The sequence below is a fragment of the Equus asinus genome, chromosome 2 (genome assembly GCF_041296235.1).
Source record: "Equus asinus isolate D_3611 breed Donkey chromosome 2, EquAss-T2T_v2, whole genome shotgun sequence".
Lineage (NCBI taxonomy): Eukaryota > Metazoa > Chordata > Mammalia > Perissodactyla > Equidae > Equus > Equus asinus.
The window spans coordinates 120,769,746-120,986,539 of NC_091791.1; the positions used below are offsets into that span (position 1 = coordinate 120,769,746).

Here is a 216,794-nt window from a genome sequence, read left to right on the forward strand (position 1 = left end):
TATGTACAATGGAATATTACTGAGCCAGAAAAAAAAGACAAATTGATCCCATTTGCAATAATATGGAAGGGCCTAGAGGGAATTATGCTAAGCGAAATAAGCCAGACTGAGAAAGACAAACACCAGATGATTTCACTCATATGTGGAATAGAAACAAGTACTGGAACAATGAAGACAGATCAGTGGTTACCAGGGGAAGGGGAGTGTGGGGGACACAGCAGGTGAAGGGGAGCACTTATGTGGTGGCAGTCAAGAAATAACGTACAACTGAAAGCTCACATTCACGTAAACTATTATGAACTCAATTTAAGAAAAAGAGAATTAAGAGACACTTAAGTGATTTAAGAGACCAAATATAAATGCAGAGTCCTGGATGAGTACTTTTGATAATTTGCATGTAAAGGTCATTTGGAGGACAATAGGAGAAATCTGAATAAGCTCTGAGTTTTAAATTATGTAAATATATACTGATATTGAAAAGGTGGATATCATTGATAGGGAAAAAAATCAAGTTGCGAAACAGATTGTATAGGATGAAAACATTTTAGGAAAAGAGTGTATATGTGTTTGTGCATGGATAGAGAAAGATCTGGAAATGTGTATTCTAAGGGGTTAATAGTGATAAACTTTGGACAGTAGGAAAAGATGTTATTATTTTCTTAGCTATGTTTGTATGTATTTTCTAATTTTCTAACATAAAAATATAAAATTGTATTCTTAAAAATATTGAAGACCAAAGAACCAAAAAATGGAATACAAACATTTATTTCAGTTAACTAGAAAAATTTGTTTTCTGGAAATATGATGAATAAATTTTCTGAGAAAAAACCCTTCCACCTAAAAACACCTAGACATATTGGAAATGGCATTACAATCTAAATACAGCCAAATCAAAAACTTCAAGAATATCTCTCAGGTGAAATGCAAACAGAAACTGAAAGCTAAAGTGATGATAGAATGGGAAAACATTTGTCATATAAAACTAGTTGCACATACTTGGAACCTAGACACCTAATCTGAGAGATAAGGCTTGGAGTACTGGGAGTAAGTGCTCCTACTGGGAGCCTAAGTCTGAGACCCACAAGCAGAGGAGATGAGACTCTATCTGGGGGAATTTACTCATATCCAGAACCAAGATGCCTGGGACATACCAAGGAGAGGAAACATGGCCTTGTTTCCCAGGGAGTAGAGGCTTATTCCCAGAACTTAGAGACCTGGGATGCAACAAGCAAAGGAGACAAAGCCTTGATACCCTGGGAGTAGGTGACGCTACTTGGAACCTAGATACATGGGATCCTCATACTCTGAACCCAGAGAACTGGATTCAAATAAGCAGCAGAGACAGCTTTGGTGCCCTGGTAATAGTTATCCACACTCAGAACAGAGACATGAGATCCAACCAGGAGAGGAGACATGGCCTTTGTGCCTGTGGGTAGTAGACCATACTCAGAAACTGGAGATCTAGCATCCAATAAACAGAGGAGACAAGGCCTTGGTTCCCTGGATATAAGGATTTTTGGATCCAACAAGCAGAGGAGACAAAGTGTTGATGTCCTTAAACTAGATTCCCATACTTGGAACCTTGGCTCATGAGATGAAACAAGCAGTGGAGACAAGGCTTTGGAGGCCTGAGAGTAGTGGTCAACACTGAGAATTTATACTAGGAATCTAAAAAGCAGAGAGACCTATGCCTCAGTGCCAGGATAGTTTCCCCTAATCAGAAGCTGAGATTCAACAAGCAGAAAAGAAACCTTAGTGCCCTAGGTGTCCTTGCCAACTCCCAGATTCAAGAGACCTGGGATCCACAAAGCAGAATTTGTGAGACCTTATTGACAGGGGAGGAGTTGCCACTATTGAAAAACATACAGACCTGGAATCCAACAAGCAGAGGACACAAGGCCTTGATTCCCTGGGAGTAGTTGTCCATACTCAGACCAGAGATCCTGGGTGTGACAAGCAAAGGAGACAGCTTAAAATAATGACCTTGAAATAGTTGGCCTACTCATAGAAATGGGATCCATCATGGAGAAGAGGCAAGGCGTAGGTTCTCACATTTACAAAGAAGAAAACAGGGATCAAACATGCAGAGGAGACATGCTATGGTACCCTGGGAGTAAGTTGCTCACAATCTGAACCTGGAGGCCTGGACTCCTTCAAGGAGAGGAGCCACGGTCTTTTTGCTCTGGAATAGTTATTTATGCTCAGATCATACTGATTTAAAGTCTGTTGAGGAGAAGAGACAAAGTCATGGCTGCCCTTGGTGTTGTTGCCCATTCTATAATCCTAGAGACCTGGACTCCAACAAGCAGAGGAGCCTATGCCTCTGTGCCTGGAGATTATTTGCCCATAATCAGAACTTAAAGATATGAGATCCAATAGGAAAAGGAAAATAGACCTGGTACCTTAGTAACATTTAACAATTTCTGGAATCTAGAGACTTGGGATCCAAGAATCAGAATATATGAGACCTTGTTGCCTGGGAAGAAGTCGCCCTAACTCGAAACATAAAGAGCTGTTGGAACAAGCAGAGGAAACAAGACTTTGGAGCCCTGAGAGTAGTTGCCTATACTCAGATGAGAGATTTCGGGTGCAATAAGCAAAGAAGACACAGCTTTGGTGACCTTGGAGTAGTTCCTCTGCCGCTTCCTAGAAAACTGGGAACTCTCAGGCAAGGAGACAAGGTCTTGTGCCTTAGAATGCAAACACACTGGAAACTTAGAGACCTGGAAAACAGAGAGCAAAGGATGCAATTCTTGGTGCAGTAGGAGTTTAGAGACCAGGACTCCAAGAAGCAGAGGAGACATGGTCTTCTTACCCCGAGAATGCCCATACAGAGAATAAAGAGATCCAGAATCCATCAGGCAAAGGAGATGAGGTCTTGATGCCCTGAGTGTAGTTGCCCATACTCAGAACATAGTTACCTGAGATCCAATAAGCTGAGGAAACAAGGTGTGGTGTCCTAAAAGTCCAGAGCCTAGAGACCTGGAATCCAACAAGGAGTAGAAAATAGGCCTTAATGCCCTGGAAGTGGTTTTTCTTACTCAAGCCCTAGAGACTTGGGATCTGATAAGCAGATAAAAAATGTTTTGATGTTTGAGGAGAAGTGGCTCATACTCAGAAACTAAAGGCTCATTTTTAACATGAAGATTTGACCAGGTCTTGGTGCCCTGGGAGTATTTTCCCAAACTTGAATAGAGACCTGGGATCCAATACAGAGGACACAAGCCTTGCTGCTCATAATTTGTTACTAGACACTAGAGATCTGACAGGCAGAATAGAATAGAACTTGTTGAGCTTAAAGTAAAAGCCCATATCAAAAACCTGAAGTCCTGCTATCCAAGAACAGACAGGCAAGGCCTTAGTCTCAGAATAGTTGCCAATACTTGTAACCTAGAGTCCTGAGATCCAATAAGCAGAGGAAACCAGGTTTGTGTACTCTGGGTAGTCCCTCTACTGTGAACTTAGACTTTGGTACCAATAAGGGAGGAGATCAGCCCTGGGCACCCTGAGAGTAGTTGTCTATACTTTGAACTCGGAGACTTTGGATTCAATAAGTACATAGCACAAGGTCTAGGTGCCTAGGAAGTAGGTACTCATACTTAAAACCTAGACATCTTGTTTTATGTTGGTCTCAGCATATCCACAGTGATGCTATTGGCTGTGAATGCCTGTGGCACTCACCTGGGCCCATACTACTTGCAGCAGCCCCCACAGACATTTTCCCAACCAGAGCCAATGTTGTGGCTGGATTGATCGCTGTGGTTCTTATTGTGATTGCAAGATGCACCTTGGCACAGCCATTAGGGAACTTTGAAAGAACAAGCTTTATTACTTATTGGTCCTGGAGGGTATACTGCACCTGGGGCCTCACACTGAGGTCACAGGTAAAGAGAGAGAGAGAGAGAAAGTGCATGCAGACCTTCGGTTCTGCCTTTATTGGGGTCATGGGTGGGAGCCTAGGGTTTCGTGGTGAATTTTTGTGGGAAGGGAAATGCAGGGTCACTCAAGAGGGCAATTATCTAGGTTACCCTGGGCTTTCTAGAAGAGGAACCTTAGGGGCAAGCCCACTGGCATAGAAGTTATATTCGTGCACTCTGCTTCTGTGACCTGGGGTTTGCTAGTTCAGATACCAGATGTGGACCTATGCACCACTTATCAAGCCATGCTGTTGCAGGCATCCCACATATAAAATAGAGGAAGATGGGCACAGATATTAGCTCAGGGCCAATCTTCCTCAGCAAAAAGAGGAGGATTGGCAGTGGATGTTAACTCAGGGCTAATCTTCCTCAAAAAGAAAAAAAAGTAAAAGAGAAACTTCATGGGTGGGAAGCCTGACTTCTTATCTAATTGTGTAGTTAGCAAGATATCTATTCAAGGTAGATGTCCTTGAAGTGGATGCCTCAGCAATCAAAAGCTTAATGTCAGGCACTTACATTATAACCAAAAAAGCCAATTGTCAGGTACTTACACTACACATCTGGGATCTAACAAGCAGTGGAAACAACTCCTGGAAATAGGTATATATACTGAGAACGTAGAGGTGTTTAATCCAACAAGCAGTGGATTTACTGACCTGGGAGTAGTTTCCCAAATTCAGAGCCAAGACCTGGGATCCAACAAGCCGAGGAGACAGTGAGAAGTGGGTCATTCTCAGAACATAGAAAACCATTATTCAACAAGAAGAGGAGACAAAGCCTTGATGCGCTGAAAGTAGTTAGCTTCCCTTAGATCTAACAGTCCTAAGAAATGAGGTCTTAATGCCCTTGGTGGAGGTAGTACCCATACTTGAATCCTACCAATTTGGGACCTAAACAACTGTGGAGACACGGCTTTGGAACACTTGAAACAGATGCACATACTCATAACCTAGAGATGTGTAAGCCAACAAAGAGGGAACAATTGTGGTGGGAGTCGTTGCTCAAACTTGACACCTAGAGATCTGAGGTGTAAAAAGGAGAAAGGGCAAGGCCTTGATGCCCTGGGAATAGTTCTATTTATTCACATTCTGGAGACCTTTGAGCAATGAAGCAGTGAGGCAAACATCAGGGTAACTAAAGGGGTTGCCCATTCTCACAATATATATATTTGTTTTCTACCAAACAGAGGATTTAATGTCTTGATATCCTGGATGTAGTTGCCCATCCTCAGAACCTAGACACTATGGATCTAACACAAAGAGGAGATAAGGCTTTCTTGCCTAAAGAATACTTGTCCAGAATTGGATCCTAGATCTTCTTGCAAGAAGAGTAAAAAAGGTCTTCATGCCTTGGGTGTTTGCTATAGACTGAATATTTGTGTCCCCCCAAAATTCATATATTGAAGTGAATTCTATTTGCTAAGTTTTGAGTAAGGGCAATTACTCCTGGACATTAAGGCCTTGTTTCCTCTGTGTGTTAAATCCCAAGTTATAGGTTCTGAATATGAGCACGTATTCCCATTGCCCAATGTGATGATATTAGGAGATGGGGCATTTAGTAGGTGCTCAGATTATAAGCTCAATCTCACAATTGAGATTAGTACTTTAATAAGAAAGATCCCACAGAGCTTCCTAGACCCTACTATCATGTGAGGGCAAAGAGAAAAGACAGCTGACCCTGAGAATGTGGGCCCTCACCAGACACTGAAACTGCCAGCACCTTGGTCTTGGACTTCCAGCTTCAGGAACTGTGAGAAATAAATTTCTGTTGTTGGAAGTCACCCAGTTTGTACAAGCAGAGGATTTTTGTTATAGCAGCCTGAACAGACTAAGACACTGTTGTTGCCATATTTAGAACCTAGGGAATATGGATCCAAGAAGCAAAGGCAAGAAGGCCATGATGATATCGACCCTGATATCAGTTTCCCCACATTAAACCCAGCATATATGGGGTTAAAACCAAAACACTCATTTCCTGCTTCCTCTCTGGCTTCCTGGCTCCAGAATCCACTATCCTTCATGTAGACAGACACTGCCAAGGACAAGCATCTGGATTATCTTCTCCCTACAAAGAGATACAGGCTGGTGGGAAAGCTGCTGACCAGCAAGGCCATATGCTCCCTCTCCCCTACCTAAAACCCCAAATAAAAATCCTTCCTTTTAGCTTTTCGGGGAGTTTGGGATTTCAGCATTAGCTGCCCTCTCTTCTTGCTCAGCACTGTGCAAAAATAAAATTCCTACTTTATTCCACTACCTTGGGTGTCAGAGACTGGCTTGCTGCGCAACAGGTGAGCGAACTCACTTTAGGTTCAGTATCAATGATGCTGTGGCAGTAATTGCTCTTTCTCAGAACCTAGAAATATTGGATCCAACAAAAGAGGAGACAAGACCCTGTTGTCTAGGGAAGACTTATCAATAGTCAGATTCTAGACATCAGAGAAATAACAAGCAAAGAAGACAAGATTTGGTACCCTGGGAATATTTGCCCATACTCAGAACCCATAACTTGCGATTCAACAAAAAGAGAAAACAAGGCTTTTATGTCTGGGAGTAATTGCCCTTACTTGAAACCTAAAGGATTGAAATAGCACAAGCAGAAGAGAAATGGTTTTCTTGCCCAGGGAGTAGTTACCCATACTCTGAACCTAGAGATTTTAATTCCACTAAGCAGAGGAGTAGAGACCTTCTCCCTCTGTAGTACTTGCTTTTACTTGGAACCTGGAGAGTTGGACCCAAAATGTAAAAGAGACAAACTTGTAGTGCCTTGAGGGTATTTGCTCCTACTGGGAACCTAAAGAACTAGGACCCAACAAGCTTTTGATCTCTTGCAGTAATTGCTCATACTTGCAATCTAGAAACAGCTGTTATTTTCTGTACTAGGCAGAATTTTTCTAGTCTACAAGTTCTCAAATCTCTATAAGGATTGTGGCTTCGTGTGTGTGTATGAAGGAGATTGTCTAAATTCCAGTTCTCCACCTTGTATAGGCCCCAAACATTGTCTTAGATTGTTGCATCCCAGGTTTCTAGAACTGGAATTTAGGCACTCTCCTTCATACACACACACGAAGCCACAATCCTTATAGAGATTTGAGAACTTGCAGACTAGAAAAATTCTGCCTAGTACAGAAAATAACAGCTGTTTTACCACTAAATGAAAAAAAGTTTAAAATCTTCTCTAAGAATTTTCAATTATAGAACCACATAGTTTTGAGGTTTGAAGTTGACTATCTCCATGACCTGGAAAACTGAAAGCCAAGCACTTGTCCCATAGTGACAACACGTTGGAGAGCCTGGCAGAGCCAAATCTAAATCTTCTCTGAAGGAACAAATACAATGAATTCATTACCCTCAGTAATCCCACACATCAAATCAGCTAGATATGAATTATAATATTTGTATAATTATAAATTTTAAAACACCCAAGGAAACAAACTATCATGCATGATTGTCAACAGACAAATAAACTGCTGATTCTGACTACCAAGGACTTCAGCTATTAAATTGATCAGATAAAAATATAAAGGAAATATGTTCAATATATTTAGAGAATAAAAGATGGAATTAAAATCCTGAGAAAACAAGAGAGTTAAAAAAAAAATAAAACAACCTCTAGCAGATATGAAAAGGAATGGAACTTCTCATAATAAAAAATAAAATTATTGGGGCTGGCCCTATGGCCTAGTGGTTAAGTTTGGTGTGCTCCACTTCAGCGGCCAGGGTTCACAGATTCAGATCCTAGGTGTGGACCTACACCACTTGTCATGCTATGGCAGTGACCCACATATAAAATAGAGGAAGACTGGCACAAACGTTAGCTCAGGGTTAATCTTCTTCAAGCAAAAAAAGAGGAAGATTGGCAATAGATGTTAGCTTAGGGCAAATCTTCCTTAGCAAAATAAATAAATAAATAACTTAATTAATTAATTGAAATTTGAAGCTCAAATAATGGTTTAAACGAGGGATCAGCCAACCATGGCCTGTGGCTGGGCTGCCTATTTCTGTAAATAAAGTTTATTGGAACACAACCACACTTATTTGTTTTTGTATTGTCTCTGGCTTCTCCTGTACTACAACTGCAGAGCTGAGCAGTTGCAACTATGCCTTTATGTCTAAAATCCTGTTTGGCCTTTTAAGAAAAATCATGCCAATCTCTGATTTAAATAGATAATACAGACCTGAAATAAACTAAAAGTTTAAACTGAAGTTGTATCTGATGAAAGCACCTAGTATATGGGATGGAGGCAAGGAGATTTAAGATGCAAAAGGTTAGAAGACTTTGAAGAAAGAATGAGATGGTCTAACATAGGGGTCAGCAAACTTTTTCTGAAAACAGGATAGTTAATAAATATTTTAAGGCCATATGTTCTCTGTCACAAGTCCTCTCCTCTGCTGTTGTAGTGCACAAATATCCCTAAAACATACATCAATGAATAAACAATGTTGTGCTCAAACAAAAATTTATTTACAAAAATAGGAGGGAAGCTGAATATGGTCCATGGGTGATAGTTTGCTGACTCCTGATTGAACATACATTCAAATTGTGAGTTTCAAAAAAAAAAAGAAAAATTAAAATAAGTGAGGGATATAATTTGAAGAAATATTTGACAATTTGCTAGAATTGATTAAAATACCATGAATCACCAGATTGAAAAAAATAAAGCAACTCTCAAGAAGTATAAACATAGAGAAATGAACATGTAGTTAATGCAGAATCTAGGACAGAAAGAAGATCTAAAACATAACCAAAAGAAAATATATATTATCTCAAGTGAATGATAATTAGACTGACAGGGAGCTTACCCACAGCAACAATGGAAAGTAGAGGATAATGGAATAATATTTCAGAGCTCAGAAAAAAGAATTGTCAGCATAGAATTTTATACCAATGGAATATTTCACTTCAAAATGAGGGCAGGGTGACATCAGTGAAAATGGGAAGAAAGTACCTCTGATTATTCTCTCCTCCACAAACTGGCAAAATATTGTCAGAACAACTCTTCCAGAACTCTGAAAATTAACCAAAGGTTTGCAGCAACCTAAGGGGGAGCATTTGTTCAAGAAAAAAGTGCTGAATCTTGGTAGGAATATTGAGCTTTGTGGCATTTTAACTGTCCCATCCTACATTCTCCAGTTCAATGGTAGCCTTTAAAAATAACAGCCCACATTAGTGTGAAATTCGGCAGCCTAGAGCTGCTAGAGCTCTTTCAAACCTTCAGTCCCAAAGAACTGTCATTATTTTACCTTTCTGATGGTTCACTCAAAGACCCCACTTGCAAGAATGTCTGTATGTGAACTGATTTGTACCTCTTCCAGTGCAAAAAGGCTTTTCCCAGCAGATGTTTGTAAAAAAAAATTACAGGCAAATGTTTAACTTTGCAGCTGCCTGACATAGTGGATAACATTTGGGGCAAACAATAGACCAAGCAAAAATTTAAAACTTGGAAAATGAGATGTCCGTAGGGGATTTGAAAAGCTCTGATATATCCCTGGGAATCAAGGCCACATACATGTGCAGAGTTGTGTGCATGCTCAGGAAATCTTTGAGAAGGACATAAGATCTCACCTCTGGTTAAACCTGAGGCTCTGTGCAAGCAGGAAGTGAAGGCTAAGGCAGAGCTGTAAACTGCCTGTCTGAATGTTGGAGGCATGCTTTAGCTCGCATACAGAGTCCCTTAGCAAAGACTGGAGGAATTTCTGGCTCCAGGCATTTAAGGAAATTTCTGTTCAATCATTCATTAACTGCATACTAAGTGAAAAGAACAGACTTCAGCAGCCATACCTGACAAAGAATATAAACTTTACAGAATTAGTTCAGAAAGGTCACTAGACAAACAACAACAACAATAACAAGTAGCAACAACCATAGGGAGAGGAAAGAATTTGATTTATACAGTTGCCACTAATATTAATTAAAATGTCCAGTTTTCAGCAACGATTATGAGACATGTAAAGAAACAAGAAAGTATGGTCCATACATGGGTCGGGGGGAGGATGGGAATAAGTCAATAGAAACTGTCCCTGAGGAGGCCCAGATGTTGGATTTACTAGACAAAGAATTAATGACTTTTTTAAAAAAAGATTTTACTTTTTCCTTTTTCTCCCCAAAGCCCCCCAGTACATAGTTGTGTATTCTTTGTTGTGGGTCCTTCTAGTTGTGGCATGTGGGATGCCGCCTCAGCGTGGCTTGATGAGCAGTGCCATGTCTGCACCCAGGATTTGAACCAACGAAACCCTGGGCTGCCTGCAGCAGAGTGCATGAACTTAACCACTTGGCCATGGGGCCAGCCCCTAGACAAAGATTTAAAGTCAACTATTTTAATATATTCAAAGAACTAAGGAAAGCCACACCTGAAGAAAACCTTGAGAATGATGTCTCATCAAAGAGGGAATATCAGTTAAGAGATATAAATTACAAAAATGAGCCAAATAGAAATTCTGTGTTGAAAAGTACAATAACCAAAATGAAAAATTCACTAGAGGTACTTGACAGTAGATTTAAGCAGGAAGAAGAAAATAAATCAGTGACTTGAAGATTGGTCAATTGAAAGCGTCTAGTTTGAGAAACAGAATAAAGAAAAATAAACAGAGTCTCAAAGATGTGTAGAACCCCATCAAGTGTACAAATATACACATAGTGGAAGCTGTGGGAAAGCAGAGAGAGAATAGGGAAGAAAAAATACTTGAAGAAGAAATAAAGGCCAAAAACTTCCCCGAACTGAGGAAAGTATGAAGATATATGTCAAAGAAGCTCAACCAACTCCAAGGAGGAGAAATTTTAAGAGATTCTCACTGAGATTCATTACAGTCAAATTGTTGATACCAAAACTCAAAGAATTTTGAAAGCAGTAAGAGAGAAATAATTTGCCACATACAACACATCTTCAATAAGGTTAACAACTGGTTTCTCATTAGAAATCACAGAAGATGCCACAACTAGAAGGACCCACAAGTAAAAAATATGCAACTATGCACTGGGGGTATTTGGGGAGAAAAAGCAGGGGAACAAAAAGAAATCACAAAGGCAAGAAGGCAGTGGGCTGACGTATTTAAAGTTATAAGAGAAAGACATTGTCAGCCAAGAATTCTATATCAAGCAAAACTATCCCTCAAAAATGAATGATAAATTAAGACATTCCTAGAAAAACAAAAACTGAAAGAATATATAGCTAATAGACCTACCTTATAAGAAATATTAATGAGAGTCCTTTAGGCTGAAATAAAAGCACACTAGACAGTAACTGGAGTCAACATGAGGAAATAAAGAGAACTCATAATGGTTAACTACATAAATAAATATAAAAGAAAGTACAAATGTAGTTTTTGTGTGTAATTTTCCCCCTTATTTGATTTAAAAGATAACTGCATAAAGAAGTAGTTATAATCTATGGTGATGGGCACACAAAGTATAAGGATGTAATTAAATGACAACAATAGTGCACAAGAATGAGGAGGAATGGAGCTATATAGAAGCAAAGTTTTTGTACACTATTGAAATTATCTTGGTATTAATCCAGACTAAATTGTTATACATTAAGATGTTAACTATGACCTCCAGAGTATCCACTAAGAAAATAACTGAAAATTATATAGTAAAAGAAATGACAAAGAAATTATAATAGTAAGCTAGGCCATATTCATTTAACACAAAATGGCAGTAATTAAAGTACAGAATAACAAAGAGGACATAAAACATATTGAAAAAATAGCAAGATCAAAGACATAAGTCCTAACTTATCAGTAACTACATTAAATATAAACTCTCCAATCTAAAGGCAGAGACTGGATGAATGGATTTAAAAAGGAAAAAATAAAACATGACCCAGAAATATGCTATCTGTAAGAGATATACTTTAGATTCAAAGACAAAACCAGGTTGAAAGTAAAAGGATGCAAAAAGGTATGCTACGTGAACAGTCATCAGAAAGAGCTGAAGTGGCTATATTGATCTCAGACAAAATAAACCTTAAATCAAAAACTTTCTAAGAGATAAAAATGACATTATATATTAATAAAAGATTTAATATGGTAAGAAGATATAGCAATTATAAACATTTATCTACCCAATAACAGACCATCAAACTATATCAAGCAAAAATTGACAGAATTGAAGGGAGAATAGACAATTCAAAATAATAGTTAGAGACTTCAATGCCCCACTTTCAGTAATGAATAGAACAACTAGGCAGAAGATCAACAAGGAAATAGAAGACTTGAACAGCATTATAACCAAATAGACTTAGCAGACATTAACAGACATCAAACATTCCACCCAACAACAGCGAACACATATTTTTCCTAAGTGCACATGGCACATTCCCTAGGATAGACCACATGTTAGGTCACAAAACAAGCATTGATAAATTGAAAAATATTGAAATTAAACAAAGTGATTTCAATTCTACTGAAATTATAAATCAACAACAGAAGGAAATTTGGTGAATTCAAAAATATGTGGAAATTAAAAATCACACTCAACAAACAAATGGGTCAAAGAAGAAATCAAAAGAAAAATTATAAAATACTTTTGAAATAAATGAACATACAAAATACCAAGATTTATAGCATTCAGAAAAAGCAATGGTTAGAGGGAAATTTATAGCTGTTAGTGCCTATATTTAAAAAAGATCTCAAATAAATAATCTAAGTTTCCAACTTAGAAAACAGAAAAAAAGCAAACTAAAGAAGACCAAACTAAACCCAAAGCAAGCAGAAGGAATGGATAATAAAGATTAGAGTGGAAATAAGTGAAATAAAGAATAGAAAAAGTCACAAAAGCAAAAGTTTTATCTTTAAAAGGATCAACAAAATTGGCAAGCCTTTTGCTTGACTGACCAACAGAAAAAGAGCGAGCACTCAAGTTACCTAAATCAGGAATGAAAGAGGGGGCATTGCTACCAACCTTATAGAAATAAAAGGGATTGTAAGGGAATACTATGAACAACTATATAGAGTAGCAGCCCCCCTTATCCACAGGGACTATGTTCCAACACCCCCAGTGGATGCCTGAACCTGCAGATGGTACTGAACCCTATCTATACTATGTTTTCTCCTATATGTACATACCTATGATAAAGTTTAATTTATAAATTAGGCACAGTAAGAGATTAACAACAATAACTAATAATAAAATAGAACAATTATAACAATATATTGTAATAAAAGTTATGTGAATGTGGTCTCTCTCTAGAAGTATCTTATTGTACTGTACTCACCCTTCTTCTTCTTGTGATGATGTGAAATGATACAATGTCTATGTGATGAGATGAAGTGAGGGGAATGATGCAGACACTGTGATGTACTGTTAGGCTACTGCTGACCTTCTGATGATGTGTCAGAAGGAGGATCATAGAGGCATGATGATGTCAATGGCTGGATGTCAGGAGCAGATGACGTCTATGATCATGGATCCGACATAGAGATGATTCATGTTCTGCGTGGGATAGACTGGGACATTTCGAGATTTCATCATGCTACTCATTACACCATACGATTTAAAGCTTATGAGTTGTTTATTTCTGGAATTTTCCATTTAATATTTTTGAACCACATTTGCCTGCAGGTAACTGAAACTGTGGAAAGCAAAACCATGAATAAGGGGGGACTAGTGTATCAACAAATTAGATAACCTAGACGGAATGGAGAAATTCCTAGAAAGACATAAAAAACTTAATCTGACTCAAAAAGAAATCGAAAATTTGAATAGACCTATAAAAAGTCAAGAGATTGAACTAGTATTCAAACAACTTCCCACAGAAAAAAGCTCAGGACCAGATGGCTTCACTGGTGAATTCTACCAAGCATTTAAAGAAGAGTTAACACGAAACTGTCACAAATTCTTTGGGAAAATAGAAGAGGAGGGAGCCCTTCCCAACTCATTCTCTGAGTCTACTACCCTGATACCAAAACCAGAGAAAGACAATACAAGGAAAATATAAACCTTTATGAAGATAAATGCAAAAATTCTCAACAAAATACCTGCAAAACAAATCCAGCTGCATATAAAAATGATTATATACCATGACCAAGTGGGATTTTTCTCAGCTATGCAAGGTTGTTTCAACATATGAAAATAAGTGTAAAACATCATATCAATAGGAAAAGAAGGAAACATATGATCATCTCCATAGAGTGAGAAAATGTATTTGACAAAATTTAACCATCATTCATGACTTAAAAAAATTATCTCCACAGCAATCAGAAAAGAAAAAGAAATAAAAGGCATTCAGATTGGAAAGGAAGAAGTAAAACTGTCACTATTTGCAAATGACATGATACTATATATAGAAAACCCTAAAGCCTCCACCGTAAAACTATTAGAGTTAATAAATAAGTTCAGTAAAGTTGCAGGATACAAACTCAATACACAGAAATGTTTCATTTCTTTATACTAACTATGAATTATCATAAAGAAAAATTAAGAAAACAATCACAATGACGATTGCATCAAAAGGAATAAAACACCTATGAATAAATTGAACCAAGGAGGTGAAAGACATGTACACTGAAAATTATAAGACAGCAATGAAAGAAATTGAAGAAGACACAGATATATGGAAAGATAAACCATGATCATGGATTGGAAGAATTAATATTGTTAAAATGTCCATAATACCGAAAGCAACCTACAGATTCAATGCAATTCCTATCAAAATCCCAATAGCATTTTCCACAGAACTAGAACAAATAATCCTAAGATTTGTATTGAATCACAAAAGACCCTGAATAGCCAAAGCAATCTTGAGAAAGAAGAACAAAGCTGGAGGTATCACACTCCTTGATTTCAAACTATACTACAAAACTATAGTAATCAAAACAGTATGGTACTGGCACAAAGGGACACAGAGATCAATGGAACAGAATAGACAGTCCAGAAATAAACCTACACATATATGGACAATTAACTTACAACAAAGGAGCCAAGAATATTCAGTGAGGAAAGACTAGGATCTTCAATAAATGATGTTTGGAAAGCTGGACAATCACAGGCAAAAGAATGAAACTGTACTACTTTCTTACATCATGTACAAAAGTAAACTTGAAATGGATAAAATACTTGAATGTAAGCCATGAAACCATAAAACTCCTGGAAGAAAACATGGGTAGTAAACTCTTTCATATCCATCTTAGCAATATTTTTTTGGATCTATCTCCTTAGGCAAAGGAAACAAAAGAAAAAATAAACCGATGGGACTATATCAAGCTAAAAAGCTTTTGCACAGGGAAGGAAACCATCAACAAAATGAAAAGGCAACCTATTGAATGGGAGAAGATATTTGCAAATGATACACCTGATGAGGGTTTAATATCCAAAATACATAAAGAACTCATACAACTCAATATCAAAAAACAAACAATCCAATTTTTAAAAATGGCTAGAGGAGGGGCTGGCCCCGTGGCCGAGTGGTTAGGTTCGCGTGCTCCGCTGCAGGCGGCCCAGTGTTTCGTTGGTTCGGGTCCTGGGCGCGGACATGGCACTGCTCGTCGAGCCACGCTGGGGCAGCGTCCCACATGCCACAACTGGAGGGACCCACAACGAAGAATATACACCTATGTACCAGGGGGCTTTGGGGAGAAAAAGGAAAAAAATAAAATCTTTTTTAAAAAAAAAAAATGGCTAGAGGACCTGAACAGACATTTTTCTAAAGAATACAGATGGCCAACAGGCACATGAAAAAATGCTCAACATCACTAATCATCAGGGACATGCAAATCAAAACCACAATGAGATATCACTTCACACCTGTTAGAATGGCTATCATCAAAAAGACAAGAAATAGTAAGTGTAGAGAGGATGCGGAGAAAACGGAACCCTTGTGCACTTTAGGTGGAAATGTAAATTGATCCAGCTTACCGTGGAAAACAGTATGGAAGTTCCCCAAAAAACTGAAAATAGAACTATAATAGGATCCAGCAATTCCACTCCTGGATATTTATTTGAAGAAAATGAAAACACATTCAAAAAGAAATATGTGCCCCTATGTTCATTGTAGCATTATTTACAATAATAAGGACATAGAAACAACCTCAGTGTCCATCGATAGATGAGTGGATAAAGATGTGAGAGAGAGATATATACATACACACACACAATAGAATATTACTCAGCCATAAAAAAGAAGGACATATCGTTTGCAACAACATGGATGGACTTAGCAGGTATTATGCTAATTGAAATAAGTCAGAGAAAGACAAATACTGTGTAATCTCACCTACACATGGAATCTAAAAAACAAAACAAATGAGTAAATAAAACAAAACAGAAACAAACTCATAGATACAAAGAACAAACTGGTGGTTGCCAGAAGGGAAGGGGGGTGGGGAGATGGGCAAAATAGGTGAAGGGGATTAACAGGTACAAACTTACAGTTATAAAATAAATAAGTCATAGGGATGTAATGTACAGCATAGGGAATATAGTCAAAAATATTGTAATAAGTTTGTATGATGACAGATAACTACTAGACTTATCAAGGTGATTATTTCATAATATACACAAATATCAAATCACTACATTGTACACCTGAAACTAATATAATCTGTATATAATATAATATAATATGTACCAATATAATATGGTATATCTACTATACTTCCATAAAAAAATCTCTCAACAAACTAGAAATAGAAAGGAACTTCCTCAACCTGACAAAGGGCGTCTACAAAAAATTCACAAGCAACACCACAGCCAATGTTGAAAGACTAAAAGCTTTCCCCCTAAAATCAGGACTAAAATAAGGATGCTCCTATTCAACAAACTCAAACTCAACATGAGGCTCTAGCTAGGGCAATTAGGCATGAAAAAGAAATGAAATGTAATTTGACTGGAAAGGAAGAAGTAAAACTGTGTTTGAAGATAACATGAGCTTTATATAGAAAATCTTAAGAAATCTACTAAAAATTTACTAGAGCTAACAAACACATTCAGCAAGGTTGCAGGATACAAGATCAATATTTAAAATCAATTGTATATACTCGTATCAACAATGCAAAAATGAAGTTAAAAGGCAATTTAATTTATAGTAACATCAGTTGACCGAGGGTTGCACCAAAGTTCTCCCTAGCTAAGTTTCTGCCGTACAGCTGAGGGAAGTTACCAGAGAAATGGGCGGTGGTGAGAGCCCACAGCAGCCAATCCTCCCAGCAGCTAGGGGAACTTGGAAGAGCATTCTCTATACCAGGGGGCAGCAGACTACTAGCTTGGTAAATCATACACAACACCAGAGGGCAGCAAATTTTTTCTGAAAAGAGCCAGATAGGAAATATTTTAGGCTTAGCTGGTGATCCAGGTCTCTGCAACAACCAGTCAGCTCTGCTCTTGTAGCATGAGAGTATCTAGATAGTACACAAAGGAATGAGTGTGATTATATTCCATCAAAACTTTCTTTAAAAACAGGCTGGGAACCAGATTTGGTCCACAGGCAGTAGTTTTTCTGACTCACGCACTACACTCAGGATATAAAACTGTAAAGAAAAGCAGACAGTAGGTCCCTCTAGTGTGAGAGGAGATGGCTGTGAGGCAGAAGGAGCAGGCAGGTGCTTCTGGGCTACTGCCAATGCTCTAGGTCTTGGCCTGGGAAGTGGTTATCTGGGAACAGACTTTATAATGCTTCGTGCCACTGTACATTTGTTTTATGTACTTTTCTGCATGTGTTGTATTTCACAATAAACAAACTATAGAAAAAAAAGAAGAAGAAGAACTAGTGGCTCTTTACAATCAAAAGCATTTAAATTTCACTTGCCAAAAGAATTCTTTCTTCTCCTTACCTAGGTGATTACCTCTGTGGAAATGCTGGAGAGTTTTGGAGGTCGGAGACTTTTCCAAAAAAATTTTTTTAATATGTCTAGCTCAAAACTCTTTTTGAATCTACCCATGTCATCCTAAAATATATTAACCTTTCCTGTTTCTAAAACCTTAAAGCCCACCCCAATGACTCCCATTGCACTAAGGAAATTTAATTCGCTTGCCAGAGCCTCCAAACAGGCTGCTGCTGGCCCCTATGGTGCCTCCAGTTTGTGTAAAATGCATGTATTTATTTAGACTAGATCATCCCAAGGCTCTTCTCAGCTCTAGAAATCTGTTATTCACTAGTTGGTGTGTGGGTCAGCATTTCTGAGTGTAGTTAGCTATTATAGAGTAGCTGCTCAAGACTCACCTAGACCTGGTCCTGGAAGGGCTCTGCCCCTTTCAAGGTCACAGCTACTGGGCCTCCCTCCACTCAGCTCACCCCTGCTAGGAGCTGGCTGACTCAGCCCAGAGTTGCACACCCTCAGTCCTCCTCTTAAACTTGCATTAGTGCTCTTTAAGATGGGGCCAAACACTGACCTCCTAAGGCCACTTTGCTCCACCACAGGCCCTGAGGCCTGATTGGGTCATCGTAGCAGGCTCCCTGACTCAGCCAAGAAGGCTTTCCCTAGGGAGCCTCAACCCAGTTACAATACCTGGAGGCCCAAAGACTCTGACCAGAAGGGTTTCTCCTTCAAGAAAGGACCCCTTGTTCAACCTAGCTCCCCTCATGGGGATCCATCCAACAGAGCTAGGGAGACCTTGTTTTTTTTTTTTTGTTTTGTTTTTTACTTTTTATTAAGATTATGATAGTTTACAACCTTGTGAAATTTCAGCTGTACATTATTGTCAGTCATGTTGTAGGTGCACCACTTCACCCTTTGTGCCTACCCATACCCCACCTTTCCCCTGGTAACCACCAATCAGTTCTCTTTGTCTACATGTTTAACTTCCACCTATAAAGTGGAGTCATACAGAGTTCATCTTTCTCTATCTGGCTTATTTCGCTTAACATAATACCCTCAAGGTCTATCCATGGTGTTGTGAATGGGACAATTTTACCGTTTTTTATGGCTGAGTAGTATTCCATTGTATATATGTACACCATATCTTCTTTATCCAATCATCTTTTGATGGGCACTTAGGTTGCTTCCACATCTTGGCTATTGTAAATGATGCTGCAATGAACATAGGGGTGCATGGGACTTTTGGAATTGCTCATTTCAAGTTCTTAGGATAGATACCCAGTAGTGGTGTGGCTGGGTCATATGGTATTTCTATTTTTAATTTTTTGAGAAATCTCCACACTGTTTTCCATAGTGGCTGCACCAATTTGCATTCCTGCCAACAGTGTATGAGGGTTCCTTTTTCTCCACAACCTCTCCAACATTTGTCACTTTTTGTTTTGGTTATTTTTGCCATTCTAACGGGTGTAAGGTGATAGTGTAGCTTTGATTTGCATTTCCCTGATGGTTAGTGGTGATGAACATCTTTTCATGTGTCTATTGGCCATCCATATATCTTCTTTGGAGAAATGTCTGTTCATGTCCCCTGCCCATTTTTTTATTGGGTTGTTTGATTTTTTTGTTGTTGAGCTGTGTGAGTTGTTTATATATTATGGAGATTAACCCTTTGTCAGATATATAACTTGTAAATATTTTTTCCCAATTAGTGGGTTGTTCTTTTGTTTCAATTCTGTTTTCCCTTGCCTTGAAGAAGATTTTTAGTCTGATGAAGTCCCATTTGTTTATTTTTTATATTGTTTCCCTTGTCTGAGAAGACATGGTGTCCGAAAAGATCCTTTTGATACTGATGTCAAAGAGTGTACTGCCTGTATTTTCTTCTAGAAGCCTTATGGTTTCAGGTCTAATCTTTGGGTCTATGATCCACTTTGAGTTTATTTTTGTGAATGGTGAAAAAGAATGGTTAATTTTCATTCTTTTACATGTGGCTGTTCAGTTTTCCCAGCACCATTTGTTGAAGAGACTTTCTTTTCTCCATTGTATGCCCTCAGCTCCTTTATTGAAGATTAGCTGTCCATAGATGTGTGGTTTTATTTCTGGGCTTTCAATTTTGTTCCATTGATCTGTGCACCTGTTTTTGTACCAGTACCATGCTGTTTTGATTACTGTAGCTTTGTAGTATGTTTTGAAGTCAGGGATTGTGATGCCTCCTGCTTTGCTCTTTTTTCTCAGGATTGCTTTAGCAATTCAGGGTCTTTTGTAGCCCCATCTGAATTTTAGGATTCTTTGTTCTATTTCTGTAAAGAATGTCATTGGGATTCTGATTGGGATAGCACTGAATCTGTAGATTGCTTTAGGTAGTATGGACATTTTAACTATGTTTATTCTTCCAATCCATGTGCATGGAATGTCTTTCCATCTCTTTATGTCGTCATCAATTTCTTTCAGACAAGCCTTGTCGTTTTCGTTGTATAGGTCTTCCACTTTCTTGGTTAAATTTACCCAAGGTATTTTATTCCTTTTGTTGTGATTGTGAATGGGATTGTGTTCTTGAGTTCTTTTTCTGTTAGTTCGTTGTCAGAGTATAGAAATGCTGCTGATTTATGTAAATTGATTTTATACCCTGCAACTTTGCTGTAGTTGTTGATTATTTCTAATAGTTTTCCATTGGATTCTTTGGGGTTTTCTATATATAAGATCATTTCAACTGCAAACAGCAAGAGTTTCACTTCTTCATTGCCTATTTGGATCCCTTTTATTTCTTTTTCCTGCCGAATTGCTCTGGCCAAAACCTCCAGTACTATGTTGAATAAGAGTGGTTAGAGTGGACACCCTTGTCTTGTTCCTATTCTCAGAGGGATTGCTTTCAGTTTTTGCCCATTGAGTATGATGTTGGCTGTGGGTTTGTCATATATGGCCTTTATTATGTTGAGGTACTTTCCTTCTATACCCATTTTATTGAGAGTTTTATCATAAATTGCTGTTGGATCTTGTCAAATGCTTTCTCTGCATCTATTGAGATGATCATGTGGTTTTTGTTTCTCATTTTGTTAATGTAGTATATCATGTTGATTGACTTGCGGATGTTGAACCATCCCTGTGTCCCTGCTATAAATCCCACTTGATCATGGTGTATAATCTTTTTAATGTATTGCTCTATTTGGTTTCCCAAAATTTTGTTGAGGATTCTGGCATCTATTTTCATCAGTGATATTGGCCTGTAGTTTTCCTTCTTTGTGTTGTCCTTGTCTGGTTTGAGGATCAGGGTGATGTTGGCTTCACAGAATGTGTTAGGGAGTGCTCCATCTTACTCAATCTTTTGGAATAGTTTGAGAAATATAGGTATTAAATCTTCTTTGAATGTTTGGTAGAATTCTCCAGAGAAGCCGTCTGATCCTGGACTTTTATTTTTGGGGAGATTTTTGATTACTGCTTCAATTTCTTTACTAGTGATTGGTCTATTCAGATTCCCTATTTCTTCCTGCTTCAGTTTATGGAGGTTGTAAGAGTCTAAGAATTTATCCATTTCTTCTAGGTTGTCCAATTTGTTGGTATATAGTTTTTCATAGTATTCTCTTATGATCTTTTGTATTTCTGTGGTATCCGTTGTGATTTCTCCTCTCTCGTTTCTAATTTTATTTATTTGAGTCTTCTTTCTTTTTTTCTTAGTGAGCCTGGCTAAGGGTTTGTCAATTTTATTTATTTTTTCACAGAACCAACTCTTTGTTTCATTGATCCTTTCTACTCTTTTTTTTGTTTCAATTTCATTTATTTCTGCTCTAATTTTTATTATTTCCTTCCTTCTACTGACTTTGGGCTTTGTTTGTTCTTCTTTTTCTAATTCTGTTAGGTGTCGTTTGAGATTGCTTATCTAAGACTTTTCTTGTTTATTGAGGTGAGCCTGTATTGCAGTGAATTTCTCTCTTAGGACAGCTTTTGCTGCGTCCCAAATGAGTTGGTATGGCATGTTTTCATTTTCATTTGTCTCCAGGTAATATTTGATTTCTTCTTTAATTTTTTCAATGATCCATTGTTTATTCAGTAGCATACTGTTTAGTCTCCAAATTTTTGCCCCTTTCCCAGTTTTATTCTTGTAGTTGATTTCTAGTTTCATAGCGTTATGGTTGGAAAAGATGCTTGCTATTATTTCAACCCTCTTGAATTTGATGAGGCTTGCTTTGTTTCCCAAGATATGGTCTGTCCTTGAGAATGTTCCATGCGAACTTGAGAAGAATGTGTAACCTGCTGTTTTTGGATGGAGTGTTCTATATGTATCCATTAAGTCCATCTGCTCTAGTTTTTCATTTAATTCTATAATTTCCTTGTTGACTTTCTGTCTGGATGATCTATCCATTGGTGTTAGTGGGGTGTTTAGGTCCCCTACTATTATTGTATTGTTGTTGATGTCTCCTTTTAATTTTGTTAATAGTTGCTTTACATACTTTGGTGCTCCTGTGTTTGGTGTGTATATATTTATAAGTGTTATGTCTTCTTGGTGGAGTGTCCCTTTTATCATTATAAACTGCCCCTTTTTGTCTCTCTTTATCTGTTTTGCTTTGAAGTCTACTTTGTCTGATATAAGTATGGTAACACCAGCTTTCTTATGTTCATTATTAGCTTGGAGTATCATCTTCCATCCCTTCACTCTGAGTCTGTGTTTGTCTTTGGGGCTGAGGTGTGTTTCCTGGAGGCAGCATATTGTTGGGTCTTGTTCTGTAGCCCATCCTGCCACTCTGTGTCTTTTGATTGGAGAGTTCAATCCATTTACATTTAGAGTGATTATTGAAATGTGGGGGCCTAATGTTGCCATCTTATCGCTTGTTTCCAGTTCTCTTGCATTTCGTTTGTTTCTTGTCCCACGATTTTTGGACTACCAATTCAGGTAGGTAGTTTGCTATATTGGCTTTCTTCTTCTTTGTAATTTGTGTCTTTATTCTTGTTATTTGTTTAGTGGTTACCATGTGGTTTGTGTAAAACATTTCGTAGATGAGATAGTCCATTTTCTGATAGCCTCTTATTTCCTTAGATTAAGCCGTTCCATTGCTTTCCTCTTCCCCTTCTAGGTTGTTGTTGTCAGATTTTTTTTTCTTCCTTCTTATGTTGTGAGTTTGTGGTTAAAATGACAAGACTATATTTATTCTTGGTGTTTCCCTTCCTTTTATCTTTAGTGTTATGCTTAGCCTTTGCTAACCTGTGCTGATGGAGACCTGCAACTTTCTGATTTTGTCTTTCTACTTATCTCCTTTGCTGTGGGTTTTGTAACCATTTTCCTTTTTTTTTTTTTTCCTTCCAGGTATGAGGGTCTTCCTGAGCATTTCTTGTAGGGGAGGTCCTGTGACGATGAACTCCCTTAACTTTTGCTTATGTGGGAAAGTTTTTATTTCTCCATCATATTTGAAGGATATTTTCGCTGGATAGAGTATTCTTGGCTGCAAGTTTTTGTCCTTCAGAGTTTTTGAATATATCATTCCACTCTCTTGTAGCCTGTAAGGCATCTGCTGACAACCTTATGGGGGTTCCTTTGTAGTTTATTTTCTTCTGCCTTGCTGCCCTTAGTATTTTCTCTTTGTCATTGACTTTTGCAAGCTTCACTACTATATCCCTTGGGGTTGGTCTTTTTACATTGATAAAGTTTGGAAATCTATTAGCTTCTGTCACATGGAATTCCATCTCTCTCCCCAGGTTTGGGAAGTTCTCAGTCATTATTTCTTTGAACAGGCTTTCTGCCCCCTTCTCCTTCTCTTCTCCCTCTGGGTTACCTATAATCCTTATGTTGCATTTCCTAATTGAGTCAGATATTTCTTGGAGAGTTTCTTCATTTCTTTTTAGTCTTAGTTCTCTCTCCTCCTCTATCTGCAGCATTTCTATATTCCTATGGTCCAAATTGCTAATTCTGTTTTCCATATTATCAACCCTACTGTTCAGAGAGTCCAGATTTTTCTTAATCTTCTCTATTGTGTTCTTCACCTGCAACATATCTGATGGGTTCTTCTTTATAGTATCAATCTCTGTTGTGACATAGATCCTATACTCATTGAGTTGTCTATCTGTATTCTCTTTTAACTCATTGAGTTTTTTAATGATGGCTATTTCGAATTCATTGTCATTTAGGTTATAGATTTCAGTGTCTTTGGGATTGTTTTCTGGGTACTTGTCATTTTCCTTCTGTTCTTGAGATTTAATATATTTTTTCATACTGCTTGATGGTGTGGATTTGTGCCTCTGCATAGAGATAGAGTTTAGTTACTGCTTCCACTTGCTTCTACTGGGGGGCGGGGGGGGGGGTTGGGGTTTGCAGCAGCTGTGTAATCTGTACTGACCAGGATCCCTATCAGCTGTTGCTGACCTGACCTGGGCCCCTCCTCATGATCACAGTGGCCCTGTGGGGTCTCTCATCAGCTGGGGGGACAATCGCAAGGGGGCCTTTGGGTTGCTGGTACCTGCTGTCACAGACTGCCTAGACATGCTCCCTCCTTAGGGTCTGCAGCAGTGTTATGGGCTTTCACAGCAGCCGGTATCAGGTTCACCAAGACTCACAGCTCTGCCACTGTCAGGACCTGCAAGATCTCACTTGTCCACTATGGGCTGCAGCAGAGCTATGGGTATCTACTGCAGTCTGTGGTTAGCTCACCCAGCTGTGCTATTTCTGCCCCAGGGCCTTCCAGCCTTGTGACTGCCAGGCAGAGCCTCTCCACTAACGCTGCACAGAGGCTTTCCCTGTGGCTGTTGTGGGACCATGGATTTTCCCCCTGGACCAAGGAGCAGTCTTGCTGGGGCTCCAACTTGCTACCACCCACTCACATGGTCTCTCTGGGTCTCATTTGCCCCCTCTGGGCCACAGCAGGAGTTTGTGTGTTAGAGGTGGCTGGGGGGTTGCTGCTGTGGGCTGAGCTTCTTTTGCCCAAGGGCCTCCCAGTGTTCTGAATGCTAGGTGAAGCCTCTCTGCTAATGCCGAGTAGAGGCTTTCCCTTTGGCTGCTGTGGGACCATGGATTTTCCCCCTGGACCATGGAGCAGTCTCACTGGAACTGCAACCTGCCACTGCCCACTCACATGGTCCCTCTGGGTAGGGATACCTTGTTTTAATAAATAAATATACCAAAGACCTATGAATTTCGTAATTTCTGATAGAGTTGTCAAGAGGCTGGTCCCTCACACTAGGAGTCAGAGTCTCCCTCTCTCTCTTTCTCAGGAGGAGGCCCAAGGAGAAAAACCAGAGGAGACCAGCATGCCCAGAAGGAACTTTCTTCACCTCTTTTCTTCCTCTGTGGACTTGAGTGTATGAGATGCACAGCCTGCCAGAAGGAGAGATGCCTCACTGGGAAGGTTCTGACAGGCTTCCTTCCCTGACCCGGCTGAATTATGGTTTTTAGTACCAGAATTAGATGAACAAAATCAGTACATTACTGAGTGTTCCTCAGGAACGTACATACTACTTTGGATCTTTCCATTATTTTATCTCTGTTAAAAGTTAAATGCTGTGTTATAGTGAGTATTGGTGAAGATGTGGTGGTGCAGAACTGTCAAACAATGCTGGTGGGAGCATAGAGTGGTATAATCACATTGGAAAATTTTTTTGTGGTTTCTACTAAAGCTAAATATATGCCTACCCTCAGAAATTCCACTACTAGGTATGCAGACAAGAGAAACAAGTGCATATGTCCAAAAACAGACTTGTATAAGAATGTTCATAACCATTTTTATTCATAATAGCCTCCAAGTGGATACAACTTAAATGTACACCAACAAGAGAATAGATAAATTGTATTATATTCACTTAGTGGAATACTACACAGCAAAAAAAAAAAATAATAATGAGGTAGTGGAACATTCAAAAACATGGGTGAATCTCACAGACATTATGTTAAGTGAAAGAAACTAGATACAAGAGAGAACACACTGTATGATATCACTTATATGAAATTCAAGAAGGCAAAACTAAATGATAATGATTGAAGTCAGAATAGTGGTTTTCTTGGGGAAGGGTATAGATCAGGAAGGAACTTTCTGGGGTCCTAGAAACCCTCTATATCTTGATCTGGGTAGGAGGATGAGAGAGAGTGAAAGTGAGAGAGAGACCAAGCTGTACACTAAGAAAGATCACAGTTAGTAAAGGTAGAAAAACTGATTGAATTATAAAATTGCCATTTTACCATATTAAATTAATTTATTTATTCAGGCCGAGATCATCAACGGATGAAACAATTAATTGAAAGGATGATGGAGAAGTTTACAGTGGAGGGGTCAGGTTCTCACCACTTGAACCCACTAACCTTATCAGGCATTGAGTGCCTCCAGAATTGATGCAATAGAAATCACTAAAACCATCTATCTCATATTTTTAATATTAAAAAGTAGAACTGGAATCTAATCAAACATCTAGAAGTAACATCCAGTTTATAGAATATGGAGGATAGAGGAAGTTGTTACATTACACCATGAAGAAACTAACAAATTGCATTAGTTATCTATTGCTGCATAACAAACTACTACAAACTTAGAGGCTTAAAAAATATTTATGATCTCAGTTTCTGTGGGTAACAAGTCAGCATAGCTTAGCTGGGTCCTCTGCTTAGTGTCTTATAAGGCTGTAATCAATATTTTAACTGAGGCTCTTTTTAACCTTTAAAAAACTCAACTACTTGGAATTTACCTGGCTATAAGTTATGATAAATGGGTCCAATTTAATTTTTTCTACATAGTTACCCAGTTGTCCACAGCTTATCTATTAATATTTTTCACCAGACAATAGTTTAGGAAGTTCTAATCCAATTTAAAGTTTGGTAGTTTTGTGTATAAAATAAGAGTAAATAGTCTTTTCTGAGTGAGACTTGAGTTCCTCCTGCTTTTAAAATTAATAGAATCAATCTATTGGCTTGGTGATATCTAGTTTATCTACTCAAATATCTTTTTTGGGCATACTTCCTTGACTTTTGTTGATTTATGAATTCAGGAGGCTATTACTGCAAACATACAACATCAACAACAGCAGACAAAACAGAAGAAGAAAAGAAAGATATACAGACATAGATAAACAGGTAGACAGATAGACAGACAGATGGAGAAACCAGCCTGGAAGATAACATTACCCAAGGAACAAGAGAAAACTCCATGATGATAAGAATTTTACTCTAGGATGCTGTTCAGAAAAGAGTTAGAATAGCAGGCCTGAGACTACTGTCCTCAGAGAGGCCTGCTTGCAAAGTTTGCCCTTGGCTAGCATCTGGGAACTTAGATTTAGAGAGGCCTCTCACTACTCCATTATTATCTATTTCCTTAACTGATAAGAGTGGCTTGCTGTGCCTAAACTGTTCATGCAAACAATGTGGTTTATGCTGAACACTTGCTCTCCTTTAGGAAGTCTTGAATTTTGATGCAGGACTGACCACTGATAAAATCCCAGGATTCTGAGGCTCAGGCAAGCTTCCCTGACAGAAAGAATTCCACACATATTGTTCATTGCTGGAGGAATTAAACACATGCTTTGTGACTTCTTTGGAAGAGGACTCTTGGGAGCTCACTGCTGGTTTCCTCCAGATCTCGTCCCATGGACCTTTGCCCCTTGCTGATTTTGCTTTGCTTCCTTTCATTTCATTGTAAGAAGTCATAATTATGAGTATGACTATATGTTGAGTCCTGTGAGTCTTCCTAGTGAATCATCAAACCTCTAAGTGGTCTTGGGAACTCCTGACAGATGCTTAATAAGAACATAAAATCAATAAAGGAAGAACTCAAAGATTGGACAATAAGATACAGGATTGAATGAAAAAGAAAACTTCAGCACTAAGGAAACAGAACATCATCATTATTCTATTAGTGGTTATAGACATAGAGGATAAATATTGAGATAATTAAGAGGAAGATAAGAGATATAACATAAAAGAATATCCAACATAAGGATAATTATTGTTCTTAAAACAGAGAACTCATCTGATGAAACCTAAGAAAGGGGGGTAGTTTGGTAATATTTGAAAACACAGTAGTAGAAAATTGCCTTGAAAGGTGGTTCAAGATGGCAGCATAGGAAGATCCTCAGCTCACTTCCTCCCACGGACACAGCTACATATAAAACAATTGTTTCTGAAAAAGTCCTGAAAACTAGCAGAATGGCTCTTCCACAACAAGGATAAAAAGGCCATATTGAGATGAATAAGAGAAGCAGAGATGCAGTCTTGCCAAACTCTCACCCTTTGTGCAGTGACCAACAAGTGGGAGGGATATCACAAACATAGAGCTTCTTCCTGAGGAGTTAGGTGTTTGAGCTCCACATCAGGCACCCCAACCCTTAGGACCTGCTCTGGAAAGACAAGCCCCCAAAATGTCTGGCTTTGAAAACTAATGGGGCCTACAACCAGGAGATCCAAAGGGCTTTAGGAAACTGAGACTCTGCTATCAAAGGGTTTACATAGAGACTCACTTGCCGCAGGACTCAGTGCAAAGGCAGCAGTTTTGAAAGTACCTAGATCATATGTGAAGGAGATTCATTAACTAATCAAAGAGTCTGCTGAAGGAGCAGAGGTCTGTTGGAACTCTCTCTGGGGACTGAGGCATTGGAAGGTGCCATTTTTGGCACTCTTCTTCTACCTTGCTACTGCTGCATGCCCCTCACTGGTGTTCCACCACAGCCTTCCACCACCAAACTTGGTGGGTGGACTTACCCTGGCTCAGTGCTCTACCATGCCCCTGCCGCACCAAACCTAGTGGGTGCACATAGTCCACATAGGCGACTCCCTTTGAACACTTAGTGCTGGTGGCCAGGGGGGCTTGCATTTCTGGGCCCCACAAGACTGAAACAATTGGAGAGACAGTTTTTGGCAGGCCACCTCTCCCAGGGCACTGCACAGATAACAGACTGAAACACATTCTCAGTCTACCTGTGACCAGTCGTTCAAGACTGGGCGAGATAGCTGTTTCATCTAACACATAGAAACAAACACAGAGAGGCAAGCAAAATGAGGAAACAGAGGAATATGTTCCAAACTAAAAAGCAAGATAAAAATCACAGGAAAAAAACCTGAATGAAACAGAGATAAGTAATTTACCTGAAAAAGAGTTCAAAGTAATGGTCATAAAGATGCTTACCAATCTCAGAAGAAGAATGGATGAACACAGAGAGAATTTCAACAACAGACAGAATGTATAAGCAAGTACCAAAAAGAAGTCACAGAGCTGAAAGAATACAATAACTGAACTGAAAAATACACTAGAGGGGTTCAACAGCAGACTAGAGGAAGCAAAGATCTGTGACCTGGAATACAGGGCAGAGGAACTCAAACAAACAGAGCAGCAAAAAGAAAAAAAAGAAAAGAATTTAAAAATGTGAAAATAGATTAAATGACCTATGAGATAGCATCAAGCAAAACAACATACATGTTATAGGTGTCCCAGAAGGAGAAGAGAAAGAGAAAGGGACAGAAAACTTATTTGAAGAAATAATGGCTGAAAACTTTCCTAATCTTGAGAAGGAAACAGACATCCAGATCCAGGAAGCCCATAGATATCTAAACAAGATGAACTCAAAGAGATCCACACCAAAATACATTATAATTAAAATGTCAAAAGTTAAAGATAAAGAGAGAATCTTAAAAGCAGGAAGAGAAAACTAACTTGTTATGAACAAGGGAACTCCCATAAGTCTATAAGCAGATTTTTCAGAAGAAACTTTGCAGGCCAGAAGGGAGTGGCATGATATATTCAAAATGCTGAAAGCAAAAAACTTCCTGCCAAGAATACTCTACCTGGTGAGATTATCATTCAGAATCGAAGGAGAGATAAAGATTTTTCCAGACAAGCAAAAACTAAAGAAGTTCATCACTACTAAACCAGTCTTACAAAAAATGTTAAAAGGGCTTTTTTTTAAGATGAAAAGAAAGGGCACTAATTATTGACAAGAAAGCATAACAAATTAAAAATCTCACTGGTAAAGATAAATGTATAGTAAAGGTAGTGGATTAATCAATTATAAAGCTAATGTGAAGCCTAAAAGACATAAGTAGTAAAAATAACTATTATAACTACAACAATTGGTTAAGGGATATACAAAATAAAATGTGATATTAAAAACATGTAATGTGTAGGGGTAAAAATGTAGAGTTTTAGAATGTGTTCAAACTTAACTTGCTATCAGTTTAAAATAAACTGATATATATATATAGAATTTATATGCTGAAATATGCGAGCCTCATGATATCCACAAAGTAAAAATCTATAGTAGATACACAAAAGATAATGAGAATGAAATCTAAACATAACTCTAAAGAAAGTCATCAAATCACAAGAGAGAAAAGCAGAAGAAAGGACTAGAGAGGAAATATGAAATAGCCAGAAAACAATTAACAAAATGGCAGTAAGTGCATACCTACCTACAATTACTTTAAATGTAAACGGACAAATTCTCCAATCAAAAGACATAGAATGGCTGAATGGATAAAAAAAACCAAGACCCATCTATATGCTGCCTACAAGAGACTCATTTCAGATGTAAGGACACACAGACTAAAAGTGAAGGGATGGAAAAAGATGTCTTATGCAAATGGAAACCAAAACAAAGCTGGAGTAGCTATACTTATATCAGACAAAATAAGACTTTAAAACAAAGACTGTAATAAGAGACAAAGAAGGGCATTACATAATGATAAAGGGGTCAATCCAACAAGAAGATATAATATTAATAAAGATCTATGCACTCAGCATAGAGGTACCTGGGTATATAAAGCAAATATTAACAGACCTGAAGGGAGAAATAGAGAGAAGTACAATAATAGTAAGGGATTTTAATACCCCACTTACATCAGTGGATAGATCATCTAGACAGAAAATCAATGAGGAAACATAGGCCTTAAACAACAAATCAGACCAGAGGGACTTGATACATACACAGAACATTCCATCCAAAATCAGCAGACTACACATTCTTCTCAGGTGCACATGGAACATTCTACAGGATAGATTACATGTTAGGCCACAAAACAAGTCTCAATAAATTTAAGAAGATGGAAATTATATAAAGTATCTTTTCAGACCACAATGGTATGAAACCAGAAATCAATCACGAAAAGAAAACTGGAAAAACACAAATACGTGAAGACCAAACAACATGCTAGTGAACAACCAATGGGTCAATGAAGAGATCAAAGGGGAAATCAAATAATACCCTGAGAAAAATGAAAATGGAATTCCAAAATTCCAAAATTTATGGATGTAGCAAAAGCAGTTATAAGAGGGAAATTCATAGTGATACAGGCCCACCTCAAGAAACAAGAAAAATCTCAAATAAACAATTTAACTCTACACCAAAAGGAACTAGAAAAAGAAGAACAAACAAAGGTCGAAGTTAGTGGAAGGAAAGAAGTAATAAAGATCAGAGTGGAAATAAATGAAATGGAGACTTAAAAAAAAAGAAAAAAGGAAAGATCAATGAAAGGAAGAGCTGGTTCTTTGAAAAGAGAAACAAAATTGACAAACTTTTAGCCAGACTCACCAAGATAAAAAGTGAGAGGACTCAAAATCAGAAATGAAAGAGGAGATGTTACAATTGATACTACAAAAACACAAAAGATCATGAGACTACTATGAACAATTATATCCCAACAAATTGGACATCCTAGAAGAAATGAATAAATTCCTAGAAACATATAATCTTCTAAGACTGAACCAGAAAGAAATAGAAAATCTGAACAGACTGATCACTAGAGACTGAACCAGTAATAACAAACTTCCCAACAAACAAAAGTCCAGGACCAGATGGTTTCACTTCTACCAAACATTCAAAGAAGATTTAAAACCTATCCTTCTAAAACTCTTCCAAAAGGAGGGAATGCTTCCAGACTCATTTTATAAGGCCATCATTACTCTTGTATCAAAATCAAAGACACCACAAGAAAAGAAAATTACAGGCCAATATTCCTGGTGAACATAGATGCAAAATCCTGAACAAAATACTACCAAGCTAAATTCGACAACACATTAAAAGGGTCATACACCATGATCAAGTGGGATTTTTCTAGGGATGCAAGAATGGTTCAACATCTGCAAATCAATCAATGTGATACACCACATTAACAAAACGAAGGATAGAAATCATATGATCATGTCAACAGATGCAGAAAAAGCATTTGACAAAATTCAATTCCATTCATGATAAAAACTCTCAATGAAGTGGGTGTAGAGGGAATGGACCTCAACATAAGAGACCATATATGACAAACCTAGAGCTAACATCATACACAAAATTTAACTCAAAATGGATTAAATACTTGAATGTAAGACCTGAAACTATAAAATTCCTAGAAGAAAACATAAGCAGTAAGCTCTTTGACATAGGTCCTAGTAATTTTTTTTGGATCTGACTCAAAAGGCAAGGGAAACAAAAGCAAAACTAAACAAGTGGGCCTACATCAAACTAAAAAGTTTCTGCATAGTGAAGGAAACCATCTACAAAACAAAAAGACAACCTACTAAATAGGAGAAAATATTTGCAAATGATATATTTGATAAGGAGTTAATACCCAAAATTAATACAACTCAACAACAACGAAAACCAAACAATCCAATGAAAAAATGACCAGAGGATCTAAACAGACATTTTTTCAACAGGCACATGAAAAGATGCTCAACATCACTAATCATCACGGAAATGCAAATCAAAACCACAGTGAGGTATCACCTCACATGGATCAGAATGGCTATTATCAAAAAGACAAGAAATGACAAGTGTTGGAGAGGATGTGGAGAAAAGGGAACCCTCATGTACTGCTGGTGGGAATGTAAATTTATGCAGTCACTATGAAAAATAGTATGGAGATTCCTCAAAAAATTAAAAATAGAACCACCATATGATCCAGCTGTTCCACTTCTGGATATTTATCCAAAGAACGTGAAAATACTAATTCAAAAATATATTTGCACCCTATGTTCATTGCAGCATTATTCACAATAGCCAAGATATGGAAGCAACCTAAGTGTCCATCAATGGATGAATGGATAAAGAAAATGTATATATATAAAATAGAAAACTACTCAGCCATAAAAAAGAATGAAGTCTTGCCATTTGCAACAATGAGTGTATTATGCTAAGTGAAATGTCAGACACAAATATCATACTGATATCAAATATCATGAATTCACTTATATGTGGATTGTAAAAAAAAAAACGAACAAACAAAACAAAACAAAAACAAATTTATAGATATAGAGAACAGATTGGTGGTTACCAGAGAATGGATTGGGGAGTGGGTGAAATGGGTGAAGGGGGTCAACTGTATGGTGATGGATGGTAACTAGACTTTTGACAGCGATCACTGTGTAGTGTATACAAATATCAAATTATAATGCTGTACACCTGAAACTTATATCATGCTATATACCAATTTGACTTCAATTAAAAAAAAGTAGGGGCTGGCCCCGTGGCCGAGTGGTTAAGTTCGCGTGCTCCGCTGCAGGCGGCCCAGTGTTTCATTGGTTCAAATCCTGGGTGCTGACATGGCACTGCTCATCAAACCACGCTGAGGCAGCGTCCCACATGCCACAACCAGAAGGACCCACAACGAAGAATATACAACTATGTACTGGGGGGCTTTGGGAAGAACAAGGAAAAAAATAAAAAATCTTAAAAAAAAAAGTAAATCATCTGCAAACCCCCCCAAAAAAAGAAAAGAAAATTGCCCGAAAGAAGGAAAACAATCTACAAAGGAAAGGATATACCGTGTACCAGGAAAAATGACACTTCATGGATCAATACTGTGATATAACCTGACTGAGATATTGAGCTTCAAGGATAACCAATTCTGTGGGCACCAGGAAGAGGAAAGAGATGTGGAATAAAAGACAGCCTCCACTATTACCTATTTCCTTAAAAAATTGGAAGCAAATATAGCAAAATATTAGGATTAGATAGATTTGGAGGGATGAGTATATGGGTTTTTAAAAATGTTATTCTCTGCACTTTGATATACATTTTAAATATTTTATAATCAGGAAAAAAACCCAGATTCTTCAATCTTTCTTGATTTCTCATTTGCGTTTAAACTCTTCTTAAGCCTAGAAATAAAGAAATTAAAAAAAAATCAGGTTGGCTTCAGCGTTAAAAAAACAAACTACAAATACTTCAATTATGAATGTTTTCAAACACATAGATAAAAAATAGAGAATAGTATACTGTTTGCATATACTTTATACTCATCACTCAACTTAATCACATAGCAACTTTCTGCTGTTCTTTTTATTTTTTAATCTTGATGGGAAAGACAGTCACATGCATGCAGACTTTTGACCCTTGCTCAGTTGCATGAGAACGGGCCGTGGGCCTAGAACACTTTTTTACCAAGAAATAAAGAGCCTATACAGCCTGTGCTGGGCTATCGCCTTGTGTGGGAATATCATTCCCTGTTTCAGACTCAATGTGTGCTCCTTTGTTCTGTTTAAGCATGTGATCATATGGCACTGGGCCAACCCCATTACTATATCCATTCCTGGCAGGGAGGGAAAGGGGTCCTTTGCTTGCAGTACAAGAAGGGTGCATGCAGATCATTGCTCTGCATTAGCTGCAGGCTGGGACTTGCTTACCATGGGGGACCAATGCCCACTACTGAAGCTGATCTTGCTGTTTCTTCCCTATGTGAGTAAAGTGTTGTTCCATCCAGTGCCTACGTGAGTTGTGTCTCTCTTGGCAACCCTGGCATGTACAAACCAAGGAGTAGACATTCTGGGATTGCTGCTCTTGGTGGCAGGCATTCTTCAGCTATTTGCTATCCTCCATGCAGTAGGACTCCTCCCCTGGAGTTGGTAACAGGTGTCATTTGCTTGACAAATCCATTTCCATGCTCACTCACTTTTTCCTTGTGAAATTTTAAAAAACAAATCCCCAAAATAATCACTTCACTTTTAAATACTTCAGTAGTTGTCTGTAAAGATATTAATATAACCACAATTTCATTAGCACACCCAACAAAATTAACAATTGTTCCTTAACATTATTTATACCCTGTTTGTATTCAATTATTCCCGATTGTGGCCTCAGACTTTTAAATAACACTTAATGCCAGAAGACATCAGGACAATGCCTGCAATCTTTCAGGGAAAGAAAACATGGTCTGAAAAATTTAAACTTGTTCATTTTGTAGTTTGGGCAAACATCCCATAAGATAAAAGAACTCAAAGATTACAGCACTCATAGATATTTTTAAAATACACTTATGGATAAATTTCTAGTGAAGTGAAAGATGAATGGGAAAACTCGGCAAAAGGGTGATGTGAACAATGAACTCATATACATATTTAAGATCATACAAATATAGAATTACGAATACAGAGTAGTCTCTAAATGTTATATGTCTTGACAAAGTTAAAAAAAAATCACAAGGAGCTGGAAAGGGAGCTGACTTCCTCATTTCTTATTGGAGTCATTTGATACTGTCTAAAATTGAAACATGAAGTTAACAGAAACATAACTTCCACGTTTTAATCTTTTTCACTAACTTTAATTTTAAAGGCATCTTTTAGGAGCTAATATCTCTTGTGGTAAAATAGTATTTCTCTCAGCTTCAGTAGTTACATTAGTTTCATTTCAGTTTTTTAAATGTTAAATCCAACTAACATACAGTTTTACCTTTTAAATTAAAATACCATATGGGCTTCCCATTTGATCACCTTTGATCCCTTCACCCATATACTCACCAGGAAAAATGTCTGTAGTGGAGTTCTTAATGGCAGTAATAGTTATTTCAGGGTGATGAAATTTGGGGTGATATTTTATATGCCTTGGTTTTTACTGAATTTATTGAGTTTCTAAAAAAAAAAATGAGCACACCTCTTTTTACTACAGGCACAAAAGTTATTATTTTTTATACCAGCATTATTAGAAAAGCAAATAATTATGATCATGTTGGCAGTGCTGTCGCTGCTGCTTTCACCTGCTTGCTTCTGCTGAGATTTACGATAGAAGTTATTGCTTATTTCAAGAAACATTGATGTTCAGAAGAATATTTAAAAAGAATAAGCAACTACTTCACACCTACTAGGGTGGCTATTAAAAAAAATTGGAAAATAACAAGCGTTGGTGAGAATGTGGAGAAACGGGAACCCTCATATATTGCTGGTGGGAATGTAAAATAGTGCAGCAGCTGTGGAAAAGTTTGGCAGTTTCTCAAAAAGCTAAACAGAGAATTACCATATGACTCAGCAATTTCACTCTTAGGTACCTATCCACAAGATTTTAAGTCAGGGACTCAAACTTACGCCAATGGTCACTGCGAAATCATTCACAATAGCCAAAAGATGTAAACAACCCAAGTGTCCATCAGCAGAGGAAAGGATGAACATACACGAATATCCATACATGTCACTCAGCCATAAAAAGGAATGAAGTTCTGACACATAGTACAACTTAGATGAACCTTGAAACCATTACGCTAAGTGAAACAAACCAGTCACAGAAGGACAAATATTGTACAATTCCACCTTTATGAGATATCTAGACTAGGCAAATTCTTAGAGACAGAAAGATTACAGGTTACCAGGGATTAGGGGGAAGGAGAATTGGGGAATGCCCGCTTAACCTACAGAGTTTCTGTCTGGGGTGATGGAAAAGTTTTGGAAATAGGTGGTAGTGAAGGTTTTACAACATTGTCAACATAATTAATGCCACTGAATTGTACATCTTAAAATGGCAAGTTTTATGTTATATGTTACCACAACAAAAAAAGATTATGCAATGAACTAGATTCATTCAGCATAAAAATGTTCATACAGAAATAGTATTTTATATTGCTTCACAAACTAACAATGCTATATATAGCTATAAGTTTATACTCTTTAATCCAATATTTTCAAAATTTATGAAGATGTTCATTATGGCATCATTTATGATAGGAAAAAACTGGTAGCAACCTAACAACCAATAACATCTGAATGGTTTAGACAAATCATGGTAAGTAACTTCATGGGAAATTAGACTGTCATTAAAACAATCATAATTATGTAGCAACATGGAAACTGATATATTAAATAAAAAGGATATTTTGTATATTGTAATTGGAAACACGTAAACGTATGCATACGTTAGGCGGGAAAACACCTAAAATGATAACAATTAGACTAAGGTTGTGGGATGGAGTAATTTTTAAATGTTTCCTGTTTTCCATGCTTTCTGTAATTTTGATATATTTTACTAAAAATGAGTTAGGAAATTAGACGGTACGATCACGAGCTCACAGCTCCAGTGTGGTGGTGACTGACATCACCCCATTCCGGGGTCCCTTTGAGTTTCGACAGCCTACTCGCCCTGGTTTCAGGCCCACGTGCGGCTCCCCGCTGGCCTCAGACTAGAGGCTTTGGCGCGGACTGTGGTCCTAGCGAGAACCGCGTCCCGCCGACGCTCTTCTGGTCCCAAATACTGCATGAGACACACTAAGAAATTATTTGTTGTTTATCTAAGCTGCAAACTTAACTGGGCGTCCTGTATTTTCATTCGCTAAATCTGGGAAGCCTACCTCCTCACCCACATCGCCTCATCGCTTTCCTCCCACCGCTCTCTCCTCTCCACCGTCACTCTCCTCGGGGCCCTGGGGCCACCCTCCGCGTCCCGCCTCCTCTGAGACCAGACTCCATCCCCACTTGCCGAACCCAGGTCCCCCTACCGCATCCTCGCGGAAGAGCCCCTGTTCTCTTCTCCGTCCCCGTCCCAGAACCTAGAATCTTCTCCACACCCTATCCCAGACACGGCCCGGCGGAACCAGGTCCCCGCCCCCCGATCCCGTTTGGCTCCACGGACCTCGGGTCCCCAGCCCCCACCCCGTTGCTGCCCAGCGGATCCCCGTCCCCGCCCCTCGACCCGGCGGGCGCGGCGCGCAGGCGCAGACAGGACGGGAGGGCGCGGGCAGAATGGGGACTGCAGCGGCGGCAGCGGCGGCGGCCGGGGAGGGGGCGCGCAGTCCGAGCCCTGCCGCTGTGTCGCTCGGCCTGGGCGTGGCCGTCGTGTCGAGCCTGGTGAACGGGTCCACGTTCGTGCTGCAGAAGAAGGGCATCGTGCGCGCCAAACGGCGAGGTAGGGCGGGGGGCTGTGCTCGGTGGGGGGAGGAGGGAGCAGCCGCTGGGTGGTGTGGAGGGGAGTGGCCTTGAGTTGCAGGGGGTGATCGGGTCGTCGCTCCGGGCCGGGCCGGGGGACAGAGTCGGGGCTTCTCGGAGGGACGGGCTGCACGTGCGCGAGGCCCTTGGCCCCCTGAAGCGCTGGCACGGACGCGGCCCTGCGCCCCAGAAGCGTCTCTGCCGCGGCCGTGTCTGGTCCTTAGGCAGCTCCAGAGGTGGCCCGGGAATCACCCGGTGCGCCCTGAGCGATTGTAGGTGGGGCCGCCCCTGTTTTTCTCCCTTCCCAGCGGCCAGAGAGGCCTTGTTCGGTTTTACAGGGTTTCTCCAGCCGACTGCTTTCCCCCTCCCAGACCCTCCTTCTTCCTCTGCAGCCGCGCAGCCCACCGCCTAGTTCTCTGCTTGGAGCCTGGCCGTCCCTGTCACCCTCATCCACCCGCTGCTAGGGAAACTTTCCTATTTACAGTATCCCCGACATGGTCAGAGCCCAGTGCCTACCCAGAGGAGCGACGGCCTCCCGCCTTTGCTGTGGCCCCGGTCTGGGTGCACTGGGGAGAACAAGACCTACTGGTTTTGCGCCCCCTGCAGTGGCCACGCCAGGACAGGAGAAAGAACTGTGCGCTGGGCGTTCCGGACGGGACAGGCAGCCGCGGGGGCGCTCTCTCTCAGGATGGAGCGAGACTTTTGGTCTGTGCTGTCCTGTGGCTTCTGTTCCTGGGCTCCTCGGTTGAGCCATCTCTGCTTTAGACTTGAACCATTGAGGTGTAAGTCATCTTCAGTGTGAAAAAAACGCAAGGCAGATTAAAAAAAAAAATGGGCCAACTGAGTGTTTCCCGGGTAGATGTACCACCGAGCACCACTCCTTGGTAATGTGGAAAGTGAGAGATGTAAGAGTGCTTCTCTTTGCCATTCTCCCTCTGTGCTCAGAGAGGCCTGGGTAGTTTACTGAACGCTAGATGTGGCATGGTTTGCAACTGAAAACAAAGGTTGTGTCCCAGAAGACTAAGAAAATTATGTGGTGATTAGTGTCTTCTCACAAGAATAGCGTTAAGAGCTCTCTGGGAAGGATGAGATTGCCAGGTCATGGGTTTGAGAATAAATACACTCATTTAATGGTTCAGATTCCAGAACGTGGGGCAAACTTCTGAGTCCCCTGGATCATGAGCCAGGAATGCCTTCAGGAAAGAAATAAAGAGGCCTACAATCTTGAGTGGAAATATGAGATCATGGATGTTTGTTTAAAGAATTCAACATTGAAGTGAAACCATTGCAGTCTGCACATAAAATCTAAATAAAACCAAGTCTGATTTCCCTAGGTCATAGATGTGTCTTTAAGGTAACAAAAACATCTGGCAGCTGGCACATTCTTCAGGGAGCGCCTGTCAGTTGGACTGGCTTCAGGGGTAGATAAAGTGTTTGCTGTGACTCAAAAATAAACAGTACTTGTGCCCTTGATAGGATGGGTGAGATGAGCATTTCACCTTTGTGGATATCCTCACAAAAACCCACAACCTCAGTCTGACCGTGAGAAAAGCATCCTACAAACCTGAATTGAGGGACAGCATGCAAAATACCTGACCAGTCTTCCTGTCAAGGTCATAAAGCCTGAGAGACTGTCACAGCCAGAAGGAACCTAAGCACACATGATAATAAGATATTAGGTAAAATCTAAGGAAACCTGAATATAGACTTGAGTTAATAAAAAAGAAACAATTATTGAGAAAACTAAATGTGTTGTTTTAGCTCAGTTTGTGTGTTCAATGGAATGAGTAAGAAAATAAAAAACACATCAGCCTAAAGAAAACCATGATTGATGCTGTTGTTTATATGTACACACTATGCCTTTAAATTAATAAAAATGAAAATGTGATATTTGCTGACTTCATACTTCTCCAATTACCACCCACAGCCACTGATTCAAGCTGGCTAGGTTACTCATGGTGGTGAAAGTTAGACGTATTGTTTTGTTTTGATAAATTTAGTTTTGATTTGTTCAACAGATATTCATGAAGCTCTTATGTGGCACACACTGTTGTAGGTATTGAGGATATGCAGTTTTAGAATCTGTTCCCCCTAAAACCTTTTGCCACTTCTGCTAACAAGCAGCAGAGTTGACCATTGTGAAATGACTGAAATGGAGGAGACAGGAGGAAAGAGAAGGTAGCTGAGAACTGGAGGGTCAAGGTCTTGTGTTAAGGGAGACCTGACGCTTACCCTGTGAAAAGCTCTGTCTCATCGAAAGTTTCAACTTTAAATGAATTGCCACACGGCAGCATTTCTCTCAAGTCTCAGCTTCAGGAGAGCCAAGTTCTGGTCACAGCCCTTCTTTTGGGAGGTTGAGGGGCAGTTTCCTCTCTTACCAGCTTTCACTCACTCTTGAAAGGGCCTTCCTGGGTAGGCCAGGAGCACTCTCCACAACTTGGGCTCAGGGTGGACTGCCTGACTCCTGGGGTGCCTTTGAAGGACTCTGTGGATGGGAAAAGGCAGGGGGGTACCTGGGGCCACAGGTCATTTATAGTATGTCCAGTGTTAGAGCCCAGCAGGGCTTAGTTGACAGAAATAAGGTAATTGTTGGGTGTGAATGTGTTTATGGAAAGCCAGTTGCTACATTAGAGTTTGTCTGCTCATGGGTGAGGATGGCCAGGGAGCCTGTTTGTGTGTGGGGGTGGTCTTCTGCCTTGGAACAGGCTTTGTGGAGATAGTCTTAGCAAAGTCATGTGCTTAAATTTGCTGGAGGCTTTGGAGAATTGCATAGGTAAGTAACTCTATGTAGAATTCCCTACACGAGGATAAACCAGCCAATCTTTAAAATCTCTTTCATCAAAACTGGGAGATACACTTCATACCCATTAGGACTGCTATTGTTAAAAAAAAAGAACCAAAACCCCACAGAAAATAACAAGCATTGGTGAGCATGTGGAGAGTTTGAATCCCTTGTGCACTGTCACTGGGAATGTAAAATGGTATAGCTGCTATGAAAATAGTATGGCAGTTCTTCAAAAAATTAAACATAGAATTACCATATGATCCAGCAATTCCACTTCTGGATATATACCCAAAAGAAGGGAAAACAGGGACTTGAACAGATACTTGCACACCTGCATTCACACCAGCGTTATTCACAATAGACAAAAGATGGAAACAACCCAAATATCCATTGACAGATGAGTGGATAAACAAATTGTGATATATACATTCAAAGGAATATTATTTAGCCTTAAAAAGGAAGGGAATTCTGACATGTGCTGCAATATGGGTGAACCTTGAGGACGTTATGCTAAGTGAAATAAGCCAGTCAAAAATTCCACTCATATGAGGTACCTAGAATAGTCAGATTCACAGAGACAGAAAGTAGAATGGTGGGTGCAGGGGCTGCTCGAAAGGAGGGTGTAGGGAGTTAGTGTTTAATGGGGACAGTTTCTTTTGGGGAAGGTGAAATAGTTCTAGAGATGGATGGTGGTGATGGTTGCACAACAGTGTGAATGTACTTAATGCCATAGAACTGTACACTTAAAAGTGGTTAAAATGGTAAATTTTATGTTAGGTATATTTTACTACAATAAAGAGATCCTTTTCAGATTTCATAGTCTCCTCCCTGAGAGGAACGCAGACTAGAGATGTAGTTACACTGTTAAGACACTTGGAAGGAAAGTTTGTTGTCTCATGAGAGTGGAAACTGGGATCCAAGCATCCCACCTACTGGTCCCAAACAATCATACTTTACATTTCTGAAGGGCATGCCTGGCTGTGGGGTGTATGCATGCTTTCTCCTTGCCTCTCCTGCCATTCCCAGGCACATACCCAGAGAAGAGATGGACACACGTTGTCTTCACGTCTGCAGCCCTGTGGGTCTACAGTTAGTTCCTGCTGCTTCTGTGAACTCTCAGATGGCATTAGTTGCCATGTGTTTCCTTGGCGCCTGCCCTCAGTCTCCTCCTGCCCCCGAAACCTGTGGGATCATGGCCTGTACACTTGTCTGCATTTCCCTGGATCTCGTCTCTCCAGGGCGGGGCACATGTCCTGTCCGCAGGGAGGCATATGGTGGACACTCAATAAAGCAATCTAACTGGCCACGAGTAACTGTAGAGTGAAGAGGGTAAAACTGAAACTTAGATTTTCTGAAAAGATTTCAGAGCTTTCTTCAGGTTACTCAGAGCTGCCCTTAGCTGTGGCCTCAGACTGCACAGTTACTTCTAGATCTATAAATCTGTAACCCTATCTGATCTCAATTTAGCCCTGAGGGGAGATCATCGATAAGGAACACGGTGAGAATTAGGAGCATTTGGGTGGCTTGGCAGCCTGTACCTGGTTTACTTGATGCTATTTCGGTAAGAAGAGAAGATAAATGAGGCTGCTACTTACAGAAGACCCATGGTGTCCCAGACTCATGTATCTGTCATGGTTCCATGGGTTAACTGGACTCAGAAGGGCACCTTTCCATTGGGGGGTGTCTCAACCAGTTGCAGTCAGATGGCAGCTGGGCTGGAGTCATCTGAATGTTTGGCTGAACTGGCCATACAAGGTGATTTCTTCACCCACTTGTCTAGGGTAGCTGAAGCAGCTGGGACTTCCCGAGGCCCTTCTCTCTCTTATTCCCTCCCTCCTTGCTTCTCTCCATCTCTCCATACTGTCTGTTCACACGTGGCTACCTTGGGTTTCCCTACAGCATGGTGATCTGGGGGGAATCCTGAGACCCCCGTATATGGTGGGTAGTTTCCCCTAGACCAGACTTTCCAAGGACCCTGGTAGAAGCTGTGTGGATCCTTGTGACCTGGCTTTGGAAGTCTTACAGTGCCACTTCTGCCACATTCTGTTGGCTTCTTCGGAGCCAGTCCAGATTCAGTGTGGGAGGGGACTGTATAAGGGCATGGATCCCAGGAGGTGTGATATAGAAGAGGAAGTTGAGGCATGCACCAAGATTTGAACCCAGCTTGGGCTGATTTTGAAGGTGATCCATCTCACCCTGCTTGCTGTGGGGAAGGTAAGGGGGAAGATAGACACATTCACCTACAGATAAGGCTTTTCTGATGAGGGACTTCACAATTAATTTGGAAAAAGCTGGTACTCTGATTCTGGGTTATTATAAGTGTAGCTAATAACCAAAGACATTAAGGCAAATAAGAATTTCTTCTCATTTTCACTAACATAGTTCAATTCCTACATGAAGTAAATACCCCTTGGTCTTATTGAACTGCTGTTAGAGTATATTTTTCCCTCAAAAATATTTAAAGATATAGTATAAAACATAATATAATTTATATTTTCAGTCCTTTAATGAAGTCCTTAATGAGTAAACAATCCTTTTTTTTAAAAGAATTTTTAACCATGAGGGACTAGAAAAGACCACTTATCAAAAAAAATATGCTTGGGGCCACCGGGCTTGGTGGCGCAGCAGTTAAGTTCACATGTTCTGCTTTGGTGGAGTTTAGAGTTTAAAACTCTAAATAGAGTTTTAACAGTGATAATGTTTTTATAAACTGTATATGTATATATATATATATATATATACGGGCAAATTGATTTCCAGAAATATCATACCTATTTGCATTCCCATCAGCCATGCTTCAGAGAGGCATGCTTATATTTAAGTGTAATGGAAATATAAACATGTATTCCAAATGTTTTTTTCCATTATTTTGGGTTCTCTCTGCTACAGTTCCTTTCTAGCAGTCATGACTGAGAGCTCATTATCATAGATTTTTCTGTTCACAGCAACAGAGCACACTAGCACCGGTATAAATACCTGACATCTACCTGTTGTGGAAGCAGGAATCGCCACCTTGGCTCTTCTACTCTCAGGGTGTGTGGGGGCAACCTTCACCTGTGTGGGGGAGGAAGGAGAGAGAAGACTCTGTGGTTAAGATGAGGATGAAGAGAACACTCTTTAAGGACAGACACCATGCCTTGGCAGTCTTCATAAGTCTTTGGATCCACTAAGGACTGTATACATGAGTGGTTCTAGTAAATATTTGACAGATGGAGAGACTAAGGAAATAGAATACAACTGTTGCACTGAGCTTCTCTGGAGGGAGTAGGGTGAGGAAGGAGAATGTGTTTATATAGCCAGACTCTTATTTTCCCTTTGAAACACAGAATGTCGTTTCCCACAGAAACTGTGAGAAACTTTATCACAGCTTTGTTATTGCATTGTGGTCAGCATTGTATGGGTTAACCTTAGTTAAACTAAGAAGTTTAACTGTTTATAAACTATTTCTTTTTAAAAAGATATTGGGGTATAATTATGTAGGGTAAGCTACACAGATCTTAAGGGTACAGTTTGACGAGGTGTGACAAATAAATATACCTGTGTAACCAATGTCCCTGTAAAGAAATTGATTATTGCCATCACCTTGAAAGTTACTCGTGTCCTATTTCATTCTCTCCTCCCCATACCAGAGTGCCTACTCTTCTGATACCCATCTTCATAGAGTGAATTAACTTTGCCTGTTCTTGAACTGCATCTAAATAGAATCATACAGTAGTATTTTATGTCTTCTCTCTCTCTCTTGTTTTTTTGGCTGAGCATGGTTTGAAGATTCTTCATTCCTTATATTGCTGAGTAGTGTTTCATTGTTTGGATATACAACAATTTGCTTATCTGTTTTCCTGTTGAGGAACGTTTTGGTTGTTTACAAATTTTTGCTCTTTGAATAAAGGTGCAATGACAATTCTTATGTAATTTTTTTTTAAGGAAGATTAGCCCTGAGCTAACATCTGCCACCAATCTTCCTTTTTTTTTTTTTCTTCTTAGGAAGACTGGCCCTGAGCTAACATCTATGCCCATTTTTCTCTACTTTATATGTGGGATGCCTACCGCAGCATGACTTGACAAATGGTGTGTAGGTCCATACCTGGGATCCAAACTGGTGAACCCCAGACTGCTGAAGCAGAATGTGCAAACTTAACCGCTGCACCACCGGGCTGGCCTCTCTTATGTAATTCTTTTTAAGACAATGTTTTCATTTCTTTTGGGTGAATACCTTGGAATAACAGTGCTGGATCATTGGAGTAATTATATATTTAAATTTTAAGAAACTGCTAAACGTTTTGCCACTGTAATTATATCATTTTACACTCCCGTTAGCAATATATGAGAATTTCAGGTGCTCCACATTGTTGTCAACATTTGGTGGTGTCATCTGTTTAATTTTGGCCATTTTGGTGAGTGTAGAGTGGTATGTCACTGTGATTTGTAATCTACATTTCCCTAATACCTGATGATATTGAGCATCCTTTGTTGAGTATATTGGCCATTTGTATATGCTCTTTTGTGAGGTATCTTTCCAAGAGTCTTACCTATATTTTATTGGGTTGTATCTTTTTATTATTGATTGTTAGTTTACACACACACACACACACACACACACACACACACACATGTTCTGGTTACAAGACTTTTGTCAAACATAGGGATTACAGATCTTTTCTCTGTGGCTTGACTTTTCGTTTTCTTAATGGTGCCTTTTGAAGAGCAGAAAGGTTTAATTTTGCTTTAGTCTAACTTATCCTTTTTTTTCTTTGTGGTTGGTGCTTTTTGATTTCTGTCTCTTCACAGGTCACAGTGGTATCCTCCTGTGTTTTCCTCTTGGAGTTTTAAAGCTTTAACTTTTACCTTTAGATCTGTAAACCGTCTTGAGTTAAATTTATGTATGGCTGAGGCATGAGTCAGGGTTCCGTATTTTCCTACTGATACCCAGTTGGTCCAGCACCATGTAGAGGAGACTTCCCCACTGGGCTGCACTGCTGCTTCAGTCCATGAGCTGACTGCACATCTGTGGGTCTGTTTCTGAATGCTGTTCTGTTTCACTGCATATGTTTGTCCTTCTGCCAGTACCACACTGTCTTGATTATGTAGTTTTATAGTAAATCTTAAAATTAGATACTATAAGTCCTACAACTTTGTTCTTCTTTTTCAAGATTGCCAAACTATTTCTTTCGGAAAATAATTTCTACATGTCTAATAACCAACATAGAAAAGAACTTCAAGTACTAATCCATTCGTAAATTGGTGAATTCCAGTGCTCAAATTGATTCTAATTAATTCCCTTGTCTAGCTGTGTTGGTGTCAGGAAGGAAAATTCCTTGATTCTTAGTCATTTTTTAAGAACTCAGTAAGAACTATGTATTACACATTTTTTGAAGTCAAGGCATTAATTAATTAGTAAAGTACATAGTGATTCACTCTTGCTTTGCTGTTAGCAGCAACTTCTATTGTTGCTGTTAGGAGCACACATGAGTGGAAGCAATTTTTCTGTGGTATAATTGGAAGGTAAATAAACTAGATGACTGTATGTACTTGTGTGCTAGAAAGTCCTATTTTAAGGACATTTCTGATGCACATTTTAACTAAAAGTTTAGTTTGAATTAAGGTCTTAAAAGTCGTAAGTCCTTGGTTGGACAACAGCACCGCCAATTGGTGTTATCATCTTGACAAGTCTCTTTTGTATTTGCACAACACTTCTTTATCTTATAGTTCAGCTGTTATAAACAACTATTCAACTGAGAAGTTAGCATCCAAGGTTTCCAGTGTGAGAAAAAACCCCTAGAACTTGGCTATTGCTACCTCTAAAGCCCACATCTAGGAGTGGAGGAGAGGAGGTATGAGTGGAGTCAGACAGACAGAAGATCCTCAGTGTTCTACAATTCTGTGGCTCCCTGTTCTTGCTGAGGCCAAAGAACTTGAACAGTCCCAGGTGTCAGCTAGGAAGAGAAGGAGTGTGGGCATAGGCTTAAACAAGTGCTTCCTGAGAGTATCAGGTGACTTTAGGGACAATGATGCTTGAAGGAGCAACTATGGAGAAACCAAGTCATTTTTAGGACATAAGAGAAAAATACCTATCTATGACAGGGACTGAGGGCTAATATGGAATGCAGGTGCCCAAGAGCTCCTGGCTGCAGAAGGAGGAAGGAACCTGGTGCAGCCAGCTCAGTGAGCAGACTGGGCACAGGTGGATGGGCAAGCAGAGCCATGGACCTCCTTCAGGGTAGAACACGGGGGATGCTGCTGGACTGAGGCCCTCGAGGACTACCTGGAGGAGCTTCACTTTGGTCTATAGCTATCCAGCGGTGTGGGGCAGGTACCCAGGCAGAAAATCTGACTTACTTAATGTCCATGGAAACAGAAAAAATTTGCCTAATATTAGCTTAAAAGGTGAGGGTGACCTAAACATCTTTTGGATTTCAGCAAATACAAGCTCCTTCTGGGGAGTAGGAGTGGGAGGTCCTGAGACAGTGGAACTGACCTTTACCCTGACAAGAGGGAGACCAAAATGCTTGTCATTTCCCCATCCTTGAGTGCCTGATATCGCAGGTTCCTCCCCATCCTAGTAACACAGTCCATTTCAAACAACCAAAAGTATGTGCTGTATGGTGGTCAGTGGTGTTGGGAAAATTTTCCCAATGAAAGTGAAAGAGGAGGGCCCATGGGTCTCATTGTGCTGGCCACTGGCATCCTTGAACCAGCTCTCACTTCTAGAGGGTCACCCACATCCCAGCTGCTACTGTAGCAGTGATCCCATGACTTCATAAGCAGTCATGACCAAACTATATTCATCATAATAAAAGAAGTTGACCTTTCCCTGCCCCCAACATAGATCCCAACAGTAAAAATTGAGTGATTCCTTGACTTTAAAGTTCATAAAATCTTTTTTTATTGAGGTGACAATTTATAACATTATAGAAATTTCAGGTGTGCATCATTATACTTTGGCTTCTGTGCAGACTACATCATGTTCTCCACCAAAAGTCTAGTTGCCATCCATCACCATACACATGGGCCCCTTTTGCCCTCCCCTTCCGCCCTGTTAACCACCAATATGTTCTCTGTATCTATGTGTTTGTTTATCTTCCACATGTGAGTAAAATCGTATGGTATTTTTCTTACTCCATCTGACTTGTTTCACTTAGCATAATACCCTTAAGGTCCATCCATGCTGTTGTAAATGGCAAGATTTCATTTTTTTAATGGTTGAATAGTATTCCATTTTGTATTTATACCACTTCTTCTTTATCCATTGATGGGCACTTAGGTTGTTTCCAGGTCTTGGCTATTGTAAATAATGCTACAGTGAACATAGGGGTGCACATGTCTTTTTGAATTAGTATTTTCTTGTTCTTTGGATAAATACTCGGAAGTGGAACAGCTGGATCCTATGGTTCTATTTTTAATTTTTTGAGGAATCTCCATACTGTTTTCCATAGTGACTGCATCAATTTACCTTCCCACCAGCAGTATCTGAGGATTCCCTTTTCTCCACATCCTCTCCAACTTTTGTTATTTCTGGTCTTTTTGATAATAGTCATTCTGATGGATGTGAGGTTGTTGCCCACAGCTGCAAAGGGCAGGGAATGACAGGTACCGCCAAGGCTACTTGGTTGTTTAAGCAATCAAAGTTTATTGATAAAGGGAAACAGAACAAGGAGTGGGGATAAAGGGGAACAACAAATTGGTACTTACAACATCCACAGCACAATCAGCCGGGGAAGTCCCAATAGTTTGTACAGCGGGTGGGAGTGCCGATTGTCCGGGCCTGAGGCAAAGCGTCCTGTCCTCAGTGAGACTTCCAATTGTTCTATGCCTGTGACTCCCTTTTATCCTATTATTAACTTAAAAGTAATTTTAAAAGTAGCTTAAAAGTTTCTCTGGGTTCCAACTCAGGGTTTCAGACATTTGGATACTTTGAGTTATTTCTTCTTGTTCCCACAGATGGGGTGCTTTTATCTTTTTTGTTCCCACGGATGACATGTTTCTAAAGTCCTGTCAGGTGCCTGTCAGGGTGGCCAGCCCAGACAAGGAACATGACGCAGGACATATTTTTTTGTAACTTGTGCCTTAGAGTCAAGGCTGAAGCGGCCATCTTTGGCCCCGAGCCCAGACACATTCCTTTGTGTGGGGTCCAGGCCCAGTGTCCTTGGAAGGTGGGGTGGGGGGGTCAGTGAACTCTGTACAGAGGTGATATCTCATTGTGGTTTTGGTTTGCATTTCCCTAATAATTAGTGATGTTGAACATCTTTTCATGTGCCTGTTGGCTGTCTGTATATCTTCTTTTGAAAAATGTCTATTAAGATTCTCTTACTATTTTTTAATCAGGTTTTTTATGTTTCTGTTGTTGAGTTCTTTATATATTTTGCATATTAACCCCTCATCGGAAAAGTGATTTGCAAATATCTTCTCCCAATTGGTAGGTTGTCTTTTCATTTCATTGATGATTTTCTTTGCCGTGCAGAGGCTTTTTAGTTTGATGTAGTCTCATTTGTTTATTTTTTCTTTTGTTTCCTTTGCCTGAGCAGACATATCCAAAAAGATACTGCTAAGACAGGTGTCAAAGAGCATACTGGCTGTTTTCTTCTAGAAGTTTTATGGTTACAGATCTTACATTCAAGTCTAATACATTTTGAGTTAACTTTTGAGTATGGGGTAATATAGTGGTCTAGTTTCATTCTTTTGCACGTGGCTGGCCAGTTATTGCAACACCATTTTTTGAAGAGACTTTTCTTTCCCCATTGAATATTCTTGGCTTCTTTGTCATAAGTTAATTGTGTATGTTTGTATAGGTTTATTTCTGAGCTCTCTGTTCTGTTCCATTGATCTGTGTGTCTGTCTTTCTGTCAGTACCATGCTGTTTTGATTACTGTAGCTTTGTAGTATACTTTGAAACAGGGAGTGTGATACCTCCAGCTTTGTTCTTTTATCTCAGGATTGCTTTAGCTATTTGGGGTCTTTTGTTGTTCTGTATGAATTTTAGGATTCTTTGTTCTATTTCTGTGAAAAATGTTGTTGGGATTTTGATAGAGATTGCTTTGAATCTGTAGATTGCTTTAGATGGACATTTAACTACATTAATATGGGTAATATGAACATTTTAACTATGTCATTCTTCCAGTCCATGAGCACAGAATATCCTTCCATTTCTTTATGTCTTCAATTCGTTTCAGCAATGTCTTATAGTTTTCAATGTACAGGTCTTTTATCTTCTTGGTTAAATTTATTCCTAGGTATTTTATTCTTTTTGTTGTGATTGTAAATGGGATTATTTTCTTGATTTCTCTTTCTGCTAGTTTGTTGTCAGTGTACATAAATGCAACTGATTTCTGTATGTTAATTTTGTACTCGGTAACTTTACTGTATTTGTTAATTATTTCTAATAATTTCTTGGTGAATTCTTTAGGGTTTTCTATATATAGAACCTTGTCATCTGCAAATAGTGACAGTTTTTACTTTTTTCTTTCCAATTTGGATCCCTTTTATTTCTTTTTCTTGCCTAATTGCTCTGGCTAGGACTTCCAATACTATGTTGAATAAGAGTGGTGAGAGTGGGCATCTTTGTCTTATTCCAGTTCTCAGAGGGATAGTTTCCAGTTTTTCACCATTGAGTATAATGTTAGCTGTGTGTTTGTCATGTATGGCCCTTATAATGTTAAGGTTCTTTCCTTCTATCTCCATTTATTGAGTTTTTATCACAAATGGGTGCTGTATCTTGTGAAATGCTTTCTCTAATCTATTGAGATTATTGTGTGATTTTTATTCTTTATTTTGTTAATGTGGTATATCACACTGATTGATTTGTGGGTGTTGAACTAGCCCTGCATCGGTGGAATAAATTCCACTTGATTGTGGTGTATGATCCTTTTAATGTATTGAATTTGATTTGCTAATATTTTGTTGAGGATTTTTAAACCTATGTTTATCAATGATATTGGTGAAAATCAGTAAATTTAATTTTTTTGTGTTGTCATTGTCTGGTCTTGGTATCAGGGTAATATTGGCCTTGTACAATGAGTTAGGAAGCATCCCCTTACCTTCAATTTTTTGCAAGAGTTCGAGAAGGATTATTTGAATGTTTGGTAGATTCACTGGAGAAGCTGTATGGTCCTGGACTTTTGTTTCTTGGGAAGTTTTTGAATATTGTTTCAGTCTTTTTACTGGAGATTGATCTACTCAGATTCTCTATTTCTTCTTTATTCAGTTTTGGGAGGTTGTGTGATTCTAAGATTTTACCCATTTTTTCTAGGTTATCCAATTACTTGGTGTATAGCTTTTCATTGTGTTCTCTCTGTGGTATTATAATTTCTCCTACAGAACTTCATTTAATATTAATTGTAAAGCAGTTCTGTTCTCAAGGATTTCTGTACATATTTATTTATCTGGGAATGTCTTTATTTTGTCTTCATATTTGAAAAATAATTTTGCTGGATAAGATTCTTGGTTGACAGTATTTTTCTTTTCAGCACTTTGAATATGTTATCTCATTGCCTTCTAGCTTCCACTATTTTGCTGAGAAGTCCATTATTAATCTTATTGGGATTCTCTTGCATGTTATCTGTCATTTTTCTCTTTTTTCTTTAAAAATTTTCTCTGTCTTTGAGCATTTTTATCAGCATGTGACTTGGGTGTGGATCTCTTTCTGTTTGTCCTGTTTGAGTTTGTTGAGCTTCTTAGGTATGTAGATTTTCATCACATTTGGTAAGTTTCAACCATTTTTTCCTTGAATATTTTCTCTGCTACTTTCTCTCTTTTTTCTTCTTCTGGGAGTAACATTATGACTATGTTGATGTGCTTAATGGTGTCCCACATTTCTTTGAGGCTCTGTTCATTTTTCTTTATGCTTTTTCCTTCAGTCTTCTTCAGAATGTGTAATCTTTATCAGTCTGTTTTCAAGTTCACTGATTCTTTATTTGGCCAGGAAATTCAGATCTGCTGTTGATTTTTTTTTCACTCCAGTTATTGTATTTTTCAACTCTAGAATTTCCATTTGGCTTTTTAAAAAATCATTTCTATCTCTTTTTTGATATTTTCTATTGAATGATAAGTTGTCATCATACCTTCCTTTACTTCTTTAAGCATGGTTTCCTTTAGTTATTTGAATATATATATATATATATATTTTTTTTTTTTTAAAGATTTTATTTTTTCCTTTTTCTCCCCAAAGCCCCCTGGTACATAGTTGTATATTCTTTGTTGTGGGTCCTTCTAGTTGTGGCATGTGGGACGCTGCCTCAGCGTGGTTTGATGAGCAGTGTCATGTCCGCGCCCAGGATTCGAACCAACGAAACACTGGGCCGCCTGCAGCGGAGCGCGCGAACTTAACCGCTCGGCCACAGGGCCAGCCCCTATTTGAATATATTTTTAATGGCTGATTTGACACTTTTGTTAAATCTGACATGTAGGCCCTCTCACAGGCAGTTTTTGTTGCCTGCATTTTCTCTATTTGTGTGGTATATGTATTGTAGATCACACTTTCCTGTTTCTTTGCATGTCTCGTAGTTTTTTTTATTTCTTGTTTTTATTATTACCTGACCATGCTATCCCCATGCTCCTTTTCCCTGAACTTTTACACCTAACACAGTAGAAACCAACACCACTCAAGCCCTTAATTATAGTCCATCTTGTATTGTTTGGTTCTGTTTCATGTGTAATAAAAAGGAAGAAGAACATTTGATCTGTAATCATAACATCAGTAAGCAATAGCTTATTTATAAACATAAGATATTCCTCATTCCCAACATGCAGAATAAGCAGAAGAACTTTCCCTGCTTCTTATTGGTACCACTTAACCCCTAAGAGAGCCAGGAGGGAAAAGAAGAGGACAAACCATCAGAAACACGAAGACACAGAAATCTCTGCAGAATGACCCTGGTACCCATCTTCTTGGTACATTTGAAATTTTGAAAGAGATGGTTTTCATATCAAGAAGCACTGCCTGGAGGGTGGCCTGATTAGAGGTGAGGGCCTCAGCCAGCATCTGCTCCTCCTGAAGTTGAATATAGGAGATTCCAGATGGCAGTCACATCACTGTAGGGTGGGCTGCAGACATTGTGAAGGCTCTAGGCACTCCTGCCCTGGGCCTTCTGGTTTATGACTCAGAATGCTACAGGTTCATGAATCAGTCAGTTCATACCTCAAGATGATAGGGGCTTCACGGGGCTTAACATTTTCAGGCCTCTGTACCTTCAGCTATTTTTTTTTTTATTGTGGTAAAATACACATGACATAAAATTTACCATTTTAACCATTTTTAATTGTATAGTTCAGTAGTGTTAAGTACATTCACATTGTTCTGTAAACATCATCACTGTCCATCTCCAGAACTTTTTCATAATCCCATTCTGAAACACTGTACCCATTTAACAGTAACTCCCCGTTCCCACCCCCGCCTGTGGTAACCACTCTTCTGCATTCTGTCTCTATGAATGTGACTACTCTAGATATTAGTGCATTCATAAAATGTTTGTCCTTTTTGACTGGCTTATTACACTTAGTATATTATCTCCAAGGTTCATCTATTTTGTAGCTTGTATCAGAATTTCCTTCCTTTTTAAGGCTGAATAGTAGTCCATCTTGTACTATTTACTGCCTTTCCTGTGTAAGAAAAAGGAGTAAGTCCATTGTATTTTGTTTATGTATTTGTTTATCCATTCATCCGTTGATAGACATTTCGGTTGTTTCTGCCTTTTGGCTATTGTGAAAAATGCTGCTGTGAACATGGGTGTACAAATATATGTTCAAGACCCTACTTTCAGTTCTTTTGGGTATATACTCAGAAGTGGAATTCCTGGATCATATGGTGATCTTATATTTAACTTTGAGGAACTGCCATTCTGTTTTCCATAGTGGTTGCACCTTTTTCTGTTCTTACCAGCAGTGCACAAGTGTTCCAATTTCTCCACATCCTCACCAACACGTTGTTTTCTGTTGTTGTTTTTTAATAGTAGCCATCCTAATGGTGTGAAGTGATATGTCATCATGGTTTTGATTTGCGCTTCCCCAATGATTAGTGGTGTTGAGCATCTCTTATGTGTTTATTGGCCATTTGTATCTCTTCTTTGGTGAAATGTCTGTTCAAGTCTTTTGCCCATTTTTGAACTCAGCTATTTGTGTTTTTTGTTGTTGTTGTTGTCTCATGATTTTTTGTCGATATCTGGACAGTTTAGGTAATGTGCTCTGGATACTGATCCCCCCTCCCCATGTTGTTGTTTGCCTGTTTATTTGTTTAGTGACTTGGCTGGAGTATTTTGGTAAAGTCTATTTTCCCTGCAGTATGAAGCCTATGATGTCACACCTCAGAGGGTGCAGCCTTGGGTATGTGCACTTTTACCTGGAATGATAGTGGTTTTAGCTGGGCTTACTTTGTCTCTTTTCTGATTTTTCTCTTGCCTGCCTTTTTGGGTATCACACCCAGCTGTTAGGCTCTACAAATTGCTGGCGGGTTGCTCTATTGTTTTTGACAATGCTCTGGTGCATAAATTGCATCACAGTCTTATCTGGTTAAATTCAGGCAGGTGTATTTGTTGAGAGCAGTTACTCGGAGTGGGTGGTAGCCTCTGATCTCCTCTACTTGCCTTGCCAGGTATGGGACTTGCACCCCACCTTCAGGCTTGGCACAGGATGATCAGGGCTTTCTGTGCCTGGGGTAGAGCCTCCACCTTCTGGGTAGGGGCTGGGTGGTGGAAGGGTACCCCCAAACTCTTGGATGCACTAACCAGATATTTAGCCTCTTCTAAGGGGATGAGAGGGGATGAGAAATGCTGGAGGCCTGCTCTTCCTCGTGATTGAGAGCTAAGGGGACAGGGAAACCCATCTTCTTGGTCACACTAGCCTGTAGCACAGCTTCTGTTAAGCTGAACTGCAGTGGGGGAGAGAGTGAGTTGGTCTTAGTTTATGTGCTAAAGACTCTCACTGCTCTTACTGAGATTTAGATTTTCTTGAATAGATGTTTCATTTGCTGTATGCTCTTAGGACACTTTCCAGAGACTTAAAACTTTTTTTTTTAATCCTTTGTTCACCAGTTAGGTTGTTTCTCAGGGGAACTCGTCCATGGGGCTCCTCACACCGGCATTCTGGAGGTGAACTTCATGACCTTTCGTTCTTAAATATCCAGTGTGCATCTTTTGGGTATAGAGACATTCTCTTAAATAGACATGGTGTGAGTAGCACTTCAGGAAATTCAACATGGATTGTGTATTAATAGCTGACAACTGTTCTGCAGTGCTCAGTGGGGGGGCATTCTTAGGCTCAGCTATACTTTCTGACTCTAGGATACCATGGGCCACATTAGCATCAGACACACTCAGAAGGACACAGGACAGGAGTCATAGCCAGTGTCAGGCCCTCTCCTGCTGGAGGCTGGCAGCAAGGGCAGAGCATGGCTTGGGACTGGATGCAGAGCTGCAGCAGGGGGTGCCACATCTGCCCTGACTTATAAGCCTTGTGCCCCCTCAGTATAAAGTCACAGAGGCAGAGCTCCCAGGCCCCACAGGAGATGTGCCTGTTCCCAGAGGCATTGCCCTCAGGGGAGCCCAAATGATGGGATCTCTGCCAAGTGTTCACAGGCCCCCAGTCAGGTGCCATTAGCCCATCAGAGGTCATTTTTACCTAACTGCTGTCACCTGGCCACATGGCTGTCTGTTTCCTAGAGCCAGAAAGTGAACCATAATAAAGTCGTTCTCATGCAGAAAGGGAGGGAATTTTGTTAGTCTTTTATCTACAACAGTCTGTATGCAAATTTTGCCAATTACTCCAATACTGTCCTTTATTATTTATATTACCTTTTCTCCCATCTAGCGTCATGTGTTGTGTTTGGTCACCAGGTCTCCTTAGTTCCCTTTCATCTACCGCAGTTCTATAGCCTTTCTTTGTCTTTCATGACCTTGCCGTTTTTGAAGAGTGCAGGCCTGCTAACTCATAGACTGTTTAATGGTTTCCTCATGATTAGACTGAAGGGATGCACTTTGGCAGGAACACTGCAGATGTGGTGTTGGGTCCTTCTCAGTGCATTTTCTGGGAGGCATATGATGTTGGTTTGTCCCATTGCTGATGATGTTACCTTTGACAACTTGGTTAAGGTGATGTCTGTCAGGGTCTGTAGAGTAATATAAAGGTAACTTTTTCTCTTTAGGATTAATAAAAAACTGGTGGAAGTGATTCATGGGGACCATGTGACAATTCTGTTCCTCAGCAAACTTTCATCCATTTGTTTTAGTATCCCTTGATGATTCTTGCCTAAATTGGTTTTTATTTTGATGTTGCCAAATGGTAATATTCTAATACAAGCATTCCTCCTACTCTGTCATTACTTACTGCCCCCATTTCATTTCTTTTAAGTATTTATTCAATACCTGTAGCTCTGCTCCTCCATGAAGCAGGCTGGCTTCCTGTGTTCATTATACCAAATTACTGAGAATTAAAACTTCCAATTAGAATTAAGTACTTTAATCTGAAGTGAAAAAACCTCTCAGACCAGGAGCATTTTGACGTATCTGAAGAACAAACATGTATCTCCAAGGTTGGGAGACGCTCTCTCTGCAGTTGCCTATCACACAGACAGGAGTAGGGTGCGATGTGATGGGCGGCCTGGGTAGCTGCTGTCCTCTCTGCCTGCCCCTGCACAGGGACAGATGAGCGTAACCAAGGAGAAGACAAGGGAAAGCAGTGTCAAAGCACTGAGTTAGTGTGGGGGTCTGCTTTTCACCATATTTCAGATGGTTGCCGAAAAAGCCGTATCATAAAGGTTCTAAATTATGAAAATTGAGTAACCTGTTTAAGCAGCAAGCTATTGAATCCTGTGCTGGTAAAATTATCATACAAATGGGTTACAATGAATGCATGAGAGAATTGGACTTTGAGGACCAAATCTCCTTTAAAATCAACATGTAACACCTCATTCCAAAGAATATTTGTGTCACTGGGTGACATCTTGAGCCAAAAAACCCCAACTTATAAAGATTTCATTTGTTTGTTTGGGTCAGCTAGTGTTGGTGGCAAAAAAAATCTTTACTTTGCCACTTTTAGTGGTTTCTCATGCTGTTATTTATAGACTGAAGATTCTTTGCAGGGTGAATAAACAGTGTGGCGTTCATTATTTCTTTTCAATTTTAGTTTTTATGTAAAAATTCCTCTTTTAAGTGTGTAGCTTGTAAACCTCTTGCTTTGTACTTTCCTGACGGTTGTATCTCACTCTTTTGTAGGTACCTCCTATTTAACAGACATTGTGTGGTGGGCAGGCACAATTGCAAGTAAGTACTCTGTGTGGTGAAGAGCTGGGTCTTCTTTCTTAAGATCAGTCATTTGTCTGGCAGGGCTGCAGGGGGTGGGATGAGCTTGTCTCTATTCTTTGGAATGAGGCCCTGGAGGGTAGGAGGCAGTGGTGGGAGGACACAGAGGTTCCTTTGCCTGCAATTAGCCCTGAATTTAGTCCAGGTCAGACTGTTCTGGGCCCGAAGAAATTAAACAGCTCCTGCTTACTCATCTATAGTTGGGCCATTGACATTTGGTGAAATTCCATGTTTTTGCTCAACATAATTCGTTTCACAAGGGAGAGTTTCTTCACTCAGCTTTAAGTACTAGATCAGAAGTCATGTACTATAATATAAAAATAAATAATAAAAGTAGAATTCAGAACTTTAAATATATAAATAAAAATCGTATTAGACATTTCAGAAATATTATGAGGTCTATTTGTCACACACTGTCTTTTGGGCAAGAAATTCTCTAGCAGACGTTGATTCCTTTCATCTTTAAGCTCTAGCTCATTGCACCCCAGGCGCAGTCCTGTGCAGGCAGTAGTGTTTCCATTTGGTGTGCCAATAGCATGTCACTGGGGTCCAGCGGCCTACACTGGAGTAGGGCCCACGCAACTTGAAGGGACACGAGAAGCTCTGCAAGATTTATCTTAAAGTAGGAGGTGTTAAGGAGAGAGTGGAAGTATACCCTGTGTTGCACCCACCGTCAGTCACTGCCGGTTAAGTTGGGAATTTCCACAGAGGGAAATATCTGCCCCAGACTAATTGGGCCATTGACTCTATGGGGCCTGCTCTCCTCTGCTGTCAGGACCCTTAAACATGCAAATGATGCTGCACATTTCCATCCCCACAAGTAATGGAAAAGAAGTAGCCCTTTCAGAGCAGAGCCTTGCAAAATTCAACTCTGTGCTCATGCTTGAAGAGAGCTATGTGATTGCAAGTGATATCCTTGTGATTCTCTTGACAGTGGCTCTTGGCCAGATTGGAAACTTCCTGGCTTACACAGCGGTCCCCACGGTCCTGGTGACTCCCCTGGGTGCCCTTGGAGTGCCGTTTGGGTGAGAGCTGGGGTTCTGTGTTTTGTTTTTTAATGTGTAGTTTAGATATAAGAAAACTTTTCATTTTAAATGTTTCTGTTAAAATAATAAAAGTAAAATAGTGGGGGTGGCCCCGTGGCCGAGTGGCAAAGTTCACGCGCTCCGCTGCAGGCGGCCCAGTGTTTCGTTGGTTCGACTCCTGGGCGCGGACATGGCACTGCTCATCAAACCACGCTGAGGGAGCGTCCCACATACCACAACTAGAGGAACCCACAACAAAGAATATACAACTATGTACCGGGGGCTTTGGGGAGAAAAAGGAAAAAAAATAAAAAATCTTTAAAAAAAAAAAAAAAGTAAAATAGTAACTGAAGGTATGTCTTCAGTATTATACTCTATGTGGTTTAATTTTATCCCTTCAAATTTAGTTGTATGAATTATTAACCCTTCTCTTAGACATTGGCTTTACCATATTTCAAATCCTAACTTATTTATGGATATCAATGAATGTGATGGTATCACTCTCCTGGTCTTTGCCCTAGAAGACTTCCCAGCACCTTGGCAAGTGATTCAGAGAGATTATTAAGCAAAATAGTCAGTTAGTGTTTTATTTGGATGCCTAGGATCTGCTGCTGGATGCTAGGCAGTTCCCCCACCCCACCCCAGGAAGTTAGGAAATTATAGAGGTTGGGACGAATGACACATGGGCACCAGTGGGTGCTAAATAGGATTTATGACTCAAAACAGTCAACAGCAAATGGATCACCCAAGGAGAAGGGCACTGGTTTGGTCCAGTGGGGCTTTGGGTTTTTATTGTACTTAAGAGGTGCGCCAGGTAGAGGTTCCCACATTCAGGCTGTGGCTTGTATGTTTTGAAATTTCAGCACCAAGGGACTGAGAATGCCAGGGCCCAAGGGTAGTGAGCAGGCTTTCTTATCATGTTGCCCAGATGTGGGGCAAAGGGGAAAAGGGAGGAGTAAAGGCTGCCAGCCACCATAAATGGAGTCTTTCTTTTTATTACACTTGGCTTACCTACAGAAATGATTTTATGAGACATTGTTAAACGGCTTAACACATATCCTCTTGTGAACGTATTTATATTGTTTTACCTTTGAAAAAAATCTCTAATAAACAGAGAGAGGATAAAAGAGAAATAAAATCCAAGTTTCTAACTTACTGATACACTGGTATTCTGCTGTATTTCAGACAGACCCCTTAATCCTTGCAGAGAAGTGTGTCTATGATGGATGGATTTAATTATGTGCCTTAAAGTCATTTAGGCTTTAAGGTTTTTAGGCCTGAAACGCACACATATGTATTTCACATGTGAACCGTTGAACATGTGTTTGTAGTACATTGTTCTTATCAAAACATAAGCCTAATACCACATGTATCTTGATGTCATTTTGCATTTTGTACTGCCCTGAAAAGCTTGGATTGCATGACTGGTACTCACATCAGGGAATCACTACTGCAGCTTTCCAGAGCCCAGCCTCACTCCCCAGCATGTTCCCGTGAAAAATTTTCAGGCAAACAAACAACCCAGCCCTGTGATCTTTGGACGTTGTACATTTAATGTGCATGTATTAAAATGCCTTGCCTCGTAAATTTCCAAAAAACTATTCTCATGGACTTTGATAATTAAGTTTCCTCACCAGAAATGTTCACTGCTCCAAGTCTTCAGGAGATGTTACTTACCCAAAAAACCACGTGAGATGATATTATGGATAAAAAGACTGCTTTTGACTAAAGATCCCAGTAAAAGATTTTTTAAAAAGAAGAAAAATAGGGGCTGGCCTGGTGCTGTAGTGGTTAAGTTTGCGTGCTCCACTTTGGCAGCCCGAGGTTCACCAGTTCGGATCCCAGGCACGGACCTAGCACTGCTTATCAAGCCATGCTGTGGCAGGCGTCCCAATATAAAATATCGGAAGATAGGCACAGATGTTAGCTCGGGGCCAATCTTCCTCAGCAAAAAGAGGAGGATTCGTGGTGGATGTTAGGCCAGGGCTAATCTTCCTCAAAAAGAAAAATAAAATTAATTTGGAAAAATTAAAGTTATCAAAATGTTCATATATATCTTTGTACATATGTATATATACTTTTAAAGAAGCTCTCTTCTTGATAATGGGGTGAGAAATGGAAATGAAAAGGATGTGGTGCTGGAAAAAAGTGTCTATCAGTGAAATAGAATAGAGAGCCCCAAAATAGGTCCACTTTTCTCTACAATGGTTTAATGTATGATAAAGTAATCATCACAACATAGTACTTTTTTTTTTTTTCAAGTCAGCAACACTTTAATAAAATGAGCAGAACCCATTATAACAACAGCTCTTTATTACATGGATTCAAATACACAGCAGACCAATCATTTTCCCTGAAATTTAACAATCACATTCAATAAAGCCTGTTAGTGCGTTCCTCAACACTCTAAGGGGCTTCCTTCAAATTAATTCCCTTTACAAAGCCTGCGCAGAGAAGAGGTTAAGCACCAGTAAGACAGACTGTTGCCAGCAGTAGGTTACAACATAGTACTTTTAAAAGAGGTTTTAAAAAACTTTTAAGTTGGAATTAATTTCCAAATTACAGAAAAGTTACAAGATTAAGAATAATCAAAACAACATCCATATATCCCTCACTCAGACACACCAATTGTTGACATTTTATCCCATTTGCTCCATCATTTGCTTTCTCTATATGAGGGTTTTTCAACTTTAACACTATTGACATTTGCAGCCGGGTAATTCCTTGTTGTAGGGAACTGACCTGTGCATTATAGGGTGCTTAGCAGCATCCCTGGCCGTGACCTACCAGATGCCAGTAGCACTCCCCCCACAAAATGTCTCCAGACTTCAGCAAATGTCCACTGGGGGCAAATCTCCCCCAGTTGAAAACCACTGTTCTATATCAATATGGTGTTTGTTTTGGTTTTTGTTTTCTGGATTTTTTTTGATCTATTTGAGAATAGTTGTATATATATCATGAGCGTTTATTCTTAAACACGTTGACTTGTATTTCGTAACACTAGAGATAGTCTCTTCATAACAACAGTACAATTATCAATTTTGATAAATTTAATGTTATAATACCTATATGTAATCTGCCTTGCTTATTCCAGTTTTGTTAATTGACCCATTATACCATTATCCTTTATACCATTATTTTTCCTTCTAGTCTAAGATTCACTCTAGTATTGGGAGCTGCTAGTTTAGTTGTCATGTAGTTTAAAAGAGAAGGCCTTTTTTTTTTTTTTAAATAAATAGTGTTGGGTAAGCAATTTGTAGGAACATCAATTTAAATCCTAATCATAGCACAATCAAAATATGATCTAAGCAAATTAAGCATTGTATACAGGATACCTATCAAGTGTGAAAATGCAAACAAATACAACGTTGAATGGTCTGTTGATACTACATTCAGTGCAGGATTTGTGTGATGACGTGATGTGTTCAAGTATTTTGTTTCACTCAGCAATGCAGATTCAATGTGCTGCATAAGGCTGCAGTGAATCCAGTGCATTAACTGGCATCTCCTCCATACCTGCCCAAGCACCTGTGGTATGTTGCTACAAATGATTTATGTCTCTGATTTTCACTGCACAAACCTGCATCACCAGCATAACCCAGAGTAAGTCATGTTAAGTCATGTAGAGATTTAATCTTTAAAAAAAAGGAGAGAAAAATGTTTAGCTATGTTCCCAGAGTTTATGGCGCATGTATAATCTTTTAATGTGTTTTCAGATCTTAGAAGGATAAGAAGATTCTAAAGTGTGAAGCAATAAAAATGAAAAGGTTAATTTTCTACAATAAAAAAACAAAATGGGATAGAAAAAAGATTTCAATCAAATATTACAATAATTAAAGCTATGATATAAAGACTTCTTAAATTGATCAGAATAATATGAAAATCTCAATAGATAAAATGACAAAGGGCAAAGAGTGCCATTTCATAAGTAGAAAAATACATTTATTCCACTAATGTTAAACTTCATTTTCCATAAAATGCACATTAGCAACCAGATATAATAAATACATGTAAGCACAAAAAGGAGGATGAGGAAATAGAACTATATAGGAGTAACATTGTATCTCTTTGCAGTTAAGTTAGTGTCAATTTGAAATGTATTATGATAAGCCTTAGATAAACCACAAAAATGTATAGTGAAAAAAGTTATAAAAGGAATTAAAATGTTACTCTGTAAAGATTCTCTTAATGCAAAAGAAAGCAATAAGCAAGGAATAGGGAACAAAAAAAGATGTGAAACGTAGAAAACAAAAAGTAAAATGGCAGACATAATCTAACCATATCAATAAAAACATTAAATGTCAATAGATTAGACAATCCAATCAAAAGGCAAAGATCTTCAGGCAGGATAGACAAGCAAGATCCAACTATATACTGTCTACATGTGATATACTTTAGCTTCACGGATACAAACAGATTGAATGTAAAAGGAAGGACAAAGGATATACTATGCAAATAGTAACCATAAGAAAGTTGGAGAGGCTATACATCAGACAAAATAGGCTGTGAAACAAAAAATGTTACTAGAGATAAAGAAGGACATTTTATAATGACAAAAGCTTCAATCCATCAGGAAGAAATGACAGTTATAAACAAATATGGGCCTAAACATAGAGCTTCAAAATAGATGAAAGAAAACCTGACAGAAGAGAGAAATAGACAATTTGACAACAATAGTTACAGCCTTCCAATACCCTACTTTCAATAATGGATAGAACACCTAGGCAAAAGATCAAGAAGGAAATAGACGACTTGAATGATGCTATAAACCAACTAGACAGAACAGACATCTGTAGAATGCTCCAGTCAACAACAGAAGAATTCACATTCTTTCCAAGTGTACATGGAACATCCTCCAGGATAGACCATGTGCTAGTCAATAAAAAAAAAAAAAATGAATAAATTTGAAAGGATTGAAATCATGTGAACTACTTCCTGTGACCACAATGGGATGAATATAGAAAGAAAATCAATGAAATTTGTGAAATTCACAAATATGAGGAAATTAAGCAACTTACTACTAAATGAGCAATGGGTCTAGGAAGAAATCACAAGGGAAATTAGAAAATACTTTGAGATGAATAAAAATGAACAAACAGCGTACCAAAACTCATAGGATTCAGCTAAAGAAGTACCCAGAAGGAAATTTATATCTATAAATGTATACATTTAAAAAAAGAAAGGAAAGATCTCAAATCAACAACTTAACCTTCCATCTTAAAACACTGGAAAAAGAAGGCAAACTAAACCCAAAGCAAGTAGAAGGAGTGAAATTATAAAAATTAGAGTGTAAATAAGTGAAATAGAGAGTATAAAAACAATAGAGAGAATCAACAAAACCAAAAGATCATCCTTTGAAAAGATCAACAAAATTGATAAGCCTTTAGCTAGACTGACAAAGCATAAAAAGAGAGAAGACTGAAAATACTAAAGTCAGAAATGAAAGAGAAGATATTACTACCAACTGTACAGAAATGAAAAGAATTAGAAGCAAATAAAATGAACAACTGTATGCCAACAAGTAAGATAATCTAGATGAAATGGACACATCCCTAGAAAGACACAAACTACCAAAATGGTTTCAAGAAGAAATAGAAAATCTGAAAAGACCTATAACAAGTAAAGAGATTGAGTTAGTACTCAAAAAATTTCCTTCAAGGAAAAGCCTGGGTACGGCTGGTTTCACTGATGAAGTCTACCAAACATTTAAAGAATTAATAGCAGTTCTTCATAGAAGTCTTCCAAAAAATAGGAGAGGAGGGAATCCTTCTCAATTCACTCTGTGAGGTCAGTATTACCCTGGTAACAAAACCAAACAGCACAAGAAAAACAAAAACTAATTTTCTTATGAATATAGATGGAGAAATCATCAACAAAATACTAGCTAACTGAATCCAGCAAAACCTGAAAAGGATTATACACCATGGCCAAATGCTGTTTATCTCAGGAATGCAAGGTAGATTTAAAATCAAAACTAAACTAATATAATTACACCACACCAATAGAATAAAGGATAAACACCACATCTCAATAGACACAGAAAAATCATTTTATGACATTCACCACTCCTAGGCCAGCCCCAGTGGCCAAGTGGTTTAGTTCAGCAGACTCTGTTTCGGTGGCCTGGGTTCACTGAACATCTGGGACAAGATGTCCACTTTTGCCACTTCTGTTCCGCATTTTACTGGAGGTTGTAGCCAAGGCAATTAGGCAAGCAAATGAATTAAAAAGCATCCAGATTGGAAAGGAAGAAGTCAAACTATCTCTATTAGCAGAGGAATGATCTTGTATATAGAAAATCCTGAGGAATCCACTAAGAAACTATTAGAATTAATAATGAGTACTGCAAGGTTGCTGGATACAAGATCAATATACAAAAATCAATTGTGTATATATATGAAGTAGCAGTGAGCAAGCCAAAAATGAAATTAGGGAAACAGTTCCATATACAGTTCCATATACAGTAGCATCAAAATGAGTGAAATATTTAGGAATAAATGTAACAAAAGAAGTGCAAAACTCATACTCTGAAAACTGTAAAAAGATTCTTGAAAGAAATTAAAGAAGAACTAAATAAATGGTCTACTTTCATAGATAAGAAGAATTAATGTTATTAAGTTGGCAATACTCCTTTAAATTCAGTTACAGATGTAGTGCAGTCTCTGTCAAAATCCCAGCTGATTTATTTGCAGAAATTCACAAGCTGAACCTAAAATTAATACAGAACTGGAAGGGACCCAGGATAGCCAACACAATCTTGATAAATAAGAACAAAGTTGGAGAATTCACACTTCCTGATTTCAAAACTGTTTTTTCTGAGGAAGATTACTGCTGAGCTAACATCTGCTGCCAATCCTCCTCTTTTTTCTGAGGAAGACTGGCCCTGAGCTAACATCCGTGCCCATCTTCCTCTACTTTATATGTGGGATGCCTGCCACAGCATGGCTTAACGAGTGGTGCATAAGTCCACACCTGGGATCTGAACCAGTGAACCCTGGGCCATCAAAGTGGAACGTGCGAACTTAACCACTGTGCCACCGGGCCAGCCCCCTGATTTCAAAACTTTTTATAAAGCTACAGTGATCAAAATAGTGTGGTAATAAGAGAAGGATAGACATGTACATCAATAGAATAAAATTGAGATTCCAGAAATAAACTGTAACATTTATAGTCAATTGATTTTTTCCAGTGCTTCAAAGACAATTTAATGGAGAAAGAATTGTCATTTCAACAAATAGTGCCAAGCCAACTAGATGTTCACATACAAATAAATGAAGTTATTCCCCCTCACACCGTATACAAAAATTAACTCAAAATGGATCAAAGATGTAAGTTTAAAAGCTAAAACTATAAAACTCTTAGAAGACAACATAGGTGTAAATCTTTGTGACCTTGGATTAGTCAATGGTTTGTTTCTTAGATATGATACCCAAAGCACAAGCAACAAAAGGAAAGTAGATAAATTGGAGATCATCAAAATTAAAAACCTTTGTGCTTCAAAACATGCCATCAAGAAAATGAAAAGTCAGGAGAAAAGGTGACATCACCAAAATGGTGATGTAGGAGAAACCAGCCTCCATCACCCCACAAAAATCAGCAATTAGACAGCTATCCATGAGCAAAACAACTCTGAGAGAGCTCTGGAGTCCACTTAAGAAACTTATTAACGCTATGGAACAAAAATACTGAGAATAACTGCATCATTTTGACTGTGTTTTCTCATCCTCTAAGCTGGCATTACTCAGCGCCATGAAGGAACTTCCAGATGGAAGGAGTTCCGCTCACCAGGAAAGGAAGAGTGGAGTAAGTGAACAGGTTCCCCAGCCTTTCAGGGCACCACACGAAGGTCCCACTTCCCTTTCACCCACCCAGACTGGCAAAACCGAGATGTAATGGTTAGAAACAATGAAGAAAAGCAGGGGATAGCAGTGGCAGCCACACAGCAGGAGCGATTGTGGTTTCCAATGACTTTATCTGCACAAACCCCAGCAGATTTCACCACTGAAAGTAATAGCTAGCACAGCTGTCATCAACCCCCTGGAGATTTCATCACCTTTTGCCTCACAGGTATGCATGTTCACTGATGCAGGCCACAGGCCGCCTGAGTTCTTCCTTCCTCTCTCCAACACCCCTGCCCTCACTGGAGCCCGGGAACCACACTGGTAGCCAGCTCAGGCGTCTGGGGCTATGTGAGTGCAAGACACCAGCCTATATCCCTACAGCTGACCCCCACCAACACACTGCAGGCCAGATACCCATCGTGGACCTCCAGTGCAGTGCACATGCCTTGCAGGGAAAGGGAGGTGTGGAATGTGCAGCCACAGGAGAGCACTCTGATAGCCACTCCACAGCTACTTCTTGGCCCTGTTTTCTGCCACTGGCCTGCACCACTATATTCATCTGCAGCTAGCCACTCAAGCTGTGTACCTGTATGGCCCCAGACCAACCCCCATCACCAGCCTCCACTTCACTGTGCATACCTGGGGGCAGAGTGTGCAGCCACAATAGAGTACACAACAGCCAGGGACCCCAGAGCTGCCAATGAGCCCATAGTTGGCCCCATCTTTTGCTGCTTGCCTTGACTTCCACCACTCTGTGTCTGTCTGCAAGTGGACCATGCAACTATATAGGCATCTTCAGATGGCCCCTGAAGCTGAGTGTTTGCAGACAGCTGGCTCTGGCCACCACGTCTGCCTATCTTGGTCCCTAGCTGCAGGACCTGGAGGTGCTGCTGAGGACCCCACAGCCCCTGCCACTACTATGGACCCTCAACAGTGCTTGCCAAGGAATGCACAATTGTTGATGCTGTGGACCCTAGCAGCCTGAGCCAAAGAGACATTATGCCCCACTGGACCTGGTGCCACCCTATGCCCCCTCTCTTGGTGCTCTGTACCACTAGACCCAGGGTCACAGCACACTCCAGCATGCTCCCACAGTAGGTGAAAGTCTTCCCTTACTGACATCAGTCTATAAAGTCTAGAAGAGGTGACAGCTTCTTCACATGTACAGACGTCTACACAAGGCTACAGGGATCATGAAGAATCAGGGAAACAGGACTCTACCAAAGGAATACAGTAAACCTCCAGTACCTGGCTCCAAAGAAATGTAGATCCAGGAATTTCCCAACAGGAAATTCAAAATAATTATTCTAAAGATGCTCAGAGAGCTACAAAAGAAAACAGATATCAGGAAAATACGAGAACAAAATGAGAAGTTCAATGAAGAGATAGAAAACATTAAAAAAAAAACCACCAAATTTTGGAGCTGAAGAATACAGTGATTGAACTGAAGAATTCAATAGAGAGCTTCAATAACAGACTTGACCAAGCAGAAGAAAGTATCAGTGAGCTCGAAGACAGATTAATTGAAATTATCCAGTGTGAGGATCAAAAAGAAAAAAGAATGAAAAGGAATGAAGAAACCCTATGGAACTTATGTGACACCATTAAGAAAACTAATGTACGCATCATTGGAGTCCCAGAAGGAGAAGAGAGAGGGAAAGGAGTAGAAAGCTTATTTAAAAATATAATGGCTGAGAACTTTCCAAACCTGGGAAGAGATTCGGACATCCAAGTTCATGAAGCTAATAGGTCACGCCAAGATTTCAATCCAAAATTACCAGCTCCAGGACACATTATAATAAGAGTGTCTAAAATCAAAGACAGAATTTTAAAAGTGGCAAGAGAAAAAAACTTTTTCGTACAAGGAAGCCCCCATAAGGTTATTAGTGGATTTCTGAGGAGAGACCTTGCAGGCCAGCAGAGAATGGGTTGATATATTTAAAGTGATGAAAGAAAGAAATTGCCAACCATGAATGCTATACCCAGCAAAGATGTCCTTCAGAAATGAAGGTGAGGAAAACACTTTCCCTAACAAACAAAAGCTGAGGGAGTTCATCACCACTGGACCTACCTACAAGAAATGCCAAAAGGAGTTTCTCAAGCTAAAATGAAAGGATGCTAATTAGTAACATGAAAATATACAACACACTGGTATAGCTAAGTATATAGTCAGTTTCAGAATACTCTAATACTGTAATGTGGTGTGTTAACTACCTAACTGTAGTATAAAGGTTAAAGGATAAAAGTATTAAAAAGAGCCATAGCTACAATAATTTGTTAATGGATACACAATATAAAAAGATGTAAATTGTGGCATCATAAATATAAAAGGGGGGCAGTAAAAGGGTAGAGGTTCTATACGCAATAGAAGTTAAATTGTCGTCAGTGTAATATAAACTGTTGTATCTCTAAGATGTTTTATGTAAGCCTCATGGTAACCAGAAAACGAAACCTGCAGTAGATTCACAAAAGAAAAAGATAAGGGAATCAAAGCATACCACTGGAAAATCATCAGTTCACGAAGGAAAGCAGCCAGAACAGAAGAAAGGAAGAAGGGAACTACAAAACAGCCAGAAGACAATTAACAGGACGTTATTAGAAAGTCCTTTCCTATCAATAGTTACTCTAAATGTTAATGAATTGAATTCTCCAATCAGAAGACATAGCATAGCTGGATGGATTGAAAAAACAAGACCCAACTATGTACTCCCTATAAGAGACTCAATTCAGCTTAAAGGACACACGTAGGCTCAAAGTGAAGGTATGGAAAAAGATATTCCATGCAAACAGAAACCAAGAGAGAGCACGGGTAGCTGTATTTATGTCAGACAAAAATAGACTTTAACCCCAAAAGAGTAACAAAAGACAAAGAAGGTCATTATATAATGATAAAGGGGTCAGTTCATCAAGAAGATATAACAATTGCAAATATAGACAAACCCAACATTGGAGCACCTAAATACTAACACATCTAAAGGGAGAAACAGACAGCAATACAATAATAGTAGGGGCCTTCAGTACCCCACTTTTAACAATGGATAGATCATCCAGACAGAAAATCAATGAACAAACATTGAACTTGAACACACTTTAGACAAAATGGACCAAACAGACATAGCCAGAACATTCCATCCAACAGCAGCAGAGTACACATTTTTCTCAAATGCACAGGGAACATTTTCGAGGAAAAATGATATGATAGGCCACAAAACAAGTCTTAGCAGATTTAAGAAGATTGAATTCATACTGGGTATCTTTTCTGACCACAGTGGTATGAAACTGCAAATCAGTAACAGGAGGAAAGCTGGAAAATTCACAAATATGTGGATGTTAAACAACACACTCCTGAACAAACAGTGTGTCAAAGAAGAAATCAAATGGGATATAAAAAAATATCTTGAAACAAATGACAAGGTAAGCAGAAGATACCAAAACCTGTGGAATGCTGCAAAAGCAGATCTAAGAGGGAAGTTTATAGCAATAAATGCCTCCATTAAGAAAAAAAGAAAGATCTGGAATAAGCAAGCTAATTTTGCACCTCAAGGAACTAGAAAAAGAAGAACAAATGGAGCCCAATCTAGGCACAAGAAAGTAAATTAACAAAGATCAGAACAGAAATAAATTAATAAGGTACATAAAGACAATAGAAAAGATTAACAAATCTAAGAGCAAGTTTTTGAAAAGATAAACAAAGTTGAGAAACTTTTAGCTAGCCTAAGAAAAAAGGAGAGAAGACTCCAATAAAATTAGAAATGAAAGAGGAGACATTACAACTGAACCACAGAAATAGAAAGGATTATAAGAGACTACTATGAATAATTATACACCAATGAATTGGATAACATAGAAGAAATGGATAAATTCCTAGAAACATACAACCTACCAAGACTGAACCATAAAGAAATAAAAAATCTGAACAGACTAACTACTAGTAAGGAGATCAAATCAGTAATTAAAAACCTCACAACAAAGAAACGTCCAGGAACAGATGGCTTCACAGGCGAATTCTATCAAACATTAAAGAAGAATTAATACTAATCCCTCTTAAACTCTTCCAAAGAATTGAAGAGGGGGAACACTTCCAAACTCATTTTATAAGGCCAGCATTACTCTGATACCAAAACCAGACAAGGACACTACAAAAAAGGAAATTACCGACCAATATCCCTGATGAACATAGATGCAAAAATCATCAACAAAATATTAGCAAATCAAATTCAACAATATATTAAGAGGATCATACCCTAGGATCAAGTGGGATTTATACCAGGGATGCAAGGATGTTTCAACATCCACAAATCAGTCACTGTGATACACCACATTAACAAAATGAAAGATGAAAATCATTTCATCATCTGAATAGATGTAGAAAGGTCATTTGACAAAATTCAATATCCATTCATGATAACAATTCTCAACAAAGTGGGGACAGAGGGAACATACCTCAACATAGTAAAGCCAATATGACAAGCTCACAGCTAACTCGATGGTGAAAAGCTGAAGGCTTTTCCTCTAAGATCAAGAACAAGACAAGGATGCCCACTCTTACCACTTTCATTCAACTTAGTACTGGAACTATTTAGAGTGAGGCAAGAACAATAAATAAAAGGCATCCAAATGGGAAAGGAAGGATTAAAATGGTCTTTATTTGTAGATGACATGGTATTATATATGAAAAACCCTAAAGACTCTGCCAAAAAAATGTTAGAACAAATGAATTCAGTAAAGTTGCAAGATACAAATCAACATACAAAAATTAGTTGCATTTCTATACACTAAGAACAAACTATCAGAAAGAGAAATTAAGAAAACAATCCCATTTACAATTACATCAGAAAGAATAAAATACCTAGGAGTAAATTTAACCAGGGAGGTAAAATGATATATACACTAAAACTGTAAGACATTGATGAAAGAAATTGACAAAGACAAATAAATGGAATGATATTCCATGCTCATGGGTTGGAAGACTTAATATTGTTACAATACCATACTACCCAAACCCATCTATAGATTCAATGCAATCCTTACCCAAATTCCAATGGCATTTGCCACAGAGATGAACAAACAATTCTAAAATTTATATGGGACCACAGAAGACCCTGAGTAGCCAAAGCGATCTTGAGAAAGAATAACAACCTGGAGCATCGCACTTCCTGACTTCAAACTATATTATAGTCCTGTGTTCCTTAATGATGGTTTTGAGAAATGTGTTGTTAGATGATTTTGACATTGTGCGAACATCGTAGACTATACTGAGATAAACCTAGATGGTATAACCTACTACACACCTACGCTACATGGTGCTAATCTTATGGGACCACTATCATATATGTGGTCCATCACTGAATGAAGTGTCATTACATGATGCGTGACTGTACAGCCTATAGTAATCAAAACAGTATGGTATTAGCATAAAAACAGACACATAGATCAATGGAACAGAATAGAGAACCCAGAAATAAACCCATGCATATATGGTCAACTAATTTACGACAAAGGAGCCAAGAATACACAATGGGGAAAGTACAGTCTCTTCAATAAATAGTGTTGGGAAAACTGGACAGCCACCTGCAAAGGAAGGAAACTGAACTCCTATCTTACACCACACCCAAAAATCAACTCTAAATGGATTAAAGACTTGAACATAATATCTGAAATCATAAAACCCCTAGAAGAAAACATAGGGGATAAGCTCCTTGATATTGGTCCTGGCAATGATTTCTTGGATTTGACACCAAAAACAAAGGTAACTAAAGCAAAAATAAACAACTGAGACTATGTCAAACTAAAAAGCTTCTGCATAGCAATGGAAACTGTCAACAGAATGAGAAGGTTTACAGAATGGTAGAAAATATTTGCAAATCATAGATCTGATAAGGGATTAATATCCAAATTATATAAAGAACTCATACAACTTAGCAAAAAAATAGTCTGGATAAAAAATGGGTAGAGGATCTTAATAGACATTTTTTCAAAGAAGACATATGAATGGTGAACAAGTACATGAAAAGATGCTCAACATCACTAATTATCAGGGAAATGCATATCAAAACCACAATGAGATATCACCTCATACCTGTTAGAATGACTGTCATAAAAAAGAAAAAAACCCGAGACACGTGTTGGTGAGGGTGTTGAGAAAAGGGAACCATCATGCATTGTTTGTGGGAATGTAAATTGGTCAACAAATTAAAAATAGAACTACCGTATGACCCAGGATCCCACTGCTGTGTATACATCCAAAGGAAATGAAAGCAGGATCTTGAAGAGATATCTATATCCCCATGTTCACTGCAGCATTCTTCACAATAGCCAAGATATGGAAACAACCTAAGTGTCTATCAATGGATGAATGAATAAAGAATATATGGGGTAGATACACAATGGAATATTACTCAGCCATGAGAAAGAAGGAAATCCTGCAGTTTGCAACAACATGGATGAACCTTGAGGGCATTATGCTTAATGAAATAAGTCATGGAGAAAGACAAACACTGTATGCTGTTACTTAATATGTGGAATCTAAAAAAGCTGAACCCATAGAAACAGAGAGTAGGATAGTGGTTACCAGGTGCTGGGGTTTGGGGGAATGAGGAGATGTTGGTAAAGGGTATGAACTTCTAGTCATAAGTTGAATAAGTTCTGGGGATCTACTATACAGCATGGTGATTATAGTTAATAATACTGTACTACATACACGACAGTTGCTAAGGAGTAGATCTTAACTATTCTCACCACAAAGAAGAAATGGTAATTATGTGATGTGATAGAGGTGTTAGCTAACACTATGGTGACAATGATTTTGCAACGTATATGTGTATCAAATCAACACATTGTATACCTTAAATGTACACAATGTTATAGGTCAATTATATCTCAGTAAAGCTGGAAAAAAGGTGCAAAGTCAACTGAAAGAGTAGAAAAAATTTCCAATTATATATCTGATAACAGATTTGTATTTAGACTATATAAAAACTCATACAACCATCAATAAAAGGACAAATAACCTAATTAAAAATGAGCAAAGGATCTCAGTAGACATTTCGCCAAAGAAGATCTACAAGTGGCCAATTAACATAAGAAATAATGCAGATAATTAGCCATCAGGGAAATGCAAATCAAAACCACAATGAGATAGCACCTTGTACCCACTTGGACGGCTATAGTCAAAAAGAATGACATTAACAAGTATTGGCAAGGATTTGGAGTAAATGGAACCCTCATATACTGCTGGTGAGGATGCAAAATGGTGCAGCTGCTTAGGAAAATAGTCTGACATTTCCTCAAACAGTTAAACATAGAGTTCCCATATGATCTGGCAAACCCACTGCTAGGTACATACCCAACAGAACTGAAGACATATGCCCATACAAGGATTTGTGCATGAATGTCTATAGTAGCGTTATTCATGAGACAAAAAGCAGAAACAATCCAAATGTCTATCAACTGATGAAGGACATAGAATAAATGGTATATCCATCCAATGGAATACTATTAGAAAAGAAAACAAGTGAAATAGTCATATACATTACAGTATAGATGAACCTTGAAAACATTATTTTATGTGAGAAAAGTCATTCACAAAGGACTATATATTGTATAATTCAATTATATGAAATGTCCAGAATAGGCAGATATATATAGAAAGTAGACTCATGGTTGCTTTGGGTTGGGGGCTTGAGGGAGATTGGCAAGTGATGGCTAAGGGTGATACATCAGTTTCTTTTGGTATAATAAAAATGTTCTAAAATTGATTGTGGTGATAGATGCACAATTCTGTGAACATACTAAAAGCCAACGAATGTACACTTTAAATGGGTGAATTTTATGGTATGTGAATTGTATCTCCCTAAAGCTGTAAAAAGAAAAGAAAGAAAATAGAATGGGTGTCCATTTCAAATTAGTACAACCTATCAGAAGGCAGAGTGGCAGTGGGTATCCAGAATCATCTAAGTGTTCTTGATCTTAAAGCCAGAGTCCTACTCTGGAAAATTTAATCTTAGAAAATGATTAGGAAAAAAAATATTTATTATAGCTGTGTGCACCAATCTAAATGTCAAACAATGTTGAATAGTCAAAGAAAAGTACAGTTTTATAGCATATTTGGGCAGTTTAATAAATGAAAGAAAACCACATTTATTGAGCTCCACATGCCTGGAACTCTACTAAGTATTCTCTCATATGAAATAACAGTAAACTTCCTGGATGGGCAGGTGGATAAAGGGGAACAAACCCAGCATGACGCAGCCCACTGCGAGTGCAGGGAAGACGAGTCGGTCTGCATGGAGCTGAGGAGAGTGTTAGAATGAATGGAAGTGTTTGGTAGAGTAGGGGGATTTTTGTCGTTTTCTATTTCAAATTACCTTTTATGTTGTAGTGTTGTTTATAATAAAATTTGGGCAAATAAGGCTAAGATGGTGTTTCAGCATTTGATATTCATTCAATATGACACAAGATGCTGTCTGGAAGAGGAAAGATAGAAATCCTTTGAAAGACTTTTCCTTCACTTTTTCTTTAACTTCTAATAATATGTCCACTAAGTATTTATTAATGCTGTGGTTTGTAAAAGGGTTGTAGCTACCGCTGTCTTGGAAATGCGGCATCAATTTCTTCAGATTTGTTTTAGAAAGTACCGTTTGAATCAGTATGTACATAGATTCATTCCTTGCCCCAAGTAAATGTGTAAGTGGAAAGTGAACATACTCTAAAATACCCTTTATATCACTCATGGATAATGTATTTATACACACTTTTTTTTTTTTTTTTTTTGGTGAAGAAGATTCTCACTAAGCTAACATCTGTGCCAGTCTTCCTCTATTTTTTGTATGTGGGATGTCACCACAGTATGGGTTAAAGCGCGGTGCATAGGTCCGTGCCCAGATCTGAATCCACAAACCCCAGGCTGCCAAAGCAGAGTGTGTGAACTCAGCCACTACGTCACCGAGCCAGCTCCTATATGCACTCTTAAGTAAAAAAAAAAAAAAGTCTGACTTTTCTTTTACCAATAAAATTAGCACTCACTTTTCCACTATAAAATATCACAACTTTGGCAAATAAACTGTCATGATAAGTTGCTCTCTTAAAAAGTTGATATGATTTTATGTAACAGTACTTGACATATAATAAAATATCTAGTCAATCTAGTAAATCCCTGAGTTTTCCTAAACCAAATTCCTACCTCCACAGCATTTTTTCTTCTTTTGGTGAATCTTTCCATGGTATGTGATTCCTTCTCATAACCTAAATTTCCTCCAAACGGCCACCCCCACTGGAGTGTGGGCTCTCTCCTGCCCTCTGGCCACAGCACACATTTTTTTCCATTTTTTTCAAATTGTGGTAAAATACACATAACATAAAATTTACTGTCGTAACCGTTTGTAAGTGGTTTCAAATACATTCATAATATCGCGCAACCATCACCACCATCCATCTCCATTGCTCTTTTTATCTTGTAAAAGTGAAACTCCATATCCATTAAACATTAGCTCCTCATTCACCTCTCCCCACCTCCTGCAACCACCACTCTACTTTCTGTCTCTATGAATTTGACTCCTTTAGGGACCTCATGTGAGTGGAATCATACAGTATTTGTCTTTTATGACTTGTGTGTTTCACTTAGCATAATGTCTTCCAGGTTCATCCATGTTTCAGTATGTGTCAGAATTTTCTTCCTTTTTTAAGGCTGATAATATCCTATTATATGTATATATCATGTTTTTCTTATCCATTCATCCATCAATGGGCACTTGAGTTGCTGCCACATTTTAGCTATTGCGAATAATGCTGCTATAAACATGGGTGTAAAATATCTCCTCAAGACCCTGCTATCAATTCTACAGCACACTTTTGTTTGTTTCCTATTACTGTAAGTTTGAGACAGTTTATTGACTCTCTCTCAGCATGAAGTTTCTTTCCCCCTCTTTCTATTGCCTTTTCTTGGTCACACTCCTCTCCACTCCCTCCTCTCACACTACCCCATTCCCCAACCCTCACCACTGGGGACTCTGCTCCTCTGTGTTGTTGTGTCCTGATGCCAACATGGAGCTTGTGCTTCCACCTCAGACCAGCTATCCAGGTAGCTGAGTGATCAGGTCTTGCTAACCATTTAACTCAAGGAGTGGCAGACTTTTTCTGTCAAGGGCCAGATGGTAAATATTTTAGGCTTTGTGGACCATGTGGCCCCTGTTGCAACTGCTCAACTCTACCATTGTAGTGGACAGTAGCCACGGACCAGACCAAACATGGAGACAAGGCTGCAATCCCATAAGATGTTATTTACAAAAACAGATGGAGGGCTGGATTGGGCCTGAGGCCATGGTTTGTTGACTCCTGATTTAAGTCAAAGAGCTTTCAGCTGCCTTTCATTTAATCTAGGCTCAAAAGTCAATAGGCTCTAGTTACTGCAGCCTGGGAAGAGGGAGAGAAGAAAGGCTTTGAGCTGGACAGTTGGTGATTTCCTGCTAGGGGAGGCCCGTTAGACAGATGCTCTGCCCCAATTCCATCCACCTTGGGGTTGTCCATTCCAGGCGACAGAGCAGAGGCAAGGACTAGTTCTCCATGAGGAACAGACTCAAAGATAAGCAGCTGCCCAGATCCCTTCTTACTGTGTCCTTAAATGACACAGTACTGTAAGGATAATGTTTCTAGCTTCTCTAAACTTGGTGCTTTAACATCTGCCCTACATGCATATGCCAGAGACGCCTTGTTCTGGACAATCCAGTAATGTTCCTGAGTCACCTTGCCTTGGTCTCCTGCCTCCTTCATCACTCCCAGCCCCTCCTTAGGAGGAGTTTTTCCCCAGCTAGGGCGTGGGGGGAATGCTTTTCAAATGTAAACCAACCAGTCCAGAGTCCACAACACAAGCACCTCCTTTATTGGACTCACACTCCTGGTCACTATCCACCTGCCCTAATCTCCCCAGGGCCAGGTACCAGACAACTAGGGACAGCCCCTATGCCCCAGAGTCCTGAAGTTATTCAAACTAGCCAATCCTAAACCTGCTTACCCTGCCTCACCCATTCCTTCCCACAGAAAACACCATAAAGACTCTTGCTCATGTTTTCCCCTTGCTCCCTCTGCCTCATGACTGGCCCTGGTGCTTCCCTGTGTGGCCCTGCATGATGTGTTACATGGTGTGCATGGTGTGTATGGTGTGTCGTGACCCCTCATCTTGGAAACTGAGAGTAATAAACTATCAGTTGTTTCTTGGTCTATTGGCCTTACTATACCTCAGATTTTCTATTACGACACTCTACTTTACAGATAGTTTCTATTCATACATTCTGTTTTATAGTACTATTGTATGTTACTGTTGAATTTGTACTCTAGTATTTTACTGTGGAATAAGAGATGAGCTGGCCTCATGGTCCAGGCTTATTTCTGCCTCTCTGCTTCCATGCGTGGCAGCCCCTTCTCTCCTTAGCACAGCCCACCCATCATCCTAGGCTGGTCCCAGGCCCACCTCTTTCTCTGAGAGCCCCTCGGTCCTTTGGTTTCCACCTCTCTGCACAGCTCCATGTAGCTCAATTTAACACCAGGTGTATATTCTTGTATCGTTTCTTGGTTCTTTCAGTGGTGTTGCTTATTTCCCCACCTACACTGCTGGAGTCTCCTTGAGGACCAGGCTGTCTAGGGACAGAGACACAAAATGGTATTAAGGGAAAAGAACGGATCTTTGGTCTTATGGGTATGTCATTGCCATAGTTTCACCTCTTATTAGCTTTGTGGCCTTGAGTCAATGCTAATTCTTTCTGAGGCTCAGTTTCTTTATCTGCAAAATGAAGATTAAACAGGAAATAATCCAGTATATATCTGGGCGTGATGTGCCCTCCTCATGGATGTTCATGTTCCCTGAGTGCCCTTGGCATAGATACCAGCAAAGTGACAGTGACCAGTCCCATGATTTACTAAAAGCTCAGGTTTTCCAATTCAAATTGTATACTGATGTTATACAGGGAAATAAGAGAAGAAACATATCGCCAGCCTTAAGATTATAGATATTTTGTGAGGAACACTTTTCTTTTTTTTTGCATGAAAAAAGTAACGTGACCACATTGTAAAAGTTTTGGCTATTAGAGAAGAGAAAATAATCCATCACCCATACTCCTACCATAATGCAATTACTGTTAGCATTTTGATTTTGTCTTGTTTGTGTATTTTCTCACTTAATTTATATTGTGTTTTTATTATGGGGGCCAGCCCAGCGGTGTAGTGATTAAGTTCACGTGTTCTACTTTGGTGGCCCAGGGTTTGCAGGTTTGGTTCCCGGGCATGGACCTAGCACCACTCGTCAAGCCACAACTCTGGTGGCATCCCACATAAAATAAAGGAAAGACTGGCACAGATGTTAGCTCAGTGACAGTCTCCCTCAAGCAAAAAGAGGAAGATTGGCAACAGGTGTTAGCTCAGGGCCAATCTTCCTCACAAAAAAAACCACTTCCAAGGTGTGTTTTTATTATGAATTACTTGTAATTATTTTAACAGTTTTCATATCCTACTTTCTCACTTAGTTTTTTTTCATTATTTGCCTTTATAAATAAGGATGCAATATTTTTATTTTTAGTCAATCATAAAACTTATTTTTTTATTCTGATATATTTTGTATCTACTGAAATAATATGTAGCAGTGTGAGTTGTCATTAACATGTACTTGCTATGCATGAAATTGGTATGAAAATCATGTGTGTTGAAATAACAACTTCAATAAATTCATATTCTTTTCTGCCCTTAAAACTAAATTAAAAATAAAACATGGCTATAATGAAAATGTGACTTTTCTAAAGTAACTGCAATTAGTAGAAACAGTTCAGATAATATGATTTAAACTTTAATGATTTCTGTTCTTTAATTAAAGGTCCATTTTAGCCTCTTATCTTCTGAAGGAAAAGCTCAACATCTTGGGCAAGCTGGGGTGTCTGCTAAGCTGTGCAGGTTCTGTTGTGCTGATTATCCACTCCCCGAAGTCCGAGAGTGTGACCACTCAGGCCGAGCTGGAGGAGAAGCTAACCAACCCAGGTGACTCCTGGCAGCTCTGCGGAAGAGTTGCGCATCTCCAGGACTGTCCTTCTGGTAGCCCGCAGTCTGTCCTCACAGCCTCTCAATTCTAAGACAAGTGCATGTGTCTGTGGGCTGTGCCTGGCAGCCCGCATTGTTGCGCTCTCCTGCTGCCTCAGGCATGGGAGGAGGTCTAGTGTCACCACGTTCTGGACCCGTACCAGCTCCTGCCCTTCCTCCCCCGGGGGCTGTCTCCTCTGGCCTTCCGTGCACTACCCTCCTGCCTTGGGCATGCAGCTGGGGACCCCTCTGCTTCCTTTCTGGACCTCTGGGGCCTTGTGCATGGGTGCCGTTAGCATCCAAGTCTACTAAAGCACCCCTCTCCACAGTGGTCTCATCCAGGCCTCACTCCTATGGACTTCCTACTTCCCACCGCTCCCAACCCCCACCTCCCATAGCCCCCAGCCCACCTCCTTCCTGCCTTCTTGCTGTCCCTGGTCACTGGTGCCCCTCCTGCTGGGGTCTGCTCTGAGCAGTGCTCCCCTCAAGACCACTGTTTGTCCGGGCTTCTGCACTCCCTCTGATGGGAAGCTCTCTGAGGCAAGAGCTAGTTTGATCTATCTTTAGATGTTCCATAGAGGTCTCTCTATATTTTTCCTATATATTTTTGACTTATAATACTTTATTTGTTTGACAAATGCAATAAAAAACAACAGTTACCATAATTATACAGGCCTATAGATTCTTGTAAATTACTTTCAGGGGACTATTGTATGTTATTTACCAACAATTTTAGACAGGTGCCAGCCCAAAACTGCATCCATACCAGTATCCCAATCGGATATCTTTAGGCTACTCAAAATGGACCACTCTTGTAGCTCTCAATTGGCAGTGTTGACAGCAGCGGAAACATCTGTAAAATTTGAAAAGGGATTCATAGTGAGATCAGCTAAGACTGTATCTCCCTGTAGTTTGTTATCCCCAAACTTAGCATTGTGATACTCATCTCCTCCTGTAAAAGCCAAAATATTTCCAATACTGTGAGAAATGAGAGTACAAAAAACATGAAAAGAGGATCAGAAAACTAGGTTTGTGTGTCCTGAAGTTTTTATTTCATGTAATTTTCAGAACATTCTATCCAAATACTTCTTACTTTTTGATAAATGTCAATGATAATACTATATTTAGGTCCTGATGTGTACAAAAATTGTGTCTAATTTGAATACTACCATAAAACTTTGGCATGAAATTATACTGGTAGCAAAAAGATTTTTTTTAACATGAGAAACCTTTTTTTGTTTAACCTGGAATATAAAATGGTACTATTCTGGCCAGTTAATTTATTAAATTATAGTTATTTCAAATTTTTTTTCTTATTTTTTTTTCTAAAAGTAAAACACCAGAATGAATTTTTCTCAAATAATTGCCTCAGAAGAAATTTAAAATAAGTGCTTATTTATGTTTCTGAAACTGCTGATATGTGAGCTCTAATACTCAAAGAGAGGAAAGAAAGGGAAAGTTACAAGGAAAGTTCTTGGGAGAGAAAAATGTAAAGCCTGCATTCTCAGTGGGGGTGATGTCACTTCAGAGGGCGAAACCAGTCCTTGGGAGTGAAAAAATATCATACTCTTTTAATGTATAAAGCACAGGTATAGATATAGTACATAAAGAGATATATAGTGTATCTGTGAAATTAAAATTTCATAGGGATAGGCGATTAGGGGAAGAAGTATAAAAAGGATCCTTAGGGGCATGATAATGAAGAGAAAGGGTTGAGAAACACTGATGTAAATCAAGTGTCACAAAGCTGGGAGGCATCTAGCGGCTCCTTTCTCTAAAGATAAAAATAAAAAATTAAGGTTGATGACATGAAAATAGAGAGATTTTCCTGGGTGTGGGTTTTTTTTTCCTAGCTGCCCAATTCTCACATGTGGCTGTTGAGGCTCATTGTCCACAGTCCTCTTGTTGTCACTCCTGTCCCCTCTCTGCTCTCATGGCCACTGCCCACTTTTTCTTCCTGTCCCTCTGCACTGCCTGCCTTTGACTGCAGCCCTCATTGCCCCCTCCCCGAGCTATCTTGATGCCTGGGACCCTTCTGAAATGCTTCTTCCAAGCTAGAAAGCCATTTGCAGCACCTCTTCCCATGGGAGAAAGCCCAAACCACTCCACTCTTAGGCCCAGCTGCTTTTCCTGTAACAAAGCCTGCACACTTGCATTCAAACTGCTTCCAATTTTCTTCCACACACACCCACACTTGGCAGTTGTTTGTGTTTGCATATGTTGCTCTTTCTGCCTGCCACTGCCGTTAGTTCAGTTTGTAGGTCAGGCTCCCAGGCAGCTTTCAACTGTCTTTCCAGCATCTCTTCTCTGTAGTATCTTCCTGAATCTTCTCCTAGAGCAGGGCTCCATAATTCCTTATTCTCACCTTTAGGGAAGAGGGGACTCCCATTGCCTGCTTACTGGTGTGCATGTCCACACTTACTAGTGTGCATGTCCAGGCTGTTAGGCTCAGCTCTTAGCAATCCCTTTACCATCTGGGAATGAAATTCATGGAAAATACAACCTCCTCGTACACATAATTTCAAAGCAAAGTTTCAATGTAATGCCTTAACTGTAACATGAAGGAGAAATAGCAGGATGGTACTTTATAATAAAATAGAATGCTCAGGTGCAACTATAGGAGAAGACATATTGAAGCCAGCAGACCCCACACCATGTGTGGAGTTGCTGAGAATCTGGCAGCTGCAAATACAGACTGACTGATGAGAGGGTGTCATGCTGTTGACTCAGACACTCAGGACATCTTGCCATCAGCAATGGGATCTTCTGAAATGGAGAATAACTCTTGATGAAGTTCTAAAAAATTCAGTGTATATTAAATCCATGCAAATATTGCTTTGTTTCATACACAGAGCAGATTCTAGGCTCTGATTATGATAAGCATACTTTTCACTTACAAGTCCAGGAAGACATTCAGAAGTCGTGAGGAGAAGAGGATGACTGTTGATTATGTGGAATTGACTACACATCCCAAGGCCCCTGGCCACTACCTGGTGTATGCATCCCCCGTCACTGCAACAGCCATAGATACTCCCACAACTTTCCCACGTATTTCTTAAGACCCCTGCCCACCCCCAACCCCCAGCAGGAACACTGTCTGCCTAGGGTGTGTTGAATTGAGTAAGAAAATCTGTCTTGTGAATGACTTCTTTTTAACCTCAAAGCATCTACATTGATCTTTGTTGTTATAAGAATATTACTGATAGAGAGAGGACTTATTTATTGACATGTAAACACTTAGGAGCCATGAGTCTTACAATGATAAAAATGATGATGGGAATAATTCTTGTGGAATGAACTCAGTAAATCTGGTAAGCTCTGCCAGGAGCAGTATAGTGTGCCCATCTACCTGGTGGAACGCCACCGTCACCACGATAATGGCAGGGGCAAGTAGGGGTGTAGATGGGGGATGCTGCCTCTGCTCTGCCTTCTGGGTCACCATGTGCCATCTCTTTTCCAGTGTTTGTGGGCTATCTGTGCATCGTGCTCCTCATGCTACTGCTGCTTATCTTCTGGATCGCGCCAGCCCATGGGCCCACCAACATCATGGTCTATATCAGCATCTGCTCCTTGCTAGGGAGTTTCACTGTGCCTTCCACCAAGGGCATCGGGCTGGCAGCCCAAGACATCTTCCACAACAACCCGTCCAGTCAACGGGCCCTCTGCCTGTGCCTGGTGCTCCTGGCCGTGCTCGGCTGCAGCATCATCGTCCAGTTCAGGTACATCAACAAGGCACTTGAGTGCTTCGACTCCTCCGTGTTTGGGGCCATTTACTATGTTGTGTTCACCACACTGGTCCTGCTGGCCTCCGCCATTCTCTTCCGGGAGTGGAGCAACGTGGGCCTGGTGGACTTCTTGGGGATGGCCTGTGGGTTCACCACTGTCTCTGTTGGGATTGTCCTTATACAGGTGTTCAAAGAGTTCAATTTCAATCTTGGGGAGATGAACAAATCTAATATGAAAACAGACTAGAAGGTAACAGGGGGTTGGGTGGCTCAAGGAACAGGAAATGGATGTGGTTTCTGGTCCTAATTTGATGTGAAGTAGTAGAGTCCCTAAATTGCTGGCATTAGAGTTGCCTGTGTATTAATGGGTGGTCTGGTGGACAGTGGGGAGCATTGTCCAGCGCCAGGGTGGGGCCCAGTCCTCTGTATTCTGAGGTTGCTAGATGATTGCCTGGGCGTTTTCTCTGTCTGATGAGAGGAATCTCATGCTCATTGCCATTAACCTGGAAGCTTTCATGAATACTCTTTCCTTTTAAAACATTTTAACATTTGAATAGGAAATAAAGATGAGCTCTTTCTGATTAGTCTTTGCAGGGGAGCAGATAGTCTTACTTAGATAACTTTGGGAATGGGAGAAATTGTTGTCCTGAGATCCAACTCTGTACAGTAAATGTGTCTGTAGTTGTATTATTTTTCATTAAGCATGTATAACATTCAGGTACCTCATCCAAATAAGAGGTGTATACATGTAATTGTTTTTAATCCTCTAATGAGCTAACTCTCCCACACGCCACTCCAAGACATTTTAATTGCAAACAGAGAAGAGTGAATGGATATGATGTAGTGTTCCATTTACAGGATGACTTTCAATAGCTCAAATCAATTTCAGTGCCTTTATCACTTGAACTATTCACTTAATTTAACTATTACTGTGTGTATGTTCTCTTAGATTAGAATAATGCCACCTCCTTGATTATATGTTAATATTTCACTATTCAAAATATAAATGTGTAAAGGAGTTAGAAATAACAGTATATTCATTTGTTGGAAGAGAGTCAAGACTGAAGACATATTAGAGCAAGTTGACCCTTTTAGCATGTAGTTATTGTTCAGTTAAAGACATCTGACTTCAGTAGCATGAGGTATTTTATTTGCATTCAATCTCTGTAACTGGGATCCAATATTGGATATATCCATGTTCTCTTTCAGTAAGCCTTTTGACTACTCAGAGGAAATAAATTATTTAACTTGATAAAAAGGCTGTTAGATGAGGGGGTAGCTGTTCAACAGCACATATATTGAATTCCCTGTAATACAAGAACAAGTTAAAGGGCACAGTTAAGCTTAGGCTAGTTTCTACAAATTGGCACACACATAGTGAGTTTTCAAAAGAATTTCTAGCAAAAATAAAAACAACTTAGCCAACCTCCCTGTTGTTTGAGGTGGCAGAGCACCCTATAATTTCTCACGAAACCTCTCATTGAACTTCTGAAATGCAAAATAGCCATTAATTATGCCAGTATTTGGATCAAAGAGATCATTTGTCTGTCTATAGTAACCTTCCTTGTGTATTAAATGGGAACAAAGCACAAAGTGATGCAAATATTTCATCAAGATATCATGTACTTCATGTGTAATGTTTTATCTAAATAGGAAACTGTGCCAACTTGAAAGATGGGATTGGCTAAAGTAGATTGAGTGACGTAGAACATGAAATTTAATAATATCCAATTAAGGTTAGTCACTAAGGAAAAAATGTGTTTTTCCAGGCAAAAAGAACGTTTGTAAAGATCCAAGAGAGAGTTCCCTAAAGTGTTGAACAAAGGGGCTAAATAAAAATAGGATAGTTTAACATAGAACAAAGGATACCTTTATGAGTTAAGAGTGCATGTGGTAATCATGGGTTGTCAGTGATTTGTGAACTAAGAGCAGCAACAAGATTATTTTAAAGTTTTTCAAAAATCATATGTTAACTGATGGTTAATAAATGCTCAAAAAGTCCATTACTCTTTTTATCAGCTCTTGAAAGTTTGTTTTTTTTATCATCAGTATTTTTAGGAATGCAGGCCTTAATTTATTGAAGTGAACTTTCTGAAAATATAGTATAGCAATGTCAATATACTTTTAGGCATGAAACAGTCTCCTAGGTAAGGAGTTTGAGATATTCAAAGAATACTTGTGGCCATAGGAGTCTAATGAGAAAGTTCATGTATCATACGGAAATTATCATGTTTATTTTGTTAGAATTTACATGTGAAGCTTAGTTTAAGTGCATCTGTTGGTGTTCCCTATTACAGTTAATCTACGGTTATACCGTGGATTCTCAGAGGTGATATTTCCTGGATGATCTTCCTATGATTTTTTAGAGGAAAACAACATCTCTAAGTATAGCTTGTCTCCACTTGAAGGTCCCAGAACAGTTAGCCTGTCCCAGGTTTATATCTGTTCACAGATGACTTTGGCAGGGTGTTCCTTTCCGTGGAACGAAGTTCATATCATTCCTTGTATTTCAAGAGTGTGACTCTAGCCTCAAAGTAATTGACGTGACCAGCAGTCTAATAGCCTGATTTTCAAGTTTGACTTAGAGCATATAATTTCTGATTTAATAGTATTTATTTTACAAATTCATGTTTTCATAATTTGTGTGGAATTGCAAAGAAAAAAATAGTAAAAAGTTAGAAGTGAGAGTTTTAGGGGAGAGCCCCCAGAGTGGGGATGGGTCTTGTATTGGTGTTTCCAAAAGTAAATACATGTGACACATTTCATTATAGTATTCTTTGGGTTCTATTTCTGATAAAACTAGGAAAAATATGCCCAATGTCTACTTGTTTTCAAGCCTCCTCTAAAATCATATGTTTCTGATCACAATTTGCACATCTATTCTGGATACTTAAATAGGCCATTTCTGTCCTCTCCTACTTGGACAATGCCTTGTTTTCTCATCTGAAGCTTTGCATTTAAAAAGACTGCTTCCTTTTCTGCTCTTTGAGCAAGTGTAGGGCCTGTTAAGAATTATAATCCAAACCCAGCACTGAGACCACTCTGGGTGTTTTGCTGTTGTGCAGAACCATTCCATCTCTGTGGAGAAGGTTCTGGAGAGGAAGGGCAGTCTGCTTTCTGCCACACATTGGGCCAGAACTGCCCACAGCTGGGACTTCAGGGAGGAATCATCACTCAGATGTCATTTCGGTCTTTTCACGTTAGAATGTTAGTGAAATATACTTCGCTGCTCTTGGTTCAGCAATAAGAAATATTCTTTCAATTCCTACTTTTGAAACCAATTTGTCATATTCACTTTTATTTCCAGAAGTCCATTCCAGCAGTAGTAGCTTGGTTTTTGTTCTTTTTCTCTGGGTTTTGTGTCTGGTAGAAGAGAGTGCTATTAAAATGTATAGTCACCTCTCATCTTTCTTCTTCCTTGACAGCTCATCTCTTTATAAATACTGTACTCACTTCTAGAGGCCAGTTCCTAGACATCTGTAAAGTGCTTGAAATGCAGTGTCTCCAGGTATGGACAAGCATTTCCGTCCATGGAGACCAAGGTGTTAATGAGCACAGGCCACTGCTGTGCTGCCTAATTCTTTTTGGGAGATGTTACCTCTCTTTTCCAAGCTGCTCAACTAATCTAGAAGAGTGGAGAAAGTGCTCCGATGGTCTACAGAGCTACGCCCATTGCTATTCTCTGATGCCTACTTGATCCTGACTTAGGCTGATTGAGTAGGAGCCTTGAAAGAGAAGAACTCTTCAGTTTAGATGTCTTCACAACTGTCTAATTGGCTCTAAGGGTCAGAAGGAGTTGTCCTTCTTACTGTGTCTAATATCAAGAAAGTAGTTTACCCATCAAGCAGGATTAGATGGAATCTTGGTGTTCTGCCTTCTCAGGGACCAAAAATGTAACATTAACTCCTTAGCAATGACCTTCCTCCCAAGGACATGTCCGTGTTATTTTTTGTATGTTTTACTTATATTCATAGCTAGAGGTCTGTTAATTTGAATTGGAAAGAAAAAAGAATCAGTTTGCACACCAGTCACACCATAAACCAGTTTATCATATAAAATACCTCAATTTTCTGTATTCCTCACTTCCGCCTCACAGTTGTACTGGTGATGAATTTTAAAGGTCTATCCTTATAGGCGATTTTTCACACCTGGCCAGATTCTTATACCTCTATCATATACTTGAAAAGATTAAGAATTATAGGAATGGAAATGAGAATTTGGCCCAATATCACTACTCGTTTATTTTCATACACATTTCTCAAATGCTATTACTGCAACAAAAGAATTATATTTTAAGAAAATGTAACTTTATGTTACATCAAAAAAAATGTTGATGAGTAAAAAAGTTGATACTTAGTAGAACAATGATCATGTAAATAAACATCTATTTCAAATGTACCCAACGTGATAAAAAGCATAGTCTAGGGCCCAGAGCATGAGCCGGGGAGAAGGGTTTATTTGTTCTTTTCTCTATTTTTTCTTGAATTGTGCAACTATAGGTGAGTCACTTAACCTTTCTGTGCCTCAGTTTCTCTACCTCTAAAGGGGTGGGATGGTTCTCCAAATCGACTGTTTTAGAGCGCTCACACTTTTACTGTGTGTTGTAGCCTCAGGTGAGAGCGTCCTGTGCAGGACTGCTCTGGAGTGAGCAGTAGAAACTCAGCTCAACTGGGCGTCCTGTCTGCTCAGGACTCTGCTACAGACACACAGCTTCAAGCACTGAGTAAGCAAAGGAAGCACTGGGTGTAAAGTTTGCATGATTCCATGAAGCTTTAATTTTCCTTTTTTTGTTTTAAAAGGAAGGGTTTTATATATTCTATTATAAAATATAGAAACTAAACAGGGATTTAACAAAGCTGCACTGAAAGAACACATTCTGATGGTGTGATGAGCTTCTCTGACATTCTGGATAGGTTTCTGTTCTGCAAAAGATTCATGACTGGTGAACCAGGTTGATTCTGTTGTGTTGAATTTGTGATGAATGATGCTGAACTTCCTGCTTCCAAGCAACTCAACCTTAACCATGAACTACCAGGTAAATGTCAGGAGCTCCTAAACCACTAGTGCCAAAGGGTCACGTTGAAAAGTTTAGAGTGTATCTTTTGTCAGAATATAATTTGCCCCACACCCCTATGTCAGTGTTTTTGCACCTTGGGAAAATTTAAGGGTACTATTTTTCAGTAGCATCTCTGAGTGTTTTTGCCTTTTTAAACGATACCTGTTACTTTCTTGTAAAATGGAATATAATCATGAAAGAGAGGAGGAAGACTAGATAAAAAATGTAAAATGTTGATTGGTTGCATAAAAGTTTTTTCATGTAAATGTATCAGGGGAGCTTCCAATTAGCATACATACACATATCTGTCAATGGCTAAGATTTGCTTATATTTTGCTTTATAGAAGTAGTCATAGCATGTTGTAATTGCCTTATGTAAATAAAAATGGCTATTTATTAAGTTTTCCAATAATATTTATTCATCTGTATGTGTTTTAAAATAAAATAACTTATTTCTAGCTGAACACTTGTTTTTTTACCCTTTACTTGAAATGTTTGTGTAGTCTCAGGTTCTATATCATCCTAATTCTTCAATCAAATGTTTCCCCTTTTCTTTGTAGAAATGAATAGCCCAGGTCTCGAGACCATCACGATGTAGAAAATGTCCACCTGTGCATATCTTGGGGCACAAATCCATGATATGTGAAGGAATTCACCATCCAGTGATTACTTTCTGATAAAATGAAATGATGGTATTAAAGAAAACCAGCTATATTTTAATATGTTAATAGCTTTTACATGTTTTTGAGGTAAATAACATAACATTTTATTATATTTTAAGCACATAGAAAATTAGAGAATCCTAACACATTTTAATACACCAAGTGTCATCAGAAATGTTGTCATTAATCTTTATTAGTGTCCTATGTCATTTTATTAAATGAAAACAATATTTTATTTGAGCAAAAATATTTTTTCTTAGGCTCAACAGGATTTACTTACTCACATTTTGATTAAAGTATATCTATACAGAAATCAGGAACAAACATTTTAAGAAACCACCAAATGTTCCTATGGATAACTCTTTCCACACAAGTTTTTGGGGTTGTGAAATATTTAAATGCTAAATTCTACAAAAACTTACCCTGATTGGGTACTATTATAAAACTGTTAGTTCTGGCTGCCAGCTGAGCACAGTGGTTGTTGAACCCAGGCTCCACTCCCAGTTCTGAGGAGTCTGTAGAATCAGGCAAGCTTCTCGCCCTCCAGGAGCTCATGACCTAGTTCCTCTCTTGCTGAGTCATGTCCCTGTCTGATGACCTTCAGGCATGACATTGTGGGCATATTTATTGTAATGTTAATCACACTTGTACACTATATTTTGAACCTCATGTGGTAGTTTGAAAACGCTGAGGCAAAGTCAAGAAACAAATAGAAATTAAAAGATACCTGTATTTATATCAGCAGTTCAGAGAAGAGAGGAATTCCAGTTGAGGAAATTTGGGAGTTGGGATTAGAATTGCACCATGGCAAGCAGGATAGGAGAGATGCCAATAAAGTAACAAACACAATAAATCCATATAAAATAACTGTGATAATGGGCTGGAAGATGGAAGAAAAGTCAAACTAGATTGTCAGTCTATAAAATGAAATCTTTTTATTTGGGGTGAAGATGTTTGGGAAACCTCAGTGTCCTCCTTCCCCTTATTTGGTGTACGTATTCACTGTATTGGATTGCTGTTGCTGCTGTAACAAATTATCACAAACTCTGTAGCTTACAACACAAATTTATTATCTTACAGTTCTGGAAGTCAGAAGTCCAACACAAGTTTAACTGGGCTAAAATCAAGGTGTCAGCAGGATTACATTCCTCCTGGAGACTCTAGGGGACAATCTGTTCTCTCTCTTTTTCAGCTTCTAGAGGCCTTGCACATTCTTTGGGTTGTTCTCCTTTCACCATCTTCACAGCCAGGAGTATTGTATCTCTCTGACCCTTCTTCCACTGTCATGTCTCATTCTCTGACTCTGACACTCCTACCTGCCTATTTTGGACCCACTTGGATAATCCAGGATCATTTCCCCATCTCCAGATCCTTAACTTAATCACACCTGCAAAATCCTTTTTGCCTGTAAAGTAATACAGTCACAGGTTCTGAGGATTAGGACTGTGGACATCTTTTCTGGGGTCGGGGGGCACTGTTCTGCCTACCACATCCACTCACCATTTCATCAAGTGAGGCAATTATTAAAACCCAACTCCTGGCTTTTTTTTTTTTTTTAAAGATTTTATTTTTTTCCTTTTTTCTCCCCAAAGACCCCCGTTACATAGTTGTATATTCTTCATTGTGGGTCCTTCTAGTTGTGGCATGTGGGACGCTGACTCAGCGTGGTTTGATGAGCAGTGCCATGTCCGCGCCCAGGATTCCAACCAATGAAACACTGGGCCGCCTGCAGCGGAGCGCGCGAACTTAACCACTCGGCCACGGGGCCAGCCCCCCAACTCCTGGCTTTTAATGAATATCCTTGTGCTTACTGTTCTACCAAAATTCACTTCAAGTTATTACTGTGTTTTTCAGAGAGCTCTCCCTTCTCCCTCCAACAAATGTTTTGGAAAAGGCCCTACTACATTTATAGGTCATCCATGGGCTTCAATAAACTAAATATTAATTGAAAAATTTATATAATACCTTTTAAAATGCTGGAGAATGCCACTATTCACTTTGGAAGGACAGGGCAAATTTAACTAGTTATAGGGGGTTGAGCTCAAGAAAAAAATTACCATTTGTTATTCTGGCTGGCATCTGTGGTAACAAAGCCAAAACTTAGAAGAATAATTGCAGAACAATTTACACATGAGAAAACTTTTATTTACTAATACATAATTTTAAAAAATACTGTTTTAATAAGAAGTCTTGCCCATACTTCTATGACAATGACAAAGAAGTAGGTTTTAACGGCTTTACTGAGGTATAATTGACATACAACAAACTGCACATATATAAAATAATTTGGTAAGTTTTGACAGATATATGATGAAAGCATCATCACGGACAACTTATTGAACATACCCATAAATCCAAGGTTTCCTTTTGCCCCATTGTAATCTCTGTACCCTCCTTGCCCCTTCCACTCTCAGTCAACCGTTCATCTGCTTTCTGTTGCTATTTATTACCTTACATTTCATAGAATTTTATATAAAGATAATCGTTTAGTATACACTCTTTTTTGGTCTGGCCTCTTTCACAAAACTATTTTGAGATTCAGCCATGTTACAGCATGTATCAGTGGTTCATTCACTTTTATTGATCAGTAGTATTCCATTATATGGATATACCACAGTCATTTACCCATTCATTTGTTGATTAACATTTGGGTTGTTTCCCCTTTTTTTGGCTATTTTAAATAAAGCTACTATTGAATGTTCATTTACAAGTCTTTTAATGGATATGTGCTTTTATTTCTCTGGCGTAAATACCTAGGAGAACATCTGAGTTATATGATTGGTATGTGTTTAACTTTTTAAGAAACTGCCAAAGTGTTTTCCAAGCAAGTTGTACCATTTTACAATCCCACCAGCAGTGTATGAAAAAGGAATTCAATTTTTAAAAGTTTAAATATATCTCATGACAAATGCTTGAACACTAGCAGTGTGCAAGACGTGCAACATCATGTGCTGGAGAAATGATTTGGCATTTAAGGAGGCTGCAGCACATCAATAAGGTATATACACTTATAAAAACAATTGACAGTGCAATGTGACAGTAAGTGTCAGGTGGGAGGTCCAGATAATGAATATGAGAGGACTCTGGAGTACAATGATGAGAGAAAGCTGATTAGATGAGTTAGGGCTTATTTGGGATGATTAGAATACTGGCAGAAAAGAGCTGCAGGCAAATTCATTTGTTAGGTTAAATTATCATAATTTCTAAGCATTCTTGTTCAGAGGAACCAACCACTACTTTCATTACAGTCATCTGCCTCCTAGAGGTATCTGTTGGGATTTATTAGTTATTGCTACATACCAGTCCAGGTCAAAATGAGTCGCTTACAATGAGAATTCTTTATTCTTTCTCATATGTCTTTGGGTCCACAGTGCAGTTTTGTGGACCTCAACCAACTTGGCTGAATCTCTGGTCTCAATCAAGGGTCAGCTGGGTGGCTTTGCAAGTTGCTCTGCTCCACGTCATCTCCTACTCCTGCAAACTCAAACTGATCCAGGCTTCTCATCATGATTTAGGCTGGGAACCACCACATTTTCTTGGCCAAAGGCAGTCCCAAGGCCAACGCAGAATCAGGATGGAGTGGAGCTGCAAAGCCACTCTGCAAAATTTATGGGCACATGGATGGGTAGAAAATCAGAGCCATTTTTCTTCAATCTACCACATCATCAGAGACCAACTTGCCAACCATTTTTCAATGTTCAATGTAATTCCTTATTTGATGACGTCATCTAGGTAGAATTTGGCTGAGACCAAAGTAAGCAAAAAACGTCCCCTGACCTAGTTCTAAAATGCATGGTTGTCTGGATGCCAAGCTCACAGAAGACTAAAGCTTTTAAATTGGAAGTTGCTTAGTTAGCTACACCAAAACCAGAGAGGTCGGGGCTATGTAGGCGAGAACATAACCGTCCAATGGGATTACAGTCTGAAACGAGTAAATTATATTTGCCATTTTCTGGTTCGATAAGCACACAATTCATTTTATAAAGATTCTCACCCAAAATGACTTAAATTTCGTATAATTGTGTTTTTATATCTAGTCAAAACTGAACATCCCCAAACGATCTATGCACCTGTAACCAAGATTATTGATTTATTAGCAGGCCTTACGATCTAGCTAGTTCCTCTTCCTTGCTTCTTATAAATGAGCCCTCTTTAGAGGAAACCCTGATGGTGGGTCCCAGGGAATTTCTCCATTCTAAGAGGACTCAAGGCGGGATAGGCTAATGAGTTTCCTATTTTCCCTAGCTCATGAAAAATAAACCTCTGCTCCAAGCGTCCCTGACGGGCTTTCACCAAACGACAAACTCGCCCAAAGAACACATGTATTCCAGGATTCGGGGGTTAAAGTTCAGAAAAAAGGGCCCTACCCTTAGCCAAGCCCCGCCCCTGCACTTGGCCCTGCCCCCGGCCCGCCGGCCTCCGCCCTTTGCCTTCTCTGAGCACCGTTTCCCTAGGGGACCGCTAGGGACACCAGTTAATATGCAGCTTCACACGCTGACCGCGCGTGGGAATTCTGATTTTAAGCAAGCAGCAAACGGCACTTTGATTTCGATCACTTGGTCGGCAGCCTTACAAAACATTGCCTCCAACAGTTCGCCCCCCGCTCCCCGCCCCCCGCCCCCTGCTCCCTGCTCCCCGCTCCCCGCTAGCCAAGACCTGTGAGGAAACCCGCACTCGACCGGAAAGAGCGCCAAGGGTGGAGCCTTCCTCGCGCGGCACCGCACTGCGGGTGCGCGCGCCGCCTCTTGCGTCACTCTGTCGCGCCCAGCTTCTCCTCGGCCGCGGCGCTTGGTACCGGCTGCGGCTGCTGAGGGGCCCGCGGTTGTGCGGGGCAGGTTCGCCTCGGCGGTGCCCCATGGAGGAGGCGACGCGCACGTTTGCAGATCCGAATGGTCGAACCTCCCACTGGACGGCGACGAAGCCGCTGGCCGCGCGAGCGCAGGAGCGGGGAGCCCATGCGGCCTGTGTGGAGGTGTGAGCAGAGGTGACCGGAGCGGAGAGCGGAGGGGAAGCGGCGCCGCCGGTCCGCCGGCTAGGGTGAGGGCGCCGCTCTATTTTCCTTTCGGGCAGGCGCTAAGGGGCTAAGTCTGGGCGGGCCTCCCAGTTTGGGTCGAGGAGGGCCCTTTTGGGGCGCCTTTCTTCTTCCTGGGGACTGAGCCCGGCATGCGCTGAGATGGACGCAGTCTTCCGCGTACCCTGCATCGGGGAATCCCACGGTGCATTGAATTGCCATTAAGTCCCACCGAAACCAGGCTTGGCCCTGTCGGGGGCTCGTGTTCACTAAAATAGTTTCTTTTGTTGTGGTGAGTTTTAGAAGATTGTTTCGGCTGCTGCGGAGATGTTAACTGACAGTTGAACAAATCTTAGAAGTCTTCTGTAACGTTTGAACAGGGCTATTTTAATTTCCTAACTTTTATGAAGTTACTGAATCCCTCTTTGTACAACTGTACAAAACTCAGTATACATCTAATTTTGTGCTTGTGTCTCTGTACTAGATTTTTCAATTCACTTAGTACAGGACTACATCGTAGTTTTGTTTCTAGAAATCCTATGAATACCATATGCCCAGTTAGTCTCTTTTTTTTTGTAAGTAATAAGGAGAAATATGAGAGGATAGAGATCTTTGTTCATTCCAGTAGGCTGTCTCTTGGAGCAGTATATTCTCGGTTGAGTAGATTTCATGTTAGTTGGTAAGTAAAACAAGTATGGAGGCTAGTAACCAAATTTTAAAAAGAACTTAGTAACTATTCAGTTCTTTTGTCTACTTCTGTATTTTCTTCTTTCCAGGCTGGAGTCACTCTGCCAGGGTTTAACACTTTAAATGAGAATAAGGCATATTATTTACCAGGAAATGAGAGTGAATAAATTAACCTCTTCCAGCCTTTGTTTCATAAGAGAAACCATGTTAAACTTACACGTGAGTTAAATTTTTAGTTTATAACTAGTGTTGCTAAATTAGGGTTGGAGATTTAGGTTCTGCAGTGTTTATAAGTACTGCTTTTAAAAATAATTAGTCAAATTAGAGGTCATAAAAAATGAAAGCAGTGGAAACCAGGCAGAAGTAAATACAGAGAACTCTAAAGTTTTAATATGATGTGGGCAGCCCATATAGAAGTAGAGTCCAGTGGACCCTTTCCTTCCGTTTCAGGTTGTCTAATTTTCTGTGTGGTCCTCTGCATGTGATTTAAGCTCTGGGAGGTTTGGTTTCTTTAGCTGTAAGGTGAGGGTAATGATACTTCTCATTATTGTGTGGATTAGAAATAATGTATACAATCACCTGGAACAGTGCCTCTATAGGTGTTCAGTAAGTGGTAGCTATTACTATTAGGGAGAAATAATAAAAATGAATTACACTAGTTTTGAGAATATTTCTATTATATAAAAATACCATGTCGTGGTAACGTACCTACCCTTGCTCATTCAGTGTCAGCCAAAGTGGCCTTTCTTTTCCTAGAAAACTGCATTCCTGCTCATACCGCCATGTCTTTGCAGTTGCTGCTTCTCTGCTTTGTTCCTTTCCTCTCTCTGTTAAGCCTTTGCTCAATGTTACTTTCTCCACTAGGCCTCCTAACCAACCTAGTTAAAATAGAAGTCTCCCAACCCACCTCCCCAGTTGGTAAACCTCCCTAGAAGGTAAACTCCATGAGAACAGTGTTTTGGTCTGTTTTATTCGGTGCTGTATCCCTCTTTCTAGAACGTAGTGTGTATTCATGTAAATATTTGTTAGTTGAGTAAGTGAGATAAGTATATCACCTGTCCACGGGGAGCCACAATGAAGCACATATGTGTCATGTACATAATTACATAATAATGGCTAGAAAAGAGTCCAAAGAGGTGCAGGCTAGGGAATTCAGACTTATTACTTTGGCGTATGAATTCAAGCAGGGCTTCATTGCACAGGTGCTTTTTGAACTGGATCCCTAAAGACAAAAGAGATAATGTAAACAAAGATATGGAGGAGGAAAAGAAGTGGATAAGAATGGTAACAGTGTGTTGATCTCAGGTAGAACATGGGGTATGTGAAATATAGTATTAAGAAATAAGATCTAAAGGATAAAGTTTGGAACAAATGGTGAAAGGTCTTAGTTACAGGGTTGCAAAATTTGGTCCTCTTACTGTAAACAGTAGGTAGCCATTCTAACTTTTTAAGCAGGAGAATGAGATGGCGGAGATGTGTTTTATGGAGCAGTGTGTCAGCAGCATGAGTTTAAACTGGATTAGGGTCAGGAGAGACATGGAGCTGTGAGGCTGTCTTTCAAAGGTAGACTCCATCTGGTGCTTGTATACAGTTTGGGTGATGGGGATGGTGAAGCCGCTGTCAGAGGACAGGGTGGAGAGTATTGAGCAAGAAGACGATGACCTATGCTGAGAGCCTGGTTTGAGCTGCCACTTGCTCCTGTTCCACCTCTGGGACTAAATGGAGACTACAGTGGGAAAGGCAAAAGGCTGAGAATGAGGAGACCTGGGTTCTAGTCCTGGTTCTGCTACCCACCAGCTGTGTGACAAGTTACTTAACATGTCTGTGCCTATTTTCTCATCTTGGGGCCCTTATCACATATCTTTTCAAGCTTTTGTGAAAATGAAATGTCAAAAGTGCTGAGAGTGAAATGACAAAAGTTTAAAGCTGTAAATCTCTTGTAGTTGGTATAATTTTTGAAGTTAGCTAACTTTGGTTATTGTGTTGCCTACTGTTAGCCATTCTGCAAAGCAAATCTTAATTTAGGCTTTCCTCCCAGATGTTAGAATGCTAGTTCATGTTTTCCTGTTCCTTAAATTGTCTGTTTTCCGCATTTTAGAAGACGGTGGACCAAGTTTATAATTTTATTTTCTTTGAGATGTATTCATTTCGTTTTGACCTACTTGCATTAACAAAAGTTAACATTATAAGTATTTGTAAATATTAGTAAAGTCAGTTGTGAAACTTACGTTAAAATTTAGAAAGAACAAGCTAGAAATTCTAAAAGTTTTTTAAATTGTGTTTAAAATTTGAATAGGTTATTTTCAGAATTTTCACTTTGCTCAGCTGTGGAATCTTTGAGGATGGGGACTTTTGATCGTCTTTAAAACTGCAGTATCTGGCACATAATATCTACTCAGCTTATGTTTGTTGAACAGATGGCCACATGTAAATAACAGTAACAGCCAGTGGCTGGGGAAGTGGAACCTTCCACCAGATTTTCTCTGAGAGGTGAGATGGACAGATTGCCACCTGGAGCTTGTCTCTGGTTTGAGAACCTAGTTGAAGTGAAACTTAGCAAGTTTTCTTGTTTAGCTGTCTTTAAACCTGGTCCTGCCTCATAGTTAATGCTTAAGAAATAAAAAATAATCTCTGTTTCAGGGTTTCCCAACTGTGATTGACCTTTACAGAGAGTGGGAGCAGAATTATCAGGTCTGAGAATAGCAAAGCAGCTCATTCCTTTCAGGACATCCACATTGATGTCCTATTTCAAACTGTAAGTCAAATGAGATAATACATTTACTTAGTTTAGTGACTGAAGGCTGCTTTATAATTTGACAGCTTGCAAATTGTATGTTGCTTGCCTTTCTTCCTCCCCTTCTCTGCTGCACACGCTGGTAATTCCATGAGTGAATAAACAAAACAAATAACCTGGATTCTAGAAAGGTCTATAAATCAAATTTGCCACTATAAATGAGTGCCTTTTGTGTCTAAACCACCACAAAGATCCAAAGTCATTGTCTTTAGGGAACTTAGAGTTTATCTTCAAAGATAGAATAATCATTGAGAATTAAATTTAATAAGGCCAACAATAAGTAAAATAAGTGCAAAGGAGAGAAAAATGCCTGTGGACTTGAGCTGTTGGAGAACTCTTTGTAGCACAGCTTGAAGTGTGACCTGGCCTTGAGTGAAGAGCAGGCTGTAAATAGTAGGTAGGAGGACAGGAAGGCCATGGTGTGTCTGGGCAGCGATGCCACTTATTTTAAGGGAGCCACTATCCTGTATTGGGAAATGAAGTAGGCAGGAGGGGTGCAGCTCTCTAGCCACATGTGTAAGATTGATCAAACTAGTCAGAAAAGGCCTTCTCTGTATACTTTTGTGTGTTTGAAATTTTCCACAGTAAATAAAAAAGAGAGAAATAGATTTTAAATAGTATCGTGAAACTTTACATAAAATAAATATGGAGAAAGTTCATATATAGGTATAGTAAAGTTAGGAACAGTGAACTTTCAGTGACCTTAGGATAAATGAATAAGATTCTGTTATAATGCTTTATTCTAGTCACCGTGTTGGTAGGGGTGGAATTTTCCCCCTATGATACCAGACACTGGGTAGATGAGAGCATGGGCAGTTTATTAGGCACATATACTCAGTCTGGGGAGGAGGACACCGCACACCATGCAGGGTCACACGGGGGCTGTAGAGTGAAAAACTGGGAGCTATAGAAACTGATTGTTACAGGACTTTTCTCAACACATAACTTGCTTCACGAGTGGTATTGGGAGGACTGGGGATACTTTTCCAGATCCCTTATGAGACAGATCAGTTCTGAAAAGGTTTCAGACAGACAGCTAATCTTATGCATGTTGTATGTGACTGATACTTAGAAAAATTCAGAGGACATCCCTGACTTCAGTGTCTTATCTTCTTTCCATGTTTCAGTATTATCTTGGCCTAGATTATGATATGACCTTGCTTTGGGAACTTGCTAGTGGTTTCTGTCCTGGTATCCCTACAGCTCTTGAGCACTGCAGAATGTGTTTTAAAAACCTTAATATGGAAATGTCCAAATATACACAAAAGTAGAGAGAATAATACAGTGAACCCCTGTGTGCCTAGCACTCATCTTTTAACAGGGATCCCCATTTTCTGCAGGCATGTTTTGGTTTTAAAAAAATCTGATGGGAATTTTATAGTTACCTGTAGTAAGCCTGTTCAGGTATATAACTTAGCCGTCTCAGCGGCACGTAGCAATAAGCTATAGTCATTTTATGATCATGCTCACAGGTCTATGGGTCAGCGGCGGTGACTCTGGTCTGTCTGTTTTGCTTTTCACAGAGTGATGGCAGAATGCAAAGGGACAAGCAGAACTGTGAGGGTCATCTTAGGTCTAGACTTGGAACTGGCACCCTGTCACTTACACCCACTTCCCGTTGTCGAAAACAAGCACATGGCCATGCCCCAAATTATCGGGGTAGAGAAGACTATTCTCATGGGAGTGTTCTGGGGACCGTAATGTAACTCAACAGGCAAATCAAAACACTGACCCTTTCCTTTTATTTGGAATGTCAGCTCAGTGTGATAATACCGTTTACCGTTATTACAGTACATCATCACCCCTTATTTAATTGTCTCTTGTCTGTCTCCCCACTGAACACTAAAAGCTATCACCATTCTATGCAGAGAGCTTAGCATAGTGCTTAGTGCGCACAGCATATGTCAGTAAATACTGTTGGAGTGGATGGATAAAGTAATTGAGGGGCTAGGTAGATAGGAAATTAAGTTGCTTTTGTTAAAGGCCAGAGTCTCACAACCTGGCGAAAGGAAAAACTTGGCTAGTCAGCGAGGGTTAATGCGTGAGGGAGGATCCTGACTCAATTGCAGATTAATTCTGGGACTCAGTAGTTAAACTGTGAGACTAAAAATCACAAGACATACCAGAAAATTGGACTGGCAGTTAGTTTAACCAATCATAAATCTTGTTGCTGAAGAATGTTTTTTTCTCAGCAGAGTTCATGAGTTGACCACATGGAAAAAAATTTTCAGTCTTTGGTAAGCTTCTGCTTCCTGTCTGGTCTTATGGCTTGAGCCCTCTAGGTGCGTGGCCCTCGTGTTCTCTAAAAATTACATCAGTACCACATCTGTACCCTGCCAAACATCTGTCTGCTAGAATCCTCATCCTTTGCTAACAAAGTAATGTGAAATCTGCCTTCTTCCTATTCACCCCCAAGTAAGAAATAAATTACTATATGCTTACATCTACATAGATTTCTGAGAAGAAAATGTATGGATGAGAACGTTTTGAGTTTCTCTGTATAGATTATTCAGAAAGGACATGTTTGTGAAACTGATAATTGTATTTGTAAACTAGATTTGTAAATTTTTTTTTTTTTTGAGGAAGATTAGCCCAAGCTAACATCTGCTGCCAATCCTCCTCTTTTTGCTGAGGAAGATTGGCCCTGAGCTAACATCCATGTCCACTTCCTCTGTTTTATATGTGGGACGCCTGCCACAGCATGGCTTGATAAGCAGTGCATAGGTCCGCACCTGGGATCTGAACTGGCAAACTCTGGGCCACCAAAGTGGAATGTGCGAACCTAAGTGCTGTGCCACTGAGCCGGCCCCTAGATTTGTAAATTTTTGTGGCTGATTTTCATTCTATCAAATTATTTTTCTTATCAGCAAACTTTTGTTGCTATGGGCCATGATCTAAGACTAGAAAGATTTTTTTAATTGAGGTCATAATAGTTTATAACATTGTGAAATTTCAATTATATATTATTATTTGTCAGTCACCATATAAATGTGCCTCTTTGCCCCTTGTGCCACCCTCCCAAACCCTTACCCCCTGGGTAACCACTAAACTGTTCTCTTTGTGTGTTTGTCTTCCATATATGTGTGAAATCATATGGTTCTTGTCTTTCTCTGTCTGGCTTATTTCACTTAACATAGTACCCTCAAGATCCATCCGTGTTGTTGCAAACGGCATGATTTTGTCTTTTTTTATGGCTGAGTAGTATTCCATGGTGTGTATATATACCACTTCTTTATCCAGTCATCAGTAGATGGGCACTTGAGTTGCTTCCATGTCTTAGTTATTGTGAATAATGCTGCAGTGAATATAGGGGTGCATAAGTCTCTCTGAATTGTCGATTTCAAGTTCTTTGGATAAATACCGAGTAGTGGGATAGCTGGGTCATATGGTATTTCTATTTTTAATTTTTTGAGAAATCTCCATACTGATTTCCATAGTGGCTGCACCAGTTTGTATTCCCACCAGCAGCGTATGAGGCTTCCCTTTTCTCCGCAGCCTCTCCAACATTTGTTATTTTTTGTCTTGGTGATTATAGCCATTCTAATGGGTATAAGGTGGTATCTTAGTATAGTTTTGATTCGCATTTTCCCCATGATTAGTGATGTTGAACATCTTTGTGTATCTATTGGACATCTGTATATCTTCTTTGGAAAAATGTCTGTTCATATCTTCTGCCCATTTTTTGATTGGACTGTTTATTTTTCTATGGTTGAGTTGTGTGAGTTCTTTATATGTTATGGAGATTAACCACTTGTTGGATATGTGATTTGCAAATATTTTCTCTCAGTTGGTTGGTTATCTTTTTGTTTTGATCCTGGTTTCCTTTCCTTTGCAGAAGCTCTTTAGTCTGATGAAATCCCACTTGTTTATTTTTTCTTTTGTTTCCCTTGTTTGAGTAGACATGGTATTCAAAAAGATCATTCTAAGACCTATGTCAATGAGTTTACTGCCTATATTTTCATCTAGGAGTTTTATGGTCTTTGATCCATTTTGAGTTAATTTTTGTGTATGGTGAAAGATAATCTGCTTTCATTCTTTTGCATGTGGCTGTCCAGTTTTCCCAACACCATTTATTGAAGAGAATTTCCTTTCTCCATTGTATGTTTTTAGCTCCTTTGTCAAAGATTAGCTGTCCATAGATGTGTGGTTTTATTTTTGGACTTTCAATTCTGTCTGTTGATCTGTGTGGCTGTTTTTGTACCAGTAGCATGCTGTTTTGATTACTAGCTTTGTAGTATATTTTGAAGTCAGGGAATGTAATGCCTCCAGCTTTGTTCTTTTTCTCAGGATTGCTTTAGCTGTTAGGGGTCTTTTGTTGCCCCATGTGAATTTTAGGATTCTTTGTTCTCTTTCCGTGAAGAATGCCATTGAAATTTGTGGATGTTGAACCATCCTTGCATCCCTGGAATGAAACCCACTTGATCATGATGTATGATCTTTTTAATGTATTGTTGTATTCGATTTGCTAGTATTTTGTTGAGGATTTTTGCATCGATGTTCATCAGTGATATTGGCCTGTAATTTTCTTTTTTTGTGTTGTCCTTGTCTGGTTTTGGTATCAGGATAATGTTTGCTTCATAGAAGGAGTTAGGAAGCCTCCCCTCCTCTTCACTTTTTTGGAAGAGTTTGAGAAGGATAGGTATTAAATCTTCTTCGAATGTTTGGTAGAATTCACCAGGGAAGCCATCTGGTCCTGGACTTTGATTTTTTGGGAGGTTTTTGATTGCTATTTCGATCTCCTTACTGGTGATTTGTCTATTCAAATTCTCTACTTCTTCTTGGTCCAGTTTTGGAAGGTTGTATGTTTCTAAGAATTTATCCATTTCTTCTAGGTTATCCAATTTGTGGGCGTATAGCTTTTCATAGTATTCTCTTATTATCTTTTGTATTTCTGAGGTGTCCGCTGTAATTTCCCCTCTTTCTTTGAGCCTTCCCTCTTTTTTTCTTGGTGAGTTTAGCTAAGAGTTTTTCAATTTTGTTTATCTTTTCAAAGAACCAGGTCTTGGTTTCATTAATTTTTTCTATTTTTTTTTTTAGTCTCTATTTCGTTTATTTCTGCTCTAATTTTTATTACTTTCCTTCCTTCTGCTGATTTTGGATTTTGTTTGTTCTTGTTTTTCCAGTACCTTTAAATGTGCTGTTAGATTGTTTATTTGGGATTTTTCTTCTTTGTTGAGGTAGGCCTGAATTGCTATAAACTTCCCTCTTAGAACCACTTTTGCTGTATCCCATAGATTTTGGCATGTTGTATTTTCATTTTCATTTGTCTCCAGGAATTTTTTGATTTCTTCTTTGATTTCTTCATTAACCCAGTCATTGTTCAGTAGCATTTTGTTTAATCTCCACATTTTTGTGGCTTTTCTGGTTTTCTTCATGTAGTTGATTTCTAGTTTCATACCTCTGTGGTCAGAAAAGATGCCTGGTATTATTTTGATCTTCTTAAATTTATTGAGACTTGTTTTGTGGCCTACTGTGTGGTCAGTCCTGGAGAATGTTCCATGTGCATTTGAAAAGAATGTGTATTCTTTGTTTTGTTTTGTTTTTTTTAAAGATTTTATTTATTTATTTATTTTCCTTTTTCTCCACAAAGCCCCCCAGTACATAGTTGTATATTCTTCGTTGTGGGTCCTTCTAGTTGTGGCATGTGGGATGCTGCCTCAGCGTGGTTTGATGAGCAGTGCCATGTCCGCACCCAGGATTCGAACCAACGAAACACTGGGCCACCTGCAGCAGAGCACGCGAACTTAACCACTCGGCCACGGGGCCAGCCCCTATTCTTTGGTTTTTGAATGGAATGTTCTATATATATCCACTAAGTCCATCTGGTCAAATGTGTTGTTTAAGGCCAGTATTTCCTTATTGATCTTCTGTTTGGATGATTGGTCTAAGTGGATTGTTAAAGTCCCCTACTATTATTGTGTTACTGTCTATTTCTCCTTTTATGTGTGTTAATAATTGCTTTATATATTTAGGTGCTTCTATGTTGGGTGCATAGATATTTACAAGAGTTATATCTTCTTGTTGGATTGTTCCTTTTATGGACATTTTAACTATGTTTATTCTTCCAATCCATTTGCATGGTTGAAACATTTTTTAAATATGAAACCAAAGCTCATAAAATCAATTTAAATACAGTGTTATTCTTTGTTTTCCAGTTTTATTCACTTATCATTGACAGGCAGCATTGTATTATTTAGGATGTGCAATGTAATGATTATATATATGTATATATTGTGAAATGATTTTACCATAGTAAGTTTAGTTAACATCCATCACTCACATAGTTACAAATTTTTTTCTTCTGATCAGAACTTTTAATGTGTACCCACTTATCCACTTTCAAATATACAATATAGTATTGCTACCTGTAGTCAACTGTGCTGTACATTACATCCCCAGAACTTATCTTATAATTGCAAGTTTGTACCTTTTGATCACCTTCACCCATTTGCCTCACCCCCAACCCCCTGCCTCTGGTAAACCACCAATCTGTTCTCTGTTTCTGTGAGTTCAGTTTTTAAGTATGGTTTTATATCATGATCCCACCTTTTAGTATAATTGTAAGAAATATAATTAGAGTTAAATATAAATAGTAAATATATTATCAATAGTAGTAATAAAGGAAGTATTATTCCCGTATGAGAAGAGAATTGGAGTAAAATTTTGAATTGCATATGAGCTATCATGATCATGCTATGAAAATGTCATTTTGTTTTGCATTGTTTAGATTTGAAGACTGCATCATCCTGCCTCCATTACCAGCAGTTTCTCTGTTCTGTGATCAATGTGATTCACAAGAACTTCTTAAGTAACAAACGAAATGAGCCAGGGGCATGGAAAATATGACTTTTATATTGGTCTGGGATTGGCTATGAGCTCCAGCATTTTCATTGGAGGGAGTTTCATTTTGAAAAAAAAAGGCCTTCTGCGACTTGCCAGAAAAGGCTCCATGAGAGCAGGTAGGTATGTCCTGTGTGACTTTGAAATGACATCAGTGTGTGCTCATGTACTCAGGTTCTTTGCTTTATGAGGTCACATCTTCATTCCTAGTGAGTATATTCAAAAGTTGAACTTTGCAAGAGTTCTAAATGTTTATAGGGAATCAAACATCGGTTTTGTAATGAGAAAAAGGAAATGTCAAAATGTTAGTTAATAAATAAATCAGTCCTACAGTTATTATCAAAATGAGAATAGGGACCAATGCCCAATTAACCTCCAGCTGTTTCTTTAAATTTTGATATGTCTGCAGAGAAATAAGGGTCTGTGAATAGAATCAGAATCTTATTGAAGGCTAGGATCTTTTGTCTATGATTGTAGAAGTTTGACCTTTATCTTTGACATTTTTCTTGATGATCTCAAATTAGCAGGAAGGTAAGAGAGGGCTTCCCTGGGTTGAAGAATGCTCAGTTCAGTGAACTTCTCAAGGGTAGTGTAACTTGTTTCCCCAGAAACTGCTGAGAAGTCATGAGACCCTGCGGGGATACTTGATTTGATTGAACCCCGACTGTGTCTGGTGCATTCACCTCCCAGCATTATGTTTCATTTGGGTCATGTTCCATCATTCAGCCTCTGCTTCAGTTCTAGACCTGCTTCTCATAGGAAGACCTGCTTTGGCAGTAAAACAATACCACCTTCTTTCTTTTTCCTGCCATCTCTATGGCCAAACCTAATCAAGCAACCTTGAAACAATAGTCTCTACTGGAGTTTAATGGACAGAGGAGAAAGTATTGGCATATACTGCTTGAATAAGTATATTCCTCATTCTTGGTCCTAAGGCAGGTATTCTTATTGTTCATGGTGGACATGCTTGTCAAAAGGTTCATTCACATTGGCCTTTTTTTTGGACAATAGCTTAAGTACTGGTTACTTCCTGATTTTATTAGTTTGGTTGGGAAGAAAGTCAAGTAAAAAAGCAGGATGAGCATCCCAGGAGCCGTAGACTGTGAGCAGTGTTCAATCTTTTTGTATCTGTTTAGTACAGGACCCTCTTCTCCAAAGTTACTACCTCATAAGTGGGGCTAATTCATACCTAAATGGCTTCTCCACTTTCAGACTAATTCATTTGAAGTTGGGCTACTTCTTATTGGTTCATTTTCTTTACTTTGTTTATTGAAGCTGAGTTCGTGAGACAAAAGAATGAAGTATGATCTGAATATAAGGATTAATTTAATTCCTTCACTCAACCGTATAGTACAAACCTAAACATTTTTAACCTGATCGTCACATCCCTTTTTTAAGTTAATTGTAAAAATTTTATCTAAAAAATTCCCTTATAACAGTCATGACGAAACCTTTATTCAAAGTGGTAATAGTCAACAAATGAGATATTTTAAAATCTGTCATTACTAATAGTTGTCATAAATTTATAGGAGTCTGATAATCTTCCAAACAAGTGAAATATTTTTTCATTCACAGGTCAAGGTGGCCATGCATATCTTAAAGAATGGTTGTGGTGGGCTGGACTGCTATCAAGTATGTATAGAGAACATTTGAAGAAAATATTATAGCTGTATATTGAAATATTTGCATATACTAACAGCCTCATTACTAGCAAATCTTAAAACTTTACATAAATCCTGTTGTTTTTGTGAACAAACTCAAAATATGTAAAATTTAAGCCTGGTAAAAGTCATTTAGCAGTTTAATAGCTCATTTAATTTAAATGAGAAAACTTTGTTTTACCTGTCTGATTAAAATGTCTGATATACCTATGTGTTTTTAAAAATTCTGCACAGCTTAAGAAGGTCATTTTGAAAGTGAAAGATCATAGAAAATAGCCTGGTTTTGATTACTGCCACTCCATTGATTTTCATTCCAAATTGGAAAGGAGGTATTCATTTGATAAGACTGTCCATGTTTATTTTGATGATTACTTTTAAAAAAGTACATAGAAAAAATGATCCTTAAGACACTGAGCCTTCAAAATATTGAGAAGTAAATTATGTAAATATTCTTTCTAAGCTTCAAAGTGGGTGAAATAACAAAGAGACTGATTTGACTATTCATCCAACAAATATTTATTGGTCATTTCTGGTAAGCCAGTATTGTTCTTGGTGCTGGAGATAAGCTAGTCAAATAAACAAACAGAAAAATCCTCATCCACCTGAGACTTATTCCAGATGGAAGACAATAAATAAGATGAATACATTAGACTGTGTATGTGTTAGTGATAAATACTAACATTTGCTAGGAGCAAAGTAGGGAAGGGATGTAATAAAATGAAGGATAGATAGGTTTAAATTTTAGATGCGGGGCCAGGGCAGGCCTCACTGAGAAGATAATATTTGAGTAAAAGATGTAAAGGAAGTGAGGGAGCAGGCCATATGGATATTCAGGGGAAGAATCTTCTAAGCAGGAGGAAACAATAAATGTGAAGGCCGTGAGGTGGGACCATGCCTGGCCTATTGAAGTGTGATAGGCATCCTCCAAGACAGGCCACAAAGATTGTTGCCCTCTGGTATTCACACCTTTGTATAATTCCCTCTCACACTGAATTAGGGCTGGTCCAGTGTGACCAAAGACTACAGCAGAAGTGATGATGTGTGACTTCCGAGGCTAAGTCATCAGAGGCATTGTGGTTTTGTCTTGATTGCTTGGATCACTCACTCTGAGGGAAGCCAGCTGCTGTGCCGTGAGGACACTCAGGCAACCTGAAGAGAGGTCCCCAGGCTCCAACCAGTACCGACTTGCTGGTCATTTGACTGAGCTACCTTGGACATGGCTCCTCCAGCTCCAGTCCAGCCTTCAGATGACTGCATCCCAGATTATATCTTGACTGCAATTTCTTGAAGAACTCTAAGAAGTACCTACTGATCCCTTCCTGAAGCCTTTAGCAACAGAAACTATGAGAAAACACGAAGTCCTGACCAACAGAAAACATGGCTTTTGCTGTTTTAAGCTGTCAAATTTGGGGTGCTTTGTTAGACAGCATTGGATTACTAAAACCTCAGGAACATTAAAGAGGCAAGAATAGTAAGGGAGTGAATGTTGGGGGAAGTAGCAGGGGATAAGTTCAGAGAAGTAATGAGGGCCTCGATCATGTGGGGCTTTGTAGGTCATAGAAAGGATTTGGACTTTTGTGTTTGATGGGAAGTCATTGGAGACTTTTGAGTGAAGGGGTGACATGACCTGACGTAGGTTTTAATAGGATTGCTCAGACTGCTATGTTGAGGCATAAAGACTACATAGGGGCAGAATCAGAAACCAGGTAGGAAGCTATGGCAATAATCAGGGAAGAGGTGGTGGTGACATGGACCAGGATGGTTGCAGTGAATGTGGTGAGAAGTGGTAGAATTCTGGATGTGTTTTGAAGATAGAACTGATAAGATTTGCTAAAAACAAGTTAAAAGGCTGGACAGGATATAAAAAGCATCTTCTTAAAAGCATCAAAAAGCCAACACAATAGTGAAGAATTACCAAGGCAAGATCAGGAAAAGATGTAGAGCTCAGAAGGACAAGCTGGAGACACTTCTGCCCTAGAGGTAATTGCAGACTCCAGAGCAGACAGCTGAGAGAGAAAGTGAACCTTTGAACTAGATTAATGTGAGTGAGAGTCAGGTGCTGCCCAGAATAGGAACCATTCTGGTACTCTAGAAAGGCTGCACCTTGGGATTGAGGTGGAGACTATGCAATCCCTGGTCATTCCTGAGGACTAGGTCATCTCTAGCCTTGGTCCTGAACCACTGGGGCTCTCTGGCATCTAGCAGAAGAAAACAAGTTTTCTCTTGAGGATATAATATCCTCCTGACCTTAAACTGTTTCTCTATGTAATTTTAAAAGGAAAATGTCCAGGAAAAAAAAGGCAGATGAGATTAAGAAAATTTAGCAAAAACAATAGATAGAAACTGACCCACAGGCTCTCCAGATATTGGAAGTATCAAGACCATAAAAAAACCGTGCTTACTATAAAGAACTGTAGTTCTAGCAATAAACTGGGAACTCCAGTGGCATTGCAGATTTGCAGAAGAACTAAAAATAAATTATGGAATTGAAAAGTGCAATAACAAAATGGAGTGAATTGGTTTAACAGTAGATTAAGGCATGGCTGAACAGAGCCTTAGTGAACTGGTGATAGTTTGGAAGAAATCATCTAAAATGAAGCAGAGACAAAAGGATGGAGAATATAGATAAGAGTGTTATGGAATTTAGAGGATTCAGTGAATACTTGGGGTCTTAGGATAAGAAGGGACAAAGAGAATGGAGGAGAAGCAATGTTTGGAAAAAATGGCTGAGGTCTTTCCAGAACTGTCCAAAGTTATCAAACTACAGATTCAAGAAGTCTAACAAGACCTACTCAGAATCTGTAAAGAGAAAACTGGACCTATGCACATTGTAGTAAAACTGATGAAAACCAAAGACAGTATCTTAAAAGGAGTCAGAGGGGAAAAATACCCTCAAAGGGGTGACAGATTGACAGCTGAGTTTTCAACAATATTTCAATACTAAAAAACAGTATAATATATAGTGAAATATACAGTGGAAATACATCTCCAAAGTGCTGAAAAAAGTGGCTGGCACGGGGCCGGCCCTGTGGCGGAGTGGTTGAGTTCGCGCATTCCACTTCCGCAGCCCAGGGTTTCACTGGTTTGGATCCTGGGGGCAGACATGGCACCGCTCATCTGACCATGCTGAGGCGGCGTCCCACATGCCACAACTGGAAGGACCCACAACTAAAAATACACAACTGTGTACCGTGGGGCTTTGGGGAGAAAACGGAAAAATAAAATCTTTAAAAAAAAATGGCTGGCAGAAGAATTCTCTACTCAGTGAAAATATTCTTTAAGAATAAAACTAAACATGTTTTGGACAAACCGATGATAGAAGTGTACTGTGCAAATTTAACAAGGTATTCTGTTAGCACAAAGAAATCTATCCAGATGGAATATTAGAGATGCAGAAAGAGAAAGGGGTGAATATGTATAGAGTGCATCCAAGTGAATCTTGATAAAAAATAAAGTGGTTCAGTGGACTTAAAATGTCCATACATAACATTATAATACACACAAAAAGTGATGACAAATAAATTGGCAGGGAGAAAATGGATTAAAGTATTTTTTGGTTCTGGCATTGTCTAGAAGGAGAATAAAGCCAAAACATTAACATTAGAGTTGCAGGTTAAGGATACATGTTACAAAGATAACTTGAGTTACTTTTACAAGAGTAATTCAGTAAAAGATAGGAGTGTATAACTTCATAATTAATGGAGGAAAGAATAGAATAATAAGAAAAAGTTTCAAAGTAAGAAGGATGAGGAAAGACAGAATATACAGGACAGATGACACATAAGAAAATGGAAGTAACCAGGCAAAATCCAGAAAGTGAGACTGTCTCCCAGTTTGTTTTTTCTTTTTAAGAAGTCAATGTCATGGATAAATAGGACTGGGAGACTATCCTAGATAAAAAGGTATTTGAGAAGTTGCAGACAAATTCTTTGATGAATTCTAGAAGGAACAGACCATCTATAAGACATTTTGAGGATTATAGGGTAACTGTTAATATGAATTGCTCATTAGATGGTATTAGGGATTTGTTGTTAATTTTGTTAGATATGATAATGGTTTTGAGCTTAAGTTGTAAGTATCCTTATTTTTCAAGATAATGTATGTTAAGATAATGTGTGTTAGGAGTGAGATGTCATGATGCTTGTTATTTGTTAAAATATTAGCAGAAAGAAAACACATTTACTTTAAAAAGAAAAGATCAAAACACATTTGGGGGGCTGGCCCTGTGGCCGAGTGGTTAAGTTTGCGTGCTCCACTTTGGCAGCCCAGGGTTTCACTGGTTCGGATCCTGGGCGCAGACAAGGCATCAAGCCATGCTGAGGTGGCGTCCCACATGCCGCAACTAGGAGGACCCACAACTAAAAGTATACAACTATGTACCAGGGGGCTTTGGGGAGAAAAAAAGAAAAATAAAATATTTAAAAAAACAAAAAAACATTTGGGGAAATGGTTACATTTGTTATGTCTGGGTTGTTTATATATAACTGTTATTGACATTTTGTTTTTCTGACTATTTGAAGTATTTCATTACTGACCTTTAAACATTTAAAAAGAAAAATCTTTGAAGATGGATAGTATGTTTAAATCCAGGTATATCAATAATACCTTAAGTGAAATGCCCCAGTTAAAAGGCAAAGTGCATTGGACTGGAATGATAAAAAGAAACAACAAAAACCAACTGCATTCTGTTTACAAGATGCACATATAAACCATAAGGATAGAGAAGGGCTGAAAGAGAAGGACAGAAAAACATTCCTGAAGAAAGTTGAGATTTCTCTTATTGATACTAGGCAAAATATATTCAAAGCAACAAACAGTGCTAGAGATAGCTGATTATTTCTTAAAAATCAAAGGTTCAACTCATCAGGGAGCTTTAACAGTTCTAACTTTAATAATATAGCCTTGAAATATGCAAAGGAGCAGTTGACAGAACAGCAAGGAATAACAGATAAATTGAAAATCATGTGGTGAGGTTCTACTCCAACACTCCTAGCACTTGATAGGGCAAGCAGAGTAAAACTTAAAGCTATAGAAAATTTGAACAGCAAATTTAACAACTTAACTTAGTGGGCACATGTCACTAAACTCAACTTCAGATCTACATTCTTTTCAAGTGCATATGGACAGAGAGATGTGTGGAAATACAGAAATAGTATGTAACCCATGGTTCAAGAAGTCAGAATGGAAATTAGAAAATATTTTTAAAATATGCTTAAATTAAAAAGTATTTTAATACGTTGATGCCAAATACAAAATATCATAGCTTGTGGAATATAATTGAAGTAATTAGAGTAAAATTTATGGTTTCAAATAAATGTAATTGAAAATAAGAAACGCGAGGCATCTAATTCAAAAAAGAAAAGAATGGCAAAATAAACCCCCAAATTTAAAGGGAAGCAAATAAAGAGAAGAGCTAGAATTATTAAATAGAAAACAAAGGGCATTAAAAAGCCAACATTTGTGTCTATGGTCAGAATGATGAAATTGATGAACCTTTCATTGAAACTGATCACGAAAAGGTGAAGGTGGTATAGCTAAGTGATATAACTAGGGTTTTGTAGATATTACCATGATGTTATGAACAGTTTTATTCCAGTAAATACAAGAACAGAGATAAAATCGACAAATTTCTAGAACAATGAAATTTATCAAAATTGACAAGGATGGGGCCAGCCCAGTGGCGCAGCACTTAAGTTTGCCCGTTCCGCTTTGGCGGCCCAGGGTTCTCCGGTTCGGATCCCGGGTGCGGACATGGCACCACTTGGCAAAGCCATGCTGTGGTAGACATCCCACATATAACGTAGAGGAAGATGTGCAGGGATGTTAGCTCAGGGCTAATCTTCCTCAAAAAAAAAAAAAGACAAGGAAATAGAAAACTGGAATACTTCTCTAACAATACAGTTAAATCTATAGTTTTAAAACCTTTGCATATATTAAACCCTGGGCCCAGATGGTTTCATTAGCAAGTTCCAAAGTCATTTAAAGAAGAAATAATTGCAATCTTAAGAAACTTTCTAATTATAGAAAAAAGGGTATGCATTCCTCTGATCTTCTTAAAAAGGCTAGCATAATCTTAATACCAAAAGCTGACTGGCATAGAATAAGAAAGGAAAAATAGTCTAGTCTCATTCATGAACATATGTGTAAAAATCCTAAAAAAATTATACATCATGGGCAAGCTAGATTTATTCCAGGGATGCAAAGTTGGCATAATTTTGGAAAACCAATCACTGTAATTTACCACGTTAACATATTGAAGGAGAAAAATTATATAATTTCAGTAAAATTCAGCAACTATTCATGACTAAAAAGAAACCATTTCAGATTAGTAATTTAAGTGAATTTCCTTAATATGATAAAGGATTTCTAAGACAAAAAAATTCGAACGATCACAGAATAAACACCAAAATGGGGAAATACTGAAGGCTTTCTTTTTGAAACTGGGAATAAGCAAATGACCTCTCATCACTCTTTCAGTAGTTTACTGGAATTTCTAGCCAATAGGGTAATGCACAGGGGGAAAATAGAGGATTAGAAAGGAATATATAAACTGTTGTTATTTGCTGGTTATATAATTGTGAAAATATACAGACAAATTATAAAATTAAAATTTAGCAAGATGGTTGGATACAGACAAAACTCGGCATACAAAACTTAACTTTGTTTCTCTATATCATCAGCAAACAAAATGAAATGTTAAGATGTTACCATCTGCATAGAGTTTTTAAAAACGGGAATTAGTTATAAAGATGGGAAAGATTCCCAGAAAACGAAAATATTTCTGAGAAAAAGAAAAATTGAGGGCTATATCATTTTCATGGATTGAAAGATTCGTTATATGGGGTGGCCCTGTGGCCGAGTGGTTAAGTTCACATGCTCTGCTTCAGCGGTCCGGGTTTCGCCAGTTCAGATCCTGGGCGTGGACCCAGCACCGCTCATCAAGCCATGCTAAGGTGGCGTCCTGCATAGCACCACCTACAACTAGAATATAGAACTATGTACTGGGGGCTTTGGGGAGAAGAAGAAAAAAAGATTGGTAACAGATGTTAGCTCAGGGCCTATCTTTAAAGAAAAAAAAATTCATTATTGTAAAGTTGTCGTTTCTCTTACAGGTTAAATGCTATTCCATTTAAAACCCTAGGTGCTTATGTGGTACATAATAAGTTGATTTTAATATTTGTATGAAAATACAGAAGTCCAAGAAAAGCAAAGATACTCTTTAAGATGAAGTGGTGAAAGGATTTGTGCTACTGGATATCATGACTTATTATGAAGTTAACGCTAATTCAAGTCAGTATGATATTGTGCCAAGATAGGTACACAGACCAATAGAATAGAATGGGGAACCCTGAAACAGACCCATGGACAGTATATTTATGACATAGGTGGCATTGAAGTAAGGAAATGTGCTTTTCAGTAAATATTGCTGTAACAATCCATATGGATAAGAATAAAATTGGATTCTGACCTCATTCCATACATAAAGATCGGCTCCAGATGGTTCATAAGCTTGAATGTGAAAAGCGAACACTAAAGGACTAGGATAAAGAATTTCCAGAAAGACTTCTTATCCAAGTTGTATGAAGCACTAACCATGAAGGAAAATATTTTAAAACTTGACATCAAAATTAAGAACTACTTTTGGGTCAAAAGTTTAAGAGAATGAAAAGGCAAATCACGGAGTATAAAAAAAATAATTACAATGTTTTTAACCTACAAAAGATTCATGTCCAAAATATATAAAGAATTACCTCAAATCAATAAGAGAAAACAGCCTAATAGAAAAATGGGGGAAAAACTTGAACAGCTGCTTCACTGAAAGATTTCACTTAGCCAGTAAACACATGTAAAGGGGAAATGCAAATTGAAAGCATGATAAAATAATCCTGTTTCCTGGTAACACAGTAGCAAACATTTAAATCTAACAGTGCCCAGTGTTGGGAAGAGGGTGGGACAAAGGGAGCTCCCATACACTGCTAAGTGAAACTTGTCAAAACAGGAGGTGAGTGATCCTTTTATGAGATCATGTCCCTCCTCTGCATAAGATTCCCCAGTGACTTTTTCAATTCAGAGGAAATCCTTATCAGGACTCACAAAGGTCCTGTACCACGTGACCCTGGCTGCTTCTGACTCCCCGGCCACTCTCCCCCTTTCTTGCTCTGCTGGAGCCACCCTACCTTCCTTGAGGCTCAGACAAGCCAGGCATTGTCTTTGCTGTTCTCCCTGCTTGGGGTTCTCCCCACACATAGCTGCAGGTACATCCATCACTTCATATCAGACTGGTCAGTTTCCCTCAGAGCGCCCTTGCCTGGCACCGTGATCCTGCCCTCACCAGCAAGCACTCTATTCCTTTCCCTTGCTTTGTTTTTCTAGACAATATGTTTAAACCCTTGACACAGGTATTTTGTCTGTTTTCCCCACTAAAATGTAAGTTTTAGGAAAGCAGTATCTGTTTTGTTCCTTACTGTATATCCTGATCCTAGAACAGCATCTGGCACATAGTAGGTACCCAAGGATATCTTTTGAATATAAGTGTTGGGTTTTTTAAAAAAGCCAGAGAAAAATACTGGAGAAAAGTGCTTTCACATCAGTTTTAGCTGCTTTTAATTGATTTGTGCTTGTTATCATAGGATATAAGTATCTACTAACATTTCTTATTTTAAAAAAAGTAAGCATAAATTGTTTTTAATTGGTTTGGACTCTTCTAATGTTGATAATTTATAGGAGAACCCTTATGAATGGAGAAAATATGGAAATTACTAAATACAGTTGAAATACTATATAAAAATATGTAAATAAAATGTAGGCATTTCCATTTTGAGTAGATACGTTCCTATCTGAGAGTTTTCTTTTGTTGTCCATCTCCCAGTGGGAGCGGGCGAAGTGGCCAACTTTGCTGCATATGCCTTTGCACCAGCCACCCTAGTGACTCCATTAGGAGCTCTCAGCGTCCTAGTAAGGTAAGGGACTGTGCTTCATGTGTCGAAACAGCGGGCAGTGTTGTAGTCCCTAAAGAGTGTTCAGTACCATCTAATTACACATGTTCAGAATCATTTACATTTAAACAACCTTGAGAACTTTTTTTCTAATGCTGTGTAGTAATTTGCTTTTAAAAAGTTATCTTCTGTGCATGGGCAAACTGTCACTTTGTGCAGAAAATGCCCTTGTGTGTTGTCTTGTATTCAGAGCCAGCACTAGTTCTGCTTTGATTTCAATTTTTTTAATTCCAAAGTTATACTTGTCACATTTATCATTTGACACATGTACATTTGGTAGGTGGGGGTTGGTGCTGAATAGATTACTGTACTACAGAAAATCACGCATTGGGGCAGGGTTATGTGCCCCTGAAGACTGGCTTGGGGTCCTTGTTTGGAACGAGCAGTCCAAGACTTAATCCTATTTCCGGTATTTCAATGATTAGCCCAAAAGCTAAGCCCAGACTAAAGTCTGGATTTTGGTTACTATTCCCAAGTTGATTGCTAGGTAGGTATTGTTTTTTCAAGATAGCATGTATAAAAACAATATTATATGTAAATTATGCAATTTTTCAAGATACTATATTATATTATATATACTATATAAAGATATATTTTGGTACTTGTCTTTTACCCTTAATTTTCTCTATATTTTGCCATTATGTTTATAGGTTTATACTTTATTTTTTTTAAGACTTGGATAAAACTAGCTATGAAATATTGAAATGATAATTTAATTAATAGGCAAATTATATAGAATTAAATGAACATGTAAGAAGGATACATCAACCAGTAGGGATAAATTAAAGTTGAGCAAATTTTAAGCATTGGTTTGGATGTAGATTCTTAATTAGGATATAAATTTGTACCACAGTTCCATTTATTCTAAATTTCATATTGATTTCCTACAGTAGAGAGATGGTGACTATACTGGTTTTTGTATGATGAAGCAGATGGTTCTCTTAGAAACTTTCACTTTATGATTGTGCATTTTCTTTAGCTTGGCTAAAGAATCTTTATAAGCTCATTGTTTTAGTTTTCAGTAATTTAAATTCTGAGTTGTTTTAATATTTAAAATGAGAAAAATAGCTGATTATTTTAATGTTCTCCACCTTCCCCCCATTTTAGTGCCATTCTTTCTTCATACTTTCTAAATGAAAGACTTAATCTTCATGGGAAAATTGGATGTTTGCTAAGTATTCTAGGATCTACAGTTATGGTCATTCATGCTCCAAAAGAAGAGGAGATTGAGACTGTAAATGAAATGTCTCACAAACTAGGGGATCCAGGTAAGAAAAAAGAAAAGCTTTATTATTAGTCTTACAATATTTTACTTTTTAGTTTAGTTTTTGTTTTAATCCAAATTTTATGTGCATCTAAAGAGGCAAATTGTTCTACATGGCTTATTATGAAAAATAAGTTGTTCTCCTCTGCCAGCTCCTAACCCCTTGTTTCTTTTGCTCTTTAATGACGTGTCTCTAAATGTGTTTATACTGATACTACTTCTTGGCTTTAGGCATTATCTATTATATCTGTTACCTGTTGAATCTATTTAGTTTTGTTTAAATGACTTGTTTACATTATTATCACTACGTTTATTCTCGGCTTAGACATATAATACATTATGATTACTTTTCCTTTCTTGTTTGACTTATATTTTTCATGAACTACTAATTATCTTGTTTGCTTAGTTTTCTATGGATTTATCAGTCCATCTTGAAGCTCTTCCCCAGTGGTCTAATTCTGCTCTCAGTAATTTCACACAGCTTAGGTGTTCTTACAGTCTCATCTCTTATAGATCTCTCTCCGAGAGCATAGTTTGGCCTCAGTCTAGACTGGTATCTTGAGGCTGCCCACACAGTTGTCATCCTGGATTTTCCTCATCAGTATCCTGGGGGATCTACTTCACTTTCTGTTTCTTCTTGGATCTCTTGTCTCTTGGGTTGACTCCTTCATTTGGTGGAGCCACTCTTGTAGGAGACAAGAAAGGCACAGAAGAGATGAGACTTTTTGAGACCTTGTATATATCAAAATGTCTTTAATCTACTGTGATCACTTGTCTTCTTACTTCCAATATTGCTGCTGAGAAATCACACACAGTCGATTTTTCATCTTTTATACATGACTGATCTTTTGTCTTTGGAAACCTTTAGGGTGTCCTCTTTGCTGTCATTGTCTGACATTTCCCACTGACATGCCTAGATATGGGTCAGTTTTTATCCATTGTGCTAGCTACTTAATGGATCTTTTTAACTTGAAAATTCATGCCTTACTCTAGAATTGTGAATTACTCCTTTGATATTCTTCTCTGTTTTCTCTTTGTGAAATTCTTCTTCTATTGATTGGACCTCCTGAACTAGACCGTGAATTTTCTTACCTACTTTTTCCTCATATTTTTACCATTTTGCCTTTTTGCTCTACCTTCTGGGATATTTCCTCAGTTTTATCTTCAAGCCCTTGAGTTTTTATTTCTGCTATTATATTTTTCATTTCCAAGAGCTTACTTTTGTTTTTTGATATTTTATTTTTTTGTTGTAGCAGAAAACACATAACATGTAGTTCACACTCCCAGCAGTTTGCATATGTACAGTACAGTATTGTCAGCCACATGCATGGTATCGTGCAGCAGGTCCCTGGAGAGTCTTAGTTATTTTAAAGTTTTTGCAAACTTCAATATCAGGATTATTTGTGGGCCTGTTTCTATGATCTGTTTTTTCTTTTGTTTTCAGTCATTTAGTTTTGTATTTTGGCAGTTTTGATTGAATGTTGGACATAGTATATTAAAAAGTATAAAGGCTCTAAGTGATTGTTTTTACTTCAGAGAGCTTAAGTTTCTTCTGGCAGGTAAGAGTACAGCAGCCTTCAACGTGAAGTGTTGTTTAAAGCTTTGTTGGGGCCACTTTGCATTTTTCCTTTATTTTTGGTCCTAGCCTTTCTCGCTCTCAACTGATAGCCTGGAATGTTTACTTGGACCCTCCACCTCAGCGAGCTGTGAAAGCCAGTGTCTGTCTCAGCACCCTGAGACTGTGGGCCTTTTGCTGAGCCCTCTGGCCTCCTTACCAGGCCTTCCACTTGGCTCCTCTGATGTACGTATGTACGGCTTCTGTCCCCACGAATGCCTTAAGGGGAATAGCACACAGAAATTTAGCCTCATGTCTCTTCAGTTCCGTCCTTTCTGGAGTCCTGGTCCATTTTGTCCCAATTGCTTAGGCAGCCCAAAATTCCAGCATTTTTTTTTTTTTTTTTACCGAGTCTAGCGAAACTTCCACAAGCCCCAAGTCACCACTTTTTGCTGGCTTTTATGTCCATCCTTACTCTCTGCTCTGGAATTGGCACTTGCCTCAAGGGAAAATGTAGAGGTGAATGTTGGCCTAACCTCAGAGTGCTTCCTTTTTCTCCAGATTCTCCCAAGTTCTGGCTGCTTTGATTGCTCTGGTATTTTACCATTGTCTCTCTGAGGATATTAATGGTGGTTTTTATTGTTTTTGTGGGATGGTGATTTATCTGTTTTGAAGTTTTCCTCTGTCTACATGGAGCAAACAGAGGCTTTGCTTTTTTCTGTTTGTTTTGGTGCTTTTCTTGGTGATCCCTGGCTGCCTTCTGAAAATCAGGCTGGTCAGATTCCCAGCAACGTCTGCTGCTTGGCTGCCGGCATCCTGGGAGTTGGTGGGAACCAGGGAGTTAATGTCATAGACGTATGCCTTACCCCAGCCCCCTATTTTTGTGTAGCACCAACATACTCAGCTGGCTCAGAGTCCTCCAGTTCGCTGTGGGAGGGGGAAAAGTCACTCAGATGTCTAGAACTGGTCAGGGATCTGGGGTCTCATTGCTTATTGAATGGATTTTCAGCCAGGCTTTGTTTTCAGTCTCCCCTTCACCCTACTTCCAGAGGTACTTTGTATCTTTGGAGCATTGTGTTCTGCAAACTGAGCCACTTTCTAATCTTTAATCAGCGCTGATATGGGATTCAGCTTTCTTAAAGGTGCTCTATCAGTTATTAGTTATCTTCTGCTTTCTGGCTTCCATAACATGTTGCTATCATCTCCTTACCTGTTCTTGTTTTTGTGTGTTTTCTTCTTTAAAAATTCTGTTACTATTTATTTTATTAGAGTTTGAGGAGCAGAGTATATGTATGTGACTTCCATGCCTCAGTTTCCTCATCTTAAAATGCGGATGATAGTATCTGTTATTACAGGGGAGTTGTGAGAATTAAATAAGTTAATCAGTGCAAATTGCTGAGAGAAGTGCCAGGTCCACAGTGCTACCCTGTTGTCAGCCATTATCGTGCTGGGTTCTGTTCTCCACATTCAACCAGAACTCCAACAGTATTCAAGTTTTGTTTACTGATTTGCTCTTAATCCCTAGATGTCTAAAAAGTTTACCTGCTTTTGGGACAAATTTGATTTGTAACTCTTGTTCTTTTTCAGTGGCTATAAGTTGTTGAACATTCAAGGTCATCTCGTGATTTCTCTCAAGTTTCTGATTGTTCTCTTGTATCTGTCCTTGGAGTTAGTGCACTCCAGTGAGTGGGGAGTAGTGAGATGTTATAGGACAGATGGCTGTGAATTAGCCTGATTTCATTTTCTTTGATAGAATTATCATGAGGCCTAAAATGCTACTTTAAAAATGTTAGTGATATAACAATTTGTGAATGTGAAGCATAGTTTAATCTTCCAGTGTGTACATCTAACTAAATTTTTATGAGTGTGCTTTTGCTAGGAAAGCAAAAGAAAGCTGATTTTTATGTTAGGGCCACACCTTTTCTCCTTCCTATTGAGTTAATATTTTGTTTTGGATTCTCAGTTTTCTTTTGGTACTTAAATATTTGACTAAATATAACTTTACTTTGCCTCCTCCAGGTTTTGTGGTCTTTGCAACACTTGTGGTCATTGTATCCTTGATATTAATCTTCGTGGTGGGACCTCGCCATGGACAGACAAACATTCTTGTGTATATAACAATCTGCTCTGTCATTGGAGCGTTTTCTGTCTCCTGTGTTAAGGGCCTGGGTATTGCTATCAAAGAGCTGTTTGCTGGAAAGCCTGTACTACGACATCCCCTGGCCTGGATTCTGCTGTTGAGCCTTATAGTCTGTGTGAGCACACAGATTAATTACCTGAACAGGGCCCTGGACATATTCAACACTTCCATCGTGACTCCAATATATTACGTATTCTTTACAACATCAGTTTTAACTTGTTCAGCTATTCTTTTTAAGGAGTGGCAAGATATGCCTGTTGATGATGTCATTGGTACTTTGAGTGGCTTCTTTACAATCATTGTGGGAATATTCTTATTGCATGCCTTTAAAGACGTCAGCTTTAGTCTAGCAAGTCTGCCTGTGTCTTTACGAAAAGACGAAAAAGCAGTGAATGGCAATCTCTCTAATATGTATGAAGTTCTTAATAATAATGAAGAAAGCTTAACCTGTGGAATTGAACAACACACTAGTGAAAATATCTCCCGAAGAAATGGAAACCTGACAGCTTTTTAAGAAAGATGTAATTAAAAGGTTAATCTATAATTGTGTTATAAAGTGAATTTGAATATCAGAATGTGTCTGAAAAAGCATTGTTCTCAATGTTCTCTAGAGACAATCTTTTTTTTTTTTTGAGGAAGAATAGCCCTGAGCTAACATCCGCCACCAATCCTCCTCTTTGCTGAGGAAGAGTGGCCCTGAGCTAACATCTGTGCCTGTCTTCCTCTATTTTATATGTGGGACGCCTGCTACAACATGGCTTGGTAAGTGGTGCATAGGTCCGCGCCCAGGATCCGAACTGGCAAACCCCAGGCTGCCAAAGCAGAGAGTGCGAACTTAACTGCTGTGCCACCAGGCTGGCCCCTAGAGACAGTCTTTTTTTAAGATTTCGCTAATTCGGACCAAGAAATTACTTTTATTTAAATGATGGTAGCTCACTAAAATTACCTCCGTATATGGCCAGTTCCTATTAACACTGTATTATTGTAGAGGTATTTTAAATTTTTCTTCACCAAAATCTAAAAGCACTAATGACAGTTTTAAGTCTATAAAAATGCTTTATTTTTTCACTGGTGATGAAAGTCTAAAATGTACATTTGTCATCCCCACTCCATCAATCTCTGACCATTTTAAGGCTTTTTGATTTAAAAAAAGAGCAAAATTATCCCAACACATTGTCCTATGACTTACCCTACCTATAAAAATGACTCCTGTTTGATGAATTCTTTTAATTTTCAAATGTTAGCTTAAAAGAATATCAAGTTATTAAATGAAGGAAACTCATTTACAAAACAAAAAAGGGTAAGAAATCGCCCCACCAAAATATTTCCCAGGCTGTGACCTGTCACCACACACATTCAGTGGCCTTCCTAGATGACACTTGGTTAAACCAGTGCTGGTACCTGGAACCTTGATTACCATCTTAGATCAGCTCTTGTACTTTTCAATATATTTTCATAATGAGGTATTATGTCATTTAGATCTTCTAACAAGTCTGGGAAATAAAGTCAGAAGACTAGGGTAATTTCTTAAATTTAGCTCATGTTATAATAAAAAGAAATTGAAACAAAGTTCTTTTCTAAGTTTGAATGCTTAGAACAAACTTAAGATGTTTGTAAAATATGATTTCTTTGTACCAAGTATTTTACTTAGCTTAGGAGTTCATTTGGACCACTATATATATTGGCCTTTTAAAAATGTCCTTGAAGAAAAATGTTTACAGACAATTTCAAATGTATGCAAAAAAGGTAGACTACTATAATGAACTCTATCCAGTTTCAGTACCTATCATCATAGCAATTAATTGGCCTTAAAAAAAGAAAAGTTGACAATTTCCAACTGGGCAGTAAGGAAGAAAACAGGCTTGTTCCTACTCTGCTGCTTCTGCCCAAGGTCACACAGCTTGACCCCGTAGTGTAACCAGCCACCACGGGTGCCTCACTGTCCTTGCTTTGAGCAGGCAAGAGCCTCCCTTGGTAGATGGCACTAACAGTCCACACACAGCTCTCCACTGGCTTTATCAGGGCAGAGTTGACAGTCTCCAAGTTTTATGAAATAAATTCCCCTTTTCCTGGTGTTTATTATTGACCCTCTAAGGAGGCTTTTTCTGCCTCCCCCCATGTAATTTTAATACCACAGATAACACTGTATATTTGTTGATGTGCTGTATCTCTGTGCTTCATAAATAATAATAGAATGAGAACCAGTTTTCACCCTTGGGTGTAATCATGCCCTCACTGAGAATGCAGAGGTTAATAATAATAAATCTTAATTATTTAACATAGCACTTGAAATTGTCTTGTACATAACTCTTTACCACATTTTATTTGGTTTATAATTCTTACAAAACTCAGTAATATTAATTATTTAAAGTGTTTATCTTAAAGTAATTTCTCATCATATTCTATACTTTTAATATAGAGTGAGCACAGATACTGCCTCTTAATCTGTAGCAGAATGCTGGGCCAGGGTGATTGTTCACATACGAAAAAGAACATTTTTAGGTAACTTTAAACAAACAGTACAGTGGTGTAATTTACAGACTTTATTTCCAGTAGCACGTATGATGCTCCTGGTTTGGTGTTCCATTTCCAAAGCCATATAGAAGTTACTCCCCATCATGATCTCCTCCTTTCTCGCAAGGCTGCAGGTGACCTAGACTCAGACCTCCTGGCCTGGTCTGTGCACAGGGGTAAGCAGAGGAAGGACCTTGCCGAGACTAGGGCACAAATCGTCAGAATAAATGAATGAACACAAATAGGTTTCATTAGTTTTATTTCTGTAACATTTAAGTTATAACTCACAAATCAGGTGTTGTCACAACTGCATTTAGAAGCAGAGGAATCAAGTTAACTATGTTCTGTAACACTGACACCAAAAAGGGGGAGAGAACAATGACTTAGAAAAGGTTATTCATAAAAGACCATCAGAAAAAGCCCTAAATAAAAGCTAAATAATTAACTATTAAATTTAATTCTAATCAGTAACAGATTTTATTACAATTAGCTGGTATTAAGTTTCTTGCTTAAGTCCATAAACCTTTCCCTAAACATTACTTATCCTTTGCTAAGGGATAAATGGATGAACTCAGCAGCACTTCATGACTTAGCTAGCTGTTGGAACATTCCACAGAAAAATGGAAAATAATTTTGTAAGAACCTGATGGCAACAATCAGCAACTAATATTCTCAGACTTTCTAATTATCAAAAGCATATACAATTTTACTCTAGAAAAATAAGTCAATTTTATAAAATTAAGCTTTTGGATTGAAAAGCACCCCCTTTAACAGGTACAGAGATACTGAAAAATAGTCCCTAAAAATCTTACTAAATAGGGTATAGAAAGAGAAACATGCCCTTATAGTTATTAAATGCAGTCAGCACTGAGACTCTTCAAAAACAGGTGAGATACATGCCCTCAGCTGCTGGCCAGGGACTGGTGGATAGGTGGCTGAAAGCAACGAACGTGCTCCACAGGTGTGCTCTCTCCATCACCTGACTTCAAGTACTTGTCCAAGATAGTGATTATCTCATCATTTAGAATCTGGAACTTGCGAATTCTTTCTACCATCTTCTTTAAAGGCTACAACAGTTAAAATTAGGATGTTTTACTATTAAAACATATTTTTCATGTTTTAAAATGTCAAGATATTCATATTTTCTCAGAAAAATTATGACAAATTATTGACACACACCGTCTCTTTAATGCAACTACTGGAACAACGAATATACTTTGCATTTCTCTGTTGGTTTCATGCTACTAACTAGATTCCCCCATTTGTACAACTTACAGACTTATTCATTCAACAAATAGGTACTAAGAACCTGTGCTAAAAGCTGTGATTATAAAGAGGAAGATGATATGGTCAGTGGAGAAAGACCAGTAATCTAACACAAGTTTTAGATTTCCAGTTATTGTGGATAGGACACTTTGACAGACTCTTCTGCTATAACAAAACTGCATACAAAACACACACACGAAAACAGAAAAAACTTTAAAAAGCATTGGTGATTCTGCCTATGCAGGAGGTAAAGCAGAAGCCAGGACTTCCTCAGGGACAGATGCCACCAGTAGCAGTGGGGTGAAGTTGGATAAGCCTGGGCTGTAAGCAAGCCAGACTATACCTAGAGACTCCCCATGAAGCCAGGACCCTATAATTAGGCTAAAGTGGTCCCTAGTTGGTAACGGCCCTTGGAGATGAGAAGCAAATGAAAATCTTGGGAGAAAAGCAATCCAAATTAAGTTCAAACAAGAGCTGACAAAAAATCCAACACACAAGGAAACATTTCATAGTTTTAGATGATACCTCTCAAGGCCTCAGATACTAGAACTAAAAGATATAGAATATAAAATACATGAAATGTGTAAAGAAATAAAAAATGGAAAAAATTCAATGAAGATAAAATGATCAATTACCACCAAGATATGAAGAAGAACCAAACTGAACTTTTAAATATAAACTAACGATTTTCGAAAGTAAAAACAGTAAACACAGAGCTGAAGTAAATTAGTTAAGAGAAGAAAGTACTCCAGGTACACTTTAGGGAGCCAAGGAAATGGAGGTGTAGGAGGTAAAGAGTGGCCTCTCAAAGATGTCCATGTCTCAATACTTGGAACCTGTGAACATGTTCTTTGGCAAAAGGGACTCTGCCATGTAGTTAAGGTTACAGAGAGAGAACCCTGGATTATCCAGGTGGACCCAATCTAATCATATGAGCAGAGAACTTCCTCCAGCCGGAGGCAGGAGAGATGTGGCAGAAAGGAAAATTGAAAGATGGGAAGTGTGAGAGGGACTTGACTTACCTTGGCAGGAGGGGGGCCACGCAGAAAGCATGAGAAGGGATGTGGGCTAAACAGCTATCAAGGAAAAGGGCACCTCAGTCCTCCAACTGCAAGGAACTAAATCCAGCCAACCACCAAAATGAGCCTGGAAGCAGATTCATCCTCAGGCTCCAGGAGCCTCCAGCCCTACAGACACACTGATTTGGGCCTTGTTAGACTGTACACAGAGGACCCAATTGAGCCATGCTGTACCCAGACTTCTGACAGAGAGAACTGTGAGATGATAATGGATGTTGTTTTAAACCACTACATCTGTGGTAATTTGTTATGAGGGCAATAGAAAAACTAATATAATAGTATATTAGTATATAAAAAACACACTTTGACTACAACAAAGGAAGCCAGAAGACTGGAATAGTATGCCAATAATCTGAAAAGGCTGATCCTATAAGGCTCTATAATATCAAGTAGATCTAAGTTCCTTGAAAGAGAAGGAAAATGGAACAATTAGTATTCTAACTTCTAAGCTACTTTACTTATCGATTATATTTAGATTCATTTTAGAAATGAAAACAAAACTTATGTACTGGGATAAACAACACTCCCAGAAAAACTTTTAATAAACAAAGTATGCTTTTTTGGTGACACTTCCACATACCACGTTTTTGATAATCTCATCTTTGCCATCATGTTTCTGGACTTTAAGTAGATGGTAGCAGAAATCCAGTACAGCGAAGCGCCGCTGTTGCCCAAGAAGTACAATGATCATACAGCCAGCCCAGTGGAGCCCATCACCAAAACACTGCCTGGAGACAAGAAGCAGTGAGTAGACGGGGTGATCAATAAAAAATTATGAAGTCTTTCATGAGTCTGTCCCAGATGTCAATGACCAAGTCATCTGCTGGGAACAGGCCAAGAAGGGAATGCTGAGCAGCAGGTGGTGGGTCCCTGTTTTTGGTAAACACCTCTTTTGGGTTCTTCTGGCACACTGTCTCCTAAACTTCTTTTAGATCGTGGACCCTCCATGAAGAATGACTTCAGGAAAACTGGATCCCATATCTAGAAAAATGCCCACCTGACTTGCATAAGTTTTCACGGGTTCAGAGACTCCCAAAAGCCTAGCCCTGAGTCACCTGGGCATCAAGTAAGATCTTCCACATAAGTGGCTTTATAGCAGCTCAGCAGATTTCTAGTCTATTTCTAGAGGAATGCGGTCTTCTGTGTTAGCCCATCGCCAGCTTCCATTGTTCCCACCTCCCTGTCCACTGAGCACACACTTACTCAACCGTAAACTCGTGTGTTCCGACGGGAATGCAGTAGACAAACTGCATGGCGCTCCACAGTCTGTGAAACTCAACACACTCATCCACATGCATGACTCCATTGCTGGGCAGAGGTCCACGCCAGATGGGGTCATCCAGAAAGGTCCGGATCCGAGTCAGGATGACTTCAAACATAGACAGGCCACAGCAGAGACGCTCCTTTGTCAGCAAGTCCCCCTCTCTTGCAATTGCAATTTGCTGTAGGAAGGACAGAATATTGAGGCCACGACAGGAGGCAGAGTGCTGAAACCAAACTACTCTCGTTTTGATCTGACTTACTGGAAACTATCTTAGCTCGCAGAAGAGGACTTTTAGAAATAAGCACCAACAAAGTAAATATGTCAGCTCTTACCTATATGTCTTACAAGATTAAACATATGTCACAGTCAAGCTGTTCTCAAACGGGAGTGGTTTTGCCTCCAGAGGACATGTGGCAATATGTGGAGACATTTTTGTTTGTCATAGCTTAGGGTGGGTCTAGTGGCATCTAGTGGGTAGAGGCTGGGGATACTGCTAACCATCCTAGAGTTCATAGGACAATCTCCATAACAAAGAATTATGTAGGCCAAAGTGGCGACAGTGCTAAGACTGAGAAACCTTGATCTAGCTTAAAATGCTACAGAATCATGGAACTCTACCCTGATACCTTGCCTCCTATCTCAGAGACTCCCACTCTCTTCTGTTCTTAAAAACCTATAAAAAGCCTTCTTCATGAAAGGATGGACAACAAAAACCAGTGACATTGTTTACATCTTACATGCCAGGTGATGTTCTAAGCCCTTTTACGTATGTATTAGCTCATTCAAACTTCCCAACCACCTGTGCCGAGGTCTCGTTAGGAAACCCCCCCGAGACACTGAGGCCTGAGTAGGCCCCTCAGCTCATGATGACTTCTGTCTGGGTTTCACCTACAGCCTGTGCTCTCCAGCCCCAACCCCCCGATGACCTGGTGTGGATGCCCAGCTTGCAACAGAGACAGCTGTCACTGCAGACATTACCTGAGGGGTCCCCAGTCTCTCAATCAGAGGGACGAGATGCAGCGGGGCATATTTTGATTCTAGTCTTTTCATTTTGGCATCAAGTCTCTCCCCCTCTGCAGTGGAAAAAATATTTTATACTCTGTTCCTTTGTATGAAAAACAATTGCAAAAGGTTAATTTTGTCAGAAAAAAATAAATGACAGATTTTTAAGTTAGCATCATACAGATTCTCTGGAAATTCTTTCACAGAACTGGCTCATCTGAATTTTAATTCAAACTGACAGAATTGCTTTTCTGTTCAATATTCACTTTTTAAAACTTACTGGAAATTACAAAAGTGATCAAAAGGAGAGACTAGTACAATGAACCCTCTGTGCCATCTGCTGCAATGATTATCAACTCACGCCACTTGTTTCATACTCAACACCCCAGTCCCATGCTATCTGGAAGCACATCCAAGACATATCATTTCAGCCCTAAATATTCCAGTTATTCAATACTCGTTTAACTACGTTACACTACCAATTACCCCCAGTTATGACTGAGTTTGCAAACTCAAACAAAAGTGGCCTTGCGTTCTCTGGCCACACAGACCATGGTCACCACTGCAAAGGACAGTCTAGAGTCCCTAGTCAGAGGGACACAGGCTCACCTTTCACGTGGACTCTTGGGAGAATGTTCTGAAAGGGTGCTGCATGCAACAGGTCACATACTTCTTCTAAAGACTGAGAAAGAAAGAGAAGGTTCCATCAGGAAGTTTCTCTCACAGTAAAGACGGACAGACAAATCTGGTGCTGAAAACAAGGTACATCTTTGCCATTTAATGTAAAATAAACACTGTAAGCAGCACCATGCAACAGAACTCTTTGGGATGATGGAAATGTTCTACATCTGTGCTGTCCATTAAGGTAGCTGCCAGGCACATGTGGGTATTAAGTACTTGGAATGTGGCGAGTGCACCTGAAAAACGGAACTTTTAATTTTATTTACTTTTAATTAAATGTAGACATAAGTAAAATCCAACATTGAATGTGGCCTTTGTTTTCCAGGATTTATCAGTCTGGCAGCCCTACCTGCAAGTTTGAGACCAGCCCCTTAAGAACCAGAGTTTATAACAAGACACCACGGCAGAGACAGGAAGAAGGGCGCTTCCTCTGCAAACAGTGCAGGCGGCGGAAACAAAGGGGCAGCATCGCTTTTGTACGCAGCATCAACTCATTCCCCTCAGAGCCCCAAACAAAGTTCTGGACAGTTGCCCTGAACCTGTAGCTGGATCAAAAACTCCTTTAACGAGGTATAAAACCCTACACTATACAAGGCTCGTTCTCCAGAATAATGCAATGTGGAGAGAAAATTTACTTCAACATCAGGGGTTGCAGAATTCCTAAAAACCCACCATGAGCCCAAAGATGGTCTAGAACAGGGCATCCTTCCAGAGTCTCAGGGCTCTTATACCTCAAGGAAGGTCCCTTGGATTGTGGTACCTTCACCACGGAGAGGCAGGAAAGGAGAATGGGCTCTTGTGTCCCCTACTCTATACCCAGCCTGAAATCTTATAATTCCGTAGTAATAAAGCAAATTATTAAACAAAGAAATGATTATCAGAAACTTAAGACATATACTGACTGATGAGATTTTTCCTTCTGAGGATCTCCCTAAAGATGATGCCAAAGCTAACATCAAGAAGAGGAAGAGTTTCTACACTCATTGAGTGTCTCATTGTCACTTAACATAAACAGAGTGAAGCAGCTAGTCAGCCGCCACCTGCTCCACCAGGACATTCCAGACAGAGACTGACCCCTCCACACCCTGTCTTCTGTTTCTAAGGCCAGAAGCAGTGCTTGAGCCCTTCATGTAGGATATATATAATAGAAGCCACCTCTGGGCGAGTGCAAACAGGAGGACCTCCCCTGGGCAGGTCAAGGAGGTGTGGGGGAAGGAGAAAGGGACAAACTAAAACAAGGGAAAGGATCAGATGGGGACTGCACACTATATAAACACATAAAAGGAGGTGATGTTAGTGGAATACTACGCAGCTATAAAAAGGATGAGGAATGTCACCACTTACTAATGTGGAGGGATCTCCAGGATGTATTTACTATCAAGTGACAAAAGCAAGGTGGAGAAGGGCGATTGGACTGGCTGCACCCACAGACGGTAGAAGGGCAGCTGGAAGGTGACTGACACAAGAAAGTGGCCAGGCCAATGGACTGAGGAAGGGAGACTTCGATAAGGGAAGAGAGCTGCTGGGGCAGAGCCACATAGGGGGAATTCTGCAGGTGGTAAAGAGGCCTGCCACCTGGCAACACTGCCCCAAAGGGGCTGACTGGCCATCTGTGCTGCTTCCAGGTACCACTGTCACTGAGTGCAAATCTTTGCCCCTAAACCAAACCAGGAAAAAAGTGAGAACAGCATTAAAAACAAGCAATCTAGAACTATTCTAAAACAAAAAGTTTATTAACATGCACAAGCTAAAAAAAGCTACATTACCAAAACATTTAGGTTGGTTTTAGGGAGTCTTTCAAAAAGCTAGAAGATTTATCCATCCAATGCACTGATTCAGAATAAGATCAACATTTTTCACTACTGAATCAAATCCTGGTGCCAGCCGGAGCCACCACTGCATGGCCTCACTGGACAGGACCCCTGGGGCCCCACCCACACACTTGGTGCCCTCAGCAACTGGGTGACGGTTACCCTACTTTTCTAATGTTGTGACAAGTTGAAGGACACATTTTCTCTTAATATCTTCATTTACAATAGTGGGAGCCTATGCAGATGCCAAAACATACTTTATTACCACCTTCTTTGGAGAGATCAAAATAACCACCAAGAAGACATCTACCCCTGGGTTGGATGGGAGTTGGGCATAACCATCTGAGATGCAGTCAGAGGAGCCATGCCGTCTTCCAACTTGGAGAGCCCCACCCTGGCAAACCTATTGGAAAACATCACCCCTTATTTCCAAAAGGACAAAAGCAACACCACAAAACTCTAATCTGGTGCTGGGCCTGGAAGCAGACTCGTCCAACACAGAAGGAGTAGCTTCTCACCACCTCTACAAGGTGCGCTGACAGGAGGGGCCAGAGAAGGCAGAGGCAAAGGGGCGACAGGGAGCGGAGGGTGGGAGAAGGAGGGGCCAAAGGCATTCCTGCAAGGCAGGGCTACCGTGTCCACAAAAACCACACATGGTGCTCACAAGAGCCCTCAAGGATGGGCCGAGGAATCTGCAGTGAAAACAAAATTGCACTCAACTGAATTGTAGATTGCTCTTTTTATTCATTTTTACTCATTGTTTAAGATATCCATCCACTCTTCAGCCAAGGTTTGCTGTAAGATCAACTGACAACAATTTATAGCATCTTTCCCAGGTAGCCAGCACTGTGCTTGTCACTAAATGGAGCTAAGTCCAGAGGCAAAGACTTGAGACACAGGTCTTGGTCTCAGAAGGAAGACACCGGGGATCCGTGTCAGCTTGGCGCTAGATACCGGGCACTTAGCAAGCTCCCAAGACCTAGAAGAGCTCTTCACTGAGGCACCAATTCCCACAGGACTGTGGTGAGCCTTGAAGAGTGCTGGACAACTCTCAGAGGGATTTTGTGCGAGAGGCAACAGATATAATTTAAGAATCTGGGAGGGTATGGATCGCATTGGTTCCAGATTTTCTCCTTCCCTAAGTTTCCAATAGAGCATCACACTCCTTCCAGAAGCCAACAAATGTCCGGTCATTGCCCTGACGGTGAGTACAGACTGTTCCTTTGAGCTGGCGAGAGACAAGTACTGTTTCTTCAGCTTCAAACCCCCGTGGTTCTGTAATTATTTTATGTTCATACAAGGCCTCCTTGACATCTTCTATTTTGGTAAAGAAAAGCTTTTGACAGTTTATCTTATTTGCTAAAGGGGAAGCTGGACCAGAAAAGAAACCCGCCGTCTAACAGTTCCCTGGCACTGACTAAATCAATTCTATAAGGCAGTCCCCCTTCAGTAAAACTCCCCGACCCTGACCCAAGCCAGTGACTGAAAGGTCTCTTCAGGCTTAGATGTACGTGGACGAAAGAGACTGCACCTTACGTTGTATATTCAGGAAAAGCCACCTGAAGGAAATTTTCCTATATTAAATAGCTAAAATTCATGATGAGAGATTACTATTTAAAGGAATTCTTCCTAATTTATCTGGCTGTTAAAAATATACATATATTTAGGTAAAAGAGTCAGTCCTCCCAAACACGTTCCTGGAGGAGGCTGCCCTAAACACTGGCTGCTTACTGGTCCGGTCAGCCTGCCTGCTTCTTGGGAACTGCTGGCCTGCCCTGTGACTCTGGTGGGTTCTCCAGGTCCTGCCATCACTCCTGCTGTGGGAGAGGGCAGCACGTGACGGGCTGCTCACTCAGGGTCCATGCCGAGTCTCGAGTGGTAGGGACAACGAGGGCCTGGGAGTCACCCCCTTACCACTACATGGAAAGGGTCTGCCTAGGAACACAGCAACATAGAGGGAAGCCAAAAGACACAGGCCCTGACAGGAGGCCATCAGCTCCTGGATGTGTCCACACCGGCCTGGGATTCCCTGACATATGAGCCAACATGTTTTCTTTTTTGTGTATGCGGGGGTAAGGTAGCCAGTCCAATGGCTCAGCCCCTGGATGCCTGGCAGGCTGACTGCCACGCCTGAACTGTGTGCTGGGCACCCTGACCCACGTCACTGCAAAGCATGACCCTGCCTTTGTCAGGGCCCTGAAGACAAGAGACTGCTTTAAGAAGCAACATAGCAAAGATCTCCCCAAACTGGTCTAGAGATGCAATGCAGTCCCTATTGGAATGCCAATATGCTTCTTCAATACAATTGGCAAGCCGGTTCTCATACTTTCAGAGCAGAGCAGAGATCCATGAAGAGGCAACACACTCTTGAAGAAGAGGAAGGTAAGAAAACATGCCCTGTCAGGTATCAGGTATCAAGACTTAAGTTAGAGCTATAATGAGTAAGACAATGTGTTATTATGCCACGGACAGACAGGTAGATCAACGAGACATGGCAGAAAGCCAAGAAAGAGACCACAGAAAGCAGGTAGGTGAGAGGGAGACACTGCAGATAAGCAGGAAAGGAGGAGTCCTTCAGCCACTGGAGGAAGGACAGCTGGTTACCCAAAGGGAAAGAAAGAAACTTCATCCACTTCTCACATCACATACAAAACCAGTTCCAGGAGGATTATAAAGTTAAATGTACAAAGCAAAACTTAAAACGTTTAGATAAAAAGATAAAAGAATATCTTTATGATCCCTAGGTAGGGAAGAACTTCTCTAAAAAGATACAAGTGCTAACCATAAAAAAAAAGACTACATTCAAATTAAGAGTATCAGTTTATGACGAATCACCACCACTGGAATGCAAAGATAAGCCACAAACAGGGAGAGGTATTTGCAATATGTGTAATACATAAAGGATATATAAAGAACTTCTATAAACAAGCTGTAGAAAAATGGGCAAAAGACACAAATAGAGCATTTAACAAAACAGGAAGAACCAAGCAACAAACGAAGATGCCCACCTCCTTGGTCACGAGGGAAAGGCAGAGAAGGCCAATGAGATTCTCTGTTACACTCACTAGGCTTTCCAATTCACAACTGCCAGGTGACATGACATACAAGGGACAGAGGGACGGCCACAAATGATACCACAAGGAGGCAATCAGTGGAGAAAGTGGCTCTCCCACCATGCGATTGCTTAGTGGTGGTGGGCTGCTACTTTATTATGCTGTCCACCACAGCAGTCATGGGACACGTGTAGCTATTGAAAAGTAAACTAATGAAAATTTAAAAATCAGTTTTTCAGTCACACTGAGCCGCATTTCAAGTGCCCCACAGACTCAGATATGGAACTTTCCATCACTGCAGACAGCTCTCATGGAAGCCGTGCTTTATACCTTACGTGTAGCAAATATGCATAATAAAACATTTTTACAACGCTCACATGGTAAAACATTCTTCAATGAAGAGCTACACTGCATTTTTGTCTTTCAATTGTCAGAAACAAATTCAAATTAATCTAGATAGTCACAAAAAAAGAATGGGGCGTTACAACACTTACTCCCCTTACTCCCATGAATAACCCCAATAAATCAAGCCTCTAAAAGATGTCGTCTTCTGTCACCTGTGGGGAGTGACTCAGCACAGCCTGGGGTGGGGCCGGGTTGCCCACTCACCAGGCTCTGCTCGATGAGCAGGCAGAAGAGGACAGCGTTGCCCACCTCCCGCAGGTTCTGGAAGCACACAGTCTTCAGCTCTGCATACTCAACGATGTCCTTCAACTGGTGGTGGAAGAACTCCAGGATGCCTGCAGTGGCAGAGAGTGAGTGGTGGGGTTGGGACAGGTTGGAGGGGCTGAGCCTCGGCAGGGCACAGGGTCCAGCCTGGGCTTCACAGCCAGGAGACCTCTGCAAGCCACAAAACATTCTCTGACACTGCCACCATGCCCGCTATGGAGATGACCACAAGTCACCTCACCCCAACATCTTCCCTGCAACAGTAGTTTGTCTACCACCTGGGCCCTGGGCCTCGGCTCCAGGGCTTCTTTCTTGGTCAGGCTGTATCTTCCAAGGAGGCACCACATTACAAGAATAAATGAGAAAGACCACATTGTCATCTCCAGCAGAGGCAGAAACAATATTTGATAAAATTCAATATCCCTTCACAGGCATAGAAAGGGATGTAGTCAATCTGAACAGCAATGTCTACAAAAAACCTGCAGCTAACAGCCTATTCAGTGGTGAAACCTGCAAGCTTTCTCCCTGAGCTCCAGAGCAAGACAACGCATCTTCACCATAGTCCTCGAGGCCCTGGACATTGTAATAAGGCGTGAAAAGACACAAGGTATAAAGACTGGAAAGAAAGTCAATATTCCCTAACTTGATCTATACTTTCAATGCTGACCCAGTCAAAAATCCACAAGCTGACCCCAGAATTTATATGGTCATGCAGAAGACCTAGAATAGCCAGAAGAACCCTGAGAAGAATAAAGTGGGAGATCTACCAGATTTCAAACCCTTATCCCAACAGGTCGGGCCTTGAATGCCATTCCACAAGGACCCGCATTGCCCTGACTACCTGAGAGGCTCTCCCTTCCTCACCATGTCCACACCTCTGTTCTCAACATTCCTTGGTGTGAACTCATCCCTCTAGGGGAAAAAACACTCCTTCACGTGTGTCATCCCCCAACAGGCACATATGAGCGGGACCTGTCAGCAACATGGCTTTACCCACGAGGTGGTGCCCATGTACCTGGGCTATACCAGCCTCTGTGCTGACACCGGGTGGCAGTGGGCAAGAGATGTGACGAGCAGCCCTGCGGTCCATAGCTCTGCCCTAGACCAGCTTGGAATTTGGCCTAAATGGCTTCATCTTCAACATTTAAAATTCCCATCTCTAGTCAGGATATGAGCACTAATTTTATTTTCCCGGCATTACTCATCTACTTTCTGACAATGAATTGAAGTTAAGTTCTCCTAAGCAAGGCCACACCAATGGTTATTTCCCTTCACAGTGGCTCAATGGGTCGTGTCACCATGTCCTCAAACACAGGAACAGCCCTGTGCAGGTACTGGGCACCACCTGGGAGCTCAGCCATACCAGCCGACTACTCATCAGAACGTCTCTCATTGGTGACCATGAGTGGACCCAAGTCACTTAATGAGACAGCTGTCCACCTTTCAGGAAAGTGTTATAAGATAGGAGACAAAAGGCAGTTTTCCTAAGAGACAAGGGCTCCCATGGTCCAATTTTATCCTGAACAATACTTCTGGGATCATTAGGCTGTTTATTTGGATAGCCCCAATCAGCTTCTGTCAGGCACATGGGCCTGGCACCCTGAACGGCCCATCTGTCCTAGAGCCCCACAGCTCCAGAAGGGAAGCCTGCCCTACAGAGGGACAGACTGCACTGTGGGAAAGCAGTGCCTTCATGGGGCGCCCTTGAGGCCTGGTCCCGTCAAGCCCAGCAGAGCAGTTGGACTGGGTAGTCAGCTTCCTGCCCCTCCCTGGGTTGGTGATCTTCAAGGTCCTGGTGTTGTGGGGGAGCTGAGGGGCACAGGGTTCAGAGCCCTGTTACCCGTCGACAACTAAGAGGCATTGGCTTCTCCCACAGCTTCCTCCCCCAAAAACGGTGACTCCAACACACCTTCGGCACACCTGCCCCAGCTGACAGGCTGGTCTGTTTGTTCTACTGGAAACAATCAAGCTCTGCATGGGCTCCTACCTCCTCCCACCCGGGGAAAGCGGGTGAGATCCATGTCAGTAACGTTCTTTACTGTGGCCTGAGGGCTGACGTTCGCCCTCCCCACCATACCCAGGGAGGCACCATGCTCACCGGGAGAGCCGTACTCATGCCGGGGCAGGCGGCAGATCTTGGGCATCACCTCCATCAGCGTCTTCACATACTGCAGGATCGTGCCTTGCAGCTGTGGGAGAGACAGGCTGTGTGAGCCTCCGGCTGCCACTGTCCTGGAGGCTGTGGGCAGTGCACGGGGACTTCTGAGAAAGAGTCTGTTAGTAAAACATCTGGTTATGTCCAGGACTGAGAATCACTTTGGCTGAGAAAGGAAATTCCATCCACAAAAAGAAAGCAGCTTCCACCAGGGTGACTTGACACAACTGACTAAATGATGTTCTAAAACACAACTCCCCTTTCAGGAGGCAAGTGGCCTGACACATTTCTCAGAATGATACATTGTTAAGCAACACATGACTGTATTCTAATTGGTTTTTTTTTTTTTTTTTTTTTTTTTTTATTAATGTTATGATGGATTACAGGCTTGTGAAATTTCAGTTGTACATTTTTGTTAGTCATGTTGTGGGTACACCACTACCCCCTCCGTGCCCTCCCCCCACCCCCCCTTTTCCCTGGTAACCACCGATCAGATCTCCTTCTCAATATACTAATTTCCACCTATGAGTGGAGTCATATAGAGTTCGTCTTTCTCTGACTGACTTATTTCGCTTAACATAATGCCCTCGAGGTCCATCCACATTGTTGTGAATGGGCCAATTTCGTCTTTTTTTATGGCTGAGTAGTATTCCATTGTGTATATATACCACATCTTCTTTATCCAATCATCAGTTTCTGGGCATGTAGGCTGGTTCCACGTCTTGGCTATTGTAAATAATGCTGCGATGAACATAGGGGTGCAACGGACTCTTGAGATATCTGATATCAGGTTCTTAGGATAGATACCCAGTAATGGGATGGCTGGGTCATAGGGTATTTCTATTTTTAACTTTTTGAGAAATCTCCATACTGTTTTCCATAGTGGCTGTACCAGTTTGCATTCCCACCAACAGTGTATGAGGGTTCCTCTTTCTCCACAACCTCTCCAACATTTGTCGTTCTTGGTTTTGGATGTTTTTGCCAATCTAACGGGGGTAAGGTGATATCTTAGTGTAGTTTTGATTTGCATTTCCCTGATGATTAGCGATGATGAACATCTTTTCATGTGTCTATTGGCCATATTCATATCTTCTTTTGAGAAATGTCTGTTCATGTCCTCTGCCCATTTTTTGATCGGGTTGTTTGTTTTTTTGTTGTTAAGCAGTGTGAGTTCTTTGTATATTATGGAGATTAACCCTTTGTCGGATAAGTGGCTTGTAAATATTTTTTCCCAATTAGTGAGCTGTTTTTTTGTTTCAATTCTGTTTTCCCTTGCCTTGAAGAAGCTCTTTAGTCTGATGAAGTCCCATTTGTTTATTCTTTCTATTGTTTCCCTCAACTGAGGAGTTACAGTGTCCGAAAAGATTCTTTTGAAACTGATGTCAAAGAGTGTACTACCTATATTCTCTTCCAAAAGACTTATTGTCTCAGGCCTAATCTTTAGGTCTTTGATCCATTTTGAGTTTATTTTGGTGTGTGGTGAAAAAGAATGGTCGATTTTCAATCTTTTGCATGTGGCTGTCCAGTTTTCCCAGCACCATTTGTTGAAGAGACTTTCTTTTCTCCATTGTAGGCCCTCTGCTCCTTTGTCGAAGATTAGCTGTCCATAGATGTGTGGTTTTATCTCTGGGCTTTCAATTCTGTTCCATTGATCTGTGCACCTGTTTTTGTACCAGTACCATGCTGTTTTGATCACTGTAGCTTTGTAGTATGTTTTGAAATCAGGGATTGTGATTCCGCCGGCTTTGTTTTTCTTGCTCAAGATTGCTTTAGCAATTCGTGGTCTTTTGTTCCCCCATATGAATTTTAGGATTGTTTGTTGAATTTCTGTGAAGAATGTTCTTGGGATTCTGATTGGGATAGCATTGAATCTGTATATTGCTTTGGGTAGTATGGACATTTTAACTATGTTTATTCTTCCAATCCATGTGCAAGGAATGTCTTTCCATCTCTTTATGTCATCGTCAATTTCTTTCAAGAAAGTCTTGTAGTTTTCATTGTATAGATCCTTCACTTCCTTGGTTAAGTTTATCCCAAGGTATTTTATTCTTTTCGTTGCGATTGTGAATGGGATAGAGTTCTTGAGTTCTTTTTCTGTTAGTTTATTGTTAGTGTATAGAAATGCTACTGATTTATGCACGTTAATTTTATACCCTGCTACTTTGCTGTAGTTGTTGATTATTTCTAATAGTTTTTCTGTGGATTCTTTGGGGTTTTCTATGTATAAGATCATGTCGTCTGCAAACAACGCGAGTTTTACTTCTTCGTTACCTATTTGGATTCCTTTTATTTTTTTTTCCTGCCGAATTGCTCTGGCCAGCACCTCCAGTACTATGTTGAATAGGAGTGGTGAAAGTGGGCACCCTTGTCTTGTTTCTGTCCTCAGAGGGATGGCTTTCAGCTTTTGTCCATTGAGTATGATGTTGGCTGTGGGTCTATCATATATGGCCTTTATTATGTTGAGGTACTTTCCTTCTATACCCATTTTACTGAGGGTTTTTATCATAAATGGGTGTTGGATCTTGTCGAATGCTTTCTCTGCGTCTATTGAGATGATCATGTGGTTTTTGTTTTTCATTTTGTTGATGTAGTGTATCACGTTGATTGACTTGCGGATGTTGAACCATCCCTGTGTCCCTGGTATAAATCCCACTTGATCATGGTGTATAATCTTTTTGATGTATTGCTGTAATCGGTTTGCCAAAATTTTGTTGAGGATTTTTGCATCTATGTTCATCAGTGATATCGGCCTGTAGTTCTCCTTCTTTGTGTTGTCCTTGTCAGGTTTGGGGATCAGAGTGATGTTGGCTTCATAGAATGTGTTAGGGAGTTCTCCATCTTTCTCAATTTTCTGGAACAGTTTGAGGAGAATAGGTATTAAGTCTTCTTTGAATGTTTGGTAGAATTCTCCAGAGAAGCCGTCTGGTCCTGGACTCTTGTTTTTGGGAAGGTTTTTGATTACCGTTTCTATTTCCTTTCTTGTGATTGGTCTATTCAGATTCTCCATTTCTTCCTGATTCAGTTTGGGGAGATTGTAGGAGTCTAGGAATTTGTCCATTTCTTCCAGGTTGTTCAATTTGTTGGCATATAGTTTTTCATAGTATTCTCTTATGATCTCTTGTATTTCATTGGTATCTGTTGTGATTTCTCCTCTCTCATTCCTGATTTTATTAATTTGCGCTTTCTCTCTTCTTTTCTTGGTGAGTCTGGCTAGGGGTTTGTCAATTATTCTAATTGGTTTTTGATCGTGACCTACACAGTTGCAGATTTTGTCAACTTCTCAGAATTTTGTCAGCTTTTGCTTTGCACTGCTAATGATCGTATCATCTTCCTGATGGATAGCTATTTTACTTATGTGGCCATAAACTCTGCTTCAAGCTTCCTCTTGACTAGTATGTGAATCATGGAAAAGACATGAAAATCTATATTTGGCAATAAAGAACATTAAAGAAATGGGCTTGATACCGGCTCAACACAAAGTTGACATAAGGGAAGCCATACTGTAGAAAAAAAACCATAATATAACTTTGAATGACCTCTGATTAACTAATCCAGACATGCTGTGTAGATTTTATGGCTCCTCCCAGCTGCTATAAGTTGACAACTTAATTCTTTTGAGTTCCTTAGGAATGTGATGACCCTGGGGCAGAGAGTCTCTGCTGATAGCCACCGTCAATGACAACTGAAAGACCAGGGTATAGGGCATTGCTCCAGTCTCTGATGCACACCCACTAAAACAAAAAACTGTCAGGAACTAAGAAAGACCAGATGCTTCTCCAACCCAGAGACCAGCCCCATATATAACGGGCCTGTAGTCCTTGTTCTGTAAGATGGTTCTTTGGGACATTAGTCGGCCACCTTTCTCCTTGCTAGCAAGCTGTAATAAAACCCTTTCTCTCCTACCACCTGCCTCTTGACTACTGGCATGTCTTGCAGCAGGCAGACAACCCCTCTTGGGCGGTAAGAGGCCCAGTCACAGAAAGATGATTAAGGAAAAAAAGATTAAAGATTGAGATTTTATAAAGTTTTCTTTCAGTTAAAAACAGAAATAAATTATGTATAGAAAACTAAATCCATGATAACCTACAAATATTCTCTCTCTCCCTTTTCAAAAGGACAAATAAAAGACTTTCCTGCACTAACTTCTGACCTCAGTCTGAAGTTAGACAGACGAGTACCTGAATCCTTCATTGCGACTTCACCCCAGCCCCCAGCAAAGGGGCACATGCCGTCCACCCTACAAGTGGGAATCGGCTCTCTCAAGGTAACGGGAGCCTTTGAGCAGCAGTGGTATCCTGCCAACACCACCACCTCAAAGCTGAGCCCCCTCTGCCCTTGCTCAGCCCTCCCCCATCAATAGCTCAGACTCCTCGTGGCCAACACGCTCGACTCCACTTGCCCCAGCATAAGTGTTTCTTTGAAATCTTTGTTTTAAGAAAACTCCTATTTCACAAATGAAAATAGGGGTCTTCGCAGAACTGTCTCCTCCCAGATGCTCACCAACTGAAACACAAAGGCTTTCTATAGTGCCCTCCTGGTTTCTGTTTTGTCTTCCATCTCCAGAGCACTGTCTTTTCCTACAAGTTTTGGGCAACAGCGGTGGTCCTTTACAAAAGGAGTTGAGGGGAGACTATGCATATAAAGGATAATATTCTCTTACAAGAAAGGCTCTATTTTGGCACTGACAAATAGAAATGGCAAGCAATAGGATATATTGGAGTATATGAGGAAGCCATTTGCTGTAAACCTAATTTGGCCTGACTTTGTTTTTTCCAAAAGGGCCTGGCGGTGGCCAGGGAGCACGCACTGTATATCTGCTTTAAACATTTACTATGGCAAGAACAAATGGCCTTAAGATAAAGGTGCAACTTCCCCCACATTGGCATTTTCTTAAGGATAAGCATCTTTCCTCAGGCTAGGAACTGATTGCTATGCTCACCTTTGACCACCCAGCTCACCTGTGACCACCCAGCTTGACACAACAGACCTGCCAACCTGCTGTGTCCACAGAGACAGCAGACCTACCTGCTGTGTCCATCAATCGCTGTGCTGACAGAGCAGTCTCACGACTATTGTGAAAGGGACATTTCAACCATATGAGAAAGATCCTCTTTGGGGGTATATAACCACTCTGTATACCTCACTTCTTTGGTGCCCTTTCTACCTTCAGGAAGAAAGGCCCCGGGCCATGGTCCTCAGATTTTAGCTCAGAATAAACTCTCCCAAATTTTCATTTATAGATTGCTGATGGATTATTTTCATCAACAGTACTTAACTTTTTCTATGACTTAGTTAAAATAACATGGATCTTCTCTTGAATTAAGAAAGATGGGAGAGAAATCAAACTGTGTATGTTTGGAGCTAAACTGAACAGTCCAGATACAAAGACTCCCTGGTTTGTTCTATCTCAGTGAATTCAAAGCCTTGTGTGATTTATAATAAGAAACACGTATTTGGTCTTTGTCCCCATTTTCTGGCACAGAGCTCCTAAAACCCTTGGAATTTCCTAAGTTAAGTGAGCCTTAAAGGTATCTTTTGTTATGTTAATGAGGTGACTTTGGAAAGCATCTAAGGCTGGGGCTGGTTGCCAGGAGAACCAACCACCTGATCAGAAGGTTGGAACTTTCAGTCCCATCCCCAGGCCTCCAGAGAGGCGAGAGGGACTGGAAGTTGAATCAGTCACCAACAGCCATTGATTTAACCAAGCATGCCTGTGTAATGAAACTTCCAAAACATCCAAAAGGACAAGGTTCAGAAAGCCTCTAGGTTGGGGAACTGGAATGCTTCCATGTGCCACCGTCCCAGGCCCCAAATTCCATGAAGACAGAAGCTCTTTTGTGTCTATCTCTTCATCTGGCTGTTGATTTATATCCTTTAATGTCCTTTGTAATAAACTGGTCATCTAGTGAGTAAACTAGTTTCCTGAGTCATGTGAGCTGCCCTAGCAAATTAATCAAACCCAAGGAGGGGATTGTAGAAATCTCTGATTTACAGCCAGTCAGTCAGAGGCAAAGGTGACAACCTGGACTTGCAATTGGCACCTAGGGGATGAGCTTTAACCTTTAGGATCTGATGCTATCTCTAGGTAGACAGTGTCAGAATTGAGTTGAACTGTAGGACACACAGCTGGTGTCTGAGAATTGCTTGGTGGAGTGAAAAACCCCCTCTCTACATTGGAATTGGGTGCAGCACCCTTCACTGGGTGAAGGAAGCACATCAGAGGGAAACATACCAGGCTCTTGACAACCTTCAGCAGCTCCTCCATGACCACTGCAATGCCCTGGTATCCAAGCAGCCGGCAGATGACCTGGAAGTGTGGAGGTCCCACAAAGTTCCGGTAGCTGCCATAAATGCTAGAGTAGGCCAAGTTCAAAGCCTGGGGGACAGAGAACATAAGTGTCTGATGAAATCTCCAGAGTCCTCAACATGGTCCCTACACACTCATGAAGATAAAGAATTATTATCAAAGATGCACACAACACACGGCACCCTTAGGTGGAGAGATCCAGAGAATCTGTTAGACTGCCTTTACTAGTATTTATGTCTTCAAACTGAAGACATGAAAAGCAAGCTTGCTAAAACAAAGAAAACAAAACAGTTTGGTTTTTCAACATTTATTAAACTGCCAGTTTTAAAGAAGCCATTTTGAGGTCCCGGAATGAGAAATGAATACATCTTAGAGCCTCACTGCTGTTCCATGGAGCTGCTCCGAATCTACTGGGGGAGACACCCAAGGACAGACCCTGATGAGGCCATGGGAGCTGCCTTCTGAGAGATGCACAGGCAGCTGGGAACGGCAGTCCCTGCAGGGTGGGCAACTGAGAAAGGTAGTCAGGATGGTCTCCTGTAGGAGGGAACCTCCAAGCTCATCTGAGGACACGGACACATACTCAGCAGGGAGATCACTAATATATGCATTCAGTGCTATGCACTTCCCTCTCAGAAACTCTTTAGCTGCATCCCACAAATTTTGATATATTTGCATTTCATTCAATTCAATGCCTTTTTTAAAAAATTTCTCTTGACACTTCCTCTTAATCCATGGAACATTTTAGAAATGTGTTAGGAGATTTTTCTTGTCATCTTTTTGTTACTGATTTCTAATTGGAGCTCATATGGTCAGAGAACACACTGTGTACGATTTCAATTCTTTTTTTTTTTTGGTGACGAAGATTCGCCCTGAGCTAAACATCCATTGCCTATCTGTTGTTTTTTCCTGCTTGAGGAAGATTAGCCTCAAGCTAACATCTGTGCCAATCTTCCTCCACTTCGCATGTGGGATGCCTCCTCAGCATGGCTGCTGAGTGGAGTAGCTCCACACCTGGGATCTGAACTCACAAACCTGGGCTGCTGTACCGGAGTGTGCAGAACTTTAACCACTCAGCCATGGGGCCGGCCCCTGATTTCAATTCTTTTAATTTTGTTGAGGTTTGCTTTATGGCCCAGGATATGGTCTATCTTAGGGAATGCTCCAAGGGCACTTGAAGAGAATGGGTTCTGATGTTGTTGGGTGGAGTGTTCTATACATGTCAGTAATATCCTGTCGGTTGATTGTGTTCAGTTCTTTGTTGCTGATTTTTCTGTCTACCTAGTCTATCAATTACTAAGGGAGAAGAACATGGAATTCCCCAACTATTATTGTGGAGTTGTTCATTTCTCCTTTCACTTAAGTTAGTTTTTGCTTCAAGTATTTTGAAGCTCTGTTGTTTGGAGCATAAACATTTAGGAGTACTATATTTTCTCAGTGGCTTGACCCTTTTATCATTATGTAATGTCCCTTTTTGCCCCTGGTAATAGTCTCTGCTCTGAAATTTACTTTATCTTGTATTAACATAGTCACTCCTGCTGTCTTCTGAGTAATGTTTGCATGGTATATCTTTTTCCATCGGTTTTCCTTCAACCTACACATATCACTAATTTTAAGTGAGTTTCGTGTACAGTCATGTTTCTTAATTCTCTCTGCCAATCTCTCTTTTATTTATACCACTTACATTTAATACACTTACATATAATTCTTAATATTTAAGTGGGCTCTGTTTCATTTTCCTGTCTTCCCTATGGGTCACTTAAACATTTTTTAGAATTCCATTGTGATTTACCTATAGCATTTTTGACAGTATCTCTTTGCACACATCTTTTAAGTGGTTGTTCTAGGTCTTACATTATGCATTACATAAGTTATCACAATCTACTGTTATCAACATATTACCACTTTTTGAGTGAAGTATACCAAGCTTACCTCCATTTAGGTCCCTGTATTTCCCACATCCCTGTTTTATACTTATCTTAGCTATTTCCTCTGCTACACTGAGAACCACAGAAGCTCTGCAAAGTGCCTGTCACATGTCCACTCCTATGACCGTATCAGACTTGAAAGGACCATATTTCAATCATTGAGTCAGACACACACTACCTCCCACTGCCTCCTCCAAGCACCACACTGTGCTTTAAGTGCTGGGATTCTGTGTGAGGTTTTTGCTTGATAATAAGTTCTAACGCTTGAAAAGAAAAACACAAAAATCACTACTGAAATCTAATAGCCTCAGGTTACAAGTGAGAAAATTCACTCGGAAAGTCACCCTGACTTGCTTGGGGCCTATGGCTCAATAATACCTGGTTCCTGGCCCCTTGGCCAGTGTCTGACTTCCCTGCGAACTACACTCATCCCAAAGATGGCAGATGCTAGGGACAACACAAGGTGAATAATGTAACTACTCAGAGGGAGGGGAGGAGGAACTACCTACAGATACTACATGGTAAAATACTCAGAGGAGGGAAGCACTCTGGACATCCACGCTTACAGCTCAGTTCAAGAAACACTGCTGGCCATGTCTGATGCAGAGACGTGGGCCTTGCCTGGAAACCGGAGTATGTGGGCTCCAGACTCATGAGTTGTGTGCCTTGGGTTCCCTAACACACTTGACGCTGTGCAACTTCAACTGTCAATCGGGTACAGTCTTACTTACCTTATAGGAAAGAATATCAGTGATGTGCTGAAGAGAGTTCACTCAGAGTGGTGATATTACCAAGAACCAAAAAGATAATGCCATAAATGGACCACTCATCTAAGTCAATTTTATTTCCATAAGACACTAGCTCTAGTTCATCATTCACAAAAAAAAAGAACTAGTTGGATTTTTGATTGGATTCCTGGGTATTCCATAATCTCACAGGTACAAACACTATAAATTACATTGCAGCAAAATGACATGCAGCTGACAGGTTTGAGCAATTCAAATAAAATGACTGTCCTTCGAATACAACATTCAACTCCGATATCATGATGTTTCAGCGTTCTGCCTTTTTTTGATCCTCAAAAAAGTGTCATATAAGATGAACAGTCAACATCAATGTCACCCATCCAAACTTTTGTTAGAGTCCAAATAATCTAACAAAAATATTGGTTTAGGTTATGAGAATAAAAATGACACAATCATAATTTCTCAAACTAAGGCTGAAATCTGTAAGTTCAAGTTCAGTCACGTCTGGTTGCTTTAGAAAGAACAATCAAATCCAATTCATCTAATCTTTCCTTCCCCCTAAATGGGCACCTGCTTTGCTCCAAAAGTGTCTGTGCCCCTGTGGACACACAACATGTGAATGCAGACCCCGGGCTACTCAGAAACTGTGGGCTCACAGCTTTGCCACATGGGAAGCTGAAACACTGCTGTCTCCCTGCATTCCTGGAGGAAAACCCTGCAGAATGAAAATGTGTCTCCTGTGCCTTTAATACGATGATGGACACAGCAGGATGGACACAACCGTGCTGGAGGGGAACTTCTTTTGAAACCAACCACACAAGCCAGGAATCCACCCCTTCAGAGACCAAGAGGGAGGCTGGCCTGACACCCCCATGGCTAGATGCTGTGCAGATCAAGGGGGCAATCACCAGCGTCCACCTTTCCTCACTGCTTGTTATCCTCTCCAAATGCTGGGGCAGGGGAGGAACTGGAGGACAGAGAAGGGAAGAACCACCTCATTTCTTGGTTCCTCTTTCCCATGGACACTTCTGTTTATTACAATGCAATAAAAACTTTCTTTTGTGGTCATGCCTAAGAGTAGGATTAAAAATTTCAGAGCCAAGCCAACTTCATAGCAAATCCTTTAGTTAGCAGAAACCCAAGAAATTTCTATCTTACCTGCCAAACTTTCTAGTCCTAACTTCTAAAATTACATAAAATTTCTTTTAGTTCTGAGGAGGTAAGGCACTATATTTTAATTTCAGAAAAGGGGCATTAGAGCACTTATTCTAATCCTTTTAAAAATAATCTAACTCACACCCTTTCCGAGGGGCAGAGAGGTGTGCAGTGTGCACCAACACGCCAGCCTGGATTCTAGTGCTTGCCCATTTCCAAGCTGCAAATGCTCCCAGTATGGCCAAGTTCAAGCTACCGTCTGTAGTGAGGCAGGCAGGCAACCCAGAGGACGGACATGAGAGGTTCACACTCTAAGGAACAGAGAATCAGGAAAGAACAGGTTAGAAACACCTTTTCTAATTCTCAGATCCAGCTGGCACCTTAGAAAGTGTCCTGGTGCACGCTGTGTTGGGGTGGCAGCCCACTGGCTCTCAATCTACATCCTGGCCTCTGTCATCCCCAGTTTGAAAGACAGGATGGGTGCACCTGGGTCTATCCCTGTTGCCAGCCTCACTCAACCAGCAGCTCAGAGAGCATGAGAATGGGGTCCGTAGAGTATGGCTGTCACTTAGGGTTGGAGAAGAGGCAGTCTGGTAACTTCCTGGACCTCATGTCCCACCACAAGCTAGTGTCATCTGTCCAACCTGAGGGGCCTCCCAGTGAAGGTGCTTTCATCTCCCACCTCCCTTCTCTAAGGCAGGAGCCACTGGGGACCCCTCTGCAGGTGAGAAATCTTTGGCTAAGAGGGAGGAAGGAGGAGGGCAGAGGCGTCAGGCCCCCACCTGCATTTCACCAACCTGAGCCTCCCTCTCGCCCTCCAGGCCTCGCTGGCCATACGCCCAGACCCATGGGGCCAACAGGGGGGCCCTTCCCTTGTCCAGCCTAGGCTATCTGGCTCCTGGGTGCCTGTGGGGGCCTCGCCAATGCCTTCAGGCCTCTCCAGAGCAAGGCCTACACCCAGCTCCTGCTGCGCCAAGAACTCTGTTCCCTGACTGAGGCCAGCATAGCCTGCGACATAGCACACTCTCAGGAAATGCTTGCTGAGTACACCCTGAGACTGTCACTGCAACTTGATATCAGTACAAAGAATACCACTACTTAATACTAAAAGATGACACTCTGTCCAGAACACAGCAGATGGGACAGTGACACCCAGCCTTCTTCATTCTTGGTCATCATCACAAGGCTTGGAACAGCCAGCTAAACCCTGACACTAACTGAGGGGAGCCGCATGATCCCCTAACCCATCCCACGCCCTTCCGGTGTCCCCACCCCAACCTCAGCCAATGGGAGATGGTGCAAGGCCAGCCTGGCTATGGCTGAATGGACCCTTAGCAGGGCAGTGTCCTCGCTCCTCACAGCAGCGCGGGCAGCCCCAGGAAGGGGAGTGGACACAGGCCCTGAGATGAAGGCCTCTTGCCTTTGTCTTCCTCAAATCTAGCCCTCTCTTATTTCAACAAGTGGCACTTCCATTCCCTAACCACCAGGAACCTAGGAAGTAGCACTGGGTCTTCCTTCTCCCTCACCCTCCATCTCCAGGTCGGAAGTCAGTTCAGTCAAGTCCACCCCTAAAATACACCCTGAATCCATCTACTTATCTCCATCTCTGTCAACATCATGTGGTCCAAGCCACCATCTCCTGCCTGGCCTAAAATAACATCTTTCTACCGGGCATCATTCTCTGCCTACTCCCTGACCCGCCTCAGGCCTTGGCCCCTCGCCGGGGCCTGAATGCCCCACACTGCCTGCCATCCCGACAGCCTTGGCCTCCAGGCCCCTCTGCAGGGCTGGTCCCTTCTCAGCATCCAGATCCTCCCAGAGTGAGACCGCCCCTGAGACCACCCAAGGCTCTGTCACACCAGTCCCTTTCACAGCATTCCCAGGAGCCAGCACAGAGAGCACACATTTCCTCCCGAGTGCGCAACACAAATAGCACCACTTTCACCTTGAATTCCACGTATTCTTGTAAAACACAGGCAGTTTCTATTTTTACCAACACTGCTTTCCCTTTCCTCTCAAATGTATCCTCTGCTAAACACTCTGGCTCGTCCCAGCAACGCATCTGTCATTTCCTTCTTGGCTAACAGGCTGAAGATTTTAAATGGACACATTAGCTTACAGAGTGTTGGGATGCTGTGATAAAGACAGAAGTGGGCAACCAAAGCGCCCTTTTGCGAGACACGCCATGATCGACATTATGAGCTTGGAGACGCTGGAGGGAGAGGAGGCCAGGGTGTCTCTCCAAAGACTAGTCAGAAAGGAAAGACTGATGAGCCAAGACCCCTCTGAGTCACAGCTGGGGGCCTAAAGAGTGGTCCTTTCATGTCATTGTGTTAATAGGTTCATTTCTGCACCTGTGAGAAGAACATTCAGAAAACATAGAGAACACGTTGCCAAATCTTGGCCCATCAGAGCTTCAGATCAGCATCAAGTGGCACCTGCTCAGAGCTACAGGCTCCCAGGTGGAGGGAGGCTGGTGTCTCTAATGGACAGGGACCGTGCGCCACTTCTGCACACAGCCTATGGGTCAAGCCGCGTGAGACTGAGGCTGACACTGACATCAGACAGAAACAGCTTAAAAAACAAGTGAGAACAACGCAAATGCATCATAGAGTTTAAGTCAGACTCAGCCCTCTGAGAGACAGCTGCTGCTTCATATTCCAATACTCTTTTCTCTGGTATCTTTCTGTAATTAGGATCACTGTGTTTGGAGTTTGATTTTTTTTTTTTTCTGATTTGGTTTTTCCACTTGCTCTTTGTTGGAATATTTTTTCTTTTTCTTTCTATCTTTCTTTTCTTGTGTGTGTGAGGAAGATAGGCCCTGAGCTAACATCTGTTGCCAACCTTCCTCTATTTTATGCGGGATGCTGCCACAGCGTGGCTTGACAAGCTGTGCTAGGTCTGCGCCCAGGATCTGAACCAGTGAACCCTGGGCCACTGAAGCGGAGCGCGTGAGCTTAACCACTATGCCACCAGGCCAGCCCTTGATTTTTTTTAATTTAATAAAATACAGGCCCCAGGACCCCATAGTCAATAAGATCTATGTAATTATTTTCAACAGCTGCAATGCATTCTGCCAGACAGTAAACTGTTCTAGTATTCTTGGTGTTAAGTTGGGTACTTCTCATTTTTTATGCCAATGTTGTAGGACTACCCCCATAACAGAGCTCACTTTGGACTCAAGTGATTTATTTCCTCAGGTGTCTGGTTTCCTCTAAGTGAGAATATATAAACATTGATAAATGCTGGCAGATGGCCCCCAGCATCACACAGTCCCAGGTGAGCTCCTGCAGCAGCACTCAAGACAATTCCACTCCCCTACAGAAGGAGTTGGGTACCTTAACCTTTTCTGATTTGGGGCAAAATAATTCTTACTGCTGTCATTTATAATCCCTCAATTACTGATAAGGCCGGATATCTATTTTTATTTTTTTAAGTACATTTTTGGGAAATGTCTGCTCATTGCATCTGTTTCCTTCTTACTACCGAGTGTCTGTCTTTTTCTTATTAAACTCAAAGAAGGCTTTAAATATTAATAACACTAACCATTAAAATACTCATTTGTTGCTAATCCACCCACCTCAGCCTGGACACCTGTCTCATCTTACTAGACGGCAGGTATCCTGTGGTTTTCACCAGCTTGCCTTTGGTTTCCGGATGTCAACTCTCTTTCCACTTGCCCCCTCCCACCTCAACTTCTCCCTTCATGGCACCACACCGGGACTGGCCACCCAGCCCCTCCGTCACACAAGTGCCCCAAGCCTCTTCTACACACTTTCTTGGCTTGATGTTTCTAAACCTTTAAATCTGCTAACAATCTCACTTATTTTAGGTGCCAGGAGTAAGGCTGGGCCCAGCCTGCTGTCCACCACATGGCCAGAGGGCTATCCCAAGACTATGTTACTTTCCAGGAAGGTGATAATGGAAGAAAACGATAGCATTTTATCATTTAACAGTTATTAACATGGCATGATATATTTAAATCATTGCAACAAACTGATTTTAACTAAACTTCAAAATATGCTTCATTGTGAACTTAAAAATCTTAACACAAACACACAAGAACCTACCTTTGATCCATGCAAATACTGGGGTTGTGCATTAGGCTGTTTATCTCTTTGAAATTCTTGAGAAAATGGTAATACTGTCCGAACAAATCTAAACAAAAAGATTTAAAAGAAAAAAAAGGAAACAAAAACAAAAGTTTAACTTTTTAATTAAAAGAAATTTTTTTAAAGTTCAGAACTTTCTCATCACCCATCAATTAAATCTTCCTCCCAGTTAACTGATATAATTATCACATAGGAAAAATTCTAGGAAATCAAAAACCAGAGTATGAATGAGATATAAATATTCCAAAGTATGATAAATGTATCCAAGTTCAGGAACAGAGTGAGAACTAAGGGGTCCGTCTGAAACCACTAGACAGTCTCCAAACTCAGGGAAAATCTGGTCTGTTGTCACCAGAACCATTTCAAGCCTAAATTAGTCCTTGGACAAGTGGTCCTGACCAAGCACTCAGGCCCTGCTGGGCCTCTGGACACCACAGTAACAGTGGGGACAGGAGTGGGAAAGTGGACACAGGCAGCGATGCCCAATCATTCAGATAACTAGTTACAAGCTAAAGGGAAGAATGAGCTAAGTGTTTATAACTACACTCACCTAGCCAAGAGACTGTGGCTTAAAAATGGATTAGGAGCCGCTGAAAATCAAATGCTTGGATTTTAAAGCAGAAATGCCAAACTCTGCTAACACTCAAATCAGAAGGGTTCATTTAAGCACATAAAACTTTTGCAAACAAGCATAATAAAGAAAAATATATGGATTTGCTGATTATTAAATTCTAAGACCTTGATTAAGACATAGTGCACTTTAATAAATAAGAAAGGATGTAACTGTCAAAGTACCACCAGTACATAAAACGAACATGCGCATCTCAGGGGAGACCAGTGGCCTATAGTACTGAGTGTGTTTACACAGAAATGTCATGTTGCTGAGTGTCTGGATTTTATCGTTATCCTTTAAAGAGTGCTGAATTTTTAGGGCAGGCCATTAAATTGCTTGAAAGTCAGCTGGATCCTTTCATGATTTGTTAGGGTGGCAGAGTAATCACTGTCCCCAAGGCTGGTACCAAGGCAGGTCCTTCTGGCAATTCTATCCAATGCCTGGGTCGTCAATGAGGCTTCCCCATTCTTGCTGGTAGGGCCTCAAATGACACTCCTGGCTCTGTGTGAGCTCTGGGAATTATTCAGCTTACAGCTCCCCAGCAGTTGTGCTTTGCCTAGCCTTTTGGATTTCTATCCAATGCACACGTGGTTTAATATTCAAGCAAGGACTAAAGGGGTCTAAGTTGGTTTCAGGAGCTGTTTCTCTGTGTAGCTCTCTCCTCTCCTGCACTCTGCCCTGCAAATTCCAGCAGTCTTAGCTTCCTTGATTTCCACAGTCTGTCTCCCCCACGAAGTAAGACTTCCAAGCTGTACTTGGTTACCCACCTCTGCACCGTGGCCCAGACAGTGCTTCCAGGAAGAAAGCCAGGGAAGTCATAGGGCTCACTTCCTTTGTTTCCTTTCCCTCAGGGAAATGTCTAATGTCTGAAAACAACTGTTTCCTAACTTTTGTCCAGTTTTTCACTTGTTTAAGGCAAAAGAGTAAATCCAAACCCTGTTACTCCATTATCCCCAATAATTTTTGAATACCATATTTTCACTATATATATTCTCAATCTAAAGACAAAAAAATTGGAAACAAACACTGAATTCTAGTTAGCAGGTTTGTGTCTCACAATGGTAAGGATCTGTAATTCTGAAACTACTCTGTGCATTTTTGAGAACCGAGCAAATGAGGAAATATACTAAGGATAATGAAATAAGGATTCTCAGTATAGAAAGAAGTTACAAAAATACAAAAGGAGAAGACCAGAATGAACCCTGTGGTGTTGAACTGCAATTGAAGATATCACTGCAAATTCACGGTTTTAATATATAGATTAGCTTTCGAGAAACGCATGCACACACACACACATGCACATGTCACGGGTTTAACTGTATCCCCTAAAAAGATAATTTGAAGCCTTAATTACCAGCACTTCAGAATGTGATCTTATTCAGAAATAGGGTTGTTACAGATGTAATTAGTTAAGATGAGGTCATACCGGAGTAGAGTGGGCCCTCAATCCACTATGACTCAGGTCCTTATAAGAAGAGAGAGACACACAGGGAAAACGCCATGTGATGACAGAGATAGAGACTGGAGTGATGCAGCTGCAGACTAAGCAAGGCTAAGAATTACCCGCCACCACCAAAAGCTGGGAAGAGTCAAGAAAAGATTCTATCCAGAGTCTCAGAGGGAGCACAACCCTGGGGACACCTGGATTTTGGACTTCTAGCCTCCAGAACCGTGAGAAAAGAAATTTCTTTTTTAAGCCTCTAGTTTGTGGTAATCTGTTATAGCAACCAGAGGAACCTAATATAGTACACAAGTATTTCCTATCTCTGACCACCGAAAGGTTCCAGAAACAATGACGCCCAAACAGCAATGAACATACCTAACACCCAGACTTAGTTTTTAAATACCAGGCTTAGTTTTAAAATACTCTCCACTAAAAGGAATCTTTGTAGAAATGATAGATTGCAAGGACAGAGCAGAAATAAGACAAACCTGGAACTTCTTGTTGGGCAGAAAGTAGGGCAGTGCTTAAGAATGATGGGGACAGCAAACAGGACACAGAAACTTGGCAGAGGGGCTCCCGCTGGCCAACCCTGGACTAATTTGAGCCACAAAAATCAAGTAATGATAGTAACAGATCATAACTCTAAGTTAGAATCCCTGAGGACTTACTGATAATAAACAAATACATAAATGCTAACATGTACAGCAGAATGCCAACTAATATATGTAGATGGAATGAAGAAGTTCAAAAATGACTAGTGTTCAATCATCATACTGATAACTGATTTGGGTAAGAATCGTCAACAGCTGCTAAAACGAGTAGACCAAATTTTAACAAGGAACAGTTTATTTGCAGTCTCAAATTTTCTCCCTATAAATTACTTATAAATTTCAAACATAAAATGGTTAACATGCTAGGGAGAAATCTGGCAGCCACCACCCTAACCAAGGGCAGAAGTTAACATCGCCAGTGATGGGACAAAGTGACTGAGGACACACCCTCCCTCTGTGGTCTGCTGGTCAGAGGCCTGACTCTGTCCCAGCTACTACCTTGTTTCCAGGGTCATAGCACTGTCACACAATTATTAGCTGTCAGGTTATTTTTAAGTCACAGGCCACCCTATGCCACTCCCCAGAGTCACCAGGCAGAAGCATCAGAAATAAGCAGCAAATTAAGCAGATATGTGGAGCAACAAGTGAAGTTCTGGTTTCCCTTAAGCAGCTCTCAGAAACCCTCAGACATAGAGTTAAAATACTGGGTGGCACAGGTTTGTCTGTCTTCTCAGGTTTCCATATATAACTTGGACACACAAAATGCTATTTTAAAATGCCTTTTCCACATCATGGAAGCTATAATGATCCCACTGGAAGACCTGTTAAAAATACAGAAGTAATGGCATTTGTCAACAGGAATGTAAAGGTGGAGGTCCCCCAAGTAAAGCAGAGCTCCTCTGGGGAGGAGAGGCCCCTGTGACAGATAGGGCTCCCTCTGAATGGCATCTCAGGGCCCAAGGAGGATGAGGTCACTTCATGCTGGCCCTTGTTAACAGATGTGCCCTGAGGGTAGCAACCCCGACATGTAAAACTAGCTCCAGATGTGATCAACTAGCTGCTCAAGGAGGGCATACAGCTCTCGAGGAGCCTCGGTGGGTAGATCGGCCTCCTGCTGCCCAAGTAGGGCCCACTCATACTCTCCCAGGTCTTTGTGTCTGCTCCACAAACAGGAATGTTCACAGTGCCTCATGGGCCCGTGGGGGACATATGCCACAACAGACGAAGACACCCAGTGCTGTCTCTTCCGCTTGCTGTCATTTATGTTAGACGTGTTGTGTGCAATCAGGGAACAGAGGGCTGAGGTACCACCTGGTGCCTCTTCTGTTTATCTAACTGGATGCCTCAAAGTTCATCACACAGACAGTTCCACCAAGGCCCTACAGTCAACGCTGGCCTGGAGGTTTTCGACTCTCCGTCAGGTCACTGGGTTACACAGCGCCAACTTCTCAACCTGAGCCCTGACAACTCTGTCTTTGAGAGTGAGACTCCTGCTGCCAGCAGGTCAGATGGACTTGGACACTGGGAGGTTCTCCATCATCAGCCCCAAGCAGGGTGAGGACACCCACACGAGCCAACTTGGCAGGCGGGGCCTCAGAATCTGATCTGTTTCCGTAGCTCCACACTCCTTACCCAACTTTCGTTCAGAAGCCTGGAGTGTCTTTCAGAAAACACAACAACTCAGCAGAAGGGTTCAGGGCACCTGCTGAATGTCATCATCAAGTAACCCTGACCTTCCCCTGCGGGCCGTCACCCCTCTTCATTTCTCAGGGCTCCACCCACTGACCTGTCACCAAGGAGACCAGGACAGGCCAGAGCTGTGTGGACATACTCAGTGCAGCAGGCACACAGGGAACATCTTCAACTGGTCCCAGATCTCTGGGAAATCTTTTAAAGGATGACAAAATGCTAGATAATCAAAAATACCATCTAAAATAATACAAAAAATCACAGCTCCCTGTGTTGCCCGATTCTGACCCCATTGGAACACCTTTTCTCAGCCCACTGACAGTGGGGTTCTGTTACACTTCACCTTTGGAGATGCCAGTTCTAACATGAGGCAAAAATGATTTAAGGAAAGGTAACAGAAATCACTCCCAAAGGTTCCAATGGACCAACCAAAACAAAGAGAACCCTGCGAACACTGGCCATCACTTAAACGGATTCTCAGATGCAGAAGGAGCATATACGCATCCTCACTAACACAGAACGATGCTCCTCCTGATACGTCACCTGGAAAAAGAATGTGTATATAACAGTATGCCTAATAGCACCCATTTGTGCAAAATAAAAATACCTATGCATGTTTAACTGTATGGCAAAAACTCTACAAGATACACACATTTTTTTACAAGGGAAATCTCTGGGGATTTAATTATTTTTCCTCCATATATAATTTTTCCCTATATAGAGAGTGAGATATATATAGACATATATAGAGACACACACACACATGATCTCTAGCTTTTCTGTAAATATCATGCATTATTTGTGTAACAAAAATATATTTTCAGTTAATTCCGACTCTATAACAACTTGAAAAATATCTGTTTCAGTAAACTAGGCACCTTAAAAGGAAGTTAAACAGGGAGTAGTCGTCTCTAACGTTTGCTCCCAGCGGACTGTACCCAGCCAGGCTCCTCCGCCCACGGTTCTGGAGGCCATGGCCATGTCCCCACCACCGCTGCCTGGGGATGGGCATCAGCCACCTGGGGCTGGGCCAATGGCTCTGACGGAACAGCTCCATGCCCCTGGGGACAGGCCTGCCTCCCCACAAGGAAATCCAACCCTGGAGCCCCAACTGACAATGGCAACAGCAGGTACCATCAGAGCTTAGCACCCCCTCTTGAGACCCAAAACTCTGGGTCTGAAAGTGAGTAACAATTCAGCTAATACATGGTGGATGTTCAGATCCAGGAGCAAAGCAAAACAAAATAGAACACGCTTATTTTTAAAAAGTGGTCGTAACACTCACACTCTGTCACAAATGCACACACACCCTCATACCTAAACTTTCTAGCTCTTACACTCACACACTCTCATGCACATTCACACATCCATGTTTATTCTCACACACTCACATGTGCTCTCACTCACACACCCACATTTTCTCTCTCACATACACACACACACATACACTCACACCATGTCCCTGGCACGTGCTGACGCAGAGATGGAACCAAGCTAAGTGCAGAGAGAACAAATCTCCTATAGATGGTGGCCCAGTGCATGGAGGCCAAGGCAGGGCCATCCAGGACTTGGGGCTGTATCATGAGGCTGGACCACATGAAACTGCTGCTCTCAACCGTCCCATCATCCAAGTGGCTATTTTGTGCTGTTCAACATAGCAGTAAAATGGTAGGAGGGTAGGAGGGTGGGAGGGTGGCTAACTGACAGATCCTCACACACCCCGATATCCCAGAATGGAACCATGAAAAGTAGAGTCACCCACCACAGTCCAATGTCAGGTAGACTTAAAACTGTGGAGGGGATGTAGACCCGGCAGCCGCTGTTCACGTGCATGAGATGCCACCCTCAGCCACAAGCAAGTGCCCTAGACAGGAACTCTGGCTTGCCATGCAGTCTCCACTGCAAAGCCACGACCAGACGCCCAACGGCTAGCCCAGGGATGCACATGCAAAATGGACGAGACCAGGAGGGCCTGAGTATCCTGATGGGCACAGAAGAAGGGGCGGTGGTGACCCAGTGGACATACTGGAGGGCCTGAGACCATCTTGTCTAGATATCATTTGGCAGAAGCATCGGGAACCATCTGTGAGGCAGCACGCTCACCGGTTGGTAGAGCCATTGTAGCAGTAGTTGGGCAGGAAGTCATAGTTGAGTTCCCAGAAGACATGGAGGGTGATTCTCCCGTAAGGTGCCGACACGTTGTGGTTGGCCTCCCGGAACATGGCGTCAAAGCTGTCCAGTGTCAGGTACCTGCTCAGCAGCTTGTGGGTCATGCGGTTGATTTCCAAGAGGCCGTCCAGCTCCTAGGGACCACAAAGACAGGGTGCGAGGACAGAACTGGGCCCAGCACAGTGACCTTCATTCTCCACACAGACAGTGCTCTGATGGTGGTGGCGGGGGTGGGGGAGAGGCCAAAAACAGTGCCCATACCAAGGAGGGGCAAGCAAGCTACACCAAGACATGGCAGGGTCTGGTAGGCAACACAAGCTTGCTTCTCACACCTAAATTCATTATGCCCTCCCTACTGCCTTTAAAATGCCCCTCCTTACCATGGTCACCCCTACAGGGCCATTGTCCTTTTCCACTGCAGTCACTTCCCCCCTGCATACCACTGGCCTCCAACCATCTTACAGGTCAGAGACCACTGGGACGTGTCCACCACCACATACGTACTCAGTGTTAGCCTGAGTCACCTTCTCCAATGCACCTGGGGTTATTCATAAGCACAACAGTGTGGCAGAGCTGGCAAGCATGTTCACAGGAGCTTTCACACTGATTGCTCATAAAAACCTGCCTAGGTCTGTGCTATCCCCTGCAGCAGCCACTGGCCACATATAGGAACAAGAATGTGGCTGGTCCAAACTGAGGTGTGCTGTGTATGTGAGATACACACCAGATTTCAAAAAACGAGTATGAAGACAAAGAATGTAAGACACCTGTGTCAATAATATTTTTATAATGATTACATGTTGAATTGTTAATTTTTGGATATATTGGGTTAAACAGAATAGATTATTAAAATTAATTTCACCTATTTCTTTTTCCTTGTCTAATGTGACTGTGATTAAATTTAAAATGATCTATGTGGCTTGCATTATATTTGTAATGGGCAGTGCAGGTCTAGGTCAAAGTCTTGACCGATGATTTCAATCCAAATCATATATGGCCAATGACAATTAAAATGCCATGGTCCAAGACCCTACTTGGGGAAGCTCAATCTTGCAGTGTGTCCTGAGGCGATAGCCCCTCACCCCACCAAGGCTTCTTACATTCTCCTGCCCAAAGCTGCTTCTCTAGTAAAGAAGAATCTTCCTTGACTTCTGGCATGTTCACTACCATTGGTGTGCAGCCATCATTCTTGGAAGATCGATTTGGCTTGGCACAAAATCCTTAATTCCCACTTCCTTTCCTTGGCTTCTGGCACAAAGAGCTGCTGGCAGTGGTTTGAGGACAATCGGATTTTCTTTCCCTGATTGCTCTGCTCAGATACCCAGAGGACTTTTTCTTTTCCTCTAAAGTCCAATACTTTTACTGCAACATTCCTTGGTGTTGCCACTTTGGGTCAGTTTTACCAGGCACATGATGTATGCTTTTAATATATATTTATAGTGTGTTTTTTAATCAATATTTTCTTGAAATACAACTTTAATATTTGTTGCATCCATTGCTCTGGTTTTCTTCTTCAGGGACCCCTATGCCATCTATGTTGGATCTTCACTGTCTATCTTCTATACATTTTTCTCTCAAATCCTTTATCTCTGTCTTCATTTCTTGTTGATTTTTATAACTTTCCTCCTTTCATTCTTTTGCCATAGTTAGGTGTAATTTATTCGAGACTGAGATTGAGTGTTCTTTGAAGTCAATTTAGAACTGTGAATACTAACAGCAGATGCTTAAAAACATACCCAGGATAGCTGAAGCTCCGTTAGTGCATACTTTTTGATTTCTGTGCAAAAAGTGAACCTATGATTGGTTCAATTTATCAGTAAGGACATAGTAAAATCAGCTTAAATCCTTGCAGCCAGTCTCCCCCAAATCTATGGAGCCTGAGAAAGGGGAGAGCACTTACCACGATTGACGTCAGGTCCTCACTCTCAAAGCGTCCAATTGCCAGTTCCAGAGACTTATACATGGCTGCGGAGACACGCTGAGTAATCAGACGATTGAGGTCTATGGACCTGCCCAGGAGCTGGGGTACGGAGAGGGCAGAAAGAGTGAACAACAAAAACAAGCAAGCAAGAAAATATACAGACATACACCCTCCAGAAACCAATTCTAAAAGATAAATAAATACTGTACAAAACTGTAAACATTTTAGATGAAATTATATATACAGGTGTCACAACCAAATGCCCTACCTTCCTGAAGCTGAAATTCTGCAAGTCAAAGCCGTAAAGAACTTGTGCAGTGTCCTTTGCATTGAACTTATGCTTACATCTCGGGCAGAAATCCCAAGCCTCACCAGAGACCCTGGAGAATGAGGTCTGTCAGTGAGCACACCCCTCAGGATGGTGTTCGTGACCATCTCCCAGCACAGAGCTGCCTGTGCACACCTGATCTCCAGAGTGATAACAATGAGGAAGAAAATTACCCCACCTCTTGTTCAGAGTCTACCAACATATGTGTACCTCAATATCATTTCAATAGCATAAAAACAGACAAAACCTTGGTGGAAAATGTCCCAAAATGTGAATGGTTGTTATCTGTAGTCACAATTACATGGAATTTTCCCCACGGTTTTCTCTATCTTCCTAATTTTTTTTGTGACGTATACATACTGTTTTTAAAGAAACAAAAAACAAGCACTGTGTTCTTTGTGCTGGCCAAGGGAAAGCGCCTCTCTGACACTCTGAGCTGACAATTGTTTCTCACCTTCATTCTTATAAGCTCTGGCTTTTGGGCTCCTGGAGAGGAGCCAAGCCCTGTGGGGCTGAGCTTGCAGTGGGGGCCCAGGCAGGCGCGGGTGCAGAGCACTACAGGTCTTCCCTTGTGTTTCAGGTTAGCTAAGAGAAACTGTTTGTCTTTAAAATCTTAACATTTTATAAGGATGTTCCCACAGTCACATAACATATGACGTCTATTAAAACCTAGTGAGTCTAAGAAAAGCCCACTATTTCCAGTGCCAGCTCCACACCTCGCCATGCCCAGAAGCCTGGCTCACCTGCACGTGCCTCTGCTTGAGGAGCGTCTCATAGCGGTTAGATGGCGGGAGATGGATTGTCGCCCCCTGATTCTTGCATTCTGATCGTAACCGTTTATCAAGAAGCAAGCTAGTACGGAAGGAAAAGAAGATGTTTCTCACACGCTGTGAATTTTAATGGAAATGTCATGTCAAGTTACCCAAAATTTCATACTCAAATAACAAGGCATATACTCACCTTCCAGCCATGATCTTATAATATGCAAATATCTGGTCTGCCAGCTTGTAAACAAATTGGTCAAAGCACAGATTCACCTGAAGAAAAAGAGAGCACATATTAGATTGATTCCCTAAATCAATATCAAATAACACCAAAAAACCTCTTTTGATTCAGCCATTCTACTTCTGGGTATACATATGAAGGAAAGGAAATTACCGTCTTGAACAGATATCTATACCCCCATGTTCACTGCAGCATTATTTACAAAAGGCAAGACATGCAAACAACCTAAGAGTCCACCAATGGATAAACGGATGAAGAAGATGTAGTACACACACATACACACACACGACGGAATATTATTCAGTCATAAAAAAGAAAAAACCTTGCCATTTTGTGACAATATGGACGGGCCTTGAGGACATTATGCTAAGTGAAATAAATCAGACAAGGAAAGACAAATACCATAGGAGCTCACTTATATGTGGAATCTAAGAAAGAAAACCAAGTTCATAGATACAAAGAACAGATCGATGGTTGCCAAAGCTGGGGGGGGGGGGCGGGGGGGGCAAAATGGGTGAAGGTGATCAAAAGGTACAAATTTCCCATTACAAATAAGTCCTGGGATGTAAAATTTTTAAAAAAGGCAACTTGGGTCAGCCCAGTAGCGCAGTGGTTAAGTTCACATGTTCTGCTTCAGCAGCCCGGGGTTTGCTGGTTCAGATCCTGGGTGTGGACCTGTGTACCGCTTGTCAAGCCATGCTTTGGCAGGCGTCCCACATATAAAGTGGAGGAAGATGGGCATGGATGTTAGCTCAGGGTCAGTCTTCCTCAGCAAAAAGAGGAGGATTGGCAGTGATGTTAGCTCAGGGCTAATCTTCCTCAAAAAAACAAAAAGGCAATAACAGAGGTTCTTACTAGGAAAGAGAAACAAGAAGCCACCTTATTGTCCAACAACAGCAGATTAAACGTATTATGATGTGGCCAGGAGTAACCACTGCACAGCCAGTGAAAATAACATCAGACCTTTCTTACTGATGGAGAAAAATGTTCCTATTCTCTGCTCTCAAAGGAATATGAAAAAGTCTCTCTTCGTCTTGTGTTCCCAAGGGGTTAATGCGCATTGCATTTGGGGTCCCCACTCTGGGGGCAGCTTCTGCCAGCAGGCTGTTTCTCAGGAGACACAGACACAGGGCTGGCTGCTCTGGACACTGAGGTCAGTTAGGAGACACAGGGTGGAGACAGCCTTGCAACTTCACCCTCGAAACCATATCCTCACTCGCAAAGGGGGCTAGCACCCTGCCCCGCAACTGTGATGAGAACGCCGTGTGCTCAGAGGAGACTGGCCCCAGGACCTGCAGGTCTCTGCCCTGCGCCCACCCTGCATTACCCAGGAGCCCATGAGAGCTCCCTAAAGAAGCGCTTTCTGGTGGTCTTTGTGAGGAGGTGGAGAAGGAGACCCAGCTGCACAATACAATTTGTTGAGGTTAAGTTCTCTTAAATCTTAAGCTAGAAAATAAGATTGATCTCCTTAGTTGTGTATATATAGACTTAATAATTCCACTTGTAGGAATTTGTCCTCGAGAAATAATCCAACACAACTAAAAAATTACGTGCCCAGAAGTTAATCAAAGCATTATTTATAATAGGAAAAATAAAAAGTTAAAATGAAAGAAATAAAACAGGGCTTGGTTCAGGGCATCTTCTTTAAGATGCTTTAGACCGTGTCTATAACCAAAGACAGTGAGGATAGAGAAGTGCTTGTGACATGCTGTCAAGTGAAGAAGTATGTCACCCCACAGCTTATGTGGTAGGACCCCAATCATCACACGTGCAGATGCACAGAGAAAAGTGCAGATAGAAGGGTTCATCCCAAAATGTTTATTTCAAAAGTTCAATCCATTGTTTAAACTTCCTTGTATTATAGAAAGTTTGCTTCCTCTAATATCAGAGGAAAAGGAAAATGAAAGAAAGTTTGTTTACAGTGCCTGGGCCCTCACCTCTGCCTCGATTTCGTCGTAGAGAAACTGCTTGTTGAACCTGGTGAGGGCGTAGTGGGCACTGTCATTGTACAGGTCCAGGGAGTAGAGGACGTACCTGCAGAGGGATGAGCAGTCAGCCAGCCTCCCACACAGGGCTTCTTGGCTCTCACGCTCTACACACCTCCAGACACTTAACTTTTACTATTGCCCTCTCACGTGAGGAAAATGCTCTCTTACTTCAAACACCAAACTCGGTTCTTGCCAAGGGCCCTGATGACGCACTCACGCCAGCCCGGCCTATTCCAAGGGGGGGATGCCTTACTCAGGCCATGTCCAGGCACCTGGTAGATCCATAAGGGTCTCCTATAACTGCAGCTTCTCACTTGTCTTGTGTCAAAGCTTTCACCACAAGCATGCGGTATTTTCTATAACCGCAAAAGTAAGTTATTTTCTTATTTTTAAGAACACACTGACTTAAAAAGAAAAATATATGAAGGTCCTGGGTCCCACAGTTGACCATGAGCATGTCCAGTGTAGCCAAAAGCCCCTCTCTCCCTGACCCACGTCTGGACAAAAGGCGGTGGCCAATGGTCTCCAGGAGTAAGTTCCCTCTGAGGGTGCCAAACCACTCCTGCTTGGCAAGGGGAGGCCACGTGCGCAGCAGGGCCATGCCCAATCCCAGAAGCATGACACAGAGGCACACCAACACCTCTGTGTTGGGTCTCCTCTGTGTTGGGTCTCTGTCCTCCTCATACCATCTCTGACACTGCAGAATAGATGCCATGGCCACTCCAGAGAAAGTGGAAGGCCATCCTCCCGGGCGCCACGTGAGAACTGACATGCATGGGCAAAGGTGAGGTGCTAACCATTCGCCCTGCAAACAGAAGAAGAAGCTGCTGGGTCAGTCCCTGATCTGGTCACCACAAGACACCCATTTTTCTATTACTTTCCCTCCATGGACTTCATATTTTGAAAGTCTTTGAGCCCTGTCCTGGCCCTGAGCCCTGACCTCAGAACAAAGCTGTCCAATCAACACTTCCTCCTTCAAACTCATCTGCGCTGGAGGCTCTGCCATGTGACAGGCCAGGCCACATCTTCTCTCCCTGACCCCAGCTAAGTCCCCAGGGCCTGGCCAGCATCTGAACATGGTGGGACTTAATTAGTCCTACTGCCCGAGCTCTTGATTTCAAAGCCAAGAAATCTGTTACTTGTATTAATCTCTAAAGTCGTATCCCAAGAGGAAGTGCTAAGAACAGTGTGGCCCCTTCCCCCACCTCCCAGCTCCCAAATGCCACCAAGGACCCTGGTCATCATAAACAGAGAGCCAAGACTGGCCCACAGGACGCTCACTCCATCATTGATGCCTCCTTGGTCTCCAGGATGTGGTCCGTCAGGATCCAAGGCATGGACATCTCAATGGGGAACTGGATCCTCCTGCCCATCGTCAGCTCCAGGAAGAACTCTCGGAACCACAACTGTGAAAGGTCACAGCACTGCTGGAGTGTTTCTTGAAGGATTTAAACAACACCGTGTTAATCTCCTGCAAGCAAAAAAGACTCAGCAGGGTGATCTCAGGAGGCCACATGCCAGGAGCTGGCTCCTTCACTCTCAGCCCTGAGCCATGTGGGAGGGGACACAAGTGGGGAGGGGTCGCATGGCACCTCACACTAGGGACAACACGACCACGGTGTGACTGCAGGCAAAGCCCCCCTGGACTTTGCACATCCAGGCTCACAGAAAGAGCAGAGTCGAGTGTCCCGCCCCCACTGGACACCACTACCCACTAATGGGAACTTGTCAACCCTCTGAGCCTCTTGGTGGGATTGGGAGAAAAAAAAAGTCCTTTTTAAAAGGAGAAATAAAAACAGGATTACTCTATTTTACTTAAGATAAAGACATAGCATTACATGCATATTCAGTGCAGGTCTATCTAATGAAAAATAGAGAGAGATTTTTTAAGAAAAATGTTTCCATCCTTTCGCAGAGTGAAAAACAAAAGCCTTGCTATAATTTACTCTAAATCTGCAGCACCCCTAGCTAAGACAGAGGCCTCTCACTCTGAGCAAGTGGCTGTGGCACAAGAGTAAATATGGACAACTCCATGATGACAAAGGGCATCCACCTGGCGCCCTGGTCAAGGGCGTCACCCCAGGACGGGCTGCCTGTGTCAGGTCACCTACCACCTTCCATACATCACTGCCCCTGGGGGCTGTTTCTGACATTTATCACTGTCTTGGTCTCGAGCCAGGTGACAGATTACATTCGCCTGTGTTTCTGACTCCGTGCGGGTTACAAAAACTTGGTATTCAGGTCACAGGGCCAGCCACGGCCCCATGGCCCCACAGCCCTCACCCTCCTAAGGGCCATATCACATGGAGGGAAGTCCCTGGCCAGCTGTGCATTTAAAGCGATAGGCGAGGGAATGGCATGAAGATTAGGACGTGTTGCCATCTGGGTGCGTGAGGGGACCACAGCAGGGGATGGTCAGGCAGGTGGAAGCATTCTAGACAGTGTTAGCAGTGTTAGAACATGCTAGGCTGGACGCTGGTCAGCAGTATCTCTTACCACTGAAATTTATCAAGTGAGTGTAGAAGAATGACTCTCGATGAAATTTTTCTATGTCCAATATGGTGGGCCCCTCAAGGCTACTTCTCAGGGTTTTCTTGGAACCACTTTTGTCTGCAATGAGGGACTCTAGCATGGTTCTCACCATATAAAGCTGCATCATCCAAGGAAACATTTGTAGGGGAGAAAATACACATTAGTTATGCCAAACTCAGGTAAACCACGAGAGAAGGACTGCTCTGCCATGCTCTGACCAGAGCGGGCTGGAGTGGGCAGCCCGCTGCTAGCCGGCTCCTCAAAGGGGGTCTGGGTGCCCATCCAAGTGGCCAAGTTGCTGATGCTTGGGAGAAAGAACTGGTAGCAGAGAAGTTCACCTCTGTGCTGTAAACATCAACAAGAAAACAAAGGAAGTCTTACCACCAAAGGTTAAAAGAGGCGGATAGGTGTAGGACTGCCTCAGAAACGCGTTTACTACATGCAAGAGCCTTTCCATGCCCAGAGACTTGAGCTGCCTCAGCAGCTCGGCAGAGCTCAAGGACTCAGCCATGGTGCGCACCAAGTAGAGCTAGACATGGACAGACAGGGGAGAGGTGGAGAGAACGGTTAGTTCACAACACACACATCATGGGGTGGGAAGAGGCATGTGGGGACGAAGGGCAGGGAGGGTGCATGCGCGCTGGAGAGACCCAGAACCCATCCTTCTCGAGTGGGCCAAATGCCTTCCTCCCACATACCTGAGAGGTTTCCTATAGAGCCAGCAACGTGCTTTGCTGGTAATTCTCTCATACACTGGCAAAAGAGACTATAAAAGCCCTCAACAGAGAGGTGATGAATAAGAAGTGCCAAGTCCCAAAAGGGGAGGAGGGAAGCACAGGGAATATTAAATCAGGTTGGAGAGTCAAGGAAAGCTGCTTGGGTGGCTGAATGTGCCAGGAGAGAGAAGAGCGGTGGTGGCTTAAGGCCAGGGACACATGAAAGTTATGTTGTTATATTTCCAAAAGTTTTGTCTTTAGGAATGATCAGTTTTAGGCCCAGCATAAAAATTATAACCCTACATTTAAACACCCATCAGGAAACACAGCATAAATACAGACACACAGACTTTCAACCACATTTTTGGGACAGGAGTTAATGGAGTCACATTAAGTTCAGCACGCAGATGGGCAAATCTGAGAGTCACGAGGATGCTAATGCTCCGGATTCGCTTCAGCAGGGGCAGAGGAGCAGAAAAGACACAGTCAACACTTGATCTGCTCAGCAGACAGCTGTGGTGTCATTTCGCTCCTGGCCTTGCTTACTGTCCCCCAGCTCAGGGGCAACGCACCCAGGGGAACAGGTGGAGCAGGGCAGCAGGGGGACAAGAACCTGTGTGCTGGAGGGTCCCACAGCTCGCCGGGGCACTTTGATGTCGAAGCCGCTCTTGGGGTCCTTCTCGCCCCGCAGGGCTGGGTCGTTGAAGGGCTCGTGCCCTGTCTCCCAGTCACACACAGTCTTCCTGATAGCCTGCAGGACACTAAACAGCCCCATCAAGTCATTAGCAAGGCACGGAGCACTGGCACCCTCGGGACACTGACAATCACAGCATCTCCTTGCCTAGCAAACAGCTCTTGGGATAGCCAACTCTCACACATGAAGTCCCCTGGGGGTAGTCGGGGGACACGGTAATGGACCAGTTCAATGCAAATTTTTAAAAATAGATAATTTTCTTGGGGACATTACTAGCTCCAAAAGATCTGATGTAGTTGCAGTTTACATCAATTACCAGAAGTGATGTTTTCTTTCCTGAACACTGAGTCATGCTAAGGGCAGCAAGACAGACCACACACATCCACCCAGAGAGCTGAAACTCGACTTCCCTGTGGCTGATCCCCCTTTTCTAACAGGAACATGAAGTCACTAACATAACTGCAGGGACTGGGCCTGTGTCCTCGACTCACGTGGAATGTGTCCCATCCCCCACACACTCCACCATGCAGAGAGGCCCTGGACAGCACACTAGGAGCAGATGAACCCACACGCCCATCCTGATCACCTCGTGGGGAAAGTTCTAGCTAAAACCTAAGTTACCTTTGGACCACACTGCACATTGCCCACATAGTGAGCCTCCCATTATGGCGAGCATGAGCAAAACAGAGGGCATAATGGAAAACATGAAAACCTCCACCCAGCCCTCCACCCAGTTGGAGCGAACACAAACTGCTAAGTCTCACAGTGTAAAACTTTATTAATGCTAAAAATCACACCACACTGGTAACAAATATATTAACTACACAATCACAAAATGAAACCAGTGCACTGTGGGCCTTTGTAAGCTCCATTGTACAGAGATGTCTCTGAGAGACAACTTTATCTGAAAGGCTAAATATTGAGGGAAAACTAGCTCAAGGTTGCTACAGGATGTCTGCCATATCTGTGTAGTTTTCGACCAACTTATAGGCCAAAAGGAACAGACGTAAAAACACTGAAGACAACACACTGAGATGGGAGGTGGGAGGCCGGCTGCGTGTCCCTACAGGCTTGGTGATCAGGCTCTTTGGACAGATTTTGAGACACTCCCGGCCTGAGATAAACACGCCCTTGTCCCTGGATCTCCAGATAGCTCAGACACTCTGTACTTCATCTACTGTAGGTTGTTCAGGTTAATAACTGGAGCCCCTGCAATACATTTAGAGGAAATTCACCACAAGGGCATCGGGAAGTGGAAGAGAAATGTACTGAGCATATTTATGAAAATGCAACTCTATAGCTGTTGAAACCTAAGCTGATCCTATAGTTTTAGACATTGAATGCAGGGAGATGCACGCAGTGAGGCTGACCTCTGGATGACATTCTTCTTCTTCTTGATGGCCTGCCTGAGGGGCTCCCTGAGGGTGACCTGGGAGAAGTCCTGCAGCGCGGCGTAGACAGTGTGCCGGATGGCATGGTTGAACACGCTCTCCATCCTGCCCATCAGCACCTGCAAGCCTTTGATCATGGCGATAACCTGCAGGGGGAACACAAGACTTTCAGTGTGCTGGAGGGTGATAGGAAACGGCTCCGTCTCAGGCAGTGCTGAGCTCCATCAGCTGGCACACTCCCGGGAGGCTGCCTCTCCCTCTGCATGGCCCTTCTCTTGGCTTCTTGCATTCCTGCTCTGCAGCTGCTGTCCTGTAACCATCTTCCCAAGAGCAGCTCTGTGTCATCAGCCATCCCCACACCTGCGTCTGATTCCATCAGACCATGAGCACCTTGAAGACAGGGATGGATCTGCAGGCATGAGCTAAGAGGAGTGTTTGTAACTGACTCACAATCCTCCCACATCCCTAAGGGCACACCTCCATGAAGGACTTCAAAGGAGAAGAAAAAAGTTTTAGGAAAGCAAATATGTTACTATCTGGAAAAGAAAAAAGAAGTTATAAGAGTTTGCAGTCGAAATCCCATCTATTAAACAATAATGGCACACTGAATTAATATGCATAAAAAGGCCTGAAAGAAAATGCATAAACTGCGTAAAGTTCATCTCTGTGATGGCGTCATGGACACTGTACTGTCCTCATTGCACATCCACGTTTTCTGTTTGTTTACTTTAGGGATTTGTTTAATGAATCTGTGTTGCTTTTCTAATGAAGGAAAAAAGGGAAAACTTCTATTTAAAAAAGTAAATTCTCTAATTCAAATTCTAATTGAACTAAATTCAAAATCACGCCAATCTGAATGAAAATCAAAATACTACATATTCAAGCTTACGGGATGTACAAAAAGATGAGCTGAAAGGTAAATTTTGAGCTTTAGATGCACATACTAGAGGACAAAAAAGCCTGAATATAATACTAATCTAATATTCACCATGAATTTATAAAAAGAAAAACAAAATAAATCCCCCCAAAGTAGAGGGAAATGAATATCTAAAAGCAAAAATTAATGAAACAGAAAACAAGCATATAATAGAGGTGATGAACTGAGAAAAAGCTGTTTTAAAAATAAATAAGTTGACAAATACCAAGCAAGACTGATCAAGAGAAAAACAAACAAGTCATGAATTACCAGCATTAAGAATAGAAAGGGGGCATTACCACAAAGTTGACATCTATTGGGAGATTATGAGAGTATACTGGCATAGGGAAGAGAAGTAGGAATCCAGAAACAAACCCTCACATTTACAGTCAACTGATTTTCACCACGGGTGTGAAAACAATCCAATGGGGAAATATGATCTTTTCAACAAATAGTATTGGGACAGCTGGATATCCACACGCCAAAGCATGAAGACAGTGTACTGTGCAGAAAAGGGTTAACCCAGCAGGCCTGGGATGATTAAACCCTGCACATTCCTGAGAAAGGCCTGTCTTCAGGTCTGGCCCTTGGCTAGCTCCTAGGACGAGCTCTGAGCCACAAGAAGATTCTGCCTGAAAAGAGTGTATGCGTGTCTGTGGCTTTGGGCCAGTGGAGCAGCAGTTTGACAGACAGTTGATGCTAACAATGTGGTTTATGGTGAACCCTGTTTTTGCTCTGGGGTTCTGGAGTCTGAGAAGCGGAGGTCAGTCCTGTGGTTGCTGCATGCCTGACCCCAATAAAAACCCTGGCCACCAAGGCTTGGATGAGCTTCCCTGGTTGGAAAAACTGCATCTGTTGTCACTCATCATTGCTGGGAGAATTAAGCACATCCTGGGCACTTCCACCAGTAGGGGACACCTGGTTTCTCCTGGATGTCACCCATGCACCTTTTCCTTTTGCTGATTTTAATCTGTGTCCTTTTGCTGCAATAAATCATAATCTTGAACAGAACTGCTACTTAGTCCTGTGAGTCCTTCTGATAAATCTAGCCTGAGGTGGTCCTGGGGACCCCTGACACAACCTTGACCTCACACCATTAACAGAATCAATCCAAAGGGATCATACATTTATACATAAGAGGCAAAACCATAAACTCTTAGAAGAAAACATAGGAGTAAATCTTTGTAACCTGGGTAAGGCAATAGTTTCTTAAGATATGACACCAAAACTACAAACAACAAAAGGAAAACAGAAAAATTGAACTTTATCAAAATTAAAGACTTTTGTGCTTCAAATGACCCCATTAAGAAAATAAAAAGACAAACCACAGAATGAGGGAAAATACTGCAAATCACATGTCTGACAAGAACTGGTATGTAGAATATATAAAGAACCCAATAATACAAAAACAACCCAATCGAAAAATGGGCAAAGGAGGGCCAGCCCTGCGGTGTAGTGGTTAAGTTTGCACACTCCACTTTGGCGGCATGGGGTTCGCAGGTTTGGATACCGGGCAAGGACACACACACCATTCATCAAGCTGTGCTGTGGGGGCATCCCATATACAAAACAGGGGAAGACTGGCATAGATGTTAGCTCAGGGCCAATCTTCCTCAGGCAAAAAGAGGAAGATTGGAAACAGACGTTAGCTCAGGGCCAATCTTCCTCACCAAAAAAATAGCAGGGGGGCAAAGGATCTGAATCGACATTTCTCTGAGATGCACAAACTGTCAATAAGCACATGAAAATATGCCCAATATCATTAGTTGTTAGGGAAATGCAAATCAAATACCAAAATTAGATACCATTCCACATCTAGCAAGGTGGTGAGAATAAAAAAGACAGACAATAACAAGTGTTGGCCAGGATTTGGAGAAAGTGGAACCCTCATTCACTGCTGGTAGGAATGTAGAATAATGCTGCCACTTCACAAAACCATCTGGTAGTTTCTGAAAATGTTAAACATGGAGTTACCATATGACCAAGCAATTCTACTTGCAAGTGTATCATCAAAAGGAATGAAAACATGCATCCATACAAAAACCTGCAGACAAAAGTTGCAGCAGCATTAGGCATAATAGGGAAAAAGTGGAAACAACCCAAATGTCCATCAGCTAATACACGGATAAATAAAACATGATATATCCGTACAACAGAACATTATTTGGCAATGAAAACAATGAAATACTGATACATGTGTGAATCCTGAAAACACTGTTAAGTGAAAGAAGTCAGTGACAAAAAGCCACATATTACAGAATTCCATTTACACGACATGTTCAGAACAGGCAAATCTACAGAGTCAGAAAGTAGACTGGTGGCTGCCTAGGGTAGAAGGGAAGGGAGAACAGGAGTGACTGCTAGTGAGCATGGGGTTTCTTTTTGAGGTAACAAAAATGTTCCAAATTTGATTGTGATTCCACAACTCTGTGAACATACCAAAAAAGCACTGCATTTTACATTTTAAATGGGTGAACTGTATAGTATGTGGGAAAAAACACTGTGCCAAAAATAAGACGAAAATTTATTATGAAAAACTTAATGCCAAAACATTAGAAAATTTAGAAAGATTCTTAGAAAATCCATGAAAATACAACCTGCCAAAACTGATACAAGAAGAAACAGAAAATCTGAATGCTGCTATATATAGTAAAGAAAGTGAACGTTTCAAAAACCATTCCATGAAGGGAAAGTTTTGCCAGTAAACGTTAGCAAACATTTGAGGAAGAAATGACATCTTACACAAACCACTGCAGACAACAGAAAAGAAGGAGTACGCCATGAGTCGTTTTTTGAAGCTTCATCCAAAAACTAGAATGGAAGCTTATGACAAAGTAATGCGGAGACTGATGTCAGCATCACGGCAAAGTGAGCTCTTCGCTTACTCTACCCACTAAGACACAATGAAAAGGACACTAAAAAACCAACAGAGGACATTCACACAACATAAAAGACATCTGAGAAACCCATGCAGCCAGATGCCTGAAGGTGGAGGTGCTGGAGCACCCAGAGGAAGTAGAAGGAGGTAAGGGGATCTCCTCTCTCTCCCCCAAGGGCAGCGACCCAGCGCATGGGAGTGTGCGCGGCTCTGAGACGTGAGGGGGAAGGGGGAGATCTTTACGAGAACACCTTCAATCTCCAAGGTCCCTCACAGCCCTTGGGAAAGCCCCCCACAGAGATGGCCAAGCTACTCTGGGGTGTCCTCATAAAGCCAGCAACCCAGGGGAGCAGACAGCAAGGGTAGAGCAAGAAAACCCCTGGGATCGTGCCGGAAAAGAAAGCGCCCCTCCCTCTGCCTGGAGCTCCGGCTCAGCCAGTGGGACAGGGCACTCAGGCATACATTAGAAAAAGAGCAGCTATGAGCGAGCAAGCTGGGCATCGGGGGGGCTCAGAATACACAGCTCTTGACCCCCACCCAGTGGCAGCAGGTGGAAGCTGAGACCTGATACTATCACCATGTGGAGACACAAATCCATGCCATCAAACAGTATGAAGAAATATATTAATACTCCAGACAAGAAGGAAGATGACAAGCAGCCAGAAATCAATCCTGAAGGCAAAGAAATTTATAATTTACATGACAGAGAATTCAAAGTAGCTATCATAAAAACACTCAATGAATTACAAGAAAATACAGATAGTTCAGTACAATCAGCAATAAAATTAAAGAACAGAGGGAATTCCTCACAAAAGAGATTGAAACTATAAAGAAAAACCAATCAGAAATGGTGGAGGGGAAAAACACAATGAATGAGATAAAGAAAAATCTGGACTGCCTGAATAACAAAGCTGATATTATGGAGGAGAGAATTAGCAGTCTGGAGGACAGAAATTCAGAAAAGCTTCAGATGGAGGAGGAGAGAGAAGTAAGACTAAAAAGAAATGAAGAAATTTTCCAAGAAATATCCAACTCAATTAGGCAATACGACATAAAGATTACAGGTATTCCAGAGGGAGAAGAGAAGGAGAATGGAGCAGAAAGCATGTTGAAACAAATAATAGCTAAGAACTTCCCAAACCTGGGGAAGGAGCTGAAAATACAAGCGAAAGAAGCTAATAGAACTCCTAATTATATCAATGTAAAAAGGCCTTCTCTTGGGCTGGCACGGTGGTGCAGTGGTTAAGTGTGCACGTTCTGCTTTGGGGGCCCAGGGTTCGCCGGTTCAGATCCCAGGAGCGGACACAGCACCACTTGACAAGCCATGCTGTGGCAGGCATCCCACATATAAAGTAGAGGAAGATGGGCACGGATGTTAGCTCAGGGCCAGGCTTCCCCAGCAAAAAGAGAAGGATTGGCACCATATGTTAGCTCAGGGCTAATCTTCCTGAAAAAAAAAAAAAAGAAGATCTTCTCCAAGGCATACAGTAGTAAAGCTGGCAAAAGTCAATGACAAAGAAAAAATATTAAGGGCAGCAAGGCAGAAGAAAACAACTTACAAAGGAACCTCTATCAGGCTTTCAGCAGATTTCTCAGCAGAAAACTTACAGGCTAGGAGAGAGTGGAAAAATATATTCAAAATTCTGAAAGACAAAAACTTTCAGCCAAGAATACTCTATCCAAAGAAAATAACCTTCAGACTTCATGGAAAAATAAAAACTTTCCCAGATAAACAAAAGCTAAGGGAGTTTATCACCACAAGACTCCCACTGCAAGAAATGATCAAGAAGGCCCTAAGACCAAAAAAAAAAGAAACGGGTTTACAAAGCCCTGAGCAAGGATGGTTCAACATCTGCAAATCAATCAATGTGATACACCACATTAAAAAAATGAAGAATAAAAACCACATGATCATCTCAATAGATGCAGAGAAAGCATTTGACAAGATGCAACATCCATATATGATAAAAACTCTCAATAAAATGGGTATAGAAGTAAAGTACCTCAACATAATAAAGGTCATATATAACAAACGCACAGCCAACATCATACTCAATGGGGAAAAACTGAAAGCCATCCCTCTGAGAACAGGAACAAGACAAGGATGCCCACTCTTGTAGCTCTTATTCAACACAGTATTGGAAGTTTTGGCCAGGGTAATTAGGCAAGAAAAAGAAATAAAGGGGATCCAAATTGGCAATGAAGAAGTGAAATTCTCACTCTTTGCAGACCTGATGACGGGTGGCTTCTGGAACCCTACAGCAAATACAGTATATAGTGAAACATTGAAAGCTTTCCCTTTCAGATGAGAAATGAGACAAGGATGCCTGGTGCCTCCTATTTAACGAGTAGGGGTCTTACCCAGTGTGATTTTAAAAAAAAGAAAGATGCGAGAAATAAAATTGTCATCATTTCCAGATGATATGATTATGTAAGTAAAAAATCCCAAAGAATCTATGGGTACTTTATTACGATTAATAAGTCAGTTTAGATAAATTGATAGACATAAGGAAAACTACAAAAAATAATTTATATTTGTAATACCAGTGACAAATATTTATAAAAACTTAAAAGTATACCACCTGCTATCAAACACCTAGAAATAAAGCTAACAAAGGATGTGCAGGAGTGTTACACAGATTATAAAAGACAAATTAAAGAGAATCTAAACAAATGGAGGGATATATCATATTTATAAAAGTCTCAATATTATGAATTTGTCAATTCTCCCCTAAAATGATCCACATAAATTCCAAAAAGTTTCACTGGGATATGAAAAGATGAGTCTAAAATTTACATGAAAATACAAAAGGCAAGAATAGCTGAGGAACTCCTAAGGACAGAAAGACTTGCTTTACTATACCCAGAACAAGCAATAGTAATTAAGACAGAGGGGTGTTAGCACGGGACAGACACAGTGGCCGATGGATTAGAAGAGTGAGTAGAAACACACCCACACACGTATGGTCACTTGTTCACAATAAAGGTGGCAAGCAGAGCAGGGGGCAGGCGAAGTGTTTCAAAAACTAACTTCAGGTGAATTTCAGACCTAAACGTGAAAGCAGAATAAAACATCCAGAAGGCAGTGGAGGAGAATACCTTGAGGACCTTACAGCATGCAAAGATTTCTTAAACAAGGCAGGCAAAGTTCAACTACAAAAGAAAAGAAACTGGGTGGCAGTGAAATGTAAGAGCTTCTGTTCATCAAAAGGCTCATGAAGACAGTGCATAACTGAGGGAGCCACAGCTGACATGTGTGAGAGCAAAGAGCTGGTGATTCAACAGCTGGAAATGCTGGAGGAGATGAGGGGCGCTTCTCTCTCAGACTGCCAGGGTCATGTCGTGTCCTCTTGCATTCCACACCAAAAGCTGCTCCCCCTCCCAGATGCTCACGAGCAAACCCCTGATCTGCCCAGGGGAGCTGTCAGTGCAGACACCAAGAACCTACTTTATCCTGTTCTGAGAACTGTGATAGATGCAAAGGGTTACCCTACATAAAAGTAATGACATAAAATGGGCAGTTTTAGTCACATTTTTGCCTTTGCTTTTGAAAGGGAAGACAGTTTGAGGCCAGAGTCATAGGAGGAAGAGAAAGCAGACAAACCATACCTCCACGAGGGCGAACTTCTCCTCGCTGGTGTAGTTGTAGCGGGTGGCGCGCTCATACTCCTCAGCGTTGTCAGGGCAGTCCTTGTTGGAGTACTTGTCCGTCGGGTGCACAAGTTTCCATGAATACTGGTGTGGTCAGAAAGGAGGAAGACATTCACACTGAACGAACAATGCTTAACTGCTTGTCTCACTCACATGACCTTCACCAAAGCTACCGAAAGGTCAGCCTTGTAGTATTTGCAGAGTCTGAAAGTCACACTCACTCACACACACACACTACGCATGCGTGCACACACCACGCAGACACACACAGAGTCCATCTCCCTAAGAGTGCAAAACATTCTGGCCATGCGACTTTGGGTTTAAGAAACAGACCAGAGGTTTAAGAAATACATCAGACAAAACGGCCTGGATATTTTAACTCTCTAACACTCTAGGCATTTCATCACCGTTTAAAAAGAGAATTAGCTATTCAAATGATCATGTACTCATCCAATATAATTTTGGTCTGATCAAAATAAACAACAAAAGAGAAAACTCTCTATGACTTATAGGTATCCAAATCTCTACATGGCATCAGAAACCATTTTACTAATACTAAACAAAAAAAGTGATGGCTAGAACCCCACAGAGAAAATATTGTTTAAATAAAAGAGAATTAAAAATCATCATAACAGTACTTAAATTTAATTCTATAAAACGTTTTAAAAGATGAGGCCCTTTATTTGTAACATACATACATGCAATGTATGTTGAGTCATCTTAGAAACATTTAAATTGATATATATTCTTATTTCTAAGGCCAAAGCTAAAAAGCCAATGTTTTCTTGATCCAAAGACCAAAGTTAATGCAGAACAAATATCATTTAGTCAATTTCTTGGAGCTTGGGAACAAAAGCAATTCTAACCAGCTGGAGGTTGATGTTCTTTTAATTCCCTGCATTTCCAAATAAAAGCAAGCACAGAATGCCTACCACTTCCATCACATGGGCGCTCCACTGAGACAGCAACTGCAGGCCCTGCAGTGCCAAGTCGAAGAGCTTCCGGTACTCAGCATCTGTCTTCTGAGCCTCCTGGCGGCCAGACCCTGTGACAACCTAGAGCACAACAGAAGTATCAGGAAGATACCCCATATGCAGAAAAACCACCTATGCATTTACCCCGTGACCCACCAAACCCACTCTAGGAACCTACTCTAAAGGTACATTCTAAAATATGAAATGATGTGGGCACATGTAGCAACAGGCTGGCATCCACAGAGCCCCCAATGATGAATGCTCTGTAGCTCTCAAAGCAAAGAGAAAAGATGCTGTAGACTGTGCTGGATGAACCTCCGGGGCATGGTGCTCAGAGAGGCCTGTGCACAGTATGTTTCCACTTGCCAAATAAAGGAAAACGTGCACATCCTGTGTATTTGCTTATATCAAATAAAACAGATTTAAGTATAGTGACCTACAGGGCAGGGAGGCACAGGGTGGAGGGGAAGCCAGCTTCTCTGAGCATGCCTCCTTTGAGACATCTGACTTGGGAACCACATAAACGGTATATACTACGACATAACATTAAATTAGGGGGGGAAGGGATCCCTGAAACTCAAAAGCAAAATGAAACAATGAACTGAACTGTGTAATAAGTTGGCATCATGGCCGCACAGTGGGGCCATATAGCATAAGTGTCTGATAATTGACTTTTTTTGATTATAATGTAAGTGCCTGACATTAACCTTTTGATTGCCAAGGGATCCATTTCAAAGACATCCATCTCAAATAAACACACTGCCAGCTACACAACTAGATAAAGAGCCAGGCTGCTCCACCCATGCAGTTCCCCTTTTAGAGAGCCCTGGGTGACCCAGGGGACTGGATGCGCTGACAGTTAGTCTTTCTTTTTTGTAATGCAAGTGCCTCACATAAGCTTTGATTGTGTGGCATCCACTTCAAAGATAGCTGTCTCAACAGACACACTGCCAGCCACATGACCAGGTAAAGAGCGAGGCCACCTGCCTCCCTAAGGCTCCTTTGCTTTAGAGATCTTAGTTGGTTTCCATAAGCAACCATTTGGGCCACTTGTTTTTTCTCTTCCCACGCTTTACATTCCCACTCTTACGTTTCAAATTCACCAATAAAGAGTGAGCCCATGAAACACTACGCCCCTACCCTCAACTCCAATAAAAGCAGAACCCCAGGCCCACATGCATGCTCTCTTTCTACCCTCAGGCTGCCACAAGTAGCACAGTTCCAAGAGAGTGTCTCAGCATCACTATCAATAGGCTGAGACCAACACAAAACAAAACACTTCAAGCGACTTTGAGAGACAGTGAATGAACAACCCAGAGGGAGAAATCTAAGGACAAAATCCACCGCAAAATAAATCTTAAACAATTTTTGGTAATTGTATTGTTATTATAATATAACATAAAGTTATATATTACGATATAAAACTATGTTGTTTCTAGTAATTATATGATTATTAGCAGTGCCAGTATTGCTATTTTAAAATTGCTGAGTGTATCTTGAGACATCAAGTCAAAATTTGCAGGAGTCATTAAGAACCAGTATGGGAAAAAAAGAAAAAGAAAAGAACTGAAGTAGATTGACTTCAACACAGTACTAAAAAAACCCTTGATTTGTTATCTTAGATGATGCTAGGGAATCAATTATTTTAACAATTGATACGTAAAGCAAAGGAATCCAGCTGTGACCTTGTCTCTTCTGGAGGAGGGATCCCACAGAGTAAGGCACAGCTGGTATGAGGGCTGAGGAGGAGGGCAGAACTAGAGTATCACCCTTACAGGTACACGCAGCTAGGCAGCAGACAACGCTGCCCGCATCACAGAGTCAGCCAGACATTCCAGCGGTTTGCGGCATGGCCGACGAAGGGCCGAGTGGGCTGAGAGAAGGGAAGCTGAGTCTGATCAGGTCTCCAGATCTAACTACCAATGTATAGGAAACACGGGACAGAAGTCATGGCAAATGATACCCCAGAGAGTGAGAGAGATGGAGGGGGACACATCTCCAAGGAGACACATCAACAAACTGCAGTGTCTGGAACTTAATTTGGATCCTGAGGCAAACAAATTTGGAAAAATAGTGTGTGTGTATGTATATACATATGCTTGTATACACAGTGGAATATTATTCAACCATAAAAAAGAAGGAAATCCTGGGCCAGCCCAGTGGCACAGCGGTTTAGTTTGCACGTTCTGTTTCAGCGGCGTGGGGTTTACAGGTTCGGATCCCGGGTGCGGACCTACGCACCACTTGGCAAGCCATGCTGTGGCAGGCGTCCCACATATAAAGTAGAGGAAGATGGGCATGGATATAGCTCAGAGCCAATCTTCCTCAGCAAAAAGAGGAAGACTGGTGGCAGATGTTAGCTCAGGACTAATGTTCCTCAAACGAAAAAAAGAAGGCAATCCTGCCATTTGTAACAACATGGATGAACCCTGAGGGTATTGGGCTAAGTGAAATAAGTCAGACAGAGAAAGACGAATATTGTACAGTCTCACTAATATGTAGAATCTAAAAAGTTTGGTAGTTTTAGCTCTTACAATTAGTTTTATGATCAATTTTGAGTTGCATTTTTTGTATGGTATGAGGAAAGGGTCCAACTTCATTCTTTTCTATGTGGATTCCCAGTTTCCCCAGCATTATTTGTTCCCCACTGAGTATACCCTCATCAAAAATCAACTGACTCTACAACCCTGGGTTCATTGCATCATTATTCACAATAGCCAAGACACGAAACAGCCAAAGTTGCTGGCGGCCTAGTGCTTAAGTTCAGTGCTCTCCACTTCAGTGGCCCAGGTTTGGTTCCCGGGCTTGGACCTATATTTTTCTGTTACTCGCCATGTTGTGCTGACAGCCCACATACTAAAAATTAGAGGAAGATCGGCACGGATGTTAGCTCAGGGCGAATCTTCCTCAGCAAATAAATAAACAAACAAACTGAGTAAAGCATTCAAAGGTCGATCTCTTTCTTCTTGTTAAAATCATCATCTTATCCTGAAGGTACTACACTCAACAGCAAAAGGAAGATGACAGGAACCATGCATGCTGTTAGATGCTCTTTTTGGAGTAAAAATCAGCTCTACGTGTTGTTTGAGAGCTTCCCATGAACTCGGTTTACAACTACATCATGAAGTCTCAAGGGGCTGCTCCCCATCTCTACCCTAAGGGCTGTGCTGGCCGCTGGAGAAGGGGTGAAGTAAGGCCTCCTCACTAGGGAGTCGGCCACCTACCAGGGGTCTGCTGGAGGCAGCACATGCCCTAAAACATCTGGGCTGTCTTTCAGTCATTCTAGTTGTATGACGACTAGCGTTTGGTGGGTGGGGGCAGGGGTGCTCATCATCCTGCAATGGGTGGGGCCAACGCACAGAGCTGTTCCCCACAAATGTTAACGGTCCTCCTGAGAACCCTGAGGTACCACAGTCTCACAAACCAGACCTGTGTCTGTGGCCCCAAGTCCCCGGGTTCCTCTTGACTATTTGCAGAACCCATACCACTGACCACTGCTTTGACCTTGCTGCCTTGTCTGCTAAGATATGAGAAGTGCCATTCCCAATGCTCCTCCACACTCACACACCCCTCCGGCACACCCCACATACTGGCAGGGCTAGCTTGGAGTCACACTTGACAGGTGGGGATAACGTGATCAGCCCAAACAAGGACACAGGAAACCCAGCTGCAAAGCCGAAAGGAATTAACAAGGCCTGAAGCCGAGGAGATAGTGCTTCCTCCTACACCCAACTCCAGGCCCTCCCCTGGGCACCAGGACGTCCTCCCACCGACCCAGCAGCTCCTACACGCCTCTGCCTTCAAGACTTCCTGCCTCTAGGCACGAAACGGCCACAAGCCATAATCACTCCTTTCCTGAGGCCCTACCCTCTCTCTTCTAGCAGCTTGGAAACAAGACTAGACTAGGAAACAGACTTAATTCATGGTCTTTCCTCAAAGGACTGAAAAGAAAAGTCCTTTCTTTTGGGACCTCTATTACATTTTTCTGAAAAAAGATCTACAGGTGAACAGATAAAAACGATGCTGACTGCACTGCCATCCATTATAACGAGTGCTTTTTAAGTATTCGTACTCAACTATGCTTCTCAAAGCAATTAACGTCAGTTTTTGGTTGCAGAGAACACAGATGACATTCTAGGGCCATCTGTCCTCAGGTGTCAGTGCGGGCGGGCGCAGAAGGCCCACTCACCTCACTGTTGCTATAGCGTGCCAGCTCTGAGATGAAGCGCATGTGGTCCTCCCGGATCTGGATCATCTGCTCACAGATGTTGTACTGCGGGCTGCTACTGGAAGATGTGCACGTCCATCTGCAGTGAAGGGGAAATGTGTGTCACCTGAGGGCACTTGCACAAGGCTTATGCAGCACAACGCTGGGTGCCCAAGAACACATGCATAGCGTGGGAGAGGAGCTGGAGGCTAGGAAAGAATATGGAATTCTCAGCAAGGAAACAGAGCTGGCCCAGCCCCCTCTCCCTGTGTCAGGGTCACTGCCCTACCTTCTCATATCTGTATTTTGGAAAAGGAATTGTAATTTCTCTATAATCAATAAACCATTTTCTAAAACGCTGAGAGATGCTGCTGGATTTAGGACAATGCATCACCCTTGCGAGGATCTCTTGACGTATCATTGCAGAGTTGGCAGGAACTATTTCTTTATTACTCACATGGGAAAATATAAGCTATAGTATAGAAACAAATCAGCCAAAGACTCAGGAGCAAAAGTTATCCTTACGGGGAGAGTTGAAAACTGACATCATCTGGAAGTTAGACACTGTCACCATAACTACCTATGTGCACAACACACCATTTCAGCAGCAAACAGACACAATTTAGTGGGAAAGAAGTTTATTAAGAACTGAAACTGCTGGTGCTCTTGGGCAGAAAGCATGGATCTTAGGACTTAGACGGCTGCCCCCTCACATGTAGCACCAGTACTCTCTCTGTGTTTTTAACAAGCTGGTCTCCTTTTCGTGAAGGGATGGAATACAAGTTACCACTTTTTGAGATGATCAGTGCACTGTCTCAAGTAGTACCTCTTTCTCTTTGATTCCACTACAGGATGATGGGATGATTATGTTGGCATTATCCCAGGCAGCTCCTCAAGTCTGCAATGAGCGTGCAAGGCACAGGCTCTGCACTGGGATCCATTCTCAATACACTTGCCTCCCCTGCAGACCCCCAACAGCATATCCACCTCAGGCAAGGCACTGGAGCCCAGAGCCTGATTGCTGGCATTGGCACACTCTGCATCTGCCCTTTCTGGGGCCAGATGCTGGTGTGAGGCTCTTGGGCCAGGCTCCCAAAGCTGATTGCTATATGCTCAGGCACCTCCCAAGGAAGCTGTGAAACATGGGCATTATTACCAATTAAATGCTATAAGCTTAGAATAAATCATATTAAAAACAGACAATAAGTGCACAAACTCATGGTTTCCTGATTCTCTTACTGACTTTCCATTACTTATGATCTAGAGCTAATCCCTATCTGTTAGGGCAGAAGCATCGTGTAATGAATGTCACGCTGTCAGCCTGAACTCAGTCACAGCCGGACATTCACACCATGGACATCAGCTCATGTTCCAAATCAGAGTTTGAGGTGGTACTGAAGCACAAAGAAGTTTCAGCTTAATGAACTTAACATAGAGGAGAGTGAGAAGTCATCTAAGAGTGGATCACATAGCAGATTTAATGGCAAATATATTTGGAAATAAACTAGCACAGAGGTTGGCAAACTACAGCACAGGTCAAATGCGGCCAGCTATTGTATGGGTCTAGGGCCGTACAAATGGTTTTTACATTTTTAAAAACTTGCTTAATAAGACAAAAAAGAAAAGAAAAAACAAACGAGAATATGAGACAGAGACCACATGTGGCCCCCGGAAGCCTAACGTGTTTACTATTTGGCCTTTAAAGAAAAAGACTGCCAGCCTCAGAGTGAACAGATTGAGATGCAACTGGTTTTTCAAAATCATGGTTGAACTTCGGCCAGTTTGGCTATGGGTGCATGCATTTGACAAAAGTCAGCAAAAGCATCCTATGGGACTCACCCGCCTATGTGGAATCTACAATAATACCTTAACTGTGAGCTACAGATCCTATATGGCAGGGTTGGCCACCTCTCTCTATATAAGACCAGAAAGTAAATACTCTAGGATTTGTGGGCTACACTGTCTCTGTCACATCTGTCACATAGTCACATTGTCTTATTTTAAAAACAACCCTTTTAAAATGTAAAGATCGTTCTCAGCAACAAAGACTTTCCAAAAACAGGCCTGGGCTGGATTTGGTCGACAGGTTACAGTCTTGTACCCTCTGTAAGATACACGCAAACATCCCACCCACAAACAGGGCTGCTTGTTAAGAAGTGACCAGCAGACCACAAGGCCCAGAGAATTTGTTAACAAGTCTACATTTCAACCAGCACTATCCAAAAGAATTCTCTGGGATGATGGAAAAGTTCTGTATGTGTGCTCACCAATACAGTAGCCACAAACTATTAAATATTTGAATGGCTAGTCCACTAAGAAAATAAATTGCATTTTTTAATGAATTTAAAGGTAAACAGCCACACATGGCAAGGGCTACCACATTAGGCATTCAGTTCCAGAGAGTTGAGAATGGCAAAGGTGTTATCTCAGATAAATGACTAGAGTTATTAAACGACAGTGAGGCCACAGCAGAATGCTCTAATGGGCAGCTTGTCCTACCGAGATTTATTTTCCTCATAGTGCGTGCTGGTCTTGATGTATCTTGCCAGTTCTATTTGCATGTCCCCAAACAGTGGAACCACCTGGAGCTGCTGTATTCAAAGAACAAAAAAAACAGGGTCATTATGTATGTTTAGTCACCAAATACATAAACACAAGAAGAACGAGTAATAGTAATAATTACTATGCATTGAACGCTATTTCTGCAAATCATTTACTGCAAAAAAGTTGTAAATAACTTCTACATGCACTTTCGGAACAAAATACAAATTAAGAACCAACATTCATAAAACCAATTCAAATATTAAAATTAACCTACCTTTTGCTAGATCTATAGTTACAAAAAAATCAACTGCATTTCTATATGCAAGCAACAATTAGAAAATGAGGGGCCGGCCTGGTGGCACAGCGGTTAAGTGCGCACGTTCTGCTTCGGAGGCCCGGGTTTCACCAGTTCAGATCCCGGGTGCAGACACGGCACCGCTTGGAATGCCATGCTGTGGTAGGCGTCCCACATATAAAGTAAGGAAGATGGGCATAGATGTTAGCTCAGGGCCAGTCTTCCTCAGCAAAAAGAGGAGGATTGGCAGCAGTTAGCTCAGGGCTAATCTTCCACAACAAAAAAAAAAAAAAAAAAAAAAGAAAGAAAGAAAATTTAAAGAGGAACAACTTCCAATAGCATCAAAAAAGTATGTATGAATACATGAACAAAATATGTACAAGACTTCTAAGCAAAAATACCACCAAAAATTCTAGAGAAAATTTAAAATTCTAAGTGAATGAAGAAATATATCAGGTTCATGTATTGGAAGACTTGGTATTTTTTAAATGTCCATTCTCACTAAGTTGATCTATAGATTCAATGGAATTCCAAACAATATTCCAAGAGGAAAACCAGGCTATCAGTAGTGTGTGCCTGTGTGCTTGTGAAAATCAGCAAGCCAATTCTAAGATGTAGGTCGAAAGGTGAAGGGATGATACTCAAGGCAATCTTAAAGAACATAACTTGACGACTTCTTGATATGCAGACCTATTCCTTTGGAAAACTAAGACAGTGTGGCCCTGGAGCACAGATGGAAACCAGTGGAGAAAGATAGAGAAGCTAAGACAGTCACACACATGCAGACACCTGCTTTATGACCCAAGTAACACGGCAGGGCAATGGGAGAAAAGATAGTCTTTGCAATAAATGGACAGGGTCAATTGGATATGTATAATGGGGAGGAAAAAATCCAAGAATGTCAACCCACTACCTCACAGCATGCACAGAGGAAACTTTCAAGGGGATTACAGATCTAGATGGAAAAGGAAATGGTGACACGTCTAGGAGGTAACACAGAAGAAAATTCTCATGAGCCTGCTGTATACAAAGATTTCCTAAAGTGGACATTAAAGATCGATATATTGGACTACATTAAATATTGAACAGAAGTTTACCAAATGACACCTTTAAGAAAGTGAAAAGGAGAGCCACATAGGGGAGAAGGCATGTATTTTAGAACACATGTATCCAACAAAGGACATGGACCCAGAATACACAGACTACAAATCAACAGGGAAAAAAGAAGTAGAGACTTGAAGTGACACTTCACCAGAGAGAACACACAAAAGGCTAACAGCATGAAAAGTCACCAAGGAAACAGCGACTAAACTGCAGGACATGCTACTGAGGAAATCATAAGGATGGACATACCCTTCAGGATGCCCCTTCCCCTCAAAAAGTGACAGTGCCAAGTGTTGCCAAGGATGTGGAACAATGGGAATGCTCGTTCATTGTTGGAAGGAACACAAATCTGCACAACCATGTGGGAGAGTCGTCAGGCTGGATTTACTACCAGGACCCGCAACCACCACCCCCCACCTGGTATATTCCAACAGAAACGAGCACAGACGTGCACTAAATCACAGCAGCCAAAACCCAGAAACAATCTCACGTCCATCACAACAAAATGGATAAATAAACTGCAGTCTAATCACAAGAATTGCTCCACCACAATAAAAACCTAAGGACTGGAGCTGCAGGCTCCCACAGGGATGACTCTAACAAACAGAGTGAGTGAAAGTGGCCAGATGCACGAGAGAGGACATGGCTTGATCCCCTTTCTACAAGGTTCAAACCCAGGCAACACTGGTGCACAGCAGGAGGCAGAGAAGCCGCCTCTGTAGACAGGAGTGTGAGCGCTGCCAGTCAGCATGCCCCATTTCCTGATATGTGTCATGGTTATAGGGGTTCATCTCCCAAATTTCAAGTGGTATACATTTCAATAAAAACATTTATCTAAAAAAACGCAACTTACCTTGAAGTACTTGTCAATCTTGGATAAGTTTATCCTTTTCTTGGCATCTAGTTTATAGATGTTGCTGACACTCCCATCCATCAAGTACAGACCAAACCCCATGACCTGAAAATCACATAAAACGCAGACCTGCAAGTTTAATTGCCTCTAAGCACTTATACTGCTACAGTTTATTTTGAAATGACAATTCACTCCTTTCAAAAAGCGTTTTTAAAAGCTCCTTGGAAATAAATAGCTATCCCTTCTTGAGAAGCTATTCTTTTACATGCGTCATCTCTTGCAGCTATTTCAGCGTCCTCCCCAGGCACACACATCAGCTCCACCTCTCATCAAGCACAATGCAGTACAAAATACGGATTTCCATGAGCACCCATAGCCAGGGGCCCCTGCATCAGACAGCACCGACAGAACATTTCAGCCATCACAGTGCTATCCAGTGGGCTCTCCAGTGTGATGAGGTCTTGTTGGGCCCGCTCTTGCAGGGAGGGCTTTGGGCAGCCGGACATGCAGCACAGGGTCTCCAGGGCTTCCCTCCACAAACGTGGAGGGCAGAGCAAAGGGAATGGCGGAACCACCTTCTCCTGGCCCCACGAGGAATGTCACTGAAAACCTCCTCATCTTGAAATAGAATAATAATGAACAATATGGTAAATGGCTGTTTCTGGAACAACAAGTCTACTTTAATCATGGTGACACAGTATGTTTAATTCCTCGGAATCACATCCTTGATAGGTGGAGTAAGGTATAACCTGTACTACAGAAGCTTAATGCTGGGAGAAACCCTGGACCCAGGACCTCCTCACCCACAAGCACCTTTTCTGGGGGTGGGCATATGATCCACCTGGCACCGGGGTCAAGCCCAGGACATACTCACAGGAATGTGTCAAGAGCCTGTAGTGCAACTATAGGCTGTGTGCAGGGCAGAGGATGCTACACACACACACACACATACAAACACACACACACACACACACACACACACGGCAAGCGTCAGAATAAGAAAAGGCATGCAAAAGGATCTTAGACAAAGCACAGCCTATTAATGACAGCAAGGCCATCCCTCCCTCCAGAGTACAATGGGCAGTCACCCCACACGTACTTTGAGAAGCATGTGTTTTTCACTGGGTGTCAAGTACATCCTGTTCTCATAGTAATCCACACACAGATTCACGATGTCAGCGAGGAGCTCTTCATAGCCAGAAATCACTTCGAGCTGTTGCTGCAGAGACTGACACACAGAGCAGGAGACCTGTGCCATGGTCTGCTCCTGGCCCCGGGTCCCCCACCCCCCAGCCATGCACCCTGCCAGCCAGAGTGGGGAGAGCGTGAGCCTTACTTGTGTGATCTTGTTGTGGTTGGCCAGGAACATGGACAGATTCTGAGATTCCTGGATGGACTGTGGGTCCGCCATTTTCCGCAAAAACTGAGCAGCCCTTTGAAAGCAAAAAACAGAGTTAATCAACCAACATGCTTAATGATGAAAAAAGAAAAAAGCCTAGGAATTCAGGATTATTTTACTCTGCCTACAGTTATCTGTAGAAATGTGGGTCTTAACTTCAACCTCCTCTAGTTTCTCCATCTTTAACTCCAGGGCAGTCTTTTGCCAACCTGGACAGCTCATGACCCAGATGTCCAGAGCTGACAAACTTCCTCAGAGACGTGGCAGCACCACCCACAGGCCTTTCTGAAGGGCCCCTGCACACTGGCCTCTGTCCTGGGCTCCCTGTCCCCGGGTCTGAGAAAGGCCACCCCCTCTTCTGTGACTTCTAGAGCCCAGTGACGAGGATGGCAAGCACCATTCATGCTCTCTGCTGGGAACCCTCTGGGCCACCACGCCTCCAAGTTAGGGACCATACACAGTTTTGATGCCAAAGGTCTGAGACAGAATCCTGGTCCCTCCACTAACCCACAGCTCCATCTTGGACAAACCTCCTGAACTCTGCTGAGCCTCATTCATCACATCAGTAACTAACAACAGCCGCCCATCCGACCGCCCACAGAACTGACATGAGAACAGAGATGGAAAGGCGCACAGAAGGACCTGTAGACTGAGGTCTGATCGTGCTGTGAGGCGCGTACTGAGTCTCTGAGTTCGTCAGAGCAGTGTCAAGGTGAACGTGAGGATTCGGCACATAGCCTGCCCACATAAGGACATGTCTATGCAACCTAGAAACTTGGGGTTTTTACTGATAGAAGACTGATAACCTACTCCAATAGTCACTTCTTCCCTGCTTTCTTAGGAATAAACTCCCAATTTTCATGCGGCACCAATGTGCCTCATCTCCACATGACCGATGGCTGAGCCATGAGACATAATGAAAAGTCTTGCAAGGCACTGGAAAGTTTTTATAAAGGAGAGTGTGGGCCCTTCTATTCTTCTTCCTCCTTGTTGACTGGAATGCAGAAATGACAGCTGGAGCTTAAGCAACCATCTTGAAACATGAGACAACACATGAAGACAGCAGAGCAGCAGGACAGCTGGAGTCCTGGGTCCTGAACACTGTGGAACCCCCTCATCAGCTGCAGATCACCCAGCTCAGGACTTTTCAGGTGAGAAAGAAAGAATCGGAAATCTTGTTGAAGGCACTGTTATTTCTCTAAGTTTTTAAGAATTATATACAGTTAAACTAACATTAACTAATACAGTCACATTCCTTTTCAAAGTATTCACTTTATTGATCTGAGTGGCTGCTGAAACTAAGGAAGGGATCAAAGATGCTGTTTTCTTTTTCTCAAGCCTCACAATAACCATATAGGTTATCTTGGCATTTACACTCAGAAGAGGATGTACTGGTAGCTACCAGCTGGGTGCAAATAAAAATTGTGTTGGAGTGGGGGTGTGTAAAGACTGGGGAGGAGTAGGGGTTACTGTCTGGGAAGGTGAACCAACAGGGGGTCCCAAACAGAGGTCACAGGACGAGGCCGCTGGAAAGGATGAAGGGGTGGCCCAGGCCCTCTCAGTGCTCAGGGGAGCCTCAGGTGGTAAAGACCCCTGTGGTTCCTGGAGGGGGTGCCTGGGGCCCCCACAGCCTTCCACAGAGCAGCCCCATCTTTAAACTATTTTACAGACTGGGCTTTGGAATAAAAGTGCTGCTGCCGAGAAAAAAGAAAATCTTTTTGAAATGAAAAACCACTGATGCTGTCCACCATCCCCATCTCCCCGATAAAGTCAGAAAGGCTAAGAAAGCTGCTCAAAATCATAGCAAGAGATTTGTGCAGCCAGGAGCAGACGCTGCTCTCCTAGGCTGGGCTGGTTTCACCCTCCACCTCTCAGAAGACCCCATGCTCTGCAGAGAGTCACACACACTTGGAGTATCACAAACACTGTCATCAGATGGGGACAACTGCAGAGTTTCCCACCCAAGAGGGGTAACAGGCCAACTCCAAAGATTTCCTGGGTTTGAAGATCCAGGCTTCTGCCCAGAGCTGATCCTAGGTGATGAATGGAATGCCTGTACTTACTCACTTGAATAAAGCTTAAAATGCTAGGGACCTAGCTCAACTCCCACTGCCGCCTTATCCTCAAATCTAGGTTTGGCACTGTGTCCCAAGTCGATTTTATTTTAAAGACGCAACAGTTGTATGATTTTTACATGCAACCTAACTACAGTGTATTCAGATGCAAAGTAAACTCTTCAAATTTAATTTCATAGCCAAGATTCCTTGTCTAACGGAAGAAATAGATGTCAGCATCTCCTTCAAGCCAATCATGCCTTCAACAGTACTGAGCATATTTTCTAAGAAAGTTGATCGGAAGACAGCTGACTCTGCTCTGACCAACAGCCTTCCTTCTGCCTGCCACCAACTGCCCCTTCATGGTTTTTCAGAAGTGCACTGCTGTGCCAAGCCCAGCTTTTCCAGTTCTCTTCTCCAGAAGTTCTTTACATTCAAAAAGAAAACCACCCTGGAGGAGAGCTGGTCCAGGACGTGGAAGCTCCAGCTCTGCCCACTGCTGTGACGGACATCCTACCAGTGAGTGATGAGCAGAGGGGGCGCCCTCAGGCCACAGAACCCACCTGCCCCCTTGTCAAGATGCTCACCAGGCCAAGGCCCTGCAGCGACCCCAGCACTCTGAGAGCAGGGACTGGTCGTTGCGCTTCTGTCTTCCCAAGGGTGCTGAGCACCCAGAGGTCCTCAACAAACACTTGGGGATGACAAGGATGCTCAGATCCCACTCTAACTTCATGAAACCATAATATACACATGTCCATGAGGACACAGCGCTGCACTGCAGCGCAAACAATCTGCTGGCTACCCCCCACCTCCTAAGGGTGTGTATTCAAACAGTTCGAAGACTGCTGAGCAACCACTACCAACCCGTAGCGCTTATTTCAGAACACATGGGATGTGCACCAACTATGTGCAGGACAGCCAACTGATGAGGCACCATCCCACCTTCCCAGCACTATCCACGTGGCCCAAAGGCACAAGGCCAAAGCTCACCTCTTGTATGCTGAGTGGTCGTTCTTCACACTGCACTTCATGTTCTTCAGCTCATCCAGCACAGCAAACATGTTGATGAACTTGCCCAGTGTGATCAGGTAGGCCTCAGACACAAAGTCCTTCCTCCTCTCCGTGTGGCACAGGCGCCTCACCTCCCCACAGAAACGCTCAATGGCATTTCTCTGTACAAACGAAGGAAGGCAGAAAAGCCACTGTCAATGATAGGCTGACTCCACGCTCAGCTTCAAGCACAGAGTCTGGATTCACTGTTTCTTGTTGATAAAATATACACCCAAATGAGTGGATGTTTGCAGCTCAGGTCAAAAGACATGTTTCTATAAAGTAATTCCCACACACCAATGACAACCACGATTTATTTTGTACTTTTCTACTTTACCAACTACTTCCCTAAAGTAAAAGAATTTTGTTGATTATTCAGCAGTCACTGAGCAAAATGCTGCAGCAGAATGTTTATAAAGAGATGTTTTAACTTTCAGAGGTGAAAAAAGTGAGGGGGAGTTTTCTTCTGGACGATATTTAAGATAAAACAAAAATTCATCTGCTAACAAGTTCTATCTTCTCCCTTTGCTAAAGGAGTCTGTAAGAAAAATTTTCTCACATGTCCAAAGCACATCTTTAAAAAGCCAGCAAGTCTCCTCCCTCTGGCCACTTTGCCTAACCAAAACGCCAGAGGAGCCAAGGCCAAGGTAGGGACCACTGGGGTGGACAGTCAGGGCGAGGACCACCACAGCAAAGGTGAGGGTGAGGATGAGAGAAAGAAACACCTGAGAAACCAGATGGATCCCAAGTAGGACTGGCAGAAGGACAACAGTGCTCGGAAGGACAGAAAGCAGCCTTCGTGGAGGAAATGTGAATTCACTCAGAGAGAAGAAAAGTGAAATGCAAGAGAAGTATCTCTTCTGAAAGAGCCAGTGAGGTTTTAGACCATCAGCACCTTAGTTCCCTTTTATCTCAGAGGCTGTGTGGTTGTTTTAATTTACATGTGCTTTGTTCTTGGGTCCATAGTGATAGATGAGATAGCGCTAGCATCCCTACTCCTCTGCATTAAACCTTGAGGATTACAGCGCTGTTTTACCTGGAAGTACATAAAATTCATCAGTTTTGTGACCTCAGGCTCGAGGACCTCCACAGTTTTCTCATAAATTTCCACTCTGTTAGGCTGCTCATTACATTTCACCTGGGGAAAAGCAAGGTAAAGAGGCTTCAACCCAGCTGGGAGTGAGAGGACAAGGCCGCTGTTAGAACTGGGGTCCCAGGCGACCAGTGGGTATGGGGGTGTGGTATGGGTGGGGCAGGGCTGGAAGGGATAGAGGTGTGGTGTGTTTCAGATGAAGACATGGTCTGTGGGATGAGGGAGGGGATGGGCTGGGCTGGGCAGGCAGGAGTGGGGTGTGGCCAGCAACGTTGGGGGCACCTGTGGGATGGCCCGAGAGCAGCTCCTCCAGGTGTACAGCATGACAGCATACTCTTGGCCTTCCTCCAGCATCTCATTCTGCAGGGGACATAGGGCAAATCAAAGGCACGCAGGGGAACAATCATAAACAAGAAGATGCCAAATTGCTAAAATCTAGACGCATAAACTATCCTGACTCTCCCTGAAGGAAGAGACAAGCACAGGACATGCATGCCAACAGAGCTGCCGAGAAGCTAGTGATGCCACAGTGCAGTGGTGTGGCCACAATGATGGCCCAAAACACCCCTAGGTTTCTGCAGGCTGGAGAGGGGTGTCAGCGACCTGCAGGCACCTTTGCATGGGGCGGCACAGGGCATCCACCACAGCTGCTACACTGCAGCTCCACTCAACCCTAAACCACCCACTGGCAATGCATACCTGAAGGTGGGGACACGGGGGAGGGCCCAGTGCATTGTGAATGTGCACGGGGTCCTCACAGGCTCTCCACCAGGCCACACAGAGTCTCCTGGCTCCTAAGGAAGACTGAGGGAGCTCTGCTGTTCCCAGTGTGGGCAGGAAAAGCTAGAAGTGTTTCTGCAGTACTTAAAATCCAGAGAATCCTTGGGAAGAGGACTACTGTCATTTTAAAACTACCTTAGTGTCTACTCTTCTTCCACATTATTTCCTTTGATAAAAACAATAAAAACTGCAGAGATGTTCTTGAAAATGTCAACTACAGTTTGATGGTTTTACAATGCCTTAAAATATTTCTCAACCTTTCACCCAGTAACTTCTCTTCTACAAATCTAGCCAAAGAGAATAATGATGTATTTAGAAAAGTGTTCATCGCGGCACTTTTTATTATAAGAAAAAAGGGAAACTAAGTAAACATGCAAAAATAGTTAAATTGTGGGCATTTACAATATGTACCAGCCATTAATTACTTTAGCACATTTTCATGACATGTGAAAATGTTCCCGAAATCATTAAAATACACAATTATAATAACACCGCAATTGACTTATGCAGTCTAAATCACATAAGTACCTGGCATGACGAGTAAAGGTATACAAGTAGGAGAGAGAACGGATTCCCTCAAAATACTGAGAAAGGTTCTCTCTGGGCCATAGGCGCTAAATTTTCAGAGAGCATGCATTGTTTTTATAATAAGAAAAACACAGGTTTTTCTAAAAGCATAAGGCATTTCATTCAGTTTCCTCTCACTTTCCTCACTACGTATCCCATCAGAATACCAAAAACACATACATTTGCCATTCAGAGTTGCTATTCCCACAAGGAAAACAAAGATGTGCAGATGGAATTACCATGCTAGAATGGACAGTCGCCTGTTCGATGTATCTTGCAATGCCAGTGACAAATGCATTTCTGTCTTCAAAGTTAGTGTTGAAATTTGGCTGAAAGGAAGAGAAAAACCATCATGTGGGGGTCGGCATGGCAGGCAGTGCACCCGCGGCGCCCAGCACACACCTGGTATAGCAGTGAGGATGGTGGGGGCTCAATACAGGGCTGCTGGTCAGGCAGAGGCAGCTCTTCTAGGAGATCCACGTTGGACAGCGCATCCTCCAGTGTCACCTGGGCCGCCATCCTGGCCTAGAACAAAACACAAAGCTACCTGTGCTGTGAGGAAGGGCAGGGGCACCTGACAATCCTTCTGGGATGGGGAAATCAGGCCCCCACTTGCCTGACTCCTCTCCTGAGGGCACTGGGGTGGCTGAAATGGTCACAGTCAGTCCCTGGGGTCTAGCAGCTCTCCCAGGGCTCGCTGGGAGGGGAGTCACAATGTTGCCTCTTGCCGCCTCCAGGAGTGTCACGGTGCAGGATACATGGGCCACCACATGTGCAGTCGCTTCATGCCACCCTTCCCACCTTGGGGCCACCGCTGTCCCTAAAGGGCTCTCTAGGAGGGTGTGACAACCCCTTCATGGGCTGGAGGAGGGAACATGCCCTCCAACACCACATCCGCCCCAAGGAGGCCGGCACAACCTCCAAGGGGGCTTCCCTGAACACGGATGTTTCCCAGGCAGTACCTCCAAGCAGGGTTACATGTTAGGAATGGAGATGGAAATGGCTAGAGCCCTCCCTCCAGAAGTACAGGGGCAGCCTGCAGTGACTACTAAGGTGATGGCTGGGGGCCAAGGTGAAACAGGGAGGGGGCCGTTAGCAGAAGACTGAAAGCAGAACTCTGAGGCTCATGTACAGAAGCATAGAAACGGAGCAGATCTCATCTAAATACAAATCTATGCCGGCTCTGGGGAAAAGGAGTAGGCATACTCCAGCCTGCCTCCTGCTGAATGCTGCTCCAACTCTGGATGGGACACAGAGAGTAGCTCTAATCCTAGATAAGACACATCAAGCAACTCTGACCCTGGACAAGACATGAGAGGCTGCTCTGACCCCAGACAGGACATGCAGCGCAGCCCCAACCACAGACAAGACACATGGGGCACCCACGTTGTTCCGAGAAGGAAAGAACACCAGTTAGGATGGAGAAGAACACTGAATGGAAGAAGCAGTCAATCACTCCTCCCAGAACTGGGCCCCAGACTAGGCATGGGTGTGGAAGTACACAGAGCATCAGGTTACCAAAGGCCTGGTATGCTGGCTATGGAACCACAAAGGGAACCCCAGGGCACTGGAAAGCCCCAGGGGCAGTGTGGAGAGGAAGAAGCTCCCAAGAGCAAGCCCACAAAGTTGCTCATGAGTGTCAGGCCCCCTCCCAAGTTGTAGGTGATGGATCTGATCCTCTCATACCGTCCCTTGAGCCCACAGCCAGATCCCAGACTGCACGGGCAGAACACAGAGGACAGATCGAAATGGCACTGCAGAGGCTCTGAGAACAGAATTGATACTGAATCACAAACCAAACAAGGCAGGCTGGAACTGCAGCCTAAAATCGAACCATGTTGTTTGCCTGCTAAAATGAAAAATCAGCATTCACCTAGGATTTAAATAAGACCCATGGTCCTAGATCATAATATCCAAAACATTCAGCTGCAATGCAAACTACTCAGCACACAAAGAACCAAGAATGTCCTGACTCCTACGGGAAAAGATAAACAACAGATACCAACACTGAAATAACACAGATGTTACAATCATGTACCAGACTTCAAAGCAACTACTATAAAAATGCTCTAACAAACAATAACACTCCCAAACAGAAAGAAAAGATTGAAATCAGGCCAAAAAAAAAAAAAGATATCTTTATACAGGCATGCACTGCACCATGACATTTCAGTTAGCCATGGACCACATATATGACCATGGTCCCATAAGATTATTTTCAAATTACAAAATACCATACTAAAATTTTAAAAACTCCCTACATGAGCTCAAGAGCAGAGGAAAGATTCAGTGAACTTAAAGACAGAACAACTGAAATTATCTAATCTGAACAACAGAGAGAACAAAGACTGAAAAAAACGAAGAGCCTCAGGGACTTCTGGGACAAGAGAAATGATCTAACATTTGTGTCAGAATGCAAGACGGACAGCAGAAAGTGGGTAGTGCTGAAAAATAGTTGAAAACAATGACTGAGAACTTCCCAAATTTTGCAGAAGACTTTTGTCCACAGATCCAAGAAGCTCAATGAAAGCCAAACAGGGTGTATCTGAAGAAATCCAAGACTGGTATACACTAAAGACAAAGGAAAAATATCTTCAAAACAGCCAGAGAAAAATAGCTCATTACCTGAAGAAGAGCAATGTGAATGCCTGTGGATTTCTCCTTGGAAACCAGGGACCCTGGGGAAGTGGAATGATACTTGTTAAGTCTGAAAGAAAAGAAGTGTCAACCCAGAATCCTACATCAATCGAAAATATCCTTTAGGGATGAACATGAAATAAGGACATTCTCAGATAAAGAAAAACTAAGAGAACTCATAGAGAGAAGACTAATGAAGCTCTTCAGATATAAGTGAAATGCTACCAGGAGGTCACTGGGGACATGAAAAATGAAACAAAAGTGACAGAAAGGTAAATACTACAGAACAGATGATTCCCTCCACAGCTCTTTAAAAGATGTTTGGGGAGAGTGACATCAGCATCATGATGGAGTGAGCTCCTCCCTTAGACTCTCCCCGCTAAGATACAATAAAAAGAACATTCATAAACCAACACAGGACATTCACACAACACAACAGACGTCTAAGAGACCCACAGAGCCATACCTCTGAAGGTGGAGGTGCTGGACCCCCAGAAGGAAGCGAAAGGAGGTAAGGGGATCTCCTCTCCTTCCCCAGCAGCGATCTAGGGTGTAGGACTGCATGCAACTCTGCAAGGAGATGGGGAGGGGTAGCTCTCCAAGGGAACACCTTTGCTCTCCAAGCTGCCTCCCAACTATGGGAAAGCCCCACACAGGGGAGGCCAAGCAATTGTCAGGGTGTCTTCATCAAGCCAGCACCTGAGGAGGGCAGACAGCGAGGGAAAAGTGAGAACATCCTTGTGATCACACAGGTGAAAGGAAGCACACCTTCCCCACCTGGAGCACCAGCTTGGTGGGGCAGAGCAAGGGACCCCCACCAGAGTGCATGCCCATACCTTTGTAAAGTAGCAGTGGCCAGCGGGCAATCAAAAACATGCCCCATCAGCATTTCCAAAGGACAGGCATACATGCCAGGATAGCAGCAGGCTCAGAATACACAGCTTCTGCTTGCCCCCAGTGGCAGCAGATAGAATCTGTGACCAGATACTTCCACTATGCAAAGGTACAAGTCCACCCCATCAAACAGCATGAAAATGTATATTAATACTCCAGACCAGAAGGAAAATGACAAGCACCCAGAAACCAATCCCAAAGGCACAGAAATTTACAATCTCAATGATAGAGAATTCAAAACAGCTACCATAAAAACTTCAATGAGGGGCCAGCCTGGTGGTGTGATGCAGAAGTTAAGTTCACATGTTCTGCTTCGGCAGCCTGGGGTTTGCTGGGTCGGATCTTGGTTGCGGACCTATGCGCCGCTTGTCAAGCCATGCTGTGGCAGGCGTCCCACATATAAAAAGTAGAGGAAGATGGGCATGGATGTTAGCTCAGGGCCATTCTTCCTCAGCAAGGAGGAGGATTGGTGGCAGATGTTAGCTCAGGGTTAATCTTCCTCAAAAAAAAAGAAAAACTCAATGAGTTACAAGAAAATTTGGAAAGGTAGCTCAATGAAATCAGGAAGAAAATTAATGAACAGAGGGAAGTCTTCACAAAAGAGATTGAAACTATAAAGAAAAACCAATCAGAAATGGTGGAGATGAAAAACACTATGAATGAAATAAAGAAAAATCTGGAGTCCTTAAATAACAGAACTGCTATTATGGAGGACAGAATTAGCAGCTTGGAGGACAGAAATATAGAAAATGCTTCAGATGGCGGAGAGAGACTGAGAACAAAAAGAAATGAAGAAATTCTCCGAGAAATATCCAGCTCAACTAGGAAACGCAACATGAGGATAATAGGTATTCCAGAGTGCAAAGAGAGGGAAAAAGGAGCAGAAAGCTTGTTCAAAGAATTAATGACTGAAAAATTCCTAAACCTGGGGAAGGAGCTGGAATTACAAGTAAAAGAAGCTAATAGAACTCCTAATTATATCCATGTAAGAAGACCTTCTCCAAGGCATAGATTAGTAAAACTGGCAAAAGTCAGGGGCTGGCCCCGTGGCCGAGTGGTTAAGTTCGTGCGCTCCGCTGCAGGTGGCCCAGTGTTTCATTAGTTCGAGTCCTGGGCGCGGACATGGCACTGCTCATCAGACCACGCTGAGGCAGCATCCCACATGCCACAACTAGAAGAACCCACAACAAGGAATACACAACTATGTACCGGGGGGCTTTGGGGAGAAAAAGGAAAAAATAAAATCTTTAAAAAAAAAAAACTGGCAAAAGTCAATGACAGAAAAAATATTAAGGGCAGCAAGGCAGAAGAAAATAAAATACAAAGGAACTCTTATCAGGATTTCAGGGGATTTCCCAGGAGAAAACTTACAGGATAGGAGAGAGTAGAATGATATATTCAAAATTCTGAAAAACAAAAACTTTCAGCCAAGAATACTCTAGCCAGTGAAATTATCCATCAGATATGATGGAGAATTAAAAAATTTCCAGATAAACCAAAGCTGAGGGAGTGCATCACCACAAGGCTCCCCACTCCACACACAAGAAATGATCTAGAAGTCCCTTATACCTGGGGAAAAAAAAGCGTTTACAAATCTTTGAGCAAGGAGATAACCAGGCAGACAAAATCAGAAAATTGCAGCTCTCTGTCAGAACAGGTTAGCAAACACTTAATTGTAAAAATAAAGATAAAGGGAAGGAAAATAACAAAAATAAATATAATCTCGTCACATACTGACAACACAAAAAGGAGTAAGTTGTAACAATAATAACTTAGAAGAGGAAAAGAAAAGGGATGGGACTTGCTCTGACTAAGAAAATACGAGCCTGTCAGAAAATGGACTATCTCATCTATGAGATTTTTTATACAAACCTCACAGTAACCACTAAACAATCAAAACAGACACAAATGATAAATAAACAGAAACCTATCATAGAGAACTACCAAACTAAATTGGCAGTGTGAAATAAATGAGATGAGAAATAACAGAAATCAGATTAACCAGAGAACAAGTGATATAATGGCAGCAGTAAGCCCTCATAAATCGATAATCACTCTAAATGTAAATGGATTGAATTCTCCAATAAAAACAAAGAGAGTGGCCAGACAGATTAAAAAACAAGACGCAACAATATGCTGCTTCTACGAAACACATTTCAGCTCTAAAGACAAACACAGGCTCAGAGTGAAGGGATTGAAGATGATACTCCAAGCTAATGGCAAACAAAAGAAAGCAGGTGTTGCCATACTTGTATCAGACAAAGTAAACTTCAAGATAAAACAGGGAATAAGAGACAAAGAGGGACAGTATATAATGATCAAAGGGACACTGCACCAGAAAGACAGAACACTTATAAATATCTATACACCCAACACAGAAGCACCAAAGTACATAAAGCAACTACTAACAAACCTAAAAGGAGATTTAAACAGCAACATAATAACAGTAGGGGACCTTAACACCACACTTTCATCAATGGATAGATCATCCAGACAGAAAGGCAACAAGGAAACAGTGGATTTAAATAACAGTGGACTTAATAGGTATATTTAGAACACTCTATCCAAAAATAGCAGAATATACATTTTTCTCAAGTGCACATGCAACATTCTCAAACATAGACCATATGTTGGGAAACAAGGCAAGCCTCAACAAATTTAAGGTTGAAATCATATCAAGCATCTTTTCCAACCACAATGCTATGAAACTAGAAATCAACTACAAGAAAAAAGCCGGAAAAGTGACAAATATGTGGAGACTAAACAACATGCTGCTGAACAACCACTGGATCACTGAAGAAATTAAAGAGGAAATCCAAAAATATCTGGAGACAAATGAAAATGAAAAGAGATCATCCCAACTCATATGGGATGCAGCAAAGACAGGGTCCCTAGGCTCTTGCGCTGACCGGCTGTTAAAAACCACCATGTGCTGAGGTGTTTCTGATCATGAAACAATACGTGCTCAATGCAGAAAAAGCAGACTGCTGGAGACAAAACGAAGGCCTGCAGAGAAGGTACTGCTAGCACCAGCACTTCTGGTCTTCAGAGGGAACCAACGGCAAACAATGTGCTCTCCTCGGTTATGTCATCGAACAGCACAAAGCCAGCCTTTTCTTCCCTGACTGAACTTCTATCGGCAGCAGTTCCCAACCGTCAAGGTTTTTTCCAAGTCCTTACAGCTTGTCAAGTTATTAAACTGCCATTTTAACAAACCATCAACTAATTTATCTTGTAAATTTAAGAGTTCTTAAAATAAAGATTTCAAAGCACACACTGAATGTACTTTGCTGCTCTTCCAGCAACTGTCCAAGTGTCCCTGAGTCAATCATGGGGATCTCCTTGGTTCAGGGGACAGCTGTGAAAGTGTGAGTACATTTTCAACACTAGTGGGTGAGAGCCAGCCTGTGGTCTGAGTTGGGCAGCACTTCGCATCACACTGCGTTCCGTATTTACTCTGCTTAGTCCTCCACTCAGCCTGTGTCCAGGGTGCTCAGCGGGGTTCCCTACACATGGCCCTGGACTGTAGATGATGTGCCCATGAGAGCATGCTGGATAGGAGGGGAGCGGGCTGTGCTGTGACACACCAAACACTCTCAGCCTGGTGAGTCCTCCTCCCAGGCCCTTCATCTCCTGCCCTTGGGTGAGATGCTCCCAGGACGCAGAAGGCCTCTTCTGACTCAGCCCGGAGCAGACACACTTGTCTTGGACCCAGAAGCCAGGCTTAGCTCCTTGCAGGGTGGAGTCTCCAAAATCCTGCTGGTGTATCTCCGTAAGGGGTCTCTTAAAAACAGAGACTCCCCTTTCACACTGTGACATGGACCACCACACAGGAATGCACGAATCCTGCTCTGCACAGGGCCAGAAGCCTGGACAATGCTGCCAGTGCAGCTCTGGAGCACAGCAAGCCACAGGCATCCCTTTCTTTCATTCCTTACTCGGACTTGAAGTCTGTGAGTGACTGCAGCTGGGGACCAAGGACGGTGCCACATGCACCTCAGGTGGGCATCAGTTGCCTGCAAGTTGGGTTAAGGGACCCCAAGGGGGGTCAGGCACTCTGGTAGGCAGGAGGCCAGGGTTCCCAGCTTCACAGCCTCACAGCCGCCTACTAGAAGAGCAGTGCCCACTCAGCATGCTGGAGGCCCATGGCTGCTGAGTTCCTTTCTCCCTCACATGGCAATGTCTGCCCTTCAGCTTCAGATTCACCCTGACATTTTCTCAACAAGGCCTCTTCAAGGCTGCCTGCGAGGTAGGGTCCTCACACTCTGACATACGAACAGAGCGAGGCTCAGAGGACCCAAGGCCACAGTGGGGACAGAGCCACTGACCCCAGCACTGAGCACTGTGCCCACTCGGATCAAGGCCAGAGGCAAACAGAAAGGTCAATAAAGTGACTTTCACAAGTGTGAGTGCAGGTATTAGGAAGCTGGCCTAGGCCTGAGGGGCAGGAGAGAGGCAGTGAGAGGCAGAGACCCAGACAGAGCCACCCAGGGCAGGTAGGCAGTGTGAGGACAGGGGACAGGGCCACAGTGAGCACCCAAGGGAAAAGGTAAGGCGATTTCTGTAAAACATGATAGTCACCACATGCTTGAAACAAAGAACAGTGAATAATACAACTCTTTTTTTTAAATAAATATGATTTGATTGTTTTCCCTGTTTCTGGGCAGCAGGAAGGTGTGGGGGAAGGGCAAAAAGGGAAGCCTCCTCTGTTTGCTGGTAGTTCAGTTAAAAGGTTGTAAGAGACAATGGGTCCTTGTATAACTCAACAGTCTTAAAAAAAGAAAAAGGCACACTTAGGCTGCAAACAAGTTAAAGCAGTGAGACTGATTTTCAACCTGGTAGGATAGATGGTGCCAAGAGATTAAAAGGGAAAGAGAAAAAAAGTGTGCGTGTGTGATTGAGTGTGAGTGTGTATGAGTGTGTGTGACTGAATGTGTGTCAGAGTATGTGAGTGTGAGTGTCTCCAATAAGCCAGTACCCCTGGGAGAATACAGGCTCCCCGTCAGGATAGCCACTGCAGAGATAAGACAGAATACGGGAGCAAGACCAGACAGGTGCCTTCAGAGATGGGCACTGCAGGTGAGGAATAAGGACAGGTGCTGGGCACTGGCAAGGAGGGGCGCCCTCAGAGGCCCAAAGTCCAGACGGCCCTGCCAAGGCCCCCTGAGAACACAACGTGGAGGCATCCACACCTGAAGGGTCCAGGCCTGGTTCAGACTCCCAACAAGACCTTGGGACAACAGCAGGGCCCGAGGGGTGGTGTCATAGAGCTGCCATCCAGACACAAGGCCTCCTCCGAGCCTGAACAACCTCAGTCTGCACTGCCAGCTGGGGTCAGCCTGGTGTGGGACACAAGCCACGGAGGGGGGCCTTGTATTTTACCAGAGTAGAGGATAAACTTCTCTCACCATGGAGACAGATTTCTTTTCTATCACCATGCCCCTAGTACTGTTCTGGAAACAAAAAACATCTGAACCGCTTTCTGGTTGAATAATCTGCATGCATTTGAAGAAGGGCATTCACCTACCAGTGTACACGGATAAAAATGAAGTGTAGGAGGAAATAGATACCAATTAAGGCCAAACCCAGGGGCGATGGACATCAGCTTGGAGAGGGTGACAGTTTAGAAGGCTGGGTTAAAAACTCTAAGAGAAACAGCTCAAAACACAGACAGTAAGCAAACTTTTTCTGGTTACTTCTGTTTCCAAAATAGCCTCTAAATTTAAATCTTCAGCAAATCAAACATTTAAATCCAATAGATCTCACATATCCAAAAGGACTTCAGTATATAGTTTCACAGAATCTATAACTTTTATCAAGGCAAGGTCTTAACTAGATAAATTACTGCCCACAATAACAGAAATAAAATTAAGATTGTAATAGTAGGTACCTGCCTATTAACAAATATTAGCCTTCCAGGGGCCGGGAACCAGACTGGGGGGAGGCGGAATGTGAGTGAATTGGGGTGGCGGCTAACTCAGCTCACAAACAGAACCAAAAATTGACCCTGAGGCCCTGGAAGGCAGGCAGCCCTGTCTGCAGCAGCTGCTGGCACCTGGAGGCCCGAGGAAGGGCTGAGGTATGGGGACGCCAACTCAGGGGCAGGACTCACGACAGTAGGAGGCAACGCCAGTGCCATGTGCAGGGGGGGATGGAGTCCATCAGTGACCAAGGCCCAGAGCCTCCCTCTAGGGGTGTCTGTGAGGAGCGTGGCCCAGTGTCAGACACAAGCAAAGTGAGGGTTGCAGGCTCCCAAGAGCTAGCGAGGAGGAGCTCTGCAAGGCACTATAATCTTTGTTTAAAATAGAAACTTTCAGGGCAGCTTGACACCAAGGTTGCAAAAATAGTGAAACCACAGGCGGGAAAATGCAGAACTGATGGCTCTGAGCTCATGTAGGCATCCTGCCTGCGAGCCCCCACAGTGAGGGTGTTTAAGTGAGAGCCGGGAAGCGGGTGTGGCGGGCAGCAGCTGGAAAGATGGTCTTCCCCGCATTTACAACCTGAAAGCATTTCGCTTATCAAACTCTGCAGCATAACCAAACAAGGACAAACTATGAAATATTTCTGCTGACATGGGCAAAGCGTACGCTGATTTTCTTCCTCTCTGTATGCAAATAACAGTAATTGCCAGAAGAGTAAAAACATTTGATAGTTTTGTGCAATCTGTTCACATGTAAAATAAATCATCTGAGGAAGGGACACATACTTTATTGAACTATGCCTTTTTCTCTCCCACATTTTAAAACAATGTATCACCAACCTACAGGGAATCCAGCTTGTTTCCCCAGATTACCTGGGGCAGGGCAGGGGTGGAGCTGCTGAGATCACTAGGAAGTTCATAATGAAAACCAAACATCATTTTTTAGCCCGGCTTTACTACTGAGGAAATTCAAAGGTTTTAATGCACAAAAAGTTCAAATTCCATTCTCAAAAGCAGCACTGGTCTCTTTTGCAATTACCTCAAAAGAACTGCTGCATCAACAGAGAAACAAAAGTCAAGTTTGCCTGAAAATCACAAGGAGGTGAAGTCTCAGAGGGAGCTTGCCTGAGAATCTTGAGTCTCTTGGCCCCTCTCTGCAGGACACTGCTCTCCAGCCCCTCGTCCTCAGTCTGCAGACCCTGCAGCAGAAATCAGGCTGCCCCTGGGACAGGGTCTTCCCAAGACTGAGTGGTGTCTCTGCCTCCCCAATGCCTCCTCCCCAGGATTCCTGCTGCTGCCCTACTCGGTCTGACTGGCCCCTCGCCAACCTGGAGCACTCCAAAGCTGCACTCACGCCTCCACTCTTCTTTTTAATAATTCCTTTTAACTGTGCAAAGCAGGATTCTGATCACGTCACTCTGCTGCTTACATTTGCACTAGCTCCCTCTACCTACAGCTGTGGTTTTCAAACCACGTTCCATGGAACCCCAGGGTGCCCCATGATGGCAAGGGAGAGCAGCCTCACCTTTATCTATTTTATATACTGGGATGCCTCCTGAGATTTGTATGGAAAAACTACTCTGACCTTAAAATAAATCAATCAATGAAAGGCAGAAATGTGTCCAGGATCCTGGAGGGTAAACTCTCAATCCTGAGGTAAAGTCAAGGGCCCTCCTCACAGCCTTCAGCCTTCCTCGGCTCACCCATGCTCAGGCCCAGCCTGACACCACTGTGCCCTGCTCTCCCACTCCCACCACTTCAAGCAGGTCCCTCAGGAAAATGGAAATGCTCGACACGGCTCCCAGCCAAACACCAAGCACATAGGTAAGCACCACAGAACCTGACTGACTGCCTGATGGATGCTCAGATCACGCAGGATTCCCTATGGGGGGATGGTTGTTTGCCTCCATGGTCTGGGATCCAGAGAGACAGTATGGTCTACTAATTAATGAAGGTGTCTTTGTGATTGTGGTAGTCCTTCCTCTTTGACACAGAATCCAGTGCATGTCTAAAAGACATGAAGGGAAGATAAGAGTATGCCCAGTTGAGTACATTCTTTCTGGTAGAACAGAACCAACTGCAGCAGTCTCTGGCATTCAGTGGGTGGTCACACCATAGAAAGGGTATTACCAACCTTCCAACTAGACTAGAGGGCGCCCCATCCATGGTGACATTGAGACAGCTTCAAGCCCTGGGAGACTGAGCCACACACATGGCTGACACCCGCCACACAGGCCTACCAACAAACCTCAAGACCCATCCTGCACCAGGATGATGACCTTCTTCACTTCACAGCAGAGAACTGAGCCTGAAGGGCCCTCCATGCTCCCCCAGAGCAGCACAGCTCCCCTACCTTCCAGTGTCTCACACCGTCCCTAAGACCCCAGCTCAGCAGTACAGCTGCCGTTGCTTGAGCAGTCCTGTCTGGAAAGAACAACACAGTGACTGCCATGTCCAGGAGGCCACGCATCACATCAGGGCAGTGCCAGCTTAAACACTTGGCAAAGTAACACCACTGTTCATCATTCTGGCCAGGCCTTCTCAGCCGTCTCCAATCCCTGCTGCTTGACAAGAAAAAGCCTGACTTGGTCCCCTTATGGTATGATGAGCTCCCACAGGCTAGATCTTGCAGGGGTGGAGGAACAGGTCCCACGAGGACCAAGCCCCTGGTCCTGCCTCTCCTGGGCCCTCCCTGTGTGCACCATGCCAGCCTCCTCAGGTCTTCTCCCAGGGTAGAGAAAGCTGTGGGACGATGACCAAAAGGCACACAGACATCACTGGGTCAGCCTTCACCGGGCACCCCACACCACCTGCCTGTGCCCTTTCTTCTCTCCTTGTCCACTCCCTGACAAAGCAAGGACCCTCGCCTCCCACATCTCCATCTAGATGTTTGAGTAGGGCTGGGTGTCCACCAGGGTTCTAGAAAGCCCCACAATGGTTCTGGAGCAGCCCAGAGCGATGAACCTCCTCTCATTCCAGGCTCACCTCTCAAGGTCCTCCAGACCAGCTGTGACCCAGAGCCAGACTCTACCTGGAGTCCTCTGAGCTCCTCATGGCATTCAGCCTGAGATCAAGTCCATGACTTCGGTCACCACCTTACCTACACCCCACTCCTCAACTTTTACCAAAGATATTGCTGTTCAAGCCACTCATGCTGAAAGCGTCTGCATGAGCCTTGCTGTTTTCCTCTGTGCCCTGTGACCCCATGGTTCTCACAGAGCAGGTGTCACCAAAGGTCCCAGGTGAGGCAGGAGGTTTTCCCGCAGAGGTACCAACTCTGGAAGCGGAGAAGAAGTGGAGAGAAGGAGAGCTAGCTTCTCAGGGAACCAAAATTCTGATTCTTACAGCCGGCCACCTCTGGTCCTCTCCAGAACTGCAGGAACTCTGCCCAGGCCAGTGAAGCTGTCCTGTGGTTCCTAGCCTCAATGGGACAAAAGCAGAGAGCAGCTCCTTCACTGAGCTCCTGCATATCTTCTCCACCAACATAGAAATGCCTGCAGAGTCCAGAACACCTGAAGAAAGAAAAACACTGCGTGCAGCCTCCCATTCCAGCCTGTCCTGAGCTCAGTCCACACAAATGTGGAGCTGGACTTTGCCACTCAAGCTTTGTCACCAAGACCCCTCCAGGCTAGATGGCGGCCTCACCTTCGCTTTCACAGTCTCACCAAGGTGCACCAAGGACTCAGACCCAACAGTCCTTCTGAACCTTCTTTTCATGTTAACCATTTAAGTTAAATTTTTCTCTGCTAGGGAAAAGCCTAAGATTACCATCTCTGGGCAGAAAAGTTCAGTATGTATTTTCGGATGACTTTCCCTGCAGCGCATCCCAGGAGGGGATTCTTCAATCACACTACTGTCTTTAAAGCTGCAGGTGATGATCCAGCAATCCCACTCCTGGGTCTTTACCCAAAGGAAACAAAATGACCAACTTGAAAAGATGTCTGTACCTCATGTTCATTGCAGCATTATTTACAACAGTCAAGATATAGAAACAACGTAAGTGTCCGCTGATGGATGAATGGATAAAGAAGTGTATATATATACACACACACACACACACACACACACACAAAAAAAAAAATATTATTCGGCCATGAAAACGAAGGAAATCCTGCCATTTGCAACAACATGGATGGACCTTGAAGACAAGTGAAGACAAGTGAAGCTAAGTGAAATAAGTCAGACAGAGAAAGACAAATACTGTATGATCTCATTTATATGTGGAATCTAAAAAAAAATGAGTTCATAGATACAGAGGACCAATTGATGGTTGCCAGAGGTGGGCACGGGAGGTAGACAAAACAGGTAGATGGGGTCAAAAGGTACAAACTTCCAGTTATAAAGCAAATAAGTCATGGGATGTAATGTAGAGCATGGTGACTATAGTTAATAATACTGTATTATATATTTGAAGGCTGCTAAGAGAGGGGATCTTAGAAGATCTCATCACAGAAAGAAAAATTTCTTAACTATGTGAGGTGATGGATGTTAAGTAGACTCATTGTGGTGACCATTTTGCAATACATACAAATATTGAATCATATTGTACACCTGAAAGTAATATAATGGTATATGTCAATTATACCTCAAAAAAAAAGCCGCAAGTGGATTCCAGCAAAGCGCCCTCCCACAGGGCCTGCAGACTCCAGCACTGAGCCCCACCACAGCACCCACGGATCATTTTCATTTTTACTATTTAATAAATGGAACTGCATCTAAATATTTTTAAAATTTGCATTCCTTTTATTCTTACTAAGGTTGAACACATTTCTACACAGTAACTCGTGTGTGTGTGTGTGTGTGTGTGTGTGTGTGTGTGTGTGTGTGTGACTTGCCAGTTTGGTTTGTTTCCCTGTTACTTCATCCTTTGAAACCTCAGTAGTACTTTTCTCATCAACATGCACAGGCACTCACTATACTACTGACATTAAAGACATTAAAACTGTATGAAAGTGGCAGCAAAATTTTTTCCCAGGTCAGGCTACTTGCCTTTCTCAGTCATTGACTTTTTTCTTTGAAACTTCAGTTTTAAATTTTTACCAGATTAACCTTTTCAGCCTTTCCCTTTGGAATTTCCTCTTTCACTTCTAAATTTACCAAATAGGAAGAACTCCACTAGCCTGGCCCAGAGAAGGAAGCAGTTTCTGATCCACAGCCCCATCTCAGCAAACTGCTGACCTATTATCAGAAGTCAAACAATTGCCCATCTGAGAAATAGTTTTGAGGCAACAGGTAATCTCAAAGAATTAACTTAAAAGTAATATTGAGACCCATAAAAAGTTAAATAAACCGATTGATGGTAGGAATTTTTTTATTGGACCTCAGATGCACAATAGTTCTTAAGACCCTGAACTGCTCTCAACTTAGTTATGTTTAATAATGCCATAAAGACAAGTGAAACACTATCTACAACGAAAGCTGGGGTCCTGCCTGTGATCCACAGGGAAGCCCACCTGGGCATCAACCCCTTGCTTTCTTTAGTACAAGTTGCATCTCATCTCTACATATTCTTAAAAGGCACTTTTAAAATTTAGTCTTTATAAAAGTATATTATGCTATATATAATCGTCTGACTTACTTTTTCCATTGTTGTTATATCACCAGCACGCATCCACACTGTTATGTGTTGCTCCAAAGTGCTGTTTTGACAGGTGCATACTACTCCACTGAAAAAAATGGACGACACATCCAGTCTCCAAAGGCAGGTCTTTGTTACTGCGAACTGTGAGGAAAATTCCTGCACAAATACATGTGCAATGAATTCTCTAGGTCAGAGGTCAGTAACGTTTTCCTATAAGGGGCAGAAGTTGATAACTGTCCCGTAGGTATATAAGAGAATACCTTGATTCTTAGGAAATACACTGAGGTGTTTAGGGGCAAATGGCCTCAAATTTATGGTAAAGGGTTTTGTCTGTATGTGTTCTTTGTACTATTTTTGTTTTTGCAATGTTTTGTAAGTTTGAAATTATTTTAAAAGAGTAAAAATAGAATATTCCTCTGGAAACTTTTTGTAAACATAAAAGAGAAGGAATTAAAAATGTTCATAACAGACGTCATAAGTCCTTGAACAGAGGCAAGTTTCAGTGGCTCCTCATTGCCACTGAACCCTTGGTGGGTTATACACCTGTATTCACTTCAGAGTGAAACACATCTTTCCAACCAGAACACCTGCCTTAGAGATCCTGCGTCTGCCCAGAGGAAGGTTTCGCTCAGAGTCCTTACTGCTGGATGCAAGCTTCCCGATGGAGAGCTGGGCCCAAAATCATACGTCCTCAGGTAGGGCTGTTAGAGAGGCTCTCCCAGACAACTCAGCTCCAAGAGGGATCATGTCAGTACTATCATCCAGAATGCTTTAGACCACTGCAAAGTGTTGGCTTTGTTTAAAAATATAAATACTCCAAATTTCTAGCTTCAATTACTTAATAATTTTACGTTTCTCAGATATTTAGGATCTGAAAGAAATCAGCTTATAGAAAGCAGTGAGAGATCTTAAAAATGTAAAACCATTTCTACTTCTGGCCCAGAAAAAAGCAGCAAAACTCCAACACCATTTATGTTGTTAAAGAGAACTCCTAACTCTTGGAGAGAAGTCAGAAGCATTTATGAAGATGAAATCCTGCACGTGGGATTTGCTCCCCAACAGTGCAGAGTGAGGCAGGGGTTACAGATGAACCGAGACTACCACTGAGGGTTGACAACACTATTTTCTGTGCCTCTGTCCATTTTGCAATTGCTCACAAAGAACAGTTTAATATACATACATACAAGATTTCACATTTCGGGCTGAGCTAGAGTGTGCAGTCACCCCCTTGTCCCTGCAGTGATGAGGCCACAGCTAGTGGCTCTGCAGATAGGAGGAGCCCTGAGGCCTGACAGATAGCCTGGCAGTGCTCCTACCCACTTAAAAATGTCTAGTTTTAATTGCCTACATCTTTTTTTCCAGTGATAATTAAAAAGTCTTCAAGAGGTAAGAGTTTTTTGCAAACAGACATTTTCAGGCTGCTACAAAGCTGATAAGGTGAGTACTTTATTCAGAGAACCATAAAATCCTAAGAATGGTCTCCTCCCGCCCAGCACCCCAGAGTCCCCAGGGAGCTGAAGTACGAGCTGGCTGACCTCACCCTGACTCGGTAGAGCTGGGGTGCTCTGGGCACCAGCATTTTTAACGCCCTGCCCACACCGCCCCCTGTTGATTCTGAGGTAGGAGTCTCTTGGGCCCACACTTTGAGAAACTGTTTAAGGGCAGTGGTCTCCAAGGTGGGGTACACCATATAATCCTTTGAAATGATGGAAGAAAACACTAGAGCAACTGTATTTTTACCTAACAGGGACAAGGAATTAAGCCTCCCTGATAGTTACATACCTAGCCTCATGGAGCAGCAGAAGCCCAAGGCTGTGAGGGATCATGGGAGCCCCATGATTGAGGGGCCGGCCCAGGGGATTGAGAAGTGCTAATGGTAATAACAAGTTTATATAAATGAACTGCTATGGAATGAAGTGTGTCCCACATCCCAAATCCATATGTTGAAGCCCTAACACCCAATACCTTAGACTGTGACAGTAGGGGAGATGGGTCTTTAGAGAGGTAATTAAGGTAAAATGAGGTCACAGGGTGGCCCTGACGCAATACGACTGGTGTCCTTATAAGAAGAGATTAAGACACAGACAGGCACAGAGGAAAGACCATGTAACAGCTGTTTATAAGCCAAAAGGAGAGGCCTTGAGAGAAACCACCCCTGCCAACACCTTGATCTTGGCTTTCTTGCCTCCAGAATTGTGAGAAAACAAATTTCTGTTGTTAAAGTCATCCAGTCTGTGCTAATTTGTCACAAGAGCCCTAGCAGACTAATACACAAACCCTTTGGAAAGATTTTGTTCCTGCCAAGATTCTGGGGATGGAGGGAGTCAGGAGTACTGGCAGCCTCAGACAAGCACAGGCCCCCAATACAGTTAACCACCGCCTCACCTTGCTCCAAGTGTGTGGGCCTGGGGGTCTAAAACAGCTGGCACAAGGCTGTCGCAACCAACAAGCAAATACAACTCTGCCTTCTACGACTTGGTGGTGTCTTTTTCAAACTCTATTACCTAATATTGACTGTGCACACTTTATGATTGACCCAACATGCCTGGACAGAGACTCTGCTTACATTTACAAACACAGACACCAACTGCAACTGCAGAAGATACTCAGAGACACTTTAGGGATGGAGCGAGCAGCCGAAAACGACTGGGACGTGAAATGCTGTGCTTCCCAAAATTACCTCTTTTAATTTAAACTCTTCAAGCAATCTGAGGTACGTGGAAGCATCAACTTGGGCACGTGGGTGGGGACATGGGACAAGGGGACAGTGCTCCCCCATCACCCCTACCTGGGACCTGTTGGCTGAAGGGCAAAACGCTGTGAACCAGCATGAGGCTGCAATCAGCAGGGAATCCCCAGTTCTAAATCTTGGAGAGCTGCACAGAACGTGAAGATAGCCTGGACAGACCACAGCTAGCCCAGGTGGCTGAGGGACCTGGGACAACTTACTTGGACTTCAGGTGTGTGTGTCCCCTCCTGTGGTTAACGGGTGATAACAGGACCTTCTGGGACAGCCAGGAGGGCTGTTCAGCAGGGGTGCAGTAAATGAAATCATGAAGCTTCCGAGGCGCAGAGTTCTAAGCACACTTCCAAATACTACACCATCCTGGCTAACTATGCAGGAATGCACCTGACCTATGTAAAAAGGGAGAATTCAGAGGGAACTCGAGCTTTCATGGTCGGAGTCTGCAGGAAAGGTGTATGTGGGGTTGCGTCTTTGCACACACCTCCCAAGGCCCACAGGGTCGCAGTGCCCGGGGCCACCCCACCCTGGTCTGTTGGGGGACCCCCAGGATGAGTCACATCCCAGAGGTCTGATAATACAGCACATCTCCCCTCCTTTTTTGACCTTGGAGCAAAATCAGGGCAACTGAGAGTTCTAGAAACTTAGCAAGAGCCCTTTCAGAATTGTAACCAATTCCACACAATCTATGAGGTAAGCCCCAAATGTGCAACTGGAATACAAATGATACAGAGAGAACTCAGTACAGGGTCACATGGAAGTGCAGGCAGGAGGCCACATCTCCCGTGGCTGTTGTCCCAGAACTCACCATCCTGGCAGAGGCACCCTGAGTGGACTGACCCGGCTCTGTCCACCTCCAGTGCAAGCTGAGAGGGTTACAGTTCCTCATAGCTCTTAGAGTGTGCAAGTCTGACAGTGACGATATGAAAGGACATGTTCCCTTTTCCTGGTGAAGGGAGGGTGGACGTGTTGATTCTCCCTTTACTCAGCCGGCAGCTCTACAAGGCAAAGCCCCTCTCCCCGTCCACCCTTTGCATGGTGCTTACCTCGCAGTATGCACTCAGCCAATCTTTGTTGGAGGCAGCAATTATCTAAAATGCAAATTACTACAGTACAAAATAAAAATTACCTCCTGTGATGGTTAATTTTATGTGTCAACTTGGCTATGCTGCAGTATGATCTAGTTTTTGATCAAACACCAGTCCAGATTTTGCTGTAAAGGTATTTTTCAGATGTGATTTATATTTAAATTGGCAGACTTTGAGTAAAGCAGATTATGCTCCATAATGTGGGTACACCTCATCCAATCAGTTGAAGTCCTTAAGAGAAAAGACTGAGGTCCTCCAAAGAGGAAGGAAATCTGCCTCCAGGCTGCTTGAGCTGCAACATCAGCTCTTCAGTGGATCTCCAGCTTGCCTAATCTGAATTCAGACATGCCAACCTCAACAATCATGTGAGTCAATTACTTTAAATAAATAAATCTCTCTCTAGATATAAACATCCTATTGGTTCTCCTTTTCTGGAGAATCCTGACTAATACACAGCCCCACCCCCATCTAGCAAAGGAAAAAACACAATTTCTGTGTACAAAAACCTGATCAGTGCGGCATAAAATTCTGGCTATGAAAATCAGGTTTCACGACAGAATACAATGCTCTCTAATTGTTTTCTCCCGCTGTGGAGCAAAATCCACCCAAGGGAGAGTAAAGAACAGGGCCTGACAAGTTTGGCTAGTGGAGTATCTGAGTTATAAATACAATTCATACATATGCTGGTTTCAAGGTCACAGACGCTATCACTGTCCATTTGTCTTATTCACAACTAAAACATCTGAAAGCCACAGTTGAAGGCCCATCATTTCTGTCACCACAGCCATGCACAGAGGTGAGGCAGAAATGATGAAGTTGGATGGGGGAGTAATCAGGTAAATGAATGCTCAGTGAGCTCCTGCTGAACAGCACAAATGCACACCAGGCTCAAACCAACACAGAGGTAAAGAATACATTCCTGTTTTCTTGAGCACATGTTCTGAGAGGCCTTTAACACAAAAAATTCATATCAATGCAAATCTTATTCCTGGAATGCTCTGTAATCCCCCTACTAGATAATCTGAAATCAAGCCAGAGCTGCCATGTTTAAGCCCCACTCATGGCCCCAGGTTCTCCACTGGCTCCTGCACAGCTGCTGTACTTAAACCCCCCATTTGTAGCCAAAGGTTCTCCAGATATAAGATATAAAGAGAACAAGTAATAAAATGGCAGATGTAAATCCTCTCACATAAGTATTTACATTAAATGTAAGTGGACTAGACAGTTAAAAGGCAGACATTGACAGAATGGATTAAAAAAAGAACCAATTACATGTCCATGACAGACACATTTTAAATTCAAAGATACAAATAGAGTGAAACTAAAAGGATGGGAAAAGATATACCATGCAAAGAGAAACTAAAAGTGAGCAGAAGTAGCTATACTAGCATTCAACAAATATCAGGCAAAACAGACTTGAAGACAAAAATTGTTACTAGAAACATTATGATAAAAGGGTCAATCCATCAGCAAGTGTAACAAGTATAAACATATATTCACCTAACAACACAGCCTCATAATACCTGAAACTGCAGAGGACATGATCTTCTATGCCAAAAATCCTAAAGATTTCACAAAAGAACTGTTAGAGCTAATAAACGAATTCAGCAAAGCTGGAGGATACAAAAGTAACACACAAAAATCAGCTGCATTTCTATACGTTAGCAATGAACTATCCAAAAAAGACATTAAGAAAACAATTCAATTTACGGTAGCATCAAAAAGAAAAAAATAAGAATAAATTTAAGCAAGGAGGTGAAAGATTCGTACACTAAAAGTTACAAAACTGCTGAAAAAAATTAAAGACACAAATAAATGGAAAGCTACTCCATGTTCACGGATTGGGAGACTTACTATTGTTAAGATGACAATATAACCCAAAGCTATCTACAGATTCAATGCAATCCCTTTCAAAACGCCAACAGCAATTTCTGCAAAAACAGAAAAAGCCATCCTAGAATTAATATGAAATCTCATGGGACCTAGAATAGCTAAAAGAATTTTGAGAAAACAACAAAGTTGGAGGACTCACACTTACTGATTTCAAAACTTCCTGTAAAACTACAGTTAACAAAACAGTATGGCAGGGGCTGTTGACCAATGAAATAGAGTACAGCCCAGAAATAAAGCCTTGCATATACGATCAAATGATTTTCAACAAGGGTGTCAAGACCTTTCAATGGAGAAAGGACAGTCTTTTCAACAGACAGGGCTGGGAAAACTTGATGCCCAAATGCAAAAGAATTAAACTGGACCATTACCTTATACTACGTACAAAAGTTAACTCAAATGAACAAAAAACCCTAAACATAAGAGCTAAAACTATAAAACCGTCAGAAGAAAATACATGGAGAAAGCTTCCTGACACTGGATTTGAAAACGATTTTCTGGGTATGACACCAAAAGCACCGGCAACAAAAGAAAAAATACATAAACTGAACATGAAAATTAAAAACTTTTGTTCAGCCAAGGACACTATCAACACAGTGAAAAGACAACCCCCAGAATGGGAGAAAATATTTGCAAATCGTATATGTGATAAGGGATTGATATCCAAAATATATAAAGAATTCTTACAACTCAACAGCAAAAAAACATGATTAAAAAATGGACAAATGACTTGAATAGACATTTCTCCAAAAAAGATATATAAATGGCAAGTAAGTATATGAAAAGATGCTCAATATCACTAATCATTAGGGAAATGCAAATCAAAACAGAAGGAGATACCACTTCACACCCATTAGGATGGCTATTATCAAAAAACCAGAAAGTACAAGTGTTGACTGCTGTAGAAAACAGTATGACAATTCCTCAAAAAAACTAAACACTGAATTACCATATGACCCAGCAATTCCACTTCTGGATATATTCCCAAAAGAAGTGAAAACAGGGTCTTGAAGAGATATCTGTACACCAATGTTCACAGCAGCATTATACAATAGCAAAAGGTGGAAATAACCCAACTGTCCATCAACAAATGAATGGGTAAAGAAAATGCAGTATACACATACAATGGAATATTATTCAGCCTTAAAAAGGAATTAAATTCTGATACACGCTACAAAATGGATGACCTTGAAGACATTATACTAAGTGAAATAAGCCAGATACAAAAGGACAAATATTGTATGATTCCACTTATATAAGATATCCAGAATAATCAAGTTCACAGCCAGAAAGTAGAACGGTGGTTACCAGGAGCTGGGGGAATAAGGGAGCGGGGAGTTAGTGTTTAATGGGCACAGAGTTTCAGTTTCTGATGATGAAACAGTTCTGGAGATGGGTAGTGGCGATGGTTGCACAGCAATGTAAATGTACTTAATGCTCCTAAACTGTACACTTGAAATGTTTAAAATAGTAAATGTGAGGTCATCTATATTTTATTACATAGAAAACATCAGGTAAGGAGATTTCCTCAATTTATTTTTGTTTTTAAACATTTTTTAAGCTATTCTAGTTTATTTTATCCTTCACATAAATTTTAGAATCAGCTTATCTTTCATCCATAAAAGCATCCTGTTGACGTTTCTTAAAAATTAAACATAAATACCTTATGACCCAGAAATAACACTTCAAGATTTCTACCCAGAAGAAATTAAAACATATGTCCACATAAAGACTTGTACATGAGTCTTCACGGCACCACTATTCATACTGGGCAAAAAAATGGAAACAAACAATAGTTCATCATCTGGTGAATGGATAAACAAAATGTGATATATCCATACAATGGAATACAATGCAACCAAAAGAAATGAAACACATGCTACAACAGCAATGAATCCCAAAAAACATTATGCTAAGTGAGAGAAGCTGCACATAAAGACCACAAATTGTATACTTTCATTTATGTTAAATGTCCAGAAAAGGCAATTCTATAAGAGACAGAAAGTAAATTAGTGACTAGCTTCAACAGGGGTTAGGAATGGGGATTAACTGTCAAAGGTCACAAGGGATCTTAGTGGGTTGATGAGTATGTTCTAAAACTGGATTACGGCAATGACTGCACAACTCCATAAATCTTCTAAAAATCACTCTACACTTAAAGTAGGTGAATTTTATAGTACGTATATTATACCTCAATAAAGTTGTTTAAAATAGTTTTTGCTAGGATACTTGATTGGAATTGTGTTAAATCTATAGATCAATTTGGAGACAACTGACATCTTTACTATACTGAGTGTTCCAACCCACGACCATAATACACCTCTCCATTTATTTACATGATCTTTGATTTCACTCATTAGCATTTTGTAGTTTTCAGCATACAGATCCCATACGTGTTTAATTAGATTTATATCTAAGTATTTGATTTTTTTAAAGGTACTGAAAATGGTATTTTTAAATTTCACTTTTTAACTGTACATTGCTAGTATATAAAAATAAGATTGACTTGTATGTGTTGACTCTATTTTGTGACCTTGCTAACCTCACTTACTAGTTCTCATAGTTTTTTTCATAGATTCCTTGGATTGTCTATGTAGATAATCATGTCGCCTGCAAATAGAGACAATTTTATTTTCCCTTTCCAATCTGCATGTCTTTTATTTCTTTTTCTGACCTTGTTGCACTGGCTAAAATAAAGTTTTAAAATTACATACGCGTCATTAATCCATGCTATACCTGTGGCTGCTAAATTTTGGGTGCAAGAAAGAGCAGCTGGGACAAGTTAGCTACTTAGAAATGGACACTATAAAATCCATTTTTCTAATATAAAAGCTCTAGAAAACATAGCACTAATAGTAACTGTTCCTATATCATACGGTACTTTTCCCATACTATCTATCTTGATCTTCATAACAATGTAATAGGTACATTTTCCATATTACTGAAGAAGGAAAATGGGCCAAGGTAGGCAAAGCAAGGTGCCCACCTGGGCTCAGGTGATCCTGCTGGAGCAGACATCAATAACAGTCAGAGCAGCAGACTTGCCAGGACCCACTAGATCTCACCTGCTGAAGTCTCTGTCTTTCTTCCCACTGGCTAGCTGGGTGGCCCCGGGCACTGACTGAGCTGACCTCTCTATAAGCTCGTGCTAGTAAAACACAGATCAAAAGCCAGGACACAGTCATACAGTGAAAGTGGCTGAGGGAACACTGGCCCACCTGGGGGAGTGGGAGGCAGTTGAGCTCCTGGAGTAGCACCTGAGCAAGCAAGGTGCCTTCAAAGAATCATAGGTGAGTCATTCAGTAGGTGTGTGAGAGTCAGGTCCCAGGGTCTAATATTTTGGGGAAGGTATTTTTAGCAATTCTTTCTAATTTTTAACTCAGAGTGTGTCAGTGAGATGGTTGGATTCAAAGTCTGGCTCTGCCACTTACCAGGCATGTAACCTTGGACACATACTTCATCCCTCTTTGTCAGTTCCCTCATCCATAAAGTGAGAATAATAATTGCACCTACCTTTGAAGGTTGTGAGAATAATTAGTATGTAAAGTACTTAGCAGTTTACAAACTATAGCCCACTGCCTGTTTCTGTAAATAAAGTTTTACTGGAACATGGCCACACCCATTCGTTACATATGGTCTACACTGCTTGGTGGTTCAACAGCAGAATGGGGTAGCTATGACAGAGACCATACGGCCCATAAAGTCGTAAACATTCACTGTCTGGACCTTTACAGGAAAAGTAACCCTGGCTTAAAAAAACGCTGGAGCAAAGTAAGTACTTAAGAAATGTTAGCTATTATTTAAACCCAAATTCACTTCCAGAATAATAAACTTGAGTACGTGCACAAAGATATAGACACAAGCAATGATCACGGTGATGAGAAACGTGAAATAACAGTGTTAAACAGGATGCTGATTAAATAAATTATGGTACCTCTATATATTAGAACACCATACAGATAGTAAAAAAGAATGAGGAAAATCTGCATATATATACTATATATGCCAACATGTAGAGATCTCCAAGATCATTAAGCGAAGATCATCAAGTGAAAATGTATGAAGATATATGCAATATAATCTCACTGTTACCAAAAGAACACAAAAACCAAAAACTACGTCTAAGAACAAAAAAGGCTATATACTATGATAGACATATTGAGAGAATTAGTATACATCATTCTCTGTATAGTTTAAATTTTTTAATGAGCTGGAGTTTTGTAATTTTTATCATAACTTAAAAGTATTATTTGAATCTCTCTGGTTGTACCTTAGAACTACACTTTTCAAAGCTTCATGTCTTTACCGCTCAGGGACAAACTAAAGTATGGTCAGTCTCAAATGCATTATGCTAAGTGAACTAAGCCAGAGTCACAGACCACATATGACACTCCAGAAAAAGAAAAACTGTAGGAATGGAGAACAGCCAGCTCAGTGGTTTCAGGAATTGAAAATGAGGGGGAGGGTTGCCTACAAAACACAGCATGAAAGAATTTGGGAGCCATGGAACTGTTCTTTATCTCGTTTGTGGTGGGTGTCACACGACCCCTTGCATTTGTCAAAACTCATTGAACTGTACGCCAAAAAGTGAATTTTACTATACGTAAATTTAAAAATAAGTTCAAATAAAACACTACAAAAAAGAAAAAACCTCGGGGAGTAAATTTTCTTTGAGCGACCTACCAGCATACAAACATATAGGAAATGTTTCCACCACGATTCCCTGTTTGCCTGTCAGAGAGATGATGCCGCTGGGGAAGAAGGCAGCAGCAAATCGAACAGCATTAGCACCCATCTTCCCATTGAAATCCTACAAATGCATACCTGCAGTGGCCACGTTTATTTAAAGCATGATTACTTCTTACTGTGCCTGCATAACTACGCTTTACATGGAAAACCACTAACGACCTGCAGGGATAAGGGAGACGACGCTTGGGACCCTCCCTGGTCCGAGCACAGGAGCACGCAGCGTAGAGGCTGCCACCGCCGGCTCAGGAACCTGGACAGGATTCTCTAGCACAATCACCACGCTGCTCCGAGTTGGTGACGAGTTGTCAACCACAGCAATCTGAGCTACAGAGTCGGGTATCACTGCTGCTTCAATCACAAATCATTTAAGGAATCATGTTAGACAATGGCCAAGAAATACCACCGGGCTCACGAAGCTTTCCTGCAAAACCCTGCCCGATGTGGGCCACATTACCCTCTACTACTAGAAAAGAAACACTCCAAAGTCCCAGTCGACCACAGAAGCGCAGATCACCCAAGACTGGGTTTAATAAGCAATCGCTATCCATCCCGTTTACACATAATACTAGAGTGTACATGGTCCGCATGCCTCTTTCAGCTTAAAAAACGCTCCTTAAACCCCATTTCCAAATTACTCTTTCGCTCTTTTTCTTATGCCCTCAATGTGCTGCAAATTAAGCGCACGCATTTTAGGCTTAAAATACACAATTCATGGCTGCGCGGAACAGCGCTTCCCACGTAACAATCCTGGTTCCTTAACAAAGCCTCAAACTCATCTCTCCAAGAATCTGAAAAATGATTTCGCTTGGCCAGTCTCCCTCATTTCCTCCGAGAGGGACACAAAGCAAAAACTGGTTCTGATTTTGTCGCACGACCTTCGTGCAAGCTTTCTGCCCCTTACTTTCCAACAATAACTGCAAAACACCAACGTACCCCTTCCCACTGGAGCTCTGCCACGTGCCGGGGACGCGGGAATCCGGGATCCGGGGGCGCGCGGTCAGGAGACCGGGGGCGGGGGACGTGAGAGCCAAGGCCGAGCGG

At 41.4% G+C, this 216,794-nt stretch overlaps 3 protein-coding genes and 1 long non-coding RNA gene across 8 annotated transcripts; 2 read left to right on the top strand and 2 right to left on the bottom strand.

The window, feature by feature from the left end:
- Positions 1–32,001: 32,001 nt before the first annotated feature.
- On the bottom strand, positions 32,002–37,473 carry LOC106823926 (uncharacterized). 2 transcript variants are annotated; one of them, XR_001396259.3, is made up of 4 exons: positions 37,149–37,473; positions 35,335–35,445; positions 34,225–34,562; positions 32,002–33,699 (listed from the first exon to the last, which is right to left on the bottom strand). It is a non-coding gene; the product is annotated as an uncharacterized lncRNA (long non-coding RNA). The 2 variants fall into 2 exon arrangements; XR_006522544.2 differs by having other exon boundaries at positions 32,138–33,699; positions 37,296–37,437.
- A 30-nt stretch (positions 37,474–37,503) lies between these two features.
- Positions 37,504–87,696, top strand: NIPA1 (NIPA magnesium transporter 1). Its single transcript, XM_014829931.3, has 5 exons — positions 37,504–37,702; positions 56,704–56,751; positions 57,725–57,815; positions 78,513–78,673; positions 82,173–87,696. The coding sequence occupies exons 1-5, from the start codon at positions 37,540–37,542 to the stop codon at positions 82,682–82,684; spliced, it is 975 nt and encodes a 324-aa protein (XP_014685417.1). The 5' UTR covers positions 37,504–37,539; the 3' UTR covers positions 82,685–87,696.
- Positions 82,411–121,385, top strand: NIPA2 (NIPA magnesium transporter 2). 4 transcript variants are annotated; one of them, XM_044763491.2, is made up of 7 exons: positions 93,064–93,192; positions 96,494–96,608; positions 103,375–103,606; positions 105,063–105,119; positions 114,018–114,108; positions 115,252–115,412; positions 118,983–121,385. In XM_044763491.2, exons 3-7 carry the CDS (start codon positions 103,468–103,470, stop codon positions 119,615–119,617), a joined length of 1,083 nt encoding a protein of 360 aa, XP_044619426.2. In that variant the 5' UTR covers positions 93,064–93,192; positions 96,494–96,608; positions 103,375–103,467; the 3' UTR covers positions 119,618–121,385. The 4 variants fall into 4 exon arrangements, with proteins under 4 accessions (XP_070353256.1, XP_014685398.2, XP_044619426.2 ...); XM_070497155.1 differs by lacking the exons at positions 93,064–93,192; positions 96,494–96,608 and adding an exon at positions 82,411–82,431; XM_014829912.3 differs by lacking the exon at positions 96,494–96,608 and having other exon boundaries at positions 93,053–93,192.
- Positions 121,386–121,859: 474 nt separating this feature from the next.
- Positions 121,860–193,411, bottom strand: LOC106823927 (cytoplasmic FMR1-interacting protein 1). The gene is given in 35 exon segments (XM_070497117.1): positions 121,860–122,684; positions 124,543–124,690; positions 125,166–125,404; positions 126,205–126,299; positions 126,838–126,910; positions 132,383–132,513; positions 134,541–134,631; positions 140,830–140,973; positions 148,804–148,891; positions 155,246–155,445; positions 157,212–157,331; positions 158,304–158,412; positions 158,521–158,597; positions 160,503–160,599; positions 161,835–161,991; positions 163,050–163,247; positions 163,250–163,304; positions 163,307–163,441; positions 163,444–163,614; positions 164,415–164,562; positions 165,866–166,032; positions 173,290–173,415; positions 174,264–174,386; positions 178,495–178,612; positions 181,012–181,103; positions 183,309–183,413; positions 184,408–184,536; positions 184,645–184,741; positions 187,752–187,933; positions 188,848–188,949; positions 189,187–189,264; positions 190,491–190,580; positions 190,654–190,776; positions 192,877–192,929; positions 193,355–193,411. Coding segments are annotated over 33 exon segments (4,167 nt in total). The 5' UTR covers positions 190,771–190,776; positions 192,877–192,929; positions 193,355–193,411; the 3' UTR covers positions 121,860–122,519.
- Between the last annotated feature and the right edge of the window lie 23,383 nt (positions 193,412–216,794).

Bases quoted from the DNA above. Each gene is read 5' to 3' on its own strand.
- NIPA1 (XM_014829931.3), top strand. From the start codon at position 37,540: ATGGGGACTGCAGCGGCGGCAGCGGCGGCGGCCGGGGAGGGGGCGCGC. The intron at 37,703-56,703 runs GTAGGGCGGGGG...ACTCTTTTGTAG, and splicing joins CGTGCGCGCCAAACGGCGAG to GTACCTCCTATTTAACAGAC. The intron at 78,674-82,172 runs GTGACTCCTGGC...TCTCTTTTCCAG, and splicing joins GGAGAAGCTAACCAACCCAG to TGTTTGTGGGCTATCTGTGC.
- NIPA2 (XM_070497155.1), top strand. From the start codon at position 103,468: ATGAGCCAGGGGCATGGAAAATATGACTTTTATATTGGTCTGGGATTG. The intron at 103,607-105,062 runs GTAGGTATGTCC...TTTCATTCACAG, and splicing joins AAAAGGCTCCATGAGAGCAG to GTCAAGGTGGCCATGCATAT. The intron at 105,120-114,017 runs GTATGTATAGAG...TCCATCTCCCAG, and splicing joins GTGGGCTGGACTGCTATCAA to TGGGAGCGGGCGAAGTGGCC.